The following is a 218,896-nucleotide window of genomic DNA, read 5'->3' on the forward strand; positions in this document are numbered from 1 at the left end:
GGCCATAACACCCTTGCTGGAAGATTGTGGGTTTACCGGAATGAGGGCAAGGAACACCTGGCCCGCCCAGGGCGGAAAACCGGAAAAACGCTTAAAGGCATTCTTAAGCCACAAACAATAGCATGAGCGCTCTGTGCCTTAAGGACATGCTCCTGCTGCAGTTAACTAGCCCAACCTATTCCTTTAATTCGTCCCATCCCTTCGTTTCCCATAAGGGATACTTTTGGTTAATTTAATATCTTATAGAAACAATGCTAATGACTGGCTTGCTGTTAATAAATATGTGGGTAAATCTCTGTTCAGGGATCTCAGTTCTGAAGGCTGTGAGACCCCTGATTTCCCCCTTCACACCTCTATATTTCTGTGTGTGTATCTTTAATTCCTCTACCGCCGCTGGGTTAGGGTCTCCCCGACCGAACTGGTCTCGGCAGAATTCCTCTTGCTGGGGTATAAACCTGTATCCTCTTGTTCTGTCCCCAGAGAAGAGATGTCACAAGTCTGTTCATGTATTGGAATACTATTATTTATCTTTTCGGCAGACTTATTTTCTGCAAGTTGTTTTGGCTTTTTTTCTATAACTGCATCTGGGTAACCTGGCAGTGCAGAGCCAGGCCCTGGGCTTCAAGACAGGGACACACCAAGTCTCAGCACACAGACATGTCCCCACTCTGCTACCCAGCAGCCTAGGGAGTCAGCTGGACTAGTTAGTCGGCTTTGTCAAACTCTTCATCTGGGAAACAATGTTAGATTCTGGTTAAATTTAGCTTGAATATGATCTTATCTATTTAATAATTTTTAAGTTTTTCTAAAAATCAAGTCCTCTGTACTTCTCTTAAGCTTTGGAGCCTAAATTAGAAATAGTCCTGAAATCAAAGTCTGATTTCTCCCTCTTATTTTTCTTTACATTCTGTTTCAGCTAATGATGCTTGTTCATTTATTGAACATTTAAATAGCAGCTTGGACTCAAGTTCACTATAAAGTTCACAATTACTCCTTGGCCATTTCCAGCCAACAGTGGCTGCCATATTCCAGCCATGCCTTTCCTCATTTCGGTCACCCACTGACATCTAAGTTGTTCCCTAAATCCAACAGTGTGTGGGCACTTGGCAGATAGTGGGTCTCCATGCTGGACATCCATGACAATGGCCCATTTGATTTTTTTGTTTGTTTTGTTTTGAGACAAAGTCTCACTCTGTTGCCCAGGCTAGAGTGCAGTGGCACAATCTCGGCTCACTGCAACCTCCACCCCCAGGTTCAAGCGATTCTCCTGCCTCAGTCTCCAAGGAGCTGGGATTACAGGTACGCACCATCACGCCTGGCTAACAATGGCCCATTTGATATTCTCACCTTCTGGCTTCTAACTGCCACCTCCCCTCATAGAGTTAGGTAGAGTTGATCCCATCCAAAATATAGTCTTATGGAATCCCCATCTGATGACCATCATCTTACTTTCTCAACACCCTTGTGTCATAAGCTTGCTTTCAGACCCTATCAGGCTTTGGACCTGTACACCTTTCCCAGTTGCTGAGTCCAGAAACTGGCCCCTGTCTTATTTCTTCTTTACTTCATCCAGGTCCCATCATTCCAACCACACTCCCGCAGGTTAGCCCCATCCTTTGATGCTCACTGCTTGAGCACTGCCTCTACTCGTCATCTTGCCAGGACCCCCCAGCTATCTGGCTTTCTGGCTCTCTCATGCTGATCGCTGGGCCTTGTGAGACAAATGAAAAGCTGATCTGATCTGAGTTACTACAACTCATCAGAGCTGGTTTTCTCACTTCATCCAGGTCCTCAGTGCTGCTTGGAAATTATTGTTTGTCCTCATGCAATTTCGTCTCTGTTTCTCCCACAATGGCTATCCCAAAATGTTGCCACTTTGTTCCAGCCCCTTTCTTGACCTGCCTATTTCTTTATAGTTATCTTTATTTGCTGATCCCTCACTTCTCTAATTAAAGGTATAAGTTATTCAAATTACTCTGTGATTTCTATCTCCTAATACAAATGACCCTAAATACAAGACAGGCCAGATGACCCAAGGAGACAATGACAGTGTAGACTTTTTTTTTTGAGACTGGGTCTCACTCTGTTTCCCAGGCTGGTGTGCAGTGGCCTGATTACAACTCACTGCAACCTCGACCTTCTGGGCACAGGCAATCCTTCCACCTCAGTCTCCTAAGTAGCTGGGACTACAGGCATGTACCACCACACCCAGCCAATTTTTTTTTTTTTTTTTTGAGGCAGAGTTTCATTCTTGTTGCCTAGGCTGGAATGCAATGGCATGACCTCAGCTCACCACAACCTCCGTCTCCCAGGTTCAAGCAATTCTCCTGCCTCAGCCTCCTTAGTAGCTGGGAATACAGGCATGCGCCACTACGACTGGCTAATTTTGCATTTTTAGTAGAGACAGGGTTTCTCCATGTTGGGCAGGCTGGTCTTGAACTCTCGACCTCAGGTGATCCACCCGCCTCGGCCTCCCAAAGTGCTGGGATTACAGGCATGAGCCACTGTGCCCAGCCTAATTTTTTTTTTTTTTTAATATTTCTTGAAGAGACAGGATTTCACCATGTTGTTCAGGCTGGTCTGGAACTCCTGTGCTCAAGCAATCTGCCCACCTCAGCCTTCCAAAGTGCTAGGATTACAGGTGTGAGCCCCTGCACCCAGCCCAATGTGTAGGCTGGTCTTATATGTCAGATATAAGGTTCCAAGAATTCCATGTTATTTATTTTGAATGGGTGACATGTGAATGCACATGGGATGCATTTGGGCAGAGCAACAGCGCCAGAGTTCATCTTCCTCTCTTGGGTGGGACATCAGGAATAGTCCCCGCTGGTGTCCACTTTGGGAAGCTCTGGGATTCAGCTGGCCTCTGCTGCACATGGGTACCTAACTGCAACTTGCAGTGGCTCTTCTCAGTCAGGCATAAGAGCTGGAATTTCTGTTAATCTCTCAATATTTGCATATGTAATGAAGTGTCTGCTGAAGCCAAAATATTTGAAAAAGAATGCCCCCCACCCCTTATTGTGTGGGTCAAAATCTCAGGTTCACCTTGGGTGCTCCAGGCTGCTGTAGGTAGACATCCCTAAAGCGGTTCTTTCAAATGGTGCCTGTAGACCTTGAAACTGTTGATTATATTGCAACTGTCACACCTACAAGGATTGCTGGCCTCAGTCAGCCCCTCATCATGGAGCTGCAGAAACAAGGGAGAGGCTGCCCCTGCTTATGGCCTTCTGTATAGCCTTACTGAGGGGTTCAAGTGTGTCTTGGGTAAGGCAGGATAGGAGAAAAGATATACAGGGTTTTCAGCTATTGGAATGCTGGATCCTTGGCCAGGGATCTGGTAAACCCATATCCTAAAAAGACAGAATGATTAGGTAAAAAACAGGGTCCAAATGGCCAGTACTGCTTATAAACCCCAGAAATCCTGGGACACCGTGAGAGCCTTCCACTCTGGAAACATCACTTGATACCTTGGTTGGACTGTCTGGAAATTCTACCTTTGAATCTCAGTCCACAAATCCAGGTTGTCCCAGGGGTATTGTTGCCATAAAACGGTCAGAATTGCCATGCAAACAGAGAATATGTTGACAGGTGTTCAAAATCTAGTCGTAAACCCTATCTCAGTGGAATCCTCTAGCCCATGGAAGTGGTGGAATATTCCTGCAGGTAACTGGACAGGGGATTTCTTCTCATTATTCTGCCTCTCTGGACCAATGGGAGTTTCCAAATATAGCTGCCTTTGAAGAATAAAATTAGATAATTGGGTGGAATATCCCCTGAATATGTCTGGAAGCAATTACATTCTGCCTTGACTCCTGGGAGTGCTGAGTAAATAATGCCACCCTCATTTCATCTAATAGCGATGTGGTCAGCTCATTAGTTAAGTTCATATTTTTGTTTGGAAACTCGTGGTGAACTCAGTTTCCAGGTAACATATTTATTTATTTATTTATTTATTTATTTTACTTTTTATTTTAGAGACGGGGTCTTGCTCTGTCACTGAGGCTGGACTGCAGTGGTGCAATCATGGATCACTGCAACCTCAACCTTATGGGCTCAAGTGAACCTCCCACTTCAGGCTCCCAAGTAGCTGGGACTGCAGGTGCACACCACCCTGCCTGTCTTATGTTTTTGAATTTTTTTTTTTTTTGAGACTGAGTCTCATTTCGTTGCCCAGGCTGGAGTGCAGTGGCGTGATCTCGGCTCACTGCAACCTCCGCCATTGGGTTCAAGCAATTCTCTGCGTCAGCCTCCTGAATAGCTGAGATTGCAGGTGCCCGCCACCACGCCCGGCTAATTTTTTTGTATTTTTAGTAGAGATGGGGTTTCACCATCTCGGCCAGGTTGATATTGAACTCCTGACCTCATGATCCACCTGCCTTGGCCTCCCAAAGTCCTGGGATTACAGGCGTGAGCCACCGCGCCTGGCCTGAATTTTGTTTTTTTTTAGACACAGGATCTTGCTGTGTCACCCAGGCTGGTTCTGTGAAGGGGTGGGTTGCCCCTCCACACCTGTGGGTGTTTCTCGTAAGGTGGAACGAGAGACTTAGGAAAGAAAAAGACACAGAGACAAAGTATAGAGAAAGAAATAAGGGGACCCGGGGCACCAGCGTTCAGCATATGGAGGATCCCGCCAGCCTCTGAGTTCCCTTAGTATTTACTGATCATTCGTGGGTGTTTCTCGAAGAGGGGGATGTGTCAGGGTCACAAGACAATTGTGGGGAGAGGGTCAGCAGACAAACACGTGAACAAAGGTCTTTGCATCATAGACAAGGTAAAGGATTAAGCGCTGTGCTTTTAGATATGCATACACATAAACATCTCAATGCTTTACAAAGCAGTATTGCTGCCCGCATGTCCCAACTCCAGCCCTAAGGTGGTTTTTCCCTATCTCAGTAGATGGAACATACAATCGGGTTTTATACCGAGACATTCCATTGCCCAGGGACGGGCAGGAGACAGATGCCTTCCTCTTGTCTCAACTGCAAGAGGCATGCCTTCCTCTTATACTAATCCTCCTCAGCACAGACCCTTTACGGGTGTCGGGCTGGGGGACGGTCAGGTCTTTCCCTTCCCACGAGGCCATATTTCAGACTATCACATGGGGAGAAACCTTGGACAATACCTGGCCTTCCTAGGCAGAGGTCCCTGCAGTCTTCGGCAGTTTTTGTGTCCCTGGGTACTTGAGATTAGGGAGTGGTGATGACTCTTAAGGAGCGTGCTGCCTTCAAGCATCTGTTTAACAAAGCACATCTTGCACCGCCCTTAATCCATTTAACCCTGAGTTTGACACAGCACATGTTTCAGAGAGCACGGGGTTGGGGATAAGGTCACAGAATCTCAAGGCAGAAGAATTTTTCTTAGTACATAACAAAATGGAGTCTCCTATGTCTACTTCTTTCCACACAGACACAGTGACAATCTGATCTCTCTTGCTTTTCCCCACAGTCCTGGACTCTTGGCCTCAGGCAATCCTCTTGACTCTGCCTCTCAAAGTGCTATAGGATTACAGGTGTGAACCACCATGCCTGGCCAGGCAAAAATAATTGAATTCTTCCTTTCTGGTGCAGAAGGTGAAGCTAGTGTGTCTGCTCAGTGGGATCCTGCAGGCATCCTCTGCAGCTGTTGTGGAGGTAGATACAGAGCTTCCAGGATGTGTATCCACCTTACCTTAACTTAGGTGGATATAGAGCCTGCAGGATCCTCTGCTGCTGCTGCTGCTGCTGCTGAGGAGACTGAAAATGCTCTCCAGTTCCTAGCAGGCCACATGTAAAAGCTGACTTGGAAAGCAAGGGACATCAGTGCTGGGAGCACCTACCTGCCTGAGAATAAGAAGCAGACAGTCCTGGGTATGGCATCACTGTCATGGTTGGCTAACAGGTACCAGATAAGGCATGGCCAGAAGTGGCCAACCAGCACTTTTTTTTTTTTTTTTTTTTTTTCCTGAGTCTCACTCTGTCACCCAGGCTAGAGTGCAGTGGTGTGATCTCCGCTGACTGCAAGCTCCACCTCCTGGGTTCACACCATTCTCCTGCCTCAACCTCTCGAGTAACTGGGACTACAGGCACCTGCCACCATGCCGGGCTAATTTTTCTGTATTTTTAGTACAGACGCAGTTTCACCACATTAGCCAGGATGGTCTCGATTTCTTGACCTCCTGCTCCGCCCACCTCGGCCTCCCAAAGTGCTGGGACTACAGGCGTGAGCCACTGCACCCAGCCGTGGCCAACCAGCTTTTAAATGCCAAAGACAGGACAGTTACAAACAGAGGGGAGAGGTGGAGGAGGACATGGTGAGAGGGACAGTAAACACCTGCAACATGTGCACACACGGGTGGGTCCTTGGGGCAGAGTCAGCTGAGGTACAGTTGGTGACGAAGATGCTATGTTGAGAAACTGGATACCCAGGGCATTTATAAAAGTTCATACACATTGTAGGGACTTAAGCCTACTCATGATACCACCCTGACCTCTTTACAAAAATACTGAAGATATAAAGATTTCTTCAACTGGACTCTGAACCTGTAAATTTCTTTTAATGGGGGTCAAGCTCCAAGTTTTGTGTTGCTATGTGATTCTATTTCTTGATTTTAATAATGACTGAGAAAAGTATGGATACCTCCTTTCCAAAAATCTACTGCGGCTGGGCCATCTGCCAGGATCATATGATACGGGGAAGAAATGAGGGTCTGTATTACATTAAGAGAATCCTGGCCAGGCGCGGTGGCTCATGCCCGTAATCCCAGCACTTTGGGAGGCTGAGGCGAGTGGATCACCTGAGGTTGGGATTTTGAGACCAGCCTGACCAACATGGAGAAACCCCTTCTCTACTAAAAATAAAAAATTAGCCAGGCATGGTGGCGCATGCCTGTAATCCCAGCTACTCGGTAGGCTGAGGCAGGAGAATCGCTTGAACCTGGGAGGCGGAGGTTGTGTTGAGCCAAGATCGCATCATTGCACTCCAGCCTGGACAACAAGAGCGAGACTCCATCTCAAAAAAAAAAGATGGCAAAGGCCAGGCCTGGTGGCTCATGCCTGTAATGAGCCAGCACTTTGGGAGGCCGAGGCAGGCAGATCACAACGTCAGCTGGTTTCTAAAAGCCTGATGAGACCATCAGGCTAACACAGTGAACCCCCATCTCTACTAAAAATATGAAAAATTAGCCAGGCATGGTGGTGGGCACCTGTAGTCCCAGCTACCCAGGAGGCTGAGGAAGGAGAATCGCTTGAACCAGGAAGGCAGAGGTTGCAGTGAACTGAGATCATGCCAATGCACTCCAGCCTGGGTGACAGAGCGAAACTCTGTGTCAAAAAAAAAAAAAATTCCAGAGCGGTGGCTCACGCCTGTAATCTCAGCACTTTGGAGGCCAAGGCGGGCGGATCATGAGGTCAGGAGTTCAAGACCAGCCTGACCAACATGGTGAAACTCCATCTCTACTAAAAATACAAAAATTAGCCAGGCATGGTGGCGGGCGCCTGTAATCCCAGCTACTCAGAAGGCTGAGGCAGGAGAATCGCTTGTACCCAGGAGACGGAGGTTGCAGTGAGCCAATATCGCGCCACTGCACTCTACCCTGGGCAACAGAGAGAGACTGTCTCAAAAAAAAAAAAAAAAGAAATAAAAGAAATAGAGATAGACATGCCTGAGCCTCGGTAATTTATATAAAAAAAAGAGGTTTAATGGACTCACTGTTCACCATGGCTGGGGAGGTCTCACAATCGTGACGGAAGGCAAAGGAAGACCAAAGGCACATCTTCCATGGTGGCAGGCAAGAAAGCATGTGCAGGGGAACTGCCCTTTTATAAAACCATCGGATCTTTTAGACTTACTCACTATCATAAGAACAGCCTGGGAAAAACCCGCTCCCATGATTCAATTACCTCCTACTGGGTCCCTGCCACAACACGTGGGGATTATGTGAGCTAAAATTCAAGATGAGATTTGGCTGGGGACACAGCCAAACCATATCATTGGTTTTTCCCCAGGTTCCCCCACATAAGTCAGTGGATGCCAATGGATATTTGTGACAAAGGGCACCATTGAGGTCTAGACACTGAATACACTGAGGTCCCAGCTCCTGTTCTGCCAGGATACCCTCTCCCACCTGCTAGGAGCTCCCCTCAACCATCTCCCTGTTCAGGAGGTGCCCATATATTCAAGAGAGAGTTTTCATAACTTTCTTTCTTTCTTTCTTTCTTTTTGAGACAGAGTCTTGCTCTGTCACCCTGGCTGGAGTGCACTGACATGGTCTCGGCTCACTGCAACCTCCACCTCCAAGGTTCAAGCCATTCTCACGCCTTATCCTCCTCAGTAGCTGGGATTACAGTGCACGCCACCACACCCGGCTAATTTTTTGTATTTTTAGTAGAGATGGGTTTTTGCCATGTTGGCCAGGCTGGTCTCAAACTCCTGACCTTGAGTGATCCACCCCAGTTGGCCTCTCAAAGTGCTGGGATTACTGGCATGCGCCATCACACCCAGCCAGTTTTCATGATTTTCTTTACTTCCACTATGGTGGGAGAACTGGCTTCAGAGAAAGCCATCCTGGACTGGTGAGGTGGCCCAACCAGGAACAGGTTTCAATGAGGTGTTTTAGAAGCAGTGATGCCTGTGCACCCTGGTGAGAAGGAGCGTGGCATGAACATCAGGAACCAGACTTCACCCTAGAAAGAAGGAGAGGCCACAGGTGGGGGCTGAAGGAGCAGTTCTCACAAGCCATCCTGTGGGCACTGGGGCCACACCATGCACCTTGGTGCACAAGTGTCAATGTGGTTGAGTGGGGTAGAGGACTCAGGGCATTAAAAGCATCAAGGAATCCAGGGAGAGCCACCGCACCCAACTTTACTTTCACCCACAGGCTGATGCAGCCCGAGGTCATGTTACTCCACAAGGACCTCAACTATACACACAGAAGCTGTTTGCCAGGCCCTTGCCACAGGCTGTAATCTCAAAATGGGGGCTGTCAAGGCTTGTTAGAATACCTGCGACTCAGAGGAAAAATTTTTCTTTTTTGTTTTTTTTGAGACAAGGTCTTGCTCTGTCACCCAGGCTGGGGTGCAGTGGTGTGATCATAGCTCACTGCAGCTTCTATCTCCCAGGTTCAAGCCATCCCCCTGCCTCAGACCCCAAGTAGCCAGGACCACAGGTGTACACCACCACACCCAGCTAAGAAAATAATTTAAACATTTTATTGATTGATTGATTGAGACAAAGTCCTGCTCTGTCACCCAGCTTGGCGTGAAGTGGCACGACCTCAGCTCACTGCAACTTCCGTCTTCCTGGTTCAAGTGATTCTCCTGCCTCAGCCTCCGGAGTAGCTGGCATTACAGGCACCCACCACCATGACCAGCTAATTTTTTGTTTGTTTGTTTGTTTTCTTTTTTTGAGACAGAGTCTTGCTCTGTCACCCAGGCTGGAGTGTAGTGGCGCAATCTCGGCTCACTGCAAGCTCCACCTCCTGGGTTCATGCCATTCTCCTGCCTCAGCCTCTTGAGTAGCTGGGACTACAGGCACCTGCCACCACGCCCTGCTAATTTTTTGTATATTCAGTAGAGACGGGGTTTCACCATGTTAGCCAGGATGGTCTCGATCTCCTGACCTCATGATCCACCCGCCTCGGCCTCTCAAAGTGCTGGGATTACAGGCGTAAGCCACGGTGCCCGGCCTAATTTTTGTATTTTTTGTATTTTGCATTTTGTATTTTGTAGAGACGGGGTTTCACCATGTTGGCCAGGCTGGTCTTGAACTCCTTACCTCAGGTAATCAGCCCGCCTTGGCCTCCCAAAGTGCTAGATTACAGGCATGAGCCACTGCACTGGCCTAATTTAAACATTTTAAAATTTTGTTTAAACTTTAAAATAAAATCTCAATTTGGTTTTTAAAAAACTCTGTCTGGGTTGTGATGACTCACATTTGTAACATCAGCACTTTGGGAGGCTGAGGTGGGAGGATCACCCAGGAGTTCAAGACCAGCCTGGACAACATAGGGATACCCAGTATCTCTAAAAAGTAATAATAGCCTGGGCGAGGTGGCTCACACCTGTAATCCCAGCTCTTTGGGAGGCTGAGGGGCAGGGGGATCACAAGGTCAGGGGATCAAGACCATCCTGGCTAACACAGTGAAACCCCGTCTCTATTAAAAACACAAAAAAATTAGCTAGGCCTGGTGGCGGGTAACTGTAGTCCCAGCTACCCAGGAGGCTGAGGCAGGAGAATGGCGCGAACCTGGGAGGTGGAGGTTGCAGCCTCTGCACTCCAGCCTGGGCGACAGAGTGAGACTCCGTCTCAAAAAAAAAAAAAAAAAAAAAGTCATAGTAATACAAAAATTAGCCGGATGTGGTGGCAAGCGCCTGTGATCCCAGCTACTTGGGAGGCTGAGGCAGAAGGATGACTTAAGCCTGGGAGGTCAAGGTTGCAGTGAGCTGAGATTGCACAATTGAACTCTAGTGTGGGCAACAGAGTGAGACCCTGACTCAAAAAATAAATAAATAAATAGTGCTTAGTGCCACATGCCAGGAACCACAATGACAACAAGTCAGCAGGTTGTTGAGTCAGGTCCCACCGAGAGCCGGCAGAGAGTCTGACTGTGGGGACCCTGCCCTTTTCCAGAAGGTGGAGGTGCAGAGGAGCTCGTAAGGATCACGGCTTCTCAACCTGGCCCTGAACCCACTCACATCAGCAGCTCTCTGCAAGGCCAACTGGACAGACAGCTGTCACCAATAAATTAAACCTTATTTCTTGCCGGGTGCAGTGGCTCATGCCTGTAATCCCGGCACTTCGGGAGGCCAAAGTGAGAAGATCACTTGAGGCCAGAAGTTCAAGAACAGCCTAGGCAATATGGTAAGACCCTGCCTTTACAGAAAATTAGGTGGGAGTGGTGGCATGTGCCTGTGGTTCCAGTTACTCAGGAGGCTGAGGCAGGATGATTTGTTGAGCTTAGGAGGTTGAGGCTGCAGTGAACTATTGCACCACTGCACTCCAGCCTGGAGGACAAAGCAAGACCTTGTCTCATAAAAAAAACAAAAAAGAAGCAAGCCAGCAGGTCTAATCCAGACTTAAGAGGGTGGTATCAGACAGGCACAGTGGCTCACACCTATGATCCCAGCACTTTCAGAGGCCAAGGTTGGCAGATCACATCACATGAGGTCAGGAGTTCGAGACCAGCCTGACCGACATGGTGAAACCCCCGTATCTACTAAAAGTACAAAAATTAGGCCGGGTGTGCTGGTTCACGCCTGTAATCCCAGCACTTTGGGAGGCCGAGGGGGGCGGATCACCTGAGGTCAGTAGTTCGAGACCAGCCTGGCCACCATGGTGAAACCCCATCTCTACTAAAAATACAAAAATTAGCTGGGCATGGTGGCGCGTGCCTGTAATCCCGGCTACTCGGGAGGCTGAGGCAGAGAGAATAACTTCAACCCAGGAGGTGGAGGTTGCAGTGAGCTGAAATCACACCACTGCACTCCAACCTGTGTGACAGAATGAGACACCATCTCAAAAAAAAAAAAAAAGGGACAAAAAAATAGCCAGGCGTGGTGGCGCATGCCCATAATCCCAGCTACATGGGAGGCTGAGGCAGAAGAATCACTTGAACCAGGGAGGCGGAGGTTGCAGTGAGCCGAGATCACACTACTGCACTCCATTCTGTAAGACAGACTAAGACTGTCTAAAAAAATAAAATAAAATAAAATAAAATTTGCAATTCCGAGTTTGGTAAGAATAGTGAACTGTGGGCCGGGCGCAGTGGCTCACGTCTGTAATCCCAGCACTTTGGGAGGCCAAGGAAGGTGGATCACGAGGTCAGGAGTTCAAGACCAGCCTGGCCAACATGGTGAAACCCCGTTTCTACTAAAAATACAAAAATTAGCTGGGCGTGGTGGTGCGTGCCTGTAATTCCTAGCTACTCAGGGGACTGAGGCAGGAGAATAGCTTGAACCAGGACCCATGAGGCGGAGGTAGCAGTGAGCGAGATCATACCACTGCACTCCAGCCTGGGCTACAGAGAGAGATTCTGTCTCAAAAAAAAAAAAAAAAAAAAAAAAAAAAGAAGAAGAGTGAACTGTGGCCCGGTGACCAGCACACAGCGTTCTAGAGTTCACGGCTTGCTCTCTGGGAAACTGTTTTAGCCAAAGTTGTGGCATCATCCCTGGCCACTCACTTTACTCAAAAGACCTGGCTCAAAATGACTATTTATGGAAATCAACTCTAGCCTCAAAAGACAAAACCACTGCAGTTCTAAAGATATTCAAAAGAAGGTAATTAAGTTTATTAAAAAGCAATGAATGGCCAGGCACAATGTCTCACGCCTGTAATCCCAGCAGTTTGGGAGGCTGAGGCAGAATGATCACTTGAGGCCAGGAGTTTGAGACTAGCCTGGGCAACATAGTGAGACCCTGTCTCTACAAAATAATTCTAAAAATTAGCTGGGCATGGTGGTGTGTGCCTGTTGTCCCAGTTACTCCAGAGGCTGGGATGGGAGGATCACTTGAGGCCAGGAGTTGGAGGTTGCAGTGAGCCAGGATTGCACCACAGCTCTCCAGCCTGGGTGACAGGGAGAGATTTTGTCTCTAAAAAGGAAATAAAGGAAGCAAGGAAGGGCTTCTCTTCCAAATACTCCCACTTCATTTGGGGCAATTACAAGATTCCAGGAAACACGGAAAACCTAGCTTGAGTGCCTTTTTGGATGTATGCTAATGGGAAAACAAATCTTATTAATTAACTCATAGAACGGCTGAGAGGAAAGGATCTTAGGGGACGTGTGCTTTCACTCCCTAAATTTAAACATGAGGAAACTGGGTACCAAAGAGACAAAGTAACTAAGCAGGTAGAGACAGAAGAGCCTCTCTTACCACAAGGGGTCTCTCATTGAAAAACCAGCAAAACTCGTTCCCTGCATGCATCCTCCAAGATCCTAGCCCAACGTAGAATAGAAATGTCTTCACTTCAGAGGACAACCGGTTTGTCCTTTGCCTTTTACATGCCTTTTAACAAGCAGTATTTCTCAACTTCGTGTTTGTGCAAACTCTTGAGTAGCACAAACTTCTGAACTAAGAGACACTCCACTCTGTTTGTGTTATGCCCAGACCATTTGTTCCCCAAAGAAGACCACCAGAGTCCAGAGTCAAAGCCAAGCGGCAAGGATCTTTACTACAAGTTCGAACCTGGTCCCTCCATTCCACAGCATACAAGAGGGCCCTGAACAATGCGAGTGTTTGCTTTTTATAGCCTGAGAGTTACAGGGGAACAAAGGAATTCTTTTGGTTCCAGCTTTTTCAGTAAAACTTTGAACGGCTGTCCCCTTATCGGAGACTTTCCTGGTGGTGTTTGTACTGGGCTCAGGAAGTTTGAGAGATATATGGCGATATGTGGTGAGATGGGAAGATGGGATGTGTTTGTACTGGGCTTGTTTGTTTTGAGCCCGGGGCTGAGGAATGTGCCCGGCTCCTTTCATTTGCAATTGAGGGCAAAGGCTGGGATGCTTGGGCACAGCTCTGGGTTCCTTTCCCAGAAGTCTGGGGTGGCAGAAAAAAAAAAAGCATTTAATTTTTCACACACTGAGTAGAGACTTGGCTCATCAAGTAAAGGTAAACTTACTCTTTTGTTCTTTTTTTTTTTTTTTTGAGACAGAATTTCGCTCTTGTTGCATGGGCTGGAGTGCAATGGCATGACCTCGGCTCACTGCAACCTCTACCTCCTGGGTTCAAGAGATTCTCCTGCCTCAGCCTCCCAAGCAGCTTGGATTACAGGCACCCACCACCATGCCCAGTTAATTTTTGTATTTCTTTTTTTTTTTACTTTTTAATTTAATTTTATTTTATTTTTGAGATGGAGTTTCACTCTTGTTGCCCAGGCTGGAGAGAAATGCTGCGATCTCAGCTCACTGCAACCTCTGCCTCCTGGGTTCAAGTGATTCTCCCTGCCTCAGCCTCCTGAGTAGATGGGATTACAGGCACCCACCACCACGCCCAGGTAATTTTATTTTTATTATTATTATTTTTTTGAGACGGAGTGTCACTCTGTCGCCCAGGCTGGAGTGCAGTGGCGCGATCTCCGCTCACTGCAAGCTCCGCCTCCCGGGCTCATGCCATTCTCCTGCCTCAGCCTCTGGAGTAGCTGGGACTACAGACGCCCGCCACCACGCCCGGAGAATTTTTTGTATTTTTAGTGGAGATGGGGTTTCACTGTGTTAGCCAGGATGGTCTCAATCTCCTGACCTCGTGATCCACCCGCCTTGGCCTCCCAAAGTGCTGGGATTACAGGCGTCAGCCACCACTCCCGGCCATTTTTTTGTATTTTTAGTAGAGATGGGGTTTCGCCATCTTGGTCAGGCTGGTCTCAAACTCCTGACCTCAGGTGATCCACCCGCCTCAGCCTCCCAAAGTGCTGGGATTATAAGTGTGAGCCACTGTGCCTGACCACCTTGTGACAACTTTTAAGTAGCTGCTGTGTACTTAGTAAATAGATAGGTATAATTGTGTGTGCCAAGGCAGATTGCTGCCCTTAGGACTTTATGATTTTGGTGAAAATCAAGAAAAACATACATAAAACCTTTATTTCGGCCAGGCGCTGTGGCTCATGCCTGTAATCCTAGCACTTTGGGAGGTCGAGGCAGGTGGATCATGAGATCAGGAGATCAAGACCATCCTGGCTAAAACAGTGAAACCCCGTCTCTACTAAAAATACAAAAAATTAGCCGGACGTGGTTGCGGGCGCCTGTAGTCTCAGCTACTCAGGAGGCTGAGGCAGGAGAATGGCGTGAACCTGGGAGGTGGAGCTTGCAGTGAGCCAAGATTGCCCACTGCACTCCAGCCTGGGCGACAGAGCGAGACTCTGTCTCAAAACAAAAAAAAAAACAAAAAACCTTTATTTCACACTCTATGTAACAAACGTGTAGTATTACCTAGTGAAAACTGGCTGGTAAGTAATGGGTAAGTTAAGACTTGGTGTAGTTAAGACTCAATTCAATGTTAACCCAAAATTTGTATTTCTAGGGAGCTAAAAATCTTGGGGATCTTTGGCAAATTCAGTATTTTTGGGAAGAAGGAATGAAGGGAGGGAAGGAGGAATTTTCAGGATTGAGTTGCATTTACTGCCAGTCACTATTAACCACAGTCTTCTACAGAGACTTCATGTCTTTTCATGAACCAGAACACTCCTTTAGTAATTCTGAAATGAGCAAAAGAGGTCATTTTTGGCCGGGCACAGTGGATCACACCTGTAATCCCAGCACTTTGGGAGGCCAAGGCAGGTGGATCACTTGAGCCCAGGAGTTCAAGACTAGCCTGGCCAACATGGTGAAACCCCATCTCTACTAAAAACACAAAAATTAGCCAGGCATGGTGGTGCGTGCCTGTAATCCCAGCTACATGGAAGGCTGGGGCAGGAGAATCACTTGAACCCTGGAGGCAGAGGTTGCAGTGAGCCGAGATCACACCACTGCACTCCAGCCTGGGTGACAGAGCGAGACTCTGTCTCAAAAAAAAAAAAAAAGTCATCTTTATTTTGCAGGGGGGTTAAGTCCTAACAAAGCAGCTCATTATTTGAGTATTGGGGAGGGGGTGTTTAATCTTGTTAGACAAATAAATGATTTTTGTTCTCCCCTAGGAGTTTGTTAATAATTACTGAAAATTGGCTGGGCGCGGTGGCTCACGCCTGTAATCCCAGCACTTTGGGAGGCCAAGGTGGGCAGATCACTTAAGTCAGGAGCTGGAGACCAGCCTGGTTAATATGGTGAAACCCTGTCTTTACTAAAAATACAAAAATTAGCCTGGGGTAGTGGCACATGCCTGTAGTCCCAGCTACTCAAGAAGCTGAGGCAGGAGAATCGTTTCAACCCAGGAGGCGGCGGTTTCATTGAGCGGAGATCGCACCACTGCACTCCAGTCTGGTGACAGAGCGAGACTCTGTCTCAAAATAATAATAATAATAATAATAGTAATAACAACTGAAAATCCAAAATTGAATAAGTTTCATAATGAAACCACTTTTTATTTGTTTTTGTTTGTTTGTTTGAGACAGAGTTTCATTCTTGTCACTCAGGATCCAGTGCAATGGTGCAATCTCTGCTCACGGCAACCTCCGCCTCCAGGGTTCGAGCGAATCTCCTGCCTCAGCCCTCACGAGTTGCTGGGATTACAGGCAGGCATGAGCCACCACCCACGGCTAATTTTTTTTTTTTTTTTTTTTTTTGAGATGGAGTCTCACTCTGTTGCCCAGACTGGAGCGCAGTGGTACCATCTTGGCTCACTGCAACCTCGGCCTCCCGGGTTCAAGCCATTCTTCTGCCTCAGCCTCCCGAGTAGCTGGGATTACAGGTGCCCGCCACTACGCCCAGCTAATTTTTGTATTTTTAGTAGAGACGGGGTTTCACCACCTTGGCCAGGCTGGGCTGGAGCTCCTGACCTCATGATCCACCCGCCTTGGCCTCCCGAAGTGCTGGGATTACAGGCATGAGTCACCGCGCCCGGCAGACCCCCGTCTAATTTTGTATATTTAGTAGAGACGGGTTTTCTCCGTGTTGGTCAGCCTGTTCAAGAACTCCCGACCTCGGGTGATCTGCCTGCCTCAGCCTGCCAAAGGGCTGGGATAACAGGCGTGAACCACCGCGCCCGCCCACTTTTAAAAATTATATACCATAGAGGCCGGGCGCGGTGGTTCACGCCTGTAATCCCAGCCCTTTGGGAGGCTGAGGCGGGTGGATCACGAGATCAGGAGATCGAGACCGCCCTGGCTAACACGGTGAAACCCCGTCTCTACTAAAAATACAAAAAATACAAAAAAAAAAAAAAAAAAAATTAGCCGGGCGTGGTGGCGGGCACCTGTAGTCCCACCTACTGGGGAGGCTGAGGCCAGGGAATGGCATGAACCCGGGAGGCGGAGCTTGCAGTGAGCAGAGATCGCGCCACTGCACTCCAGCCTGGGCGACAGAGCGAGACTCCGTCTCAAGAATTAAAAAAAAAATTATATACCGTAGAAATGCCCTCATGGCCCTGTCGTGTGAAGGAAATCCTAAGATGCCCTCTGATAGCCATACATGGAATGCTAAACCTATGAAAAAGTTTTGTTTTTTGAGACGGAGTCTGGCTGTGTCGCCCAGGCTGGAGTGAAGTGGCGTGATCTTGGCTCACTGCAAGCTCCGCCTCCCGGTTCATGCCATTCTCCTGCCTCAGCCTCCCGAGCAACTGGGACTACAGGCGCCCGCCACCAGGCCCGGCTAATTTTTTGTATTTTTAGGAGAGACAGGGTTTCACCATGTTAGCCAGGATGGTCTCGATCTCCTGACCTTGTGTTTCGCCCTCCTCGGCCTCCCAAACTGCTGGGATTACAGGCTTGAGCCACCGCGCCTGGCCGAAAAAGTTTTAAAGTTAAAAGAAATAAGGAAATAGATCATGAACATGTTGAAAGCTTTCTCTGTAAACGTGTCCATTGCAATGCAGTTTATAAAAGCAAAACATTTGAAACAATCTAGTAATAAGGCGATTGGTTGAATGAATAATGGCACATTCACATCATAAAATACCACTCAAGGCTAGGTTGGGCGCAGTGGCTCACGCCTGTAATCCCAGCACTCTGGGAGGCCGAGGCCGGTGGATTACCTGAGGTCAGGAGTTCGAGACCAGCCTGGCCAACATGGTGAAACCCTGTCTCTACTAAAAAAATACAAAAAATTAGCTGGGCGTAGTGGCGGACACCTGTAATCCCAGCTACTCAGGAGGCTCAGGCAGGAGAATTGCTTGAACCCAGGAGGTGGAGGTTGCAGTGAGCCCGGATCGCACCATTGCACTCCAGCCTTGGCGACAAGAGCGAAACTCCGTCTCAAAAAAAAAAAAAAAATACTACTCAAGGCTACCTGTAATCCCAGCACTTTGGGAAGCCGAGGCTGGAGTTCAAGACCAGCGTGGCCAACATGGTGAAACCCCATCTCTACTACAAAATACAAAAATTAGCCGAGCATGGTGGCGGATGCCTGTAGTCCCAGCTACTCAAGAGGCTGAGGCAGGGAGAATTGCTTGAACCGGAAGGCAGAGATTGCAGTGAGCTGAGATCACGCCTCTGCACTCCAGCCTGGGAGACAGAGCGAGACTCCATCTCAAAAAATAAATAAATCCTCTCCCTCTCCCTCTCCCTCTCCCCACGGTCTCCCTCTCCCTCTCTTTCCACGGTCTCCCTCTGATGCCGAGCCGAAGCTGGACTGTGCTGCCGCCATCTCTGCTCACTGCAACCTCCCTGCCTGATTCTCCCGCCTCAGCCTGCCGAGTGCCTGGGATTGCAGGCACGCGCCGCCGCGCCTGACTGGTTTTCGTATTTTTTTGGTGGAGACGGGGTTTCGCTGTGTTGGCCGAGCTGGTCTCCAGCTCCTAACCGCGAGTGATCTGCCAGCCTCGGCCCCCCGAGGTGCCGGGATTGCAGACGGAGTCTCGTTCACTCAGTGCTCAATGGTGCCCAGGCTGGAGTGCAGTGGCGTGATCTCGGCTCGCTACAACCTCCACCTCCCAGCTGCCTGCCTTGGCCTCCCAAAGTGCCGAGATTGCAGCCTCTGCCCAGCCGCCACCCCGTCTGGGAAGTGAGGAGCGTCTCTGCCTGGCCGCCCATCGTCTGGGATGCGAGGAGCGCCTCTGCCCGGCTGCCCAGTCTGGGAAGTGAGGAGCGCCTCTTCCCGGCTGCCATCCCATCTAGGAAGTGAGGAGCGTCTCTGCCCCGCCGCCCATGGTCTGAGATGTGGGGAGCGCCTCTGCCCGGCCGCGACCCCGTCTGGGATGTGAGGAGCCCCTCCGGCCGGCAGCCGCCCCGTCTGAGAAGTGAGGAGCCCCTCCGCCTGGCAGCCACCCCGTCTGGGAAGCCAGGAGGGTCTCCGTCCGGCAGCCACCCCTTCCGGGAGGGAGGCGGGGGGCAGCCCCCGCCCCGCAGCCGCCCCGTCCCGGAGGGAGGTGGGGGGCGCCTCTGCCCGGCTGCCCCTTGTGGGAAGTGAGGAGCCCCTCTGCCCGGCCACCACCCCGTCTGGGAGGTGTACCCAACAGCTCATTGAGAACGGGTCATGATGACGATGGCGGTTTTGCGGAATAGAAAAGGGGGAAAGGTGGGGAAAAGATAGAGAAATCAGATTGTTGCTGTGTCTGTGTAGAAAGAAGTAGACATGGGAGACTTCACTTTGTTCTGTACTAAGAAAAATTCTTCTGCCTTGGGATGCTGTTGATGTATGACCTTACCCCCAACCATGTGCTCTCTGAAACATGTGCTGTGTCCACTCAGGGTTAAATGGATTAAGGGCGGGGCAAGATGTGCTTTGTTAAACAGATGCTTGAAGGCAGCATGCTCGTTAAGAGTCATCACCCCTCCCTAATCTCAAGTACCCAGGGACACAAACACTGCAGAAGGCCGCAGGGTCCTCTGCATAGGAAAACCAGAGACCTTTCTTCACTTGTTTATGTGCTGACCTTCCCTCCACTATTGTCTTATGACCCTGCCAAATCCCCCTCTGCGAGAAACACCCAAGAATGATCAATTAAAAAATAAATAAATAAATTTAAAAAACAAATAAATAAATAAATAAATAACATTTAAAAAAACCCTCAGAAATAAGATGTAGAAAAATATCTACTAACTCACAAAAAAGTTCATATTATATTATATTAAGTGAAAATTTGAGGTCACAAAGCTGTTTAGTATGATTCTATTATTGTTATAATTATTACTATTTTTATTTTTAGAGGCATGGTCTTACTCTGTCTCTCAGGCTGGGGCACAGTGGTGCAATCATAGCTCCCTGCAGCTCTGAACTCCTGCATTGAAGAGATCCTCCCACCTCAGCCTCCTGAGTAGCTGGGACTACAAGTGCTCCACGACACCTGCATGACTTTTTTTTTTTTTTTTTGTAGAAATGGGATCTCACTCTGTTGCCCAGGCTGGTCTCAAACTTGTGGTCTCAAGCATCACTGAGATTACAGATGCAAGCCACTGTGCCTGGCTCTCCATTTTTATTATTTAAAGGATAGACAAAAAAGCAAATAGAAGCTAAGCACAGTAGCTCACACCTGCAATCCCAGTACTTTCAGAGGCCAAGGCAGGAGGATTGTTTAAGCCCAGGAGTTCTAGACCAGCCTGGGAAACATGGTGAAACCCCATCTCTACTAAAAATACAAAAATTGAAGCAGGAGGATCACCTGAGCTTGTGGAGGTTGAGACTGCAGTGAGCCGAGATCACACTACTGCACTGCACTCCAGCCTGGGTGACAGAGTGAGACCTTGTCTCAAAAAAAAAAAAAAAAAAAAAAAAGGAGAGAAAAAGAAAAGGCCAGGTGCGGTGGCTCATGCCTGTAATCCCAGCACTTTGGGAGGCCGACGAGGGTGGATCACGACGTCAGGAGTTTAAGACCAGCCTGGCCAACATAGTGAAACCCCATCTCTACTAAAAATACACAAAATTAGCCAGGCGTGGTGGTGGGTGCCTGTAATCCCAGCTACTTGGGAGGCTGAGGCAGGAGAATCGCTTGAACCCAGGAAGTGGAGGTTGCAGTGAGCCAAGATAGCACCATTGCACTCCAGCCTGGGCCACAGAGCAAGACTCTGTCTCAAAAAGAAAAAAAAAAAGAAAAAGAAAAGAAAAATAAATAGCATCACTAAATTGATGGACATTAAAGCAAAATGTTGCCAGTGGTATCTCTTAGTGGTGAAGCTGTAAGGATTTTTGATAAACCTTGTTAATAAAAATTTAACAGACCCTGATAGCTGTTAACTGATTAACTCTGTTTTCTATTCTTCTTCTCTCTTTTTTTAAATAGAGACAGGGGTCTTGCTATGTTGGTCAGGCTTGTCTCCATCTCCTGGGCTCAAGTAATCCTCCAGCCTTGGCCTCCCAAAGTGCTGGATAACAGGCATGAGCCACCACACCTGACCCTAATGCTGTTTTCTAAATGTGCTATGATGAATATGAATTACTTTTGTGAAAAAAGTACAAAAACAATGAAAGGTTTTATTTATTTGTTTTTTTGAGATGAAGTCTTGCCCTGTCGCTCAGGCTGGAGTGCAGTGACATGATCTCAGCTCACTGCAGCCTCTGCCTCCAGGTTCAAGTGATTCTCCTGCCTCAGCCTCCCGAGTACAGGCATGTGCCACCACGCCCAGCTAATTTTTATATTTTTAGTAGAGACAGGTTTTCACCATGTTGGCCAGGCTGGTCTCGAACTCCTGACCTCAAGTGATCCACCCACCTCAGCCTCCCAAAGTGCTGGGATTAGAGGTGTGAGCCACCGTGCCTGGCCTGAATAACTGAAACTCGAATCAGAAATGAAGCAGTGTGTCAGCTATTAGGACATTAGACTGGGTACACTTGAAAATATCACAGTGCGGTTAAGATTTATTTCATTCTCCTTTGCAGGGGTTGGCAACTATAGTGAGTGAGCCCAGTCTCACCATGCCTGTTCATCTATGTCTTGTCTGTCCATTCTCCTTTCCTGCAACAAGGGCAGAGTTGAGTAGTTAAGACAGAAACCATATGGCCTGGTAAACTGAAAATATTTACTATCAGGTTCTTTGCTGAAAAAGTTTGCAGGCCAAGCACGGTGACTCACGCCTATAATCCCAATGCTTTGGGAGGCCGATGTGGGAGGATTGCTTGAGCGAGCAGTTGGAGACTAGCCTAGGCAACATAGCAAGACCCTGTCCCTACAAAAAATTTAAAAATTAGCTGACCATGGTGGTGCATGTCTGTAGTTCCAACTACTTGGGAGGCTAAGGCGGGAGAATAGCTTGAGCCCGACAGTTCAGGGCTGCAGTGAGCATGATCGCACTACTGCACTCTGAGACCCTGTCTCTTAAAAAAAGAAAAGTTTTGCAGACCCCTGCTCTTTTTTTTTTTTTTTTTTTGAGACAGAGTCTCACTCTGTTGCCCAGGCTGGAGTGCAGTGGTACAATCTTGGCTCATTGTAAGCTCTGCCTCCAAGGTTCAAGTGATTCTCCTGCCTCAGCCTCCCAAGTAGCTGGGATTACAGGCACCCACCACCACACCCAGCTAATTTTTGTTGTTTTAGTAGAAACGAGGTTTCACCATGTTGGCCAGGCTGGTCTCAAACTCCTGACCTCAAGTGATCCACCCACCTCTGTCTCCCAAAGTGCTGGGATTACAGGCGTGAGCCACCGCGCCGGGCCCCCCTGCTCTTACAGATTATTTAAATCCTATACTGCCTTGGGATATTTTAATATTTCACTATGCCTTAATGTTTCTAGCCAACCAAGAGAACTCTCAGCTGGCAGTTCCCAACAAATGTCAGAACTCCAGAGCTAGAAGCCACCAAATGGCAAGTTGTTTTTCCCTGGTACTCTACTCCTGCCTCTGAGAGAAGCAGGTGCATCCCAGCCTCAAATCCAATGCTGTTCTTAAGAGGGTTGGGAGGGCTGGGAGAAGGAAGCCTGCAGAGTGGAGAAGCCCTAGAAGATGGGGACATTAGGAGACAGGGTTCATTTTATCTGGGTGTCAGGGATTATATTTCCAGCGAAATTCTTTTTCCACTTAATGGAATCATACTGAGGTAATAGATATTGAAGCTGTTTGGTGCTTAAATCTGAAATGATGCACCAGTGGAAATGACACAGAAACTGGCTATGGGGTGGGACAAGAACTGAAGAAGTGGCTCCAATATACTTACACCCATGAGTGAGATTTGACCACAGTGCTTCCAGAGGTGGCTAGAACAAGAGCTCACTTAGAGACGTAAGGATTGAGCTAGGCACAGTGGCTCACACCTGTAATCTTAGCACTTTGGGAATCTGAGGCAGGAGGATCACTTGAAGCCAGGAACTCAGGACAAGCCTGGGCAACATAACAAGACCCTCATCTCTACAAAAAGTTTTTTAAACTACCCGTGCGGAAGTGGCTCATTCTGTAATGCCAGCTACTTGGAAGGCTGAGGTGGGAGGATCCCTTGAGCCCAGGAGTTTGAGGCTGCAGTGAGCTACCATGGTGAAGGGGTGGGCTGCCCCTCCACACCTGTGGGCGTTTCTCGTCAGGTGGAATGAGAGACTTGAGAAAAGAAAGAGACACAGAGACAAAGTATAGAGAAAAAAAAGTGGGCCCAGGGGACCGGTGCTCAGCATACAGAGGACCCGCGCCGGTCCCAGTCTCTGAGTTCCCTTAGTATTTATTGATCATTATCGGGCGTTTCTCGCAGAGGGGGATGTGGCAGGACAATAGGGTAATAGTGGAGAGAAGGTCAGCAGGAAAACATGTGAACAAATGTCTCTGCATCATAAACAAGGTAAAGAAAAAAGTGCTGCGCTTTTGATGTGCATATACATAAACATCTCAACGCCTTAAAGAGCAGTATTGCTTCCAGTATGTCTCACCTCCAACCCTAAGGCGGTTTTCTCCTGTCTCAGTAGATGGAATATACAATCGGGTTTTACACCAACACATTCCATTGCCCCAGGGACGAGCAGGAGATAGATGCCTTCCTCTTATCTCAACTGCAAAGAGGCCTTCCTCTTTTACTAATCCTCCTCAGCACAGACCCTTTATGGGTGTTGGGCTGGGGGGCGGTCAGGTCTTTCCCTTCCCACGAGGCCATATTTCAGACTATCACATGGGGAGAAACCTTGGACAATACCTAGCTTTCCTAGGCAGAGGTCCCTGCGGCCTTCTGCGGTGTTTTGTGTCCCTGGGTACAATAGAGTAGGGAGTGGTGATGACTTTTAACAAGAATGCTGCCTTCAAGCATTTGTTTAACAAAGCACATCCTGCATAGCCCTTAATCCATTAAACCTTGAGTCGACAGAGCACATGTTTCTGGGAGCTCAGGGTTGGGGGTAGGGTTACAAATTAACAGCATCTCAAGGCAAAAGAATTTTTCTTGGTATAGAACAAAATGGAGTCTCTTATGTCTACTTCTTTCTACATAGACACAATAACAGTCTGATCTCTCTTTCTTTTCCCCACATGATGGTGCCACTGTACTCCAGCCTGGAGGACAGCGGGAGATCCTGTCTCCAAAAATAAATAAATAAATAAATAAATGAGAAAGAAACATAATGATGAAAAAGTAACATGCAATATTATGCAAGACAACTATGGATTCTCAAACTAACTTCAAGGAACACTATTTTCTTTCTTTCTTTTTTTTTTTGAGACGGAGTCTCGCTCTGTCACCCAGGCTGGAGTGCAGTGGCACGATCTCGGCTCACTGCAAGCTCCACCTCCCAGATTCACGCCATTCTCCTGCCTCAGCCTACAGAGTAGCTGGGACTACAGGCGCCCGCCACCACGCCCGGCTAGTTTTTTGTATTTTTGGTAGAGACGGGTGTTTCACCATGTTAGCCAGGATGGTCTTGATCTCCTGACCTCATGATCTGCCCACCTTGGCCTCCCAAAGTGCTGGTATTACAAGCATGAGCCACGGCGCCCTGCTTCTTCTTTTTTTTGATATGAAGTCTCACTCTGTCACCCAGGCCGGAGTGCAGTGGCGCCGTCTCAGCTCATTGCAACCTCTGCCTCCGGAGTTCAAGCGATTCTCCTGCCTCAGCCTCCTGAGTAGCTGGGACTACAGGCTCATGCCACCACGCCTGGCTAATTTTTTGTATTTTTTTGTAGTAGAGACGGGTTCACCATGTTGGCCAGGCTGGTCTCGAACTAGTGACCTTGCAATCCACCTCCTTCGGCCTCACAAAGTGTTGAGATTACAGGCAGGAGCCACCTCAATATAATTATATTAATAATTTATTAAATAAAATAAATAAATAAAAATAGAAAACAGAATTCATCAAAAGCTTACCTGTAGGCTGGGCATGGTGGCTTATGCCTGTATTCCCAGCACTTTGGAAGGTTAGGACAAAAGGATCACTTAAGGCCAGAAGTTCGAGACCAGCCTCAGCATCATAGTGGGACCCTGTCTCTACACAAAATTTTAAAACTTTAAAAATTGTCTGGGCATGGTGGTGCATGCCTGTAGACCTAGGTCCTCGGGAGGCTAAAATAGGAGGATCACTTGAGCCCAGGAGTTTGAGGCTGCAGTGAGCTATGATCACACCACTGCACTCCAGCCTGGGCAACAGAGCGAGACCCTGTCTCAAAGAAAAAAAGACGAGCCTGGGCAACGTAGTGAGACTCCAACTCTATGAAAAATTTTAAAAATCAGCAGAACATGGTGGTGCACTCCGGTAATCCCAGCTACTTGGGAGGCTGATGTGGGGGAATCACTTGAGCTTGGGAGGTCGTGCCTGCAGTGAGCCATGTTCACACCACTGCACTCCAGCCTGGGTGACAGAGTGAGACCTTGTCTCAAAAAACAAAACAAAAAAAAAAGGAAAACAAAGACCAGGCGCGGTGGCTCACGCCAGTAATCCCAGCACTTTGGGAGTCTGAGGCGAGTGGATCACGAGGTAAGGAATTCAAGACTAGCCTGGCCAAGATGGTGAAACCCCATCTCTACCAAAAAATACAAAAAATTAGCTGGGTACGGTGGCAGGTGCCTGTAATCCCAGCTACTTGGGAGGCTGAGGCAGGAGAATCACTTGAACTCGGAGGGCGGAGGTTGCAGTGAGCTGAGATTGTGCCACTGCACTCCAGCCTGGGCGACAGAGTGAGACTCTGTCTCAAAAAAAAAAAAAAAAAAGGAAAGAAAAAGAAAGGAAAAAGAAAAGGCTGGGTGCGGTGGCTCATGCCTGTAATCCCAGCACTTTGGGAGGCCAAGGCGGATGGATCACAAGGTCAGGATAAGGAAGGAGGCTGGGCGCGGTGGCTCACGCCTGTAATCCCAGCACTTTGGGAGGCTGAGGCGGGCGGATCACGAGGTCAGGAGATCAAGACCATCCTGGCTAATATGGTGAAACCCCGTCTCTACTAAAAATACAAAAAAAATTAGCCGGGCATGATGGAAGGCGCCTGTGGTCCCAGCTATTCAGGAGGCTCAGGCAGGAGAATGGCGTGAACCCGGGAGGCGGAGTTTGAAGTGAGCCGAAATCGCGTCACTGCACTCCAGCCTGGGCAACAGAGCGAGACTCCGTCTCAAAAAAAAAAAAAAAAGATAAGGAAGGAGCCCACTACTACTCCTGCTGCCCTTCTCCCACCACATTGCCTAGTTCACAAAACGGGAGGAAAGAGAGAAAGCAAAAAGTTGGAAAGAAACAGAAGATAAGTAGCCAGACAACCTTGGCACCACCATCCGGCCCTAGGAATTAAAAAAAATAATAACTACCTGTGTTATCTGTAAATTCCACACATTGTATGAAAAAGCATTGCAAGACCTAGCTCCTCGGGAGGCTAAAATGGGAGGATCACTTGAGCCCAGGAGTTTGAGGCTGCAGTGAGCTATGATCACACCACTGCACTCCAGCCTGGGCAACAGAGTGAGACTCTGTTTTTAAAAAAAACAACAAAAGGAAAAGAAGCCTACATGTAAAGAGCTTGAGTTGAGAGCACTTCAGGACCTGTGTCATCGTGCACAGTGAAGATATCTGTGGTGACTAACGTGCATCCCAAACCAAAGAGCCCTCCCTGAATGCTTTGCTCTGGTTAATACTCCCAGGACGCTCACCACTTAAGACCCTTCCCACCAGCCCAGCTTTATAGTATCCTGGGATTCCCTACCTCTATGATATTAATAACAGCAATTTATTCCTCTATATGCTAATAGCACTAATGAAATAGATGAGAAAAAAAATCTATGGTCATTGGTAACTATTTGAGCTTGATCATAGCACAAACTTCTTTCACATATCAATTTATTGAGTTTCTACTATGCGCCAGGCATTGTACTAGACCGCAGAGATATTACAGAGATGAATAGAACAGCAAAATGGATGCTTCCATCTGTCTTTTTTTTTTTTTTTTTTTTTTTAGAGACAGAGTCTTGCTTTGTCACCCAGGAAGTGCAGTGGTGCGATCTCCACTCACTGCAACCTCTGCCTCTCAGGTCCAAGCAATTATCCAGCCTCAGCCTCCTGAATAGTTAGGATTACAGGCACCCACCACCATGCTCAGGTAATTTTTGTATTTTTAGTAGAGACGAGGTTTCGCCATGTTGGCCAGGCTGGTCTCGAACTCCTGACCTCAGGTGATCCGCCCGCTTCGGCCTCCCAAAGTGCTGGGGTTACAGGCATGAGCCACATGGCACCCATCCATCCATCCAGTCTTTTGACATCCAGAAAGCTGGAGACCAACACTGGGACCTCTGCTACAGCCACAGCAAAAAAGAAAAGTCTTAACATATTCGTGTCCAAGCTTGCCTGCAAAAAGAGCAAAAAGTATATGGTCTTCAATCCGGTGTTCACATTTGCCCTCCAAATCTCCAGGGCATTGATCCGCTTGGTGAAGGCTGGGTCACCTGCAGAACCCAGAACACAAGGTACTCTGGGAAAAAGTAACTTTTAGATTTCAAGCTTCCAGCATTCAAGTGAGGCACACTTTAGGGAGGCCAGAAAAGAGATAAGAGGGCTGGGAGAGGTGGCTCACACCTGTAATCCCAGTACTTTGGGAGGCCGAGGCAGGTGGATCACTTGAGATCAGGAGTTGGAGACCAGCCTGGCCAACATGGTAAAACCCCGTCTCCATTAAAATACAAAAAAAAATTTAGCCGGGCGTGGTGGTGTGCACATGTAATTCCAGCTATTCGAGAGGCTGAGGCAGGAGAATCCCTTGAACCAGGGAGGCGGAGTTTGCAGTGAGCTGAGATTACACCACTATACTCCAGCATGGACAACAAAGTGACACTTTGTCTCAAACAAAAAAAAGAGATGAGAAAGCCAATCTGAACTATTGGCCACATTTACAAAGTAGACAATTGGAAGAAAAGTCCAAGCTAAGGAATAACAGTGGGTAATGAATGGGGGTGTATCAGCGACTGAGGGGGAGTTGAGAGCAGTAGGCCCTTAGCCAAGCTTTTATGCCAGGGGAGGCTGCTGGCAAAAAAACTTTTTTCTTTTCTTTTTTTTTCTTGAGACGGGGTCTCACTCTGTCACACAGTCTGGAGTACAATGGCATGATCTCAGCTCACTGCAACCGCCACCTTCCTGGTCCAAGTGACTGTCCTGCCTCAGCCCCTTGAGTAGCTGGAACTACAGGCAGTCACCACCACACCTGGCTAATTTTTGATTTTTGTATTTTTAGTAGAGACCAGGTTTCACCATGTTGGCCAGGTTGGTCTCTAACTTCTGATCTCAGGTGATCTGCCCGCTTCTGCCTCCCAAAGTGCTGGGATTACAGGTGTGAGGTACCGCGTTTAGCCCCTTCTCATGGATTCTGCAGTGTTGGATTCTAGAATTAGTCACTGGCTTGCTTCCTTTCCCATTCTGCATATTCTCTCAAAGTGACTTCATCTGCTTTCTTGGTTTCAATTACCACCTGTATATAGTAAAGATTCCTAAATTTAAATTGCCAACCCAGAGTTTTCTCTTGAACTTCAAATTTTTATCCTACGTGAAACCGACAGTGCCTACTGATGTCCCCAGGGGCACCTCAAACTTACCATGTCCAAATCTAACATCATCTTCCCACCAAATATTTTCATCTGTCTTTATTTCCCTCAATTTTTAAATTTTTGTTTTTGACAAAGTCTCACTCTGTCACCCAGCCTGGAGTGCAGTGGTGTGATCTCGGCTCACTGCAACCTCTGCTTCCTGGGTTCAACTGATTCTCATGCCCCAGCCTCCTGAGTAGCTAGGATTACAGGTGCCTGCCACCACGCCTGGCTAATTTTTGTATTTTAGTAGAGATAGGGTTTCACCATGTTGGCCAGGCTGGTCTCAAACTCCTGACCTCAGGTGATCCACCTGCCTCAGCCTCCCAAAGTGCTGGGATTACAGGTGTGAGCCACCACGCTTGGTTAGTTCCTTCAATTCTTTCAATTATTTGTCCCTTATCCAAGGGGAATGAAGGGAGAAATATCAGTTGAGAGGGTGGAGTTCGAAGTTTGGCCTTCATTTGCTCTTTCATCCTTAAAAAGTTTTTTTTGGCCAGGCACAGTGGCTCACGCCTGTAATCCCAGCACTTTGGGAGGCCTAGGTAGGTGGATCACCTGAGGTCACCTGAGTACAGGTGACCTGTACTCCCAGCTACCTGGGGGCTGAGGTGGGAGGATTCCTTGAGCCCAGCAGGCAGAGGTTGCAGTGAGCTGAGTTCACACCACTGCACTCTAGCCTGGGTGACAGTGAGACCCTGCCTCAAAAAAAAAAAAAAAAAAATTGATGAGAGGGGAGAATGGGATCTGCAAAAAAGATAGAAATGAGATGGAGATCAGAGGAGAGCCAGAAGAGGGTTGTAAAATTCAAAGGAGTGAAGTGAAGTAGGGCTAGGTGAGGTGGCTCATGCCCGTAATCCCAGAACTTTGGGAGGCCGAGGAGGGCGGATCACCAGAGGTCAAGAGTTCAAGACCAGCCTGAACAACATGGTGAAACCCCATCTCTTCCAAAACTACAAAAATGTAGCCAGGCATAGTGGCACACATTGGTGGTCCAGCTACTTGGGAGGCTGAGGATGGAGGATCACTTGAACTCAGGGGGTGGAGTTGCAGTTAGCCAAGATCACACCACCACACTCCAGCCTGGGCAATAGAGTGAGACCCCATCTCAAAAAATAAAAACAAACAACAACAAAAAAACAAAGGAGTGAGAAAGGAGGTAGGACTGGACTCTGGAGGTGGAACTCAGACACCACAACAAATTGAAGACTAGCTAAAACAGGTCTGGGGTGGAAGCAGCTTTCCATAAGATACACACACAAGTGTGCATGGTCAGTTTACCATTGCCATGGCAACACTGCCCCTTTCCACAGCAGCGACCCAATGACCTGACCCTCAAGTTACCATCCTCATCCTAGAAATTGCTATGTAAACTGCCCCTCAATTTGCATATAATTAAAAGTTGGTATAAATATAAGTGCAGAACTGCCTCTGAGCTGCTACGCTGGGCACACTGCTTATGGGGTAGCCCTGCTCTGCAAGGTGCAGTATCTCTGCTGCTGCTGTACATTGCTGCTTCAAGAAAAGTTGCTGTGTAGGCCAGGCGCGGTGGCTCATGCCTGTAATCCCAGCACTCTGGGAGGCCGATACGGGCAGATCACCTGAGGTCAGGAGATCAAGACCATCCTGGCTAACACGGTGAAACCCCGTCTCTACTAAAAAAAATACAAAAAATTAGCCGGGCGTGGAGGCGGGCGCCTGTAGTCCCAGCTACTCGGGAGGCTGAGGCAGGAGAATGGCGTGAACCCAGGAGGTGAAGGTTGCAGTGAGCCGAGATTGCGCCACTGCCCTCCAGCCTGGGCGACAGAGACTCTGTCTCAAAATAAATAAATAAATAAAATAAAAATAAAATAAAATTCCCTGACTGCTTAAACTACTTTTGGTTGCAGTTTCTTGGTACAGCTGAAACATCCCAATTGGCATAAGGATTGAAAGAGGAAATTTTGTTACAGGTATTTTTGAGAAAGACTAGAGTATAATGGAAGACAAGAGAGGGCCTCAAGGGGCATCCTTTAGGGCAGTGTTACTCAAAGTGTGGTTCATGGACCAGCAGCATCATAATTATCCCAGGATTTGTTAGGAATGCAAATTACCAAGTGCTTCACCCAAGACTGATCAACTCAGATTCTCTCAGGGTGGGACTGGGGCTCTTTATTTTTTTATTTTAACTTTTTATGGATACATAATATTTTACATATGTATGGGATATCTGTGATATTTTGTTACGTGCATAGGATGTGTAATGATTAAGTCAGAGCATTAGTGGTATCCATCACTTTGGGAATTTACTCATGTGTTGGAAACAATTCAAGTCCTCTCTTCTAGATTTTTGTTATTGTTGTTGTTGAAACAGGGTCTCTGTCACCTAGGCACTGGAATGCAGTGGTGCAATCACAGCTCACTGCAGCTTCGACCTCCCTGGCTCACACGATCCTCCTTGCTTTACCCTCCTAGTAGCTGGGACTACAGATGTGAGCCACCACACTCAGCTATATATATATTTTATTTTTTGTAGAGGCAGTGTCTAACTACGTTGTCCAGGCTGGTCTTGACCTCCTGGGCTCAAGGTATCCTCCCGCCTTGGCTTCCCAAAGTGTCTTCCAGCTATTTTGAAATATACAATCCATTGTTGTTAATTATAGTCACTACTCTGCTTTTGAACCATAGAACATAAACCTTTTTATCTAACTGTATGTCCTTCATTAACCTAAATCTCTTCATTTCTCACCCAACCGTTCCCAGCCTCTGGTTTCTTTCTACTCTCTAAATTTATGAGATCGATTTGTTTTAGCTGCCACAGATAAGAACATGCAATATTTATGTCTTTCTGTGCCTGGCTTATTTCACTTAACATAATGACGTCCATCCACGTTGCTGCAGATGACGTGATTTCATTCCTTTTCATCTGTGTTTAAACAAGGTCTCCCTCCAGGGATTTTGATGCAACTGAAGTTGGAGAAAACACAGACCTAGGACACTCCTGCAGCTGGGAGAGTGCGATGGTCTAACAGAGGAAGTGCTATGCCACCAGCTCATCTTTGCCATCCTGGAGCTGTCTAATCTACGACTCAGTTTTCTTTTCTGTCACTACACTGTGAGAATGAGATGAGGAACTGGGTGTGAAAACGGTTTGAAAAGGAGAAGCATGGTTGCACATGCCTGCGATCCCAGCACTTTGGGAGGCTGACGAGGGAGGACAGCTTGAGGCAAGGAGTTTGAGACCAGCCTGGGCAACATGACAAGACCCCATTTCTTAAAAAAAAAAAAAAAAAAAAAAAATTTTTTTTTCTTTTTTGAGACGGAGTTTCGCTCTTGTTGCCCAGGCTGGAGTATAGTGGCCGTGATCTCGCCTCACTGCAATCTCTATCTCCTGGGTTCAAGCGATTCTCCTGCCTCAGCCTCCCTAGTAGCTGGGATTGCAGGTGTGCCACAATGCCTGGCTAATTTTGTATTTTTAGTAGAGATGAGGTTTCACCATGTTGGCCAGGCTGGTCTCAACCTCCTGACCTCAGGTGATCCACCCGCATAGCTTACCAAAGAGCCAGGATTACAGGCGTGAGCCACTGCGCCCGGCCAAAATTTAAAAAAATCAGCTGAGTGTGGTGGTGCGCGTCTGTGGTCCCAGCTACTCGGGAGGCTGGGGCGGGAGGATCGCTTGAGCCCAGGGGTTGCAATGAGCTATGATTGCGCCACTGCACTTCAGCCTGGGTAACAGAGTGAGACTTTGTCTTTTAAAGAAAGGAGAAAATGGCTTGAACGGGCTAAGAACCTTGACCCCCAGGAGACTCCCTGCGCTGATCGAGCCTCTAGGGCTGGACTCCGCCTCTCAGGGAGCCGGGAGCATCTTGGGGAAGGGCCTGTCTCCATCTGTGTGTCCCGGTGGAAAAACGGTCACGGTGGGGAGTCACTGTCATTATTCATTGAACTCAAGTGCTCCTATTTTGGGTTTTCTCGTTCGGATTTCTGCGTGAGCGAGTGAGGAAGAACTGGACACCCAGGCGGTGCCCTGCGGCTCGGGGCGGGGCCAGCCGCGGTCGCGTGTCCGCAGCCACCTCAGCCCTCCTCCCGCCACATCCTCCAGGAAAGGCTGCTCAGGCCTTCCATTGAGGAGACAAGGACCCGCTGCTCTGGGGCCAGACACACGAGTAAGTCGTGAGCCCCTGTGTGAAGGGATAAGGCGTCGACCCTGACGCGCGTGAGAACCCTCTTCACGGCAGACTCCGAGGCCCAGTTATGAGAGCGTAGCGGCGCACCACCGCCGGGTCTCTCGGAGAGGGCGCGCCCGCTGGCCAGAGGACCAATCAGTGCACGGCAGGCTCGCAGGCCGCGCCCCCCAACCCAGGGGCCACTCAGGCGCCGGCCGCAGGCGTTGCCTGCTCTTCGACTGGGCGAGCTTCCTGCCAATCAGGGCGGAACCAGCGCGGCGTCGGCCAGTAGCGGGAGGCGGTCGGGTCAGGCCCCAGCTGGGCGCGAGCGGGTCGGCGTTGAGGGAGCCACCGCCCTCCCGCCTGCGCACTGCCTCTCGCCCCCCTCCGGCCAGCCCGCAGCCGGCCGCGTCATGCCAGGCGCTGCTCGGCGGTAGGGAGTGCCCGGGGCCGCCGCCTCCGCCCGCCCGAAGCCGCGCCCACTGCCCAGAGCCAGAGGGATGGTGGTAGTCACGGGGCGGGAGCCAGACAGCCGTCGCCAGGACGGTGCCATGTCCAGCTCCGACGCCGAAGACGACTTTCTGGAGCCGGCCACGCCGACGGCCACGCAGGCGGGGCACGCGCTGCCCCTGCTGCCACAGGAGGTACCCGGTCGGGCGGCGGGCCGCGGGGCGTGGGGAGGGGCGCGGGGGAGAAGCGGGCGCGGGGCATAGCGGTCCTTGGCGGGTGGGCGGTGCTGGGGTTGGGGGCGGGGCCCGCGGACCTGCGCCCCTCCCCCGCCCACCTGCACCTCCCCCGCCCACCTGCACCCCTACCCACCCACCTTCAACCCCTGTCAATTACACCCACTAGGTGTGCTTCCCCACCCCCTACACCCTCCGTCCAGTAGTCACTGGGGTGATTTACTCCCATCTCCATGTCCCACCTTTACCGAAGACAGGAGGGAGGGTGGGCCGTGGGAGGGGGACCCTGGAGCCCCGAGAGCTGATGGTGTGTCTGACCAGGCACCGTAGCTGGAGCCTGTAATCCCAACACATTGGGAGGGAGGATCGCTTGAGAGCAGGAGTTGGAGGCCAGCCTGGGCAACATAGCGAGGCCCCGTCCCTACTACGACTGGAAAAACAAAGGCATTTTGGGTTGGATGAATAAAAAAAAGAAAAGAAAAAGTTGTCTTCTAGAGAATCCAACAGGATGCTGTAGTGGTTGCCCACACCTAGTCTCCAGCTACCTAAGGAACAAGGCAAGGAGCTGTCTGCACATAAGGGGCAGGCCAGTTCATAGATGTAGGCACGGTCACCTGGCATCCCATGGCTTTCACTCACAGGCTGCTGTGCTCTGATGCACAGGGGCTTCCACGAGTCTTACTTAATGTGTGTGATACTATCATGTCAACACCTGAAATGACACTCAAGAGATGGGAAAAGATACCAGGCATGGTGGCTCACATCTGTAATCTCAGCAGTTTGGGATGCTGAGGTGAGAGGATTGCTTGATCCCAGCAGTTAGAGACTAGTCAGGGCAACAGTGAGACCCTGCCTCTACAAAAATGAAAATTAGCCAGGCTTGGTGGTGTGTGCCTGTAGTCCCAGGTGCTCAGGAAGGTGAGTTGGGAGGATTGCTTGAGCCCTGGAGGTTGAGGCTGCAGTGAGCTGTAATTGTGCCACTGTACTCCAGCCTGGGTGTGATAGAGTAAGACCGTACCTACAAACAAACAAAAACAAAAAAAGCAAGAGTAGGGAAACGATGCCAGGTGTGGTGGCTTACACTTGTAATCCCAGCACTTTGGGAGGCCAAGGCAGGAGGATGGTTTGAGGCCAGGAGTCTGGGACCAGCTTGGGCAACACAGACTCCATCTCTACAAATAAAAAATAAAGAGGAGGGAAGGTGAAGCATTACTGGACACCGAAGATGGCTTCTAGGAGGCAGGGACTAAGGTAGTGCCAGATCCAGGAGCATGTGGCATGCGGAGTCCCAGGACAATGGAGGCCCTCAACAATTGAGGCCCTCAACAGGCTGGGCTAGGTGATGCTCTTGGGAAGCAGATAGTGTTGTGCTGGGATTGCAAGCCCCATACACACAATGCCATGGGAAAATGAGCAAAAATCTAGAAGTAATCTCTGCAATTGGAAAAAAGTCATTAGTCACAGTGGTGCTATTTTTTTGTGCACTGTCATTGGGAAAATGATGTGGTTTGAGGGAAGGAGCACAAGACCACAGATTGCAGACCAGGGCCCCACCACCAGTTCCCCCCACTGATGACATTGCCCCATGTGAGCTCCAAAACTGTTTCCGATGGCTTTTGTCCTCTCTGCTTCAATCCTCTCATCTCTAATATGGAGCAAGCACTTGGATTGGTATGAAGTATCTTTAGAAAAGGTTTAAAGAGCTCCAGAAATGTTAAGTATTATTACTCCAAAATGATATCTGAGCCCTTGATATACACATAAAATGGTTTTAGAGGACCTACAGAATAAGCGCAAGGCATTTTCATGTCCTGTGGGTGCAGAAGAGTAACAGTGCATACACACACAGAAGTGTAACTACCTGTCTATTTCGTTCATTCATTCAGTGAATTTTGGGTCTTTATTTGAGCCAGGCGCTGCACAAGGCCCTGGGTCAGCTTTATTTAATGTATTTGTACCCTATTTTATTTCACAAAGGATTTGAAAGCTGGGAAGGGTACAGTGTAGATAAGCAGACTTTCACTGGAGCAGGAGAGATGTAATATTGAAAAGGATGCATGGCTATAATCCCAGCACTTTGGGAGGCCAAGGCAGGAAGATCACTTGAGGTTAGGACTTTGAGACCAGCTTGGCCAACATGGTGAAACCCCATCTCTACTAAAAATACAAAAATTAGTTGGGTGTGGCCATGCCCACCTGTAGTCCCAGCTAATTTGGAGGCTGGGGCAGCAGAATCTCTTGAACCCGGGAGGCAGAGGTTGCAGTGAACCGAGATCGTGCCATTGCACTCCAGCCTGGGTGTTGCAGTGAGATTCCGTCTCAAAAAAAAAAAAAAAAAAAAAGATGCATAGGGATACAATTTGAATTGATCTGGAGGAAGTTTGTGGGAAGATTAAAGAGAACTTAAACTGACCTCATTTTTTCAAATGCAGTTTGGTAGAAACCACAAGCAGTGCAAAACAGGAAAAAAAAAAAAAGCCTTGCATTTTAAGGGAAACCTCGAGCTTCTTAGGGCACATTTATACCATCATTTTCATGTTCCTCACTCAACCCTTACCTCCAGAACCTTAGCTGGACCGGGAACCAGGCTCACTCTACAGATTAGGAGAGGAGTAGATGCCTGGAAGTATTCAACACACAACTACTGAGCTCTGCTGTGGGCAGCCCATGATTGGTGACCAAGATGCTTTCCCTGTCTTTGGGAAGCTTGGGGTCTAGTGGAGTGAATTGACAGAGGGAAATAATTGGCGATGTATTGTGCTAGGTGCTATTATAGAGGAGAATATGACACACGGTGAAGGCACAGTCGAAGAATGTGTCATTAACTCTGTCCTAGGGGCAGGTGAGGGACAGTAGACAGAAATGCTCACAGATGAGGGGAACTTGAATAGAAATTTCTAGAATGAGTAGATGCCACTAAACTGTATGGTGTGTTGGTGTGAATTAGAAAAAGGGCACATAGCAGGCCGGGCGTGGTGGCTCACGCCGGTAATCCCAGCACTTGGGGAGGCCAGGGCGGGCGGATCATGATGTCAGGAGATCGAGACAATCCTGGCTAACACGGTGAAACCCCATCTCTACTAAAAATACAAAAAATTAGCCAGGCGTGGTGGCAGGCACCTGTAGTCCGAGCTACTCGGGAGGCTGAGGCAGGAGAATGGTGTGAACCCGAGAGGCGGAGGTTGCAGTGAGCCGAGATCGCGCCACTGAACTCCAGCCTGGGCGACACAGGCTGGGACTCCGTCTCAAAAAAAAAAAAAGAAAAGAAAAAGGGCACATAGCAGATGACTCTCATCCAGGTGCTTTTATGCAGTGAACAACCTATAACACTGTATGGGTCCATTTAACTTGCCGTATAGACAGAAGAAGGAGACTGGTAAGAGCATTTTGGGCAAAGAAGACAATGTGAGCAAGAGCACTAAGATAGTAAATTCAGGAAGTGAAAGGACACTGAATGCTTGAGCTCTAGAGCAGCGATAATGGAGTTGAGGTGGAGAGACCTGATTTAAAAGCTATCAGGGGGCCAGGCACAGTGGCTCATGCCTGTAATCCCAGCACTTTGGGAGGCCGAGGCAGGTGGATCATGAGGTCAGGAGATCGAGACCATCCTGGCTAACACGGTGAAACCGCATCTCTACTAAAAAAATATATATATATATACAAAAAATTAGCCGGTTGTGGTGGAGGGCGCCTGTAGTCGCAGCTACTCGGGGAGGCTGAGGCAGGAGAATGGCGTGAACCCGGGAGGCGGAGCTTGCAGTGAGCCGACATCGCGCCACTGCACTCCAGCCTGGGAGATGAGTGAAACTCCATCTCAAAAAAAAAGAGCTATGAGGGTTAGAATGGGTAGGACTTGGCAGATGATGAGGGTGGGGCAGAGGGAGGAGAGAGAAGAAAGTGTTCAGATGGACCCTTGGGCTTGAGTGACTGAATGAATGGTGTGGCACCAATCAGACCCCAGGGATTGAAGATAGAGCAGCCCCAGCTCTCATTCCCCGTTGCCTGCCTGAGAGCCCTGGTGATTTCTTTCCAGTTTCCTGAGGTTGTTCCCCTTAACATCGGAGGGGCTCACTTCACTACACGCCTGTCCACACTGCGGTGCTACGAAGACACCATGTTGGCAGCCATGTTCAGCGGGCGGCACTACATCCCCACGGACTCCGAGGGCCGGTACTTCATCGACAGAGATGGCACACACTTTGGGTATGTCTCTCCCTCTACAATCAACTTTGTAGTCCTAGCAACTGATTAGCGTAGGCTTGAGTATGGGACCTTGATATCTTCCATAGTACCTAGAAGAGGAGATAGCATATTGATGAAATTTAATAAATGGGTTTATTGAAAGAGATCAATTTTTTTTTTTGCCAAAGGAGACAAAGACAGCCAGAGAAATTCGAAATAACACACACTGGCTGGATGAAATTGCTTCAATCATAGACAATTAAACAATTTTTATTTTCAGCTCTGCGCGGTGCTCATGCCTGTAATCCCAGCACTTTGGGAGGCTGAGGCAGGTAGATCACTTGAGGCCAGGAGTTCCAGACCAGCTCATTACAGCATGGTGAAACCCCATCTCTACTAAAAATACAAAAATTAGCTGGGTGTGGTGGCTCATACCTGCAATCCCAGCTACTCAGGAAGCTGAGGTCGAAGAATCGCTTGAACCCAGGAGGCAGAGGTTGCAGTGACCCGAGATCACGCCTCTGCGCTCCAGCCTGGGCGACACGAGATTCCATCTCAAAAAACAAAACAAAATTTCATTTTTATTTATTTATTATTTATTTATTTATCTCATTATACACCCACACACACAGATGTACACATACATGCACACACATATATATATGTATATATGGGTGTGTGTATATATATATTGTGTATATATGTATATATATGTATATATATGAGCTCTGATGCACTGAGGCTTCCACTGGTCTTGATGTGTGTGATTCTATCTATCTATCTATATATAAAAATAGAGATAGGATCTTGCTGTGTTGCCCAGACTGGTCTCAAGCTCCTGGCCTTAGGCAGTCCTCCCACCTTGGCCTCCTAAAATGCTGGTATTACAGTATTTATTTAATTTTTAGGTGTTGTTTTTTTTTTTCGGGGGCTGTTTTTTTGGAGATAGGGTCTTGCTGTGTTGCCCAGGGTGGAATGTAGTGGTTGTTCACCAGTGCCATCATAGCTCACTGCATCCTTAAACTCCTGGCTCAAGCAGTCTTCTCCCCTCAGCCTCCTGAATAGCTGAGACTACAGGTGTGCGCCACCGCACCTGGCTGTCCTATGCAATATGAGACCAGGAAGTTGTCATCTGTGTGGAGAGGAATAAGTGTAATCCCACATAGGGGGGTAGTCTAAAACAACATGGAGAGTACCTTTAGACCTGGATTTCGGGGCTCAGCCTTGCCATGGGAAGGAGGCATGGTGTGTAGCAGTGGTTACCAGACTTCTTTCAGTAGTTTAAAGGAATAAAAAGAGATGAAAGACTGATACAGTGTTGTTCTCCTTTAATTTTGCCAAGGAAAGTCTTTAAAAAAAAAAAAACCCTCTGTTGTTCTTGTCACTTAACACTAAAATGTGGAAAAACACAATGTCAACAACAGCAAAATAGCAGCCAGGCGTGGTGGTACTTGCCTGTAGTCACAGCTACTTGTGAGGCCGAGGTGGGAGGATTGGTTGAGCTCAGGAGTTGGAGGCTGCAGTGAGCCATGATCCTACCACTGTGCTCCAGCCGGGCAACAGAGTGAGACTGTCTTTTTTTTTTTTTTTTTGAGTCAGCGTCTTGCTCTGTTGCCCAAGCTGAGTGCAGTGATGCAAGCACAGCTCACTACAGCCTTGACCTCCCAGGTGCAAGCAATTCTGCTGCCTCAGTTTCCCAAGTAGCTGGGACTAGAGGTGCACACCACCATGCCTGGCTAATTTTTGATGTTTTTTAGAGATGAGGTTTCACTATGTTGGCCAGGATGTTCTCGAACACCTGGACTCAAGTGATCCTCCTGCCTCAGACTGCCAAAGTGCTGGGATTACAGGCCCAGCCTGTAGTTTGTGTCTGGCCCGGCCGAGACTCTGTGTCTTAAAAAAGAAAACAAAACCTTTCCCAAGAAAGGACTTCTGACAGTCTTACACGTAAACAATTTAAAGACTTTATGTCTCAGGGGTTCCATGTTTGTGAAATGAGAATTATAGCTGCTGCACAGGCTTGTCAAAGAGGATTATATAAAGAGCCTTGGTGTGACCCCTAGCCATGTCCTTTTCAGAGTACGTGGCTGGAACTCTTAGCTCCTTCAGTCTGACATTGGAGATGACTAGAGACCTTGAACCAAGTGCCCAGGAGGCAGAAACTCTCCAACCACTACATCTCTGTGCTGGCCTCCAAGAAGGATTGCCCACATTGTGGGAAAGATCATTTTTATTCTCAGAAAGGAGCCGCTGGTCAGATAACTTGCTTGGAAGCATCTGGGTTTCCCCAGTGGGCTATCAGCTGCCTCCAATGCTGAGAAAACAAAGTGTCACATCGCTCTGCAGAACTATAAAAAGATGTTTGTTTGCAGGCTGTTTGGGGAAGGAAAGTGCCGGCCCCAGCTAGCAGCTCCCACAGCACCCTTAGCTGGGCCTTGCCCCAGGGTTTTGTTTTTCAGAGCTCACCAAGGTTTGCTGAAGATCTAGAAGGGATTTTGGGGAGGGGTTCTGGGTTTGACTTGAGGTGGATGTGCCCATGCCCAGGTGGCCACAGCTAGAGAGTGACAGCGCCAGGCAAGGGCATGGCAGAAAGCAGGAGATGGCGACATTCTTACTTTGGCTGATGAGCTCCTGTGACCTATGATTCATCAGCAGCAGATGAAGTTGTTGAATGACTCAGATAAAATAGGCGGTTCAGGGCATTTCATAGGGTACATTTCTTACTATACAGCTTATGTATCTCTAGCGTCCACCATGAAGGCTGCTTGGGCCTCAATCTGGGGTCGTTCCCCATTGTCATCAGCTTGCTGCACTCTGGTCTAAATGCTTCTGCTGAAGCTGGACCATGGTAGATGTGGGTGTAGAATCAGCCATGGCTGGATCTGAGCCTCTGGCAGCGGTGGCTACTTGAGCAAGCATGTTCCTGAACCTGTCTGGGCCCCACTTGAGCCTCATTTATGACATAGAGATAAGATAGCACACACCCCCAATGTCATTGAGAGGATTACATGGGATAACCCATGAATAGTGGCTGGCACGGAGTAATACTTAGCAAGTGTTAGCTGGTGTTGTATTAGGTCATAGACTAAGCTGTTATTGAGGTAGCAGCATTATCTTGGGGTTTACTCACTCTCTTCTACACATACCCGTGATGTATCTGATTACTCTGAGCACTAAATAATCTAAAAAGCTTGTGGCTTGCACCTATGGTCCCAGTTATTCGGGAGGCTGAGGCAAGAGGGCTGCTTGAGCCCAGGAGTTAGAGGCTGCAGTGAGCTATGATTGCACCACTGCCCTCCAGCCTGGGTGACAGAACAAGACCCTATCTCTTAAAACAGAAGAAAAAAAAATCTGAAAAGTGAATTAGAAGGACTGAATTTTTATTTTAAGAAAATGCAATATGTGATTTTATTCAGCCCTGGAACCAGTTTGTTCAGACATTAGAGTTAGGCATTTTACCTGCTCTGCATAGCTACAGAATAATACTAGTGGCAAGGATGGGGAACACCTAGAACTCTTCTGCATTGCTGTTGGGAATGTAAAACGCTGCAACCACTTTGTTAACCACGTGCTTACCCTATGACTGAATGACTCTACTGCTAATACTTACTCAAAAGAAATTTGTGCCTGTGTCCACTAAAGGTTTCTTTTGTTTGTTTGTTTTTGTGATGGAGTCTCACACTGTCACCCAGACTGGAGTGCAGTGGTGTGATCTTAGCTCACTGAAACCTCCACTTCCCAGGTTGAAGCAGTTCCCCTGCCTCAGCCTCCAGAGTAGCTGGGATTACAGACGCCCACCACCATACCCGGCTAATTTTTGTATTTTTAGTAGAGATGGAGTTTCACCGTTTTGGCCAGGCTGGTCTTAAACTCCTGAGCTCAGATGATCCACCCACCTCGGCCTCCCAAAGTGCTGGGATCACACCTGTGAGCCACCGCGCCTGGCCTAAAGGTCTTATATAGGAATGTTCATCCCAGCTTTACTCATAATAGCCAAGAACTGGAAACAACCCAAATGTCCATCAACAAGACAACAGGGTAAATAAATTATACCATATTCATGCAAGGGTATACTTACATAATGAATAATAATTAATAAAAACAAAAAAACAAACTACTGGTTTGTTTTTATTATTTATTTGGTGGATACATTTCAAAAACATTATGTTAAAGGAAAGAAGCCAGGTATGAAAGAGAACATACTATATAATTCTGTTTATATATAAATTTCAAGAAAAGGCAAAACTCATCTTTACTGATCGAAGGAGAAGTTAGAGTGGTTGCTTCCGTAGGGATTAACTGGGAAGTGGCATGAGGAACCTTAAGGAATGGAAATGTTTCATCTTGATCTAGGTGGTGGTTGGATGGGTATATTCATACTTAAAAAAACAACTGAACTGTACAGTTAATATTTGTACATTTATTGAATATTTCACTTCAATTCTAAAACTATATATATATAAAGGGCTAGGTGTCATATCTTTCCATTATACTTACATACACCTAATAATACCTAATATTATACCTAATAATAGTAATTATAGTTGCTTACTGATAACAACAACTAATAACACTTATTGAGGCCCTACTCTGTGCCAGGGATTTTCTAATCACTTAATTCCCTAACACATTATGAGGTTTTATTGTTTTCTCCAATTTTACAGACAGGGAAACTGAGACATGGAGTGGTTAAGTTCATTTACCCAGTGTAACACAGCTGGCAGTCTGGTTTTAGATTTTGTCCAATGCACACTGTGTGGCACTGCCCAGGAGCATAAGCTCCTTGTCACCGACCCTCTTTCCTTCCTGCTTAGAGATGTGCTGAATTTCCTGCGCTCAGGGGACCTCCCACCCAGGGAGCGTGTTCGGGCTGTGTACAAAGAGGCCCAGTACTATGCCATCGGGCCCCTCCTGGAGCAGCTGGAGAACATGCAGCCACTGAAGGGCGAGAAGGTGCGCCAAGCATTTCTGGGACTCATGCCCTATTACAAAGGTGAGGGTCAGCTGCCCAGGATGGTGGGTATGTGGGAGGAGGTCTGCAAGGCATCTGTGAGTGTTTAGGTCTCCATCAGAACACCGGGGGCAGCATTCATCCAGATTACTCAAGATGCGATGGAGTGTCATCTCCTCCCAGTCACGCTGGGGAGATTCAGGTTAAGGTGGGCCTACCTGGCCTATGACAGTTAGCAAATTGTATTTCAGAAGGACAGCCCTCGTCCCATTGGCTTCCCTTTGCTGTGGAGAACCGTGACCCTTGTTTAAGTTTGTGCCCTTCATTGGCCCCCTGAGTCCCTTCCCCAGGAAATCTGTCTTTCCCCTCCTGCATCCTGCCATCTTCAGGACTGTTTCTCTGTGCATCTCTGCCACCCTGTCCTGCCTCTTCACCCTAGTGATAGGTGTTGTGTTCATCCTTATAGACCACTTGGAGCGGATTGTGGAGATCGCCCGGCTGCGTGCGGTCCAGCGGAAGGCCCGCTTTGCCAAGCTCAAGGTCTGTGTCTTCAAGGAGGAGATGCCCATCACCCCCTATGAGTGTCCGCTCCTCAACTCCCTGCGCTTTGAGCGGAGTGAGAGTGACGGGCAGCTTTTTGAGCACCACTGTGAAGTGGATGTGTCTTTTGGGCCCTGGGAGGCTGTGGCTGATGTTTATGACCTGCTGCACTGCCTGGTCACGGACCTCTCGGCCCAGGGTCTCACCGTGGACCACCAGTGCATCGGGGTGTGTGACAAGCACCTCGTGAACCACTACTACTGCAAGCGCCCCATCTATGAGTTCAAGATCACATGGTGGTGAGTAGCCCCGGTAGGCGACAGTCCCATCAGGGAGGATGTCCACCCTGCTCGGTGGCTCTGGGAGTAAGATCCCTGAAGGGGCTGCTGACTGCCCCAGAATCTGCCGAGGTGAGAACAGCATCCTGAGGCACAGCTCCCAGGGGACAGGTGTAGTTCCAATCTCCCTGACTGCACCTCAGGGTTGGGCTCAGGGCTTGCGGCCTGCAGGCACTCCAGCCAGCGCTCACCTGGCCTTTCCTCAAGGCATGGTAGTCTTTCCTTGAGGCTGATAGCTAGGGCTTGACCAGGAAGTCCCGGGAAGTTTTGTCACCTTCTTGACCTTGCAAGAGAGTTTCTGCCCATTTTAGAGCCACGTTACCAAATCGATGTAGGCCTAATCACTTCCTCAACCCTGTTCAAGCGTCCCTCCCTTGTGCTCAGTATATTGGTGTGAACACGGAACATGATGGGGGATTTACCTGACCAGCCACCCCATAGCCCCTGGCTGAAGAAGAAAGAGCATCTTCTCTCCCACTGCACCCCTTCTCCTCCAAGAATAGTTGCCCACATTCCCAAAATGTGGAAAGACTTTTCTTTTCCTTCCGGAACATGTTCTTCACCACCTTTTGGAGATTTAACCATAGCTGCCAAAGCTATGCACCCAGTTGGCCTTAGAAAACCACAATGTTTACAGCCCTGTCTTAGGGCCGCGGCTTCTCCTATCTTCCACCACCTTCCTTGCTTGCAGGGTTATCTTCTCACAGGGCTGGAATGCAAATTTCAGAGGCATCTTTTGAAGATTCCCCAAGTCAAGCAGGCAAGATGCCTAGATCTTCTGTTATCTTTGACATGTAACATCCTTTTTAGAGGCTCAGAACACCTCCTTGGCTGCTGTCTCATGTGTTAGAATCCAGTTTGTGGTGAACCTCTTTGGAAGGGGACCCCCTCTCTTTAAACCCTGTTGCTCTGTCCTGGTAACATTCTCCTTCTAGGAGAGCATCTCTTCTGAGAAGGTAAAGGAAGGGCTGGGTGAGACACACAGCTATCCTAGGAGCCGTAGGAAGACAAAACTTCCCTTTTGTTTTACTCCTTACTCCTCTGTTTTTGTTTTACTCACTTCTTTATATTTTGTTTTACTCCTCCTGTATATTTTGGTTTACTTACTCCTCTATTTCAGAAATTGAAAAAGATCCCCAAGGATCTGTTACTACTGCATTTCCTTCTTGCTCTGTCTACAGCCTGGGCCAACTAGTCAGGGTCTGGACATGCATCTCCTAAAGGAAGAACTGTGTAGCACCATTGATCACAATGTAACATTTCCATGCTGCATTAAGGGTGTCTCTCTCTAATCATGATTGTACCTGTCTCTTCCTGGGTAAAGGGAGATTTTTTTTTTTTAATGTGTAAAGAATTGATGCGAGCCAGGAACATGTCTGTAGTCCCAGCTACTTGGGCACACGCCTGTAGTCCAGGCCACTCGAGCACACACCTGTAGTACCAGCTACTCTGGAGGCTGAGGCAGGAGGATCACTTGAGCCCAGGAGATTAAGACTGTAGTATACTATGATCGTGCCTATGGCTAGCCACTGTGCTCCAGCCTGGGCAACACCATCGTAAAAATAAATAAATAAATAAATAAATTGGGGAGGACAGCCTCACTGGTATCAGACTTACAGGACCAGATAGACAAGATGGGTATAAGGGGAGCTGAAGTCTGTGTTCATATGAGGAAGAGAAGACCAAGCCCTGGGACTTTGGCTGAATTCCTCCGTGGGGCTGGACGGCAGTGATCTCCTGTTCCCTATGTGTAAACAAAGATTCCAGGGCATGGTTTTGCACTCCTGTTGTACTCTTTTAGAGGTGGAAAAGAGGTGGATACTGAGATCTAAGAGGAAAGGATAGTCATTCATGTTCTGAGATATGCGCTCTCTCTATTGTTCTCATACACAAAGGGATAGTCTCTTTTCTGGAGCTGATGTCCCTGCTTGGAGGTTAGCCCCAAAACATGGCTCTTGTATTGTTCTAAGAGAAAAGTCTTTCATTTTGGTTCTTCTGATTGGTGTTACCTACTGCCTAATATGTGTTCATTTTTTGACAGAGAGGCAGACTATTGAAAAAGTCTGTGTGAACAGAGAGCAGTTCATTAAGCCCATTGCTTTCAGTAATGTGGCCTTGACCCCTTCTGCTTCCCCCTTCTCCCATGGAGCATGGCAGGGCTTGGTTATTTAGAGTCCATACATGCAAGCCATTGAGAGACTTGTTTGCTCAAATGCAAGTTTGCTCAAAAACAGGTCCTGAAGGCTTGCTTAGGATTACAGGGATGCTGGGTAAGAACACCGTTCCTGTGTCTCTCGCTGGAGAAATCCCTGTTTCTCTGACTCCCTTTGTGATCCTCACAGAAATGTATTCTGTGCCATTGTAGGACACAAGGCTCTGGGCCAGTAGAACAGGCAGAGAGGTGACCCTGGGCAGCAAGCTGAGAGCTCTTTCTAAATGGAGTGAAGGAATTCAGTGGCCTAGTTTCGCCATTCTCTAATGAGAAACCAAGGCCAGGCTAAAAAGTGCAATTAGATGTGGTGGATTGTGGTAACGGCCTCCAGATAAAGGGGTTATCCCTGTGGAAGTGACTTTTCCCCATTTGATCCCTTTTCAACTCTAAATGGCCAGGCCCAGAGCAGAAGAAGGGTTGGGTCTGGAAGGAAGGCTCCAAAGGATGAAAGCTTCTCCCTGATCATAAGGAAGTGCATCTTTATAGAATTGTTGTGCGTAATGTCAGTAAATCCCTCTCACTTGACAAGGGACTGGATTCATCTTGCCTTGAGACGGGCCAGTAGTTATCAGTGAGTCAAAGCAAAGTGAAAGTTTCAGGAGATGGGACCAATGGTGCAATGCTCGCCATAACAAAATTCCTTAAAAATAAAAAAGCTAATGTTATAGCAACAAAAAAAGACTGAAGCAAAACCACACTGAAATACATCCCACTCCAGGAGAGGAATTCTTAGCATAACACTCTAAATAAATGGAAGGAATCATCACCTTCCTTATTTTACCTCTGCCTTGTTCACCAGGCTGCCCAGTGCTTACCATGCAGGAAGCAGTCAGCTGTACTCTGGAAGTTTCTGTTCTTCTTTCCTGGGGCTTAGGATATTCTGGGAGCTGTCTGAGCCTTGTGCCTAAGGCTTATCAGATGATATAATCTTCCTGTTCTGGGCTGCTTGCTGGAGGAATAGGAAGTGACATTTATAAGACACAGGCGGTGTGAGCATCCATGTGTGGTCTTGGTCTAAACCAGCTCTTGAACAGGTTAAAGCAAACAGCAATAACAAAACAAAAACTACCGATGCTGAGCGTTTTGATCCTAGTAATATTTCAAATATTGTCCTTCTGCATATGTTCTATCCATATTTGATTCCAATATACATTATTAAGCTTTCTTGGGTACTATTTTGCTGGGGCTCTTGCGTGAAGGTGGTGCCTGTCTCATGATCCTTAAAAGAGAGAGGCTTTTTTCATCCAAAGCTGGAGTGTTGGGAACTGGGGTGGGAGAGGCACTTTTTGGAATTCTGAAAGAATCATTTCTGTGTATATACATATTGAGTGGGGAAGGATGGGGGTTGGCAGGGGTTGAGGGAGGTGGGAACAAACAGTGAGTATGGGAACAGGCAGTCACCTCGAGTGTGGGAGGTCACCTGGGTCCGTCGTCTTCCTTCTGTATGGTGTTGGGTTTATGTACACACTATAACACTTCCTGTGTGAGTTCATGTACCTGTCTGTGAGTGCTTTGGTGTATTGAGCCTCAGTACACTCCAAGGGCATTAAAGTCAAGAACTAGAACCTGGGTGCCGTGCCTTTCTTTTTCAGAGATGTGCTCTCATCTCTTCTCTGACCCCCACTTTGCCAGCAAATATTTTTTATTTCTGCTTAAAATGTGGTATGTTTGGGGATGCCCCACACAACAAGACAGGCTTTTCCCTGAGACCAGCAGCTGAATTTCTGCCCTGAAAGGGAGGTGGGCCTCTTGAGGACCCTTCTAGAGTTACTCTAGACTTGTCCCTGTTTCATGTAGGCATGTGCCCACCCCAGCCTAGGCAAAATCTCTGTCCTCTTCTTTTGGGAGTTCTCCAAGGAAAGAAGAGACTGCAGGTGCAGTCACGTGTGTGGCTCACAACCATGTCAGGTAGTTCTAAAATAAATTCCTCCTGTCATATCACCACTTCCTTTTCAATGGGGGAAATAAGTAGCTCTAAATTTATGTAAGCCTCAGTGGTTAAGACCCTTCCTTAAGAAAAATGGACGTAAGTTGCCCTTCCTTTGAAAGCAGAGCTTGACACCTTCCTGTCTAATGAGTGTCCTCATCAAGATGCCCCTTGGAGTCACATCATGGATTAACGCAGAAAGGTGAGTTCTGAAGCTCTGAGTAGCTTCATACCCTCCAACTGCTTCCCTTAAACCTCTGATTATTCTGGCTTTTAAACAAAAGCACTGTATCATCTGTGCCAAATGTATTCCCTGACTAATTACTGAGTACAGTCACATAGTTATAGTACACTAATAATACAGGCTGGAAACTGAAGCTCATAGAAGTATATAGTTTCCCCAAGAGTGCAGAGCTAGTAAGTGGAAGAGTCAGGATTCAAACCCAGAGCCCCTTTCTGAAATCCTCAGAGGTGTTCAACAGCATGATCCTCCCTTCCTCTTGACAGCTCGTATCCTCCTCCTGAGGTTTAGGGCTTCACTCTACCTGAGCTGTGAAGATTTGAAAGCACATATCTAGGACAAGTATTAGAAAGTCTTCATACTTCAGGAAAGGATTTTAGGAAAAAAGGAAAAAAAAATCTCCCATAGATGTTGTATTAGTCCATTTTCACACTGCTGTAAAGAATTACCTGAGACCGGTTAATTTATAAAGAAAAGAGGTTTAATTGACCCACAGTTCACATCCCTGGGAGGCCTCAGGAAACTTATAATCATGGCAGAAGGCGAAGTTCAGAAGCAAGGCACGTCTTATATGGAGGCAGGAGAGAGAGAGAATGGGGAGGCCAGGCATGGTGGCTCATGCCTGTATAATCCCAGCACTTTGGGAGGCCGAGGCAGGCAGATCACGAGGTCAAGAGATTGAGACCATCCTGGCCAACATGGTGAAACCCCATCTCTATTAAAAAACAAAATACAAAAAAATTAGCTGGGCATGCTGGCGTGCACCTGTAGTCCCAGCTACTCGGGAGGCTGAGGCAGGAGAATCACTTGAACTCAGGAGGCAGAGGTTGCAATAAGCCGAGATCATGCCACTGCACTCCAGCCTGGAAAAAGAGTGAGACTCCATCTCAAAAAAAAAAAAAAAAAGAGTGGGGAAATGCTACACTTTTAAACCATCAGAGCTCATGAAAACTCACTATCACAAGAACAGCATAGGGGAAATCTACCTCCATGATCCAATCACCTCCCTCCAGGTCCCTCCCCTGACAAGTGGGGATTACAGTTCAACATGAGATTTGGGTGGGGACACAGAGCCAAACCATATCAAATGTGTAGTCCTTATGTAGCCCCTGTGTTAAGGGGGTAGATGGGGCTCCCGATTTACTGACCTTCTTAGTGAGGGACACATATCCGCTAGGTGAAGGAGGCCCTGCTCACAGGATGATGAATGGAGTATGACAGAGTAGGTGAGTCATGGCTCCTTGGCTAGACCCCAAGGATGGGATGATCTGGAACCACCTGAGTTAATGACACTCCTGAAGCCTTGCAGGTATCCCTGCATAGACAAGCTGGATAGCCTACTTCCAACATCAAAAGCATAACAGAATGGGAGACTCCTTAGTGTAGTTCAGGGGATGCCATGTGCCTGGCTTGGGACTCATGGCCCTTGGACTTAGATCTCTATACTGCCAAGTGTCCCGTCTTCATTCTTGTGTAGATGACCTCTTCACTACTTAATTTTGGTTTGTTGAACTTATAGCATGTTCCCTTAGCTTTTATTTACTTACCTTTAGCTTTCTTTTAATTCCTTACCACATTGTTTTTCCTATCATGTACTTTAGCTTAATTTCTCTGTTTTTTAAACATAATTTTAAACTTTCTTTCTTTCTTTTTTTTTTTTTTTTTTGAGACAGTCTTGCTCTGTTGCCCAGGCTGCAGTGTAGTGGTGCAATCTCAGCTCACTACATCCTCCACCAGCTGGGTTCAAGCAATCCTCCTTTGTCAGCCTCCCAAGTAGCTGGGATTACAGACGTGCCACCAAGCCTGGCTAATTTTTGTATTTTTAGTAGAGACGGGGTTTCACCATATTGGCCAGACTGGTCTCGAACTCCTGACCTCAGGTGATGTACCCGCCTTGGCCTCCCAAAGTGCTGGGAGTACAGGCATGAGCCACCACACCGAGCCTAGTAGTTTTTGTTCTGAGAAAGAATAGTTAGGTGCTTTTCTTTTCCCTTCCCCAGTCATGTCTACAGTGATCTTATTAGCTGTGAACTTAGGTACCTCATTTTTTCTCAGATGAATACCTGCTTCTAAAATCTAAATGCAAATGAAGAGTGACAGTATTACTATAAAATTCATAGATGTTCATTATCTAGGTATATTCAAAGGACAGAATTTTATGTCTTCTTCCAAAATGTACCGCTGACCCCCCACCACACCACACACATACACACACAAAATAATAAACAGAGCAGCCTTAGGAAGAGGGCAGTTCAATTCCTGGACTGCAAAGGACTTCTTCTCTCACACTTGTTTTTCCTGAGGAATGACATGATCTGGAGATCCTAGGTATCCCCCTTCTCCAACCACTTGACACCAGGTGGACACAGAGCTGTTGTACACCAGGAGAAGATCCAGTCAACTGTGGGAAAGACTGAACCATGAACCATCCAGAAATACTCCGTAACAGGTGCCTGTCATCAGATTATGATGTACCTTTTCTAGCCACCTCTGGCCTCTATGTCAACCTTATTCACACCTCAACAAACCATGCCTTCTGAGGATTCTCTTTTTTTTTTTTTTTTTTTTTGAGACGGAGTCTCATTCTGCTGCCCAGGCTAGAATGCAGTGGTGCAGTCTCAGCTGACTGCAACCCCCGCATCCCGGGTTCAAGCAATTCCCTGCGTCAGCCTCCCAAGTAGCTGGGATTACAGGTGCTCGCTACCACACCCGGATAATTTTTGTATTTTTAGTAGAGATGGAGTTTCACCATCTTGGCCAGGCTAGTCTTGAACTCCTGACCTTGTGATCCATCCACCTCAGCCTCCCAAAGTGCTGGGATTACAGGCGTGACCCATCGCACTTGGCCAGGATTCTCTTAATGTAATACAGACCCTCATTTCTTCCCCGTATCATATGATCCTGGCAGATGGCCCAGCCCCAGTAGATTTTTGGAATGGAGGTATCCATACTTTTCTCAGTCATTATTAAAATCAAGAAATAGAATCACATAGCAACACAAAACTTGGAGCTTGACCCTCATTAAAAGAAACTTACAGGTTCAGAGTCCAGTTGAAGAAATCTTTGTATCTCCAGTATTTTTGTAAAGAGGTCAGGGTGGTATCATGAGTAGGCTTAAGTCCCTAGAGTCTGTGTGAACTTTTATAAATGCCTTGGGTATCCAGTTTCTCAACATAGCATCTTCATCACCAACTGTACCTCAGCTGACTCTGCCCCAAGGGCCCACCTGTGTGTGCACGTGTTGCAGGTGTTTACTGTGCCTCTCACCATGTCCTCCTCCACCTCTCCCCTCTGTTTGTAACTGTCCTGTCTTTGATATTTAAAAGCTAGTTGGCCACTTCTGGCCATGCCTTATCTGGTACCTGTTAGCCAACCATGACAGTGATGCCATACCCAGGACTGTCTGCTTCTTGTTCTCAGGCAGGTAGGTGCTCTCAGCACTGATGTCTCTTGCTTTCTAAGTCAGCTTTTACATCTGGCCTGCTAGGAACTGGAGAGCATTTTCAGTCTTCATAGCAGCAGCATAGGATCCTGCAGGCTCTGTATCCACCTAAGTTAAGGTAAGGTAGATACACATCCTGGAAGCTCTGTATCTACCTCCACAACAGCTGCAGAGGATGCCTGCAGGATCCCACTGAGCAGACACACTAGTTTCATCTTCTGCACCAGAAAGGAAGAATCTATTTTGCCTGGCCAGGCATGGTGGTTCACACCTGTAATCCTGTAGCACTTTGAGAGGCAGAGGCAAGAGGATTGCCTGAGGCCAGGAGTCCAGGACCAGCCTGGGTGACATAGCAAGATCCTATGTCCAAAAAAACAAAATTCAAAAACAAGCCAGGCAGGGTGGTGTGCACCTGCAGTCCCAGATACTTGGGAGCCTGAGGTGGGAGGTTCACTTGAGCCCATGAGGTTGAGGTTGCAATGAGCCATGATTGCAGTACTGCAGTCCAGCCTCAGTGACAGAACAAGACCCTGTCTCTAAAATAAAAAGTAAAATAAATAAATATTTTGCTTGGAAACCGAGTTCACCATGAGTTTCTTAACAAAAATATGAACTTAACTAATGAGCTGACCACGTCGCTATTAGATGAAATGAGGGTGGCATTATTTACTCAGCACTCCCAGGAGTCAAGGCAGAATGTAATTGCTTCCAGACATATTCAGGGGATATTCCACCCAATTATCTAATTTTATTCTTCAAAGGCGGCTGTATTTGGAAACTCCCATTGGTCCAGAGAGGCAGAATAATGAGAAGAAATCCCCTGTCCAGTTACCTGCAGGAGTATTCCAACACTTCATGGGCTAGAGGATTCCATTGAGATGGGGTTTACGTCTTGATTTTGAACACCTGTCAGCACTGTTCTCTGTTTGCATGGCAATTCTGACCCTTTTATGGCAACAACACCCCTGGGACAACCCAGATTTGTAGATTGAGATGCAAAGGTAGAATTTCCAGACAGTCCAAACAAGGTATCAAGTGATGTTTCCAGAGTGGAAGGCTCTCACCGTGTCCCAGGATTTCTGGGGTTTGTAAGCAGTACTGGCCATTTGTGACCCTGTTTTTTACCTAATCATTCTGTCTTTTTAGGACATGGTTTTACCCGATCCCTGGCAAATGATCCAGAATTCCAATAGCTGAAAACCCTGTTATAGCTTTTCTCCTATTCTGCCTTACCCAAGACACACTTGAACCCCTCAGTAAGGCTATACAGAAGGCCATGAGCAGGGGCAGCCTCTCCCTTGTTTCTACAGCTCCATGATGAGGGGTTGACTGAGGCCAGCAATCCTTGTAGGTGTGACAGTTGCAATATAATTAACAGTTTCAAGATCTAGAGGTACCTTTTGAAAGAACCCCTTCAGGGATATCTATCCACAGTAGCCTGGAGCAGCCAAGGTGAAGCTGAGATTTTGACCCACACAATAAGGGGGGGCCATTCTTTTTCAAATATTTTGGCTTCAGCAGACACTTCATTACATATGCAAATATTGAGAGATTAACAGAAATTCCAGCTCTTATGCCTGACTGAGAAGAGCCACTGCAAGTTGCAGTTAGGTACCCATGTGCAGCAGAGGCCAGCTGAATCCCAGAGCTTCCCAAAGTGGACACCAGCGGGGACTATTCCTGATGTCCCACCCAAGAGAGGAAGATGAGCTGAGGTGCTGTTGCTCTGCCCAAATGCATCCCATGTGCATTCACGTGTCACCCATTCAAAATAACATGGCATTCTTGGAACCTTGTATCTGACATGTAAGACCAGCCTACACATTGGGGTGGGTGCAGGGGCTCACACTTGTAATCCTAGCACTTTGGAAGGCTGAGGTGGGCAGATTGCTTGAGCACAGGAGTTCCAGACCAGCCTGAGCAACATGGCGAAATCCTGTCTCTTCAAGAAATACAAAAAAAAAAAAAAAAAAAAAATTGGCTGGGTGTGGTGGTACATGCCTGTAGTCCCAGCTACTCAGTAGGCTGAGGTGGGAGGATTGCCTGTGCCCAGGAGGTCGAGGCTGCAGTGAGTTGTAATCAGGCCACTGCACTCCAGCCTGGGCAACAGAGTGAGACCCAGTCTCAAAAAAAAAAAAAAAAAAAAGTCTACACTGTCATTGGTCATTGTCTCCTTGGGTCATCTGGCCTGTTTTGTATTTAGGATCATTTGTATTAGGAGATAGAAATCACAGAGTAATTTGAATAACTTATACCTTTAATTAGAGAAGTGAGGGATCAGCAAATAAAGATAACTATAAAGAAATAGGCAGGTCAAGAAAGGGGCTGGAGTAAACTGGTGACATTTTGGGCTAGCCATTGTGGGAGAGAGAGAGAGGAAACTGCATGAGGACAAACAGTAACTGCCAAGCAGCACTGAGGACCTGGATGAAGTGAGAAAACCAGCTCTGATGAGTTGTAGTAACTCAGATCAGATCAGCTTTTCATTTGTCTCACAAGGCCCAGCGATCAGCATGAGAGAGCCAGAAAGCCAGATAGCTGGGGGGTCCTGGCAAGATGACGAGTAGAGGCAGTGCTCAAGCAGTGAGCATCAAAGGATGGGGCTAACCTGCGGGAGTGTGGTTGGAATGATGGGACCTGGATGAAGTAAAGAAGAAATAAGACAGGGGCCAGTTTCTGGACTCAGCAACTGGGAAAGGTGTACAGGTCCAAAGCCTGATAGGGTCTGAAAGCAAGCTTATGACACAAGGGTGTTGAGGGAGTGAGATGATGGTCATCAGATGCGGATTCTACAAGACTGGATTTTGGATGGGATCAACTCTATCTAACTCTATGAGGGGAGGTGGCAGTTAGAAGCCAGAAGGTGAGAATATCAAATGGGCCGTTGTTAGCTGGGCGTGATGGTGCGTACCTGTAATCCCAGCTACTTAGGAGACTGAGGCAGGAGAATTGCTTGAACCTGGGGGTGGAGGTTGCAGTGAGCCGAGATCACGCCACTGCACTCTAACCTGGCCAACAGAGCTAGACTTTGTCTCAAAAAACAAACAAAACAACAAAACAAAATCAAATGGGCCATTGTCATGGATGTGCAGCATGGAGACCCACTATGTGCCAAGTGCCCACAAACTATTGGATTTGAGGAGCAACCTGGAGGTCAGTGGGTGACCAAAATGAGGAAGGGAATGCCTGGACCACACCACTGTTGGCTAGAAATGGCCGAGGAGTAATTGTGAACTTGAGTCCAAGCTGCTATTTAACTGTCCAAAAAATGAACAAGCATCATGAGCTGAAATGGAATGTAAAGAAAAATAAGAGGCAGAAATCAGACTTTTATTTCTTCTAGTTTAGGCTCCAAAGCTTGAGAGAAGTAATACAGAGGGCTTGATTTTTAGAAAACCTTAGAAATAATTAAATAGGTCGGGCGCAGTGGCTCCGGCCTGTAATCCCAGCACTTTGGGAGGCTGAGGTGGGCAGATCAAGAGGTCAGGAGTTCAAGACCAGCCTGGCCAACATGGTGAAACTCCATCTTTACTAAAAATACAAAAATTAGCCGGGCATGGTGGCACATGCCTGTAATCCTAGCTACTCGGGAGGCTGACGCAGGAGAATCGCTTGAACCCAGGAGGCAGAGCCTGCACAACTGCATTCCAGCCTGGTGATAGAGCAAGACTCCATCTCCAAAAAAAAAAAAAAATAATAATAATAATAATGCTTAAATAGATATGATCATATTCAGAGCTAAATTTAACCAGAATCTAACATTGTTTTCCAGATGAAGAGTTTGAGAAAGCCGACTAACTAGCCCAGTTGAGTCCCTAGGCTAGTGGGTAGCAGAGTGGGGACGTGTCTGTGTCCCGAGCCTCGGCATGTCCCTGTGCTGAAGCCCAGGGCCTGGTTCTGCACTGCCAGGTTACCCAGATCCAGTTACAGAAAAGAAGCCAAAACAACTTGCGGAAAATAAGTCTACAGAAAAGATAAATAATAGTATTCTAATGAATGAACAGACTTGTGACATCTCTTCCCTGGGGACAGAACAGGAGGATACAGGTTTATATCCCAGCAATAGGGATTCTACATTGCAAGGAAAGTTTCTAACTGGGAGATATGAGATGAGCTACACAAGAAGAAGCCAAAACATTTGCACTCGTGCTGCATTTTTATTTTTATTTTTTTGAGATGGGAGTTTCACTCTTGTCGCCCAGGCTGGAGTGCAATGGCTCAATCTCAGCTCACCGCAACCTCTCCCTCCCGTGTTCAAGCGATTCTCTTCTCTCAGCCTCCTGAATAGCTGGGATTACAGGTGTGCACTACCATGCCCAGCTAATTTTTGTATTTTTAGTAGAGATGGGGTTTCACCATTTGGCCAGAGCTGGTCTCGAACTCCTGACCTCAGGTGATCCATCCACCTCGGCCTCCCAAAGTGCTGGGATTACAGGCATGAGCCACCCGCCCTGGTGCTGGATTTTTGCTTAGTCCTATCATTTTCTGAGTCCCAAGAGTTTTCTTTTTTTTTTTTTTTTTTTTTTTTTTTTTTTTTTTTTTTTTGAGACGGAGTCTCGCTCTGTCACCCAGCCTGGAGTGCAGTGGCGCGATCTCCGCTCACTGCAAGCTCCGCCTCCCGGGTTCACGCCATTCTCCTGCCTCAGCCTCCCGAGTAGCTGGGACTACAGGCGCCCGCCACCACGCCCGGCTAATTTTTTTTTGTATTTTTAGTAGAGACGGGGTTTCACCATGTTAGCCAGGATGGTCTCGATCTCCTGACCTCGTGATCCGCCCGCCTCGGCCTCCCAAAGTGCTGGGATTACAGGCGTGAGCCACCGCGCCCGGCCTAAGAGTTTTCATATTTGGATGAGTGACCAGTCTCAAAGTCATTTAAGTCCTGCCTAACCTCCAGGACTGTCTGGCATCTTCCTTCTCTTCTTCCTTCCCAGGTGGCTTCACCCTCACAGTCCCTTATGGTGTCAACTTGGTGCCATCTTATCAGGTTCTCCCTAGGCTCCCAAACCCTCGCTCCTGCCTGCTTATTCTATATCACCATGTTATTTATTTTTTAAGTAACTATGATTATGTTATAGGCTTAATTGTGATCCCCACCAAATTTATATGTTGAAGTCCTAACTCCAATACCTCAGAATGTGACTGTATTTAGGAATAGGGTCTCTAAAGAGGTGAGTTAAGATGATGCCATTAGGGTGGGCCCTAGTCCAATTCGACTGGTGACTTTATAAAAAGAGGAAATTTGGACACACACACAGACACCAAGAATGCATGTTCACAGAGAAAAGGCCATGTGAGGACACAGTGAAAAGGTGACCATTTATAAGCCAAGGAGAGAGGCCTCAGGAGAAACCAAACCTGCCAATTCTGTGATCTGATTTTGGATTTCTTTTGGTTTTTCATGCCTGAGTTTTGTATTTTTTGTAGAGACAGGGTTTTGCCATGTTGGCCAGGCCAGTCTGGAACTCCTGACCTCAGGTGATCCATCTGCCTCGGCCTTCCAAGGTGCTGAGATTACGGGTGTGAGCCACTGCGCACAGCCCTTAACTTGGATTTCTAGACTCCATAACCAAGAGAAATAAATTTCTGTTGTTTAAGCAACACCCCCCCACCCCAAAAAAAGAGAAGAAGAATATAGGCCATGAGCGGTGGCATGTGCCTGCAGTCCAAGCTACTCAGGCAGTTGAGGTGGTAGGATCACCTGAGCCCAGGAGAGATTGGTAGAATGATTTAATGAAAAGGTGGATGACAGAGCCTTGGGAAATGTAAAAAAAATAAGTAAAATAAAATACAACATGATCCATCCATATACTGTCTATAAGAGACTCACTTTAGATACAAAGAAACAGAGATTGAAAACAAAAGAATGAAAAAATAAATTCCATGCAAAAAGTAACCAAATGAGGCTGGGCTTGGTGGCTCATGCCTGGGATGCTGAGACAGGTGGATCACCTGAGGTCAGGAGTTTGAGACCAGCCTGACAACATGGAGGAACCCCGTCTGTACTAAAAATACAAAATTGGCCGGGCGCAGTGGCTCACGCCTGTAATCCCAGCACTTTGGGAGGCCGAGGCGGGCGGATCACAAGGTCAGGAGATCGAGACCATCCTGGCTAACACGGTGAAACCCTGTCTCTACTAAAAATACAAAAATTAGCCAGGCGTGGTGGTGGGCACCTGTAATCCTAACACTTTGGGACGCCAAGGGGGGCGGATCAGTTGAGTTCAGAATTCGAAACCAGCCTGGCCATCACGGTGAAACCCTGTCTCGATTAAAAATACAAGAAAATTAGCTGGGCGTGGTGGTGGGCGCCTGCAATTCCAGCTACTTGGGAGGCTGAGGTGGGAGAATCCCTTCAACCTAGGAGGCAATGATCCGAGATCGCACCACTGCACTCTAGTATGGGCCACAAAGCGAGACTCCTCCACCAAAAAAAGACAAAAATTAGGCAACCTGTCCAAAAACACAGCAGTGATAATTAGCAAAGCTGGGATTCCAACCCAGGCCTATCTCACAGCCACAGCATAGTATTTTCTTTTTTTTCTTGCTGTGACTGCACCTTACGCCATAGATGGCATCCAGGACGCAGAGCAGTCAGTATTTAGGTACGGTTTTTAACATTCCTTACATGGGAATCACGTCAACAGGATTCAATTTGTGACTCAACCATTAATACTTTGTGACACTGGCTAATTTATTGCACTTCTGGGTCTCGGTTATGCTTTTTGTGGGGGGAGGGGAGGGCAGGGTCTCGCTCTGCTCTGTCACCGGAGCTGGAGTTTAGTGGAGGGATCTCTGCAGCCTCAACTTCCTGTGCTATCAAGCAATCCTCCCACCGCAGCCTCCCCAGTAGCTGGGACCACAGGTGCGCGCCATCATGCCCGGGTGATTTGTAAAATTTGTTTGTTTGTTTGTTTATTTTAAACACAGTCTCGCTCTGTCGCCCAGGCTGGAGTGCAGTGGTGCGATCTGGGCTCACTGCAAGCTCCGCGTCCCAGGTTCACGCCATTCTCCTGCTTCAGCCTCCCGAGTAGCTGGGACTACCGGCGCCCGCCACCACGCCCAGCTAATTTTTTGTACTTTTTAGAAAAGACGGGGTCACTGTGTTAGCCAGGATGGTCTCGATTTCCTGACCTCGTGATCCGCCCGCCTCGGCCTTCCAGAGTGCTGGGATTACAGGCGTGAGCCACCGCGCCCAGCAAGTAAAATTTCTTTTGTAGAGACAGTGATCTTGCTCTGTGGCCCAGGCTGGTCTCGAACTCCTGGCCTCAAGGAATCCTCCTGCGTGGGCCTTCTAAAGATTCAGCTGCTTTTGGATCAACCCATCGCCTTAAGACCCTTTAACTCGAACAACTGTCACATCCTCGGATCCGCGAAGGGCTGAAACTCAAAGAGTTTTTGAAGCGTCCCTCGGCGCAGCGGCTCCGCTCCACCTCCCATTCGCGCTACCACCGCGGTCGCAGCGCCAGGATCGCCAGGGGGCCAGCGTCGCCCTCCCGCTGCTGCGCGCCGGAAGCCGAAAGCAGGGACTGAGCCACAGACTATGAAAGGCAGGCTTCTCCGGGGCTCCCCAGTGCCCTAGCTTTAGCCTGGAGGCCGCCCTCTTCTATTTGCTCTTAGACGTCACGGGGGCACCCCAGTCCCCTCGACCCTTTGGATCCGGCTCGCATTTCCTCCGGTGAAGAGCCAAAGGCCCCGGAAGTGACGTTTGCGCGGCTTGCGTATCGTGCGTGCGCAGGCCGTGCCGAGGGCGGGGCTAGCAGGAGGGTGTGTGTGGGGCGGGAGCGGACAACGGAGACCAGACCTACTGCAGCCATGCGGGCGAGCGGCTGTGTGGATGTCGGCGAAGCCGCGGGCGAGGTACGGAACGGACGGACTGGTGTAAGAGCGTCGCGGCTCTCAGCTACGGGAGCGGGGCGGCCGGGCGTCTCGGGCCGTGGGCGGCGGGGCGGTCGGTCCGTGCCCTCCGCGCGGCTGGGGCAGTTGCGCGTCGGTGCCTTCCGCTGTCCTTCGTCCCACATTCCAGCCCCGTCAGCTCCGCCTTCCCAGTTCCAGGCCGCCCTCGGCTCCCTTAATCCTCACAGTGCGCGGCTTCTCCGTCTAACGTGCTCGTTGCCGGCATCTCCAGCGCCCGCCCAAGCCCTTGAAGGCCTGACGCGGAGCATTTCCTGGCCGCCTCCCTCTTCGGCGGCTCCCCTCGTCCCGGCTCTCACTTCCCCGTCCAGGACGCTGGCTCCGAAGCAACATTTGTGGTCGCGCGGGGCCCCTCCCAGGACCTCTCCGGAACGCTCCGAGCTGGGACGCTCGGACCCAGACCACAGCTCTTGGCCGCGACAGGGGCGCCGGGACTTGATCCCGCGTCGCCCTGGGGGGACAGAAGCGGCCCGGAGTTGGGAGGGGATTTGAAGCCTGTGGTCCTGACTTCCACCCCGTGGCTGAGGGCGAGGGTGCGGGGCCGGGGTTAGGAGGAGAAGTCCCTGCTTTCGAACCGTCTGGGAGGAGAGCCGGGGGATGTCTATCACGGCAGTTTAGGGAGAGAGAGGGAGGGACTCTGCCGCTTTGGAGGCTAGGTCATAGGCAGCTGGCGGTGTCTCAGCGCGAGTGACCAATCCTTGTGGTTGGGAAATGTGTCGTGGGCGCCCGTGGGCTCGTTTTGCCTTTGAGATTAAATAGGAAATTTTCCCAGGACGAGTTTACCGGAGCACCTTGGGAGTTGGTTTTTGGCTTGGAGAGCTACTTTCCCCTCTCTAAATCTAAAACTGCTTTGTTTTTCCTCATTATTTTTTTCGAGATGGGATCTCACAATGTTACCCAGGTAGGTGTGAAACTCCTGGCCTTAAGCGATCCTCCCGCCTCGGCCTCTCGGAGTGCTGGGATTATAGGCGTCACCTATCGCGCAGCTTTAACTGCTGTTAAAGAGTCCGTTCCTTAAAATTGTTGTACCAAGAAACTTGCCAGAGATGCAAGAAAATGTGATTATATTGTTAATATTTAATGATAAATAACATTTTGCTTTTAAGAGTTGCTGATTCATATCTGCAGGATTAAGAAATGTTCAGGATTTGAATTTTTAATGACCTTCCAAGCAGTCATGTTTCTGCTCTCTAGAAGTTAGCCAGTTGAGGAGAAGGGACAGTCAAGATGCTTTCAAAACAGTGTGGTAAGGAGTGTGAGCTAAGATGGAGCACCGAGGAAGGAGCCGGGCATTTAGGCCGTGCTGTTGGGCGTGGAGCCTGGAAGGGATCAGGGAGTACTTTCTGCATGTGTCTTGAAGAATGAGTAACATTCAGACTAACAGGGTGGAGTGAGGGAGAGGGGGGAATCTAAGGAGAGGAGGCCAGTAACTACAAGGAGGTGCTTATTTATTTATTTATTGAGAGAGAGGGTCTCACTTTGTCACCCAGGCTGGAGTACAGTGACACAATCACGAGTCACTGAAGTCTCAACTGCCTGTGCTCAAGGGATCCTCCCACCTCAGCCTCCCAAGTTGCTGAGACTGCAGATGTGTGCCACCACACCCAGCTGATTTTTAAATATTTTGTAAAGATGGAGTCTTGGTGTGTTGCCCAGCCTGGTCTCAAACTCCTGGACTCAAGCAATCCTCCCGCCTTAAGTCTCCCAATGTGCTGAAATTACAGGCATCAGCTACTGAGCCTGGAGGGTCGTTATTAAAGTGAAAAAGTGCAGGACAGAGATCTAGGAGCTTAGGCTTTAATCTGATGGTGACAGAACCAGGGAAGGGTTTTTAGCTGGGTCCCTGTGTGGGTAAAATGGGTCTCTCTGGCTGGGCGTGGTGGCTCATGCCTGTAATCCCAGCACTTTGGGAGGCCGAGGCGGTCGGATCACGTGGTCAGGAGTTTGAGACCAGCCTGAGCAACATGGTGAAACCGCATCTCTACTAAAAACAGAAAAATTAGCCGGCTGTGATGGCGCCTGCTTGTAATCCCAGTTACTCAGGAGGCTGAGGCAGGAGAATTGCTTGAACCCGAGAGACAGAGGTTGTGGGGAGTCGAGATCACGCCATTGCACTCCAGCCTGGGCAACAAGAGTGAAACTCCATCTCAAAAAAAAAAAAAAAAGTAACCAAATGAGACCAGGAGTGGCCACATGTTAGGCACAATAGGTTTTAAGCCAAAAATGGTTATGAGAGACAAGGGAATTCTATACTGATAAAAAGTTTAATCCAACAAGAAAATATAATAATTTAAAACATATGTGCCTAACAACAGAGCATCAAAACATATGAAGTAAAAAAGGATAGAATTAAAGGGAGAAATAGAGTTTCAGGATGATCATTGGAGACCTCACTACCTCAATGTTAATAATACAGAGACCAGATCAATAGGAAAGAGAGCACTTGAACAACATGATAATCCAATTAGATCTAATGGTCATATGCAGACACCAACCCAACAACAGCAAAATACACATTCTTTTCAAGAGCATGTGGGATATTGTCCAGAGTATACAGTGTATTAGGCTGCAAAACAAATATTAATGTTTTAAAAGTTTGAAAGTATGCAAAATACTAAGTATTTTCTAATCACAATGGAATGAAACTAGAAATCAGTAACAAGGAAAACTTGAAAACTCACAAATATATGGAAAGTAAACACACTCTTAAACAATCACTGGTTGAAGATGAAATCATACAGGAAATTAGAAAACACTTTGAGATGAATGAAAATTAAAACACAACATACCAGAACTTATGGGATGCAGTTAAAGCAGCGTTCAGAGGGAAATGTTTAGCTGTAAGCATCTACCTTTAAAAATAAGAAAGCCAGGAGTGGTGGCTCATGCCAACATCCCAGTATTTTGGGAGGCCAAAGCGGGAGGATCCCCTGAGGTCAGGAGTTCAAGACCAGTCTAACCAACATGGCAAAAGCCCATCGCTACTAAAAATACAAAAATTAGCCAGGCATGGTGGTGCAGGCCTGTAATCCCAGCTACTTGGGAGGCTGGGGCAGGAGAATCGCTTGAACCTGGGAGAGGGAGGTTGCAGTGAGCCGAGATAGCACCACTGCATTCCAGCCTGGGTGACAGAGTGAGACTCTATCTCAAAAAAAATCAATAAAAATAAAAAATAAAAGTAAGAAAGATCTCAAATTAGTCACCTCACTATACCCTCTAAAGGATCTAGAAAAAGAAGAGCTAACCCCAACCTAGCAGAATACAAGAAACAAAGATTAGAGTGGAAATAGATAAAGGAAATTAAGAGAATAGATAAAAGTTTTTTTTACAGGTCAGCAAAATTGACAAATTTTTAGCTAGATTGACTAAGAAACAAAAGAAGACTCAAATATCCAAAATCAGAAATGAAAATGAGGCCATTACTGTGACTTTACAACAATTAAGGTTATCGTAAGAGAATACTATAAACATATGTACACCAGCAAATTGAATAACCAAATGAAATGGCAAATCTCTAGAAACACAAACCTACCAAGACTGAATCACAAAGAAATAAAAAATATGGGTAAACCAACCAGGTGCGGTGGCTCATGCCTGTAATTCCAGCACTTTGGGAGGCCAAGGTAGGCGGATCACCCGAGATCAGGAGTTCAAGACCAGCCTGGCCAACATGGTGAAACCCCTTCTCTACTAAAAATACAAAAATGAGCTGGGCGTGGTGGCAGGCGCCTGCAATCACAGCAACTCAGGAGGCTGAGGCAGGAGAATCACTTGAACTGGGAGGCGGAAGTTGCAGTGAGCTGAGATCGCACCATTGTGCTCCAGCCTGGGGGACAAGAGTGAGACTTCGTCTCAAAAAAAAAAAAAAAAGAAAAAGAAAATATGGGTAAACCTATAACTAGTAAGAAGATTAAATTACCAATAAAATCTTCCCAACACAGAAATACCCTTGACTGGATGGCTCCACCAGTGAATTCTACCAGACATTTAAAGGAAAAATTAATGCCAATCCTTTGCAAACTCTTTCAAAAACTTGAAGAGGAGGAAATACTTTCTTTTTTTTGTTTGTTTTGAGACAGAGTCTCGCTCTGTCGCCCAGGCTAGAGTGCAGTGGCGCGATCTTGGCTCACTGCAAGCTCTGGCTCCCGGGTTCACGCCATTCTCCTGCCTCAGCCTCCCGAGTAGCTGGGACTACAGGCGCCCACCACAACGCCCGGCTAATTTTTTCTATTTTTAGTGGAGACGGGGTTTCACTGTGTTAGCCAGGATGATCTCTATCTCCTGACCTCATGATCCGCCTGCCTTGGCCTTCCAAAGTGCTGGGATTACAGGCATGAGCCACCCCGTGCCCGGCCGAGAAGGAAACACTTTCTAACTCATTCTATGAGGACAGCATTGCCTTGTTACTAGGGCCAGACAAAGACAGTACAAGAAAACAACTGACCAATATTGCTTATGAACATTGATTAAAAAATTCTCAAGAAAACACTGCCTGCTGGGTGTGGTGGCTCACGCCTGTAATCCCAGCACTTTGGGAGGCCAAGGCGGGTGGATCACAAGGTCAGGAGTTTGAGACCAGCCTGGTCAAGATGGTGAAACCCTGTCTCTACTAAAAATAAAGAAAATTAGCTAGGCATGGTGGTGGGTGCCTGTAACCCCAGCTGCTTGGGAGGCTGCGGCAGGGGAATCGCTTGAACACGGGAGGCAGAGGTGGCTGTGAGCCGAGATTGCGCCACTGCACTCCAGCCTGGGCAACAGAGTGAGACTCCATCTCAAAAAAAAAAAAAGAAAAAAGAAACAAAAGAAAACACTGCCCAACTGGCTGGCTGCAGTGGCTCAGGCGGGTAATCCCAGCACTTTGGGAGGCCAAGGCAGGTGGATCACTTGAGTTCAAGAGTTCAAGACCAGCCTGGGGAATGTAGTGAAACCCCACCTCTACCTAAAATACAAAAATCAGCTGGTTGTGGTGTTACCCTCCTGTGGTTCCAGCTACTTGGGAGGCTGAAGTGGGAGGATCACTGGATCCAGGAAGTTGAGGCTGCAGTGAGCCGAGATTGCACCACTGCATACCAGCCTGCATGACAGTGAGACTCCATCTCAAAAAAAAATAAAAATAAAAATAAAAAATAAAAGAAAGATCTCAAATCAGTCACCTAACTATACACTTTAAAGGACCTAGAAAAAGAAGAACTAAACCCAAGCCAGCAGAATAGGGGAAATAAAGATTAGAGTGGAAATAAAGAAAGAAAAGGAAAAGAAGAGAATAGATAAAATTAAAAGTTTTTTTACAGGTCAGCAAAATTGACAAATTTTTAGCTAGATTGACTAAGAAAAAAAAAAAGAAGACTCAAATATCCAAAATCAGAAATGAAAATGAGGGCATTAAGCTGGGCACAGTGGCTCACGCCTGTAATCCCAGCACTTTGGGAGGCCAAGGCCGGCGGATCACGAGGTCAGGAAATCGAGATCATCCTGGCTAACACGGTGAAACCCCATCTCTACTAAAAATAGAAAAAAATCTGCCGGGTGTGGTGGCGGGTGCTTGTAGTCCTAGCTACTCAGGAGGCTGAGGCAGGAGAATGGTGTAAACCCATGAGGCTGAGCTTGCAGTCAGCCAAGATTGTGCCACTACACTCCAGCCTGGGTGACAAAGCGAGACTCCATCTCAAAAAAAAAAAAAAAAAGAAAAAAAAATGAGCGCATTACTGTGACTTTACAGCAATTAAAGTGATTATAAGATAATACCACAAACATAGGTACACCAGCAAATTGAATAACCAAATGAAATGGCAAATCTCTAGAAACACAAAGCCTACCAAGACTGAATCACAAACAAAGAAAAAATATGGGTAAACCAGCTGGGCATGGTGGCTCCCGCCTGTAATCCCAGCACTTTCGGAGTGCACTCCATTGCACTCCAGCCTGGGGGACAAGAGCGAGACTTCTCAAAAAAAAAAAGAAAGTAGGGGTAAACCTATAACTAGTAAGAACATTAAATTACTAATTAAAATCCTTTCAACAAAGAAATACCCCTGACTGGATGGTTTTACCAGTCAGTTCTACCAGACATTTAACGAAAATAATGCCAATCCTTTGCAAGCTCTTTCAAAAACTTGAAGAGGAGGAAATACTTTCTAACTCATTCTATGAGGCCAGCATTGCCTTGATGCTGGGCCAGACAAAGGCACTACATGAAAACAACTGACCAATATTGCTTATGAACATTGGTTAAAAAATTCTTAAGAAAACACTGCCAAACTGGCTGGGCACAGTGGCTCATGCTGGTAATCCCAGCACTTTGGGAGGTTAAGGCAGGTGGATCACTTGAGCTCAAGTTCAAGACCAGCTGGGCGTGGTGGCCCACGCCTGTAATCTCAGCACTTTGGGAGGCCGAGGCCGGTGGATCACGAGGTCAGGAGATCGAGACCACAGTGAAACCCCGTCTCTACTAAAAAATACAAAAAAATTAGCCGGGCACGGTGGCGGGCACCTGTAGTCCCAGCTACTCAGGAGGCTGAGGCAGGAGAATGGCATGAACCCGGGAGGGGCAGTTTGCAGTGAGCCAAGATCGTACCACTGCACTCCTGCCTGGGTGACAGAGCGAGACTCCGTCTCAAAAAAAAAAGAAAAAAAAAACTGAGTTCAAGACCAGCCTGTGCAACATAGTGAAACCCCATCTCTACCTAAAATACAAAAATTAGCTGGGTGTGGTGTTACACACCTGTGGTTCCAGCTACTTGGGAGGCTGAGGTGAGAGGATCTGGGAAGTTGAGGCTGCAGTGAGACTGGGGTGATCAGGCTGGATAATCCTCTCTCCCTGTTCCCCTCATTTGGCTGCTCCAGACCCTGAGAAACTTCTACCTGTCCCATGCCAGCTGAGGGTGTCTGAGGAGCTGACATCAACCCCATGGATCTCCTGAACTGTGCTGGAAGGTAGAGACAGGCAGGGAGGCTTCCCAATGGGTCAGGAGAACCTGACCCCACAAATCAACTGATCTTCAAGAGACAGGATGGAGGGAGGGATCATTCTAGAGAACCCTGCTCCTTGTTCCTCCCTGTGGCAAAATCTGGCGCCAGGAAGAGTTTGAGTGTGTAGGCGTGTGTGTGCAGGTGTAAGTGTGCAGGCATGTGTGTGCAGGTGTGTATGTACAGCCGTGTGTGCACGCATGTGTGTGCAGGTGTGTATGTACAGACGTGTATGCAAGCATGTGTGCAGGTGTATGTGTGTAGGTGTGCGTGTGCAGGCATGTGTGTGTAGGTGTGCATCTGCAGGTGTGTATGTACAGACGTGTGTGCAGGCATGTGTGTGCAGGTGTGCATGTGCAAGGTGTGTGGTTGCAGGCATGCATGTGCAGGTGTGCGTGTGCAGGCATGTGTGTGCAGGTGTGTATGTTCATAATGGCCCTCACGCCCAAGCTGGAAAGTTGTGGATTTACGGGAATGAGGGCAAGAAACACCTGGCCCGCCCAGGGCGGAAAACCGCTTAAAGGCATTCTTAAGCCACAAAGAATAGCATGAGCGCTCTGTGTCTTAAGGGCGTGTTCCTGCTGCAGTTAACTAACCCAACCTATAATTCAGCCCATCCCTTCGTTTCCCATAAGGGATACTTTTAGTTAGTTGAATATCTCTAGAAACAATGCTAATGACTGGTTTGCTGTTAATAAATATGTGGGTAAATCTCTGTTTGGGGCTCTCAGCTCTGAAGGCTGTGAGATCCCTGATTTCCCACTTAACGCCTCTATATTTTTGTGTGTGTGTCTTTAATTCCTATAGTGCCGCTGCGTTAGGGTCTCCCCAGCCATGCTGGTCTCAGCACTGGTCTCTACTGAAAATATAATAATTAGCTGGGCGTGGTGGTGGGCGCCTGTAATCCCAGCCACTCGGGAGGCTGAGGCAGGAGAATCACTTGAACCTGGGAGGTGGAGGTTGAAGTGAGCTGAGATCACGCCACTGCACTCCAGCCTGGCGACAGAGCAAAACTCCTTCTCACAAAAAAATAAAACTAGTGTGGGGGAGGGGGAGGGGATAGCATTGGGAGATATACCTAATGCTAGATGACGAGTTAGTGGGTGCAGCGCACCAGCATGGCACATGTATACATATGTAACTAACCTGTACATTGTGCACATATACCCTAAAACTTAAAGTATAATAATAAATAAATAAAAATTAAAAAATAAAAATAAATAAAACTAATGTGAATCGCTGGGCATGGTGGCTCACGCCTGTAATCCCAGCACTTTGGGAGGCCAAGGTGAGTGGATCACCTAAGGGCAGGACTTCAAAACCAGCCTGGGGAACAATGTGAAACCTCATCTCTACTAAAACTACAAGAATTAGCCAGGCATGGTGGTGTGCACCTGTAGTCCCAGCTACTTGGGAAGCTGAGGTGGGAGAATTGCTTGAACCCAGGAGGTGGAGGTTGCAGTGAGTCAAGATTGTGCTACTGCACTCAAGCCTGGGTGACAGTGAGACTTCGTCTCAAAAAGAAAAAAAAAAAAAGCTAACATGAAATGCTGCAGCAATTTTGAGTAAAATAAGGAGTGAAAAGAGTTCACAAGATTGATCCACAAGAAAGGTCATCGGTGAACCTGAAGAGTTTTGGTGGAATGGGGTGACAGAAACCAGGTTGGAGGACATGAAGGAGGAAAGTAGTAAGTGAAATGTGTAAACAGTGAACACAGGCAACTCTTAAAATTACTTTGGGCCAGGCGCAGTGACTGACACCTGTAATCCCAGCACTTTGGGAGGCCGAGGCGGGCAGATTACTTGAGGTCAGGAGTTCAAGACCAGCCTGGACAATATAGCAAGACCTCATCTCTACAAAAGTTTTTTTTTTTTTTTTTTTTTTTTTTAATTAGTCAGGGGTAGTGGAGTGCCCCTGTAGTCCCAGCTACTCAGGAGGCTGAGGTGGGAGGATTAGCCTCAAACTCCTTGAGCCCAGGAGGTTGAGGCTGCAGTGAGCCATGATTGTGCCACTACACTGCAGCCCGGGCAACAGAACGAGACCGTGTCTCTTAAATTTAAATTAAAATAGAGAGTGGCTCCCTACAGATGGCAACTGCAGCCCCCGCCTCCCCCTGAGCCAGGGCTTTGGGCCCATCTGGCTCCCCTCTGGAGGCCGGCCCATCACACAGCCAGTGCTGACAGATTGGATGTCTCCGGTGCGCCGGCGGCTGCCGCCTAAGTAGCTTCCTGTCAGGGAGTCAGGGGTCACCTCATCCCCGCTCTGTTCAAAACAGCACTGACCTCTTCGGGGTGCCTCCCACGCCTGTCTACTGCACCAGCATGTGTTTAGTGTCAACTCTGCGATCCAGACCCTGCCTGGTGACTCTTGGGGGAGCAGCTTCAGGATCCTCTGGCCCCCAGGGCAGGTGGCTCCTAGGCCAGAGGGGCAGGGTTCCTGTGTTCATGAGCTGGCGAGTCTCGCCATGTGCATCCACTGTATGCCACACAGACAGGGACCATGTATGTCCCGAGTGCCGGCTTCTTGGTTCCACTGTCTAGAGTCAGGCCCCTGGCTCTGGGCCTCGGCTCTGGGCAAGTCCTTGTTCTCAGAATTCTTGTTTTTTTTTTTAACTAGAATCTCACTGTGTCACCCAGACTGGAGTGTAGTGGTGCAATCTCGGCTAACTGCAACCTCAACCTCCTAGGCTCAAGCAATCCTCTCACCTCAGCCTCCGTAGTAGCTGGGACTACAGGTGCACACCACTATGCCTTGCTAATTTTTTTTTTTTTTTTGTAGAGGTGGGGTCTCACTATGTTGCCCAAGCTGATTTCAAACTCCTGTACTCAAGCGATCCTCTCACCTTGGCTTCCCAAAGTACTGGGATGACAGACGTGAGCCACTGCACCTGGCCTAGAATTTTTCTTAACTTCAAGCAGTGTGTCCTGCTGGGGGATGGGATGAGCTGGAAACTGTGGTCCTATGGGGTCAGCGAGGTTTGGAAATGATCACAGGGGTTTCCAGGCCAACCTCACCACCTCTGAGCTGAGTGACCCTGGGCGAGTCAGTTCCCTTCCCTGGGACTCAGTTTTCTCCTTTGAAGAAAGGGTACAAGAGAATCTAGAACATCGTAGGACTTTGGCAAATGTCCGTCCCTTTCCCCCACACTCCAAAGGTGACGTTCCCTGAGACATCTTAGTCTGGGCAAGTGTGTTGTTGTAGCTTGTGGGGGTGGCCTGGTCCCTTGGCCTGTCCTGCTCAGCCAGCAGCCCTTGGCTGGCTCAGTATGGGAGGTTCAGACACGGTCTCAGTTCTTAACAAGCTCCTAGCCAGAGGAAAGGCGATTTTATTCCGGTGTGATGAGCACTAGTAGAAGAGATGTTAGAACGGAGGGACTACACGGACCAGGTGGAGGTCAAGGAAGGCTTCTTGGAGGTGACATAGGAGCTGGCCTGCGAGGCTGAGTGGGAATATTTTGGGTAGAAAGACCATGGAACAAGCATTTCCGACAGAGGAAGCAGCTATTGAAGAGGGAAGGTGGTTGTGTGCTGGGGAAACCTATGTGGTTCTCCATGGTGATAACAGGATGCCTGGGGCGTGGGGGGCAGAATGTCAGCCGGCAAAGTGGGGACCGGAGTACCTGGGAAGCTGGGATGAAGGAGCCTCCTCTGCAGGTAGGGACAGGGCCCTCTGAAGCCGGGGAGGGGACGGGGAAATGGGGAAGGGACCACAGTGGAGTCTCTCCAGTTGTGCTTAGAGACCACCTGCCTTCATATCACCCGAGGAGGCCCAAAATGCAGATTCCAGGGCCTGGGGCTCCACCATCCCAGCTCTGTTGGTTGCAAAAAACCTGGGAGGGAAGAGAGACAGCCCCCTCTTAGCCTAGTCAGGGCCTGGTGCAGTTTGGGGACTGTTTGCTGAGGGCAACTGAGGCCGAAGTGAGCCAGGCGGGCCCTAGGGTGCCCACCGCACACCCCATCTGTGCCAGGCTCCCAGCTCAGGGTATTGGTGGGCACTCCAGTGATGTTTCCTGGCAGGCAGAGGGCTCGTTTCTTGCCTCCTTCTGAGGCAAGTAGGGGCAGATGTTGAGCCTCTGGGGTCCCTGGCCCAAGGCTGCAGGTCCTGGCTGCTCACAGCCGGCGGGTGGAGCCCTGTCTGGCCAACACCCTTGCTCTTTATCTATGTCTCAGCAAGGGAAGGTACCCAGGTTAGTGTCCGGCTGGGTGGGCGTCCAGGCTTTGGCAGCAGTGCCAGCCTCCCATCCGGCCCTGGAGATGGTCCCCTGAGTTCCAGGGCTCCTTGGAGAGGTCAGGATGGGCAGAAATTTGCAGGGGCAGGGAGCTGGCACTGGGGTTGGGGAAGCCTTGGGCAGACACAGCCTCTCCACCACAGTAGGGAGCTGGCCTCAGGCAGCAAGGCACTGCAGGTGCCCCAGAGACACAGGCTGAACCACAGACCAGTTGAGCCAGGGTGGGAAATCCTATGTCCACTCCAGACAGCCCTGGGGCTCTGAATTTGCATTTGGGAGCATGCAATTGTCTCCTCCAAGGCTCTGGTGGAGGGGATTTGAAATAATCCCAGCTCAGGGAGGGTGGAGCATAGGGACAGGGCCCAGAGAGGGTCCAAGGGCACCACAGGAGGTTTGCCACCTGAGCCCGGGGATCAGGAAGGGCTTGGCCAGTGCTGAGCACCCTTACTGCCTGGCATGGGCTGAGACTCAGGGGCCGGCCATGCCTCTCCTGAAGCAGTCCCTGTTGGTGGGCAGGCAGGTGGGGCGGGCTGGGGGCTGTGCGCAGCCACTCATATCTTCCCTGTTACTTCATCCATTTTGTTCCCGCTGATCCCTTGTTTATCTCACTGGGAATGCAGCCTCGGTGGAAGATGGGGCCAAGGGAAAGTCCAGAGCCTGGGCCATCTCCAGCCTCACTCACCCTCCTCCCTTACCTGGTCCCTGGGCTGAGGATCATGGCCCGGCCTGAGAACCCCCAAGGCAGCACGCAGAGGCCGGGTCTGCACCGAGCCCTGACACTGACAGGCTGTGTGACGACGGCTGACAACTAACCCTCTCTGGTTTTACTTTCTGTAAGTGACTTGGGAGGTTGTTCTGAATGACCTTTGAAAAGGATGAAAAATTGGTATTAATAAGCCTGTCATTTCATAAGCATCTACTCTGTGTCCAGCCCTGTGCAGGTCCCTGGAGTCTCCTCTCACCGAATGCTCCCACGTCCCCAAGAAGTTCCGTTATCCCATTTTACTTATTTATTTATTTGTTTATTTATTTATGTTTGAGATGGAGTCTTGCTCTGTTGCCCAGGCTGAAGTGCAATGGTGCAATCTCGGCTCACTGCAACCTCCACCTCCCGGGTTCAAGTGATTCTCCTGCATCAGCCTCCCTAATAGCTGGAATTATAGGCACATGCCACCACGCCTGGCTGATTTTTGTATTTTTAGTAGAGACAGGGTTTCACCATGTTGGGAAGGCTGGTCTCAAACTTCTGACCTCAGGTGATCTACCGGCCTTGGCCTCCCAAATTGCTAGGATTACAGGTGTCAGCCACCGCGCCTGGCCCCATTTTACTTATTTTTAGAGACAGGGTTTTGCTCTGTCACCCAAGCTGGAGTACAGTGGTGCAAATATAGCTCACTGCAACCTTGAACTCCTGGACTCAAGTAATCCTCCTGCCTCAGCCTACTGAGTAGCTGGGATGATACACCACCATGCCCGGCTAATTGTTTAATTTTTTTGTTTTTAGAAATGGGGTCTGGCTATGTTGCCCAGGCTGATCTCGAACTCCTGGCCTCTAGCCATCCTTCTACCTCAGCCTCCGAAAGTGTTGGGATTACAGCCGTGAGCCACCATGCCAAGCCCCACTATCCTATTTTAGACATGAGACTGAGAGAATGGCTGGGAGTCCCTCCAGCTGGCATCTTGCAACTTGAATTGCTGAGGTTTCAGGTGCAGGGGTGTCCCCAGATGGTTGTGGAGATGGAGACCAGGTTGGAGAAGACCCTCTGGAGAGGGGGGGATTGGCATAGGAAGTGAGGGCTGTTGTGGGCAGGGGGTGAAAGCCCAGCAGGGCCAGTGTGGGAGAACGTCACTTAGGAAGCTACCAGAAAGATATGCCAGACTCCTGCCAGGCCTTGTCACTGCAGAGCCCCTGGCAAGAGAGGGACATTTGTGGACCCTGGAGGCTTGCGTGGGATGGGCCTTAATCCCCACTTTCTTCCCTGGAAGATCACCTCTTTAAAGGCAGAGCAGTGGGCGCAGGTGCCATGGCGGGAAGCAGGCGTTTCTGAATTCTTAGCAGCGATCTCCAAGGGCACTGTAACCTTGCAAGAAAGAGGCTGCCAGTCTTGCATCAGATGCAGAAACCAGGGCGCAGAGTAGGTGAGTAATCTGCTTAGAGCCACACAGCTGTGAGTAGCAGATCCAAGTGCAACCCGCCTGTCCCAGGAGCTTGCGGGCTAGCTAGACCTTTGCTGCCTAGAAGACCCTCTTGTGAGTCCCCTCCCTGGGCTCAGCAACCCAGGAGGGCATGACTTCTGGCTGGGTCCTAGGGCTGGAGCCTTGGTGTCCTCTTGTCTTCTTTCCTTGTGTGACTTGGTTTTCCAGTCTGTGAAATGTGGTGGGTGCATCCAACTCCAAGCCTGTCTCTGCCCTGGGTCCCGGAGCCTGGAGGACGAATGAGGTCATGTTTTTCTAGGAGCTAGAGCATCTTGGATGGAGAAACCTCGGCAAAGACAAAGGCCCATTGTCCCCCTTCCCCGGCCTTCTGCCAGCTCCCTCCCCAGTCACCAGAGGAGGCCAGCCCTGCCCACAGCCCCCAGAGGCTGCCAGGCGCCAATATGGGGTAACTCAGCACCGCCTCCCTTGCCATTGGTTGACGATGCCTGGAATCCCACCATCAGAGCTTTGTAAGGTTGCCGTGAGATGGGTGGCAGGGAGGCAGCAAAAGACAAGAAGGTGGTGGGGACCTCTGGCTTGTGGATTTCATAATCAGACCTTTATGGTGGGCTTGGGTAGGAGATCAGGCAATACTAAATAATAATAAAAACAAATTTCACACTTGCTTTTCAGTAGCTTTGGCATGAAACCTTTATAAGCATTATCTCAATGAGGCCCACAGAGCTCTGTCAGTCATTAGCCAGGCAGGACAAATAACAGCTTGAACATAATGCGTCCAAAAGTCAACTCTTGGTTCCTTCCCCAGCCTGCCCCTCCTGTCACTTCCCCGTCTCGGGAAATGGCACCATCATCATCTACCTGGTGGCTCCGGCCAGAAAACAGGGAGGCATCTTTGGATCATCTCACCCTCACCACACACACCCGGGCCACCACCAAGGCTCTTCAATTCTACCTCCAAAATAAATCCCTACCCCACTTCCCTCTGTTCTCATTGCCACCCCTGTGTCAAGCCATCACCAGCTTGGCCCTGGAGGCCAGCACAGCCTCCTTCCCGCCTCCCTGCCTCCTCTCTACCCCCACCAGCCAGAATAACTTGCAGAAAATGTAAATCAGGCCCCATCTCATTCTCCTTCTTAAACCGCCCCTTTCCCCAAGGGCTTCCTATTGCATTTGCACCAAAATCGACACCCCCCAAATAGCTCTGAGGTTCACCATGACCTGGTGCTGCCTCACCTCCCCCAATTTCACTGTCCCCTAGTTCTTTTCCCCTGGAATCTGTGTGTTTGCATAAGCTGTTCCCTTTGCCTGGATGCTCTTCCCTGCAATTCTTTCCCCACTGGTCCCTTCTCATACTTTAGGTCTCAGCTGGGAGCTTACTTACTTTTTTGTTTGAGATGGAGTCTCACGCTGTCACCCAGGCTGGGTGACATAGTACCTAGAAGAGGAGATGACATATTGATGGAATTTAATAAATGGGCTTATTGAATGAGATGATTTTTTTTTTTTTTTTTTTTTTTTTTGGTTAAAGGACACAAAGACAGCCAGAGAAATTCCAAATAACACACACTGGCTGGATGAAATTGCTTCAGTGATAGATATTTAAACAATTTTTATTTTTAGCTGGGCGCGGTGGCTCACACCTGTAATCCAAGCACTTTGGGAGGCCAAGGCGGGTGGATCTCTTGAGGCCAGGGGTTCAAGACCAGCTCACTACAGCATGATGAAACCCCATCTCTACTAAAAATACAAAAGTTAGCTAGGTGTGGTGGCTCACGCCTGTAATCTCGGCTACTCAGGAAGCTGAGATAGGAGAATCGCTTGAACCAGGGAAGCAGAGGTTGCAGTGAGCCAAGATGGCGCCACTACACTCCAGCCTGGGTGATAGAGCAAGATTCCGTCTCAAAAAACAAAACAAAATTTTATTTTTATTTATTTAATACACATACGTATACACACACACACACACACACATATGTGCTCTGATGCACTGGAGCTTCCACTGGTCTTAATGTGTGTGATACTCTCATTATTTATGTATCTATATATATCTATATCTATATTTATATATAGAGAGAGAGAGATAGAGAGAGAGATGGGATCTTGCTGTGTTGCCCAGACTGTCTCAAGCTCCTGGCCTTAGGCAATCTTCCCACCTTGGCCTCCCAAAATGCTGATATTACAGTATTTAATTTTTAGGTGTTTTTTGTTTTTTCGGGGGCTGCATTTTTGGAGATAGGGTCTTGCTATGTTGCCCTGGGTGGAATGTAGTGGCTGTTCACCAGTGCCATCATAGCTCACTGCATCCTTAAACTCCTGGCTCAAGCAGTCTTCTCCCCTCAGCCTCCTGAATAGCTGGGACTACAGGCATGTGCCACCACACCTGGCTATCCTACGCAATATGAGACCAGGAAGTTGTCATCTGTGTGGAGAGGAATAAGTGTAATCCCACATAGGGGGGTAGTCTAAAACAACATGGAGAGTACCTTTAGACCTGGATTTCGGGGCTCAGCCTTGCCATGGGAAGGAGGCATGGTGTGTAGCAGTGGTTACCAGACTTCTTTCAGTAGTTTAAAGCAATAAAAAAAAGATGAAAGACTGATATAGTGTTGTTCTCCTTTAATTTTGCCAAGGAAAGTCTTTTTTAAAAAACCTCTGTTGTTCCTGTCACTTAACACTAAAACGTGGAAAAACACAATGTCAACAGGAAAATAGCAGCCAGGCGTGGTGGCACTTATCTATAGTCACAGCTACTTGTGAGGCTGAGGTGGGAGGATTGGTTGAGCCCAGGAGTTGGAGTCTGCAGTGAGCCATGATCCTACCACTGTGCTCCAGCCAGGGCAACAGAGTGAGACTGTCTTTTTTTTTTTTTTGAGTCAGCATCTTGCTGCGCTGCCCAAGCTGAGTGCAGTGGCATGAGCACAACTCACTACAGCCTTGACCTCCGAGGTGCAAGCAATCCTCCTGCCTCAGCTTCCCAAGTAGCTGGGAATAGAGATGCACACCACCACGCCTGGCTAATTTTTGATTTTTTGTAGGAATGAGGTTTCAGTATGTTGGCCAGGATGTTCTCGAACTCCTGGACTCGAGTGATCCTCCTGCCTCAGACTCCCGAAGTGCTGGGATTATAGGCTGTGTCCGGCTGAGACTCTGTCTGTTAAAAAATAAAACAAAACCTGGCCGGGCACGGTGGCTCACGCCTGTAATCCCAGCACTTTGGGAGGCCGAGGCAGGCGGATCACAAGGTCAAGAGATTGAGACCATCCTGGCTAACATGGTGAAACCCCGTCTCTACTAAAAATACAAAAAAAAAAAAAAAAAAAAAATTAGCCGGGCGTGGTGGCGGGCACCTGTAGTCCCAGCTACTCAGGAGGCTGAGGCAGGAGAATGGTGTGAACCTGGGAGGCGGAGCTTGCAGTGAGCCGAGATCGTGCCACTGCACTCCAGCCTGGGAGACAGAGCGAGACTCCATCTCAAACAAACAAAAAAACAAAACAAAACCTTTCCCAAGAAAGGACTTCTCACAGTCTTACATGTAAACAATTTAAAGACTTTATGTCTCAGGGGTTCCATGTTTGTGAAATGAGAAATAATTATAGCTGCTGCACAGGCTTGTCAAAGAGGATTATATAAAGAGCCTTGGTGTGACCCCTAGCCATGTCCTTTTCAGAGTACGTGGCTGGAACTCTTAGCTCCTTCAGTCTGACATTGGAGATGACTAGAGACCTTGAACCAAGTGCCCAGGAGGCAGAAACTCTCCAACCACTACATCTCTGTGCTGGCCTCCAAGAAGGATTGCCCACATTGTGGGAAAGATCATTTTTATTCTCAGAAAGGAGCCGCTGGTCAGATAACTTGCTTGGAAGCATCTGGGTTTCCCCAGTGGGCTATCAGCTGCCTCCAATGCTGAGAAAACAAAGTGTCACATCGCTCTGCAGAACTATAAAAAGATGTTTGTTTGCAGGCTGTTTGGGGAAGGAAAGTGCCGGCCCCAGCTAGCAGCTCCCACAGCACCCTTAGCTGGGCCTTGCCCCAGGGTTTTGTTTTTCAGAGCTCACCAAGGTTTGCTGAAGATCTAGAAGGGATTTTGGGGAGGGGTTCTGGGTTTGATTTGAGGTGGATGTGCCCATGCCCAGGTGGCCACAGCTAGAGAGTGACAGCGCCAGGCAAGGGCATGGCAGAAAGCAGGAGATGGCGACATTCTTACTTTGGCTGATGAGCTCCTGTGACCTATGATTCATCAGCAGCAGATGAAGTTGTTGAATGACTCAGATAAAATAGGCGGTTCAGGGCATTTCGTAGGGTACATTTCTTACTATACAGCTTATGTATCTCTAGCGTCCACCGTGAAGGCTGCTTGGGCCTCAATCTGGGGTCGTTCCCCATTGTCATCAGCTTGCTGCACTCTGGTCTAAATGCTTCTGCTGAAGCTGGACCATGGTAGATGTGGGTGTAGAATCAGCCATGGCTGGATCTGAGCCTCTGGCAGCGGTGGCTACTTGAGCAAGCATGTTCCTGAACCTGTCTGGGCCCCACTTGAGCCTCATTTATGACATAGAGATAAGATAGCACACACCCCCAATGTCATTGAGAGGATTACATGGGATAACCCATGAATAGTGGCTGGCACGGAGTAATACTTAGCAAGTGTTAGCTGGTGTTGTATTAGGTCATAGACTAAGCTGTTATTGAGGTAGCAGCATTATCTTGGGGTTTACTCACTCTCTTCTACACATACCCGTGATGTATCTGATTACTCTGAGCACTAAATAATCTAAAAAGCTTGTGGCTTGCACCTGTGGTCCCAGTTATTCGGGAGGCTGAGGCAAGAGGGCTGCTTGAGCCCAGGAGTTAGAGGCTGCCTTGAGCTATGATCGTACCACTGCCCTCCAGCCTGGGTGACAGAACAAGACCCTATCTCTTAAAACAGAAGAAAAAAAAGTCTGAAAAGTGAATTAGAAGGACTGAATTTTTATTTTAAGAAAATGCAATATGTGATTTTATTCAGCCCTGGAACCAGTTCGTTCAGATATTATGGTTAGGCATTTTACCTGCTCTGCATAGCTACAGAATAATACTAGTGGCAAGGATGGGGAACACCTAGAACTCTTCTGCATTGCTGTTGGGAATGTCAAATGCTGCAACCACTTTGTTAACCACGCGCTTACCCTGTGACTGAACTATTCTACGCCTAATACTTACTCAGAAGAAATTTGTGCTTGTGTCCACTAAAGGCTTTTTTTTTGTGTGTGTGTGATGGAGTCTCACACTGTCACCCAGACTGGAGTGCAGTGGTGTGATCTCAGCTGACTGCAACTTCCACTTCCCAGGTTGAAGCAGTTCCCCTGCCTCAGCCTCCTGAGTAGATGGGATTACAGGCACCCACCACCACACCTGGCTGATTTTTTTTTAAGTAGAGATGGAGTTTCACCGTTTTGGCCAGGCTGGTCTTGAACTCCTGAGCTCAGGTGATCCACCCACCTCGGCCTCCGAAAGAGCTGGGATCACAGGTGTGAGCCACTGCACCCATCCTAAAGGTCTTACATAGGAATGTTCATCCCAGCTTTACTCATAATAGCCCAAAACTGGAAACAACCCAAATGTCCATCAACAAGACAACAGGTATTCATGCAAGGGTATACTTACATAATAAATAATAATAAATAATAAAAACAAACTACTGGTACACATAATATGGTGGATAAATTTCAAAAACATGTTAAAGGAAAGAAGCCAAGTACAAAAGAGAACATACTATATAATTCTATTTATATAAATTTCAAGAAAAGGCAAAACTCATCTTTACTGATCTAGGAGAAGTTAGAGTGGTTGCTTCCGTAGGGATTAACTGGGAAGTGGCATGAGGAACCTTAAGGAATGGAAAAGTTTCATCTTGATCTAGGTGGTGGTTGGACGGGAATATTCATACTTATAAAAATTGAACTGTACAGTTAATATGTGTACATTTGTTGACTATTTCACCTCAATTCTAAAACTATATATATATATATATAAAGGGCTAGATGTCATATTTTTCCATTACACTTACATATACCTAATAATACCTAATATTATACCTAATAATAGTAATTATTGTTGCCTACTGATAACAACTAATAACACTTATTGAAGCCCTACTCTGTGCCAGCGATTTTCTAATCACTTAATTCCCTAATACATTATGAGGTTTTATTATTTTCTCCAATTTTACAGACAGGGAAACTGAGGCATGGAGAGGTTAAGTTTATTTACCCAGTGTAACACAGCTGGCAGTCTGGTTTCGAGACCAGCCTGGCCAAGATGGTGAAACTCTGTCTCTGCTAAAAATACAAAAATTAGCCAGGCATGGTGGCAGGAGCCTGTCATCCCAGCTACTTGGGGGGCCGAGGCAGGAGAATCGCTTGAACCTGGGAGGCGGAGGTTGCAGTGAGCCAAGATCACACCATCGCACTCCAGCCTGGGGGACAAGAGTGAGACTTTGTCTCAAAAAAAAGAAACAAACAAAAAAAACCCCAAAAAACTCCCCACAGCTAATATACTCAGTGGTGAAAGACTGGAAGCTTTTCCATTAAAATCATGAACAAGACAAGGATACCAATTTGTGCCAATTTTATTCAACATAGCATTGGAAGTTCTAGTTAGGACAATTCAGCAAGACAAATTTAAAAGATTCAGATTGGAAAGGAAGAAATAAAATTATTCATGAACGATGTGGTCTTATGTGTAGAAAACCGTAAGGATCCAGCATGGACGAAAACTGTTAGAACTAATAAATTCAGCAATGTAATAGGATGCAAAATCAACACACACAAAAATTAGTTGCATTTTTGCACACAAACAGTGAACATCCCAAAAGGGAAATTAAGAACATTTCATGTATGACAATATGAAAAAGTATAAAATACTTTAGGGTAAATTTAACCAAGGAGGTCAAAGACTTCTACACTGAAAACTGCAAACCTTTGCTGAAAGTAATCAAAGAAGACAAATAAATGGAAAGACATGTCATGTAACTTGGGTTGTTAATTAGTTAAGTTTTAAGAGCTCTCGATATATCCTGGATAACAATCCCTTATCAAATATGTGATTTTCAGGCCAGGCATGGTGGCTCAAGCCTCTAATCCCAGCACTTTGGGAGGCCGTGGCAGAGAGATCATTGAGGTCAAGAGTTTGAGACCAGCCTGGCCAACATGGCAAAACCTCATCTCCACTAAAAATACAAAAATTAGCCAGGAGTGGTGGCCCGTGAATTGCTTGAACCCAGGAGGCAGAGGTTGCAGTGAGCCAAGATTGTGCCACATCACTCCAGCCTGGGTGACAGAGCGAGACTTCGTTTCAAAAAATATATATATATACTTGATTTGCAAATAGAATCATCTGTCGGTATACACAGAGGATTTGTTCCAGGATGCCCACATATACCAAAATCCTCACATACTCAAGCATATTCAAGTCCTGCAGTCAGCCCTGCAGAACCCCTGCTTATAAAAAGTTAGCCCTCCACATATGTGGGTTTCACATCGGGCAAATAATGTATTTTCAATCCGTATTTGGTTAAATAAATCCATGTATGAGTGGACCTACGCAGTTAGGACCTGTGTTGTTCAAGGGTGAACTGTATTCTCTCTCCCCCATTCTGGGGATTGCCTTTTTATTCTGAGACAGGGTCTCATTCTGTCGCCCAGGCTGGAGTGCAGTGGTGTAATCCTAGCTCACTGCAACCTGGAACTGCTGGGCTCAAGCGATTCTCCCACCTCAGCCTCCCAAGTAGCTGGCAAGCTCCACCATGCCCAGCTAAGTTTTTAAAAAATTGTTTGCATGGAGGGGGTTCTCACTATGTTGCCCAGGCTGGTTTCAAACTCCTGGCTTCAAGCCTAGCTCCCACCTCCGCCTGTCAAAGTGCTGGGATTAGCGGCATAAGCCATCACACCTGGTCTGTGAATAGTGTCCCTTGATGCACAAAAGTTAAAAAACTACTGATGAAGTCCAATTTGTCTATTTTCTTTTATTGCCTGTCCGTTTGGTTTCATAGCCAAGAAATCATTGCCAAATCCAAAGTCATGAAGCTTTACCTCCAGGTTTTCTTCTAAGAGTTTTGTATTTTTCATGCTTACATTTAGGTTTTTGATCTATTTTTGAATTAAGTTTTGTAGATGGTGATAGGTAAGGATCTAACTTCATTCTTTTACATTAAATTTTATGTCATGTACATTTTACCACAATACAAATCTAATTTAAAAATTTAATACTCTTGTGATAAAAAGAAATCTAACAAACTAGGAATAGCATGTAACTTCCTCAACATGATAAAGGCCACGCATGAAAAATCTACAGTTAACATCATACTCAATGGTGAAAAACTAGAAGCTTTTCCACTAAGGTCGGAAACAAAGGTAGGAGGATAACTTGAGGCCATAAGTTTGAGACCAGCTTAGGCAACAAAGTGAGACCCCTATCTCTATAAAAAATAAGAAATCAGAAACAAGACAAGTACCAACCTGATGGTACTTTTCTCTGTTTATAGAAATCTACAGGCTGGGCACGGTGGCTCAAGCCTGTAATCCCAGCACTTTGGGAGGCCGAGGCGGGCGGATCACAAGGTCAGGAGATCGAGACCATCCTGGCTAACACGGTGAAACCCTGTCTCTACTAAAAATACAAAAAATTAGCTGGGCTTGGTGGCGGGTGCCTGTAGTCCCAGCTACTCGGGAGGCTGAGGCAGGAGAATGGCGTGAACCCGGGAGGGGGAGATTGCAGTGAGCCGAGATCACGCCACTGCACTCCAGCCTGGGCGACAAAGCAAGACTCCGTCTCAAAAAAAAAAAAAAAAAAAAAAGAAATCTACAAAGGAATGCCGGGTTTGGTGGCTCAAGCACTTTGGGAGGCTGAAGCTGGTGGATTGTTTGAGTCCAGGAGTTTGAGACCAGCCTGGCAACATGGCAAAACCTTGTCTCTATGAAAAATACAAAAATTAGCCAGGCGTGGTGGCGTGCACCTGTAGTCCCAGCTACTTGGGGGGCTGAGGCAAGACATCGCTTGAACCTGGGAGGTTGAGGCTGTAGTGAGCCAAGATTGTGCCACTGCACTCCAGTCTGGGTGACAAAGACCCTGTCTCAAAAAAAAAAAAAGAAACCTACAAAGGAAAATCCATGCTACTAAGCAAGTTCATAAAATTTAGTCTCAACATCTAATAGCCCACAGAAAAAGGTATGGCCCTTGCATTCTCCATCTACCCATGAGATGCCTTCTTCCTCAAGGCAATTCTCTTTCCCCTGCCCCTCCCATCCTGCTGGTATTTTTAGACCAAAAGATTTGGGGAGAAGAGAAAAGGTAATCCAGTAGGCCGGGCGCGGTGGCTCACGCCTGTAATTCCAGCACTTTGGGAGGCCGAGGTGGGCGGATCACGAGGTCAGGAGATTGAGACCATCCTGGCTAACACGGTGAAACCCTGTTTCTACTAAAAATACAAAAAATTAGCCGGGCGTGGTGGCAGGCGCCTATAGTCCCAGCTACTCTGGAGGCTGAGGCAGGAGAATGGCGAGAACCCAGGAAGCGGAGCTTGCAGTGAGCCGAGATGGCGCCACTGCACTCCAGCCTGGGCAACAGAGTGAGACTCCGTCTCAAAAAAAAAAAAAAAGAAAAGAAAAGGTAATCCAGTGGACCCAGGGAGGGAGAGGGATGAAGAGACAAGACAATGTGGCAATGTGGAAACTCAGACATTTATTTTATTTTATTTTTATTTGCTGTAGAGATGAGGTCTCACCATGTTGCCCGGGCTGGTTTCAAACTCCTGGCCCCAAGCGATCCTCCCACAGGGAAACTCAGACATTGTAATAACTGCTGGCAAGCATGGACAAAGGAAATTCATAAACACACCTAGATTAACAGTCATTTTAATACTGAGGTAGTCAGTGTTTTCACAGAATTACAGGTAAAGATGGTAACCACATTTTCATTCCTGAGTTAAACAAGAAAGTACTCACGTGGCATGATAAAGAATCCCTCCTCTAAACCAATAACCAACATCAAAATTAGCAGTGGAATCATAAAGTCATGTGTGATAGATGTTTCCATTAATGTCCCAGTAAGTCAGACTTTCCAGCATCCGTGCTCTTGCTAGTTCCCTCCCATATTGACGTTGGTTTGGCTTTTGCTTTGCCTTTTGACCTCTTCTACATCCCCTCATTCACTCTGCTACTGCTAAACAGGTTAGCGGTGTCAGAAGGGTCTTCCCTCTTTCTGTTCGGTGCCTGGAACATTCTTGCCCAGATATTTGCATAGGAGCACAGCTGGCTCCCTCATCTTTTATTCAGGTCACCTCACGAGGCCACTCCTGTCTATTTTAAAGCTGCAAGCTTCTTGGTTGCAGTTTTTTTTTCTTTTTGAGAGAGGGTCTTGCTCTGTCACCCAGGCTGGAGTGCAGTGGCATGATCACGGCTCACTGCAGCCTCAACCCCCCAGGCTCATGTGATCCTACCACTTTGGCCTCCAGAGTAGCTGGGACTACAGGTACAGGCCACCACGCCTGGCTAATGTTTGTATTTTTAGTAGAGGTGGGGTTTCACCACCAGAGGTGGGGTTGCCCAGGCTGGTCTCAAACTCCTGACCTCAGGTGATCAGCCCGCCTCGGCCTCCCAAAGTGCTGGGATTACAGGCGTGAGCCACTGTATCTGGCCTAAATTTTTTTGTAGAGATGGAATCCCTATATGTTTCCCAGGGTGGTCTCCAACCCCTGGCCTCAAGTGATTCTCTAGCCTTGGACTCCCAAAGTGTTGGGATTACAAACATGAGCCACTGCACCCGGCCTTAAAATGGAATTTTATGTAGCTCTTACGTACAGGCTGCTATATAGCTGATAAGGACAAATGTTTTCGGTATAGTGCTGGATTATTTGCTTTTTTTTTTTTTGAGATGGAGTCTTGCTCTGTCGCTGGGCTAGAGTGCAGTGGTTTGATCTTGGCCACTACAACCTCCACCTCCTGGGTTCAAGTGATTCGCCTGCCTCAGCCTTCTGAGTACCTGGGAATATAGGCACGCGCCACCATGCCCAGCTAATTACTGCTGTCTTGTATTTTAATCTTCTCTGCTCTTTAGATGTTTGAAGTGAGGCCAGGCATGTTGGCTCACGCCTGTAATCCCAGCACTTTGGGAGGCCAAGGTGGGAGAATCACTTGAGGCCAGGAGTTGGAGACCAGCCTGGGCAACATAGCAAGACTGCATCTCTACAAAAAAAAAGAAAAGATGCTTGAAGTGAATGTATACTCATTTCCTAGTTGTTTCTTTCTGTAAGGATGTCTGACCCAGCTAATTTGTAAACAGGAATGCTGCATTCATTTCTGTCTTTGCATTCTCAACCCCAGTTGGGCACACAAGTGTTTAATGAGTATTTAACTGATTTGATAAGAATAAATTCATTGATTTCTTTGATTTTTGTTGCTGGTTTTCAGTGAACAAAATGTTACCAGTACTTACTCGTTGTGATGTCTACATATACAACTAAGATTCTGTTTACCTATGTCAGTCTCTGGCTAGAGACATAGAATTTCAGTCTTGACTGTGTGAGTTTAATTTCTGGCACGTGGGGTTTTGTTGGCTGCAGAGCAAACATCTCTAGCAGAGATGACCAATCCCTCAAATGTAGGAAATACCTGTGTAAACCTAACACCTGTGACTCAGAATAGAAATGGTACCAAGTGGCTTCTTAGCCCATCAGTGAAGTTACCGCACTATAGGCCAGGTGCGGTGGCTCTCGCCTGTAATCCCAACACTTTGGGAGGCTGAGGTGGGCAGATCACTTAAGGCCAGGAGTTTGAGACCAGCCTGGATCAAGACTGTGAAACCCTGTCTCTACTAAAATACAGAAAACTTAGCTAGGCATGGTGATGTGTGCCTGTGATCTCAGCTACGCGGGAGTCTGAGGCACAAGAATCTCTTGAACCCAGTAGGCGGAGGTTGCAGTGAGCCGAGATTGTGCCACTGCACTCCAGCCTGGGCAACAGAGTGAGACTCTGTCTCAAAAAAAAAAAAAAAAAGTGATCACACTAAAACCAAAAGTTTCAGGCTGGTGCAGTGGCTTATGCCTATAATACCAGTGCTTTGGGAGGCCAAAGTGGGAGGATCGCTTGAGCCTAGGAGTTCCAGGCTGCAGTGAGCTGTGATCAAGCCACTGCACTACAGCCTGCGTGACAGAGTGATACCCCGTCTCCATAAAAAGAAGTTTCATAGTACAGGCCGAACGTTTTGAAAATCTTATTAAATATACACTTTTATCATAGAGCACTGTAGAAATGTGTGTTATTTCACATGGCTGAAGTGAGTTTAAATAATCTAGACTGTTGTTATAATACGTAAACATGTGAAACAACAGTTATCCTATTTAATACTATTTAACTTATGTTTATTTGTTTGATGTTGGATAAAGCTCCTAAAATGCTGTAGGAAAACATTATAGTTTTTGGTGCTGTTTTCAAGTTTCCTGTGAAATTCCTGTTTTCAATGAAGTGACCGTCAGTGGGATAGGAAGTCTAATTTTTATTTATAGTAGAACTTTTTTTTTCTTTTTCTTTTTTTTTTTTTTGAGATGGAGTCTTCCCCTGTTGCCCAGGCTATAGTGCAGTGGCGCGATCTCGGCTCACTGCAAGCTCCGCCTCCCGGGTTCAAGCCATTCTCCTGCCTCAGCCTCCCGAGTAGCTGGGAGTACAGGCACCCACCACCACGCCTGGCAAATTTTTTATATTTTTAGTAGAGACGGGGTTTCACTGTGTTAGCCAGGATGGTCTCGATCCCCTGACCTCGTGATCTGCCAGCCTCATCCTCCCAAAGTGCTGAGATTACGAGCCACCACGCCCGGCTTTTTTTTTTTTTTTTTTCTTTTTTTGAGACGGGGTCTTGCTCTGTTGCTCAGGCTGGAGTGCAGTTGCTCGATCTCGGCTCACTGCAACCTCTGCCTCCCAAGTTCAAGCAGTCCTCCTGCCTCGGCCCCCCAGTAGGTGGGATTACAGGCATGCACCACCATGCCTTGCTAAGTTTTTGTATTTTTAGTAGAGATGGGGTTTTGCCTTGTTGGCCAGGTCAGTCTCAAACTCCTGAACTGAGGTGATCCATCCTCCTCGGCCTCCCAGAGTGCTGAGATTGCAGGCATGAGCCACTGCGCCCAGCCCTTATCTTGGATTTCCAGACTCCATAACCAAGAGAAGTAAATTTCTGTTGTTTAAGCCAAAAAAAAAAAAAAGAAAAAGAAAAAGAAAAAAGAAAAGAAGAAGAAGAATATAGGCTATGAGTGGTGGCATGTTCCTGCAGTCCAAGCTACTCAGGCAGTTGAGGTGGGAGGATCTCTTGAGCCCAGGAGAGATTGGTGGAATGTATTAAATGAATAGGTGGATGACAGAGCCTTGGGAAATGTAAAAAAATTAGTTAAATAAAATAAAACATGATCCATCTATATACTGTCTATAAATACAGACTCACTTTAGATACAAAGACACAATGAGATTGAAAACAAAAGAATGAAGAAATAAATTCCATGCAAAAAGTAACCAAATGAGGCCAGGCTTAGTGACTCATGCCTGTAATCCCAGCACTCTGGGAGGCTGAGGCTGGCATCCCTTGAGGTCGGGAGTTCAAGACCAGCCTGACCAACATGGAGAAACCCTGTCTGTACTAAAAATACAAAATTAGCCAGGTGTGGTGGTGCATGCCTGTAATCCCAGCTACATGGTAGGCTGAGGCAGGAGAATCGCTTGAACCCAGGAGGCAGAGGTTGCAGTGAGCTGAGATCGTGTTATTGCACTCCAGCCTGGGCAACAAGAGTGAAACTCCATCTCAAAAAAAAAAAAAAAAAAGTAACCGAATGACATCAGGAGTGGCCATATGTTAGGCAAAATAGGTTTTAAGCCAAAAATGGTTATGAGAGACAAGGGAATTCTATACTGATGAAAAGTTTAATCCAACAAGAAGATATAACAATTTAAACATATATGCACCTAACAACAGAGCACCAAAACATATGAAGCAAGAAAGGGTAGAAGTGAAGGGAGAAATAGAGCTTCACAGTGATCATTGGTGACCTCACTACCTCAACTTTATAACAATCAGAGACCATATCAATAGGAAAGAGAGCACTTGAACAACATGATAATCCAACTAGATCTAATGGACATTTACAGATACCCACCCAACAACAGCAAAATACACATTCTTTTCAAGAGCATGTGGGACATTGTCCAGAGTATATAGTGTATTAGGCTGCAAAACAAGTATTAATGTTTTAAAAGATTGAAAGTGTCCAAAGTGCTAAGTATTTTATAATCATCATGGAATGAAACTAGACATCAGTAACCAGGAAAACTCGAAAACTCACAAATATATGGAAAGTAAACACACTCTTAAACAATCACTGGTTGAAGATGAAATCATACAGGAAATTAGAAAACACTTTGATATGAATGAAAATGAAAACACAACATACCAGAATTTATGGGATGCAGTTAAAGCAGTGCTCAGAGGGAAATGTATAGCTGTAAGCATCTACCTTTAAAAATAAGAAAGCCAGGAGTGGTGGCTCATGTCAACATCCCAGCATTTTGGGAGGCCGAAGCGGGAGGATCACCTGAGGTCAGGAATTCAAGACCAGTCTAACCAACATGGCAAAAGCCCATCGCTACTAAAAATACAAAAATTAGCCAGGCATGGTGGTGCAGGCCTGTAATCCCAGCTACTTGGGAGGCTGGGGCAGGAGAATTCCTTGAACCTGGGAGAGGGAGGTTGCAGTGAGCCGAGATAGCACCACTGCATTCCAGCCTGGGTGACAGAGTGAGACTCCATCTCAAAAAATAAATAAAAATAAAAATTAAAAGAAAGCTCTCAAATCAGTCACCTAACTATACACTTTAAAGGATCTAGAAAAGAAGAGCTAAACCCAAGCTAGCAGAATACGGGAAACAAAGATTACAGTGAAAATAAATAAAGAATAGGAAAAGAAGAGAATAGGTAGAATTAAAAGTTTTTTACAGGTCAGCAAAATCGACAAGTTTTTAGCTAGATTTACTAAGAAAAAAAAAAAGAAAACTCAAATAGCCAAAATCAGAAATGAAAATGAGGACATTACTGTAACTTTACAGTAATTAAAGTGATTATAAGAGAATACTATAAACATAGGTACAGCAGCAAATTGAATAACCAAATGAAACGGCAAATCTCTAGAAACACAAAACCTACCAAGACTAAATCACAAATAAATAAAAAATATGAGTAAACTGGCCGGGCAAGGTGGCTCACACCTATAATCCCAGCACTTTGGGAGGCCGAGGTGGGCAGATCACCTGAGGTCAGGAGTTCGAGACCAGCCTGGCCAACATGGTGAAATCCTGTCTCTACTAAAAATGCAAAAAATAGTTGGGCATGGTGGTAGGCACCTGCAATCCCAGCAACTCGGAGGCTGAGGCAGGAGAATCACTTGAACCCGGGAGGCGGAGGTTGCAGTGAACCGAGATTGCACCATTGCACTCCAGCCTGGGGGATGAGAGCAAGACTTCGTCTCAAAAAAAAAAAAAAAAAGAAAATAGGGGTAAACCTATAACTAGTAAGAAGATTAAATTGCTAATTAAAGTCCTCCCAACAAAGAAATACCCCTGACTGGGTGGCTTTACCAGTGACTTCTACCAGACATTTAAAGGAAAATTAATGCCAGTTTTTTGCAAACTCTTTCAAAAACTTGAAGAGGAGGAAATACTTTCTAACTCATTCTATGAGGCCAGCATTGCATTGATAACTAGAGCCAGACAAAGGCACTACAAGAAAACAACTGATCAATATTGTTTATAAACATTGATAAAAAATTCTTTTTTTTTTTTTTTTTTTTGAGACGGAGTCTCGCTCTGTCACCCAGGCTGGAGTGCAGTGGTGTGATCTTGGCTCACTGCAACCTCTGCCTCCCAGGTTCAACCAGTTCTCTGCCTTAGCCTCCCAAGTAGCTGGGATTATAGGCAAGTGCCACCACACCCGGCTAATTTTTGTATTTTTAGTAGAGACGGGGTTTCACCGTCTTGGCCAGGCTGGTCTTGAACTCCTGACCTCGTGATCCGCCTGCCTTGAACTCCTGACCTCGTGATCTGCCTGCCTTGGCCTCCCAAAGTGCTGGGATTACAGGCGTGAGCCATCGCGCCCGGCCTGATAAAAAATTCTTAAGAAAACACTGCCAAACTGGCTGGTCACAGTGGCTCATTTTGGTAATCCCAGCACTTTGGGAGGCCAAGGCAGGTGGATCACTTGAGCTCAAGAGTTCAAGACCATCCTGGGCAACATAGTGAAACCCCATCTCTACCTAAAATACAAAAATTAGCTGGGTGTGGTGTTACATGCCTGTGGTTCCAGCTACTTGGGAGGCTGAGGTGAAAGGATCTGGGAAGTTGAGGCTGCAGTGGGCCATGATTGCATCACTGCACTGCAGCCTGGGTGACAGAGCAAGACATCATCTTATTAAATAAATAAATAAATATTTTAAAAAATTAAATTTACAAAAAGAGAAAACACTGCCAAATTGAACTTAGCAGGATGTTATTAAAAGGATTGTATAAGGCCAGGTGCGGTGCCTCACCCCTAAAATTCCAGCACTTTGGGAGGCTGAGGAAGGTGGGTCACTTGAGGTCAGGGGTTGGAGACCAGCCTGGCCAACATGGTGAAACTCTGTCTCTACTAAAAATACAAAAAAAAAAAATTAGCCGAGTGTGGTGGGGAGCGCCTATAATCCCAGCTACTTCGGAGGCTGGGGCATGAGAATCGCTGGAACCGGGGAGGCGGGGGTTGCAGTGAGCCATGATCGTGCCACTGCACTCCAGCCTGGACGACAAAGCGAGCCTCCATCTCAAAAAAACAAAAAGAAAATGACAACACCAAATGTTGCAGAGGATATGGATTAATGAAAAGTCTCATATATTGTTGGTGGAACTGTAAACTAGTAGCAACCACACTGACAGACAGTTTGACGGTTTCTTAAAGAGTTAGTTGTACACCTCCCATACCGTACATAATTCTATATATTCTTAGGCATTTACTCAAGAGAAATTAAAAATATACATCTACACAAAGACTTGAACACAAGTGTTCAAAGCAGCTTTATTCCTAAAAGTACAAAACTGTACACAGCCCAGATGTCTGTACCCAGAAGAGTGGAAAATAAATGATGGTATATCCATATAGTGGGATAGTACTCAGAACAAAATATATGTAGAATCATGAATGCGTGTCAAAAAATATACTGAGTGAAAAAAATTGGACCCAAAAAACATATACACATGGTCTGTGACTTACAATGGTTTGACTTGGGATTTTTTCAACTTTATGATAGAACAAAAGCAATATGCATTCAGTAGAAACTGTACTTCAAGTACCCATAAAACCCTCCCGTTTTTCAATTTCAGTAGCGTATCCAATAAATTACACGATAAATTCAACACTTTATTACAAAATAGGGTTTGTGTTCAATAATTTTGCCAAACTGAAGGCTAATGTAAGTGTTCTGAGCATGTTTAAGACAGGCTAAGCTAAGGCTTGGGACCGTGGCTCACACCTGTAATCCCAACACTTTGGGAGACTGAGACGGGAGGATCACTTGAGCCCAGGAGATCAAGACCAGCCTGAGCAATGTAGCAAGATCCCATTTCTACAAAATTAAAAAAAAAAAATTAGTCAAGTGTGCTGGCATGCATCTGTAGTCCCAGCTACTGTGGAGGCTGAGGTGGGAGGATCACTTGAGGCCAGGAGGTTGAGGCTGCAGTGAGCCATGATGGTGCCACTGCACCCCAGCTTGGGCGACAAAGCAAGACCCTGTTTTCTTAAAAAACAAACAAACAAATAAATAAATAAGTAAATAAAAGTGTATAAATTTGTTTCATTTCTGCAGTTGCACTAGTTACATTTCTAGGACTTGGTAGCTCTACCGGCTGCCATACTGAACAATCTGCATTGGCAGATTAAGAAGTTTCATCATCACAGAAAGTTCAACTGGGCAGTGCTGTTTTGGAAGGTCCCTTGGGCACTGGGCCTCTGCTGCTCATTAGCAGACCCTTTGTTGGCTTTTTTTCCTTTCCCTGCCTCCCTCTCTTACCCATGCTTCCTGGCATCTCCTCCCATGTAAAAGTTCTGCACCTACAGCATTGTCTTAAGGTAAGAACCTCAGCGAGTGCGTTGAGTGATATTGGTGTGAGGTGGGGGCAGCTGGGGTGGCTCCAAGGCACAGTGGCCCTGCCAGCTGTTCCCACCCAAAACCATCACCATGAAGGAGCTGAGGGACTGTGTTCCTGCCGTCACCTCTCCAAAAGTGACAGGTAAAGGGACGGGCAGAGATTGCACAGGAAGGTCAACAATCCTGAGATCTGGGGCCGAGCAGTCCAGCCCCTCCAGTTCTAAGTGGTGGGATTGGGGAGTCAGAGGCCCTGGTCATCCCTTCCCCACCCGCCTCCCACCTAAAGCTCCCACCCACCCCTCTCTGCAGCCAAGCACTGATGTCCTACATCCCCCTGAGCCTAGGATGGGAACTCCCTCCTAAGGAACCTCCACATTCCCAAGGAGGACATGGAGACTCCAAAAAAGGAAGTGATTCCACAGAGTCGACACAGCTGCTGAGAAGTCAGCTGGCTCCTGGCACCTACATCCTGGCTGGACCCTACCCCCCAAGGCTTGAGGGCTGAGGCAAGGATCATGGGAGTTTCAGGTAATACCAGGCTCAAGGCCCCCCATGCCGGAAGGGGCTGGCACCTCCCTGCTGGGGATCTTTTCTAGAGCCCCAGGCCCTCCTAGTGGGGGAAAAAAGCAGTGAGCCGGCTGGTCCCACTTCCCTGGTCCGTGGCCTTCACTCAGCTGAAAGGCACGTGGTTCTAGAAGCCCTGAGCGGGCTTCTTCATGGACAGAGCATTTGGCACAGTGACAGGGTGTAAGGGGGAGATTCGGGGACAGGGTATTTGGAACATCTCACCCTTCACCCTCACATTCCCTCCCTCCCTTGAGTGTCCAGAGCAGGGCTGAATGGGTGGCAATTGGAGACTTCACAGTCATGTATGTTTCCACCCCCCAGGGCACCATCAAAAGTAAATTAACATTTTTTCCATTTCCCCTTTATTGCAAACACGTTGAATACTGTTGCACAAACTCCGTCTCTCCCCTGGCTTCCCTACTCCCTGGTTTCCTGGCCTGGGCTTCCAGGGCAGGGCTGGCTAAGGGTGAGAAGGTAGGTCTCATGCCCCTCCCTGGGCTCCAAGACACTGCTGCCCCCAGAGACACAGCCAAGTGTCTGGTCCCCTGACTACTCCTCCTCCCCTCCCTCGGCTGCCAGCCCTCCTGGCTCCCAGGCCCTCACCCACCCTGCCCTCTCCCATGGAGTTAAGAATCCTGGAGGAGCAAAAGTTTTCCACACTTACCAGTGCTCAGAAACATTGAGAACTTGGACCTGCTAGGGCCCAGGGCTGGGAGTGCAGCCTGGACTCAGATGGCACCATTTCAGGAGGGTCCCGAGAGAGAGGACTACGACCCTCAGGGAATCATTCATTCATTATTCATGCATTCTTTCATTTGTTTGTTCAGTAAACTCTTTTCTTTTTTTTCTTTTTTTTTTTTTTTTTTTTTTTTGAGACAGGGTCTCACTCTGTCACCCAGGCTGGAGTGCAGTGGCGAGATCTCGGCTCACCGTAACCTCCGCCTCTGGGGCTCAAGCGATTCTCCTGCCTCAGCCACCAGAGTAGTTGGGATTACAAGAACGTTCCACTATGTTTGGTTAATTTTTTGTATTTTTAGTAGAGACGGGGTTTCACCATGTTGGCCAGGCTGGTCTCGAACTCCTGGCCTCAAGTGATCCACCCACCTGGGCCTCCCAAAGTGCTGGGATTACAGGCTTGAGCCACTGCACCCAGCCTTGTTCAGTAAATTCTTGCTCTCCCTCTGCTCCAAGCCTGCAGAGAGAGCAGAAGGATCAGGCACAGCCTTGCTCTCAAAGAGGTCCCAATGCAGCGGGGGACACCGTGGGGCAGCGGTGGCATCCGGCATGGTAAGTAAAGGGTGCCACGGGAATGGGAAAGATCATGGGGTGCTTCACCAAGGAGGAGTCTTTTGACTTGGCAGGGTGGTTTGTGGAATAGTGAAGGAAGGTTCATTACAGGCAGCAGTGATGGTCGGGAGAAGATGGAGCGAGGATCAGTGAGGCACCGTTAGGAGTGATGAACCCGGGGAGTTGGACGGAACATAACGTCTGGCTGGAAAGGTGAGAAAGGACCAGGCCACAGAGGGCCCGGCGGGGCGGCGGGGCCTGGAGGGCAGTGGGAAGCCAGCAAAGGGCATTGAGCTGAAGAGGGGCACGGTCAGGTTTGCATGAGAAGTTCATGCAAGCCTTTGGCTCCCTATGGAGAACCAGCCGGAGGGGCAGGGCCCAGGAGCTGGTGACGTGGATGTCACAATACCCCGGCCAAACAGTGTGAGTTTAGGGTGAAGCCAGTGGCAGTAGGGAGAGAATGAAGTCGGAATCTCGTGGATTGGCCTTGGTCTACCAATGGGACAGAGGGTGGAGGGGAGGGGGAGGGCGGAGCCTCCGATGATGCCAGCATCACTCTCTGGGTGCTTTGATAGGCGTCAGGGCCCTTCTCTCAATGAGGGGAACAACAGGGCTGGGGGATCAGTTAGCCCTGGACTTAGGGGTGTGTGGGGCCTGTGGGTCCCCAGGTGGAGGTGTCAGCCTGGTTCTGGACATGCTGGTCTGGAGCCCTCTTGAGGACGAGGCTGGTGACCCAGGGAGAGTATGGTGTCAAGCCACAGGGTGGAGGAATGGCTCAGAGAGAGGACCTTGAGGCCCTGGATGTGGCAGCTCATGCCTGTAATCCCAGCACTTTGGGAGGCCGAGGCGGGCGGATCACTTGAGATCAGAAGGTCGAGACCAGCCTGGCCAACATGGTGAAACCTTGTCTCTACTAAAAAGACAAAGATAAGCCGGGCACGGTGGCGTGCACCAGTAATCCCAGCTACCCAGGAGGCTGAGGTAGGTCAATCACTTGAACCTGGGAGGCGGAGGTTGCAGTAAGCTGAAATTGTGCCACAGCACTCCAGCCTGAGCAACAGAGCGAGACCCTGTCTCAAAAAAAAAAGGACCTCGAGAAAGGGTCTGAGATGAGATCTGAGGGCCACTCACATGAAAGGGATGGGCAAGAGGAGCTCAGAGGAAGACTCTGGAAGAGAGGCAGGAAGAGAGACCGTCATGGGCAGGGGCTTTGCCGCAAGAGGTTCCACAGTGGCTTGGCCCACATGTCAGGGAGGAGGAGCGACCATTCAGTGACAAGAGTTGCTGCAGCCCCTGTCTGTCCATCCATCTGGGGAGGACTGGGGACAAAAGCCAGGCTGGAGAGAGTTTTGGAGAGAGTGGGTCGTGAGAAAGTGAGGGATTAGAAGTGTAGATGACTCTGGCTGGGCACGGTGGCTCACGCCTATAATCCCAGCACTTTGTAGACAACTGGCCGGGCGCAGTGGCTCACATCTGTAATCCTAGCACTTTGGGAGGCTGAGGCAGGAGGATCACCTGAGGTCAGGAGTTCGAGACCAGCCTGGGCAACATGGTGAAACCCTGTCTTTACTAAAAATACAAAAATTACAGGGGTGTGGTAGTGAACGCCTGTAATTTCAGCTACTCAGGAGGCTGACGCAGGAGTATCACTTACATCTGTGAGTCGAAGGTTGCAGTGAGCTGAGATCGCACCACCGTACTTCAGCGTGGGTAACAAAGCGAGACTGTCTCAAAAAAAAAATAAATAAAGGGTAGATGACTCTTTGAAGCACCTTGGCTGGGGAGAGATAGAGCTGGGTGGGGCTGGACGTGGGCCTTATAAGGGACTTTAAAATATATATATTTTTTTTCTTGAGTCAGGGTCTCACTGTTGCCCAGGTTGGAGTGCAGTGGCGCAATCATAGCTCATTGCAGCCTCAAACTCCTGGGCTCAAGCTATCCCCTCGCTTCTGGCCCCCAAGTAGCTGGGATTACAAGTGCCTAACACCATGCCTGGCTAATTTTTATATTTTTGTAGAGACTGGGTTTTACCATGTTGCCCAGGCTAGTCTCAAACTCTAATCTCAAGCAATCTGCCTGCTTCACCCTCCCAAAGTGCTGGGATTACAGGCGTGAGTCATCCAGTGTGGCCAAGGGACTTTTAAAACTTTTTAAATGAGAGAAAGTGGACCGTGGGGCTGGGCGTGGTGGCTCACGCCTGTAATCCTAGCACTTTGAGAGGCCAAGGGAGGTGGATCACTCGAGGTCAGGAGTTTGAGACCAGCCTGGCCAACATGGTCAAACCCCGTCTCTACTAAAAATACAAAAATTAGCCAGGCATGGTGGCGGGTACCTGAATTCCCAGCTATTTGGGAGGCTGAGGCAGGAGGATCACTTGAACCCAGGAGGTGGAGGTTGCGGTGAGTCCAGATCATGCGATTGCACTCCAGCCTGGGTGACAGGGCGAGACTCCATCTCAAAAAAAAAAAAAAAAAAAAAGAAAAAGAAAAATGGAGTGTGGTCATGTGCTGAGGGCTGGGAAACACTGGCAGGCATGGGAGAGCAAAAGGAAGTCCCTGGGTGAGGTCCCTGTGTCCAGAGCACATCTGGCCCCCCATCTGGTGGATGGTTTCTGAATAAGCAAGTTATTGGGCACAGATGGCAGGAGCAGGCCCAGGCATGGTGCAGGTTCACTTGGTGATGGGGGATGCAGGAAGGGGAAGAACAGCTGGCCATGGGGGATGGGGAGCAAGATACATGGGAGTCTCCATGGTGCAGCCAATGTGCATGGAGCAGAGAGAGGACTGCAGAAGGAGGCACCCCTGACCCCATGCCCCAGGGGACCCTACTGCTGGGCACAGGTCCATCTTCCCTCTGTGTCAACCAGGAAGCACAGTCATGGTGGTGAGGGTGGAGGGGGTGCAGAGCAGGAGTGAGAGGGGCTGGGAAGAACCTCCGTCCAGAAGGCAAGAGGAGGCCTGGGCTCCAGCCCAGCCCTACCTTGGATTCAATAAGAGACCCAGAGCCGACCTCTCTGCCCCAGGAGCCTCTACTTCCCCACCTGGAGAATGGGGCCTCAGCCTCCATGTGCTGTAGGGGGCTTGCAGCGTGGCGTCTCACAAGTCTTGCATTTCAGGCCTGCAGAACACAGAAAAGTCCGTACTTGGGGATTCCAGGATCCTGACATTCTATAACATAATTTCTGTGTTGCCACCAGGGATGGGTCAAACCGACGTCTCTCCCTTCACAGTGGCTCTGTCTGCCCATCCCAGCCGCCAGCTCCCCTCCCTTCCCTTCTCCCCGTCAACTCTGGGCACGGCCAGCCTCGAACACATCCCAAGTGAGCACTTGGCAGGCGGGGACCATGATTCATGCCCTTCCAGCAGGCTTCGTGGCTTGCCTGCCTGCCAGAGTAGGCAGGATATTCTTGGCCTTACCATTCACTGAGGATTAGCAGGGCTGGGGTAGCTGGGGCTGGGGGAGGCGCAGACTGTGTTCTCCAGCCTCAGCGAGGTGGGGGGTGTTCATGTTTGAAGTGGCCGCTAGGCTGGCCAGGGAGGGAACATCACCCCATAAACTGAGGTCACGTCTGGGACTCAGACAGCAGAACTGCGGTGGGGCCATCGGAGGAAGGCTGCCACCTGCTTCATGTCCAGGGAAAAAAGGTCCAGGAGTCCGAGGGCAAGTGAGGCTGCTCACCTCAAACCCCTAATCCTATTTCCCTCCACGAGCCTCTTCCTTATTGGGAAGCCCGGCCCTCTCCATCCCCACTACCTAGGCTGGGCCAGGAGTTTGAAGCCAGCTCCCAAACAGCCAAGGAACAGAGAAGTCAGCAGCCTCCAGCCACTCCCTCCCGCTGCCCACCCCAGCTCCCCAAATTCCCCATCACAGCCACGCACTGCCCCCCCACCCTCAGACCAATACTTCAGGATAAACCTGGAGCTCCCAGGATAAGGCTGTGCCTCCCGCATTAGACCATCATTTCAGAACAAGACTATGTCTCCCTAAAACCAAGTGTCCTGAGCCTCACCAGTGCACGCACAGCAAGGCCAGCGTCCCAGGCTAGGGCCATGCCCCTTAGACCATGGTTCCCAGCCAGAGCTCTACCTCCTCCCTCTGATCAGAACCCCCAGGGCAAGGCCTGTCTCCCCATCAGGGGTGACAAGAGAGGACTGGATCATCAAAGTGGGCAGCCCACGAAAGAGAGTCAGAGGAGAGTGCAAGGTCCCCACCCACCATGGGCTCACCTGGGCCCAGAGGAATCCGTTATTTCTAGGTCAGGCGCAAACAGTTCCTTGGTTTGGAGCAGGAGCCCGGGTCTGGACGATGGGTGAGGGGAGGTGATTTTGGAGCAGGGTCTCTGGGCAGGGAGGGGCCAGGTTTGCTCAGGGCAGAGGCAGCAGTTTAGCCTCTGCTGGTGGCAGCTCTCCCCACTCCCTGCAAGGTTGCGGTGACCCCCTGTGAAAATGCATTGTCCCCCTCGTCCAGGGCTCCAAAGTGCTGTCCCCAAGCAGTCATCACCCCAGACCTGGGTCTCTGAGTCTCAGTGTGGGTGGGTCTGACTCTGCCACCCAGGGCTCCAGCTTTGTGTCAGACCCACGGGAATTTCACTCCTGACTCCACCCTGGTACTCCTCCACCTTTCTAACCTCGGTTTTCCTCATCTGGAAAATGGGGACAGGGACACCTACAGCAGGGGGTTCCATGGTGTGCTCTTTCCCCTTGGCTGGCCACAAGTAACTCCGGTGACCGCAGGGCCAAGGTGCAGGAAGCAACAAAGCTGAGTCCAGCCCGTCCTTCAGTCCCACATGCAGCGCTGGGACCTCTGGGAAGTCACTGAGACAGAGCCGCATGGAGGAGCGGGGAGATATCTGGCTGGCCTTGGGAGGGTTGGCCTTGGTAACCTGTGGGGAGGCGAATTCCAGGCCCCTCTGGGTTTCCTCGTGGGTCCATTCTCTCCCCCGAGCTCTGGCTTGAGCACCTGGCTAGAGCCCCTCTCCAGGGAGAGCTAGGGACCCATGTCCAGCCCAGGAGGAATGGGGGGCACGGGGCATACATTCTTCTTTTTCTGCCTCATTCTCTGTTCGCCTAGACCGGGAGACAAAGGACTGGATTTGAATCCTGTCTTTGCTGTTCACCAGATATAAGGCATTGGGCAAGGTATTGAATCTCTCCAAGCCTCAGTTTTCTCATCTGTAAAATGGGAGTGACTGGGTGCAGTGGCTCACACCTGTAATCCCAGCACTTTGGGAGGCCGAGGCGGATGGACCACCTGAGGTTGGGAGTTCGAGACCAGCCTGGCTAATGTGGTGAAACCCCGTCTCTACTAAAAATACAAAAAATTAGCCGAGTGTCAAGGCAGGCACCTGTAATCATAGCTACTCGGGAGGCTGAGGCAGAAGAATCACTTGAACCTGGGAAGAGGAGGTTTTGGTGAGCTGGGATCGTGCCACTGCACTCCAACCTTGGTGACAGAGCAAAATTCCATCTCAAAAAAAAAAAAAAAAAACTGGTGTGGTAGTGTGCACTTGTAGTCCCAGCTACTCGGGAGGCTGAGGCAGGAGGATCACTTGAACCCAGGAGGTTGAGGCTGCAGTGAGCCAAAGTCATGCCACTCCACTTCAACCTGAGTGACAGAGAGAGACCCTGTCTCAAAAATAAAATAAAAATAAAATGGGAATGATAGCAAACCCAGGGCCATTGGAGAATGACATGGGCTAAAGCAGGAAAGAGCCTGTCCCTGTCAGACGGGAACGGCAAATGTGGGCACAGTTATCTTCATCCTCTCCAGGCTCCTCTGAGGAGCACCCAGAGACCCCAACTCAGGGGAGGCAGTGCAAACCAGGGACCCCCAAGTTCCTGGCCCAGAGCCCCTGCTGGAGAGGGACAGGAGTCCTCAGCCCTGAGCATCACTGAGGCTTGGGTGAAGGGAGGGATGGAGTCCCAGCCAGACCCTGCACATTCCAGCCCTGGTTCATTCTGGATACAAGCACTGAGATCTCTCCCTACCAGGGCACCCAGCCAAGCCCCGCTGTGATGGGGCCAGATCGAGAGGACAGCCCTACTGGGCCGGAGCTTGCTCTCTACTCAGTCCTTAAAAGTCCATCGGCCTGAGCTCCTCTTCCGCCTTGAAGGGGTCCTGACTGTGTAGGGTTGCGTTCCCGACATGCCATGGATGAGGGAGTGACTGGAGGTCTCCCTGGAAAGTGTTTGACTCCAGGTCAGGTCCTGGAAAAAGGCCACAGCCCCAGGACCTGGAGCCAAGGGACTGAGGGCCAAGCGGGCCCCGGAGGGGGAGGGTAGTTGGGGGGAGGGGGAGGTAGGGGAGGGTAAAGGGGAGTTGGGGGAGGGGACTTAGTAAGAGGGTACAGCTCAATTAGCTGGGACAGTGAGGAGGAGTAGTAAAGGGGCTTAGGGGTGTGGAAGGGAGCTCAATGGAGAAAAGGGGTTCGTGCGTAGCAGGGGGCCCAGGCTTTCCCTCCCTGGTCACACTTCTGCCACTCAGCTCTCTTCACACCACCCACCCTAAGCCGTGCCCTCTGACCTCCCACCTGCCTGGGGCTGACCACTCTGCCTTGTCTCTTTCCATCCAAGGCCTTGGGAACTCCAAGACAGAATGGCCCGAGGCCTGGACACTCTCTGAGGACATCTCTGCAAAGGCCCCAGCGGCCCAGGCCAGTGGCATGCAGGCTGCTGGCCCTGTCCAGACTCTCATACTGTAGGGCAGAGTTGCAGAGGCCCCTCCCTGGGTTTGCTCTGGGGTGGCAGAGAGCCATTGTGAGTCAGTTCAGTGTGGTGGGCAGCGCTCTCTTGCAGCCCAAGGAAGCCTTCCTGGAGGAGGGAGCCTGACCCTCCAGCTGGGCTTGAATGAGGAAGAGGCTAGATAGAGGCCTGGCAGTGGGGCAGGGGTGGGGACTGTTTGTGAGCAGCCGTGTGGCAGGTATGATAGGAAGAAGGACTGGAGGGGTAGACAGGCACTGCCATCCATAGCCTGGAAAGTGTCACCAACAGGGCAGGATTTTATCCGAGAAGTAACAGGGAGGCTGGGCACAGTAGCTCAGGCCTGTAATCTCCACGCTTTCAGAGGCTGAGGCGAGAAGATGGCTTGAGCCCAGGCGCTTGAGACTAGCCTAGGCAACATAGCGAGACCTCCATCTCTGCAAAAAAATTTAAAAAATTAGCCAGGCATGGTGGCGCACACCAGTAGCCCCAGCTACTAGGGAGGCTGACGTGGGAGGATCTGAGCCCAGGAGGTTGAGGCTGCAGGGAGCTGTGATTGTACCAGCACACTCCAGCCTGGAGGACAGAGCGAGACTCTGACTCTTTTTTTTTTTTAAATTTTTTGAGACAGAGTTTCGCCCTTGTTGCCCAGGCTGGAGTGCAATGACGTAGTCTCAGCTCACTGTAACCTCCACCTCCTGGGTTCAAGCAATTCTCCTGCCTCAGCCACCCAAGTAGCTGGGATTACAGGTGCCTGCCACCACCCCCAGCTAATTTTTGTATTTTTAGTAAATACAAGGTTTCACCATGTTGGCCAGGCTGGTCTTGAACTCATGACCTCAGGGATCCACCCACCTCAGCCTCATTTGTATTGATTTGTAGGAGCTATTTATAGATTCTGGATACAAGTTCTTTATCAGATATATGGTTTGTGACTATTTTCTTATAAGTCTGTGGTTTGTCTATTAATTTTTTTATTGATGACTGTTTTTAAAAATTGTGGTTAAGTATACATGACATAAAACGGATCATCTTAACCATTTTAAAATGTAAAATTCAGTGGCATTAAGTACATCCACAATATTGTGCAAATATCATCACTACCATCAACTCGAAAAGGGCAGGGCATCCAATACCCATTAAGCTGTCACTCCCCGATCTCCCATTTTCCCAGCCCTGACAATCACTAATCTACTTTCTGTCTATATGGATTTGCCTATTTGGATATTCATATTAATAGAATCAACAGTAGGTCGCTTTTTGTGTTTAGCTTTTTTCACTTGGCATAATGTTTTCAAGGTTCATGCACTTTGCAGAATGTATCAAAATTTCATTCCTCTTTAGGGTTGGATAATATTTCATTGTATGGATAGACCACAATTTGTTTATCCATTCATCCATTGGTGGATATTTGGGTGGCTTCCACCTTCTGGCTATTGTTTTGTTTTTGTTTGTGTGTGTGTGTGTGTGTGTGTGTTTGTCAGCTCCTTTAGGGTCTGACTTTTGGGTATTTTGAATAGTACCTCTGTGAACCTTCATCTACAAGTTTTTGTGTGAACTCATGTTTTCAGTTCTCTTGGGTATATATCTAGGAGTGGAAATACTGGGTCACAGGGCAATTCTATGCTTTTTGAGGAGCTGCCACGCTGTTTTTCACGGAGGCTGCTCCATTTTGGATTCCCACCAGCAACATATGAGAACTCCGATTTCTCCAGACCCTCAACAAAATTTATCTTTCATTTTTTGATTATAGTCATCTTCATGGGTATGAAGTGGTGTCTTATTGTGGTTTTCACTTACATTTCACTAATGATTAATGATGTTGAACAGATTTTCATGTGCTTTTTGCCAATTTGTGTTTTTTCCTTATAGAAATGTCTATTCAAGTCTTTTGTCAATATTTTCATTGGGTTGTTTGTCTTTTTGTTGTTCAGTTTTGAGAGTTTTTTATATATTCTGGAAACTAGATCCTTATTAGCAATATGACTTGCAAATATTTTCTGTCATTCTGTAGGGTTTATTTTCACTTTTTTGATAGTGTCTTTTAATGTATCTAAGTTTTTTTGTTTGTTTGTTTTTGAGACGGAGTCTCGCTCTGTCGCCGCCCAGGCTGGAGGGCAGTGGTGCTATCTCAGCTTACTGCAAGCTCTGCCTCCTGGGTTCACTCCATTCTCCTGCCTCAGCCTCCCAAGTAGTTGGGACTATAGGCGCCCGCTACCATGCCTGGCTAATTTTTTTTGTAGTTTTTAGTAGAAATGGGGTTTCACCGTGTTAGCCAGAATGGTCTCCATCTCCTGACCTCGTGCCCGCCCGCCTTGGCCTCCCAAAGTGCTGGGATTACAGGTATGAGCCACCGTGCCTGGCCTGTATGTAAGTTTTTTATTTGGATGAAGTTCAACCTATCTATTTTTTCTTTTGTTGCTTGTACTTTTGGTGTCATATCTAGAAAATCATTGCCAAATCCCAGGTCTTGGAGATTTACCTCTGTTTTCTTCTAAGAGTTCTATAATTTTAGCTCTCACAGTTAGGTCTTTTATCCATTTTGAATTATGATGTCAGGTAAAGATACATGAGGTGGGGTAAAGGTCTAACTTTAGTTTTTGGCATGTGGACATCCAGTTGTCTCAGCACCATTTGTTGAAGAGACTGTTCTTTCCCCCATTGAATGATCTTGACACCTTTTTCGGAAATCAGTTGACAATAAATGTATTGGCTTTTTTTTTTCTGGATTCTGAACTCTATTTCATTGGTCTATATGTCTATCCTTATGGCAGTATCATGAGGTCTTAATTACTGTAGCTTTGTAAGTAAGTTTTGAAATTGGGAAATTTGAGTCCTCCAACTTTGTTATTTTTCAAGATTGTTTTTGGCTGAGATTCATTGCATTTGCATTTGAACTTTAGGATAAACTTGTCCATTTCTGTGAAAAATGGCAGTAGGAATTTTGATAGGGATTGCACTGAATCTGTAGATCATTTTGGTGGGTATTGCCATCTTAACAATACTGTTTTCCAGTCTATGAACATGGGATGCTTTCCCATTTATTTAGGCTTTCTTTAATCTCTTTCAACAATGTTGTGTACTTTTCAGCACACAAGTCTTGCACCTCCTTTGTTCAATTTATTCCTAAGTGTTTTATTGCTTTTGAAGCTATTGCACATAGAATGGCTTTCTTAATTTTATTTTTGAATTGTTATTGCAAGTGTATAGAACAGAGTTCTTTATTATCCCCATCTGGCACTAGCAAGCCACACTGGGGACACAAACTGTCACCACCACAGCCACCTCTAAGGTTGACAGTGGGAGACTGTAGGCACTAAGTGAAAAGTTGCAATATTCTCCTAACCAAAATTTAACAGGTTATTTCTTAATTAACCACTCTTTTAGTTGTTGCAAGTTTTTAAAAAAATTTCAGAGTTCCAGAAAACTTGAATCTGACACTTTTTGCCAGCTTAATTATTGCTTTAATGGACTGATGGATTTCTGGAGGTCCTTACTCTGCTATTTTCAGTGACATCACTCTGTATGCCTTATTTGAAAACTGCCTATCTATTTTCCCAAGTGGTTGTATCATTTTACATTCCCACCAGCTACATATGAGGGGTTACAATTAAAATGTTTAAATAGTCGGCCAGGTGTGGTGGCTCACGCCTGTAATCCCAGCACTTTGGGAGGCCGAGGCGGGTGGATCACGAGGTCAGGAGATTGAGACCATCCTGGCTAACACTGTGAAACCCCGTCTCTACTAAAAATACAAACAAATTAGCCGGGCGTGGTGGTGGGCGCCTGTAGTCCCCGCTACTCAGGAGGCTGAAGCAGGAGAATGGTGTGAACCCAGGAGGCGGAGTTTGCAGTGAGCTGAGATTGTGCCACTGCACTCCAGCCTGGGTGACAAAGCGAGACTCCGTCTCAAAAAAAAAAAAAAGTTTAAATAACCAACGTGTATCTTCAAGTAATATGCTACTTCATGTGCAGAGAAAACTTTTCACTAGGCCTTGCAGCTGGCCTATATTTAGTTTTTTAAGAAACCACCAAACTGTCTTCCAAAATGGCTATACCAATTTGCATTCCCACCAGCAATAGATGAGGATTCTTGTACATGTTTTGTTACATGTATACCTAAGTATTTCATTTTTGGGAGAGCTGATGTAAATGGGAATGTATTTTTCACTTCAAATTCTATTTGTTCCTTGCTGATGTATGGAAAAGCAATAGATGGCCGGGCGCGGTGGCTCATGCCTGTAAACCCAACACTTTGGGAGGCCGAGGCAGGCGTATCATTTGAGGTCAGGAGTTCGAAACAAGCTTGGCCAACATGGTGAAACCCCATCTCTACTAAAAATGCAAAAAATTAGCTGGGTGTGGCAGTGCATGCCTGTCCAAAAATGAACATTTTAGCTCTCCCAAAAATGAAATCCCACCCACTAGGGAGGCTGAGGCAGGAGAATCACTTGAACCCAGGAGGCAAAGGTTGCAGTGAGCTGAGATTGCGCCACTGCACTCCAGCCTGGGCAACAGAGCGAAACTCCATCTCAAAAGAAAGACAGAAAGAGAGAGAGAGAGAGAGAGGAGGGGGGAGGGGGAGGAAGAAGAGGAGGAGGAGGAGGAAGAAGAGGAGGAAGAAAAATGGAGAAAAGCAGTAGTCTTCTATATATAGCTTTATGTCCTGCAACCTTGCTATAATTGCTTCAGTTATCTTTTAGAGCCATCAAAATTAAGAAAGAAAATTATATCTACCTTTTTTATGTTACTTCAAGCACTTTCAGTTTGATAGATAGAAGTGTTTTTTTTGTTTGTTTTTTTTTGTTTTGTTTTTGAGACGGAGTCTTGCTCTGTTGCCCATGCTGGAGTGCAGTGGTGTGATCTCAGCTCACTGCAACCTCCACCTCCTGGGTTCAAACAATTCTCCTGCCTCAGCCTCCTGAGTAACTGAGATTACGGGCACACACCACCACACCCAGCTAATTTTTGTATTTTTAGTAGAGACGGGTTTTCCCACGTTAGCCAGGCTGGTCTCGAACTCCTGACATCAGGTGATCTGCCTGCCTCTGCCTCTCAAAGTGCTGGGATTATAGACATGAGCCACCGTGCCGGGCCTGTTTTTCCATTCATTCTTTTGATGGACGCTTGGGTTGTTTCCATCTTTGGATATTATAAATAAAACTGATATGAACATTTTTATACATGTCTTAGTATGAACATATACTTTCATTTCTCTTATGCGATACCTAGGAATGAAGTGACTAGGTCATACGGTAGGTATGTATTTTAGTTTTTAAAAACCCGCCAAACTGTTTTCCAAAGGGGCTGTACTATTTTGTTTTTAGACGGAGTCTCGCTCCGTCCCCAGGCTGGAGTGCAGTGGTATGATCTCTGCTTACTGCATCCTTTGCCTCCCGGGTTCAAGCGATTCTCCTGCCTCAGCCTTCTGAGTAGCTGGGACTACCGGTGTGTGCCACCACGCCCAGCTAATTTTTTGTATTTTTAGTAGAGATGGGATTTCACCGTGTTAGCCAGGATGGTCTCGATCTCCTGACCTCATGATCTGCCCGCCTCGGCCTCCCAAAGTACTAGGATTACAGGTATGAGCTACCGCGCCTAGCTGACTCAAAATATTTTCTAATTTACCTTATGATTTTTCTAATTTACCTTCTTCTTTGACATACTGGTTTTTTTTTTTTTTTTTTTTTGAGAGGGAGTCTTGCTCTGTCGCCCAGGCTGGACTGCAGTTTCGCGATCTCAGCTCACTGCAAGCTCTGCCTCCTGGGTTCACGCGATTCTCCTGCCTCAGCCTTCTGAGTAGCTGGGACTACCGGTGTGTGCCACCACGCCCAGCTAATTTTTTGTATTTTTAGTAGAGACGGGATTTCACCGTGTTAGCCAGGATGGTCTCGATCTCCTGACCTCATGATCTGCCCGCCTCGGCCTCCCAAAGTACTAGGATTACAGGTATGAGCTACCGCGCCTAGCTGACTCAAAATATTTTCTAATTTACCTTATGATTTTTCTAATTTACCTTCTTCTTTGACATACTGGTTTTTTTTTTTTTTTTTTTTTGAGAGGGAGTCTTGCTCTGTCGCCCAGGCTGGACTGCAGTTTCGCGATCTCAGCTCACTGCAAGCTCTGCCTCCTGGGTTCACGCGATTCTCCTGCCTCAGCCTCCCGAGTAGCTGGGACTACAGGCGCCCACCACCACGCCCGGCTAATTTTTTTTGGTATTTTTAGTAGAGACGGGGTTTCACCATGTTAGCCAGGATGGTCTCGATCTCCTGGCCTCGTGATCCACCCACCTCGGCCTCCCAAAGTGCTGGGATTATAGGCGTGAGCCACCGCGCCCGGCCCGTACTGGTTATTTTTGAAGTATGTTGATTAGTTTCCACTTATTTGTGAGTTTTCCAAATATCTTTGTTATTAATTTCTGATTTCATTCCATTGTGGTCAGAAAACGTATTTTGAATTACTTCAGATTTTAACAATTTATTAAGACATATTTTATGGCCTAGCATATAATTTATAGTGGAGAATGTTTCATGTGTACTTCAGAAGAATGTGTATCATATTGTTGTTGGGTAGGATGTTCTATAGATGTTTGTTAGGTCTGTTTGGCATACATTCTGTTTTTTTTCTGATCTGATATCTAGTTGTTCTCTTTATTATTAAAAATGAAGGCCAGGCATGATGGCTCACACCTGTAATCCCAGCACTTTGGGAGGCCAAGGCAGGCAGATCACCTCAGGAGTTCGAGACCAGCCTGGCCAATATGGGGAAACCCTGTCTCTACTAAAAATGCAAAAACCAGCCAGTCGTGGTGGCACACACCTGTAATCCCAGCTACTCGGGAGGCTGAGGCAGGAAAATTGCTTGAACCTGGGAGGTGGAAGTTGCAGTGAGCCGAGACTGCACCACTGCACTCCAGACTGGGCGAAAGAGCAAGACTCCATCTCAACAACAACAAAAAGAGTATTGAAGTGGCTAAATATTATTGGTGTATTGTTTATCTTCCCTCCAATTACTGCAGTTTTTGCTTCATGTACTTTGAGGCTCTGTTTTTCGGTGCATATAGGCTTACAAATGTTATATCTTCTTGAAGGATTGACCCTTTTATCATTCTATAATGTCCTTCTTTGTCTCTAGTAACATTTTTTTTGTCTTAAAGCCAATTTTTTTCTGACATTAGTATAGCCACTCTAGGTCTCTTTTGGTTACTTTCTGCATGGAATATTTTTGCATCCTTTTACTTTCAACCTATTTGTGTTTTTTAATCCATTCTGCCAATCTGTGCCTTTTAGTTGGAGACTTTAACCCATTTAATTTAATGTAATTAATCATAAGGATTTACTTCTCCCAGTCTATATGTCATTTGCCTTTTTATTCCTTGGTTCTTCCATTATAGCCCTCCTTTTATGTTCTGTAGATACTCTCTAGTACACCATTTTAATTCCTTGTTGTTACTTTTACTATATATTTTTTAGTTCTTTGTGTTTGCCCTGGGATAACAATTAACATCTTTGTTTATAGCAATGTAATTTGGTTTTTTTTTTTTTTCCTAATTTTTTCTTTTGAGACAGGGTCTCACTCCAATTTGCCCAAGCTGGAGTGCAGTGGTGCAATCTTGGCTCACTGCAACCTTCGCTTCCTGGGTTCAAGTGATTCTCCTGCCCCAGCCTCCCAAGTAGCTGGGATTCTAGGCTTGCACCACCATGCCTGGCTAATTTTTGTATTTTTAGTAGAGACAGGGTTTCACCATGTTGGGTCAGGCTGGCTTCGAACTCCTGACCTCAAGTGATCTGTCCACCTCTACCTCCCAAAGTGCTAGGATTACAGGCGTGAGCCACCGCCCCTGGCCAGCCCAGGAGTTTGAGACCAGCTTGGGCAACATAGGGAGACTCCATCTCTACAAAAATAAAATAATTTTTAAAAGTATCCAGGCATGATGGCACACGCCTGTGTTCCCAGCTACTCAGGAGGCTGAGGTGGGAGGATCTCCTGGGCCCAGGAGGTTGAGGTTGCAGTGAGGTATGATTGTACCACTGTACTCTAGCCTGGGTGACAGAGCAAGACCCTGTCTCGAAAAAAAATTTACAACAACAGAAAAATAGGTTTTGTTTTGTTTTGCTCTAATACAGCCAAATTGTTATTTATCATGAAATTTGCAATGGGAGGGGGATAGGGAAAAAAAGAAATATGCAATATGCCTTCTTTCAGTCTTTTTTTTTCTTTCCTGTTATGCCTCCACTTGATTCTGCATCAGTAGTATGACCTTATTTTAATTTTTTTTTTTTGTTTTGGTGAGACAAGAGTTTCACTCATGTCGCCCAGGCTAGAGTGCAATGGCACAATCTCGGCTCACTACAACCTCTGCCTTCTGGGTTCAAGCAGTTCTCCTGCCCAAGTAGCTGGGATTACAGGCACCCACCACCATGCCTGGCTAATTTTTGTATTTTTAGTAGAAATGGAGTTTCACCATGTTGGCCAGGCTGGTCTCGAAATCCTGACCTCAGGTGATCTGCCCTCCCAAAGTGCTGGGATTATAGGTGTCAGCCATCATGCTCGGCCTGTTTTAAATTTTAAAATGCATCTGTAATTGTTTTTTAAACTGCAAAAATGAATTAATTAAATCATAATGGAAATAAGAGTATTGTAATTTTCCTACCCATTACAGTGTACATAAGCATCACTATAACTAGTGCTATCTACATAAAATATTCAAATCAGTATACATATTACAGTATTACAGTGGTACCATAGAAAATATTCAAATTGAGGCTGGGCGCAGTGGCTCACACCTGTAATCCCAGCACTTTGTGAGTCCGAGGTGGGCAGATCAGGAGTTCAGGAGTTAGAGACCAGCCTGGCCAACATGGTGAAACCCTGTCTCTACTAAAAATACGAAATTAACCAGGCATCTTGTAATCCCACCTACTCAGGAGCCTGAGGCAGGAGAATCGCTTGAACCTGGGAGGTGGAGGTTGCAGTGAACCAAGATCAAGCCACTGCACTCCAGCCTGGGTGACAAGAGCAAAACTCCATGTCAAAGAAAAGAAAAAAGAAAGAAAGGAAATATTCCAGTTGAATCAGGTCATTGATTTTGACTAGATGTCTGAGTGTCATGTATACCTAGTAGGTAATACTAGAAACAATTGGGTATACCCAACCCTCACACCACAATGCAAAAGTAACATTAATTAACACAGTCATGAAATGCAGTTCTACCAAAACAATAAAGTTGTTTAGTGGAGAAAATATTTTATTTTGCTTTCATTTTTAATTTTAAATTAAGTAAAATTTGAAAGTTCTTTTGCACTAGCCCACCTATCAAGTAGTCAGCAGCCACGTGACTGGTACCTTCTACATTGCACCACACAGTTCTAGAATTTCATATAAATGAAATCATTTACTATATACTCTTTTTGGCATCTTTCATTCAGCATAATTGTTCTAAGATTCATGCATGTTATGTGTATCAATAGTTCATTCCTTTTTATTGCTAAGTATTTCCCCATTGATTGGATATACCACAATTTTTTAATCCGTTCATCTTGTTGATGGACATTTAGGTTGTTTTTTAGTGTTTAGCTTTTACCAATAAAGATGCTATAGGCATCCAGATAATAGTGTTTGTATGGACACATGCTTTCATTTTTCTTCAGTAAATAACCCAGCAGTGGAATGCTGTCATCTGGTAGGTATATATTTAATCTTTTAAGAAACTGCTAAACTGTTTTCCAAAGTGGTTGTACCATTTTGTGCTCCCTCTAGCATTGTATGAGAGTTCCAGTCATTTTATATCTTTGTCAGCACTTATATGATCAGCCCTTTTAATTTTAGCCATTCTAAGGAGGTGTTTAGTGGTATCCTCTTATGGTTTTAAGTAGCATTCACTAATGACCAATGATATAAAGCATTTGTTCATATACCATACCTGTTTTGTCTTCTTTGGAGAAATGTCTGTTTAATTTTCCTCCTATTTTGCCTGAGCAAGTTGGGGAAATAGACTGTTGAGTTTTAATAATTCTTTATATATTAGATACAAGTCTTTTGTTGGGTATATGTTCTTTAAAGATTTTCTTTCTTGGGGCTGAGCACAGTGGTTGATACCTGTAATCCCACCATTTTGGGAGGCCAAGACAGGAGGATCACCTGTAATCCCACCATTTTGGGAGGCCAAGACAGGAGGATCACTTGAGGCCAGGAGTTTGAGACCAGCCTGGGCAACATAGCGAGACCCTGTCACTACAAAAAAAAAAAAATAAAGGAAATAAAAAAACTTAGCCAGGTATGATGGCGTGGACCTGTAGTCCTAGCTACTCAGGAGGCTGAGGTGGGAGGATCACTTGAGCCCAGGAAGTTGAGGCTGCAGTGAGCTGTGATTGCACCACTGCACTCCAGCCTGGTTGACAGAGTAAGACCATCTTAAAAAAATATTTTTTTCTTTCTGTAGCTTGTCTTTTCATTTTAATAGTAATCTTTCAGAGAACAGATGTTTAACATTTTAATGAAATCCAATTAATCTTCTATTTTGCAAATTGTGGTTTTGATGTTATATCTAAGAACTCTTTGCCTAACCTAATTATTTGCCTAACCTAATGTCACAATATTTTTTTCGATGTTTTCTTCTTAAAGTTTTAGTCTTACATTTAGATCTGAGATCTTTTTGAGCTAATTTTTTTTTTTTGCATAAGCTGTGAGGTTAGGTTGAAGTTCACTTATTTTTGCCAAACAATATCCAATATTCCAGCACCATTTGTTATAAAGATTATCCTTACTCCATTGAAATGTCTTTGCAGTTTTGTCAAAAATCTGTTGGCTGTATTTCTGTGGGTCTATTTGTATACTCTATTCTTTTCTTTTTTTTTTTGAGATGGAGTCTCGCTCTGTTGCCCAGGCTGGGATGCAGTGGCACAATCTCGGCTCGCTGCAAGCTCCGCCTCCTGGGTTCAAGCCATTGTCCTGCCTCAGCCTCCCGAGTAGCTGGAACTACAGGTGCCTGACACCATGCCCGGCTAATTTTTTGTATTTTTAGTAGAGACGGAGTTTCTCCATGTTAGCCAGGATGGTCTTGATCTCCTGACCTCATGATCTGCCCGCCTCGGCCTCCCAGAGTGCTGGGATTACAGGTGTGAGCCACTGCACCCGGACTGTATACTCTATTCTTTTGCATTGATGTATTCTATTTCATTCCATGGTGTTGACCTGTGTCTCACTGCCAATACTACACTGTCTTAATTACTATAGCAATTACTTAATTACTTATAGTAAGTCCTAAATTCAGGTAATGTGAGTCCTCCAACTTTATTCTTATTCAAATTTGCTTTGGCTATTCTAATTCCTTTGCATTTACATATACATTTTGCAACCAGCTTGTATATGTCTACAAAAATCCTGCTCAGATTTTGATCTGTGTTTTGTTAAATCTACAGATCACTTTGGGAAGCAGTGACATCCAACCTGTATCAAGTCTTCTAATCTGTGAACATGGTATGCCTCTTCATTTATTTAGGTCTTTCTAGATTCCTTTTAAAAGCATTTTGACATTTCTAGCATAAATATTTTGCACGTTTTGCTAATTTTATACCTATGTACTTCATTGTTTTGGTGTTTTATAAATAGCAGTTTTAAAATTTCAGTTTCTAATCTTTTGTTGCTAGCACATAAATACACAATTCTATGTTGCAACCTTTACAAACTTATTTATAGTTTTAAATATTTTTCTTTCTGTAGATATCTTTTTTTATTTTTCTTGAGACTGGCTCTCACTTTGTTCCCCAGGCTGGAGTGCAGTGTCGTGATCACAGCCCACTGCAGCCTCGACCTCCCGGGCTGAAGGGATCCTCGCACCTCAGCCTCCTGAGTAGCTGAGACTATAGGTGTGCACCACCTCACCCAGTCAATTTTTTGTATTGTTGGTAGACACAGGGTTTCACCATGTTACCCAGGTTGGATCTTGAATTCCCAGGCTCAAGGGATCCACCCACCTTGGCCTCCCAAAGTGCTGGGATTATAGGCGTGAGCCACTGCACCCAGCCTCTTTCTGAAGATTTCTTGAGATTTTTCTTTTTCTTTTTCATTTCCTTTCCTTTTTTTTTTGACAGGGTCTTGTTTAGTCACCCAGGCTGGAGTGCCATAGTGCAAACACAGCTCACTGCAGCCTTGACCTCCCAGGTTCAAGTCATCCTCCCACCTCAGCCTCCCAAGTAGCTGGGACTACAGGTGTGCCACTACACTTGGCTAATTTTATTTTATATTTTGTAGAGATGGGGTCTTGCTTTGTTGATAGGGCTGGTCTCGAACTCCTGGGCTCAAGCGATCCTCCTGCCTCAGCTTCCCGAAGTGCTGGGATTATAGGCATGAATCACCACACCCAGCCCTTGGGATTTTCTTTTTTTCTTTTCTTTTTTTTTGAGACATAGTCTCCCTCTGTCGCCCAGGCTGGAGTGCAGTGGTGCGATCTCAGCTCACCGCAAGCTCTGCCTCCCGGGTTCATGCCATTCTTCTGCCTCAGCCTCCCGAGTAGGTGGGACTACAGGTGCCCGCCACCGTGCCCAGCTAATTTTTTGTATTTTTAGTAGAGATGGGTTTCGCTGTGGTCTCAATCTCCTGACCTCGTGATCGGCCCGCCTTGGCCCTCCAAAGTGCTGGGATTACAGGCGTGAGCCACTGTGTCTAGCCCAACCTGTGGGATTTTCTATGGAGACAATCAGGAGTTTTGAGTAGGGACAATTTTGATTCTTCCTCTTCTATCTGTATGCTCTTTATTTCTTTTCTTGCCTTATTGCCCTACTTTGGTCTTCCAGTACAATGTTGAACAGGAGCGATGAGAATGAACATCCTTATCTTGTACCTTAACTTGGGTGAAAACATTCAGTCTTGAAGTATGACTTTAGCTCTGGATTTTTGGAGATGTCCTTTATCAGGTTGAGGAAGTTCCCCTTTATTCCTACTTTGAAAAGAGTTTTTATTTAGCATGGATGTTGAATCTTCTCAAATGCTTTTTCTGCATATGATACATTGATACGTTGATATGATCATATTGATATATTGATTATTTTAAGAAATGGACACATTGATCAATGTGTTGGTATGTTTTTCTTCTGTTAATAACATACACTGCATTGATTGATTTCAGATATTGAACCAGCCTTGCATTGCTGATATGAAACTGCCTTGGTTGTGATTTATTACTGTTTTATATATTGGTGCATTCTGTTTGCTACTTTTTTTGAGTTTTTTTGGTCTATGTTCATAGAGACTATTGGTCTGTGTAGACTTCTGTTTTTGTACTACCATAGTCTAGTTTTGATGTAAAGGTAATGTTGGCTTTATACAACAATTTTGGAAGTGTTCATTTCCCTATTTTCTGGAAACAATTGTGTAGAATTGGTGTTTTTTCTGTTTTAAATCTTTGGTAAGAATTATCTGGAGAAATTATCTGGGCCTTGAGATTTCCTCTTGAAAGGTTTTTTAACAACAAATTCAATTTCGTTAATAGTATGGGACTATTCCCATTCTCTATTTTACCTTGTGTGACTTTTGGTAGTTTGTGGTTTTTCACAAATTGTTTCATTTCATCTACATTGTTAAATTTATGAGTATAGACTTGTTCATAATATCCCCTTATTATCCTTCTAACATTTGTAGAATTTGTAGTGATATCACGTATTTCATTCCCAATATTGATAGTTTATGTCTCGTTTCCTTTCTTTTCTCTCTTTTTTTGTTATTTGGCTGGAGGTTTGGGAATTTTACACATCTTTTCAAAGAATCAGCTTTTGATTTAATTGATTTCTCTATTTTCAGTTTCATTGGTTGCTGCTCTTACCTTTGTTACTTCCTTCTTTGTGCTTACCTTGGGTTGATTTTACTCTTTTTATAGTTTCTTAAAACAGAAATTTAGGGCCAGGCGCAGCGGCTCATGCCTGTAATCCCAGCACTTTGGGAGGCCCAGGCGGGCGGATCATGAGGTCAGGAGATCATGACCATCCTGGCTAACATGGTGAAACCCTGTCTCTACTAAAAATACAAAAAATTAGCCGGGCATGGTGGCTGGTGCCTGTAGTTCCAGCTACTCGAGAGGCTGAGGCAGGAGAATGGTGTGAACCCGGGAGGCGGAGCTTGTAGTGAGCCAAGATCCTGCCACTGCACTCCAGCCTGGGCGACAGAGCGAGACTCCATCTCAAAAAAACAAAACAAAACAAAAAACAGAAATTTAGGTTATTGATTAGAAAACTTTCGTCGTCCTCCTCCTCCTCCTCTTCTTCCTCCTCTTTCTTCTTCACTACTTCTTCTCCTTCTCTTTCTCTTTTTCCTTCTCTTTCTCTTTCTCCTCCTTCTCCTCTCCTCCTCCTCCAACTCCTCCTCTTCCTTTCTTCTTTCTTCTTCTCCTGAGACAGGATCTCACTCTATCACCTAGGCTGGAGTACCATGACAGGATCCTAGCTCACTGCATCCTCAAACTCATGGGCTCAAGTGATTCTCCTGCTTTAGCCTCCCGAGTAGCTGGGACTACAGGTATGTGCCACCATACCAGGCTAATTTTTAAAAAAATTTTTGTAGATACAGTGTCTCGTTATGTTACCTAGGCTAATCTTGAACTCCTAGCCTCAAGCAATCCTTTCACCTTGGCCTCCCAACATGTTGGGATTATAGGTGTGGGCCTCTGTGCCCGCCTCTTCTTTTCTAATATAATCATTTCATTACATAAATTCCCCTTTAATTTGGCGGCATCCTGTAAGTTTTGACATGTTCTATTTTCATTTTCATTCAAATTAAAATATTTTCTACTTCCCTGGAGACTTCCTGTTTCACCCAGGATTATGTAGAAGTATGTAGTTAATTTCTAGGCATTTGAATATTTTTTAGTGTTCTATTATTGACTTCTAGTTAAATTGTATGATCAGAAAGCATCGTTTATATAATTTTAAATTACAAACAGTTGTTAGGGGTTTATTTTGTGACCAAGGACATAGTCTTAGTGAATGTTCTATATGCTTTTTTTTTTTAGAGATGGGTCTCGGCTGTGTTACCTAAGCTGGAGTGCAGTGGCTATTCCCAGCACAATCATAGTGCACTACAGTCTCCAACTCCTGGGTTCAGGTGCTCCTCGTGCCTCCGCCTCCTGAATAGCTGGGATTGCAGGCATGTGCCATCATGCCTGGCTATGTGCCTTCAAAAAGACTACAGTTGTGGATGGAGTGTTTTATCAATATTAGTTGGTTTATGATTGTGTTTAGTTCCATATCCTAGCTGATTTTCTATCTGTTCTGTCCATTCTTGAAGAGGAGCATTGGTGTTTCCAACTATAATTTTGAGTTTGTCTATTTCTCCTCAAGTTCTGTCAGTTTTGCTGTATATATTTGAGGTCTGTTTTTAGATGTGTACACATTTTAAATGGTGTTGGGTCTTTACCATTATGTAATGTCCCTCTTAATCTATTGTAAATTTCCTTGCTTTGAGGTACAGTTTGTCTTATGTAAATATAACCAGTTCAGTTTTCCTTTGACCAGCATTTACGTAACATATCTTTTTCCATTTTTAAACTTATAATCTACCTATATTAAAATGTATAGTCAGGCCAGGTGCAGTGGCTCATGCGTGTAATCCCAGCACTTTGGGAGGCCGAGGCGAGCAGATCACTTGAGGCCAGGAGTTTGAGACCAGCCTGGGCAATGTGACGAAAACCTGTCTCTACCAAAAATGCAAAAAATTAGCTAGGTGTGGCGGCATGCGCCTGTAGTCCTAGCTACTCAGGAGGCTGAGGCATGAGGATCGCTTGAACCTGGGAGGCAGAGGTTGCAGTGAGCCAAGATGGCACCACTGCACTCCAGGCTGAGTGAAAGAGCAAGACTCTGTCTCAGAATAAATAAATAAATAAAACAACAGCAGCAACAAAATGTATAGTCATGTCTTTTTTTAAAAAAAAATCTCTTCTGTCATTGTCTTTTAGTTGGTGTGATTAGACCATTTACATTCATTGTTATTGTTGATGTACTTGGATTTAGGTCTATCATTTTGTTATTTTCTGTTTGCTCTCTTTTGTTTGTTTGTTTGAGACAGGAGACAAGGTCTTGCTCTGTTGCCCAGGCTGGAGTGCAGTGGTGCAATCTCAGTTCACCACAAGCTCTGTCTCCCAGGCTCAGGTGATCCTTGTGCCTCAGCCTCCTGAGTAGCTGGGACTACAGGTGACCACTGCCACACCCCACTAAGTTTTGTATTTTTAGTAGAGACGGGGTTTCGCCATGTTGGCCAGGCTAGTCTCAAACTCCTGGCCTCAGGTGATCCGCCCGCCTCAGCCTCCCAAAGTGCTGGGATTACAGGCGTGAGCCACTGCATGCGGCTGCTCTCTGTTTTTTATGCCTCACTGTTTCCTTTCCTGACTTCTTTTGGGTTATTTGACTATTGCTTAGTATTCAATTTTATCAATTGATTATTTTATTATATCTCTTTGTATAGTGTTCTTTAGTGGTGGCTCTAAGAATTACAGTATGTACACCAAACTTTTTACTTTCTGCTTAGAATTAATATTTTACCACTTGTAAAATGTAGGAACCTGGCTATCATGTAGGTTCCTTTCCCCTGTCCTTACTATGTTGTAGTTATCATATGTATTGCGTCTATAAACATTGAAATCCCACTAGAATCTGAAACTGTTCTAAAAAATAAAGCTTATTTTTAAAATACTTATTAGACAATATTACATCTTTTGCTTTCAATAATCATATGTATTTTAGGCCAGGGCGCGGTGGCTCACACCTGTAATCCCAGCACTTTGGGAGGCCGAGGCAGTGGATCACCTGAGGACAGGAGTTCAAGACCAGCCTGGCCAGTATGGTGAAACCCCGTCTCTAGTGTCACCCAGGCTGGAGTGCAGTAGTACAATCACAGCTCACTGCAGCCTTGACCTCCCCAGGCTCAGGAGATCTTCCCATCTCAGCCTCCCAAGTAGCTGAGACTACAGGTGCACACCACCATGCCCATCTAATTTTTTTGTATTTTTCAGAGATAGGGTTTTGCTCTGTTGGCCAGGCTGGTCTCAAATTCCTGGGCTTAAGTGATCCACTCGCCTTGGCCTCCCAAAGTGCTGGGATTGCAGGCTTGAGCCACCAGATAACATTTTAAAACCTGTTTTCAAGTCTACTAGCTCTTTCTTCGGTCATGCACATTCTGTTACTGAACTCATTGAGTTAATTTTAAAACTCAGTAATTGTATATTATCAGTTCTAAACTATCTATTTGGTTCTTCTTTGTATCTTCTATTTTCCTGCTGAGGGTTTCTATCATTCCATTCATTTAAAAAATATTCTCCCTTAGAAAACTAGTTAAATAGGTAGGCCAGGCATGGTGGCCCAGCACTTTGGGAGGCTGCAGCGGGCAGATCACCTGAGGCCAGGAGTTCGAGACCAGCCTGGCCAACATGGTGAAACCCTGTCTCTCTACAAAAAATACAAAAAAAAATTAGGTGTGGTGGTGCACATCTGTAATCCCAGCTACTCAGGAGGCTGAGGTGGGAGGATTGCTTGAACCTGGGAGGCAGAGGTTGCAGTGAGCTGAGAACATGCCACTGCACACTCCAGCCTGGGTGACAGAGCAAGACTGTGTCTAAAAAAGAAGAAGAAAAATAGTTAAATAGCTGCTTTAAAATCCTGGTTTGGTAATTCCAACATCTGTGCCATCTTGGGGTTGGCATCTGTTAATTATCTTTTTCCATGTAAGATGTTTAGATTTCCCTAGTTCTTTATATATTGGATAATTTTGAATTGTGTTTTGGATGTCTCGAACATAGTGTTACGCGGTTAAATTCTATGGAGAAGTTTAATTTATAAAAGAAAAATAGGCAATGGATTTGGTTAGGTTCAAGCTGCAGCTTCCTACCTGCACTCCGTGAGCTGTGGTTACAATGTCAGTTTAGTTCCCAAATACTTTGCAGTATTCAGATATGTCCTGAGTATGTACCACGCAGTGGCCAGCCTGGAACCTGGGGAGTGGTCCATCCTGTAATTTCTTTCTCAAAGCCTGTGCTGTTTAGGGTCAAATGCACACACATGCAGCTCAGGGGTGAGCTGAAGAGCTTATATAAATTGTTAATCAAATTGTCATCTCAAGCTCCCTCTTCTCATCAATTTCACTGACACTTTTCAGCTCCCAAGGGCCCCTCCCTAGTCCTTTAACTCTAAAGCCAGGGCTTCAGTTTCTCTGCTCTGCCACATACTTCTTACGACTGCATCTTTCTTCAGTGCCAAGTGGCAAGAGCATAGAGAGAAAGACAGCAACAGGAATCCCTCCAGCACTCTTGGGGCCACAGACTCTTGAGAGAAGTGTTCCCTCACAGAGCATTTGGTGGTTACCCAACTGCTTTTGCCTGTCTCACCATGTCATGTGATTGCCTAGAAGCTGGGACAGTAGGGAACGGCAATTAACACCAAAAACCAATCAACCAACAAAAACAACATCACAAAAAACAAACTGGGGCTGTCTCCATTCTTCCTGACCTGTAGGGGCCTCCTTCCGCAGTCTGAACCACAAATGGAGAGCTTCTCTTAGAGCTCCTTCTGTCTGTACCTGGTTTACCATCTTAGCCTCCTGAGTAGTTGGGAACCATAGGTGCACGCCACCAAGCCCAGCTAATTTTTATATATATTTTGTAGAGATGGGGTCTTGCTATGTTGCCTAGGCTAGTTTCAAACTCCTGGCCTCAAGCACCTCAGCACCCCCCAGTGTGCTGGGATTACAGGCATGAGCCACCATGCCTGGCCAAAAATTTTTTTATGTAAATCTTTCTGATAAAAATTTCAGATCCAGATGGCTTGACTGGTAAATCCTTTCAAATAATTAAGGAGGGAGTAATATGAATCCCACAAAAACTTTTAGAAAACATAGAAGACAATACTTCCCAAGTAATTTTATGAGGCCAGTGTTAACTCTGATACCAAAACCAAACACCTAACAAATAGACCAGGAGTCAGCAAACCATGGCTTGTGGGGCCAAACCAGACTATGATTTGTTTCTGTAGATAAAGTTTTATTGAAACATAGCCACATTTATTAAATTACATACTGTCTTTTCCTGTTTTCCTGTTACAGTAGTAGGGTTGAGTAGTTATAGCAGAAGTTATATGGCCTGCAAAGCCTCAAATATTTACTGACTTTACAGAACAAGGTTTGCTGGTCCCTGATGTGGACCAGCAGTCTTCATGGAAAAAGATGCAAAAATGCTTTAGAAAGATTAGCAAATCAAACCCAATAAATAAAAGAGATAAAATATCAAGATCAAGTGAAATGCATCCCAGAAATACAATGTTGCTTTAACAACAAAAACAAAAATAAGTCAATGTAATGCAATATATTAACAGAAGAAAGGTTTAAAATGGCAGGATCATCTCAATACTTGCAGAAAAGAAGCATTTGACAACATTCAACATCCATTCATTATTATTATTATTATTATTTTTTTTTTTTTTTTTTGAGAGGGTGAGTCTTGTTCCATTGCCCGGGTTGGAGTGCAGTGGCGCGATCTCGGCTCACTGTAACCTCTGCCTCCCAGGCTCAAGAAATTCTCATGCCTCAGCCACCCCAGTAGCTAGGACTACAGGCATGCACCACCACGCCCAACTAATTTTTGTATTTTTAGTAGAGACGGGGTTTTGCCATGTTGGCCAGGCTGGTCTCGAACTCCTAGCCTCAAGCGATCCACTCACCTCAGCCTCCTAAAGTGCTAGGATTACAGGCACGAGCTACTGTGCCCACCCCACTGATAATTAAAAAAAAAAAAAAATCAGCAAACTAAATATAAAAGGGAACTATCTCAACCAGAAAAAATACAGCTACAAAAACTTAAAGCTAATATCTTAATGGATAAAGTATGAATTATTTCTCCCTAAGATTAGAAACAAGGCAAGCATGTCCACTCTTGCTGCTTGCATTTAGCATAGTACTAGAGGTTCAAGCTTGTGCAATAATAAAAGAAGAAAAAGTAAAAGACATACCAACTGGAAAGGAGGAAGTAACACTGTTCTTATTGCAGACAACATGATCATCTGTATAGAAAGTCCCAGGAGATATGAAATAAGCTACTAGAACTAATAAGTTAGCAGAACCAAGTGTCAATTGAATTTCCATATGCTAGCTCAAACAATGGGAACTGAAATTTTAAAAACAAAGCCATTATTATTATTATTGTTGTTATTTGAGACAGAGTCTTACTCTGTCACCCAAGCTCGAGTGCAGTGGCACAATCTTAGCTCACTGCAACCTCCACTTCCCAGGTTCAAGTGATTCTCCTGCCTGAAACCTCCAGAGTAGCTAGGATCACAGGCGCACGTCATCACGCCCGGCTAATTTTTGTATATTTAGTAGGGATGGGGTTTCACCAGGTTGCCCAGGCTGCTCTCGAACTCCCGAGCTCAAGTGATCTGCCGGCCTCGGCCTCCCAAAGTGCTGGGATTACAGGCATGAGCCACTGTGCCCGGCCAAAAGAAAGCCATTAATAATAGTGTTTAAAAATCAAAATACCTAGGAATAAATTTAATAAGAGACATGTATATTAGTGTCTTACTGCTACTCTAACATATGCCATATAGTGACTTAATACAAATTTATTGCCATACAGTCCTGGAAGTCAGAAGTCCAAAGTCAGTCTGTCTGAAATCAAGATGTCACAGGTTCGCCTTCTGGAGGCTCTTGAGGGAGATGCTTGCCTTTTTTCACTTCTAGGTGCTGCCTGAGTTCCTTGGCTCATGGCCTCTTCCTCCATCATCAAATGCAACAGTGCAGCATCTTCAAATTCCACCCCCTTTGCTCTGGCACTTATCTCTGCTTCCATTATCACATCTCTTTTTCTGACTCTGACCCTCCTGCCTCCCCTCTTATGAGAAACTTTGCAGTGGGACCTATCCAGATAATCCAGGATAATTTCTCCACCTCAAGATCCTTAATTTAGGCTGGGTCCAGTGGCTCACGACTCTAATCCCAGCACTTTGGGAGGCCGAGGCGGGCAGATCTCTTGAGCTTGGCAGTTTGAGACCAGCTTGGCCAACATGGTAGAACCCCGTCTCTACTCAAAACACAAATTTAGGTGGTTTGTCTTTTTACTTCCTTGGTGCTTTGAAACAGAAAGTTTTTGGCCAAGTGGGGTGGCTTATGCCTGTAATCCCCGTGGTTTGGTAGGCTGAGGTGGGAGGATCACTTTGAGGTCAGTAGTTCAAGACCAGCCTGGGCAATATAGTGAGACCCCCCCCTCCGTCTTTTCAAAAAATCAAAAAAATTAGCTGGGCATGGTAGCACGTGCCAATATACCTGATGATGTCCCAGCTAGGCAGGGAGATCACTTGAGCCCAGGAGTTCAAGGTTTCAGGGAGCCATGATTGTTTCACTGCACTTCATCCTGGGCAACAGAATAGGACCCTGTCTCAGGGGCTGGGTGCGGTGGCTCACGCCTGTAATCCCAGCACTTTGGGGGGCTGTGGTGGGTGGGTCATGAGGTCAAGAGTTCGAGACCAGCCTGGCCAACATGGTGAAACCCCACCTTTACTAAAAATACAAAAATTAGCCAGGCGTGGTGGTGCGCGCCTGTAATCCCAGCTACTCAGGAGGCTGAGGCAGGAGAATCACTTGAACCTAGGAGATGGAGGTTGCAGTGAGCCGAGATTGTGCCATTGCACGCCAGCCTGGATGACAGAGCGAAACTCTGTGTCAAAAACAAAAAGACAAAAAAAACCTGTCCTTACAAAGAAAGAACAAAGGAAAAAAGAAATACAAAGTTTCAAATTTTGATGAACTCCAATTTATGAAGTTTTTCTTTTATTACTTGTGCTTTAGGTGTTGTATCTAAGAAAACCATTGCCTAATTCAAGGTCACAAAGATTTATACTTACCTTTTCTTCTAAGAGTTTTGTCGCCTTAGCTTTTATATTTGGGTCTATAAAACATCACTACTATGATGTTTTCGTTATTACAGGTTTGTAGTAAGTTTTAAAGTCAAGAAGTGTGAGTCTTCCGATTTTTTTCTTTTTCAAGATTGTTTTGTAATTCTGCATTTCCGTATGAATTTTAGAATCAGCGTGTCACTTTCTACAACAGGCAGCTGAGATTTTGATAAGGATTACACTGAATCTGTACATCATTTTAGGGATTATTGGCATTTTAACAATATTAAGTCTTCCAGTCCATAAACACAGCATGTCTTTCCATTTATTTAGGTCTTCTTTAATTACTGTTTCTTTTCTTTTTTTCTTTTTTTTTGAGATGGAGTTTCACTCTGTCACCCGGGCTGGCGTGCAATGGCGTGATCTTGGCTCACTGCAACCTCCACCTCCTGAGTTCAAGCGATTCTCCTACCTCAGCCTCCCTGGTAGCTGGGATTAGAGGCAAGCGCTGCCACGCCCGGCTAGTTTTTGTATTTTTAGTAGAGACGGGGTTTCACCATGTTGGCCAGTCTGGTCTCCAATTCTTGACCTCATGTTATCTGCCTGCCTCAGCCTCCCAAAGTGCTGGGATTACAGGCATGAGCCACCACACTGGGTCTCCTACCTTCCTTTAGATTGAAGTTTCTTGTTTGTTTTGGTTTTTGTTTGCCATTTTGTCACCTTTGACCTATTAGCTATTTGTGTGTGCGATTATCCTAGAGTTTATAATGTGAATCTTTAACTTTTCACAATCTACACTTACGTTGCATTTAACACTTCATGAATAATATAAGAACCTTACAACACCATACTTTCATTTCAATCTTCCATTTTTTATGCTATTGTAGTCATGCATTTTACACCTATGAAGTTATAAACCCCACAATACACTGCTATTTTTTCTTTAAACAATTACTGTTTTTTTTGTTTTTGTTTTTGTTTTTTTTTTTGAGACGAAGTCTCACTCTTGTTGCCCAGGCTTGAGTGTAGTGGTGTGATCTTGGCTCACCACAACCTCTGCCTCCTGGGTTCAAGTGATTCTCCTGCCTCAGCCTCCTGAGTAGCTGGGATTACAGGGCTGTGACACCACGCCTGGCCACTTTTGTATTTTTAGTAGAGACGGGGTTTCACCATGTTGGTCAGGCTGGTCTCGAACTCCTGACCTCAGGTGATCTGCCCACCTTAGCCTCCCAAAGTGCTGGGATTACAGGTGTGAGCCACCATGCCTGGCCAATTATCTTTTAAAGAAATGAAAATAAGAGAAAATATCTGTTACATTAATCCACATATTTGCCATTTCTAGTGCTTTTCATTGTCTTGTATTTCATGTTTATGTTTATCTTTTTCCTTTAGCCTGAAATTTTAATTTTATAAATTTTTGTATTGCAGTTTCTGTTGGGCAATAAGTTTTCTCACCATTTGTTTCTTAAGAAATTTTTTTTTTGTCTTCGTTTGAGAGAGGCTATTTTAATTGAATAAAGAATTATAGGTTAACAGCTTTTTCCCCCTAGCACTCTAAAGATGTCATGTTATTGTCCTCTAGCTTTCATTGTTTCTGATAATAAGTCAGCAGTAATTCTTATCTTTGTTCCTTCTACATAATGTGTTATTTCCTTCTCTGGCTGCTTTTAAGATTTTTCTCTTTATTTTTGGTATTCAGCAACTTGATTGTGATATGTTTTGGTGTGGTTTTCTTTGAATCGGTATTTATTTATTTTATTTATTTTTTTTGAGATGGAGTCTCGCTCTGTCACCAGGTTGGAGTGCAGTGGCACGATCTCGGCTCACTGCAACCACCGCTTCCCAGGTTCAAGCAATTCTCCTGCCTCAGCCTCCCGAGTAGCTGAGATTACAGGCGCATGCCACTGTGCCCAGCTAATTTTTGTATTTTTAGTAGAGACAGGGTTTCACCATGTTGGTCAGGCTGGTCTTGATCTCGTGACCTTGTGATCCACCCACCTCGGCCTCCCAAAGTGCTGGGATTATAGGTGTGAGCCACCGCACCTGGCCTGAATCAATATTTATTCTTCTTGGAGCTCTTTGAGTTTCTTGGATCTTTGGGTTCATGGTTTTCGTCAAATTTATAGTTTGAAAAAAATTCAGCAATTATTTCTTCTGCCTCTGGTACTCCAATTATATGTGTGTTGGATGGATTAATATTGTCCTACAGGTCACCAAGGCTCTGTTAAAATTTTTTTTGGCTTGCTTTTTTCCCTTGGTGCTTTAGTTTAGATAGATTCAGGTTCATTGATCTTGTCTTTGTAGTGCCAAATCTGCTGTTAAGCTCATCCCATATGTTTTTTATCTTAGACATTATGTTTTCAGCTCTAGAAGTTCCATTGGTTCTCTTTTAAATCTTCTATTTCTCTCCTCATTATATTTGTTTTCCCTTTAAAATCTTGAACATATTTCTATAGCCGATTTAAAATCTTGGAAACTAATTTGATCATCTTTGTCACTTCTGGGTCTGTTTCGATTATTATTTTTTTAATTACAGGTCATATTTTCCCACTTCCTTACATGTCTGTACATCCTTTTACAGCTTTATCAAGATACACTTTACCATACAATTCACTAATTTAACATGTACACTTTAATGACTTTTAGTATATTCAGAGAATTGTACATCCATCATCATAATCAATTTTACAATATTTTCCTTATCCCTAAAAGAAGCTTCACTCCCCTTAGCCCTTGTCCCACAGTCCCTCCATTCTGCCCCACCCTCAGCCCTAGGCAACCACCAATCTACTTTTTGTCTTTATAGATTTGTCTATTCATATAACTGGAATAATGCAATTTGTGATTCTTTGTGACTTAGCATCATGTGTTCAGAGTCCATCCATGTTGTGGCATGTATCAGTTCCTGTTTCTTTTTATTGCCAATAACATTACATAGTATGGCTATAGTGAGTTTTGATGAGTTCGTGAATATTGTGATGTTATGCTGTTTTTGTTCCATCCATGGCAATTTTATGAGGCAGATATGACTCCCCCAACTTTATGGATGAGGAAAGTGCAGCTCGGATAGAAGGCCACACTGTGGGTGGAACTCCTAGGAAGCTGGTATGACAGAGAGGACATGGCCTTACCCTAAGGGGAAAAACATAGGCATGCTTTGCAAAAGGTCTGAGGGAAGACACAGGGAGCTCCCCCGAAAAGTAAGTCTGATGAGGGAGTTACAACCATGCTTTGGAAAGTCTAATCTGAGGGGGACGTGGACCCTTCCATGTGAAGACCCAATCAGAGGGGGAAGCTGTGACCCTTTCTTGGGCACTGTGACCTGAGGAGAGATGTGGTCCCACTTAGAAAAGCCCCCATTCATCAGGCCTCCCTTGATCAGTGGAGGTCAGCAGCCATGGGCCTGTGTCCTAAGGCACCTTCAGCTCTTGGGAGGACCTGCCAGCACAGGGCACAAGGCCACATCTGTCTGCAGGAAGCTGCTACTCAGACAGGGCCAGAAGGGATGCCAGGCACAGAACCAGAATCCCAAAGCACCCAGCCTGGGCTTTGCCCACAGCTGGGACCCAGAGCCATCAAATGACTACAAGAGTGCCTAGTCAGTGGGTGCTTATTCATATCTGCTGGGTGGTAGTGCCTCCAGTTCTGCAGTCCTCTCTTCCTGTAGCTGGGGCCTCTTGTTCTCTCACCTGTGGGTTCAGCTTCACTCCAGGCTCAAAGACCAGGAGGCCACCCAGAGATTAGGAGGGATTTAAGCATTTTTTTTAAGAGGGACAGGGTCTTGCTCTGTTGTGCAGGCTGGAGTGCAGTGGTGCCATCATAGTTCACTGCAGCCTCCAACTCCTGGGTTCAAGCGATCCTCCCACCTCAGCCTCCAAGTAGCTGAGACTACAGGTATGCACCACCACTCCTGGCTAATTTTTAAATTTATTAAAGAGATGGGGTCTTGCTATGTTGCCCAGGCTGGTCTGAAACTCCTATTGGGCTCAAGTAATCCCCCGACCTGAGCCTCCCAAAGTGCTGGGATTACAGGCATGAGCCACTGCACCCAGCCCAAAAAGCAGAGGTTTTGTTTTCAGGATAATGAAATGGTCTAAAATGGACTGCGAGGTCAGGTGCAGTGGCTCACGCCTGTAATCCCAACCCTTTGGGAGGCCGAGGTGGGCTGATCACTTAAGGTCAGGAGTTCAAGACCAGCCTGGCCAATATGGTGAAACCCTGTCTTTACTAAAAATACAAAAATTAGCTGGGTGTGGTGGCATGTGCCTGTAATCCCAGCTACTTGGGAGACTGAGGCAGGAGAATCGCCTGAACCCAGGAAGCGGAGATTGCAGTGAGCCAAGATTGCGCCATTGCACTCCAGCCTGGGTGTCGCAGCAAGACTCCATCTCAAAAAATAATAAAATAAAATATAATATGGACTGTGGAAATGATTGCACAACTCTGTGAATATACTAAAAACCACTGCATGGTACACTTTAAATGGGTGAATTGTATGGTGTGTGAATTTTATTACAATAAAGCTATTCTTTTAATAAAAGCAATACATTCAAAATTGTGTAAGGATATGGGGTTGGCTGTAGAATCGGGATCTTTGCTGACTAATGGAAGGTGGGGTGGACCTCAAAAATCCAGTTACTCAACTACCTGATTTGCCAGTGGAGCTGGCCCTGGTTCTTGTCCGTGGGACAGGGTGAGTCGGGATTGAATTGGGGGTTCTCTGGACTCAGGGCCTAGGGCTTCCTCCAATACCTTCCACGGCCTCCCTGGCCACCCCATCCCATGGCATTGCCTTCCCTTTGAAAGTTTGTCCCATGGGTGACAAATTGGATTCATGACCTTTCAGCATTCTGCTCCTACCCTGCCCTGCCTGGTCAGTTGGTCTGGACCCCCAGGGATCTTCCTCCTGCCAAGCCAGTGACCTGGGTGGACCCAGCTTGGGTGGAGAGATGAGATGTTTGGTTCTCTGAGCAGGAAGGGTCAGGAAATTGAGTCTGACACCTGGCAAGGCCCACAGCCTGGGCAGTGAGTCGGGAAGGCCGGCCCATGCTCCCAGCCAGGCTTCTCCAGGCCAGCCCCTCGCAGGGGTCCTGGCGGTGGCCAGAAGTGGGCACACCTGGGGAACTGTGAGTGGCAGGCTGCCCGTGGATAATGGAAAAGTCCAAGCATCAATCATGGAGGGCCTGACAGGTCTGTGTTCATGTTAACAATAGGAGAGGCATTTGTGAGCCAGAGGTGGTGGGATTCCCAGCGGCTGCCTTGGAACACACGCGTGGCTGCCTCTGGAGCCTTTTGCCACCATGCTGCCAACAAGACCCCCAAACACCCTTGCCTCAGGCATCTCCACCAACCTCATCCTCCCCTCTCCTGACAGCTCTCCACAGGCCAAACCACTAGACCCAATGTCCCCCTTCCACCTTTCCAGTGTAATTCTTTGCAGACCCTCTGCCTGGCCCTGCCTCCGCTCCTCATCACCCCTAGCGGCTCAGGGCCCCTTTGTGTCTGCTCAGGAAGGCCCTTACAATCCTTCCTGGCTGTGGCCAGGGCCTTGCTTTGTTTCTGAATTGGGAGGGCCTATCCCCAAGCACTGGCTTGGAAACTCCTATCCCATCTGCTGCCTGGGTTCTGCTTGGTTCTTCACTCACATTAGCTAAGCTTGGGGGGGCCACTGGGTCCCCTTCCTGTCTATTGTCTTGTGGAGAGCCAGATGCTCTTCAGGGACCCTGACTGGTTGGGGGAGGCTGCTGGGACTGAAATGAAGGTATCTCCCCTATGGCTGGGTCAGCTTCGAGGTTCGTGGAGGGACCTGGGTCAAGAACTATTCTCAGGAAGTTGCCTCTGCTTGTTCCTGTTCCCACCATAACCATGACCTTCGATTTCATGACCCACAATGGCATTCCCATTTCACCATTGCCATCACCAGTGTCTTCACCATTTTTACCATTTCTTCCACCATCACCTCCATCCTCATCTCCATCCTTATCTCCACCTCCACCTCTATCCCCAACTTCATTTTCACCTCCATCCTCATCATCCTCACCTCGACTTTCAGCTCTGTCCTCACCTCCACCTTTACCTCCATCCTCATCATCCTCACCTCAACTTTCAGCTCTGTCCTCACCTCCACCTTCACCTCCATCCTCACCTCGACCCTCACCGCCATCCTCACCTCCACCCTCACCTTCACCTCCATCCTCACCTCCACCTTCACCTCCATCCTCAAGACCACCTTCACCTACACCTACACGTCTATCCTCACCTCCACCTTCAACTCCACTCTCATCTCCAAACTCACCTCCACGCTCACCTGCATCTTCACCTCCATCCAAATCTCCATCTTCACCTCCACTTTTTTTTTTTTTTTTTTTTGAGGCAGAGTCTTGTTCTGTCACCCAGGCTGGAGTGCAGTGGCGTGATCTCGACTCACTGCAACCTCTGCCTCCTGGGTTCAACCGATTCTCCTGCCTCAGCCTCCCGAGTAGCTGGGACTACAGGTGCGTGCGACCACGCCTGGCTAATTTTTTGTATTTTTAGTAGAGATGGGGTTTCACTGTGTTAGCCAGGATTGTCTCGATCTCCTGACCTCAGGATCCACCCACCTCGGCCTCCCAAAGTGCTGGGATTACAGGTGTGAGCCACCACACCCAGCCCTGACCTCCACCATTACCACCATCCTCGCCTTCATCCTCCCCTCCATCCTCCCCTCCATTCTTCGTTCCTCATCTCCATCCTCCCCTCTGTTCTCCCTTCCTCACTTCAATCTTCCCTTCCATTCTCACTCTCTTCTCACTCACTGTCCCTCTTTCACCTCCATCCTCATCTCTGTCCTCCCCTCTATTCTCCTCTCCAACCTCACTTCTGTCCTCCCCTTCCTCCTGCTCTCCATCCTCACCTCCATCCTCACCTTCAACCTCACCTTTATCCTCACCTTCATCCTTACTTCTGCCTTCACTTCCATCCTTACTTCCACCTTTACCTTCACCTTCACACCTGTCCTTACCTCCATTCTCACTTCCACTGTCTTCACTAACTCCACCATCATCACTGCCACCATCACCCACCCAGTCTCCAGGTGGGTCTCCTGCCATCACTAAATACTTCTTAATAACCAGGCATGGGTCTGGACGGAGAGGTGACCCTAGATGTTGGATGGATGTGGCCAGGTTGCAGGTCCTGGCTGCCTTGTGGAGCACATCTGCCTGTGAGCTGGGACTCTTTCCTTGCATGGCAATGACAGCAAATGGCAGAGGTCTGTGCTGACTGGCTTGGCACCTGCAGCCAATGCCTGCGGATCTGTGGGTGGCTCATCATCAGGGCCACCTGGCTCATGGAGGCCCAGGAGCCTTGTCCCCCTTACTTCAGATCTCAAAGAAATCAGGAAATTCCAGTAGGAGGGAAGAGCTGAAAGCAAAATCAGTGTTTCAGCTGTGCCGTAGACTCAGGGTGGCCTCCAAAAGTCACTGCCTCCTCTTCAGGCCTCCCTTTCTCATCTCTAAGATGAAAAGAGCAGCACTTCCTCACGTCCACGGAGAGTGCAACAGGGTGCAAGGCATGTCCACAGGCTCCTGTCCCCTGAGGGAGGACTTCCCAGCAGGGCTTCCATCTCAGACCACCTGGGAGCATTTCCAGCCTCCACCTCTCAGCAGCCCTGAGACCCTGAGGAAGTCACTCACTGTTTCTGCTGAGCGCCAGCTTCCTCATCTATCGACAGGGGATAAACAATAGGCTCCACCACTTAATCTACCACATAAACGCATCTTAAACGGTAGGTTATTATTATTATTTTTAGATAGAGTCTTGCTCTGTTGCCCAGGCTGGAGTGCAGTGTTGCAATCATAGCTCACTGCAGCGTCAACCTCCTGGGCTTAAGTTAAGGGGTAGAGTCTATGCAGATTACCTGAGCTCATTCACATATAGCACTTGGTTTCTTTTTCTTTTTTTTTTTTTTTTTTGGTGGCAGGGTCTCACTGTGTCACCCAGGCTGGAGTGCCATGGTACAGTCTCGGCTCACTGCAATGTCCGCCTCCCAGTTCAAGCAATTCTCCTGCCTCAGCCTCCCAAGTAACTGGGATTACAGGCATCCGCCACCACACCTGGCTGATTTTTGTATTTTTGGTAGAGATGGGATTTCACCATGTTGGCCAGGCTGGCCTCGAACTCCTGACCTCAAGTGATCCTCCTGCTTAGCCTCCCAAAGTGCTGGGATTACAGGTGTGAGCCACCGTGCCAGGCCCAGCACTTGGTTTCAATTCTCACTTGTGAGCAGGTAGGCAGGGGTGGTGTAGCCCCACTTTTCAGAGGGAGGCACAGAACTGGCAGGGGTGGGGTGGAGTCGGGGAGAATTGCCTGAGGTCATCTAGTCTGAAATGACAGCGCAGGGATTCAGGGCCAGGCTGCGGGCCTCCTCGTTCCTTTTTTAACCTCCTGCTGCTTTGGGACTGTGTACCAGATTTCAAGGGGGCACACAGGGACACTGAGGCCCAGCCCCTGCCCTGGAGCCCATGGCTGGGCCAGGTAAGGGGAATGTTAGGCTCATGGCAGCAGAGTGGGGCTGGGAGGGAGAGAGTAACTCCAGGCCTGGCAACAGGACTTGGCAGAATGTCCTTGAGGAGTTCAAGGGCAAGAATGTTGGGAAGGGCTGGGCTGAGGTGGGTGTCAGGGAACCAGGAGGCCTTGGAAAACCAGAGAAGAGGAAGAAGGGGGTCACAGGAGAGGGTATCTGATCAGGCAAGTGTTGGAGACCTGAGAAGGCACCGTGTGGGGTTGAGGCTCTAAGAGCATGAACGCCTGGCTAGTAAATAAGGATCTTGGAGGCTGTGCATGATGGCTCACACCTGTAATCTCAGCAGTTTGGGAGGCCAATGCAGGTGGATCACTTAAGCACTAGGAGTTGAGACCAGCCTGGGCAACATGGTGAAACCCTGTCTCTCCAAAAAAAAAAAAAAAAAAATTAGCTGGGTATGGTGGCACATGCCTGTAGTTCCTACTACTCAGGAGGCTGAGGTGAGAAGATGGCTTGAGCCCAGGAGTTCGAGACTGCAGTGAGCTGTGATTGTGCCACTGCACTCCAGCCTGGGCGACAGAGAGCGAGACCTTGTCTAACATCAGGATTCTTGGCATCAGGTCTGCCAGGAGAGCCACCCTCCTGTGCCACAGTCATGCCTGCCTCACCTTCATCTAGAGCTGCCCCAGACACTTTATGTCATAGTGGAGAAACTGAGGCTCAGGTTTGGCAACTGCCCAAGGTGCACAGTGAAAGCAGAGCTGGGAGGATTCAAGGTTCATCCGACGCCCCTGAGACGTGCACAGAAGCCCCCTGTCTCCATCCACTCCCCTCCAGGGCCCATGGGGGAAGGCTGGACGATGATCTGGGGAGGAGATGGAAAACAAGATGAGCAGCTGCTCAGCCAGTCAGCCGCCTGCGGACCAGGGCTGCCAGCCACCCCCAGCCCAGCCTGCTTCTGCCAGGGCCTGGTGCCTGCTGTACCAAGGGTAGCCAGAACGCCCGGCTCACCAGGCCACCGCCCTCTCTTCCCATGGTCCAGGCACAACTCCCACACCAGTGGGCCTGGGTGCCTGGAGCACCGTCCATAAGCAAGCCCTGGGTCCATGCCAGCTGCAGCTAGCCACGGGGCTGAGCAGGCAGCTGGCGTCTGGACACGGAGCCTCATTGAGCAGGGGGTGCGAGGCCTCTGGGGCTGCCTCTGGGGCCAGGGTTGGGCTCAGGCCTGGCATCTGGGCTTGGCTCCCCTGCTGCCCACCACCCACCAAGAGGTGAGGAGAAGCAGATGAGACCTAAGGTAGGAGATGGGAGCTGGCAGTAAGTGGGTGTTTTAGGGGAGACTTTCCAGGTGAGAGGAGGCAAGTGGAGGTCCATATACCCAAGTATCTCCCACTGGGTGTCCCCAGTCACTCACCCTCTGCGAGCCTCCCCCGATCCTCTGGGTGTCTCATCTCAGCAGGTGAAACCGACAGTCTCCCCAGAGTCCAGGCAGCCCTCTATAACCACCCCCTTGACTTTCAGTTCCACTCCATCATGAAATTTGGTTCACAATTTTCCTGACAAGCTGCGCTCTTGTGCTCTCTCTCTCTCGCTCACTCTCTCTTGCTGTCTCTCTCGCTCTCTTGCTGTCTCCCTCTTTCTCACTCGCTCTCTCTTGCTGTCTCTCTCGCTTTCACTCTCGCTCTTGCTCTCGCTCTCACTCTGTAGCCACATGACAGTGTTTAATCACAGACCTCTCCATCCCTTACTGGGATTATTGCACCAGCCTCTGCCAGAATTCCCTGACCCCAGGCTCGCCCTGCTTCTCTAAACTTCTCGGCAGTCAGGGTGAGCTTGCAAAAGTGGCAAGTCCAACCGTATGACTGTGTCCCTTTAGCCTGACGCCCTTCCCCAGCTCCCTATATAATGCAGAGAAAGTTCCAGCTCCTTAGCCGCGTAGTCAAGGTTCCTGGAGTCCTGGCCCCTAAGGCATTGGTGCTCTCTGGTTCCCTCTCCCCGTGCACCTCACCTGCCTTCCAGGTGAGGTGATTCCTGGAAAGTCTTGGCCGTTTGGCAGGGCCCCTGCAGCCCAGGCCTGAATAGCCTTCTCTCAAGATTTGGCCAAAACATCCCCATCTCCATGAAGTGTCCACACTGCCTCCCCACTTTCTCCCAGCCTGGGGGAGTTGACCACCCCCTCGAGGCTGCCCCACTTAGGCTGCTGTGCACCAATGTGACACTGGTGTGACATTGACTGTTACACTGGGGGCACCGATTTGGGTCTTAGCCTGTCTTCTCCACCAATATAAAACCTCCTAGGCCAGGCTCAGTGGTTCACACCTGTAATCCCAGCACTTTGAGAGGCTGAAGTGGGCAGATCAGGAGGTCAGGAGTTCAAGACCAGCCTGGCCAACATGGTGAAACCCCATCTCTACTAAAAATACAAAAATTAGCTGGGCATTGCGGCGCGTTCCTGTAATCCCAGCTACTCGGGAGGCTGAGGCAGAAGAATTGCTTGAACCCGGGAGGTGGAAGTTGCAGTGAGCCAAGATCGTGCCACTGCACTCCAGACTGGGCTACAGAGTGAGGCTCCATCTCAAACAGAACAAAACAAAACAAAACAAAAAAACCCTCCTAGGCCAGGTGTGCCTATAATCCCAGCACTTTGGGAGGCTGAGACGGGCAGATCATTTGAGGTCAGGAGTTTGAGACCAGCCTAGCGAACATAGTGAAACCCCGTCTCTACCAAAAATATAAAAAAATTAGCCAGGTGTGGTGGCACACCCTTGTAATCCCGGCTCCTCAGGATGCTGAGGCAGGAGAATCACTTGAACCTGGGAGGTGGAGGTTGCAGTGAGCTGAGATTGTGCCATTGCACTCCAGCCTGGGCGACAGAGCGAGACTCCATCTCAAAAACAAAAAAACAAAAAAAAAAAACTCCTAGAGGCAGTCATCAGCCTGGTTTCCTTTTTTCTGTGGCCCCATTGTCCAACATTGGTCTAACGGGGCCCTGGGGACACATTCATTCATTTCTCCACTCCATACTTTTGAGGTATTTTTTGAAGATTAGACGCATTGTCAGGCAGGACAGCCATGCCCCAAACCACAGAGTCCGGGGGCAGCTGATGGGACCTGGGAGGCAAGGAGAGGCATGGGTTATTGGTGTCTGATGGAGGCAACCCGGCTCCTGCCCCCAGGGAAGCCTGCTCTGGGGCAGCCTAGAGCATAGGATGGTGTGGGCTGGAATTTAAGCTCTACCACCTCCTAGCTGTGTATTCTGGGTAAGATGCTCACCCTCTTTGAGCCTCTGTTTCCTCGTCTATGAAGCTGGACATCATTCCCTGCCAGAGTAGTGTAAGCAATGATTTGTATTTTTGTATTTTTTTTTAGTAGAGATGGGGTTTTGCTATGTTGGCCAGGCTGGTCTTGAATGCCTGACCTCAAGTGATCCGCCCATGTTGGCCTCCCAAAGTGCTGAGATTACAGGCGTGAGCCACCATGCCTGGCTAATTTTTTTTTTTTTTTTTTTTTTTTTTTAGTAGAGATGAGCCATGTTGGCCAGGCTGGTCTCGAACTCCTGACCTCAAGTGATGCATCCACCTTGGCCTCCCAAACTGCTGGGATTACAGGTGTGAGTCACCGTGCCTGGCCCCAAAGGAGCACTCCTGTGGGAGACCAATGGGTGCATGATATTGGTGTCATTTCTCAGTCTTCAAAAATGACGGACACTGCTGGTCGCTGTGGCTTCCTCCTGCTCGGTTGGTCACTCCTGCACATGTCCGCAGTAGTGGTGCTCCTGGGGACCCCCTCGCCACCCCACAAAACTGCTCACCACATGGCCAAACAGGTTTGTCTTTTTCCGTGTGATTTCTTCTTTTGCTAGAACATTTATAAAACTCCTTAGGAAGTTTCAGGAATGTTAAGGAAGTTAAGGAAAATTTATGAATGCTTTTCCAGAGGCTAAAAAGAATTTATTTCCTACTAGCTAGTCTAGAATTGTATTACTTATTTATGTAAGTTTTAACTTTATAATCTGTCTGGAGGTCATTTTAGTGTTAAAGTGTTAGCTAATTTCCTCCCCCCTCGAATGCCTGCCCCATTTCCCATTGTTGTGTAGTGCTTGTGTTATCATGGATTGCATTTTTAGGTAGGATTGGTTCTTATACATAATCGCTCCTTTGTAGCCTATTCCAACCGTGTGTATCCCTGATCTCACTCCAGCATCACGCTATTAAATGATTGTTCCCTTAGACTATGTTTTATGGAAGACTTTATAGCATAGTAGTTTAGATTATGGGCTTTGAAGTCAAACTGGCAGAGATCCACATAAGACCTTTGCCTCTTAATAAATGTGTGACCTTGGGTGAGTTACCTCACAGTTCCTCATCTGTAAAATGGACTTCTGGGAGATTGAAATGGTTTGGTTCTGTGACCCTGCCCAAATCTCATGTCAAATTGTAATCCCTAAAGTTGGAGGTGAGGCCTGGTGAGAGGCGACAGGATCATTGTGGGGGGGATTTCCCCTTTGGTGCTGTTCTCGTGATGGTGAGTGAGTTATTGTGAGATCTGGTGGTTTAAAATGTGTAGCACCTCCCCCTCTCTCTCTCTTCCCTTTGCTCTGGCCATGTGAAGACGTGCCTGCTTTCCCTTCATCCTTCTGCCATGATTGTAAGTTTCCGGAGGCCCCTCCAGCCACGCTTCCTGTACAGCCTCCAGAAGCGTGAGCCAATGAAACCTCTTTCCTTTATAAATCACCCAGTCTCAGGCATTTCTTTATAGCAGTGCAAGAACAAACGAATACAGAGGCCTGTAGTATCTCCCTCACACATTCAGAAGAAATTGAGAACTAGATATAGACATCAGATGGCTGATAATAAGGCTGATAAAACATCAGCCTTATTATTGAGTAGAGGTGGTTGCTGTCCACTGTCACAACTTGTATTTAGCATTGCACTGGAGATCCTAGCCAATGCAGTAAGACAGGAAAAGGAAATGAAAGGGATGATGATGGAAAAACCAAGACAAAAAACAAAGCCTCAGTGGGCATCCTGACATTCACTCCTGCCTTAGATAGACTCAAGACCCCTAGTCATAGGTAATACCAGACCCCCTAGGTCTTCACCCATGCACACACTTTCTCAGATAAACCCTATCCCCAGAAAATTACTATGGAGCACAGCAGAAAATACTGAGAGAGGAGAAACAAGGATGGAAAGCAAGGACAGGAATGTTCCTTTAGCAAAAGTCCTTTCACATATGAGGTAGAGGTGGTGATGGATAGTCTCAGTGCAGTGAACAACCTATACCACTATATGGGGCCATTTAACTTGCCCTATAGACAGAAGAAGAAGAGGAGTGGTAAGAGCATTTTGGGCAAAGAACACAATGTGAGCAAGAGCACTAAGACAGTAAATTCAGGAAGTGAAAGGACACTGAAGGCTTGAGCTCTAGAGCAGTGATAATGAGGTTGAGGTGGAAAGACCTGATTTAAGAGCTATCAGGGTTAGAATGGGTAGGACTTGGCAGGTGATGAGGGTGAGGCAGGTGGATCACTTGAGGCCACGAGTTCAAGACCAGCTCACTACAACATGGTGAAACCCCATCTCTACTAAAAATACAAAAATTAGCCAGGTGTGGTGGCTTGCGCCTATAATCCCAGCTACTCAGGAAGCTGAGGTAGGAGAATAGCTTGAACCCAGGAGGCAGAAGTTGCAGTGAGCCAAGTTTGCGCCACTGCACTCCAGCCGGGGTGACAGAGCGAGACTCCATCTCAAAAAACAAAACAAAACAAAGTTTTATTTTTATTTATCTAATTATACACACATACACAGACACCTACATATACAGACACACACACGTACACACACACGCACACAAATATATATATGTGCTGATGCACTGGGGCTTCCACTGCTCTTACTTGATGTGGGTGATACTATCATCATTATATATATATGGGGGGGGGTAGAGAGAGAGAGTGAGAGAGAGAGAGAGGGGGGAGAGAGAGAGAGAGCGAGAGAGAGCGAGAGCGAGAGAGAGCAAGAGAGAGCGAGAGAGAGAGAGAGACAGCGAGAGCGAGAGAGAGAGAGAGAATCTTGCTGTGTTGCCGAGACTGGTCTCAAGCTCCTGGCTTTAGGCAATCCTCCCACCTTGACCTCCCAAAATGCTGGTATTACAGTATTTATTTAATTTTTAGGTATTTTTTTGTTTCTTGGGGGCTGTTTTTTTGGAGATAGGGTCTTGCTCTATTGCCCAGGGTGGAATGCAGTGGCTGTTCTTCACCAGGGCCATCATGGCTCACTACATCCTTAATCTCCTGGCTCAAGTAGTCTTCTCCCCTCAGCCTCCTGAATAGCTGGGACTACAGGCGTGTGCCACCACACCTGGCTATCCTACGCAATATGAGACTGGGTGGGGGGGGGCAGTCTAAAACAATATGGAGAGTACCTTTAGATCCGGATTTTGGGGCTCAGCCTTGCCATGGGAAGGAGGCATGGTGTGTAGCAGTGGTTACCAGACTTCTTTCAGTAGTTTAAAACAATTAAAAAAAAGATGAAAGACTGATATAGTGCTGTTCTCCTTTAATTTTGCCAAGGAAAAGTCTTTAAAAAAAAAAACAAAAACCTCTGTTGTTCCTGTCACTTAACACTAAAACGTGGAAAAACACATTCTCAACAACAGCAAAATAGCAGCCAGGCATGGTGGCACTTGCCTGTAGTCACAGCTACTTGTGAGCCTGAGGTGGGAGGATTGGTTGAGCCTAGGAGTTGGAGTCTGCAGTGAGCCATGATCCTACCACCGTGCTCCAGCCTGCTACTGCTAAACAGGTTAGCGGTGTCAGGAGGGTCTTCCCTCTTGCTGCTCGGTGCCTAAAACATTCTTGCCCAGGTATTTGCATAGCAGCACAGCTGGCTCCCTCATCTTTTATTCAGGTCACCTCATGAGGCCGCTCCTGTCTATTTTAAAGCTGCAAGCTTCTTGGTTGTGTTTTTTTTTTTTTTTTTTTTTTTTTTTTGAGACAGGGTCTTGCTCTGTCAACCAGGCTGGAGTGTAGTGGCATGATCACTGCTCACTGCAGCCTCAACCTGCCAGGCTCATGTGATCCTATCACCTCGGCCTCCAGAGTAGCTGGGATTACAGGTACAGGCCACCACCTGGCTAATTTTTGTATTTTTAGTAGAGGTGGCATTTCACCATGTTGGCCAGGCTGGTCTCAAACTCCTGACCTCAGGTGATCAGCCTGCCTCGGCCTCCCAAAGTGCTGGGATTACAGGCGTGAGCCACCATGCCCGGCCAGTCCTCTCTATCTTAACCTTCACAAAGAAACTTTGAAATGATATTCAGTTTTTGTTACTGCTTTCCTCAGGCCTTTTCTGTCTTTAGCACCAACCTCTTCTGCTCAGCCCATTGAACACTCATTCTGGGCCCAGGGACCTAGGCTCATGCCTGTAATCCCAGCACTTTGGGAGGCCGGGGTGGGCAGATTGCTTGAGTCCAGGAGTTCGAGACCAGCCAGGGCGACATGGCAAAACCTTGTCTCTACAAAAAAAACCCCAAAAACTAGCTGGGTGTGGTGGCACACACCTATCATCCCAGCTACTAGGGAGGTGGAGGCAGAAGGATCACTTGAGCCAGGGAGTTGGAGGCTGGAGTGCGCCGAGATTGCACCACTGTGCTCCAGCCTGGGCAATAGAATGAGACTCTACCTCAAAAAAAAAAAAAAAAAAAAAAAGAAACACTCGTTCTGTTTTACAGAATGGTTTATAGAATGGTGTGTTGCCTGATTCTGTAATCACAAAAGTCAGTTAAGAGCTTTAAAGTAAATGTTATTCTGTCTTTTGGTAATAGCAATTACCACCATCTAATGTACTACTGTAAATAATTATTGTTTATTCCCTCCTCCACCTCCTCAGCACAGGTACTTTGTGTTTTTTTGTTTTGTTTTGTTTTTTTGAGGCGGAGTTTCACTCGTTGCCCAAGCTGGAGTGCAATGGCGCAATCTCAGCTCACTGCAACCTCTGCTTCCCGGGCTCAAGTGATTCTCCTGCCTCAGCCTCCCAAGTTGCTGGGATTGCAGGCATGTGCCACCATGCCTGGCTAATTTTGTATTTTTAGTAGAGACAGGGTTTCTCCATGTTGGTCAGGCTGGTCTTGAACTCCCGACCTCAGGTGATCTGCCCGCCTCGGCTTCCCAAAGTGCTAGGATTACAGGTGTGAGCCACTGCGCCTGGCCTTACTTTTGTTTTATACTCTGTTGTACCCTCAGCGTAGCACACATTAGGTACTTAGGAAGAATCTGAGAAAGAATCAGTTAATCCCTACTTTACCAATAATGAATAAAGACTGAGAAACTCGGGCCGGGCGCAGTAGCTCACACCTATAATCCTAGCACTTTGGGAAGCCAAGGTGGGCGGATCACTTGAGGTCAGGATTCAAAACCAGCCTGGCCAACATGGTGAAACCCTGTCTCGACTAAAAATACAAAAAAATATATGAGCTGGGCGTGGTGGCAGGTGCCTGTAATTCCAGCTACTCGGGTGGCTGAGGTGGGAGAATCGCTTGAACCTAGGAGGCGGAGGTTGCAGTGAGCCGAGATCGCACGACTGAACTCCAGTGTGGGCGACAGAGTGAGAGTCTCAAAAAAAAAAAAAAAAAAAAAAAGACTGAAAAATTACGCAACCTGTCCAAGAACACTACAGCGACAATTAGCAAAGCTGGGATTTTAACCCAGGTCTATCTCACAGCCACAGCATAGTATTTTCTTTTTTTTCTTGCTGTGACTGCACGTTACGCCATACATGGCATCCAGGACGCAGAGGAATTAGTATTTACTGTTTTTAACATTCCTTACATGGGAATCACATAAAGAATCAGGTAAGCAGGATTCAATTTGTGACTCAACCATTAATACTTTGTGACACTGGCTAATTTATTTCACTTCTGGATGTCGGTTATGTTTTTTTTGAGACAGGATCTCGCTCTGCTGTAACCCGGCCTGGAGTTCAGTGGAGGGATCTCTGCACTGTCAACTTCCTGGGCTATCAAGCGATCCTCCCACCTCAGCCTCCCCGGTAGTTGGGACCACAGGTGCCCGCCATCATGTCCGGCTGATTTGTAAAATTTCTTTTGTAGAGATGGTGACCTTGCTCTGTGGCCCAGGCTGGTCTCGAACTCCTGGACTCAAGCGATCCTCCTGCCTGGGCCTCCTAAAGATTCAGCTGCTTTTGGATCAACCGATCGCCTTAAGACCTTTTAACTCGAACACCTGTCACATCCTAGGATCCGCGAAGGACTGAAACAGAGTTTCTGAAGCGTCCCTCGGCGCAGTAGCTCCGCTCCACCTCCCATTCGCGCTACCACCGCGGCCTCAGCCCCAGGAGTCGCCGCGGAGCCAGCGTCGCCCTCCAGCTGTTGCGGGTCGGAAGCCGGAAGCAGGGACTGAGCCACAGACTAGGAAACGCCGGTTTCTCCGGGGCTCCCCAGCGCCCCACCTTTACCCTGGAGGCCGCCCTCTTCCATTTGCTCTTGGGCGTCAGGGCGGTACCCCACTCCGCTAGACCCTTTGGATGCGCTCGCACTTCCTCCCGTCCAGAGTCAAAGGCCCCGGAAGTGACGTTTACGAGCCGTGCGTAACGTGCGTTCGCTGGCGGTGCCGGGGGCGGGGCGAGCAGGAGGGTGGGTGTGAGGCGGGAGCTGGCCGCGGAGCCCAGACCTACCCGAGCGAAGCGGGCGAGCGGTGGTTTGGACGCCGGCGGAGACGCGGGCGAGGTACGGAGCGGACGGACTGGGGCTGAGAGCTGCTCGGCTCTCAGCTACAGGAGCGGGGCGGCGGGGCGTCTCGGGCTGGGGGTGGCAGGGCGGTCGGTCCGTGCCATCCGCGCGGCTGGGGCAGTTGCGCGTCGGTGCCTCCCGCTGTCCTTCGTCCCACATTCAGTCTCCGTCAGCGCCGCCTTCCCCGTTCCAGGCCGCCCTCGGCTCCCTTAATCCTCAGAGTGCGGCCTCTCCGTCCCAGACGCTGGTTGCCGGGATCTCCAGCGGCGGCCGAGCCCCGACGGCCTGACGGGGAGCATTTCCTGGCCGCCTCCCTCTCCGGCGGCTCCCCTCGGCCCGGCTCCCACCTTCCGTCCAGGCCGCTGGCTCCGAAGCAGCGTCTGTGGTCGCACGGGGACCCTCCCACAACCTCCCCGGAACGCGCTGGTATGGGACGCTCGGACCCAGACCACAGCCCCCGGCCGCGGCAGGGGCGCGGGGACTTGATCCCACGTCACCCTGGGGGGGCAGAAGTGTCCCGGAGTTGGGAGGGGATTTGAAGCCTGTGGTCCTGACTTCCACCCCGTGGCTGAGGGCGAGGCTGCGGGGCTGGGGTTAGGAGCAGAAGTCCCTGCTTCCGAACCGTCTGGGAGGAGAGCCGAGGGATGCCCATCACGGCAGTTTAGGGAGAGAGAGGGAGGGACTCTGCCGCTTTGGAGGCTAGGTCATAGGCAGCTGGCGGTGTCTCAGCGCGGGTGACCAATCCTTGCGGTTGGGAAATGTGTCGTGGGCGCCCGTGGGCTCGTTTTGCCTTTGAGATTAGGTAGGAAATTTTCCCAGGACGAGTTTACCGGAGCACCTTGGGAGTTGGTTTTTGGCCTGGAGAGCTGCTTTCCCCCCTCTAAACCTAGAACTGCTTTGTTTTTCTTTATTATTTTTTTCGAGATGGGATCTCACAGTGTTGCCCAGGCAGGTGTGAAACTCCTGGCCTTAAGCGATCCTCCCGCCTCGGCCTCCCAGCGTGTTGGGATTATAGGCGTGAACCATTGCGCGGCTTTAACTGCTGTTAAAGAGTGTGTTCCGGCCGGGTGCGGTGGCTCACGTCTGTAATCCCAGCATTTGGAAGGCCAAGGCAGGCGGATCATGACGTCAGGAGCTTGAGACCATCCTGCCTAACACGGTGAAACCCCGTCTCTACTACAAATACAAAAAAAAAAAAAAAAAAAATTTGCCGGGCATCGTGGCGGGCACCTGTAGTCCCAGCTACTCTGGAGGCTGAGGCAGGAGAATGGCATGAGCCCGGGAGGCGGAGGTTGCAGTGAGCCGAAATCATGCCACTGCACTCCAGCCTGGGCGACAGAGCTAGACTCTATCTCAAAAAAAAAATAAGAGTCTGTTCCTTAAAATTGTTGTACCAAGAAACTTGCCAGAGATGCAAGAAAATGTGATTATATTGTTAATATTTAATGATAAATAACATTTTGCTTTTAAGAGTCACTGATTCATATCCGCAGGATTAAGAAATGTTCAGGATTTGAATTTTTAATGACCTTCCAAGCAGTCATATTTGTGCTCTCTAGAAGTTAGCCAGTTGAGGAGAAGGGACAGTCAAGATACTTTCAAAACAGTGTGGTAAGGAGTGTGAGCTAAGATGGAGCACCGAGGAAGGAGCCGGGCATTTAGGCCATGCTGTTGGGTGTGGATCCTGGAAGGGATCAGGGAATACTTTCTGCATGTGTCTTGAAGAATGAGTAACATTCAGACTAACAGGGTGGAGTGAGGGAGAGGGGGGAATCAAAGGAGAGGAGGCCAGTAACTACAAGGAGGTGCCTATTAATTTATTTATTGAGAGAGGGTCTCACTTTGTCACCCAGGCTGGAGTACAGTGACACGATCACCAGTCACTGAAGTCTCAACTGCCTGGGCTCAAGTGATCCTCCCACCTCAGCCTCCCGAGTAGCTAAGACTGCAGATGCGTGCCACCACACCCAGCTGATTTTTAAATATTTTGTAAAGATGTTGTCTTGCTGTGTTGCCCTGGCTGATCTCAAACTCCTGCACTCAAGCAATCTTCCTGCCTCAAGCGTCCCAAGTGCTGAAATTACAGGCATCAGCTACTGAGCCTGGAGGGTCGTTATTAAAGTGAGAAAGTGCAGGACAGAGATGTAGGAGCTCAGGCCTCACCTGATGGTGACAGAACCAGGGGAAGTTTTTTAGCTGCGTCCTTGTGTGGTTAAAATAGGCCTCTCTGGCCAGGCGCGGTGGCTCACGCCTGTAATCCCAGCACTTTGGGAGGCTGAGGCGGGCGGATCACGAGGTCAGGAGTTCGAGACCAGCCTGAGCAACATGGTGAAACCCCGTCTCTACTAAAAACACTAAAATTAGCTGGGTGTGATGGCGCCTGCCGTAATGCTAGCTACTCAGGAGGCTGAGGCAGGAGAATTGCTTGAACCTAACAATTCTAGGAGGTTGTGGTGAGCCAAGATTGTACCAATGCACTCCAGCCTGGGCGACAGAGCGAGACCTCGTCTCAAAAAAAAAAAAATTAAAAAAAAAAAAAGGCTCTCTCTCTCTCCCTGTCTCCCAGGCTGGAATGCAGTGGCAGGAACACAGCTCACTGCAGCCTCCACCACCCATGCTTAAGCTATCCTCTTGTCTCAGCCTCCCAAGTAACTGGGACCACAGGCCTGCCACCTACTAATTTAGCTTGCCTGGCTAAATTTTTTTTTTCTTTTTTTGATACGGAATCTGGCTCTGTCGCCCAGGCTGGAGTGCAGTGGCGCGATCTCGGCTCACTGCAAGCTCCCCCTCCTGGGTTCACGCCATTCTCCTGCCTCAGCCTCCTGAATAGCTGGGACTACAGGTGCCTACCACCATGCCTGGCTAATTTTTTCTATTTTTAGTAGAGATGTGGTTTCCCTGTGTCAGCCAGGATGGTCTCAATCTCCTGACCTCGTGATCCGCCCTCCTCGGCATTCCAAAGTGCTGGGGTTACAGGTGTGAGCCACCACACTTGGGCTAAATTTTTTTGTAGAGATGGAATCCTTGTATGTTTCCCAGGGTGCTCTCCAACCCCTGGCCTCAAGTGATTCTCTAGCCTCGGCCTCCCAAAGTGTTGGGATTACAAACATGAGCCACTGCACCCGGCCCTAGAATGGAATTTTATGTAACTCTTACACACAGGCTGCTATGTAGCTGATAAGGATAAATGTTTTCAGTGTAGTGCTTGATTATTTGCTTTTTTCTTTTCTTTTCTTTTCTTTTTTTTTTTTTTTTAAGACGGAGTCTTGCTCTGTGACTGGGCTGGAGTGCAGTGGCATGATCTTGGCCACTGCAACCTCTGCCTCCTGGGTTCAAGCGATTTGTGTGCCTCAGCCTTCTGAGTAGCTGGGACTGACCATAGATAGGCGCGCGCCACCACGCCCAGCTAATTACTGCTATCTTGTATTTTAATTTTTTCTGCTTATTAGATGTTTGAAATGATGCCAGGCATGGTGGCTCACGCCTGTAATCCTAGCACTTTGGGAGGCCAAAGTGGGAGGATTGCTTGAGGTCAGGGGTTGGAGACCAGCCTGGGCAAAATAGCAAGACTGCATCTCTACAAAAAAAAAAAGATAGCCGGGCGCAGTGGCTCACGCCTGTAATCCCAGTACTTTGGGAGGCTGAGGCAGGCGGATCACGAGGTCAGGAGATCAAGACCATCCTGGCTAACATGGTGAAACCCTGTCTCTACTAAAAATACAAAAAATTAGCTGGGCGTGGTGGCAGGCGCCTGTAGTCCCAGCTACTCGGGAGGCTGAGGCAGGAGAATGGCGTGAACCCGGGAGGTGGAACTTGCAGTGAGCCGAGATTGCACCACTGCACTCCAGCCTGGGCGACAGAGCCAGACTCCGTCTCAAAAAAAAAAAAAAAAAAAAAAATGTTATCAGTACTTACTCATTGGGATGTCTACATATAGAACTAAAATTCTGTTTACTTATGTGAGTCTTTGGCTAGAGACATAGAATTTCAGTCTTGACTGTGTGAGCTTAATTTCTGGCATGTGGGTTTTTATTGGCTGCAGAGGAAACGTCTCTAGCAGAGATGACCTGTCCCTCAAATGTAGGAAATACCTGTGTAAACCTAACACCTGTGACTCAGAATAGAAATGGTACCAAGTGAGTGGCTTCTTAGCCCATCAGTAAAGTTATCACACCATAGGCTGGGTGCGGTGGCTCACACCTGTAATCCCAACACTTTGGGAGGCTGAGGTGGGCAGATCACTTAAGGCCAGGAGTTTGAGACCAGCCTGGATCAAGATGGCAAAACTCCGTCTCTACTAAAATACAAAAAACTTAGCCAGGCATGGTGATGTGCACCTGTGATCTCAGCTACTCGGGAGTCTGAGGCACAAGAATCTCTTGATCCCGGGAGGCGGAAATTGCAATGAGCCGAGATTGTGCCACTGCACTCCAGCCTGGGCAACAGAGTGAGACTCTATCTCAAAAAAAAAAAAAAAGTGATCACACTAAAACCAAGAGTTTCAGGCTGGTGCAGTGGCTTATGCCTATAATACCAGTGCTTTGGGAGGCCAAAGTGGGAGAATCGCTTGAGCCTAGGAGTTCCAGGCTGCAGTGAGCTGTGATCAAGCCACTGCACTACAGCCTGCGTGACAGAGTGATACCCTGTCTCTATAAAAAGAAGTTTCATAGTACAGGCCAAACATCTTGAAAATCTTATTAAATGTACACTTCTATCATAGAGCACTGTAGAAACATCATGTGTGTTGTTTCACATGGCTGAAGTGAGTTTAAATGATCTGGACTATTGTTACAATATGTAAACATGTGAAATAACAGTTATCCCACTTAATATTATTTAACTTATGTTTATCTCTTTGATGTTTGGATAAAGCTCCTAAAATGCTTTAGGAAAACATTATACTTTTATGATGCTGTTTTGAAGTTTCCTGTGAAATTCCTGTTTTCAATGAAGTTACTGTCAGTGGGATAGGAAGTGTGATTTTTTTTTTTAACTTTTTTTTTTTCTTTTTGAGATGGAGTCTTGCTCTGTTGCCCAGGCTGGAGTGCAGTGGTGCGATCTTGGCTCACTGCAACCTCTGCTTCCTGGGTTCAAGGATTCTTCTGCCTCAGCCTCCCGAGTAGTTAACCACCACACCCAGCTAATTTTTTTTGTATTTTTAGTAGAGACGGGGTTTCACCATATTGGCCAGGCTGATCTCCAACTCCTGACCTCGTGATCCACCCGCCTCGGCCTCCCAAAGTGCTGCGATTACAGGCGTGAGCCACCGTGCCCGGCAGGAAGTGTAATTTTTATTTATAATATAACCTTTTTTTTTTTTTTTTTTTGAGAACAGAGTCTTGCTCTGTCACCCAGGCTGGAGTGTGGTGGCACGATCTCTACTCACTGCAACTTCCACCTCCCCGGTTCAAGCGATTCTTGTGCCTCAGCCACCTGAGTAGCTGGGAATATGGGCTCCTGCCACCACGTCCGGCTAATTTTTTTTTTGCTGGAGTGAGACTGAGTTTCAGCCTTGTTGCCCAGGCTGGAGTGCAATAGTGCGATCTTGGCTTACTACAACCTCTGCCTCCTGGGTTCAAGTGATTCTCCTGCCTCAGCTTCCCAAGTAGCTGGTGTTAACAGGCACGCACCACCATGCCGAGCTAATTTTTTTATTTTTAGTAGAGACGGGGTTTCACCATGTTGGCCAGGCTGGTCTCGAATTTCTGACCTCAGGTGATCCACCTGCCTTGGCCTCCCAAAGTGCTGGGATTACAGGTGTGAGCTACCGTGCCCGGCCCTAGTGGAACATTTTAATTTGTTTCTGGTAGCATAGCTCTCTTGGCAATGGTCACTAAGAGTGCCAAATACCATTATTATGATCAATTAATTAAATGTGGCTAAAAGTCAGAAGTTAGAATAAGTATGTGTTCATGAATGCGTAAAATATTACACACTGAGAGAGTATTAAGCTTTTTAATTTTCCCCCAGTAACAGTGAGCAGATTGCTGAAATCTCTGAAGCAGGAATGTAACAAGAGTTTTGAGGGCTCTAAATTCTCTGCTGTTTCACCCTAAGGAATGGTTTGGCAGCATCCTCTACGCTAGGCACAGAACAACTCAGGAGGAATTGTACAAAGACCTTATGAACCACATTTGAAGCTAGTCTGTTCAGTTCCCATTCAAAATAAATACACAACTATAATTGAATTTATGGTGATTTGGTCTGTATGCTAAAATTAAAAATCGCTTTTGGGGGATTTTCACATAGGGGTATATTTATAATTTTCTGTGTGCTTTGCAGCTAAAAATACATAATGAAAGTGTTTTATTTTTGTAGTTCCTCTGTTCTACAGAGGAAATTTAAATTCTTAAAATTAGAATTTTCTAATTTTAAGCACTTTCATTTTTCCTTTAGAAGGTACTTTGGAGCACATAAAAGAAAATGCCATTAGAAATTGAACATAGAAAATGTTTATTAATCGAAGAAAATGTTTTCTTATTGTGCTATAATTTTTTCCAGTGGAACATATCATTTACTTATTCCATTATTCCACATCTTGTTCCAGAAAGGGTTTGTAATGACTTACAAAGATACGTGCGACATACTGTTGGTAACATAACAGATAAGTGGGTGAGGAATGCAGGACTGAGGGAAAATTAAGGTGGAAACAGGAATGAGCTGTGTACACAGAGCACTTGGACTGAAGTCTTAAGTGTAGAGGGCCACAAATTTGGCTTTGCTTTTGAGTAGCCAATTAAGAGAGAAATATAATCAGTTACATGGGTCAGTGACCATACGACAAAAGAGATCATTTCTGCTTTGGATTCCCAAAGACTTTCCAGCATGCGTTTCAAAGGGCTGGGTGTCGAGTTTTACTTTGTGTGTTAGTAAAACTCCTTATTGGCTTTTTGTGTAAGACGGTGACATAACATCAAAACATTCCGTAAAAGCATTTCTCTTGCCTGCAAAATAATGTGATCCGAGTACTTAGATCTCTAGGCTGATTTAAGGATCTGTTTTAGATTATCTAGATGAGTAGGTGGATTGCACATTCTTCACCTACCTTCCATACTTCCTCAGTGGATCTTTTGTAATGAATTTATCAGCAGTGGGGTTTGAGTTTGTGCTTCCTCACAAGTTCCTTGAATGCATCTGTTTTCTGTTGTTGGTGAATCACGGAGCCATATGTTTTAACAGGCATGGTTTATCATGGGGATATCACGATGGAACAGTCTGACAAGGTTACATATTTGTTTGTTTGTTTTTTGAGGAAAATCACTTTATTCTAATTAACTCAACAAAGAATAAAATCATAACGGCTAGTTCAAGGGTGCCACACAAACATCTACCCAGCCATCTTAATGAAATTCTGCACAGTAAGAATTTCCTTTTCCATTGCAGTCCTGAAGCAGGGACGCTATGAGAGAGGAGAGGTTTACCTGATGATTACACTTTATACCTTCACTATCAATTGTATTTTTGTGCTAAATCACTTGGTTATGAGAGCTGATTTTCCATTTCTCCAATTTGAACTTTCTGATTAGACCAATCTGTTTGCAAGTCTGCACTGTTTCAGCACCTTATTGAAACCCTCACAGAGTTTTCAGTCACCCTGGTTCTGGGCACTCTCCAAAAACTGTTTTATGTCGTAAGAGCAAGGCCGCTGCTGCTTTGCTGGCTGGGTTCCCTGAGGCTCTTGGTAGGTGATATCAGGCCTTGAGGCTCACCATGACTTCCTCCACTGAAGCCCTGGTGGTGGCATGACCCAGTGTATGTCTGACAGGGGCACATATTTGAATGAAAGCCACCTCACCTCCATACAGAGATGGGCTGAGGGAATACCAAATAGACTGAAGATTCATTTCTGAAGATGGGAGCAGATCCAGATCTACTCATCTTAGATGAAATGTCCAGTAAGTTGTGTTGCCTGTATTTTGCTCCAGCTGAACAGTTGCACTTTCAAGTAATAATAGTTCAAATTTATCAAACGCTAGCAGGAGCCATGCATTGTGTTAATGGAGAGAGACCATCCTTATTCACTCTTACTCAGTAAACAGTGGGTGAAACTGCCCTTGCCTAAATATAGTTATGTAATGCTGTGTTTCCTTAATTGTATATCCATAAAGCTTTTGACATTGTTTTCTAAATGTGTTCCTCAAAAAGGAGTTGGGCTAGTGACCAAAGTTTTGAATAGAATATTGTAAGAAAGCAAATACAAAGTGTAAAAACAAAAAACAGAACTTTGCGAGGTGTTGTTCACCTGTAGTCCCAACTACTTGGGAGGCTGAGGCAGGAGGATTGCTGGAGGTCAGGTATTAGAGGCTGCAGTGCACTATGATTGTGTCTGTAAATAGCCACTACACTCTAGCCTGGGCAACAAAGCAAGACTCCATCTCTAAAAACAAACAAACAGGCCAGGCACGGTGGCTCACACCTGTAATCTCAGCACTTTGGGAGGCCAAGGCGGGCGGATCACGAGGTCAGGAGATAGAGACCATCCTGGCTAACACGGTTAAACCCCGTCTCTACTAAAAATATTTTAAAAAATTAGCTGGGTGTGATGGTGGGCGCCTGTAGTCCCAGCTACTCAGGAGGCTGAAGCAGGAGAATCGCTGGAACCTGGGAGGCGGAGCTTGCAGTGAGCCGAGATCGCACCACTGCACTCCAGCGTGGGCGACAGAGCGAGACTCCATCTCAAAAACAAACAAACAAAACTATAGAATAATGAAATAGAATGTCCAAAATTTATCATAACTGGTGTCTCACGAGATAATACGCTTGGGTCCTGTTTAGCAAGTTGGATTATATTTTTATTTGTGTAAATTTATTGGCCATTGCTGTTGGGGTTGTATTGAGAATGTAGATTTTGTCTGATGAGAGTGTAGATTTTATTTGTAGTGAGTGCCTGTGGATTTTTATTTGTCTAGGGTTTTAAAAGTTGTATAGTCATGAATGACACTTTTTAATACCATTTATGAGAAATTCAATGGCAAAGTGTTTTCATACCCATATGCTAACTGCTGATGCTTTTTATAAAACATTGTTAAGGTGTTACTTGCCCCAGGAAATACAATGTTTTATGACAGAGACAGTACTGAAATTCAGTATTTAAGTTCTTTAAATACCAGCTATGTTGAGTAGATATTACTTTCTCCCAAGAGCCTATTTTTGGTTTATGACATATTAGGGAACAAATTGCAGACACAGTTTTTTCATTACCTGTAAGAGCACTTATAGGATGTAAGCTATTTCCTTAAAGAGGAATTTTTGCCTTTTTAATACTTCTGTCTAGTAACTCAATGCATTAAAAGATACATATTTTTCTAGTGCTATAAATATATTGGTACATTTAAATATAATATACACACATATAATGGTGCTTGAGAAATAAGTTGAGATTATTTTAAGGTTAAGGTTCCTAGATTCTGACAGAAAAACTGATCAGCCAGTTGGACTACAGGTCCAACCAGTTCCAGCCCCAAACATGAGCAATAGTGATTATGGTAGTGATTCTGCCATTTACGTCAGTGAAATGCAAAGATTTCAGTTTCATTCTTCAGCAAATGCTTTATGTGTATTTGGAGAAGAATCTGAGTACTAGAAAATACTCTTCTCCTGTGTTTGTTCTGCTGTTAAATACACGGTTTGAATTCTTAATTTTAGAAATACTTTTCAGATCTAGAATTTCAGTTTGACACAAATTCCAATTCACAGTTGAAATTCTTAATCTTTTTATATGTTTTCCCTCTTTTTTCTTTTTTTTTTTTTTTTTGAGACGGAGTCTCTCACATTGTCGCCTAGGCAGGAGTGCAGTGGTGTGATCTTGGCTCACTGCAACCTCCACCTCCCAGGTTCAAGCAATTCTCCTGCCTCAGCCTCCTGAGTAGCTGGAATTACAGATGTGCGCCACCGCACCTGGCTAATTTTTGTATTTTTAGTAGAGACGGGATTTCACCGTGTTGGCCAGGCTGGTCTCGATCTCCTGACCTCAGGTGATCCGCCTGCCTCGGCCTCCCAAAGTGTTGGGATTACAGGCGTGAGCCACCGTGCCTGGCCTTCCCTCTTTTTTTCTGTTTTAAAAACATACCATTAAATAAGTCTTTCTGGTAAAATCAAGTATAAATCATCTGAGCATCTGTTTCTATTATCTGCGTTTCCTGTTGGTTTTTAGTTATCTGAATGTGAGACATCGTGAATACAGTAAGGGTCTGGATGATGCTATTTTTCAGAGAAGAAATCACTCTTCCTTTTGCTAGGCAGGTAGAGTGGGGCTGATCACCTAATACTGCTAGAGACTGAGCTGAGGGTTGAGGTTGTGTTGCAGGTTGGATAAGGCCGCATTTTGCTCTGATTTGCCCTTACTCCTAGCAGGTACCCACCTAAGACTTTCAGCTGATAGTCTGGGAGTTTATAGGAGTCCCTCCCCGACAGAGGTTTTATACTGTCATATTTGTCTCTTGAGAACAATGAGATTGCTGAAAATTTCACTCTTGATTTTCAGAGGCTTTTAGTTTTGTTTTGAAGCCTTCCCTGTGTGGCTATAGAATTTGGATTGTGTCTTCAGGGGAAAACCAGCCTCCTCCCCGGATCTTTGACTCCTATTTCACTGGGCCCTTGAGTCCCAAAAGTCAAAATCTTAGGCTGGGCACATTGGCTCACACCTGTAATCCCAGCACTTTGGGAAGCCAAGGTGGGAGGCTCACTTGAGCCCAGGACTTCAAGACCAGCCTGGGCAACAGAGACCCCATCTATATAAACAAACCAAAAAAAAAAACCACAAAAAACTAGCCAGGTGTGGTGGCTTGGACTCAGCTACTCAGGAGGCTGAGGCTCAAGATTGCTTGAGCCCAGGCGTTTGAGGCTACAGTGAGCCATGATTGTGCCACTGCATTCCAGCCTGAGTGACAGTGAGACTCTGTCCCAATTAAAAAAAAAAAGTCTTGGCTGGGCGAGGTGGCTCACGCCTGTAATCTCAGCGCTTTGGGAGTCCGAGGTGGACGGATCACAACAAGGTCAGGAGTTCGAGTCCAGCCTGGCCAACATGGTGAAACCGTGTCTCTACTAAAAATACAAAAATTAGCCAGGTATGGTGGCGGGCACCTGTAATCCCAGCTACTGGGAGGCTGAGGCAGGAGAATCACTTGAAACCAGAAGGTGGAGGTTGCAGTGAGCCGAGATCATGCCACTGCACTCCAGCCTGGGGAACAAGAGTGAAACTCCGTCTAAAAAAAAAAAAAAGTCTTGATTTTTGTCTCTTCCAAAAGCTCTCTCATGGTTCCTCATATTCAGAAAAGGGAGTCTTCCATTGGGAATGAAGTCATGAGAATAAATGGACATTTTCGTAATTGTGGTGTTTTCTTTATAGCAGTGGTTCTCAAAGGTAGTTCCTAGCAGTATCACCTGGAAACTTGCTAAATTCAAATTCTCAGGCCCTATCCCAGGCCAGCTGAATCAGAAACTCTGGGGCGGGACCCAGTACTCTGTGTTTTAAGTAGTCTTCCAAGTGATATTGATGTACATTCAAGTCTGAGAAACACTGCTTGTCAGGTTAGTTGTTTGCTGTTTAATTTTTTTACTCCCACCTTCACTGGGCCCTGGAGAGTGTGGAAGGGACAAAAGTGAGAGAACACTGTCTCTGCAGGTACTTTGCTAGTCTTCTGATCAATCGTTTGAGAAACCTAGAAAACATCTATTGAGCACCTGCTCAGTTCCTGGCACTGTGCTAAGTGGCTAAGAGCATGGGGTGGACATGTAAGCAAGTAATTGTAATAGGACATGAGTATTATAACGGCTGTATTTATAAAAAGCTACAGGAACTGGAGAGAGAATTACCCTGTCAGTGGGGAAGTTGGAGTCAGATGTCCCTTGATCCTTGAACAGGGTAGGATTTGAAGGTGAACAGACAGAAGGGTATTCTAAGTGGGTTCATAAATAGGATGACCATGTAACTTATTATCCACAGGAGGTCACTTTTGAGAATCAAAGGGGGTGCTTTTATAGGCCAGGACTGTTGCTTGCTAACTGGGGTGTATGATTGTCCTATTTGTAAAGAACAGGTGTTGCTGTGAACCCAGAGTTCGATGTAAATTTGTGGAAAACTCATTTCTTCTAATTATTTGTAGAGTTTTCAACAATTCTTATTGGATGGTATATTTTTTCGCCCAGGGCTGCTGTAAAATATTACAGGCATACTTTGGAGATATTACGGGTTTGGTTCCGCACCACTGTAATAAAGTGATTCACACAAATTTTTGTGTTACCCAGTGGATATAAAAGTTGTATTTTGGGCCAGGCTCTCTCTGCATCTCTGTGTTCCAGTTGGGGTAGGGTAATTTCCCTTTCAGTTTGAAGAGCTGTCCCTGGTATTTCTTCCAGTGGATGTCTTCGCATAACAATGTTTTTTTTCTCATCTGAAAATGTCTATTTTGCCATCTTTTTTTTTTTTTTTTTTGAGACAGAGTCTCACACTGTCACCTGGGCTGGTGTGCAGTGGCACGATCTTGGCTCGCTGCAACCTCTGCCTCCCGGGTTCAAGCAATTCTCCTACCTCAGTCTCCTGTGTAGCTGGGACTACAGGCATGCGCCACCACGCCTGGCTAATTTTTGTATTTTTAGTAGAGATGGGGTTTTACTGTGTTGGCCAGGCTGTTCTTGAACTCCTGACCTTGTGATCCACCTGCCTCTGCCTCCCAAAGTGCTGGGATTACAGGCATGAGCCAACGTACTAGGCCATTTTTTTTTTTTTTTTTTTTTGAGACAGAGTCTTGCTCTGTTGCCCAGGCTGGAGTGCTGTGGCACAATCTTGGCTTACTGCAACGGCTGCCTCCTGGGTTCAAGCAATTCTCCTGCCTCACCTCCCGCGTAGCTGGGACTACAGGCGCCCGCCAATACGCCTCGCTAATTTTTTTGTATTTTTAGTAGAGACGGGGTTTCACTATGTTAGCCAGGACAGTCTCGATCTCCTGACCTCATGATCTGCCCACCTTGGCCTCCCAAAGTGCTGGGATTACAGGCGTGAGCCACTGTGCCAGGCCTTTGCCATCAGTTTTTAAAGGAAATAGTCACTGAGCACTGGATGCTAGGTGGGCAGGTTTTTTCTTTCAGCTTTTTTTTTTTTTTAAAGCCATCATACTTTAATATCTTTCAGCACTGTCAGGTTATCTTCTGGCTTCTATTATTTCTGTTGAGAATTTAGCCCAGGCATGGGGGCTTATACCCGTGATCCCAGCACTTTGGAAGGCCACAGTGGGCAGATCACGTGAGCCCAGGAGTTGGAGACCAGCCTGGCCAACAGGGTGAGACCCTGTAGGAACATGTGGTAGCCCTTTTTCAGTACATTGGCCAGTCCAGCTCAGTTGGATGTCATTTACATATGTGTCTTATATTTTAGATACAAAAGACTTCTTAAAAGCTTAGAGCATAACACAAATATTTATTTCATTGCGCCATCTAACAAATCTGAATAAATACATTTCAGGTCTAGGCATTGTGTTTTGTATTTCTCTAAACCAGTGTGTGCGTGTGTGTATGTGTGTATCACTTTACCCAGCCACAGCAAGTGATTATGGATGAAATGGCTACAGCAAAGCTAAAACTATGATATGCCTTTGAGAAAAAAGTTCTGAGCTGAGTGCATTGGCTCATGGCTGTAATCCCAGCACTTTGGGTGGCAAAGATGGGAGGATTGCTTGAGGCCAGGAGTTCGAGACCAGCCTGGGAAATATAGCTAGATCCTGTCTCTGTTGGCCAGGCGCGGTGGCTCACACCTGTAATCCCAGCACTTTGGGAGGCCAAGGCATGCGGATCACGAGGTCAGGATATTGAGACCATCCTGGCTAACACAGTAAAACCTGGTCTCTACTAAAAATACGGAAAATTAGCTGGGTGTGGTGGCAGGTGCCTGTAATCCCAGCTCCTCTGGAGGCTGAGGCAGGAGAATGGTGTGAACTTGGGAGGCGGAGCTTGCAGTGAGCTGAGATTGCGTCACTGCACTCCAGCCTGGGCAACAGAGTGAGACTCTGTCTCAAAAAAAAAAAAAAAATTTAGCCAGGGATGGTGGTGCACACCTGTAGTCCCAGATACTTGGGAAGCTGAGGTGGAGAGGATCACTTGAGCCTGGGCAGTCATGGCTACAGTGAGCTGTGATCATGACGCTGCACTCTAGCCTGGGTTATAGAGCCAGATCCTATGTCAAGAAAAGAAAAGAAAAAAAAAGTGTAAAGAAAAGAAATGCCTTTAACAGAGACCACCTAATATGTTGCAAGTTGCTGTTACTTTAGGTGGAGTTAGGAGAAATAATTTTTGGTCAGTAACTTAGTGAATAAATTGACCATTTGTGCTGCTTCCCTGGGCGAGGGCATAGGGAATGGTACAAAGTAGGCTACGGTAGCCAGATTATCTTGTATGTAATTTTGAGCTGTTAGTCCGGAGAACGGCATGCTCAGATTAGAGTTACAATTTTGCTTAACCAAGGAGGGTGTGATCTAGTACAATAGAAGATTGTTGTCTAGAACTCATTCCTTGAGAATGCTCCCCTGCTTGCTCTGCTCATTCCAGCAGCAATCAACTCTACATTATATTCCAGGGAGTTGATTATCATTTGGAATTATTTGTCCAAGCTGACGTTTGGACAAATAATGTTTTGTTATATTTAACATTAAAACTCTGACATTGACATTCACATTCATTTTGGAAGCATTATATTTAATCATATGAAAGTTGGTGAACCTTGGATTACAGATTGCAAATGCTAATAAGTCTTTTATTAGAATGATGGCGTCTTCATACCATGAAGGTGAGTACTGAAAGATATATAAGAAGAATATCTATAAATCAAAAGAAAATAGTAATGACATAGAAAAATGGGCAAAATCAGTTAATCAAAGAAAATATACTAGTGCTAATAAATGTCTCTAAAGATGGCTAACCCTAGGGAAATGCACGTTAAATGATTTTTTTTTGTTTGCCTGTCAGATTGACAAAAAATTAAAGTTCGATAATGCTATGCTTATGGGTTATGGGAGACCAGATTCCCTCATACACTGTAGGTGGGAATGTAAATGGTATAGCCTTTTTGTCAGACCAGTTTGGTATATGTCAGAATTTTAAATGCACATACCCTTTGGCATTCCGTTTCTGTTTCTAGCAAACTGCTCACATTTTGCAGTCTGCTCAAGGTCATGGTCTGCTCATAACCTTGTCCTGCTTGGCTATCAAAGATTTATAAATTTTGTTAGTACTATTTCTGAATTTAATAAAATACTTCATTGTCCTGTTCAGATTTTTTTTTCTAGTCCCTTATTTGCTTTTATATTTTGGCTACAGATAGCCTCTTAAAAACTAGCTAGATGTTTCAGTTTATGTGTTTTAAGTTTTGTTTCCTTTCTGACTTTCCCTGCAGTTTGTAACCTTAGATGACACTCATCTCTTTAGAACTTTCATGAATACTTCATTTTAGTTCTTTCCATTTTCTGTTTGTCTCTCGAATCTTTAACTTTTTAAAGATACCTGTAATTACTGTAGGGGGTGTCAGATTGCTGACCAGTTATTGCAACACTATTTATTGAAAATTTCCCCTTCCCCTCCTTCTTCTAACATTAAATTACCTTATATATTACATTAGATTCATTTTTGAGTCAGTGTATCCTGTAGTGGTTTGACAGGTCTGTTCTTGTGTTCACAGTCTTCTAACTAGTTTGCAAATAAAAATTCAGAAAATTAATTTAGAAAATCAAAAAATAATTGAGTCTGTTTATTTTTGCTGACATTCATTTTGTTGAGTTCCAAAAAGTCTTTTGGGATTTTTATGGCCATTTGTAGTAAACTTACACATTTTGGAATGTTTGACACTGTTACAACATTTATTTTCACACATTATGTTAAGTATATTTCCATATTTTTATGTGGATTATATTTTCTCATTAAAATGTTTTTCTACAAGTGTTTACATATTGATGCTATTATGACTGATATCTTTTTTATACTTTCTAACTTGTTATTGTTTGTCTGTTACAAGATTTCCACAGATTTCATGTACCTATCTAGCTTATTTCACATAAATGTGAATTCTTTTTGAAAGTTAGCCATTTTAAAGTTAATTTCTCAGCATTAATAGTGTTTTATTTTCTTTAGGCCTTTCAGATACATAGTCATATCTCTCATATTACACAGTAAACTCCGCAATGACTGAAATGATTTATTTTTACTTACATTTGTATCCCAAGTGCCTTTCGTGCAGTAATCAATCAGTATATAAATATTTGAATGAGTACAGAGGGAACACTATAGGAATATGTACCATATACAGTAACTGTCTCTGGATGATGACTAAAACTTTTTTTCTTTCTGAGATGGAGTCTCGCTCTGCCGCCCAGGCTGGAGTGCGGTGGCATGATCTCGGCTCACTGCAAGCTCCGCCTGCCAGGTTCATGCCATTCTCCTGCCTCAGCCTCCTGAGTAGCTGGGACTACAGGCGCCTGCCACCATGCCTGGCTAACTTTTTGTATTTTTAGTAGAAACAGGGTTTCACCGTGTTAGCCAGGACGGTCTCGGTCTCCTGACCTCGTGATCCGCCCGCCTCGACCTCCCAAAGTGCTGGGATTACAGGCGTGAGCCACTGCGCCTGGCCGACCAAAACATTTTTTTTTGCTTGTCTGTATATATCAGGTTTTGTAAATAATGAGTATTCCTTTATTTTCTAACTGGAAAAAAAAATTTAAGGGAAAAAAATCACCCGTAAGTTTTATTTCTTAACTGAGGTCAAAGGATACCTTATTGTTTTACTAGAATTGATTGGATGTTTCCTGTAAGTCCCAGATGAGTTGCCTGGAGAGAGGAATGACCTCTGAGGGCATGACATTGAACCCAGGAATAGGAAGCGGACCCCCAAGAAGGATAGAGGGAAACTACTCACATCTGCAAAGTATTTTCGTTTTGCTTTTCTGAGACGAAACTGGTTTGCATCCAGAGCCTTAAGAAAGAACACTAATAGTTCTGTGAGCTTTGTAAGTAAGCTTTGTACCTCTCTGTCCTTTTTAGGGTACCTGGACCTAGAATAAAACCTAGCCCCGAGGCACAATTTACAGAATCCTAACTGTCCCAGCAGCAGAGATCATTTTTACTCTGTCTTCCCTGACATAAGTGGGACCAATTGAATCGTGCATTCTTTATGCCGAGGTTGCTCAACCAAGCTCCTATTTATTGGAGTGCAGTGCTCCAACAGGAGCGGCATGTGGCCCCTTGGAGCTCCCTCCTGGAAGCAGTGCTGGTGGTGGTTACTGTCTAGGGACAGGTCTGTCTGCCCAGGAGAGAAGGAGTTGAGTCTCACGCAGCTGATCCCCCATGTTTCTTCCTGTGTTTACAGGATATGCTGTCTGTAGCTGTGATGTCCAATCTGGGTGTGCTGACTCTCCTGCCTTCTACCGTCACAGCTGTCACCACCACCACATAGCCTTTCAAATGATGGCACTCTCTTTTGGTGGTACCCTTGCTCTCTTTTTATACTTAGAAGCAGCAGAATGATCTGAGTGTTGTGTTTAACTGGTACACATTAGTCCCATGATAGGTGTTTATTTTTATTAAAAAACGTTCATGTGTGATTTTTAACTAAACTTAAAAATTTGGAACAATTAATGACTTCAAATCCATAGGAAGCTGTAAATATAGTACAGACAGGTCCTGTGTACTCTTCTAGTTTGCCTAATGGTTACATGTTACGTAACTATAATGTAATGTCAAAACCAGGAAATTGATATTTGTGCAATGTATGTGTGTAGTGTCATGCACATTTCATCTCATACGTAGATTCCGGTAGCCACCACCATAGTCAAGATACAGAACTATTCCATTACCCCAAAGACTTCCCTTATGACTCTGTAGTCACATCCTGTGTCAGCAGTCCTCAGGGCTGCCCCCAGGTTTTGTAATTCGTTCGAGGCTCTCACAGGACATATTTATTCCTTGCTATGGTTTGTTACAGTGAGGGGATACAAAGTAGGATTAATAAAGGGTAGTTGTGCATTGAGCAGATTCTACAGGACACCAGCATTGTTAAGATTCGAAGCGTCTTCTCCCAGCAGAGTTGCCCAGGATGTGCTTACTTCCCCAGCCGTAAACTCTACAACATGTGTGAAGTGTTTTTTATTGTGAAAGCTCATGTACACCTCAGAATCCAGGGCTTTTACTGGAGGTTGGTCACATAGTATATTAGTTCGTTCATTCTCACGTAGCTATAAAGAAATACCTGAGATTGAGTAATTTATAAAGAAAGGAGGTTTAATTGGCTCACAGTTCTACAGGCTGTGCAGGAAACATTGCAGTTTCTGCTTCTAGGGAGGCCCCAGGAAGCTTCCAATAATAGTGGAGAGCAAAGGGGGAGCAAAGTGTCTCCCCTGGTGGGAGCAGGAGCAAGAGAGAAGGTGCTACACACGTTTAAACAACCAGATCTCACAAGCACAGAACCACAGGGGATGGTGCGAAACCATTCATGAGTAACTGCCCCATGATCAGATCACCTTTCACAGGCCCCACTTCCAACATTGGGGATTTCGATTCACCATGACATTTGGGTGGGGACACAGTTCCAAACCATATCACATAGGCATATAGTCCCTTTAAAACTGATCACCGTTACAGCAACTCCAGAAGGAAAGCAGATGTTTACCATAAATCATACAGTTTGCACAAAATATCTAGACAAGCTGGACAGTGTGGTTCAGTACCGTAACCATACAAAACACTCTTATCATTTAGGGCATAGGGCTAGTACAAGACCTTAGTTTCTAGGAGCTGACCAAGGGCCAGTCTAACCCAGCTGACCAAGCAGGCCTGTCTGAGAATGTGCATCATTTGAGCAACTCAGGCCTGCTGGGTTAACTGCTTACACCATTTTCCTTCCCCTCCTCTTCCTTGCCTTTGCCACTCTTAACCTGGAAAAAGCACTAATTTGTCCTCCATATCTGTAGTTTTGTCATTTGGAAAGGTTGTAGAAATCCTAGAGTATGTGACCTTTTAAGATGCACTTTTTAGAAAACTCAACATGTTGCTGTTGTGTTAATAGTTTGTTCTTTTTAGTGTTCGGTATTCTCTTGTGTGGTCATGCCCCAGTTTATTTAACCATCCCATAGATGTTTATTTTCCCTTGTAAAGTTGGTTAGCATGTATATTTTTTTTTTTTTGGAGACAGAGTCTCGCTCTGTTGCCTAGGCTGGAGTGCAATGGCACAGCCTCACTTCATCACAACCTCTGCCTCCCGGGTTCAAGTGATTCTCCTGCCTCAGCCTCCTGAGGAACTGGGACTACAGGTGCATGGCATCATGCCCGGCTAATTTTTGTATTTTTAATAGAGACGGAGTTTCACTGTGTTGGCCAGCCTGGTCTCAAACTCCTGACCATGTGATCTGCCCGTCTCAGCCTCCCAAAGTGCTGTGATTACAGGCGTGAGCCACCGCACCCAGCCAGCATTTATAATTTTAACATAATGGCTAATCACTCACGAGGGGAAGAGATTTTTGAACATTTTTAAATAATAGAGACAGAGTCTTGCTGTGTTGCCCAGGCTGGTCTTGAACGCTTGACTTCGAGCCATCCTCCCACCTTCGCCTCCCAAAGTGCTGGGATTGTAGGCGTGAACCATTGCACCTGGCCCTGGGGAAGGGATTTTTGTATTTATTAAGCGTTTAGTACGTATCATTGCTTTATAGCCATGTTATTCTATGGTCTCTACAATAACCTTATTCATTTAGTTTTTCTTCTTTCAACAAAGAATTGAGAACCTGTGATATGCCCAGTTGTGCAGGGAAAAAAACCCCTCAAACTGTGTTTTTCCTTTGCTCACGCCACAGGAATCATCAACACAGAAGACTTCCATGACCATATGTGTGGGGTTTCTTCCCCTACACACCACACCAGCTGGGTGTCTTCTAGTTCACTTCCTGCACTATCTACCAGGAGATAGTGTCAGATCACACAGGGTGAGGACTCAGTCCCCATGAGTGCCCCTCCTAACCCCCATCAGTTGCAACTCTGGGCCTCCAGAAGTTCTAACTGACCAGCTTCAAGTTGGGGTTCCCATGGCTCCCTTTTTAGGTTCAATTAATTTGCTGAGGTGGTTTACAGAACTCAGGGAGATGCTTCTGTTTACCGGTTTATTATAACGGATATTGGAAAGGATCCAGGTAAAGGAGATGCTGGGGGCGAGGAATGGGGGAAGGTGCAGAACTTCCATGCCTTCCCTGGGTGCACACCCTCCAGGAACCTACACTGTGTTCAGCTGTCTGAAAGCTTCCTGGGCCCAGTTCTCTTGGGTTTTTATGGAGGCTTCCTGACATCAGCATTCGTCCCTCAGAGTATAGAGCTGGACCCTCTCTGGGGAGGGTTTAAGACCAATCCAGAATAGAGTCCTGCCTTGGGGCAGGTAAAAGGAGGGTAGGAGAAAGAGAGGCTGCCCATGAAGCCTAACACACCCAGCCTTTTAACAAAAGCCTGGGGGTGGGCGTGGTGTCTCATGCCTATAATCCCAGCACTTTGGGAGTTTGAGGTAGGCAGGTCACTTGACGTCAGGAGTTCGAGAGCAGCCTGGCCAACATGGTGAAACCCCATCTCTACCTAAAATACAAAAATTAGCTGGGCATGGTGGCAGGCACCTGTAGTACCAGTTACTCGGGAAGCCGAGGCAGGAGAATCACTTGAACCCGGGAGGTAGCGAAGGTTGCAGTGAGCTGAGACCTCACCACTGCACTCCAACTTGGGCAACAGAGCGAGACCCTGTCTCAAAAAAAAACAGAAAAACAAAAACAAAAGCAAAAAATCCTAGGATGAGGGCTATGGTAGTTACCAGCCAGGGACTGTGGACGAAAACCAATATATATTATAACACCACACTGGTACTATTTGAGTCACTAGAAATGTAACAGTGGAGAAGGAAAATAAGGTCTCTGTCCTCAGCAAATTGCATTCTGGCAGTGAGGGAGACAGACCAATGGGTAAATAAGTAAATAAAAAATATTTATTAGAAATAGGACATGGAGGCTGGGTGCAGTGGCTCATGCCTATAATCCCAGCACTTTGGGAGGCCAAGGTGGGTGGATCACTTGAGGCCAGGAATTCGAGATCAGCCTGGTCAATATGGCGAAACCCTGTCTCTACAAAAAATACAAAACTTAGCCAGGCATGGTGCCACATGCTATAGTCCCAGCTACTCAAGAGGCTGAGACGAGAGGGTTGCTTGAGCCTGGGGAGGTCGAGTGTTGTGAGCCATGATCACACCACTGCACTCTAGTCTAGGTGACAGGGTGAGACCCTGTCTCAAGAAAAGAAAAGAAAAAAAAGAAATAGGACATGAAGGCTGGGCATGGTGGCTCACATCTGTAAGAAGTTCAAGGCCAGCCTGGGCCAGGTGGTAAGAACACGCCTCTACCCTCTCCCGCCACCCCCATCCCCCAAAAGAATAATAATAAATAGGACATGGAGAAATGGCATTGGGTCCAATACGGAGATGAGGGTTGGGTAGGTTGGGGTAGGTAGTATTTCACAGAGGCTAGTGAAGGCCTCTCACAGTCTGATGTGAAAGCTTAGACCTAAACGATGAGAAACAAACCACCACCTGGACAGCAAGGGCCACAGCATTCCTCACTTTGGAATAGCATGTGCAAAGGCTCTCCCAACAAAGGGGTAAGTGGGAAGGATAGCAGTTTAAAACACTCATTTATTTTTTATTTTTATTTTTTTAAGAGACAAGGTCTCTGTTGCCCATGCTGGAGTTCAGTGGTGCAGTCATAGCTCGCTGCAGCCTCAAATTCCCAGCCTCAATCAGTCGTCCTACTTCAGCCTTCCTAAGTGCTGGGAATACAGGCGTGAGCCATTGCCCCTAGTCCACAGCACTCATTTATTATCTGAAAGTTCTGTAGATTAGAGGCTCAAGCAGGCTCCGCTGGGTATTCTGCTGAGGACCTCAGGAGGTCAGAATTAAGCATCGGCCAGCCTGGGTTTTTATTTGGAGGTGATAGGGAGAGTCTCCTTCCAGATGCACTCATGTTGGCAGAATTCATTTTCATGTGGTGAAGGTCTGAGGTCCTTATTTCTTTGTTGGCTGTCAGCCAGAAGTCATTCTCAGCTTCTAGAAGCCACTCAAATTTGTTGGCTATTAGTCTCCTCCAGCTTCAAAACCATCAATAGTGCTTTGACTCTCTCTAACTTCATATTCTGTCTCTTCTGTGTTTTAAAAAGACAGCTTTATTGAGGTATAATTCACATACCATAGAATTCTCCCTTTTGAAGTGCACACTTAAGTGACAGCCATTACCACAGCCAACTTTAGAACATTTTTATTATCTCAAAAAGAAACCCATGCCCTTTCTCTTATCCCTCTTAGTGCTCAGTGACCACCAGTCTATTTTCTGTCTCTAGATTTCCCTGGTATGGATGTTCAGATGAATGGAATCATATAATGTGTGGTCTTCTATAACTGGCATCTCTCACTTAGCATGTTTTCAGGGTTCACCATGTTGTAGCATATATCAGTACTTCATTCCTTTTTATGACCAAGTAATATTCCATTTTATGGATATACCACATTTTGTTTATTAATTCATCAGTTGACGTACATTTGGGTTGTTTCTGCTCTTGGACTATTATGGATAATGCTGATATAAACATTCACGTACAAGTTTCTCTGTGGACACATGTTTTTATTTCTCTTAGTCTAGGAGTGAAATTGCTGGTTTCTATGGTAATATTGTTTAATCATTTGAGAAACTGCCAAGCTTCTCCACGATGGCTGTACCATTTTACATTCCTACAAACAGTATATGAGGGTTCCAGTTTCCCCACATTCTTGGCAACACTTGTTATTTCTGACTTTTTGGTTCTAGTCATCCTACTGGATGTGAAGTGGCATCTCATTGTGGTTTCGTTTTGCATTTCCTTGATGACTGATGATGTGGAACATCTTTTCATATACTCACAACTGTTTGCATATCTTTCTGGAGAAATGTCCATTCAGATCTTTTACCTGCTAAAAAAATTGTTAATTTTTATTATTGAGTTGTAAGAATTTTTTATATATTCTGGATACAAGTTCCTTATTACATAAATGACTTGCAAATGTTTTCTCTCATTCTGTGGGTTCTGTTTTCATTTGATAAGGTCCTCTGAAGCACAAACATTAAAATTTTGTTGGAGTACAATTTATCTGTCTTTTGTTGCTCCTGCTTTTGGTGCCATATCTAAACATCCTTTGTCAAATCCAATATCATGAAAATTTTACCTCTACATTTTCTTCTGAGAGCTTTAGTTTTAGCTTTTACATTTAGGTCTTTGATTCTGAGTTAGTTTTTGTACGTGGTATGAAGTAAGCATCTAACATCTAACATCGTTCTTTTGCATGTGGCTATCCAATTTTCCCGGCACGATTTGGTGAAAAGACTCTTTTTTTCTCCATTGAATAGTCTTGGTAGTTTTATGGAAAATCAGTTGACAGAAGACGTATGGGTTTATTTCTGGAATCTCAATTCTATTCCGTTGATTTCTATGACTTTCCTTTTGCCAGTACCACGCTGTAGTAATTACCATGGCTTTGTAGTAAGTTTTGAAATTAGGAAATGTCAGTTTTCTTACATTCTTTTTCAAGATTGTTTTGGCCATTCTGGGTCCTTGTTATCTTCTGCATTTTAGAGTTTATGTGCTTTCATTGGGCCCATCTAGATATCTAGCATAGTCTCCTTATTTTAATGATTAGTCAACTTAATTATATCTGCAAAGTCCTTTTTGCAGTGTAAGGTGACATAATCACAGGTGTAGCACCAGAGAGTGAAGGTCATGGGCGCACAGGTCCTATGAGGCCTAGTTGGGTGAAAAGGTGGAGAATGATAGGAGCAGAGAGGTTGGAGAGGGAGATAGGAAAGGGAGTTTCAGAAATATTACATAGTTTGCCTAAAGTTACATTTCCAGTCCGTGGCAGAGCTGGGGTTGGAGTGCAGATAGGACTGATCTCTGTGATTTCATGGTCCACACCAAATCAGTCTTCTTAGACTCAGAGCTATTGTTATTATTTCTGTCTAATACATAGTGAGCTTTTATTGTATGCCAAGTAATCCACAGAGCACTCCTTTATGTTTTTCTAGCTCTTAAAGAGCATCTGTACAAGTCTTTTGGCATAGATAATAGGCTCTACTGGAACCAGCTTAAGAAAAAACGAAAAAAGCAGTTAGGGGACCAGGGTGTATGACTCAGAATCTGAGGATGGGCGTTCACGTAAACCTTAGCCAGGGATTGGAACTGGGAGATTGAAATCACTCAGGACGTACAGGACCTTCTACTTTTCTCTGCTTCTTGGGGTATGTCTATTTCATTCTGTGGACTGTCCTGATTCTCAGACCACTGGATGGAAGATGATCATGTCACACAGCTCCATCGTTCAAGAGAACAGCCCCGACTTAGTCCCTTTTCCAAAACTCGAAGCAAAAGACTCTAACACAGTTGGAGGCAATCAGCTGTGACCCTGAATTGGGGGACCATTCACCTTATACAAATATAGCTGCTGCCAACTTATCTTTGTGGATTGAGAGGACAGTTTCCTGATAACACGGGAGGTTATGTGCTAGGCAGACTTCCCAAACTATGTTCATTTTAGTAACATTGACTAGTACTATCATACTTATAGTACAAAATTTAAAAAAACTTAATTGATCTATGCAAAAAAATAGGTATCTTCCTTTTGCCCATTTCTCTTGGAAGGGAAGAAAAGGGACATCAGGATGATAACGGCAAGATTAGCTCAGACTTTCAAAATAATTTGAAACCCAGAACTTGGCATACTAAGTATAGACTTACTTGAGCTCAGGAGTTCAAGACCACCTGGGTAATGTGGCGAAACACCGCCTCTACAAAAAAATAACAACAATTAGCCAGGCATGGTGGCTGAGTGGTGGGAGTATTGCTTGAGCTCGGGAAGTCAAAGCTGCAGTGAGCTGTGATCACGCCACTGCACTCTAGCCTGAATGACAGACCCTGTCTTCCAAAAAAAAAAAGGAAGCTTAGTGCTTAGTGATGTCTCTGCCACTTACTACCTTTTTGATGGAATAAGTCATGATTTCTTAATGTTAGTATCTTTATCTCTTACTATAGGATGTAGTAGATGGTCTTTAAAAACATTCTAGGACTCTATTCTTCTTTTCTTTTTTTCTACTTGTTATTTTCTTGCTTTCTACCTCAGCCTTATCTACTATTTATAAATGGCTGGTGTCTTAGATCTAAATCCTGACCTTGGAGGGCTTTAACCTTGTAGAGGAAGTAAACAGTAAACTTGAGAGTTCTTTCTAATTAGATTTCCCTCTCCCTGTCAAGTCTCATTAAATAACTATTAAAGATCTGACCTCTAAGGTAGATTACCACCCGTCGTCTTTCCATTCCCACTGTTACCTCCTATTTATTTATTTATTTATTTTCGAGACAGGGTTTCACTCTGTTGCGCAGGCTGGAGTGCAGTGGTGCGATCTCGGCTTACTGCAGCCTCTGCCTCCCAGGTCCAAGCGATTCTTGTGCCTCAGCCTCCTGAGTACCTGGGATTACAGGCAAGCGCCACCATGCCTGGCTACCCACTGTGTTACCTCAAGTCCTCTAATTGTAGTTGTCTCTTGGTCAGTATCTGTGTCTTCTGTTCTGTACTTCTCCCTAATCCAACCTGGAAATTGCCTCTCAAGTTTCTTTTTTTTTTTTTTTGAGATGGCGTCTCCCTCTGTTGCCCAGGCTGGAGTGCAATGGCATGATCTTGGCTCACTGCAACCTCCATCTCCCAGGTTCATGCGATTCTTGTGTCTCAGCCTCCCAAGTAGCTGGGATTACAGACGTCTGCCACCATGCCCAGCTAATTTTTGTATGTTTAATAGAGACAGGGTTTTGCCATGTTGGCCAGGCTGGTCTCAAACTCCTGCCCTCAGGTGATCCACCCGCCTCAGCCTCCCAAAGTGCTGGGATTATAGGTGTGAGCCACTGTGCCCAGCCGAGGTTTTTTTTTTGTTTAAATCATAGAGTAAAATTGATCTGGGAGGAGTATAATGTTCTGTGAATTTTTTAATTTTATTAGATTTATGTAAACACCTCCACAATCAGAATACAGAACAGTTTCATCACCCCAAAAAACTTTCTCGTGCTAATGCTTTATAGTCACATCCTTTCCTACCCCTAGTTCCTAAATGGAATCATACAGTATGTAAACTTTTAAGATGGCTGCTATGGTCTGAATCTTTGTGTGTCCCCCAAATTCATATGTTGAAATTCTAAACCACAAGGTGTTGCTACTAGGAGGTGGAGCCTTTGGGAGGTAATTAGTTCGTGAAAGTGGAGACCTCATGACTGGGGCTTGTAAGTGCCCTTATAAGAGACTGCAGAGAGCCTAGCCTGTCTCCCCCTCCCACCATGTGAGGACACAGGGAGAAGGTACCTTCATTGAACCACCAGACACCAACATCTGTTGACTTCCTGATCTTGAACTTGCCAGCTTCCTGCACTGTGAGAAATAAATTTCTGTTTTTTATAACCTACCCAGTTTATGGTATTTTGTTACTGCAGCCAGAAGGAACTAAGATTCTGGCTTCTATCAGCATAAAGCCTTTGAGATTCATCAAAGTTGTTGGGTGTACTGATACCTGTTGTTGTTGTTTTCCTGAGTAGCATTCTGTTGTATGGGTGCACCATAGTTTGTTTATTCACTCACCCATTGAAGGATATTTTAGTTGTCATTTTTTGTCATCACAAATATTGCTACTGTAACCGTTTGTGTATAGAATTTTGTAAATAGCAATTTTTATTTCTCTAGAGGAAATACCCAGGAGAGGGATTGCAAGCAAACGTTTCAAACCTTTGATGTGAAGGGAGACATTATATTTACTGTACTGGACAGTTAACAAATTGTCTTCTGCTGTGGAAGGAGCTGTCGTCTTTCTCTTGTAAGGATGTTCAATATACAAACATCCTTGACTGGACAGTATGTAGCAAAGGCCTCTCATGGAAATGTGGGACACCAGTGTATATATCTTCTTTGTTAAAGTGTCTGTTGAGGTTTTTTGCTCATTTTTAAATTGGGTGGTTTGTTTTCTGACAACTGAGTTTTGAGAGTTCTTTATACATTCTGGGTATGTAAGTTCTTTGCCAAATATGTGATTTGCTGCAAGTAGTTTCTCCCATTCTGTAGCTTGTCTTTTTGTTTTCTAAACAGTTATTCCCAGAGCAAAATGTTTTGTTTTGTTGCCAGATTTGGGATGCAGGTTCTGTGGGCTGTGGCTTTAATGTCAGTTAATTGTTCAGAGTTTTGTAGTGCTGTTTCCATCTGTTTCATGTATGTGCTGATCTGAGACCTGCATAGTGGTCTCTGCGTTAGTTCCAATTTGGAAGCCTTTGGTACGGAGTAGCATCAGATCCATGCATATGCAGCCTAGGGGTAAGCCTAGAAATTGCTTTCTTGAGTTCTCCTCAGCAATTTTTCCCACACTTTTTGTTCTCAAAGGGCTCATATTTTCTTTCTTTTGTCCAGAAAACTGTGGATTTAGTTACTCCACTCTGCCATGTGTTTCCACCACTGCCTGCACATTTGAGACCAAGGATAGAGATTGGGAAAAATTGATAGTTCTCCTGCCTCAGAGTTTGGCTCCTGCACTCTCATTTCAGCCATAGCTGCAGACAAAGCACACGATTGCTGGGCACTGTGGCTCAAGATAAGGAGGAGATGGTAAGTGGGGGGATCCCCATATTCTCTCTGGCTGTTAGGAGTTCCCTTTCACATGGCTGGAGCCCAAACTAGAGGAGCTTTCTCTGTGCTGTGGGGCCCATTTCCAGGTTGGCTGGTGGTATTGGTTGGAAGAAAGTGGTAATCTCTTAGACGGCTGGGTGATACTTCCAATTCTGGTCTTCCCTACTTCTCCATTTTGCTTTTCAGAATCCTCAAAAATAGTGCACAGTGCATACTGTCCAGATTTGATAGCTGGATGAAATCTGTGAGGCCTCTCTCCCCAGCAACTGCAGTCGCTGTGCTCAGTTTTTCTTCCTTGTTTTCATTTATGCCTGACTTCCTTCTAGCTGTCACCCGTGTGTCTGCACACCTTAATGTTCAGCCAAAGATTGTTGTTTCAGACAAAGATTGAGATTGCACTCAAACATCTCAATCTTTAGTTAGGCTTCCACTCTGATCAGCAGAGCCTGTGCATACACAGAGGAGACACAGGAGAACCTTGTAAAAATAAGAATGAGGTTAGAGGGGAGGGCTTGAAATTTGAGTTCATTCCTTGGCCTGGACATAGATGCATTGCAGAAAGTGGAAGTTTTGTCCATCTTTACAGTTGCTTTTGCAGGAGAGGATTTATTTTCCTTCTCGCTTGGTCATGCTAGAAGACAGAACTCTACATCTCAAGTTTTATGTCTTAAGATAGAGATCTTATCATGCTTTCCCCTTTTCAGGAGCTTTCAGTGGTGACTTTCAATCCAGACTCTGTAGCTTAGAGTTTTAAAAAGCCATCATGATTTGACTTCCCACCTAAGTTGTTTAGTTTACCTTCTGTCTGTGCTACATCATTCACATTTTACATTTGCCTTCTTGCTTCTGAGCTTTTTGTGAAAGGCATCCTTCCTGTCCAGAATGCCCTCCCTCTTTCTGTCATCCTTCCAAGACCCTTTCAACACAAGGCTCTTTAAGGTCTATCGCCAGCATCCCCAAGTGGTCTCTCTATACTCCCTAAGTGAGAATTCCTATGTCTGTTGCTCCCTAACAGTTTCCTAACACTTTCTCTTTTTCTGCGTTTTTCAGTCTGCCTGTACTTTTGGTTATGAGCTTCATGAGGGTAAGGACGTGTTCTATGAGTTGCATCACCAGTGCCGTCTAGCTCAATTCTCTGCACACAGTTGGCACTTAGTAAATGTTTGAGTTAAATTAATAAGATCCCCAAGATATAGGGCTTAATTTTATCTGCACATGTGAGTCTCCTTGAATGAATGGTGTGGAGTGCTGCTTTTTTTCTGTGCTTGTTTGGCAGTTTGTTTATATGGAGAAGAATGAAGACCATGTGGTTTCAGTTTGAATGGAAATTGTTGCATAGCGATTTACCATACAGCTGTGAGACTATGAACAAATGAGTTTAAATATTATACAGTAGAAAAGAAAACTGACTTTGGAACTTAAGGTATTATTTCAATTTTTTTCTCTTCTCTTTTCTCTAGACAAGGCCTCGCTCTGTCACCCAGGCTGGAGTGCAGTGGTGTGATCATACCTCACTGCAGCCTCCAACTCCTGGGCTCAGGCAATCCTTCTGTCTCAGCCTCCCTAGTAGCTGGGACTACAGGCATACACCATCACTCCCAGCTAGTTGTTGTGTTTTTTGTAGAGATGGGATCTTGCTGTGTTGCCCAGGCTGGTCCTGAACTCCTAGCCTCAAGTGATCCTCCCACCTTGGCCTCCCAAAGTGCTGGGATTACAGGCATGAGCCATTATGCCCAGCCTGGGTTTGTTTTTTTTTACAGTAGCCATCCTAATGGGTGTAAAGTGATATCTCATTGTGATTTTGATCTGCATTTCCCTGATGATTAGTGATGTTGAGCATTTTTTCACGTTTGTTGGCTGTTGGTATGTCTTTGGAGAATTGTTTATTGAAGTCCTTTTCCCATTTGTTAATCGGATTATTTGGGTTTGTTGTTGTTGTTGTTGTTATTGAGTTGTAGGAGTTCCTTTGTATTTTAGATATTAACCCCTTATTAGATATATGGTTTGCAGATAAGTTCTCCCATTCTGTGTGTTGTTCCTTTTTACCCTGTCAGTTGGTTCCTGTGTTGTGCAGACATTTAATTTTAAAAAATTTTTTATTTCTTTTGAGACACAGTCTTGCTCTGTCACCCAGCCTGGAGTGCAGTGGCGTGATCTTGGCTCACTGCAAGCTCCGCCTCCCAGGTTCACGTGATTCTCCTGCCTCAGCCTCCTGAATAGCTGGGACTACAGGCGCCCGCCACCACGCCTGGCTAATTTTTTTGTATTTTTAGTAGAGACAGGGTTTCACCGTGTTAGCCAGGATACTCTCAATCTCCTGATTTTGTTATCCGCCCTCCTCAGCCTCCCAAAGGGGTGGGATTACAGGTGTGAGCCACCACACCAGCCTGTGCAGACATTTTAAAGTTTGATATAATGTATTTGTCTGATTTTGCTTTTGTTGCCTGTGCTTTTGGTGTCATATCCTAGAAGTCATTGCAAAATCCAGTGTCGGGAAGCTTTTCCCCTAAGTTTTTTTTCTAGGAGTTTTCTAGTTTGCAGCCTTTACATTTAGGTCTTTAATCTAATGTTAGCCCTTTCTTAATTTTTTATTTTTTATTTTTTATTTTGGCCAGGGAATAAGTCTTTCTTTAATATGGCTGTGTCAGGAATTTACTATATTTAACATTCTTTTTTCTTCCTTCCTCCCCTTTCTCCCTCCCTCCTTCATTCCCTCCATCCCTCTCTTAACAGCTTGAAGATAATGGAATCACTCACTTTTTGTTCATAATTGGTAAGATTTTATTTAGTAGAATGATAATTCATTTTCAACAGCACTTTCTTGTTTGTTCAGTGGTTAGCAGGAAGAAGATGAGCCTTAAGTCTGAACGCCGAGGAATTCATGTGGATCAATCGGATCTCCTGTGCAAGAAAGGATGTGGTTACTACGGCAACCCTGCCTGGCAGGGTTTCTGCTCCAAGTGCTGGAGGGAAGAGTACCACAAAGCCAGGCAGAAGCAGATTCAGGAGGACTGGGAGCTGGCGGAGCGGTAAAAGGACTTAACTAGGGGCGGTTGACAGTGACGTGACTGGATACATAGTTCTGTCACCGTCTAAATACATTTTTTCACTTCTGCTTTGAGCTATCAGCAAGTCAGTTTAATATTAAGGAAAAGGATGTTTTCCTCTCTTCTTCTCAGTCAACTTTTAATGAACAGCTTTCAGTAGTTTCTTCATTTTGTGTTTGTCTTCTGATTATTTTCTTTGGGTTGTGTTAGTTTTAGTTCTCAAATGTAGACAATAAGCTCCTTGGAGTGGAAGAATGGAGATAGGCATATTTCCTGGTGAAGATTAAATGAGCTAATAAATTTGACGTACCCAGTGCAGGGCTTGGAAATGGCACTCATCAAGCATTATTTCCCTCATTCTTTTAATATATATTTAGCATGGCATCTAGCTCAGTGATAAAATACAGTAGTAGAAATCTGTTGACTTGTATACATAGTCATTGCATTGTAGAAATTTAACTTATATTTAAAAATTAGGTTAGCATTTGGTATTATCCGGAAATATAATGATGTTAAAAATTAAACGATGGGCCGGGCGCAGTGGCTCACGCCTGTAATCCTAGCACTTTGGGAGGGTGAGGCAGGAGGATCATCTGAGGTCAGGAGTTCGAGACCAGCCTGACCAACATGGTGAAACCCCCTCTCTACTAAAAATATTAAAAAAGTTAGCCGGGCGTGGTGGTACGCATTTGTTATCCCAGCTACTTCAGAGACTGAGGCAGGAGAATTGCTTGAACCCAGGTATCGGAGGTTGCAGTGAGCTGAGATTGTGCCACTGCACTCCAGCTTGGGAAACAGAGTGAGACTCTGTCTCAAAAAATAAATAAATAAATAAATAAATAAATAAATAAATGATGGGATGGCTAGTGAGCATAGTAACTAATAAAATGCCATGAATAATGTTAATTCATTGCCAGAGCATTCTAGAATTCTAAAACTGCTTCAACAGAAGAAAGTCAAATGGAATTCTGCCAACTCCTCTAGCTAGTTGTTTTTTTTTTTTTTCCATCCAGTCAGCCAATATTTGTTGAGTGACTCCTTTGCTGTCATTTGTGGTGAACTCAGAGAATTAGAAATTACACATTGCTTTCGGTGACTGTGGTCAATCAAAGAGAGAAAATTTTAGCCGAGAACATGAATGATCTCTTCAGGGTTTCCACTGCATGCCTGATGTTGTCAGTAGCAGATCCTGTTTCAAAAACAGAGTAGAGGCCACTAGGCACAAACTCCCTCAACTTCCTCCCCTCACCACATAAAAATGTCCTAGTACCTTTATATTAACTTCTTGTCTGTCCCAGAGAAAGAGGTGTCCCGATTCCACCCTCAGACTTAGCACCTCCACCTGTGATTTTTGTTTCTATTTCTTACTGCTTTTAATTGTGACCCTGCTAAATCTCTCGGAAAGCTTGTAAAAGCAGTGATTGCTGGACCTTACCCACAGAGTCTCTGATTTTAGTGGCTTGGGAGTAAGACTAGAGAATTTGCATTTCTGACAAGTTGCTTGGTGATGGTGTGCTGCTGTCTGGGGAATCATACTTGGAAAATCATTGTCTTTTAGATAGTGCTTGTGCTTTTTGTTTGTTTGTTTGTTTTTGAGACAGGGTCTTGCTCCGTTACCCTGGCTGGAGTGCAGTGGTGCAATTTCAACTTACTGCAACCTCTGCTTCCTGGGCTCAAGTGATCCTCCTGCTTCAGCCTCCCAAGTAGCTAGGACTACAGAAGTATGCCACCATGCCCAGCTAAGTTTTGTATTTTATGTAGAGACAGGGTTTCACCATGTTGCCCAGGCTGGTCTCAAATTCCTGAGCTCAAGTGATCCGGCCGCCTTGGCCTCCCAGTGTGCTGGGATTACAGGCGTGAGCCACTGCACCTGGCCTGTGTTTGGGAATTAATACAGGTGGTTCACATGCAGCTAATCCAAAGCCAAATTTATTGCTTTTATTTATTATTCTCCGCATTCTGAACATTTTCCTCCTAACCCTTCTCCTGAGTCAATTAATGGCATCACTACTTACCAAGTTAGCTAAAAAACCTTGGTTTCATTCTTGATTTCTCTTTTATCTCCCATGCTAGCTACAACTTGACCAAGTTCTATTTCTTCCAACTCAGAAAAGTCTTTTGAATTTTACCTTTTGTACTCCTATTTTCCAGGTGCTTATTTTCTTTTACTTAAACCTTTATAATATACTCTTACTTCTTGTTCCTGTCTCTAGTTTCTCTACCCTTCAAGTTGTTCACACAGCTACCTGCATGATCTTTCTAAAGTACAGATCTGACAGCGATAACTCCTTGGATTTACAGTCTTTCTTGCTTCCCTACCACATGATGAAATCCAGAATAGTGGGCTCAGCAATCAAGATTCCCTACCCTCTGGAGCCTTCCTGTGTAGCCAGCATCACAGTTCATCACACGCCCAGTGCTCTGGCTACATTCAGCTTGTTGTGAAGCAAACCACAGGCTTGCACATTTGTAGTTCCTTCTTTCTGGAATGTCCTTTCACTTAGAATCCTATTCAGCCTTATTAGTCAGGTGTGGTGGTGTGCGCCTGTAGTCCCAATAACTTGGGAGGCTGAGGGATGAGAATTGCTTGAACTTGGGAGGCAGAGGTTGTAGTGAGCTGATACCGTGCTATTACACTCCAGCCTGGGTGATGGAGGGACACTCTGTCTCACAAACAACCAAAAAAAGGATCCTATTTATCCTTTAAGACCTCACCCAAACATCACCGTTGTAAAGCCTCGTCAGACTGCCCCAGCAGATTGAGTTGTTCTTTCCTGTGTTCTCACAGCACTCAACTTTTACTCTCTGATGTAGCAGCTGTCCCATTATGTAGCAGTTGTTTACTTACCTTTTTGTCTGTTCCAGCCTTGAGCTTGTTAGGGAAAAGGATTAGACTTGATTTCTTTCATGTAACCCTAGAGCAGTAGCTGAGTGAGTATGAGAAGACCCCATTTGAAATCTGTAGTGCATGAAGAGCTGTCCATCCTGTAGCAATGTGAGACCTCAGACTGATTTGGCATATTTAGTCTCTAGGTCTAAAATCTTTAGATCCTCCTGAATTAATGGAGTAATAACCTTCACATACAGAGAAACCTTGGAGAATATCTAGATCATTCTAATCCTCTCTTGAATTGCAGACTCCAGCGGGAGGAAGAAGAGGCCTTTGCCAGCAGTCAGAGCAGCCAAGGGGCCCAATCCCTCACATTCTCCAAGTTTGAAGAAAAGAAAACCAACGAGAAGACCCGCAAGGTTACCACAGTGAAGAAATTCTTCAGTGCATCTTCCAGGGTCGGATCAAAGAAGGGTAATGTTGTGATACTCTTTTTTTTCTTCTCTGCCTGAATGAGACACAGAGGAGATCCCCAATGCTCATAGGCTCAGCTTTGTAATTTCTGTCAACTTTTTGAGAACATCAGCTCAGATTTGACACTGAAATTGGGTTTGAGGGTCAGACAATATATAAAATCAATACTCTCTTTGGTTGAAAGACATTGTGTTTTAGAGAAATTTGTTTATAGGAGGAATCAAGAGAATTGAAATAGGTACTTTTGCTTATGAAATTCATCCCTATCCAAATGAATATCTCTTTGGATGTTTTGGTTTTTGTGCCTTTATTGTGGATCCTGGTTTGTTCTGTGGTATGATACCCTCACTGTTCATAGCTTGTCAGAAATGGTGATTTCTAGGCTTGAAAGTCATCTGAGAGAGAGATTTTCTGCCTGAGAGCTTATTTGAGAGACAGCTTGTGTCTTGAGGAAGTGTATTGAGAACATATAGGAAAAGGCCCAAGTTGGGCTCTTGGGGGGACGAAAGTGAGCCATAGTAGCTATTTTCCAGTTCATGGATTTGTATGTAGGTGATCATATTCACCCTGCTTTTTAAAATGCCATATAACCAGCAAGAGGATTGTCACTTAAGTCACAGTTGTTCTACCATTGAGCAGACTAGCTAGTTGAAGTGGCCCAACATGAAGCAAGAAAGAATCTTTGTTGTTAGGCCTCAGTCTGTCTCTGAAAAGTTATGTTGGTACTCAGAGTTATGCAGTCAAAGTGAAATAATGAGGGAGACTGGGAACCAACACTGATGCTGTCAGAAGACCTGTTCTCTGGGAGCCCCCTCACTTGCTCCCCAGTTCCTACCCTGGGGTAATTGTAATGAGGTCTCCCCTGAAGGCCGGGGAATGAATAATAAGACAGTGTTACTTCTTAAGATACTTGCTGGTCTTCTAGGTTTTGTGACTTTTGCTGTTTCCTTTTGTTTTATTAAAAGGAAATATTGCTCATAAGCAAAAACACACCTCTCTTTAAGACATGGATACCAGACCTAGTGCGGTAGCTCAAGCCTGTAATCTCAGCACTTTGGGAGGCCAAGACAGATGGATTACCTGAGCTCAGGAGTTTGAGACCAGTCTGGGCAACATGGTGAAACCCCTCTCTACAAAAAATAGAAAAATCATCCAGGCACAGTGGCATGTGCCTGTAGTTCCAGCTGAGGCCAGAAGGCTGAGGCAGGAGAATCATTTGAATCTAGGAGGAGGAGGTTGCAGTGAGCCGAAATCGTGCCATTGCACTCCAGCCTCGGTGACAGAGCAAGACCCTGTCTAAAAAAAGGAAAGAAAAGAAAAAAGATTGATTACATGATTAATTTGAAGTTGTTTCTTGGTTGGCTGCCAGTTGTAGCAATTTTATCTCTACTAAAAAGGGGGGAAAAATTAGTACCTGCCAGAGATTAAATAAGAATGTATTGGGCTCATGATTTATTTATTAGGAGGTGGAATAGCCAGGTAGTAAGGTGACTTTGGAGTCACTCCTGGTTTGAGCCCTAGCTTTGTATTTACCAGCTTTGTGACCTTGGACAGACTAACCTCTCCGAGTCCTGTCCACACTGAGGGACAATAATACCTACCAGAGGCACGTGATGAGGATTCAGTGAGTTAATGCATGTAAAGAGCTTAGCACAGTGCCTGACACACACAGTAGATCTCCAGTAAGTGTTAGCTGTTTTAAAATGCAAGTTATTCTTCTGATAGAATTATCTTGCAGGGAGCACAAGGGCATTTACTATGAAGAATACTCATTCCTATTTAGCTTAAGGTCTGTTTCTTGATGATATGTAGTGAAATGATAAGTATTTATGATAACAGATGAAATAGTAAAACAAGTATAAAATTATCAGCTCCAATAGCCTCATTTTGCAGATGACAGTGTGAAAGTCCATAAAGGTTAACTAATTTACCCAAGGTTGCACAATGAGTTTGTGCGTGAGAACTCATGTCTCCTAATTCCTGGGTCAATATTTTTCCATTATATTCCTTTATCCAATGTGTATACTTCAGAAGCCCAGGTTATTTAATATATATCATAAATAATATATATATATGAAATTAAGTTTCTGTTACTTAAGTACATAATTGTCATTTATATTTGCTAACTCTCCTTGGTGGTTTTAAAAACCTGTGTCCCAAAAGCCTCTGTACAGTGTGCATTATACTATTGAAAGAAAATTTACAATTTAGTGCAGAGTCTGTACTTTAAAAAGAAACATTTCTGGAGCTGGCTGCAGTGGCTTCTACCTACCTATAATCCCAGCTACTTGGAAGACTAAGGTAGGAGGATTACATGAGCCCAGGAGCTGTGATTGTGCCACTGCACTCCAGCCTAGGCAGCAGAGTGACACCAACATTAAAAAAAATTAATTAATTAATTAAAAAAGAATCCAAGTGAATTTTGTTTTAAAAATATGTATGCAGAATGATTTTTACCTTTGTTCTTGTCTCCCCCCATCCCCCATCTTTTTGAATGATAGATTTGTACTTTAGATTGTTTGTTCTTTAGTTGCTTTTTGTCTGTAGAAAGCTTTGGGGATAAAGACCTTAAAGTATTTTAAAAATTCATGTTAGAAAAGAAGATTCCATTGTATCTTTGTTTCACAGATCACTTAATATAACTTAGCCAGGTAAATTTTGCATTTCACACTGATTACTTTTGTTTGGCCATTGTGTTTGGATAAGATTAGCCTAAGTGCAGTTTTAATGTATTGGGTCTAGACTAGAAACAGACTTTTTGGATTCTGTATTCTTGATCTTCCTTAGTCCATGATACCCTTGCTGTTGGTGTTTTACTTGCTTCTGTTAGTAGCATAAAGGAAAGTTTTTATGCCATACATAGCAGCTTGGTAGCAGACAAAATACAAATAACCTTCTAAGGAATTTGAAGAATATCTTCACATTCTTTTAGAGTTGGATACGCCTTCAGAGAAAGTAAATGGAATGTCTTGACTGTAAAGACTCAGTTAAAGTGTTTTAGTCTCCACAGTCAGGGTGAGTGAGCTGTATAGAGGAAGTCATAGTGGTTGGCCAAGCTGAGATACTTGCTTATACATTCCAAAGTGCCCTTTTCTTTCAGAACTCCTATAATGTTGTCATTCCAGGTAGAATCTTGTGTACCTCTTTCATGAACGGATCTGAAGACGGTGATCCTCTAAAGCATATCTTTTCATTTTTAGAGTTAAAATACCAATACCACCCAGACCTTAGAAAGTAAACCTATTATTCATTAAAGTGAATCAGGGCTTCTTGGAGAAGTGACTGATTCTGGGGCTAGAGTAGGGAAAAAAGGGCCCCTTCAATATTTTGGGGACATTTCAGAAGATCTAGAAGCCAGCTTGGAGGGGTTTCCACTGGCCAAGTCTGGGATAATTTGAATGTCAAAATAAATAAGGACAGTAAGGCCGGGCACGGTGGCTCAGGCCTATAATCCCAGCACTTTGGGAGGCCAAGGCAGGCAGATCACCTAAGGTTGGGAGTTTGAGACCAGCCTGACCAACGTGGCACAACCCCGTCTCTACTAAGAATACCAAATTAGTCAGGTGTGGAAGTGTGCGCCTGTAATCCCAGCTACTTGGGAGTCGGAGTCAGGAGAATCGCTTGAACCCGGGGAGTGGAGGTTGCAGTGAGCTCAGATCGTGCCACTCCAGCCTGGGCAACAAAGTGAGACTCCGTCTTAAAAAATAAATAAAATAAAATGAAGAAATCTATAAATAAGGACAATAAATGAAGTATAACTGATTGAACAAAAATCATAATCCGTGTGTTAATTTAGTAAAATAGAGAAATACGGCTGGCACAGGGGCTCACGCCTGTGATCCCAGCACTTTGGGAGGCTGAGGCAGGTGGATCACCTAAGGTCAGGAGTTCGAGACCAGACTGGCCAACATGGTGAAACCCTGTCTCTACTAAAAATACAAAAATTAGCTGGGGGTGGTGGCACGTGCCTGCAATCCCAGCTACTTGGGAGGCTGAGGCAGGAGAACTGTTTGAACCTGGGAGGTGGAGATTGCAGTGAGCCAAGATCGTGCCATTGCACTCCAGCCTGGGCAACAATGTGAGGCCCCCATCTTTAAAAAAAGAAAAAAAAATTAAAAAATTAGCTGGGCTGGTGCCTGTAGCCCCAACTACTTGGGAGGCTGAGATGGGAGGATCATTTGTGCCTGGGAGGTTGAGGCTGCAATGTGCTGTGATCATGCAACCATACTCCAGCCTGGGTGACAGAGCGAGACCCTGATTTAAAAAAAAAAAAAAAACCAAAAACACAAGGTGACTTTAAGTTTAGGAGCAAGCACTTGCTGTTTGAGCCCTAGCCAAAATTATGAACTGTAACGTGGATGAGGTTTTTTTTTCCGTATTTCCTACTTCTTCACTTCTTTAATCTTACACACGGAATCCCTGTTGGCTGTTCAAACATAAGTCGCCTCCTCCCTGCATACCGAACACCTGAGCTGTCTCTCACTTTCCCCTCTCTAATCCAAACTTCTGGCCTCTTAGTAGGGATTGATTTTTAGGAAGCTTAGAGAAAAACAACCAAGTGTTGATTTTAGTAACTTGTATGATCATAACTAGCTAATAGAGTTAATCCTCATTTACATTTTAAAAGGGTTTTTTTTTGTTTTAAAGCAAAAGTGTGTCTTTGGAAAAGTATGTGTGGGAGGGAGGCATGTTGTAAGCAAAGCAATAAAGGAAATGAGTAGGATTTTCCTGTGTTTTGACTGGTGTACAGACCTCCAAAGTCAGAGGAATTGGTGTTCTTCTGAAGAGTCTTCAGTCCTCTGGCTTACTGAGGTAGTTGTACTACCTCATAGTCAGTTGTTAACATAGTCAACAGCTCAGGCTTTGGATTTAAGCGCACAGACCTGGGTTCAAATTCCATTCTTTACTGTGTAAGTGACTGCAACGTTATTCAAGTTACTTAACATATTCAAGCCTCAGCCTCCTCATTTGTAAATATTGTAAGTGTACAACCTGATAGACTTGTGAGGATTATACAAAATAGCATTGTAGAAGTACTTAGTGCATACTAGGCATTATCTATATGTAAGTTACTACCATTATTATTTTGTCAGATGGAGTGTTATGTTTTTGTTGGGTTGAGTGTTCTATCAGAGTCAGATAGGTCAAGTTGGTTGATAGCATTGTTCAAGTCTTCTGTCTTTACTGACTTTTTAAAAATCACCTCTCTGTCAATTACTAAGTGAGGAATATTGAAATCTCCAAATACTGTGAATTTGTTTCTCCTTTCAGTTCTGTCAGATTTTGTTTTATGTGTTTTGAAGCAGTGTTATTAGTATATATATATTTGGGGTTGCTGTGACTTCTCGAAGAATGAACCTCTTTTTTATGATGAGATGCCCCTTTTTTGTTCTTGGTAATATGGTCCATGTTCTTAAGTTTACTTCGTCTAACATTGGTATAACCACTTAAGCTCTTTTTCATTGTTTCAGAGTATGCTTTTCCTTTCATTAGTATTTAACATATTTGTATCTTTATATTTAAAGTTAATTTCTTACAGACAGCATGAAGTGGGGTCTTGTTTTTTAACCTAATCGGATAATCTCTGACATTTTATCAGACTGTTTATAGCACGTATATTTAATGTGATTTTTGATAAGGGAAGGTTTACCCCTGCCATCTTGCTGTTTGTATTTATCCCAACTTGTCTTAGTTCCTTTTCTCTTCTTTTCTTGCCTTCTTTATGACCACATCTTTATCTCCACTATCAGCTTGTTAGCTATACCTCTTTGTTCTGTTTTGTTTTTGTTACTGGTTGTTCTGGGGTTTACAGAATACATCTTTAACTTACCTACCTTCAAGTAGTATTATATCACTTTATAGAAAAAAGAAAAAAAATTTAAAACAGTAGTGTTATACCACTTTACATAAAATAATCTTACACGGGAATTTTTAAATGTAATTTATTATTATTTATTTATTTTTATTATACTTTAAGTTCTGGGTTACATGTGCAGAATGCAGTTTTGTTACATAGGTATATACGTGCCCTGGTGGTTTGCTGCACCCATCAACCCATCACCTACGTTAGGTATTTCTCCTAATTAGGTTATCCCTCCCCTTGTCCCCCACCACCCAATAGGCCACGGTGTGTGATGTTCCCCTCCCTAAACAGGATTCTTATGTTTCTTCCTCCCGTCCTTTGTGCTGTGGTTCTACACGTTACTTGGTGGTTTTTCTCTCATCTTGGGTAGTTTCCTCATACACATGTGCGGTAGTCAGCCACACTCAAGGGAACCCTCTGCAGATACCTGGAGCTTTTTCTATGTAGCCCTCTCCCCTCCATACTGTTTGCATGATATTTTGCCATGCAAATTCTGGTCACATTGGCCTCCGTGAACTCCAAATGCTATCTACTCAATTCAGCAAGTCAGCTAGGCTCTGTTTGAGTGGCCTCTCCCTGTGCCAAGACTTTAAAACTCTCCCAGCAGTGAGCTGGGACACTCTAGGACAGACTCTGTTTGTTTCCCTTCTTTCAGGAGTTAATCTGCTGTTTGTCTGTCATCCAGTGTCTGAAAACCTTTTGTTCATATTTTTGTCTGACCTTCCAGTTGTTAAGATAGTAGAGTAAACCTGAATGCCATCAGAGTATTCCATCATGACTAGAAGCAGAATTATCAGAGAAGGATTCACTTTCAAACGCTAAAGAATTCTTTTCTAATCATACTGATGTCAACACAATCTTTGGTTTTCCATTGAGATAAAAAATATTTTAGAAAAGATGTTGCATTTTTTGTTTTAAATTAGATTGTACCTGATTTATTTATGTACTTAAAACATAGTATATCCAAATGGTTCTAGCATAACAGGTATGGTCAGAAGTTTCCTTTCTAGTTTGTCTCTTGCCCATCTAGTTCCTAAGCACCACTGCTTTGTTTCTCCCACTTTCAGACAACTTTTGTTACTAGTTTCTTGTGTATCCTTTTGTGCTTTTATTCTGAGTTATAAACACATATATTCTTATCCCACTACCCCCTATTTTACATAAAACATAGCACAGTGTACATACCTTACTTTTTTTTTTTTTGGAAGAGACAAGGTCTCATTCTTTCACCCAGGCTGGAGTGTAGTGGGATGATCTCGTAGCTCACTGCAGCGTCAAACTCCTGGGCTCAAGCGATCCTCCTGCTTTAACCCCCCCAAATAGCTGGCACTATAGGTATGCACTACCATGCCTGGCTAATGTTCTTACTTTTTGTAGAGAGAGCAGCTACTCAGAGACTTGAGTAGCTCAGTAGGAGAATCGCTTGAACCTGGGAGGTGGAGGTTGCAGTGAGCTGAGATCGTGCCACTGCACTCCAGCCTGGGCGACAGAGGAAGACTTTGTCTCAAAAAAAAAAATAAAACATACTTTTAAAAAAATTATTTTTTCGTTTTGGAAATCATTGGGATATGGGGAACTTAATTTCCTTATAAACATTAGAGAGCATAGTTCAAAATCAGGAGGCTTAGAATGTGGTCAAAGACCAAGTGGTAGTGCATACTTTCTGAAAGCACTTACTGCCTGTTACAACATCCTTATCTCTCTTGTGTAAATGTCCCATTTTCCTTTCAGTGTGTTTATTTGAAGAGGGGAAAGAATTGTCTGCCCAGCCGGTGGGATAGTGTAGTGCATGTTTCCCTTGTCTCTTCATTGTATGCTTTGTTGTGTTCATCATGCTATTAATACTTTGGATGCGTTCTTTCACTTTGATCAGTATGACTCACCAACGAAATGGTGGGTAAATAATTGTGAGTCTCCACATAAACACATTAACCTTTGCTTTTTTCTCAAGTAAAATGGGATTTGGAAAGGTTGTCTGACATTTATAAGTCATTTAACATTTCAGTGCTTCTATTGATTGTTATTCTATTTGTTGACTAGTTTTATAAACTCCAGCAGTCTTTGAGAAGCCTAGTGGTGCCATTTCAGTGTTCATGATTGAATATATAGATCAAAGCGTGATAGATTTTGGCAAAGAAAATACTAATAGAACAACTTTTATTTCAGTAGGAATATCTTTTAGATAATGTAGTTTTGTCTACTCATACTTCCTACTTGTAAAACAGATTTAGTTTACTTTAAGGAAAGTTGTCCAACCATTCAAACATAAAATGATTTAAATTCAAGTTTAACTTTGATGAAACATAATTTAAATAACCTTAGGTAAGATACTTAAAGTAATTCCATGCATGGATCTTTTATGTCATGAAACTTACTATGTTTAATTTTCCCAGCAGAAATTCAGGAAGCAAAAGCTCCCAGTCCTTCCATAAACCGGCAAACCAGCATTGAAACGGATAGAGTGTCTAAGGAGTTCATAGAATTTCTCAAGACCTTCCACAAGACAGGCCAAGAAATCTATAAACAGACCAAGCTGTTTTTGGAAGGAATGCATTACAAAAGGGTAGGTTGAGAATAACCACGTAGAAACATAGAGTTTTGGTTTGAGGAAAGGTCTTAGAGATAATATAGTGCAACCTTGTCATTTTATGCCTGAGAAAAATCCAGACCAAGAGATGTTAAATTACGTACCTAAGAAAAGCCTCTGAATCAAGCTAAAACCCAACTCTTAGGCTAGTACTTTTCCACTGCAACTCAGTGGTGTTTGGATCATCTTTGTGTGGAAATTCTGACCTGAAGCCACTTGAATTATGTGCTTTAGTAACAGGCCTTTTTGACTTGTGACTTTGTAAATAGTATAAACTGCCATAGTAGACCTTTAACTCTGTGCAACCATTGTTAGGCCAGTGGCAGTAATTTTAAGGGTTGTTGTTGTTGAATTCTGTTTTGTTTTTTGTATTTTGATTTTGAATTTTTTCATTCAGTTAGAGAAAGGACAGATAGAATTTAGACAGTGAAAGGGACTTTAGCAACTATGGAGTTTCAGTCCCTTTATTTTATAGATGAGGAAGTTGAGAGCCAAAGAGGATAAGTGACTTGTCCAAGGTTACACAGCTAGATTTTGCCAATGTCAACCAGAACTTGTGATTTCCACACCTGTTTCTTTTACCCATAATTTCAGTGGCAATAATTAATAAGACTGCCTGTAAAGGAATTCATTTTGTAAATAGGGATTAATTCTGTTGTAACATTCTATAACCATTAAACTCAGAATTAGCTCTGAAAGTTCCTTCTATGCAGTAAGGAAGTCTTAGAAAGAAAAAGGAAATTAGAAAAGCAGCAGGGTGTTTAACTGTTTAGCTATATTCTAGCTGGGGTCAGCAATCACTAGGCTAATAAGCAGTAGACTTGTGTCAAAATAATTTTTAGATATTGAATTCAGTTTGTAAAGGAGAAAAGCTTGCTTTCTCGCCCTTCAGAAATGTAATTAGACTGTGTAAGTAAGTAGCTGTCTTTCTCTAGGTATTTTTTCTCTCTAGAGTAAAACATTTAGAGTCAAAACAAGTGAGCTGTTATTGATTTTTTTTTTAAGTTAGGAGACATGATAGATATCCTTAATATGGAACAATTCAGAGTTCATGTGACACCATCTTTCATTTTTATCAGAACTAAAAACTGAGGTTTTGTATTTGTTTTTTTCTTGAGCCCACATGAAATGTTCACGGGATAGCTATATTAAGTTAGTGTATGTATACTGTAGTACATATAGTATGTATGTTGTATAATATGTTTTAGAAAATTGCTCAACTCAGATTTGGTATTTTTCTTTTGCTCAGAAGTGTGATGTGTTCTTATTCTGTAATAATTTAGTAGACTTCTAAATGAGTATACTAAAGTAAAGAGGTAATTAACTGGTACAAATATCACAATGCCTATTTGTAAGGCATCACTAGTTCATATCAGAGACCTGCATATGGCCTCAGATTCCTCCTGTTTTAAGAGCCACTAAGCCACCTGTTTTCCATTTCTACATTATGTGTTTCATGGTTAGGTGGCCAAGTCCTATGCATGTATCTCAGGTATCTTTAGTGTGAAGTCTGCATATACCATATATGAAAGAGATGTTTTTTAAACTGAATGTCCCTAGAGAAGCCCTTTTGGCCTTTGGCTGCAAGTTAATGTCCTTTCAAATAAATAAATAAACACTCTTTACACCTGAACTAACATAACTAGCTTCGGATCACTAATCATATAAATTTCTTGGGGCAGTTCCTCTGAAGTTGTGAAGAATGTGGTAGTATAAAATAGCCTTTGTGGCCGGGTGCGGTGGCTCATGCCTGTAATCCCAACATTTTGGGAGGCCGAGGCAGGCGGATCACAAGGTCAGGAGATAGAGACCATCCTGGCTATCACGATGAAACCTTGTCTCTACTAAAAATACAAAAAATTAGCTGGGCGTGGTGGCAGGTGCCTGTAGTCCCAGCTACTCGGGAGGCTGAGGCAGGAGAATGGCTTGAACCTGGGAGGCGGAGCTTGCAGTGAGCGGAGATTGCACCACTGCACTCCAGCCTGGATGACAGAGCGAGACTCCATCTGGGAAAGAAAAAAAAAAAAAAAAGTCTTTGTACTCAGTTCCTCAAAACTGCTCAAAACCTTTAAATTAATGTTATTACCACCAACTAAACTTTCTAGATGGTATCCTAAGGGCCTATGCAATATGAAAATCCATTCTTACCTGTTTAAAAACTGCCCAGTCAGCCTTGCCATAAATGGATAATTGTTCCTACTGCATCCCACAGTATTATTCTTTCTAAAATTTCTGAGATCCAGAAGAGTGATCTGCTCTTGCCCACATCTTTCCCACATCATTTCTGTTTTCTCCAAGCCCTGTATATGCCGGCGGTGAGCAGCCTTTTCAGCATATGGGTCAAGTCTAGAAAATTAAATCTTTTCCGAACTGCATTAAAATTTTTAAGCCATTTTATCTTTATCAAGAAACACCTTGTCTACACTAAGATGTTTTTTGTTTTTAGAATTTAAATTTCAGCACCTACGTAATTTTCATACCCACTGCAGTATGGCAGTATAATGCTTTACTATGCAACACACTTCTCTTTCTTTCCTTTCCTTTCCTTTTCTTTCTTTTTTTGAAGCAGTGTGTTGCTCTGTCTCCTGGACTGGAGCACAATAGCGCAGTTGCTGCTCACTGCAGACCTGACCTCCCAGACTCAAGTGATCCTCCTGCCTTAGTCTCCTGAGTAGCTGGGACTAGTGGCACACACCACCATGTCTGGCTGAGTTTTTTATTTTTTGTAGAGACAGGGTTTCCCTATGTTGCCCAGGCTGGTCTTGAATTCCTGACCTCAGGTGATCGTCCCAACTTGGCCTCCCAAAGAGCTGAGATTATAGGTGTGAGCCACCGTGCCCAGTGCTATTCAGCAAATGTCGTTTGCTAATATTTTTCTGAATCTTGTTTATTTTGCTCTTTTTTCTTTCTTGCTAGTCTTACTAGCTACTTAATGTTAAAACATGTATACTCTTACAGTACCTCTATACATTCTTTAAAACAAGATATCTCCATTGCAAATGAGACGGGCAGCTATGTCATTAACACAGAATCCTTTTATGTTGAAAATATAGTTGCCATCAGCTACTTTTCTGTTCTTACAAATCATCATAGCAAGAATTTAAATTGCTGAGCCAAATTAATAAAGCTAATCTGTACAACATAACTTGAATTATTATTATTTCTTTTTGAGATAGGAGTCTTGCTCTGTTGGCCAGGCTGGAGTGCGGTGGTGTGATCTCTCCTCATTGCAACCTTTACCTTCCAGGTTCCAGTGATCGTCCTCCCTCAGCCTCTCGAGTAGCTGGGATTACATGCATGTGCCACCATGCCCAGATAATTTTTACTTTTTTTTTTTTTTTGTAGACACAGGATTTCACTATGTTGGCCAAGCTAGTCTTCAACTCCTGACCTCAAGTGGTCTGCCCGCCTTGGCCTCCCAAAATCCTGGGGTTACAGAAGTGAGCCACCATGCCTGGCCTGATTTTTTTTTTTTTTTTTTTTTTTAAGATAGAGTCTTGCTCTGTTGTCCAGGCTGTAGTGCAGTGGTGTGATTTCGGCTCACCCCAACCTCTGCCTCCCAGGTTCAAGCAATTTTTATGCCCCAGCCTCCCGCATAGCTGAGATTACAGGTGTGCACCACCATGCCGAGCTAATTTTTTGTATGTTTAGTAGAGATGGGGTGTTACTCTGTTAGCCAGGCTGGTCATGAACTCCTAGCCTCACATGATCCACCCACCTTGGCCTCCCAATGTGCTGGGATTACAGGATTGAGCCACAATGCCTGGCCTAACTTGAATTTAAGAATCTCACCTTAACCAAGCTTCACACAGGTCTGAGAGTGATTATGGATTCAGGAGTATATATAGTCATTTATGAAGAGGTATACATTCTCTTTGTCATCTGGACAGAGCTTCATGTGGTGAGGGCAATTTTAAGGCACTGTATAGACCCAGTCAAGTGTTAACCTTTCCCATAATAACGAGAAAACCATATTACCTAACTGAATGAGATCTGTGGCTTTGTAAATAACTTTTTTCTGTAAATTATTTATATGAAAACGCTTACTGTAAGACACATGTTTAGACTGCAGTTAAATAAAAGTAAATAAAACTTCTGGAAAAACTCTTTTGCTGCTCAAACTATTTAAATCCTGCCCTTGCTAAGTGTTAATAAATCCCTCAGATACATTTTTTCCCTATTCTGAAAGTGTAGCTTGTCCTGCTTTTAAAGGGGGCAGGCTCTACTTCCTCAAAGTACCTACCCTTTAATTTGTTGGGTATTGCATTAGTGCTTTTTAATAAACTTGGGGCTGGGCGAGGTTGCTCACACCTGTAATCCCAGCACTTTGGGAGGCTGAGGTGGGTGGATCACGAGGTCAGGATTTCGAGACCAGCCTGGCCAATATGGTGAAACCCTGTCTCTACTAAAAATACAAAAATTAGCTGGGCATGGTGGCGCTCGCCTGTAGTCCCAGCTACTCGGGAGGCTGAGGCAGAAGAATCACTTGAACCCAGAAGGTGGGGTTGCAGTGAGCTGAGATCATGCCACTGCACTCCAGCCTGGGCAACAGAGCAAGACTCCATCTCAAAAAAAAACAAAAAACAAAACAAAACAAAACACCCCTCATTTTTTGGGTTTCTCAATTCAGTTATTTTTATTTTTTTAATTTGTATTAGTCCCTTAATACTCCATTCATGGCAATCAATTCAGTTTCTAAAAGACTTCTTAATAGTCATTCTGATAAGCTCTTCTTTCTAAGGAAGCAGTTAAGCACAAATAAGCTCTTCTTTCTAAGGAAGCAGTTAAGCACAACGTAACACCTTTTGCTTGTTTCATTGTTATTTTTCTAGCCAGTCCTATAAAAATCTGATACTGAGCTAGGCACAGTGGCTCACGACTGTAATCCTAGCACTTTGGGAGGCCAATGTGGGTGGATCGCCTGGCCAACATAGTGAAACCCCGTCTCTACTAAAAATACAAAAAATTAGCTGGGCGTGGTGGTGGGCGCCTGTAATCCCAGCTACTAGGGAGGCTGAGGCAGGAGAATCACTTGAACCTGGGAGGCCAAGGTTGCAGTTAGCCAAGGTCACGCCATTGTACTCCAGCCTGGGCAACAAGGGCAAAAAAACTCTGTCTCAAAAAAAAAAATAATAATAATCTGATACTGATTATATTATATGGACTTAAAGCTTTGTACCTGAATGAGGACAAAAAAATACACAGTTTAAGACATGGTTATATCTTCATTCCCATGTTCTTTCCCAGAATAAGTAGAAAGATAAGTGTCCTCCTATACTTTAAAATGACTCTACTGTTGTAAACTATATATTTAATCAAGGAGTAGTTTGCCCTGCCACGTAATTTACTGTCAGAAGAACAGAAGTATGTACCCAAAACAAAGAACCTTTAACTAGCAAATAGGCTTTAATTATTGTGAGAACTTCAGCAGGGGTAGCAACCCAGGACCTAATTTTAAAACTAGAAGCACTGAGGATGAGAAGTGAGGCAGTGGAAATAGCTCTGAGCTCTCAGCATCTATAAGTCATAAGGAAAAAAAGTAGATAAAAGATGTATTTGAGGCTGGGTGCGGTGGCTTACACCTGTAATCCCAGCACTTTGGGAGGCTGAGATGGGCGGATCACAAGGTCAGGAGATCGAGACCATCCTGGCTAACACGGTGAAACCCTGTCTCTACTAAAAAATACAAAAAATTAGCCAGGTGTGGTGGCGAGCACCTGTAGTCCCAGCTGCTTGGGAGGCTGAGGCAGGAGAATGGTGTGAACCCGGGAGGCGGAGCTTGCAGTGAGCCTAGATCACGCCACTGCACTCCAGCCTCGGCATCGGAGCGAGACTCTATCTCAAAAAAAAAAAAAAAAAGATGTATTTGATAATTATGTTGAATGAGTAAAAATAATTAAAAATGTTTCATAGAAGCACATAGTGATAGGCGAGGGGAAACTTAAATCATCATCCTGGGGCAGCCGTGGTGGCTCCATGCGTGAGGCTGGTGCCATGCAGTCTCCTGGTGTTGGCATTGTCTCCCAGCCTTCTCAGTTCTGCACACAGCTACAAAACAAAAGAACAGTTGCCAGCACTTGGAAGAGGATGTGGATCCAAACCAAATGGAGGACAGATACTCCCTCTACGGACAAGATACTCATGGAAGAAGTCAAGTTAGAAGAGCAGCTGAAGGAGGCTGTAGAAGAAGATAAGCAAGCATTGGCAGATACTGAGGACTTGCAGCAGATCAGCCAAAAATTGGTGGAGGAGGCAAATATGTATAGCGTTCAGGGCTTCTGCAAGGACTCGTTAGAGGTTGCAGATGTTTTGGAGAAGGCAACACAGTGTGTTCCAGAAGAAGAAATTAAAGAAAATAACCCTCACCTGAAGAACCTCTGTGAAACTCTCACAATGAGTGAAGTCCAGATTCAGGAAGTGTTCAGCAAGCACTGCCAAGCTGAACCCTGTCAGAGCCAAGTTCCACCCTTATGCGCATGGTCTTTTTTTCGTCTTTCTTCACATCCGACAGGCAATGTGCCAGTGTTGTAACAAGGTTTGAGGGAGGCATATCTCACACATGAAAACCCAGCGTGAAAACCCAGTCATCACACTTATGAACCACAGGAAGATATAGCATGAGGTCTTGTTCCACATGCTGGTTTAGGGGAAAGAGCTGAGCCCAGTGGTTCTAGTTACAAAAGTGAGGTTCAAGCATGGGCAGCCCCTTAGCCCCGCCCTTGTTGATGTGGTGAAGGAAGCTTAGCTGCCTCTTACAAGATTTTTTTTTCTTTAAATCACTTGCTGTAGTTCATGAAAAGCTGGTTCATGTTTTTTCATCTAAATACTTTTGAGTTTCCCTAAGGCTGTTGGAAAGCAGAAGTAACCAGCAGGTAAATAGCAAAGTAAGCTGATCTCACAGTTGCATTAATGAACTCCTATTCACGAGTGTGTTCTCTGATTTTTAGTACCACATGTTTAATAATTCCACTTACTTAGTAAAAAAGGCCAATAGGACACTACAGGTCTTCTAGAGTTCATGAATCATGCTGTATCTGCTCAGACTCTAGTGACATCAAAGTATTTTAAATGAACAAAATGTCTTTGGGAATTCTGCTTTTTGGCAATCTGGACCCTTCTGTCTGCACTGTGTGTCTCTTGTGCAACTTGTAACATGGGAGTTACTGGATTTCTTAGCCCACTACACATTTCATTCAATAAAGGGAAAGCAAGGGTTGAAACATTTCTTACGCTAAAAATAATTTTATGATGACCTTTATGAAGAACATATGCGTTCCTTAGACACTGTCTAGCTGCTAAAAATGACGGATTTCTGGCTTTTTTGTTTGTTTTTGGAGATGCAAAATGAGCATATGTACCTTAATGGTTCCCACCACCTTTATTTTGCCAGTAATTGAATTTGACACAGTTAGTTTTGCCCTGTTTTCTTCATCTAAATGTGGAAATGTTTAAGTCTGTATTCTACTAGTTACTAATGACCTCAAGATATACTCCCTGGTGAGATGGACTTTCTCAGAATATGAGGACTGCATGCTTGGCACACTTTAAATGTGTGTTTCATTTTTAAAGAGGATTAAAGCCCTCATATGGTTCTTTTCCTTTAAAAAATTATTGAAGGCAGCACAAATTGGTAATACAAAAAAATATGGACATGAAAGCTAATGCCTAAATAGATTAAGCAGTTAACAGCAGTACAGACAAAACTTAATGAACCCATAAAATAGACTGTGGCAATTCACGTTGAAATGATGGAAGTTCTGGATGAAATACACAGAAAACATAGGCAAGGAAAATAGTCAAAGGTTTTCAAAACTGGAAGTGGAAACAAAGATCTCAGCCAGACTGTTAAGAAAGTGTATAGAGTGCCTCTCAGCATAATGTTCAAAGATAGACATCCACTTGTCAATGTCTTAATCACAGAGTAAAAATTTATTTTAGAAAAATAAAACGACAACTTTACTCAGATGTTATAGAAAAGATGCCAGGTGCGGTGGCTCACGCCTGTAATCCCAGCACTTTAGGAGGCTGAGGAGGATGGATCACGAGGTCAGGAGGTCAAGACCAGCCTGGCCAAGATGGTGAAACCCTGTCTCTACTAGAAATAAAAAAATTAGCTGGGAGTGGTGGCACATGCCTGTAGTCCCAGCTACTCGGGAGGCTGAGGCAGGAGAATTGCTTGAACCTGGGAGGCGTAGGTTGCAGTGAACTGAGATCACGCCACTGCACTGCAGCCTGGCGACAGAGCGAGACTCCATCTCAAAAAAAAAAAAAGATTATAGAAAAGATGATCCCGTACAATGATTAGAGAGTACTTGAAGTAAAGGATTTACTCACTGCTCTACTATCTTTTTTTCTTGGAAAATTGTGACAAACCTTTTGGAGTTTTGTAGAGCCTAAAAGAACTTACCAACACAAACCTGCTGTCACTTTGCCCCTTTGGCAAACACTGTGAGGGGCCTGAGAGTTACCTTATTTGCAGGCTAACAAATTAACCTGCCATGGTTTCACAGATACTGGCCAAAGACACGAGTCTCCTGGGTCAGAGACAAAGGCCAGTTTCTTACAGCAGTAGCAGTAGCCAGAGCATTTGCATTTGTGCTTATCCCCGAGTATCTGTTCCTATGGGATAATGCAGAGAAGACCAGGGAAAGCCTGTGCATGCAGTGAGTTGTATTAGAGGAGAGGAACCTTGGATTTAGGGATCCTTATTAGACAGTAAGCAGTCTACCCTTTTCTCTTGAAGGAGGCACTATCTCTGTCTCCTAAAGCTGTTTTCTATAAAGAAATCCTTGAAAAGATGTTGCAAAACAAAGGCAGTCATTGCCTTTGCTCACAGATAGGTAGAAAGAGATCTATGGAGAATTGTCTTCAGCATCTTATAAAGGGAGGAATGGTAGTAAATGGCCACATTTATTCATTCAACCCATACTGAGCACTAACCCTGTGCCTGGCCTTGTTCTAGGCATGAGGATATGGTGGTGAACAGTGCCCTTGTGGAGCTAACATTTTAGTTGGGGAAATGGACAATAAGCAGATCTGTAACATAGTGTTAAGTCCTACAAGAATGGAAAGCAGGATGAGAGAAAGTGGCAGGGGTGAGTTCTTCTACATTATGAGAGCAATACTGTACTGGAGCATAAACTGCAGTAGGAATAGAAAAGGAGTTTTCTGCATTGTATTGTAAAATTACAGGGGTTGTGCTGGGCTGGGGGAGGAGAACATGATCCCTTGACACCAATAAGACAGGCCTCTCAGGTCTCTAAAAGGAGCTCAGAGAATTTCTAGTTGGAAGCAAGCACTACAGGTTGAGTATCCCTTATCCGAGAGCCTTGGGACCAGAAGTGTTTCAGATTTTGGGGTTTTCCCAGATTTTGGAATATTTACACATATATAAGATAACTTGGGACTGGGACCCAAGTCCAAACACAGAATTCATTTGTTGAATATATGCCTTACATACATAGCCTGAAGGTAATTTTATACCACGTTTTAAGCAGTTTTTGGCATGTAACAGTTTTGGCTGCTTTTTGACTCTAGCCCATCATCACATGAGGCCAGGTGTGGAATTTCCCGTTTGTGGTGTCATGTTGACACTGACAAATTTGGGATTTTTGAGCATTTCAGATTTTTTATTTTTGGGTTAGGAATGCTCAAATCTGTAGTAATAATCACAAGAATGAATATAGTTTCTTCTAAGTTAAGTGCTAAAATTTGGTGCAAATGAAAGGTGTAAAACCATATGTAAACTACCTAAAAAGATTGAATGGATAAGCTTTTGCAGAAAATACTTGAAGTAGAAGGATAGATTTGGGCACTGCAGTGTGTACCTGCTGTCCCCCCTACCCAGGAGGTGGCTGAGGCAGGAGGATTGCTTGAGCCTAGGAATGTGAGGCTGCAGTGAGCTACAATTACATCTGTCAATAGCTACTACACTCCATCCTGGGCAACGTAGTGAAATGCCATTTCTGAAAAAATAATAATAAATAAAACAATAACAAGTTAAATTATAGCACCATAAAGGAAAATTCAAATATCAGTTAAAATGTTAACCATAATAAAGATAGACTTGAGAGTTTAATAGTTAAAAAAAATACTCATCTTGGCCAGTCGCGGTGGCTCATGCTTATAGTCTCAGCACTTTGGGAGGCCAAGGCGGGCGGATCACCTGAGGTCAGGAGTTCGAGACCAGCCTGGCCAATGTGGTGAAACCCTGTCTCTACCAAAAATACAAAAATAAGCTGGGCATGGTGGCGGGTGCCTGTAATCCCAGCTACTTGGGAGGCCAAGGCAGGAGAATTGCTTGAACCCAGGAGGTAGAGATGGCAGTGAACGAAGATCACGCCATTGCGTGATGGGTGACAAGATGGGTGATCACACCTGGGTGACAAGAGTGAAACTCCATCTCAAGAAAAAAAAAATCTCATCTCACACTCCATAATGGTAGTCGTTTTGTTATCTAGACCCATTCTGCTTATTGAAAGGATTTGAGGTTTACAAAATTAATTTAAAATAAGAGTGAGAGAACAGAGTCATAATTTGATGGTACTTGGAGTTTATAAACATGTTCTTATGGACATGTTCTTCACATAGCTACTACTGTGATTACCTACATAGAAGTCCAGGCATGGGCTGGGTGCAGTGGCTCGTGCCTATAATCCCAGCACTTTGGGAGGCTAAGGCAGGCAGATCACTTGAGGCCAGGAGTTTGAGACCAGCCTGTTCAACATGACAAAACCCTGTCTCTACAAAAATTACCTGGTACGATGGCACTCGCTTGTAATCCCAGCTACAAGGGAGGCTGAGGCACTTGAACCTGGGAAGCAGAGGTTGCAGTGAGCCGAGATGGCACCTCTGCACACCAGCCTGGGCAACACAGCAAGACTCTTGTCTAAAAAGATTTAAAAAAACAAAAAGTCCAGGCTTAAAACTAAAACTAGTTCTCTGAAAAAGTATCTCCAGCTGACCTAAAGTGTAGTCCATGGATGTATGTGTCTGGTGATCTAATTTAGTACAGAGCTATAACTTGGAGAATGTATAGTGTAAATATATTTCATCAATTCATAGATGAGGGCTAGATGGAAGTCTCCTTGGAGAACTGGAAATAGAGGTTTGGGGTGGTGGTAATGAAAACCCACGCATTTGACCTACGGAGCATGCTCAGATCGAGGCTCATCCTGCTTTCACAGTCAGCTGGGGGTGGGTAGGGTGGGTAGCTTTAGGATTTTTCTCATAGAGTAGTTCTGGATCTACAGGAAGATGATAACCTTTCTGGCGAGCATCGCTAGAAAGATCTGGTCACCACCATCTCACCACAGGTGTTAGTATAAAATAAGCACACTTAACTGCTGCTGCCACCGTACCTATCTAGAGAAGGAGACAGCTCCAGTAAGACAAAGTGAGACTGACGGTATGCCCCACAGTACTTTGTCCTTCTTGTTTGTAATTATAGAATATTATAATGATTGCATTCAGTCTTCCCATTTAAATAGAAAGCCATCTGAGCATTTTCTTGACCTTTTTATAGAATTGGTACAGTGGCTTGAGTTCTACTAATCGTGTAATGAGTAATGAGTGCTTTTAGAATGAATACAAATGTAATTTTTAGGAAATTCAGGAAAAAATCTTATCAAGAAAATCCAAGGGAAAACAGAACAGTAATAGAAGTACAGATATAGCAACATGGCAAGATAAGTCCACAGAATTTACTTACAGTGTACATACTAGTGATAAAAAAATTAAACAGCCTAGCATTTTTTTAAAAATAATAATTTTAGGCCGGGTGGTGTTGCTTACGCCAGTAATCCCAGCACTTTGGGAGGCCAGGGCGGGCGAATCACGAGGTCAGGAGTTCGAGATCAGCCTGTCCAACATGGTGAAACCCCATCTCTACTATGAAAAATACAAAAAATTAGCTGGGCGTAGTGACGGGCAGCTGTAATCCCAGCCACTCGGGAGGCTGAGGCAGGAGAATTGCTTGAACCTGGGAGGTGGAGGTTGCAGGGAGCCAAGATGGTGCCACTGCACTCCAGCCCGGGTGACAGAGTGAGACTCCATCACAAAAAAAAAAAATAAAAAGTAATTTTTAAAAACAACAGCAATAAAGAATGTTAACTATTGAGAATTTAATGTGGCAAATTAGAAGTTCATTCAAAGAATTAAAAGACAGTTTGATGGTGGCCAGGTGTGGTGGCTTATGCCTGTGATCCCAGCACTTTGGGAAACCAAGGCGGGCGGAACACTTGAGGTCAGGAGTTCGAGACCAGCCTAGACAACATGGCGAAACCCTGTGTCTACTAAAAATACAAAAATTAGCCAGGTGTGGTGGCGCACACACGTATTCCCAGCTACTCAGGAGTCTGAGGCAGGAGAATCGCTTGAACCTGGGTGGCAGAGGTTTCAGTGGGTCAAGATTGTGCCACTGCACTCCAGCCTGGGCGACAGATTGGGACTCCATCTCAAAACAAGCAAACAAACTTTGCAGGTCAGTATAAACACTTAAAATATCATTTAAATTACAGTGTTTCATTATTTATTCTAGAAAAACAAGAAAACACATATACCATATGATTTTTTTGTGAGGGGGTAAAAAGCAAGAATTTGTGAAGCAGGGAGGCTTCTAAATCCAGCAGACTTTTAAATATATTCTAAAATGAAAGTCTTCACACCTAGATGAGATTTGGGTAAAAAATGAAAATATAGAACAGTGAAATAAACCAGAGATTTCAGAAATAGATTTCATTTCTCAGGAGCAAGTTATATGACAACTGGGAGGGTGAGAGGGAATAAGATCGTGCTTTACTAAGTGCTGATGATGACAGATAGGCTTGTATAAAGTTAATTTTAGTTACGTGTTTCATACCATGCACCTTACATTTCAGCCAAATCAAAGAGCTAAACATGAAAATATTGAGAAGAAAGTAGATTAGGATATGAGCTTGGTATGGTGGCTTATGCCTTTAATACCAGCACTTTGGGAGGCCGAGGCAGCCGGATCACTTGAGGCCAGGAGTTCAAGACCATCCTGGCCAACATGGTGAAACTCTGTCTCTACTGAAAATACAAAAATTAGCTGGGCGTGGTGGCCGGTGCCAGTAATCCTAGCTACTCGGGAGGCTGAGGCAGGAGAATCACTTGAACCGGGAGGCGGAGATTGCAGTGAGCCAAGATCCCGCCATTGCACTCCAGCCTGGGTGACAGAGCGAGACTCCGTCTCAGGAAAAAAAAAAAAAAAAAAAAAAGGAAAGAAAGAAAAAGGTGAAGAATAGAGAAACAACCAAGTAGCTCTTTGCATAAGGACTGCAGCAAAATGGCCAGCAGCCTGATTTAAGCTCTTTATCCAGCAGTTTTGGCAAATGGATTATTTCAGCATCTGTACTTTTCGGCAGTGGGACAGGGCAGGGCCACACACGTCACTTCCAGAAAGGAAAGTAGACCACCTGGCTGGGGCCAGACCAGGTGGGACTCTGTCATCCCAGGAACCTGGAACCTCCTCCCCAAGGCCTCAAAAAAAAAAAAAGAAAATTAGCTGGGTGTGGTGGTGGAGGCCTGTAATCCCAGCTACTTGGGAGGCTGAGGCAGAAGAATCACTTGAACCCAGGAGGCAGAGGTTGCAGTGAGATCACACCACTGCACTCCAGCCTGGGCAAGAGAGCGAGACTCTTATGTCGGAGGAAAAGAAAATAGAAAGTAGATGAGGATATGTATTTCAGCTGTAGAGGGGAGCTAAAATTGAACTATCAAAAAATTGTTTTGTCCAGGCGTGGTGGCTCACACCTGTAATCGCAGCACTTTGGGAGGTCAAGGCAGAAGGATCACTTGAACCCAGGAGTTAGGACCAGCCTGGGCAACACAGTGAGACCTTGTCTCTATATATTTTAAAAAATTAAATAAAAAGAGGAATGAAATCTAAAAGCTAAAAAAAAAAAAAAGGAATTTGTTTGTCTTGAATCGGAGTCTCACTCTGTCGCCCAGGCTGGAGTGCAATGGTGTGATCTCGGCTCACTGCAGCCTCCGCTTCCAGGGTTCAAGCGATTCTCCTGCCTCAGCCTCCCGAGTAGCTGGGATTACAGGTGTGCACTAGCATGCCCAGGTAATTTTTGTATTATTAGTAGAGACGGGGTTTTGCCATTTTGGCCAGGCTGGTCTTGAACTCCTGACCTCAGGTGATCCACCCGCCTCAGCCTCCCAAAGTGCTGGAATTACAGGCATGAGCCACTGCACCTGGCCAAAAGAATTGTTTTTAATGACCAGATAAAAGGCTTAATAGTATTAACTTTTTAAAAATCTGTGCGATAAAAAATAAAACAGTGGGAAGTCATGAATATAAATAAGAGCTTAATATAGTGAAATATCTGAACTTTAGTAAAGGTAGTACCTAGGCTTTTATAGATGAGGGATCAATTTTAATTCAACCAAATTGCATGTATATGGGTAACTAGTTGACAGTAACAAGGGCTGCAGTCAAAGTGATCACAAAGTGCCGTGAGTGCTTGGCCATTTTTACTGAGGGAATGAGGTGACTGCTCCTGACCCCAAGTGTCCTGCCATCCTTTTAGAGTTAAGCCAGACGGTCAGACTGCTGTGGGCTTCCACAGGATGTATCGGCCCTTGGTGTGTGATGTCATTGGCCTGTGTAGATGAGGTCTGTGACAGCCCGTCCTGGAGGTCTGTGACAGCCCGTCCTGGGGGTTTGTTCTCGGCCTTATTCATGTTCTTCTACTGTGACATCCTTGTGAGAACCGTTGGGAGAAATTTTTGATTTTGGTGTCAGAATTTCACCTGAAGAATTTGTTTGCTTTCATCTTTTGAACCCTGAATTACATAACTGTTTTCATCCTAGTGATGGTTGCTAAAAAGTTTAGTTAGAGACAGATGTACGGGCTGACTCTTGACTAATTTAGACATCTTCCAGGAAAACATTTCTGTCTTGTCATCTGTGGCTCTGCTTTAGGTCTCTCTCCATGTTTAATTTTTTTTTTTTTTTTTACTTATTATTGTTAAAAATTTTTTAAAATTTCTTTCTTTCTCTTTCTTTCCTTTCTCTCCTTTCTCTCCCCTTTCTTTCTTTCCTCTTCTCTTTTCTTTTCTTTCTTGAGATGGGGTCTCACTGTGTTGCCCAGGCTGGCCTCAAACTCCTATGCTCAATCGATCCTCTAGCCTCAACCTCCCAGAGCACTGGGATTACAGTTATTTGTTATTCTTTTTATTTTCTAGTCTCTTGTGCTGAACTGCATTTATCTTTTAAATAGACTTTAAATATTCTTTGGCAGAAAGTGAGAAACAAATACGTATATTACACCTATAAAATCAGTAAAACCAAATAAAAATTATCAAGCCCAATGTTGTAAGGGCCATAGGGAAATAAGTGCATTACACGTGGTTAATGACAGTGTGCACTGAGTTTCTGAGGAGTGTGGCTAGCAATAGATACTTAGTGCTATAACGTTGTTTATTCATATTAAGCGGTTAATGCCACTTTTGGAAATGTATGACAGAGAACCGAAAAGAAGATAGTCCTTACAAAATTATTTATACCTACAGTGCACAACAGTGAAAGAGGGGGAGCAACTCAAATGCACAGTGGTAGAGGAGAGTCGAATAAGTCAGTTAATATAATGCAGTGTTATAAAGCCACCAGAAATGATTCAGTGGATTAGATAAATAGAAATGTACATAAAATATCTAAATTATCAAAACATGCATTAAATCTATTTAAGAATATGTAGATTTAGCAAAAAGAATGAGATGGTCATGGTGAGACCGCTAGGTGGGAAGGGGTCCCCGGAAAAACTCCAGCCAGCCTGCCCACCGGGGTGGAGTTTTGGGAAGTTTGCACCATTTGTAGCAGGGAGGAGCCTGGCCCCTCTTCTTTCTGTGTGGAGCCCAGGATTCTAGCTGCTGGCAGGAAGCACTCTAGCAGGGACTCTGGCCTTGTGAGTGTCTCTGATTCCCCCTTTTCTTCCTTTTCACCTAATAAAACCCTGTCTTACTCACCATTCAAACCGCCTGCGAGCCTAAATTTTTGTGGCTGTGAGACGGACAAGGATCCCGTCTTTGGCTGAACTAAGGAAAAGTCCGGCAACAATGGATATTGGAAATAATATTAATGGATAGGTTTTACTCTCCTGCAGGATTAATATAACCTGTGAGTACTTTTAGGCTTACTACCAGTACAAGGAATGGCTTTTGGAAAGTTCTTAGAATGTAGAGCTGTGCTTCTGAACTTTGTTCAGCTACAAGCAGCCTCTTTGTCTCTCTGTTTCAGGATCTAAGCATTGAAGAACAGTCAGAGTGTGCTCAGGATTTCTACCACAATGTGGCCGAAAGGATGCAAACTCGTGGGAAAGGTAACACTGTTAGCCATTGAGAGATTGCGGGTATTGCACAGGGATGACTGCTCAGTCTCTTAGCAATTTCTTTCTTTCTCTGATGGTCTGGCTGGTTTGTAGACTTCATCCTGTAACCTCATGGACATTCTGGGAACTGGTCTTATACTTAGCAGTGCCTTTGAACTGTACCATGTGTATCTTTCCAGGAGCAATTGGATACTTTATTGAGTAACATTTAATAACTCCATTGGGGCAGGGCTGGAGCTGACGAAAACATCTTAGGGCCTGGCTCAGTAGCTCATGCCTGTAATCCCAGCACTTTGGGAGGCTAAAGCAGGCGGATCACGTTAGGCCAGGAGTTCGAGACCAGCCTGGCCAACATGGTGAAACCCCGCCTCTATTAAAAATACAAAAAGTAGCCGGGTGTTGTGGTGCACCTCTTATCCCAGCTACTCGGGAGGCCGAGGCACAAGAATTGCTTGAACCCGGAAGGCGGAGGTTGCAGTGAGCTGAGATTGTGCCACTGCACTCCAGCCTGGGCAACAGATCGAGACTCTGTCTCCAAAAAAGAGAGAGAGAGAAAGAAAAAAACTTATTGGAAGGCTTTGCTAAATGAATTTTCCATCTTGGAATCACCATTTTGGTGAGTTATTGTATTAATAGTTTAAAAAAAAAAAGAGCTTCAAGTTTTTAGGGATTCTTTATGGATTCAACGTTCACTGATACTAGACTTTAGGATATACTTAGCACATGTGTGTGTCAGAGAAATCTCCATTTGTATACCTCAGAGAGCTCTACGGTGTTATGGTAAACCTCAGAAAAATGAAAGGATAAGTTTCATCAGCATTCATCAGTCTTGGGAGTTGCAAATGCCTTTGTAATGTAGGACAGGGAGTGACCTTGCTGAAGTCTCCCCATTTGGCAGGGTGTACACTGTTAGGTCCTGTCAGACAACTTCAGTTAGAACTGAGGTTGCTGTGGAAGGCAGCCCAACAGTTGGAAGAAGATTTTTTTGTTTGTTTGTTTGTTTGTTTTTGTCGAGACAGAATATCACTCTGTCGTCCAAGCTGGAGTACAGTGGTGTGACCTCGGCTCACTGCAACTCTGCCTCCCAGGTTCAAGTGATTCTCCTGTCTCAGCCCCCGAGTGGCTGGGATTACAGGTGCGTGCCACCACACCCAGCTAATTTTTGTATTTTTAGTAGAGAGGAGATTTCACCATGTTGGCCAGGCTGGTCTTGAACTCCTGACCTCAGGTGATCCACCTGCCTCAGCCTCCCAAAGTGCTGGGAATACAGGAGTAGAGCCACCGCACCCAGCTGGTAAGTTTTTTTTTAAAGCGTATTTTTAAATATAACATTCTTATACTTTTGTTCTGAGTGTGTTTAATTTATTTCTAGTAAATTAGTTTTTTGCTGTGTAGATAGTGCTATGAAAATATACTCTTGGCCGGGCATTCTGGCTCACACCTATAAACCTAGTACTTTGGGAGGCTGAGGCAGGTAGATTGCTTGAGCCCAGGAGTTTGAGACCAGCCTGGGCAACATGGTAAAACCCCATCTCCACAGAAAAAACCTACAAAAATTATTCAGGCATGGTGGCATGTGCCTGTGATCCCAGCTACTTGGGAGGCTGAGGTAGGAGAATGGCTCGAGCCCAGGAGGTGGAGGTTTCAGTGAGCCAAGGTCATGCTGCTGCACTCCAACCTGGGCGACAGAGCCAGACTCTGTTTGCAAAAAAAAAAAAAAGAGAGAAAATATATATATATCTTGATCTTTTCTCTGTCTGGTTATTTCAGTGCCTCCAGAAAGAGTCGAGAAGATAATGGATCAGATTGAAAAGTACATCATGACTCGTCTCTATAAATATGTGTTCTGTCCAGAAACTACTGACGATGAGAAGAAAGATCTTGCCATTCAAAAGAGAATCAGGTAGTTGCTTATTTTGTTTTGCTTTGTAGTTACTACCTTCTAATGGAAGAACACACTGGGGGGAAAATAATGCACCCGTGTTTCAAACCTTAAGGGAAAGCAATAGCTCATGTTCCTGCTTCCTTAGAGTGGAAGCAGCTCTGTTGTGTAAGAAAGACGAGGAATGTGGTGACCTCACCTATCCATCTCCCTCAAGGCAGCTTTTGATAAGAGTTGTGTTTGGTGTTTGAGATTGTTTTCAATCCCTGAAATCTCCAAGGAATAGAGGGACGGTGTTCTTGGTCCATTACCATCTCCTCAAGTGGGAAACTGTGAATATCCGTATCAAGGCAGGGGATGTCGGCTGGGCCTGGTGGCTCATACCTGTAATCCCAGCACTTTGGGAGGATCACTTGAGGCCAGGAGTTCAAGAGTAGCCCGGGCAACGTGGTAAAACCCCGTCTCTACTAAAAATACAAAAATTAGCCAGGCATGGTGGCGCACGCCTGTGATCCCAGCTACTTGGGAGGCTAAGGCACGAGAATGGCTTGAATCCAGGTGGCAGAGGTTGCAGTGAGCTGAGATCATGCTACCACACTCCAGCCTGGGCAACAGAGCAAGACTCCTTCTCAAAAAAATAACAAGTCAGTAGATGTCCTCTTTCCTCATTCCTCCCAGGGGTGTGCATTTTTCAGCATTCCCCAGTCACATCTTTCACTAGCATTGGATTGATGACATTTCCCACAGCAGCCAGTCTTCCAGGCTCACTGGGGTGAGCCCCAGCACTGTGTACTCCAGTTGCGGTGGACACTGAGGAAGAGACCACCCAAGTGTGGGAACACGGCCAAGGCTGAGCTGATGAGGTGTTTTAAGGGGAGAAGGGACTCGGAGTCCCAGGTTCCAGACAAGGGGCTGGTACTTGCTAGATCTGTATTGGAAGTTTCATAGCTGAAGTGAGGAGTTGATACTGGGCAGGCTGAAGATGTGGAGCCCAAGGTCAGGAGCCAGAAGTAACCAGAGGGGCCCTGGACCAAGATGCAGAACAGAAGCAGTAACCAAGCAGGAGGGGAGGCCTGCAGCAGGGTAGTTGGAGTGCAGTTAGGGTGGGACCAGGAAACACACAGTGATTCAGGCATGGTGGTCCTGCCCGTGGCCTCCTATACAAGCTCCAGTGTGCCTCAGAAGTTGAGGGTTGAGGCCGGGTGTGGTGGCTCACACCTGTAATCCCAGCACTTTGGGAGGCCAAGGCAGGCAGATCACCTGAGGTCAGGAGTTTGAGACCAGCCTGGCCAGCAGGGTGAAACCCTGTCTCTCGTAAAAGTACAGAAATTAGCTGGGCATGGAGGTGGGCGCCTGTAGTCCTGGCTGCTTGGGAGGCTGAGGCAGGAGAATTGCTTGAACCCAGGATGCAGAGGCTGCAATGAGCCAAGATTGGCACTCCAGCCTGGGCAAGAGTGAGACTCCATCTCAAAAAAGAAAGAAGTTGAGGACTGAGTGTAAAAGGACATTAACGCAGTAGGCAGTGAGGACAGGCAGCAGCCAATTCTCAAATGGTCACTTTCAGATACTGAGTGCATTTCAGTCTTGGTAGCACTGCGTAATGTCATTTCAGTCAGCAAGATGGCCTTCCATTCTTGTGATAAATGCAGAAGTCTCATTTTAGGATCCTAGCTGCTTCATCACGTCATTAGAGCTCGTAGTACTTGCAGGGGTGATGTGTGTGGGCCTGGGATTGAGTGGTCAGTGATGCCTCAGGCTTTCCCTAAACTGAAGGAGGTGACAAGACAAATGGCCACAGTTCATCCTTGGAGCTCTTGTTTACTGTCTCTCTCTCTTTAGAGCCCTGCGCTGGGTTACGCCTCAGATGCTGTGTGTCCCTGTTAATGAAGACATCCCAGAAGTGTCTGATATGGTGGTGAAGGCGATCACAGGTCAGTGAAACCAAGAGCCTTTTTATTGGGATGTTTTCCCCTTAAAGTTAACATTTTACTGTAATATTAATCTATACATTTGTAAAATGCAGATTGTCGAAGGTACATTGGAATGTAGTAAAAGTGATTTGTCAGATTGTTAGTTTTATGAATTTGATGGCATTCAGAAGAGCAGGTTCTCTTTTACCCCTTTATTTTCAGGGATTATGGTCTTGTTTCTTGGGCATTGAACTAAACTAAGGTCAAATGCAGATAGAATAAATTTTTTTCTTTTTTTTGTACTTCTTTTTTTATTTAGTTTTTATTCAGCTGACTGTTCCCATGATAGAATAAATTTCTTAGGATTCAGGTGCATTTATATATTCAAAATAATTTTGGAGAGAGGAAGGGAACTGGTAAGGCAAGGTAATCCCCATGCTGGAGTAACGTAGTAAAATGATGCCTCTGACTGGTTGTTAGAGAAGCGCTGTGAGTTATTTTTCTGGTTTGATCAGGAAATAAATGAAGTTCCCCAAATTGATGTGGCACTGCCGTTCTAGACAGGTCCAGCCTCCTAATAAGGTTTGTTTCTCATTCATGGGAATGACCCAGCAAGAGTGCAACACAAATGTTTAAATTACAAAAAAAAATCTTAACGGAGGGATGTTCATCTTTGGCCAGTGTCTCCTTTATTAGAAAGAGGCCTTGGAAAGGCTTGTTCATGTAGACATTGTTAATGAAATTCTACTGGAAAGGAAGTGGGTTAACTGATAATAGTAGTGTTGGAGGCTGGCCATCGAGTAGGCTTCTTTTGTTACAGGAACCAGAGACTCACCCAAGCTACAGAAGAAATGGAGGTTTGCTTAAAGTATTATCAGGGTTATAAAGGAGGTGGAGTCTTTCAGGACCCTAGCCCCAAGGGTCATCTAGGGAGTGGGCTATCTTACTGCCTCTACAACGGCAAGAGGGTCTGCTCCAGGCATTCTCTGCTGATGTGATTCTTCCACTTTCTCAGGTTCTGCTTCTCTTTATCTTCCCGTGTCAACTCCTGTTTTTAAGTAAATTACTGGTTTCTGTAATTTCTTGTGCAAGTTCTGAAGGTAGAATCCAAGTGGCCCAGATCAATACTATTGTTTTTTTTTCTTGCAAGCTTTTCTGCTAGGCTATGGCATAGGTCATGACTACTCTGCCCCCCGCACCTTTTGCTCGGGGAACCCCATAAGAGGTTGAAGCTGGAGGCCTTCTAAAAGCCTGAATATGGACCTGGGACTTGTGTTTTTCCTGACTCTTACTAGAAAGTTCAAGATCAGCTGGTTTACATTTAGAGTGTGGTATGAGAGTTTTGTCCAAGCCACCGTAGCCTTTACGGCCTGTTGCTTATAGGGAAGTCCCCAGCCTTCCTGGCCTCTTTCACCCAGGTAGGGCATGGTTCACTGGGCGACAGCTGGTAGCGAGTGTTTGTGTGACCCATCAGTGGTGAAAGTAGAGGTGGGTGGCCCAAGGGATCAGGGAAGTGTAGCTGTGTTCCATGAATAGTGGGACTCGATAGGAGAGGCTGCCCGTTAAGTTACACAGTGTGGGTCACGTTCTTCTAGGGCAGGAGGCTCATGTTCTGGGCTGACAAGTAACAAATAGGAGGTCTGTTGAAGAGAACTGCATAAAATTTTGAAAGTCATCAAGTGCTCTGCCCTGAGGTCGAACACTCTTCAGGACTTCTGAAAGGAAGTGTGTGTCACCCCAGGAAGGGGACCAGAGAGTCCATCATCAGCTCCTCTTAGCTCCAAGAGTTTAGGACAAGGAGAGTGTCAGGGCCTGTGGCTGATGGTGGAAGTTTCCCTTTCTGTTTTGTTTAATTTTTAATTTTTATGTGTACATAATAGGTGTATTTATTTATGAGTTCCATGAGCTATTTTGATCCAGGCAGATAATGAGTGGTAATTACCTTAGGGGAAATGGGGTCCATCCTCTGAAGCATTTAGCTTTTGTATTACAGAGAATCCTGTTATATTCTCTTAATTACTTTTTAATGTACAATTAAATTACTTTTGACTATAGTTCCCCTGTCATGCTAGAAAATACTAGGTCTTATTCATTCTTTCTAACTTTTCTGGTACCCCTTGGCCATCACCACTATCCCCCATGCCCTGCATTACCCTTCCCAGCCTCTGGTAACCATCCTTCAATTGTTTTAAGTGTTTAGCTCCCACCAATGAGTGAGAACATGTGATGGTTATCTTTCTGTGCCTGGCTTATTTCACTTAACATAATATCCTCCTGTTTCATCCATGTGGTTGCAAATGACTGGATCCCATTCTGAATAGTACTCCACTGTGTATGTGTGCCATGTTTTCTTTATCCATTCATCTGTTGACAGACACCCTTTCCCATTTGGCTCCACCTGCATGACTTCTGTGTGGCTATGGGGGCAGTGGTTCTTAGCCAGGCACCAGTGGTCCCCCGGAGACATTGGACAACATCTGGAGACTTATTTATTTATTTATTTAGTTAGTTAGTTATTTTTGAGACAGAATCTCTCTGTCACCCAGGCTGGAGTGCAAGTGGCAATGATCATGGCTCACTGCAGCCTTGACCTCACAGGCTCAAGCGATCCTTCCGCCTCAGCCTCCTGAGTAGCTGAGACCACAGGCACGTGCCACCACACCCAGCTAATTTTTGTTCACATTCTATAGAGACAGAGTTTCATCATGTTGCCTTGGCTGCTCTTGAACTCCTAGACTCACCTCCCTAAGTTACTAGGATTACAGGTGTGAGCCACTGAGCCAGGCCTGGAGACATTTTTAAATGTCACAGCTGTGGGAGTACTACTAACACCTAGTGGGTAGAGGCCAAGGATTCTACTAAACATTCTGTGATGAACAGGATGGTTCCCTACAACAAAGAATTATTCAACCCCAAATGTCAGGAGTGTCCATGTTGAGAAGCCATGACCTGGAGGTACAGCCTTTGTTTTCACAACTCCATTAAAGATAAGCCTGGACACCTGGATCCAGCAGAGATGGAGCGTACACTCAGCTCTGTGTTTCCTATTCATGTGAAGGCAGAGCCCTGGGAGAAGACATAGAGCAATTATGCAGGGCTCTGAAGAGTAAATCATAGCAGGCAGGCTGGGGAGGGAAATTATTAGACAGCAGTGAGTTTCCTGTGTGTTGCTTTCTCCTCACATGTCTCCTAGTTGAGACTTTGAAGCAGTGCAAATCATGGAATCGCACACATGGGAAAATCCAAAGAGTTCCACGAAGAATTCCTTCAGGCCAGAGGATGCTAGGAACGGGTATCTGCAGGATGAAGCATGTGGAAGAGATCCCTGGGGGTGTTTGTCTTTCTTTATTCTCCTTTTCCTTCCCTTCTCTCCCTTTTTCCACCCCAGCCCTGCCTTATGGCAATAGCAGCCACACATCCAGATAAAACATAATTCACTTTTTACTCGCTTTCAAAATGTCAACAGTAAAGATGAACAGGATGCAAGATGAAAGAACATTGAAAAATAAAGATTAACAAGAAAGTAGTTTAAATAAGAGAGAAAAAAAATCACCAATAAAAGGTAGAAGGCTAAAGATAAATGAAGGTAGTAAAAATGGCTTTAAAAAATCTTACCCAATCTTACCCAATTCTTTTTAGAATAAGTTCCATATAAGTAGAAAAAGAAAAATAAATAGATCAATGTAACAATAATTATAACCCAGGATTAAAGGATTAAAGGAAGCAAACAATAAAACAGCAAAGATTATGTAATTCACACAGTAGCCCCATAAGTAAGGGAATAAAAGCACTCAAAAGTTAAAATAATGCCTGTGCACTGCCTAGCACATCTGTCCCCCACACGTTGTCTTTCATGGCAGATGGGCCTAGGAGGGTTCCCCAGGAAGCTGACCTCAGGGATGATCTAAAAGCTGAAAGAACCCTTTGGTATACCCCACCGCCTGGCCAGAGTCTGAAACGTTTATTCCTGCTAGTGGCAAGAATTTGGTGTAAAATTAAGCTGCCTTGGCTCTTTTCTTTTGTGATGTCCCAAGTTGCTGGCCGATGTGCAACCCCAGAGGTACGCTGCCTCTCCAGCGGTGCTGTCACCACGTGCTTCAGCACCCTTCGCTGTCCCCCAGGCTTGTTGGAAAAGGGTGGGCATTCATGAGCGCCCACTGCTTGGACTTAGTGGTAGTTGTGGGTAGTGAAATTTTTCCGCCGGGAGCGGTGGGTCACGCCTGTAATCCCAGCATTTTGGGAGGCTGAGGTGGGCGGATCACGAGGTCAGGAGTTCGAGACCAGCCTGGCCAATATGGTGAAACCCCATCTCTACTATAAATACAAAAATTAGCCGGGCGTGGTGGTGCGTGCCTGTAGTCCCTGTAGTCCCAGCTACTCAGGAGGCTGAAGCAGGAGAATCGCTTGAACCCGGGAGGCGGAGGTTGCAGTGAGCCGAGATCGTGCCACTGTACTCTAGCCGGGGCAACAGAGTGAGATGCTGTCTCAAAAAAAAAAAAAAAAAAGAAAAATTTTTCCCTGGGAGAAGTAAAATGTTATTTTGAGATTAAGTTTATTCCCTTGCTTGATCCCCTCTGCCAATCAGCAGGTGTGAATGTTGTGATTTCTGTAGCTAGTGGAGATCCACATGCTGGAGAGTTTGGCCACTGTTGAACTAAGTGTGTTGGATTCCAGTAGCTGGATTTTTTTTTTTTTTTTAACAAGATTTTGCTCTGTTGCCCAGGCTGGAGTGCTGTGGTATGATCGTAGCTCACTGCAGCCTCAACCTCTTGGGCTCAAGCCATCCTTCTGCCTCAGCCTTTCCAGTAGTTGGGGCTATAGGCACACATTACCACACTCGGCTAATTTTTGTATTCTCACATTCAATACAAAGATGCTTTGTGTAGTAGCCACATTTCTAAAAAGCAGTATGCAAATTGGGACTGTCGAAAACATTCTAAAATGTAACAGAGGCACAGAAGCAGTAAAAAGACTCTTCATCAGACAACTTCTTCCTTCTCCATGGAGCTCAGAGGCAGCTTACATTGTGATTAGAAGTGTGGGCTTGGCCAGGCACGGTGGCTCACGCCTGTAATCCCAGCATTTTGGGAGGCCAAGGTGGGCGGATCACCTGAGGTCAAGAGTTCGAGACCAGCCTGGCCAACATGGTGAAACCCCGTTTCTACTAAAAATACAAAAAGTAGCTGGGTGTGGTGGCGGGCATCTGTAATCTCAGCTACTTTAAAGGCTGAGGCAAGAGAATCGCTTGAACCCAGGAGGCGGAGGTTGCAGTGAGCAGAGATCACACCACTGCACTCTCCAGCCTGGGCAACAAAGAGTGAAACTCAGTCTGAAAAAAAAAAAAAAAAAAAAGTGTGGGCTTTACAGTCAGGTAGACATGGTTTCAAATTCCCACCCTGCTACATACTGTCTGTATGATCTTGGGCAAATCATTTAACCTCTCTGAACTTCAGCCCCCTCATCCCTAAAATGGATAATATTAATAAGAGTATCCATTGCATAATCTGAGGATTAGAGAAATGTGCTTGTAGGGTACACTGTGTATTACCTGGCTCTTGGTTCTGTTTTCCATGAGTATGAGATCATATTTACTAAGTTATTATATACTAAGTTAACTGCTGGAAAGGGGGTTAGTGAGGATTCGTTCATAACTTTAGAGATAAAACATGATTTTCCTATTGCTTCTTTTTTGTGATTCTTTTCTCATGGGAAATACTGTCTTTTCTGCTTTGTAGATATCATTGAAATGGATTCCAGGCGTGTGCCTCGAGACAAGCTGGCCTGCATCACCAAGTGCAGCAAGCACATCTTCAATGCCATCAAGATCACCAAGAACGAGCCGGCGTCAGCAGATGACTTCCTCCCCACCCTCATCTACATTGTTTTGAAGGGCAACCCCCCACGCCTTCAGTCTAATATCCAGTATATCACGCGCTTCTGCAATCCAAGCCGACTGATGACTGGAGAGGATGGCTACTATTTCACCAATCTGGTGAGTAAGTGAGTTCTTGGCGTTGCGGAGAAGGACTAGGAAGGTGGTGGTTTTGGGGATGTGATAGGTCACTCAGGCCCGTGACAGGTGAATGCTTCTGTGTGAGAAGGCAGCATGGCTGAGGAAGCTCACTTTGCATCAGGGAGCACAAGGACCAGGCCGTACAGACACTCCGCCTCCCAGCACTTGATCAGAGATTGTGTTTATCCTACGGAAACAGATGACATGTGTTGGGCATCAATCCCCACAGTCCTGGGTAGAAGAGTCCTTCACTTGGCTGGGCTTTTTCAACCATGAATAAGGCAAATTATGTATAAGTTAATAAGGCTGAATATTTGCCCCCTCATTCATTCATTCACTCATTCATTCTACTACAGGGCCTCACTCTGTCACCCAGGCTGGAGTGCAGTGGTACAATCATAGCTCACTGCAGCCTTGACCTCCTGGGCTCAAGCAATCCTCTCACCTCAGCCTGCTGTGAAGCTGGTACCACAGGCATGCACCATCACACCGGGCCAATTTTTTTTTTTTTTTTTTTGAGAGAGGGGGTCTCGCTGTGTTGCCCAGGCTGGTCTCATACTCCTGGACTCAAGCAGTCCTCCCACCTTGACCTCCCTAAGAGTTGGAACTGCAGGCATGAGCCACCACTCCTGACCTGAATTCTTCCTTTTTCTTCCTACTAAGCTCTGCTTATTTGCTTTAGAGGGAATGTACTGTGAAGCTAATGAATTTGGAGACTTGGGGCAGCTTATGGACTTGGTTTTCTGTGTTGAGAGCCTGGGAACTAAGAGGTGGGGAGGGGAAGCCAGGATGCATTGCGAGTATTTCTGATAAATTGCCAAAAAGGTCTCACAGGTACTTGAATCTCTCAGTCTCTAAAAATATGTCATGATTTATTTCTAGGTTCTAAGTATGTATTCACATTTATACCTACTTTTGTATTTGTCACTCTTTTTCCTTTTCCTGTAAGTAGGTTCCCAAAATTGTATAAGCTTCAGGTTCCTCCAAACTTGGACCTGCCCCCATCACTCATCACCCTCCAGCATTGTGTTCAGCTACATGTTACTGTAGTCACCAGCATCTTGGGAGTGTGATTTATAGGTGGAGGGACTTGGTGCTCTTGATCAGAATGTTGCTTTTACCTTTATTCACACTGTTTTCCATCCTCCCAAGCACATGGTGGTTTAATCTGTAGTACTGAAAAAAGTTTAAGTGGCCCATATAGAATGAGATTAGAAGTACTCATATATCCTTTTTTTTTTTTTTTTTTTTTTTTTTTTTTTTGAGATGGAGTCTCCGTCTGTCATCCAGGCTGGAATGCAGTGGTGTGATCTCAGCTCACTGCAACCTCCGTCTCCTGGGTTCAAGTGATTCTCATGCCTTAGCCTCCCAAGTAGCTGGGATTACAGATGTGTGTCACCATGCCCGGCTAATGTTTGTATTTTTAGTGAAGACGGGGTTTCACCTTGTTGGCCAGGCTGGTCTCGAACTCCTGACCTCAAGCAATCCACCCACCTCAATTTCCCACAGTGTTGGGATTACAGGCATGAGCCACCGCACCTGGCCTCATATTTCTTAATATAAATGAAACATACACTTGCCTACGAGGGAAGAGCGTTTTGGATTCAGTTCTTTATCCAAAGCGGGTCAGACAACCTGGAAGTCCCTGAGAAGTGTGAAGGTGGAGACATGGCAGGTATTGAGAGAAGTGGAGGAGGACCAGGACGTGTTTGAGCGTAGCCACGGTCACTGACAGTAGAGGTGGCTGGCTTGCACACACTCAGCAGCTTCTAGTGCCCTTGGCCTGCAGCCTTAAGTACATTTGTGCCTTCTCTCTTTGTCCTCTTCTTGCCTGACTCAGAGTCTGTCTCCTACACCCATTGCTCCAATGAAACTGCTCTGGCAAAAGTAAAAAGTTTCCAGCTGATGAACCCCACGGGCACTCACAGTCTTCATCTTCCTTCGCTTCTCATAGCACTCTCCAAGAGTCCTTTGTTCTGCAACTTCTGTTGTTCCTTGGCTTCCACAATTCCACTACTTCCTTGTCTCTTTGTAAAGTCTGTGTCTTCTACTTCCACCTTGAATTGTGTCATTCCATGGGACTCCATTGTCTCTGCATCTCTCTTCCTGCACCATCTTCTCTGTCACAGAGCTGTCACTCACTGTGCAGTGATGGCCTGCAGCTCTGGGTCACCTGTCTTGACCTCACACTTGTATTGCACCTCAGATATAATTTGTTCAGAGCTACTTCCCCTTCAGATGTTTGTTTCTTTTCCAGTATTCTCTATTCCTTTTAGTGGCAATGCCATGTCTCCATTCACCTAAGTGAGGAGTTAGAATCACCTCCTCTTTCCAGGTCACAGAGGGGCCACAGCAACTCCACACACACCATGAGCCAGATGGTGTTCCGTTCTACTCAGATGAATCAGATTTTTCTTTTTCTTTATTCCTTTTTTCTAGAGATGGTTTCTACCCCGACTGTTTCCCAGGCTGGTCTGAACTCCTGGTCTCAAGCAATCCTCCCACCTCGGCCTCCCAAAGTGCTAGGATTACAAGCACGAGCCAACACGCCTGGCTCAGATGTCTGTTGAATTGGGCATTTGCAGTGCCATTTCTGTACTAATAATTGCTACCGTGTATTCATTGCTCGCTGCAGGCCTCTCGGAAGCACGTGACATGTTATGTTGTTTAATTCTCACAATAAATCTAGGTGGTATTTCCCCCCATTTACAGGTACAGAAACCTCGGAGAGCTTAAGTAACTTTCCCACGGTCACTCACTGTTGTTGTTAAGTGAAAGAGGTGACAGTGAACTCAGGTTCTGTCACTTCAGAGTTGTTCCTTTTTTTTTTTTTTTTTTTTCCTGAGACAGTCTTGCTCTGTCACCCAGGCTGGAGTGCAGTGGCGTGATCTTGGCTCAGTGCAACCTCAGCCTCCCAGGTTCAAGCAATTCTCCTGCCTCAGTCTCCCAGGTAGCGGGGATTACAGGCGCCCACAACTGCACCCAGCTAATTTTTGTATTTTTAGTAGAGATGGGGTTTCACCATGTTGGCCAGGCTGGTCTCAAACTCCTGACCTCATGATCCACACATCCCAGCCTCCCAAAGTGCTGGGATTACAGGCTTGAGGCACCGGGCCCGGTCTGGAGCTGTTCTTTTAACCACTTGATGTTAAAATATTCATTTGAGGATCAGAGGTCTGTGTGCCACACCTACTTGGGGACTATATCCTGGGTGGGGATAGCAGGTCTGGGAAGACTCAGACAGAATGGCTTCATGGTGCACCTGGGGAGGCTGCACCCAGACATCGGCCCTGGAGCTCCTGGGAGTGTATAGGAAGCACGACCAGGGATAGGAGTAGGTAATTTTTGAGGCTGAAATACACAGAAGTTCATGAGTTTGTTTTGTTTACTTTAGCTTCTGTTTTAAATGGTCTGTGATCAAAAGATTTTTACAAATCGACTCGAGTATGCATAGCTTTCCTAATATGACTGTATTAACGTCCTCTTCTTGTAGTGCTGTGCTGTGGCTTTCATTGAGAAGCTAGACGCCCAGTCTTTGAATTTAAGTCAGGAGGATTTTGATCGCTACATGTCTGGCCAGACCTCTCCCAGGAAGCAAGAAGCTGAGAGTTGGTCTCCTGATGCTTGCTTAGGCGTCAAGCAAATGTATAAGAACTTGGATCTCTTGTCTCAGTTGAATGAACGACAAGAAAGGATCATGAATGAAGCCAAGAAACTGGAAAAAGACCTCATAGATTGGACAGATGGAATTGCAAGAGAAGTTCAAGACATCGTTGAGAAATACCCACTGGAAATTAAGCCTCCGAATCAACCATTAGCAGCTATTGACTCTGAAAACGTTGAAAATGATAAACTTCCTCCACCACTGCAACCTCAAGTTTATGCAGGATGATCACAATTTAGTGGAGAGTATTTATTTGAGCCTAAATTGTAGGTAGCCCTTACTACACTCAATTGATTGGGATCTAGAATGTAACTAAATTGCTTATAAATGTCAGAGCATTTTTTAAAGGTACAGTGTATGGGGATTGTTTTGTTTTTCCTAGCAGGGGAACCTTAGTTAATAATAAAATACTACTTATTTGAGTTACTGATACAGATTCATTTAAGGCTTGTGTGCAAATTTTGTCTCAATCTTTTTTCCCTCCATGATTTTCCTATGTGCTTCCTCTGGCATTCACTGTGGTTTTGGTAAATAATTGCCTTTTAAAGGATAAAACAAATGAATGCTACAAAGTGTATGTTCAAGGAAATTAAATGGTATCACTCTTCCACAGTTTGGAATAATTTTATAATTGTAAAGATAGAAATTATATTGATAAGTAAATATGTAAAATTGTAAATATGTAAAAAAAAGAATGGTGTCTGCTGTGCATGGCATTTTATATGTTAATTTTTTAGTTTAAAATGAAGTATATTGAATGTTTGCCTTTAGCACCATTTTATTTGGTTTATCCCACTAAAATGACTCGAGAAGTGTTTAGACAAACTCCCCTTAAGATGTGCACTCCATCTTTAAGAACGTGTTAGCCTTAACTTTGAGGTTCTATATAGTCAGAGACTATGACACCACTAAGGTTCAGAATAAAGTTTAGGCCACATAAAATTGCTGTTTAATGTAGTCGATGGAAGACTTTAAACCATGCTTCTAGCTTATTTTTCCCTCATTCATTCAGCAAATCTCTATTGAGTTCTTCAGTGAGAAGGAGCAGGCACTGGGCCTGGAATGGAAGGCGGGAATGAATGGGTCTCTGATGGTGAGAGGTGACGGGGTCCCTCAGCTGTGAGATGCAAGGGGCGCCTTGCAGCCTCCATAATATACATTTGACTTTGCAAACGTCTAGACATGTTTTCTGAACCTTTTTCAGGACATTTCAAGCTCGGGACTATTCATATTAGTGGCCTGAGAGGTGTTTGTTGTGGGGCCACCCTGTGCATGGTAGAATGTTCAGCAGCATTCCTGCCATCCATATCCATTAGGTGCCAGTAGCACCCCCCCCAGAGCTGTGAAAAATTCTCTCCAGACATAGTCAGATGTCTCCTGGGGCCATATCACCCCTCCGTTAAGAACCACTGATCTCTTTTACAAACCAGGAGTTATCCTCCTGGTGGTTAATATGGTGTAACCAAAGAATCTTGCACTCAATGCACAGTGTGATGTTAACTAAACAAGTAAAATATTTAGGAGGCTCGACAGCTACCTGCATTGTAGAACCTTTTCTTATCTCAGTGGAACCTTCTATAACCTAAATATACCATTGATGATTTTTCTTCCATTCAGTGACATCCACAGATTATGCAGCTATACTTGTGAAATTGTGCATGAGGCCCCAGGGCACCGTTCTAGAACAACGTCACTTCACACAGGCAGCTGAGAAAGGTTCTCTTGCTTTTCCAGTATCTTCCTAAGGATGGAGGCCAAAATTGCAGAGCAGTAACTTTGGAATAAAACCAGGGTGGGTATAAAACTTCTTAAATTTACATATAAGATCTATCAAGCTTGACACATCTGTGTCATCATGCACTGAAGACAGGAAGCAGTTCACTGAGTCAGCTGGTTCCCAAGCTCGCACAGAAGGTGATAAGTTACTATCAAATGCCAGTGAGAATCTTCTTATAGAATAACCTGGGCCCAAGTGATTTTAGTACAAAACTTGCCCTTCTTTGGTTTAATTTTCTATGTGCTTTTAGGTGTGAATCCAGATATGCGGTCTTAATTCCTTTGGAAATACACAGTTCGTTTAGTTACTGTACACTCTGTTTGTTCAATAAACTGCATATCAACTTCCCACAAAAGCTGACTTTTTTGGGTCTCTTACATATAAAGTAGGTCATTGAATTGATTTTTTTGGAGGTATCTCATATTGGTCGAATTCTTCTGGTATGGACTCTTGCCTTATATAGAGGCTTCTATTTCTCTTAAGTCAGCATCAATACAACGGCCGGAGTTTCTGTTTTTGCAATAAGAAGATGTTGGTATTTTATGTAGGGTAAATGTGACTGGAATACACCTTTGGAACAGAATTCTTTATCAATAAAGTTTCACAATCCGTCCCTCTTCCAAAAATTGATTTGGTTCTTTCTTAGGAAAATATACATTATTCTTAATATTCTCATGCTACAGAGGTTTTCTGGTTAAGCTATACCTAAAAATGAAACATTAGAGACATTTGTCAGTTAAAATTAAGAAGACAAGAATATTTGCTGTCACCACAATCAATCAACCTTGTTCTTGCAGTTCTACCAAGGTACTCAGTCTTCAAACAGACATAAAAGTAGAGAAAAAAAGGAGTTAATGTAATCAGTATAGAGCTATTATTGTCTGGTGGTGAGGACATGAACTCTGGAGCTGGAAGGCTTGGATTTGGTTTTGAATTTTATTCTGCTACTTATTAGCTCATTGGCCCTGAACAAATCTCTTGTTTCAGATCCCTCAGCTGTGAAATGGGGTTAATAATATTACTGCTTCATGGGGTTGTTGTCTGAACTTAGAACAAATGATAGCTATTATTTGTAGATGGTTATTTTATGTAGAAAACCCAAGAGAAGGCTGGGTGTTGTGGCTCACGCCTGTAATCGCTTTTGGAGGCAAGGCAGGAGGACTGCTTGAGGCCAGGAGTTTGAGAGCAATGTCAGCAACATAGTGAGACCCACATCTCTACAAAAAAAAAAAACACTAGCTGGGCATGGTGGTGTGTACCTGTAGTCCCAGCTACTGGGGAGGCTAAGGTGGGAAGATCACCTAAGCCCAGGAATTTGAGGTGGCAGTGAGCTGTGATCTCATCATTGCACGCTAGCCTGAGTGAGACCCTGTCTTGAAAAACAGAAATGTAAAAAAAGAAAACCCAAGAGAATTTATATTGAAACTATAGAATTTCATCTCTATATTAGTGAAAGATGAAAATCCTAAAATAGCGATAAAAGCTAACTGTACAAAATGACTTTCCTATATACCATTACTAACCACTTAGCAAACATTATGGAGAAAAAAATCAATTTACAATAGAAATAAATATAAATCACCTACAGAGAACAAGAGCTTTCAGGATCGATACGAAAAACAGAAAATTGAGAAGCACAAAGGTGTGACTGCAAAGGGCCCTGTGCTTGGACTTTAGGGCTCTGTAGCTGCCATCGTGAAATTCTTCTTTTTTGTTTTTGTTTTTCTTTGGGCGGGGGGGTATAGGGTCTGGCTCCGTAACCCAGGCTGTGGAGTGCAGTGGTGTGAACATGACTTACTGCAGCCTGGACCTCCTGGGCTCAAGCTAGCCTCTCGTCTCAGCCACCTGAGTAGCTGGGACTACATGTGTGTGCCACTGTACCCAGCTAATATTTAAATTTTTTATGGAGACGAATCTCACTATGTTGTCCTGGCTGATCTTTTTTTTTTTTTTTTTTTTGAGATGGAGCCTTGGTCTGTCACTCAGGCTGGAGTGCAGTCGTGTGATCTTGGCTCACTGCAATCTCCGCCTTCTGGGTTCAAGTGATTTTCCTGTCTTAGCCTCCCAAGTAGCTGGGACTACAGGTGCGTGCCACCATGCCCAGCTAATTTTTTGTATTTTTAGTAGAGATGGGGTTTCACTGTGTTAGCCAGGATGGTCTTGATCTCCTGACCTCGTGATCCACCTGCCTCGGCCTCCTGAAGCGCTGGGATTACAGGCGTGAGCCACCGCGCCCAGCTGTCCTGGCTTGTTTTAAACTCTTGGGCTCAAGCAATCCTCCCACCTTGGCTTCCTAATATGCTGGGATTACCGGCATGAGCCTCCGTGCCCCACCCTACCAAAAAAAGAAATTTATACTTAAGTTTTTGCCCACAGGTTCCTCTGTGTGTTAAAAAGGTTGAATGGGGAACCTGAAACTCCTCCCCCTGCTCTTGGAAGTGTAGGGCACTTCCCTTTCTCCACAGTGTCAGTAGAGGTTGGGTGGAGACTGAACTTCCAGCCCTGCCAGGTGAGAATGAAGTGTTTGTTCCGGTCCTCTCCACCCTCTCTGTGGTGTTGGTGGGGGCTGAGGGGGGAGCCTGGATTTCTACCTCCACCCATGATAATGAGGTCACAACTCACTTTCTTCACCAGTGTGACATTGGCTAAAGAATATTTAAATTAGATTGAGAGCCTCCTAACATAACAACACCCCAAACCTTCAAGACACAATAAAAAAATCACTGACCATCTGGGGGCAGTGGCTCCTGCCTGTAATCCCAGCACCTTGGGAGGCCCAATGTAGGCGGATCACCTGAGGTCAGGAGCTCGTGACCAACATAGCTGAACGTCATCTCTACTAAAAATACAAAAATTAGCTGGGCGTGGTGTTGGATGCCTGTAATCCCAGCTACTCAGGAGGCTAAGGCAGGAGAATCACTTGAACCCGGGAGGTGGAGGTTGCAGTGAGTAGAGATTGTGCCACTGCACTCCAGTCTGGGAGACAGAGTGAGACTCTGCCAAAAAAAAAAAAAAAAGAAAAAAAGGCCGGGCACAATACCTCACACCTGTAATCCTAGCACTTTGGGAGGCTGAGGCGGGTGGATCACCTGAGGTCAGGAGTTCCAGACCAGCCTGGCGAACATGACAAAACCCCGTCTTTACTAAAAGTACAAAAATTAGCCAGGTGTGGTGGTGGGAGCCTGTAGTCCTAGCTACTCAGGAGGCTGAGGCAGGAGAATAGCTTGAACCCGGGAGGCAAAGGTTGCTGTGAGCCAAGATCACACCACTGCACTCCAGCCTGGGAGACAAGAGTGAGATTGTGTCTCAAAAAAAAAAATCACTTATCATATCTGAACCAAATGACACATGTGTTGGAATTATCTGACAAAGATTTAAAGAAGGCATCATAAAAATTCAATAACTAAAGACAAACATGCTTGAAACAAATGAAAAACCCCAGCAAAACCACTGAAGACATGAAGCAAATGGAAATTTTTGAATTTAAAATGACAATAACTGAAAGTTTTTAAATTTCATATTAGAGGGCTGGGCGTGGTGGCTCACACCTGTAATCTCAGCACTTTGGGAGGCTGAGGTGAGTGGATCACCTGAGGTTAGGAGTTCGAGACCAGCCTGGCCAACATGGTGAAACCCTGTCTCTACTAAAAACACAAAAATTAGCTGGGCATGCTAGTGCATGCCTGTAATCCCAGCTACTCAGGAGGCTGAGGCACGAGAATTACTACTTGAACTGGGAAGTGGAAGTTGCAGTGAGCCAAGATCATGCCACTGCACTCCAGCCTAGACGACAAAGCGACACTCCATCTGAAAAAAAAAAAAATTCATATTAGAATTGCAGTGATCGAAGAATGGATTAACTGGGATATAGATCAATAGAAATTCCCAATGTGAACAACAGAGCAAAAATTGAACTTTTAAAATGTAGGCTCAGGGACCCGTGGGATGGTTAAAAAAAAAAGAGATCTATCATTGTCACTGGAGTACCAGAAGGAGAGGAGAAAAATGCATATGGCTAAAAAATATTAAATAGCAACTGAAAATCTCCCCGAAATTTTCATGCCTGTAATCCCAGCAATTTGGGAGGCCGAGGCAGGAGGATCACCTGAGGGCAGGAGTTGGAGACCAGCCTGGTCAACATGGTGAAACCCCATCTCTACTAAAAAAATACAAAAATTAGCCAGTTGTGGTGGCATGAGCCTGTAACTCAGCTACTCAGGAGGCTTAGGCAGGAGAATCACTTGAACTCAGGGGGCGGAGGTTGCATTGGGCTGAGATCACGCCATTGCGTTCCAGCCTGGGCAACAAGAATAAAACTCCATCTCAAAACAAACGAAGACAAGTGCTAGCATGTGCCAAAGGGATCCCAGACCACCATCTCTCTCTTGCTCTCTCTTTTTTTGAGACAGAGTCTTGCTCTGTCACCCAGGCTGGAGTGCGGTGGCACCATCTTGGCTCACTGTGACCTCCGCCTCCCAGGTTCAAGCAATTCTCCCGCCTCAGCCTCCCGAGTAGCTGGGATCACAGGTGCACGCCACCTCACCCGACTTAATTCTTGCATTTTTTTGGTAGACGTGGAGTTTCACCATGTTGGCCAGGCTGGTCTTAAACTCCTGGCCTCAAGTGATCCACCTGCCTCGGCCTCCCAAAGTGCTGGGATTACAGGCGTGAGACACTGCACTTGGCCTCTGATTTCTTTCCTTAAAAATAGACCTAGACATGGGTTCTATGTTGCCCAGGCTGGTCTCGAACTCCTGGCCTCAAGCCATCCTCCCTCCTTGACCTCCCCAAATGCTGGGATTACAGGCGTGAGGTGCCGCACCTGGCTCCTATTCTGATTTCAAAGCACTAAGACCACAGCTGATTGCTGAATAAGGAGTGGGCGTGTCAGCTACCTTCCCGGAGGGGGGCAGGCAGGCTCCTGGGCCCTGTACCCTCCCACCCCCTAGGTCCCCCCACCATCCACCTGTAGGCACCCCCTCTCCCCTGGAGTCTCTAACACAGAGCTGGCAGGGTACAGTCGGGCCTGGATTGCTAACCTGGCTTGCCTGGTCCCTTAGGCCCTGAAGTTGGGGGCCAGCTCCTCCCCACTTCCAGCGTGGCCCTCCAAACCCAAACCAGGTCAAGATCCTGGTGCTGGGACAACAGACCTCCCCCTGAGCTTAACCTTACCTTGAAAGCCCTGTCTCTTCAGGCTCTCGCCCACCAGAGGGTCCCTGGAATCCCTCTCTGGGGGCAGGGCAGGGGGAGAGAAGCCAAGTGAGGAGGCAGTTCCTGGGACCCAAGATGGCATCATTAGGGGAAACCCAGTGCGGGGGTGTGGGGAGAATGCCAGGGCCAAGATGGGAGCAGGACAGAGCCAGCAGGAGGCAGCTGGCAGAGGCTCCTGGGGCCCTCCCTTGCCCGCCCACACCATGTCCCATGACCCCGCGCTGGGTACCTTGACTGTCAATGATGGGCTCTTTGACTCCCTCAGTGAGCAGCTCAGGCCTGGAAAACACAAGTGGGGCCATCACAGAGGTGCCTCCAAGCATCTCTGGGACTGCCCAGCCCTCCCCTCTGGGCCTCGG

The 218,896-nt window shown here is 45.8% G+C and overlaps 2 protein-coding genes and 2 pseudogenes across 26 annotated transcripts; 3 read left to right on the forward strand and 1 right to left on the reverse strand.

Annotated features, from left to right (window-relative positions):
• Positions 1-32,267: 32,267 nt before the first annotated feature.
• KCTD7 (potassium channel tetramerization domain containing 7) lies at positions 32,268-47,052 on the forward strand. 2 transcript variants are annotated; one of them, XM_055346993.1, is made up of 4 exons: positions 32,268-33,225; positions 37,298-37,467; positions 42,261-42,399; positions 42,864-47,052. In XM_055346993.1, exons 1-4 carry the CDS (start codon positions 33,082-33,084, stop codon positions 43,185-43,187), a joined length of 777 nt encoding a protein of 258 aa, XP_055202968.1. In that variant the 5' UTR covers positions 32,268-33,081; the 3' UTR covers positions 43,188-47,052. The 2 variants fall into 2 exon arrangements, with proteins under 2 accessions (XP_055202968.1, XP_055202967.1); XM_055346992.1 differs by having other exon boundaries at positions 32,844-33,225; positions 42,261-42,439.
• Positions 47,053-58,837: 11,785 nt separating this feature from the next.
• LOC101123872 (rab5 GDP/GTP exchange factor) lies at positions 58,838-213,952 on the forward strand. Of its 24 annotated transcripts, none has more exons than XM_063708122.1 (14): positions 58,842-58,954; positions 90,848-91,066; positions 92,297-92,392; positions 92,504-92,605; positions 110,511-110,568; positions 138,562-139,054; positions 169,758-169,953; positions 173,109-173,275; positions 181,532-181,701; positions 197,990-198,071; positions 199,851-199,983; positions 201,802-201,893; positions 207,608-207,864; positions 211,379-213,952. In XM_063708122.1, the coding sequence occupies exons 7-14, from the start codon at positions 169,775-169,777 to the stop codon at positions 211,775-211,777; spliced, it is 1,479 nt and encodes a 492-aa protein (XP_063564192.1). In that variant the 5' UTR covers positions 58,842-58,954; positions 90,848-91,066; positions 92,297-92,392; positions 92,504-92,605; positions 110,511-110,568; positions 138,562-139,054; positions 169,758-169,774; the 3' UTR covers positions 211,778-213,952. The 24 variants fall into 24 exon arrangements, with proteins under 24 accessions (XP_063564196.1, XP_063564192.1, XP_063564194.1 ...); XM_063708119.1 differs by having other exon boundaries at positions 58,847-58,954; positions 138,562-139,197; positions 181,535-181,701; XM_063708124.1 differs by lacking the exons at positions 90,848-91,066; positions 92,297-92,392; positions 92,504-92,605; positions 110,511-110,568 and adding an exon at positions 166,709-166,903.
• LOC109027587 (grpE protein homolog 1, mitochondrial-like) lies at positions 185,622-188,266 on the forward strand (annotated as a pseudogene).
• LOC115935501 (uncharacterized) lies at positions 188,227-188,337 on the reverse strand (annotated as a pseudogene).
• Positions 213,953-218,896: the final 4,944 nt, after the last annotated feature.

This window comes from Gorilla gorilla, chromosome 6 (assembly GCF_029281585.2).
Source record: "Gorilla gorilla gorilla isolate KB3781 chromosome 6, NHGRI_mGorGor1-v2.1_pri, whole genome shotgun sequence".
In the NCBI taxonomy this organism is placed as follows: Eukaryota; Metazoa; Chordata; class Mammalia; order Primates; family Hominidae; genus Gorilla; species Gorilla gorilla.

Excerpts from the sequence above, each read along its gene's own strand:
- KCTD7 (XM_055346992.1), top strand. The coding sequence starts at position 33,082 with ATGGTGGTAGTCACGGGGCGGGAGCCAGACAGCCGTCGCCAGGACGGT. Across the intron at positions 33,226-37,297 it reads TGCCCCTGCTGCCACAGGAG|TTTCCTGAGGTTGTTCCCCT; the intron begins GTACCCGGTCGG and ends ATTTCTTTCCAG. Across the intron at positions 37,468-42,260 it reads AGAGATGGCACACACTTTGG|AGATGTGCTGAATTTCCTGC; the intron begins GTATGTCTCTCC and ends CTTCCTGCTTAG.
- LOC101123872 (XM_063708118.1), top strand. The coding sequence starts at position 138,996 with ATGCGCTCGCACTTCCTCCCGTCCAGAGTCAAAGGCCCCGGAAGTGAC. Across the intron at positions 198,072-199,850 it reads GATGCAAACTCGTGGGAAAG|TGCCTCCAGAAAGAGTCGAG; the intron begins GTAACACTGTTA and ends TGGTTATTTCAG. Across the intron at positions 201,894-207,607 it reads GGTGGTGAAGGCGATCACAG|ATATCATTGAAATGGATTCC; the intron begins GTCAGTGAAACC and ends TCTGCTTTGTAG.